The sequence below is a fragment of the Pelmatolapia mariae genome, linkage group LG2, assembly GCF_036321145.2.
Source record: "Pelmatolapia mariae isolate MD_Pm_ZW linkage group LG2, Pm_UMD_F_2, whole genome shotgun sequence".
In the NCBI taxonomy this organism is placed as follows: Eukaryota; Metazoa; Chordata; class Actinopteri; order Cichliformes; family Cichlidae; genus Pelmatolapia; species Pelmatolapia mariae.
Window position 1 is genome coordinate 26444354 of NC_086228.1, and position 237849 is coordinate 26682202.

Sequence of the window (237849 nt, forward strand, 5' to 3'; positions counted from 1 at the left end):
GGCCGGGCGAGCGTTGACGTTCTCGGCTTTGCTGTTTGTCTCTGGTTACACACAGAGCAGCATGTTGACAGGAGGGTAGTGTCCTGAAGGTGTGTTTGTTTGCTTCCAAACATGTCAAAGATACACGGTTGGTTGTCTGTGGATACGAAAGTGTCTAGGTGTTTCAAGTATGCAGCGCATCTGAAATGCATCGTGGGCTGGCTGAGAAGCAGCTGCTGGATCACGAGGGCTATGAGCAGATGTCGGTGTGAAAGTTTGATATTAGTTAAGCTATGATGTGCATGCGTCTGCTTGGAATATAAAATTAACCTTAAATTTAATACACAAGGTGCAGGAAGACAGCCAGTGAGGGCATGTTAGTGGTGTTTTAGCACCGTGAGGGAGTTTATTCTATAGTCTGGAGGTTCACATGCTTATTGTAGTAGCTACTAAACAATTTATTCATTATTGAATCTCTTTACTTTTAGTTGTAACAGTTTGAATCACACCAACATACACATAATATTCCTGCTTTCATCTCTCAATCTTTAGCAGTCATTTTCACTTTTAAAAACCACAGAGTCCTGTTTACAAGGGAAGCTATAGATTAATGATTTATGAGAGATGTGCCAAAAACGCCTACACGTATTTTAAGTTTTGAGAACTAGGCCTGATTTGAGTTTTTAAGCGTGTAAAAGGTATAAAGGCCAACAATAGACTGGCAAGCTGTCCAGAGTGCATCCTGCCTATTAGCCAAGGGCAGCTGAGCTAGACTCCAATGCCCCCTTATCCTGAAATGTATAAGACAGATTGATGTGCAATTTGAGAATTTTGGTTAAAAAAAATAAATAAAGCAAAACCTCTTTCACTTCTACTTATCTTCTTTAACAGGTCTTAACATTAGCTAGAAACAGCCATCACTGCTGAAATTGAACAAAAATGAAGCTAAACTGCAGAGGCAGTGTGTGAAAACCTAAGCATGCTCCATGATTCAGTAGCTTGTAGAACCACCTTTAGCAGCAGTAAGTAGTTTTCTGTATGACTTCATCTGTCTCTCACGTCACTGTAAAAGAATTTTGGCCCGCTCTTCTTTACAGCATTGCTTCAGTTCATTGAGGTTTGCAGGCGTTCATTTATGCACGGCTCTTTTAAGGTCCCACCACAGCATTTCAGTCAGGCTGAGGTTTGGACTTTTACTGGGCTGTTGCAACAACTCTATTCTTTACTTTTCAGCCATTCTGTTGTAGATTTGCTGCTGTGCTTAGTCAACTTTTGCCAAGCTATAGTTGCTGCACAGGCAGACTCACATTTGACTCTAGAATACTTTGGATCGCTTTATCATTTAAAATGCTGAGACCTGTGAAGTTTGAGGTGTAGCTCTTGATGGGCTTTATTGCAGTTTCTCAGAGCACTGCAAGGTCTGATCTTGAGTTAAGTCTCGTGGGACGTCCGCTCCTGGGAGGATTGGCAGCTTTCTTTAATGTTTCTCACTTCACACAGTCATTTCTCTTCAATTATTGTATACATATTGATTTATTCTTTTTATTTACTCGCTCAGCTGCAAAGAAATCTTCTGCTACAAAGGTTTTAGACTTTGTTCACAGCTATAAAGCTACAAGGAAAGAATCACAGTGACAAATGAGTCCTGAAATGTATATGTGGACATGTGAGTGCTGCTTTAAGACATACTGAGGAGGGAGAAAGAAATAGTAAATCTATCCTTTCGACACGGAGCCCTGTGAAGTTCCCTTGCCAAAATTAGTAGGCTCCTCATTCATGATAGGAAAGGCAATATAACCGGACAGTTGCATGTAAATATCTCAAAGAATTTCCAGTTTATGAAGGTAATCTTATAGCAACATTTATAGCTGAACTCCTTGCTTACAGCTTTAATATTAGAGCTGTAATAAACTGCACAGCTGTTGCAAGCAGCTATCTGACTCAGATGTGCGCCTGTCTGGGTTACTCACTGCGTGTGTGTAATGCTTGCAACCTGTGCAGCTGGTGCAGACACACACACGCACACACACCGCTCTTTAAACCTGAGACCACCAAACGCAGCAGATTCTCCCCCTCTCCTTCATGGTGTCCTATCATTCGGTGTCATTTCTATTTAGGGCTCCTCTGCTGTTCCTCGTTTCCTCTCTAACGCTCAGATAGAAGCACCGGCATTTAACTCCTGTACACCATATCGGAGGGAAAAAAAGCCCCGCTGGGAGGACCAAGGGAATACAGTATGTGATCGAGAGAGGAATGTAGAGCTGGATTCATCACAGGGACACCACACCACTGGGATTTTATGTGTGGCTTTACGCTTCCTTCCTTATACTCCCTAGAGGTGATCTGTGGAGGACTATGCGTGACCATACAAACAGATAGAGCAACGGAACGGCTTTGATTTGGCTCATGGATACACTCAGCGTCCCTGGTCCATCCAGTTCGAACTCGGATAACGAGTCCCCTGAACATACTCCAGCCCCAGATTCCTCCCGCCACACCACCCACACTGGTGGGCAGAGCGGGCTCGGTGGCCTGGGATATGGGATCAGGGTAGCGTGGCACCACCTGAGGCCCTTCATCCCCTTCTTTCTCATCAGTTCCATGGTGGTAGCTCTCGTCTACCTGATGCAAGCCATCATCTACGGGGGGCCCTTCAAAGACCCGCTCTTCTTTGTCAAATTTAATGAGCGCTGGCCCCGACCGACTCCACCACGAGTGGAGACAACGTCCTCTACCAAATTTTTTGGTCTGATCACCCCCTCGTCATTTGAGGAAGTCCATGTTGACGTGCACAGAGACAACGGCACAACGTGAACTGGAATGTAGAAAAGAAGGACTCCAGGGGGACCACATGCTGCTCTTGGATTAAAAGAGCACATACTAATATTTGAGTGGGAGACATTTCCCTGCCGGTCCTCTGTCCCTCTTAAAATAAAATATAATGGATGAAATTTTTCTTCCAGCAGCTGAATCAGGTTCCTTTAAAATCAATTTAAATATTCAGTGTGCTCCAGCTTTTGTTTCTCTTATGAAACAAATAAAAGTGAAAAAAATATCCAATTTTTAAACTGCAATGATTTTTACAACTTTTGGAAGATTTTGTTATTTGCACTGAAGGTTCTTGCATGGCGCTCAAAATGTATAAATCACTACCAGTTTTATACATTTTTTTAAAAGCAGAATATTTGTCTGTCTGATCTGTAGAGTGAAGCACTTATGATTTTAAATGTTTGGCCTGGTTTTCTCTCTGCACTGAACAGCAAATGTACTTTTCCTGTACGTTAAATAAAGTGTCAGTCGTCCGAGGTGGAAAAGTCAAACAGTGATGTTCCAGCGTCGCAGTCCTGTAGTCTCCTTTTTCCTGATTTGTGTTACTATCCCAGCTCTACGCAAACACTGTCCAGGAAGCACTTAGAGGGAATTTATTACTCTAAAGAATGTAACGTTTGAACAAAACCAGCTTGAATTGTCTAACTCAGGCTGCTGAAGCCTCATTTTGACCTCATCTTAACGGCAGAGTTTATTTTTTTAGACAAAGTAAAAGGTGTAAATTTTGTCCCCCATCACCTTCAGCATTTCACAGCTGAAAATGCTTTATAGACTTGAAAAAATATCAATCTATCCTTTAACCTTCCAGTGGAGTTAATGTACTTTTCCACCTCTCACCACTAAAATCCAGCTCCTCTGTTCATAAGTAGAAAATATTCGTGATTCCCTCCCTGAGTGTTTCCCCTATAAATGCATCTCTTGTGCTCATTACTCATTGCTATCACTATATATAAATATATGCTTAGAGAGCAAGAGATGTAGGATTACATCCTACTTCAAAACCTACTGGTGGATAAAAATAATTTTATATTGATATGTATACTAGCCAAGGTCCCTCATAAAAATTGTTTATTTCACATTAGATGGTGAAAAAGTTGAGTGGTAACTTTTAACTGTTATTTATTGTGTCTCTGTGCCATTTTAAAATGTCATGTAATGTGATAACAACTGAACAAATCCATGTGTTGAAGAGTGTAATCAGCTGTGGTTGAATTGTATTATTATTATTATTATTACTGCAAAAAAGTGTGCCAAAAAACACAGACAGAATATTACAAAACGCATATTAATATGATAATAATAATAATACTAATAATAAATCAGTTAACTCAACGAATTAAACTATAATACAATCTAATTTAACTGTAAAATGAAAAGAAAATACTACCAAGCTTTCAATTCCTAAAACGACTAAAAAACATTGTGATTTTGATGGATGTAACATTTGCTATTACTTTGCTATTTGAAAAAAAGTACTTTTATCTATCTATCTATCTATCTATCTATCTATCTATCTATCTATCTATCTATCTATCTATCTATCTATCTATCTATCTATCTATCTATCTATCTATCTATCGCTTACTCTTCCACTAGTTTCTGGTGCCATTTGACGAAGACGGAGGTGCCAGCAGTGAATGCTCTCTCTTGTAATGTGTTTGTGTCTCTTTGGCCGGCTGTTTTTTTTTTGGTGGCCGTGGCGTCTGTGCGGTGACGCTGCCGCCCCCTAGCGGCGAAGCGGAAGACTGCACCGTTTCCTCTGATGACAACGTTGACCTGCGGCTGACCCCACTAAAATCGGACAAAAAACAGCCCAATAAAATGCTGTCCGTTAAATATATTTTGTGAAGTATATATATATGTTTTTTTTTTTAAAAAGAAACGCTTTTATTTTCTGACTCGATAGTGGATCTGTAGAGTTTTGAGGCCCGCAGACGGTGAGTAAACCAGGTGTCTGTCACATGCCCGCCTTTAACAGCAGCTTTAATTAGCAAGCCGGGAGAGTGTGGTTAAAACAGACCAGATATGCTGAAAGTTGATGTTAGAACAGACGTTTAGCGGTCTGTAACATGTTAACTAAGCTAGTACAACTCTTTCTCTGTGTAGTCTGTTTGGAGTTCACTGCTAGCTAGTCCTCTGATACTAACCAGCGCGCGGGCTTTGAGCTGGCCCCACATGACTCGAGTTTAAATGTGCTCAAAGACTATTTATTGCTGCAAGAAATATTTAAGATTGCCCATTAATCCACACTATACATAATAATAAACTATAAAGCTGCTGATAAAGGAGAAAGAAAGCTCGACCTCAAAAATCTCTGTTTTAATGTGTAAAAATTTCGAACTCAAAAAGTGTGTTTTTGTCCACAATATCGAAGCATTTATTATGCTAATTTCCAGGCCAGCAGGGATATTTGCTTCACATTCCACACACATGTCACCTTCCGTTTCCACTCCTCTCTGCTCCTCTTCTGAAGTGGATGGGGAAATGTGGTGCTACCAAAAACCGGGGTTTGATACCCTCCTCCTCACTGAGCTGCAGAGACAACAACAGTGCAGCCAGTTCTGTGACACTCTGCTTAAGGCAGAAGGTATGAGACACACATACACAAAAAACCCAAAACAAAATTTTGCATGTGTTAGTTTTGCTTTTAAAGTTTTGTTTTTGTCATTTCTCCCTGTCTTGCAGGGGTGTCTATACCTGCACACAGCTGTATTCTGTCAGCTATCAGCCCCCACATCTCCTCCGCTCTGTCCTCCACACCGACTCCTGCTGTGGGGCAGAGTCGCCTCTTGGAGTTTCGGGCTCTGGGTGCCTGCACCTTGCTCCACTTGGTCAGGCTTCTGTACTCTGGAGAGATGGCTGGGGAGGGCGAGAGGGAGAAGCAACAGGCTATTTCTGCTGCGGCCAAGCTGGGCATCCACGGGCTGGTGGAGGTGACGAAAAGGGAGTGTAAAAGCAGGGATGGCGTCGGGCAGTGCGCCGAGATAGGAGTGCAGACGGAGCCTCTGATGTTTGAGAGTGAGGAGAGACCGGGCAGGTGGAGGAGAGAGGTGAGGGATGGGAGCACTTTTCTGTGGAAAGAGATGATGTCAAATGGCGGGAAGGATGTGTGCACTCAAACAGACGAGCTGCAGATAAACACAGCTCCACCTGCTCACCCAGCAATTTCGTTTGAGACCATCGATATGAGTGCTCTCCAGAGTATACAGCACACAGACTCCCTACTTGTTCCCCCTCAGATTTGCCCTGTGTCTGTCGTCTACCCTCCAAATGAACTAACACCTCAGCTGTCCTCTGCTCCCTTAGGTTCTATACCTGAAGCTGAAAGCACATCTGTTGCTGTTGTGACCCAGCCGTACACATCTGTCCCCCCATCCCTCCCTCATTTTATGAGCCAGACAACCATCTGTAATGCCGACCCCCAGAGTGGATGGGCTGACCAAGATGTCACAGTGGCGGAAGAATGGGAGGAAGAGCAGTTTGAACAGTTTCAAGGCAACATCCCAGGATTCATCAGCTACTTTCTGAACCCTGACAATGAGGAGGAGCCCCGCAGGGGGAGAGCAAGCCGCAGGCGAAGGTCCGGGGTTGGAGGTGCCAGGAGAGGCGAGACGGGCGAAGAGAAGCGTGGGAGACCACGAGCAGGAAGGAGAGGGCGTGGTCGGGGAGGGTTAACTCAAATGGTGCAGGAGGTGGGGGTGAGCAGGTTGCAGAAGTTGTTCTTGCTCAGGTGGGGCATGAGGACGCCCAGGACGGGTCAGGGAGGCGGAGCTGCTGGGAGGAAGCTGTGCCTGCAGACCAGAGAGGTTGTGAAAAAGGGCGCACGCTGTGAGAGGAGAAGAGGGCATGGCATAGCGTGGGCATTAAGCCAAGTTGGAGATGTGCTGCGGTCTGGTGAGGTCGGAGGAAGCACCACTCAGCGTGGAAGGAAAAATACGGGGCAACAGTTTGAACAGGTAAGCGATCAGTGTCCCGTTTGTGGCATCTATAAAGTGTCAAAAGCTGTAATTGAATATTAAATGAAAACAGGGTCTGGGAGCTCAAAACTAAACCTTTGAGGGTTTTTACACCCAAAAATGAGGATTCAGATTTAAAACAGGATGTTACATTTGTTGCTTCTTTCAAACATCATGACTTGTCCTTGTTTGCAGGGCAGTCTTCCTGTGCGGAGGCCACGAAGGTCCAGAGCCAAAACAGCAACATTGGCTTCCTTTTTTCCCACACCTGTGCAGTTTACCAATGCACGTACTCTATCTACCTCCAGCCACTCCTTCCAGGCTTCTCCATCTCCCCACCTGCCATCACTTGCAGCCTCCTATGCGTCTACACCATCCTGTCTTCCTGTCCCAGCCCCACCACCTCACGAGGAGCAGCCTGAGCAGATCGATCGTCTTCTGGAGGAAGTGATGATGGGACTCGATATTTTACCAAACAACAAAGGCAGCGCTTCACGTGCTCAGCATCCCCTTCCAGCAGGTAGCAACACTGGGGCCTCTGCCTCTTCTGAAATCACCTCATCCCAAAACAAACCGCAGAGCCTGACTTCTGAGCTCCGTGAATCCACTGAGGTTGCAGCTGTTACAGGAGCAGCTGGCTGCTCCAGTTCTACAAATGGTGTGGTGCCAGTTCTAGAGCAGCCGTGCGAGGGAGAGCTGGGTGACATGCTGGACCACTTCCTCCAGTCGTTTGAGCAGCATGTTGAAAGCTGTCGTGCAAGAGAGGAGATGGAGACGAGTGGTGTGAGCTCCACAGAGACCTGCCAACCTCACACTCGCATGAACACTTACAAAAAAACCAAAGATCACACTACAACCCCCTACATGCCTCAACTACAAAAGAGCACCCACAGAATTGAGTGCTCTCAAACACCTGAGCTGCACATTGATGAAAATGAGTCTCAAGAGAGCCGCTCACAGTCACGGAAGGCCCACGCTGGCCGCACCGTTTCCCCCAAACACATAGAGGAAACCAGACCAACTTCAAAACGACAGAACAAAAGAAGGCAAAAGTCTTATCTGTTCTCACTAGAGAAGAAGAAGGTGAAGGTGAGGAAGCCAGACGATGTGGTGAACAGAAACCCTCATGCCAGAAAAGAGAAGCAGCTAAAGCAGATTCCTGTGGTGAACCTGGAGAGGAGAGAACTGCTGCCGGTCAAACTGGCAACGCCACGACACATCTGTCAGAATCTGAAAGGCAAGGTGGGAAATATTTCAAATAACTAACTGGCAGATTGTTTAATTTTGCTGTCTGGCACCTGCTTAGTAAGTAAATATTTACAGTAATTTAATATGTAAGTAAACTGTATTTTTATAGCACATTTAAAACCAAAAAGGTTATATTAATATTTCCATTGTCTATCTGAGGGAGATTATCCAAATGATTAAACAATGATTATTATTTGGGAGGTTTTTAACCTGTGTTTTAATAAAAGGAGTTAATGAGCCCAGATTATCCTTCAAACTGTCAGTTTATAGTGGATGGCCAAATAATATTTCCTCTGGTTTGGATTTGTTTAACTCTAAGAAACTGTGGGACATGCAAAATGTACTCACTGAGCCTTCTTATGGGTCAGTGATCTTCCTGATTCAAAGGTAAATATAGTTGTTAATCATCTGCATGGCGATGAAAAGAAATGTGCTGGTGAGTAATATGACCTAGGCAGAGCATAATAAAGAAGACAAATAGGCCCCTAGATAGATCCCTGTGGAACTCCAAATGTCAAAGCTGCTGATGTAGAGGATTTTTTTTGCGTTGTAAACCAAACTTATCTTAAATTTAATATAAGATTCAAACCAGTTAAGACCCAAAGCCTCAACTCCTGCACGATGCTTTGCTTGTTTAAGAATGGCTATACTACTGCATGCTTAAAAAACACAGAACCTTTAGCAGAAGCTATGTTTGCATTTATAATGAACTAGTAAGTTTAAACTTTAATTGTATACTATTTGGACATAGACCTTAAAAAGCTGTAAAAATCCCCACAGATTCTACCAGATACAACCAAATTGCATCTTTCTTTTTTTTTTTCATAACTTTGCATTACGTGTAACATGAATTTTTTTTTGTGTGTGTGTGTGTGTGTGTCACTCTCATGTCTGTAGGTGGGTAGTGATATAATAACAACTAATTCTGAGCCACTTTTTTTGCCTGAAGTGTTACATATGAAAGTTGCCCTCATGTAGTCTGTTCTTTTTAACTAATGATGAGCAATGTTTGAAAATTTTATGTTGATATTTTGAACAAGACGCCAGCACACCGATGACTTCTTTAACATCATATTTATTGACTGAAACTGTAAAAGTTCTGTAAGCATAAATAATTGAGCTCAAAGTTATCACCCAACCGGTTTTCCACAGGTAATCTCTCTCTTAGTTAAAAATCATATATTAATCTTGATAGAGGCTATTAATGGAGTGCTTTACTGCTAGTGAAAGTATCACCAGGACTTATCTTACCCATGAGAATCTTCTTGGAGACCACACCGCCAAGTTTTCTGTTAAATCCACAGGATGCTTCCTCTCAGCAAAACATGATAAAATCTTTATATTAAGATCAGTCAAACCATTTATTCTGTTTGTCCTGTATGTTTGTATATAATTTATGTGCATATGTTTTTTTCAGGGTCCTGAAGAAACAAAAAACATATCATCTACAGGGAAAAATCCCCATGGCGGCTTCTTGAAGATCTACCCGACCAGGAGCCGGGTAAGGGAACCACAAATCCCGGTGAGAATGAGGCTTTTTTCTTTCTTTCTTTCTTTTTTTTTTTACTAGATTAAAGAGCTCATCTGTCTTTAGATTTAAAGGAATGAGCGCAGTAAGTCAGTGAGGCTCTATGGATGAACCATCAACTTATCCAGAGCGTGTGAGACTCCGTGATTACCAGAGGGTGTATCCCAAATACTGCTACTTTGAGCCAGTTTGTGACAACTGCTACCATTTGAATGCTGACAGATATTTAAAGTTACCAGACTGTGATTTTTTTCCCACTCAGCCATAAAAGGCTCAGTGGTGTATCTACTAAAAATCTCGGACGAGTACGGATTTCATGATCTTGTCCTCACAGTCTAGGTCATAGGTCAAGTTTTGTACTTTTATAGTTTATTAAGGTGAATCTGTTTTACAGGATGCTTTACCCTTCCTTGAGGAGCCACTTACAGCCAAACGCCTACCCTCAGCAGTTCAATCAGGGCGCAGACGTAGGGGCAGACCCAGGAAAAATGACCCTCTCAGTTCATCTAACAGAGAGTGTTCAAAACCACCAATTCTGGCACAGCCTGCAGATTTCTGTGTTGCGGATGAACAACTTGAGAAAAACCAGGAGAGACATGAGGAGGAGTTGGCTGTACAGCCACGCGAAGAGGTGGGGGGGGCTACGAGGAGGGGACAGAAGAGGGGAGCAGAGTCAGACGAGGATACGAGTGATAACGCCACCGTGGCCAAGAGGGCTTGCTTTGAGACACCGACACAGCCACCCACCTCTGAACCTGCAGACTTTACCTCTAAACTAGGAGCCACAGATCCTGAGGAGACAATCGATGTAGAGACTGTTTCTCTGACCGGAGCCTGTTTACAAGAAGAAAAAGCAAATCTCCCGTGGAGTGAACTCAGACTAGCTGAGGGAAGTCTGACAGATGAGGAAGTACAGAGCAGCGCTGATGAGATCATCGATGTGGATGGAGACGACGAAAACTTTGAGATAAAAGAAGAGATTCGCTGCCAGAGCAGAACAGCGCCGACTGTGTTTGCTGACCTGCAGCCTTCTGTTTCACCCTCACAGTCTGCAAATGGAAGCTGGGACGTCGTCAAAGATGAGGTCATCGATGTGATTGGAGGCTCCAGTCCCGTCCCTGAACCGGTGACCATCACGTGGACAGAGTCTTCAGAAGGTGAGGAAGAAGAAGGAGGAGAGCCGGACGTTGATGTAGTCGGAGAACACAAAGACAGTGCTTCATCAGTGATCTGCACCACTGTGATTAAAGACCTTGTCAAGGGAAACGTTCAGACTGAGGTGCACTTTCATTAACACCTCTCATGCCCCCTTCTTTTCTGTTCATGTGATTTCTTACATTGTTTCATTTAACTGTGTCTATTTCAGGGCTGGCGACAAATGGTCGACGTAGATGTTCATGAATGTTTGTCTTCTCTCTGTATTGTTCTCACGTCCACGTGCAAACATGCTGACAATCACACCAAGGATGTTTGTTTTGCTATTCCACCGGGGTTTAGGATAAACTGAGCAATATGTGTCATTTGTTTCAAGCAGTGAGGAAAGACCTGCATCCTAATGCGTAACACCGTGAGCTTAATCAGAACAAAAGGACGTGTGTTTGTGTGAAGATGTTTCGTTTTAAGCTCTTCAGCTGAGTATATAGAGACAGCTGGGATTGTTCATATTTGAAGAATTTTATGTGTGTTACAAGTTTAATGTTACTCATTTGTAACTGTTAAGCAAAGTTTTTTTTAAACTGAAGTGTTGGAAATACATTTAAAAAAATCAGGTTTTTGCATGTAAAAGAAATGAAGCGTGTTTTATTAGTTGTACATATGACAGTAAGCGTGCATTACGCCTTAATCATGCTTCAGCTGAAAATCTACATCGCAACTTAATCTTCCACGGCGATCAGAGTCGACCTGACCTGTAGTTGCATTTTTCCAGAGCTGCACGTCAGGTTACGTTGTAAGTTACGACGTAGATTTCCCGCTGAAGCATAACTCAGTTAGTTGTAAATATGATTGGTCATATATATACATGTATGTCAGCTTCTGTTCTGCCAAAAATTTCCAGAAAACTTTCAGCACTCCTTGTTTTTATGTCTGTTTTCGTTTGCTAATGTTCCCCGTGGCACTTTTGGTTCCAGGATCTGTTTCCTGTAATAAAGAAAGAACAAACAACAATAAAAGCCTCGAAAGTCCAATCCTATTTTTTTAGCTTCCGATCAGCCAGACCTTCTTGTAATTTTTTTACGTGCTCTTGAGCAATAGTTCTTCAGTCTCTCTGAAGGTCATTCAAGGTTTTTCTTTGGACACTTCTTTACTCAAATCCATTAAAAAATGCCACAAATTGCTAATCCATAAAAAACACAGTTTGACAGACATAAAGTCAAAGTGTTTCCTAGGTTAAAGCTCTTATAATGAAAGCTGTTCTCTGGTCAGACAACTCAAAACTCTATTTTTTTTTTTTAAATTTTCTTAAAAAACATGCCTCATCCAAAAGAGGAAAAGGAACATACAGCTTGTTATCAGCACTCAGTTTAAGAGCCTGCGTCATCAGTGCCTATGGAATTGGCAGCTTTGCACATCTGGAAAGGCACCATCAGTGGTGGAGGGTATATAAAAATTTTAAAGTAACATATACTCCCATCTAAACATCTTTTCCATAAAAAGAATTGCATATTTGAGCAAATCAATGCTAAATCGCATACTGCATATATTAAAACAGCATGACTTCACATTAGAAGAGTCTGGGAGCTGAACTGTCCTGCCTGCAGTCCAGACCTTTCACCATCTGAACACATTTGGCATACGATGAAGAAGACGAAGGACTGTCGAGCTGCTAGAATCCTCTTTCAGACAAGAGCAACATTTCTCTCCCAAAAGTCCAACAACTGCTCTCCTCAGTTCCCAGATGTTTACAGGATGTTGTTAAAATATATGTTTTCCATATTCTATTGTGAATAAAATATAGGTTTATGTGATTTTCAAATAATAGCATTCTGGTTTTAGTTATATTTTACATAGTTTACCAACTTTTTTTAAAAAAAGATTGGAGAACATAATGTTTTTGTTTTTATTTAGTTTGTTTATTTTCTTAAGATGTACTGTGTTTAACTCTCAGTCACTGAGAGCTTCCACAGATTAAAAAACCCTCAGTATTCATCATTCTCTCCACTTGCCTCTGCTGTGTGTCCCTTTAACCCTCTCAGGGCAGGCGTTGCAGATTTGCAACAGTTAAAAACTAACAACCTGATTACCCCACATACATATTTTATGAGTTTTTTTTACTCAGAAGTACCACTGCAGGACTTGGTTGTGCATTAGCAACAAAAAACTTAATTTGAGCCTGAGAGGGTTAATTAGTCTGGCAGAAAGACTTATAAATGCAGCGCAGCATGACTAGCATAAAAAACTTCTAGGAGAACTCCTGTTGCATGTTTTTGTAACCTATCAAGGTATATGTTATATTTGAACATGATTACTGCTGAGAGAAACTTCAGCCCTGCAGGTGATGTGTTTCATACTAGAAGAGAAGGAAGGGAAGGAAGTGGGCAGCCCACTTTATTCACATATTTTTTTTTCTTTTGGCTCAAATTAAATTACATACAGACTTTGAAATAATGAAATAAAAAGAATACATGAAGTGAAAATGACTTTATTTGTTATCAACCTGTGGACCAACCTCCTACACACAACTGCAACAAAACACATCTGAGCTGCACCATATCACAGTCTGCTGCACTCAGTGAGGGACTGCAGCCTGGGAGATTTTCCTGGACATGGCACCATGTTGGAGCTTCGTCTCCCCTCGGTTTGAACTCCTACGCTCATTGCCGAGCTCAGGCGGGAGTACAGCGCAGGTGTGTGCTTGTGTGCGGGTGTGTAGCGACCTCTAAACCAAAGTAAAAAGACACGGTGTGCGTGTCAGTTATGTCGGCATGTGTGTATGCGTGTGGAGCGTGTGTTTCCCTGTGCTTTTAACAGTGCGATATTGTCTCTTATCACACTCTGGCTGTAAATCAGTAGTAGTGGTGATGTCGGGTTGGGGCAGCTGTCGCGGCTCAAGTCAAGATGAAGGAAAGGATTGAAGAGAAGAAGATAGAGAGGAAGGGGGTATGGGTAAAAGGAGGCGGGAGTTGAGGGGAGCTGCTGTCCGTGGGCCGTGGCCTCAGTCTCAGCCTGTCCTCCTCTCAGTGCTGGATGCGCCTGATGGACTGGATCTGGGGGGTCTGACAGTGGGAGCCCCAGTTCCTCCAGTGCTGGTAGTCTCCACTGTGTCTCTCACACTCCATGATGTACTGCTGGCCTCTGTAGCCAGGGTACTGGTAGCAGACAAAGCTGTGGGACAGATGGAGAGGGCAGCAGAGTCAGTTTTCAGTAGCTGCTGTCAGAATTAGGATTTAGTAATGGGAATAATATGTGCTGATGATGGATTTTAATTATTTAAAGAGTACAGTTTTATAGGCAGATGATGTTTAATGGTCACAAAATAGGGACTGCGAGAAATATTTGGTTAGGTGTACCATCCCCATGTTCATTTTTAGGGTGAAACCTACGCGCCACACTGCACGTGCATGGAGCCAACTTCAGGCATCATCCATCCCATGGCCTGCAGAGAGGGGTAGTCATCACAGATCTCCACGCTGCGGCCCAAGAAGTTCTCCTTCTCAAAAATGAGCATGCGACTGCTCTGGTGGGACTGAACAGGACAGAGAAATCCAAGAGTTAGGTTTGAGATTTCAGGGTTCAAAAGGAGGATGTGGTTGGACCCTGAGAGAGTCGGGGTGTACTCACGGCGCAGTAGATGGGGCGCAGAGACATGAGGCGCTCCACGTGGTAGGAGATGGAGCCGCTGTAAGCATCCCAGTGGGGGTACTCTCCTCTCTCCAGGATGAACTGCTGGCCCTGGAAGTCATGGTGCTCGAAACCCACCCAGCTTCACAGAAGAGACACAGAGAGGCTGGTTTACATGATGCTCCCTTTAAGATTTTTTCTGTAATGTAGGTTTTTGTACCGCTGATAAAATCTCGGCTCTTCTTTTTGTCTCCAAAGTGAGATTTACAGTAAAGAAACAACTTTTTTTTTTCAACTGCAGGTGAGCTACAGTTTAAAAACCCCACATCTTTGTATTCTTTTTAGTGTTTGGGATAGATGTGATCAAAAGAGGATTAAGCCTATATATATATTTCTTTAACTCTGTGCCGGTCCACTGGGTTTTGTTTTCATCTATTTGTATTAGTAACAAAGAGAGTTTTGAGACTTACGCTCCGCTCTCCACCCTGATGGAGCGGATGTTGTCCAGTCCGCACTCCTGGATGTTGCAGCACTCGGAGGTGAACTCCAGGCACTTGCCCTGGAAGTGCTCCTGCTCAAACACGGTCACCTGTGGAGACAGATCAAAGTGGGGAGGAGTTTAGATACTGCTGCTCCAAAGGCTATAATAAAACATTTCATATCCACCTCCTCACGAGCATTTGTTTACCTTGAAGAAAGGAGCCATGCCCATTCCTGAGGTAACCAGCGGCTGGATCATTGGGGACCTTGTAGTTCTGTACATCTTTACTCCTGGATGTGTGGATGTAAAGTAAAGAACAGGAAGGTTTTGGTGTCAGAGATAGTAATAATTAAAAATAATCATTTAGATAAAATAATCAGACAAAAACACGCTGGTGTTCGCGCTCACAGTAACTCCACCTCAAACTCCCCATTCTGCATCGTTTATGCTGCACAGCTACGACATTTGAAGGGTGATCTGGCCATGAACAGCTAATTCACACTTTTAAAGCAAATATATATATTTTTTTACAATCTGACTGACAGCAACAGAAGTGTTTCACAGGTGTCACAAAGTGCTTTTGGATTTCAGTTTCTGTGTGAAAGTACCACCTGTCTGTCGGACCCTGAGCTGAGCTGAAAGCAGAGATGCAGCCTTACCTAGAATGGCACTTTATTGGAAGAGCTCGGGAGTGGTACGCGCCTACCGCCTGCCTCGCGTAGAGCTTTCAGAGAACCTGGCGCTTCAGTTTTATATCGACGGTCGGGGAGCGCGCCTACTTCTGCGCGTTCGCGCGTACGCTTCGGACCATGCAAGCTCTCCGTTTTGACACAGTAACCATGCGCGCGCCCCCGGAGCTGCTGTGTGGCTGGACGCTGTTGTCCCCCTCCAGCGTCTAGCTCAGCAGATCCTAAAGTGCTGCCGAGGCTCGGAAACAAAAGGCTCTCCAGTATGTTCGGACCCCGGTCAGCAGTCCAGCGCGTGCCCCGCGCACAAAGGGTCGGGATCGGGGCGGAAAATGTGGGGATTAACGGCGCGGCAGAGAGCCACGCATAAAGTTTTAACTGGGTCGGTGTGAACGAGTGTAAAGAAATGGAAGTGGAAAAGGTTTACGTTTTCTCTTGTTTAATTAGTGGCATCTAATTGAAGCTGCTTAACCCTAATGATCAGGAAGTTTGACCTAAATTACCAGTCAGTCAGACAAGTAAAACGCAGTGTAACTGGTACCTTCCAGTTAGATCCCAGTTTAAACACCTATTCATTCAAAGTCAGGTTAGATTGTGCAGCCTGTTGTTATGTTGCCAGTTGTTGTCTGTGGGACATGAAAAGGTCGTATACATTAGACAGTAATGAACCTTTAAAAAACATAAACACACATCTGACACTTTATTTAAAGGGCTGCTCTGTTTTATAGTTTTCAGTCAGGGTTATAAAACAGCTTACACATTTTTACTCTTCATACATTCTGTTCCTACAGTCTGGGGAACTTGGTTTTATTTTAATTCATGCATTCAAGGGGAGACAGAAGACTAAACTGTCTGAAATCTAAACCTGACTACTTTTTAATTGGCCAGTCTGTGCTCCAGCTGGTGTCTGTGCTCCTCTGTCTCTGCCCATCCCCATCACCCTTGGTCCTTCCCTCTCTGATGATGTGGGGTTTCTTTTGTCTCTTGTCTCTGACCTCAGCGAGTTTGTTTCTCTTCCCATAATCCCTCTCCTATGTGCGCCAGCGTATAAAAGCGAGGGGCGCACTCCGAGCCACACACACTCTGAGTGAGGCTTGGCACAGGCATCGCACACACAGGTAAGGTACACGCTCACACGCCAGCAGGAGGTCCAGCGGCAAGCGGAAAGGGCATAGATTAGGTTTAAGCTTTCCTTTACCTTTAATTCATCCTTTGAGTTCCTCAACAATCTCGTGGCAATACGAAAGGCTGCACTTATTACACGAATAAACACTCTCTCCCTATTTCCCCCCTTTCTCTTTCCACTCAGTAATCATGTCCAGTGGAGATAAATCCAAGACTTCCTCCCAGACTGACGGAAAGGCTGCCCAGAGCAAGAAGTCTGAGATGGGAATGATGTCCTACAAGGTGGGTGGTTCTCTCCTGTTTCAGATACAGATAATAATGGCTACGCTGAAAAAAATTCACATCACAGACCCTTACTGATGTTGTTCTAATTTATTTCTTTCCTCCAGATGTACGTGTTCGACCAGGAGAACTTCCAGGGTCGCATGATCGAAATCAGCAATGAGTGCATGAATGTGTGTGAGATGGGCATGGACCGCGTGCGCTCCCTGCGTGTTGAATGTGGACCGTAAGTGTCAAATGAAATACACTTGTGTTTGTGCATCTAAGATTGAGATTGGATGCTTCATGACTCTTCCTCATCCACAGCTTCGTGGGCTTTGAGCAGATGAACTTCTGCGGTGAGATGTACATCCTGGAGAAGGGAGAGTATCCCCGCTGGGACTCCTGGAGCAACTGCCAGAAGAACGACTACCTGCTGTCCTTCAGGCCCGTCAGAATGGTAAAAATCTTCTATTTCTTTAAAACGTCACTTTTTTTCCTCTTTAGACTCCCCTCTAAATAAAACCTCTGTCTCCCTCTATTTTCCCGTGTGCCAGGACCCCGAGAAGCACAAGATCTGCCTGTATGAGGTTGGAGAGTTCAAGGGTCGCAAGATGGAGATCATGGACGATGATGTCCCCAGCCTGTTCTCCTATGGCTTCACTGACAGAGTGGGCAGCATCATTGTCAGCTGTGGAACGTGAGTGTCAAGCATCAGTGGAGCTTAAACACCAAATTTAAAAGCCATAAAAAACAAATAAATTGACATGTTTCATCTTTTTTTCCCAGCTTTGTGGGATACCAGTTCCCTGGATACCGTGGCAGCCAGTACCTGCTGGAGAAGGGCGAATACAGGCACTTCAATGAATATGGCGCCCGCCATCCTCAGTTCCAGTCTGTGAGGCGTATCCGTGACATGCAGTGGCACCAACAGGGCTGCTACACCATGGCCAGCAAGTGAGGCTCAGGGAAGGAGAGAAAGAGAAAGAGCGGAGGTGAGGGAGAGGGGCGGAGGAAGCGGGAAAGGGGGAGAGACGTCTGAGGCCTTTACCTTAGTGCCTTAAAAAGGTCTTTGATCTAATGCAGTGAGGGGAAGGGTGAGGATCTATGTCTGCCCCTGACTGGAGAAAACACCTCAGTGGAAGGGCCAGCTGGACCACAAAACCATCAGACCACCCTCCATTCCTCTCTGTTTCTACTTTTCTCTTTCTCCCCTATGGGCTGAGCTTTGCTTTCCCCCCCTTTTCTTCTTTTATTTTTATTTTTAGTCCCTCGCTTCATTCCCCTCCACAGACCTCTGAGACACAGTAGAGGGAACAGAGTGTCTCTTACTGTTTTACACACACGATTCTCAGCTCAGGGTATGATGCACCATGGGAAACTGAGTCCTTAGAGCCCCCTGCTCCCTCGTCTTCCTGCCCCTGTGCATTGCACACCCTCTCTGCTGTACAGAATCCTGGCCAAGTTTTCAATAAAAAGGAAAATCTTGATTTCAAAGATGTCGTTGTTGTTACTTATTACATAGAAATCACTTAAATTAATATAAATCAATAACACATTATTTAAAAAAATGGATAAAAATGTGGACAGCCGGACACAAAAAATATATATTTTTCTTTATTTTAATAATGTGAGCCAGTGTTTTTTCTGTGCGATCACAGTTTTCAGTGTCAACATATGGTTGTTAAAAATTCAGTGAATAAACACTCATGTTGTTTCTGGTTTGGGTTTGTTAAAGTTTTGCATACTCAGCTTTAAAAACCTCCCAGTGGCACAATGCTTTGTGTTGCATAGAAAAAGAGTCAGTTAGGCAGCAGAGAAGTTTCAGACATGTGATTCTGATCATGTGACTCCTGCATTGTGCACAGGCTCTGCATAACAAGAGGTCCCATCGAAATTTCTGTTTTGAATTGAACATAAAACACAAACTCATTTTCTTTAAACTGCTTTTATATATGGTAAACCCCCCCAAACCAAAACATCTTAATAGCGATGAATCTATCACAGTTTTTTATTTTCTACTTAGTTATTAATTTTATTTCATTTTGAGTTTTTGTTTTTAATTCAGTTTCGTTTCACTTAGTTTCCAGAGTGGATTTTCTGGTTTTGGTTTAGTTTTTATTGAAAATGCTTAGTTTTACTTGTTTTTTTACTTGTTTATTTAGTATTTTCAGCATTAATTTTAGTCTTTTTAGTTGGAGGGCATATGTCAGAAGCAGGATTCAGGAAAATGACCAAAGGTATTACAATAAAAATGCAGAACTTTTTGAAAGCAGTTGAGTAGACATCCGGAGTCTCAATAAATGTGTCCATCAGTGATTAAGAAATACTGAAACTAAGGATCGTTTCTCTATTTTAACTCAATTTTAGCTTTTCAAGTTAACAAAAGTGTTTTAGTTAGTTTTAATTTTTTCCCCAATTTTTATATTTATTCATATTTTAATTAAGAAAAAGTTTTTTCTACATCTAGTTTTAGTTTTTAGTTAATTCTAACCTCGCCAAGCATAAAATTGAATTAAAAATTTAAATGTTGAAATTAAAATATAATGTTCAACTGCTTTTAGTTCAAATATCTAACCAGCCAATCACATGGCAGCAACTTAATGTATTTATGCCCGCAGACATGGTCAGGACGATGTGCTGAAGTTTAAACCGAGCATCAGAATGAGGATGAAAGCGGATTTAAGTGACTTTGAATGTGGCACGGTTGTTGGTTGTTGGTGCCAGACGGGCTGATCTGAGTGTTTCAGAAACTGCTGATCTGCTGGGATTTTCCCACACAACCGTCTCTAGGGTATACAGAAAATGCTTCAAAGAACAGGAAAGATCCAAAGAGCAGCAGTTCATTGGGAAAAAATCTCTTGTTGATGCCAGAGGTCAGAGGAGGCTGACCAGAGTTCTTCGGGTTAGAAGGAAAGGCAACAGTAACTCACTTAATCAAGATATGCAGAAGAGCAAATCTGGGCAATCAGCCCACAGCAACAGAAGACCACACCAGGTGCCACTCCTGTCAGCTGTGTGATGAGTCTGCTGAAACATTTGAATGATCAGAATTTGGCATAAACAACATGTAATAGCTGCCATCAGCCACAATCCAAATGCTTTACAGCATGGCAGATTTTAGAGCTCAGTGTATCTTTGTTTAATACCTTAATTTCCTTAAAGATTGGTTATGTAGATGACTCATGAATACAAATATAGAAAAGTTGCTCAGTTTAAAAATATATTATATCCATGTCATCCTCCTTATGTGTAGCAGCTGGTCCTTCTAGTACTTCATTGTCCATCAAACTAGTCTGGGTCTTTAATTATGTATCAGGTCATAATAATTGAACAATTTGTCCATTTTATATATGTTTATTAATTAAAAACATGTCTATGATTTTGCAAACAAGCTTTTACACTCGAAGAACAAACACTCATATAAAAATACTTCTAAAAAACTGAAAATCGTAAATGTGAAGCTGCTGATATGTTTGACATATTTATCTACTGTACATATTACACCTTTAAATTCGTACATGTGCAGTCTTTGTTAGCTATAACAGTTTTTTTGTTTCATTACTTTTTAATACAAAAATATAATTTGAGATGCATGCTCTTAAGAGCAAATGAAGGATGTCCACTACAGAGTAGTGTGATGCTTAGCCAGCAGTTGCATAATGTCTGTCTGACACGTGGAGTGGTCAGCGGGACATCATTCGCACAAACTCTGAAAGAGACAAGAAAAGAAGTGAGAGGGAAACAGAGGACAATAAACATGATCAGTCAACTGATCCCATCAAGGCCTTCCCACACCTTCAAAGTCCACCAGGCCATCTCCGTTCAGGTCAGCGTCTTTGAGGATCTCGTTGATCTCTCTGTTAGTCACTTGCTCTCCCATCAGCTTCTTCATGGCCTCACGCAGCTCCGTTAAACTGATCTGGCCATCACCATTAGAGTCAAACTGGATACAGACAGAAAGAAACAGTCCTCTGAGATTAAGCACAATTATGAATATTCTTTAATTATTTGCGTACTTATTTACTTGATTTCTTTATTGTGTTTTGCTCATGCATTTGTGACTTTAATAACAGAAAATATTAAAGTTTTATAATCTGGGAAATTTTCATTTTTAACAGAAATATTCGTCATGCATTGTTGTAGGTTTGTCAGCCAGTAACATGGTGAGAAAACTGCCCTGAAAGGTCAAATGACAACTAAAAACAGTGAAGGTTTCTTTCCTCTCAGACGTTTGTTTTGCAGTGTGTTTCTTTTTGGATTAATTTGTTGAAACCTAACCTTCATAGCTCTCGTTTCTTTATATGTGAATATATTTTAGTCTTTCGCACCTGTTTGGCCTGCTATAGCAGGAAAAATGGAGGCGTCATTAAACACTGATGTGCTTGTTTTGTTGGTTTGTGTTGTGTATCTGTATGTTTTTGTTTTTTGTTTTATGTTTTATGTGACCTGCCCTGGGACATAAGGTGAAGTTTAATATTTTTGCTATGAATTGACATGCTGACATCTAATGTATCTGGTAAATTAATGCACATTAACATACAGTATACTATTCAAAGGTAAAAAAATGAAGTGGCTCTGTTTGGTATTCCACTGAGTGAGCATGCACAATACCAGGATCCTGAAACGGTCTAACCTGAGTGAATCCAGCCATCACTAAACTATGCATACCTGTGATTTTTCTGCTATGAAATGTCACAATATCTGCTGTGAAAAAAGCCTACCTCCCACTTATGGTTACAAAGATCAGCCTGTTTATTTGAACCCATAATGAAGGTCTGCAAAGGAGAAATGAGCATGACTTGTTCCATAAACAAGCTGCACAGTAATAAATTATTATTTTTATCCAAGTTTCATTCCAGAAACTCGCTGCGCGCTTCTATTTCTTCTTTTATATTTGAAGGGTTATACTTAGTCTTATTTGTTTATCGTTCCCAATGGATTCTGATTTACAGGCCTCCCCCACAACTGATATTTTCATAGCAGCAAAGTCACGTGCTACAATCCAATGCCGCTGTTAATAATGTCACTGCAATTAAATTTATGTATAGGTCTTTATGTTGTAAATGACAGCATGTGTCTCTTGACCTCTTTGAATGCATCTCGCAATTCTTTGACTCCGATCATGTCTGCTGTCTCTGCCAGCATCTTGGGTCCCATCAGCTCTACAAAGTCCTCAAAGTCCACTTTACCTCCACCTGAAACACACACACACACACACACACACACACACACACACACACACACACACACACACACACACACACACACACACACACACACACAGTTGCCATCTATTTCCACTCTGTTCTGCTGTCTTATGTATTTTAGGCTGTTGCTGCACTCACAGATCTGCTGGCTCAGTTCAATGAGCTCCATCTCTGTAGGCATGTATCCCATAGTCCTCATACACTCGCCCAGGTCTTTGTGACTGATGTAGCCATCTTTATTCTTATCAAACTCCACAAATGCCTCACGGAGCTCTGGTAAGACACACACACATGCAAAACACGTGTTATTACTGGTAAGGCGGGTATCATATCAAATGCATGTACAGCTAAAAAAAGCGGATAAATCACCTCACCTTCGATCTCCTCTGGCCGCAGCTCTCTATCCTGCCGTGGGGAAAGTTTTCACATATTAGCTTCTTGTTTCACACAGTTATAGATTTCCCCTCACTTTGCAAACATTCATACTAAAAATATTCACAACGTTTGTTTGGCAATAAGACAATAAAAAAGTAGACGCAGGCATTAAGGAACACCATGTAAGCACACAGACATACAGCTTGTGTCACTTAACACGTGATGCTAGACAGAGCAGAGATGAAAAACAGAAACACCAAGCGAAACAAAACAGAAAAGATGAATAATGAGAGGAAATGTTAAATATTTTTTGTTATGTATAATCAGCGTCTTGATGTCTGGCCAATGTTTTTGGACAATGATTCATTTTTTGAGAACTATGCATCACATTGGTATTTATGTTCTTTTAACTCCAGGGTGTTATACATCACTGAATTGCTGAAAATGATCCCTAAGCTGCATTAGATAGAAAGCTCCAGGGCATCTACATGGATTAAACTGTATATCAGATTATTGTATGCAGGGATTCCTGCACCATAGATTACAGTGAGTATCCAGATTACTTGTTGGAAGATGCCAGGCTGCAAACATCTAGAGACTAGGAGATGTCAGAGGTTTAGTTTTAGGAAGATGTCCACTGTCCAGATGTATGTGTCCGTACACTAAATATATGCATACTCAGGCTAGTGTAACCCGAATTATTATTTGATTGTATTTGTTTTGATCAAATTCTCATTTTCACGCAGTAAAAGAAATCCTGACAATAAAAGTAGAGCAAAGCGACATTGTGGCTAGCATTCCTTCCAGCAAGAATTCCCAAACGTTCCCAGAAGTGTTGCACTTCCACTTTGATGTGAAGTTTTCTATTCCAGTTGTCCCTGTTTGGGCAGTCTATTATTTCTCCTATTCCAATTAAAAAAACATCCACTAAAAAGGTTTAGACCATTATTTTGTCTCTGCCTGATTTTGTGTGTTCACCTATATGAAGTGAAGCAAAGTCTACAGGTCATCAGTGTGATTGTTTCACAGTTCACACAAAGGCCTGCATTCTTTCTTTACCAAGGGCACGAATAAGCTCCACAAGGCCAGTCAATGATTTTCCAATGATCTCTCAGTGATTGACCCCTTTAAGCTTGCCCGTTGCCTGGGGATTTTAATTGTCTGACCCGAGCCACTAATGCAGGGGGGGGATAACACAGCTGGTAAAGAGCAGGAGGGTCAGCCACGATGTGGGGATGAAAATGAATCGACACGAGTGGAAAAAGTTGCACTTTGGCTGTGGTAGGACACAGTGTGCACACTTCTGTGACTTCCTGTTACATACGAGCGTCTGAGCAAAGCCCTGTTTAAGGAAGATGCAGGCCGGGCCGACGATGTTGTGCAGCATGTTGCAGTTCTTCACCAGCGCACCGAGGGACTCCTTGAACGGTTTATCCTCTACATCCAAATCCTCATCTCCCTCCAGCTGCTGGCTCATTGCCCTCACCTTACGATGGAAGGGCCAGTGTATCACCCGCTTTGGAAGCAGATCAGGGTGTTAAACCACCAAACTTACTGTCCATCACACCAAATGTGCGACTGATCAAGCAAGTCAATATCTTTTCAGAGGCAAAGTAAGACCCCTGCTTTTCTACAGTCATGCAAACGTTGGAAAGGCAATAAGCCAGAACTGTAGTATAGATACAGCTGCTCATTATTATTAAAATAAATGCAAGCATTGATAAGCTCATCACACATATATATATATATATATATGTATATATATATATATATATATATATATATATATATATATATATATATGTATATATATATATATATATATATATATATATATATATATATATATATATATACATGGATTTTAATAGATAAAAGTTATGCATTTATTTATCCTTTAAAATGCATAAATAATCTTGAAAAAAGTATAATAAATTAATTGTAATTATTAAATGGGGGATAATTAAAAAATAAGGAATAAATGAACGAAAATGTATTTTTTAAAACAAGTGTGGACAGTAAATAAAAAGGACAAATAAATACAGATCCAAATACAAAGAATATGCATTTTTGTAAAATTAATTTATATGATTTTAAATTTTAATCTAGTCTTACTTTAATCTATTATTTTGATCTCTTTAATTACATATTTTTTGCATGTTTCGATTTTCTGCACACAAACAGTGTGTCCTTAAATAGCACTTTAAGTGATGCAGTCTGTATACTAAGCTTTCCTGTAGTTACCATAAAAGGAAACAGTTTCACTGGTGGAAAAAAAAGGAAAGCGTTAAAGTTTCAACAATATATTTTTTCCTGTTTTCTTTATTTACATGCAATCATTAAAATGATACAGTGAGACAACATCCAAAGAAAGCTGCGGTTGTCACGGAGGCAAAACAGTAAAAGCTTCAGTCAGCGAGTGCAAGCAAGAGGATTGAGCTGCAGTGAGTTCGAATCTAACAAAGAGGAGATAAAGTACACTTACCTTCTTCATTTTATCTTTCAGAGATGGTTTGTTCCCCATTACCAGGCCTCCCCTGTCACTCTTCTATGTTCCTATTTCCCTGCGCTCTTCTTCTGTGGACTTCTAAAGTCAAGTTCAAGCTCACAAGCTAAAAAATCCCTCTGAGATTCCCATTCTGGTTAATAGTCGTCATATTGGATAAAACAGAGATGGAAAAAGAGGAACGGCCCTCATCCATTCATGGTCATCTCCACTGACCCAAACCAAACTGAACACGTTTCCAAATGATCTTCCCAAAACAAAAACAAACTAGATGACCGAGCCAAAGTGGAGCGCACTGAACACAGCTCGCTTATGTGTCACTCCACAGAAACAGCATCACTCTCGCCTCTTCACGCGGTGCTTTTAATCCCCCCCTCATTCCTCTTCTGTCACTCGGCCTTCCCTCCCCCCTTTCTCTCTCTCTGTCTCATGTCAACATGTTGCACGAGCATTCAAATGACTTCATCTACAGTGTGAAGAGTTTTAAAGGGAGAATTAAGAGGACACGAACGGAGCGGGATTAATCCATGCCCTTTCAGATTAAAGAGGACAGGGTGATAGAGAGAAAAAAAGGGGAAGAGAATACATTAAAGACATTCAAAGGAAGAAACGGAAACAGACATACCTTTCTCATGTGGATAAACAAGAATCTAAATATTTTAACTTGGAAATAGAGCATGCACTATTTGAAACCATAGATATTAAAAACAAGATATAAAACAAATTCTGGGCTAAAGATGAATATCAGAGGTGAAGAACACTGGAGGGTTTTATTACTTTAGATGTCTTAGGGCTTGGACTTTTTGTGGATTACATATCACTGCATGTGTGCACTATGTGGCATTAAAGAACACATTATGTATACTGAATGTAAATATGATGATGTTTGTCACATCATTTTGACCTCTTGCTGCCAGTAGGAGCGCTATAGCTGTTACCTAATATCAATGTCAGGCTGGGACAAACTGGACAGTGTACGCTCACTGGCCTCTTTATTAGGCACACCGTTTCAGCTTCTCATTAACACAAATATCTAATCAGCCAATCACATGGCATCAACTCAATAAGTTTAGGCGTGTAGAGATGGTCGAGGCGACCTGCTGAAATTCAAACCGAGCATTGGAATAAGGAAGAAAGGTGATGTTAGTGACTTGGAATGTGGTATGGCTGTTGGTGCTGACGTATTGGGATTTTCCCACACAACCATTTCTAGAGTTTACAGAGAATGATCCAAGAAAGAGAAAATATCTAGTAAGTTCAGTGCTCTGGGGAAAATTGCCTTGTTGATGTAAGAGGTCAGAGGAGAATGGCCAAACTCAAATACCCACTCGTCATTTCTTGAATGTGGCAGAGTTCACTATACTTAAATGACCTCCACAGTCACCCGATGAAATAATGTATGTCAAACATATGGCATTCAACACAAGCAATAAATGCAGAAGGTGCTTCTATTAGTCAGATCGAATATGATGTTCTTCTTTTGGCTTCTCCCTTTAGGCATCACCACAGTGGATCATCTGCCTCCATTTCACTCTTTCCCTAGCATCCTCCTCTATCTCACCAACCCTCTGCATGTCCTCTGCATTTTATTTACAACAATAAAATAATCTTTATTTATTACATTTGTTGTTATTTATTATTATTTTATATTTATGATGTTTTAGAATGTGATCTCCTGCTATCATTGGAAATTTGTACATGTAGCATGAAGGCTAATGCATAACATGTACGTTTTCATTGCTTTGTCATATATGTGTAAAACATGTTCAAGCTATTAAGGGTCCTTGTGACGCTCAGTTCATGGGCCCCAAAGATCACAAAAATGGGTACAAAGTGTACAAAGTGTACCAAATGTAAAAAGTGAAAGTGAAAAAAATGAAACCTGCTAAAGTAACAAAAGAAAAATCGAGTGTTTGCGTTTTCCAACAAGTATTAGATGTGTTTTTCAATTATGTGGTGATTAAATTAGAAACCAATGGAAAAATACAAGTGAGCTGTAATGCTTCACAAAATTACAGCTTATGCAACTCACAGTGAGACCCTGGTGGCGTTCAAGTGTGTCAGCTCACGTCGAACTGAAAAGCACAATGAACTTGAATTTTGAACAGCTCTTACATCCCTGGGCTACTCTGGCTGAGCTGTCAGTTATAATGGCATAAAGTTAAAATCTCAAGTGGAGGTTATGAGAGCAATGCTAAGTGGTCATCTGAGCTTTTACAAAGCATCTGCCGACAAATCTCTCCAAAAGCAGATTTGGCATGCTGCTTACTACAGTGCATCCATACGGACGGCACAGCTCGTGTGTGAGTGCTTCTGTGTGTGTCACTCATCTTTCTGTTTAGTCACATTGTGGGGGACTCTTTTAATTTTAGATTTTAGGGTGAAGACTAAGGATCAGGAAAAAGAGGTTCATAGGGTGTGTGTGTGTGTGTGTGTGTGTGTGTGTGTGTGTGTGTGTGTACGGGTTCGTACTATCCTGGTGGGGACCAAAATCTGACTTTTACTATCCTGGTGGGGACTTTCTGCACCGTGGGGACCAAAATCCAGGTCCCCTCGGGGTTGAAAGCAATTTTCACACTCAAAATGCGGTTTTACTGTCAGGGTTACAATTAGGTTATGGTTAGGTTTAGGGTAAGGGTTAGGGTTAGGCATTCATTTTTAATGGTTAGGGTTAGGGTAAGGGGCTAGGGAAAGCATTATGTCAATGGGATGTCCCCACGAGGATAGCAAACCAGACTGTGTGTGTGTGTGTGTGTGTGTGTGTGTGTGTAAAACACTGCAGGAGGTAGATTGTACTCTTTTGGCTCTTGCTGTTCATTCTCCAAATTTGTCTCTCTTGTACTTTTCCGTACTAAATCATACACCCAGTGAGCAGTTTATTATTAGTTATTAGTTGCCCTTATTGATACATACAGTGTGGGGTGGAGAAAATTATAGAAACAGCAGTGGATACATCTACAAGCGTACAGTTGAATGAACACTACTTTCAGTCAGCTACGAGAAAGCATGAACATTAAGCACTAGAGCACAATCAGTGTGTGCAGAGAGAGTTCTTAAACTCACTAGCTAAAACTAATGACAACTCTGCATGCATGTGTTGTCTATTGCAATAAGCGCCAGTGACCACTAGAGGCCACCTTAGGACCGGTCTAACGTCAGTTTCACCTGCCAGCTGCAGCAGTGGATGTCAGGGAGAGTACCAACTTTTTATTTATTTATTTATTTTTTAGGAGATACTTTAGGCAGATTGAGCAGTCATACATTAGAATGAAAATCTAGATTTCTAGTTTTCCTTTTTTTTTCTGCGATAAGACTCTTATTGTGATTGATAAACACGGATGGCCAACACTGGAATTAACGAGTTTGCAGCTTAAGAATGCTTTTGTGGCATGAAGATAGATCACTTCTCTCAAAGAGCTTTCATGTGATTTGATAAAAACAGATTTTTTTTTTATTTTACAAAGGTACATGAGTGAGTCACTACAGGAGACGTTTGGGATGTAAAGCTTTTCATCAAAGTGGTGGTCACATGAAAACTGTTTAACACAGTTGTGGGTTTTGTACATGTTTTTGTGCAGTGGTTCTTATAATATATAATATATCTTAAAAAACACACCAGATTTTCCTGGTTCTACAGCGAAAAAACAACAAAAAAGGGAGTTTTTCCTTCCCACTTTCGCCAAGTGTTTGCTTAAAGGAGGTCGTCTGATTTTTTTTCTCTATTATAGGGTCTTTTGCTTTATAATATAAGTCACCTTTAGGTGGCTGTTGTTGTGATTTGGCTCCTTAATAAGCCAAAATAATCAAATGTGACAAAAATATTAGACGTCATTTATTTTTTAATTGAAAGATCCAGTTTTACACATCTGTGAGGACATGTGGACAGTCAGTATCAGAAGTCTGATACACACATATCATGTTCTTCATTTACTTCATTCAATTGTGCAAAGACCTACTGAGTTTTAATTAAATAAATATGCAGAAATATTCAAACTTTTAAAGGGTTCACTAACTTTCAAGCACTGCTGTAACTCCTCTAATCGGACCCCAAGCTTCACTTTATAGTGCAGATGTGCTGTGATTTTGCTTGCAAAGCTTTCAGTGGAAGACTTTCTGTATAATACACAATTACTTAAAAATCAAAATTAATTTGCAATGAATGACTCAATTAATAATTAACTGTCATTTCTAAGTTTTAGATTTTTAGCTGTCTGAGATGGAAAACATATTTCAGAAAGTACCAACCTTGTACAAACTATTAGTATTAGTAAAAATTAGTACAAAACTTGAGTAGAGTATATGCAATTCAACTTTCATACTTACATACATACATTTAATAGATAAATATGAGTATCAGCTTTGCAGCACATAATATTAGTGGATTAATCACTTCTTTCTATGAGCTCCAGCATGATTCACTCTGTTGGTTGCGCGTTGAAACAAAACTTAACACCGGTAATTGCAACTGAAGACACCATTAAATCTGATTAACTACCAGGTTGGGTCTCTCTTACTGATGGTTTTAATTAATCACGGGTTCTGAATACTCTTCAGTTGCTCTTCTCAGGACATCAGCGCTCAGCAACAGTCATGCTTGCAATCTGTGGTTAATTTGAATGCACACACACTTTTAACTTAACACACCGTGCATGTGTGCGTGTGTGCTATGTGTGTGATAGAGATGTGCCATACTCAGGTAACGTGACTCTGTCTTTTGTTTTGGACTCAACATACTCTTGATCTGTGATGTGAGTGTGATCTGGGGTCAGGTGTACATCAGCAGGTTTCCAGAAATGAGAGCTGTCGAGACACTGGGAAACACTAGAAGAGACAGAACAGACAGAAAGTGAAGAAAGGAGGGAAGGAGGAATGGATAGAAGGAAGGAAAGGATGAAAAAAGGAAGGACGGAAGGAAGGAAGGAAGTATACTTGTAGAGCTCACTTAAGACTTAAGACTGTCTAAAAACAGAGGCTAATGCAGAAGTCTATTAAGCCTGCCTCATTTCTAATGGCCAGCAGAGGGAGACTGCTTTGGTTCCAAAATGAAGTCAACAGCATTGTAAGCTTAGAGGATTAAACCTGCAGCTCGCTTGGTCTGTGACCTCAGTGAAAACTTTCTCATGAGTTTATCATCTCAGCTGGCAAATTCAAGTGCATGATGTTTCTTGTTAGAGCTAAAACATCAATGTCAATAAAGCGGTGTGTGCTTGTTGTCACAGAATGCCGTGTCCCTTCGTTTGTGATTCACCCTTCCCATGTGGCGGCTAGCTTTAAAAAAAAGCTAACAGGATGATAATGATGAAGTCAAGGTTTCAAAAATGTGACTTCACTAACTATTACTATGGTGTAACCATCTTTTATATACAATTCATGCTTCAGACACATTCATAGTGCAGGAAATGTTTGGTTTAAAGTGAAGATGCTGCACCGTGTGCACATGGTGCCCACTCGCTCACATGAAATCATTGGACTGTCACCTGCTTTGTTCTCACATGGGCTGGATTACATCACATGAACTTCATACTAGAACTCCGGCAGGTTAAACATCAGTTAACATTCAATTTGTGCTGCGGTGCATGCAGAGCAACTTTCTGCAACCATTTGCATATTTTAGGCATGCTTTTATAAGCAGCTGCTTTCATGTATTGTTATCAAATTCATGTTGAGCATCGTCTTGTTGATGGATAGTTGTTATTCGGTTAGTGAGGGGGAAATTACTCTTACTTGGGGTTTGTTCACATAAAACATCTGCTCAGATTCATTTAGAAATTCAGTTTCTGACCAAGGTCACGTTCATATGACCAAGGGCCCGAGGGTGCACCTTCTAGCACTCACTCACCGCTCGTAAAGTTGCTCCTTCAACACTGGTGTTAAAATTTCAGGTTATTTTATGTAAGCAAGTGTGATCTGAGGCTATATTATATATCGTTGTACTTAAGTACTCAAGCTTCTCTTCTCTCCGACTTTGCTGGCTGCTTTCTCCCACTCACTTGCTGCTCTCTCTTAATTTGGATCACTTGCATCACCACTGACATCACATTTTTTTATTTTTACATTGCTTTCCTGTTTCTAACCTCAGCCCCATTCATCGTCACCCTCCTCAGAGTTTGCTGACGCGATCAGGTGGACATGACTCTTTCTTCATGTCAAGAAAAAAAGAAAATACTGAATGACTCACAAGCCATGCTTGAAGTCAGCAGCAGGAAGCGGGTAGGGATTTAACTTTTGTGTAATCCCTTCTGATTTTATTTTCACACACAAACCGCTGTCTCACACCGCGAGCCCACGCGTTTGGCCCTCGGGTTACAGCGCTGTAATGGTGTGGCCTACCGTGCCGTGTCATGTGTCACCTCTTAGCATGTGATTGATGGGATGTGATGCGATATGGAGCTGATAGAATGGCTGCAGCGATAGGGTGTCCATCAGATCTCTGGCTGACTTTACTGGTATCTATTACGGATTACACTTTGGTAATGTTTCCCAAAGTAGAGAAGCTTAAATCCTCTCAAACTCACGCTATCATGCTTCTACTCATTGCGCTTTGCAGCTCTGGCTTTTTCCATGAGGGTTAAACTACAAGGCAAAATGGTAAATGTTCACCTTGCCATTGTGAATTTAGCTTTGTGTCTTTCTGAACTGCCAGATCAAAGAGAGCAGGGCTGCGAGAGAGACCGCTACTTTACAAAAGCTGGACCACAGCCACCCTTTAAATTTGAAGTGAAGGCTTAGGCTTAGGGTTTCTGTGAAGCCAGACATTCAATCAGCCAGAGAACTTGATGCACAGGCACACACATTTATTCACTCACACACACACTCTCAAACACACACACACACACACGGTAACAAAAGTGTCAGACATACCCACAAGAACGCACACATACACGTCCACTGCAGAGTATGAAACAGATGAGCTTCACACACACACACTCCTACCTGTCCAAACACCGAGTCCACTATGGGCAGCAGGTCAACGGGCTCCTCCTCCTTCTCCTTCTCCTTCTCTCTCCTCCGCGGTCCCTCCATCAACTCCTCCAGCTGTTCCTCCAGCGCTTCGCTGTCCTCACCCGCCTCTGCTGCCGTCATCGGGGGTAATTTGGATTTTTGATTGCGAGCAGCAGCTTGAGCGTCTCCGGCACCCCCGCCCTGGTCGTTGGTTCGCTTCTTTTGCTTCTCCACCTTCTTCTTGATGGCAGCCTGCACCTGTGGGAAGGCAGGGGTGGAGGAGAGTAGAACAGTGCACTCAAACTTATATCAATATAAAGCATGACCGATACTACTGAGACTGTAGATGAAATACAGCGCCACAGCTCTCACTGTCTGACACGTGAGATGTTTAGTTTATAACATTTGCTCTAGGAAGACATGACATGAACATACTTTGTAAGGAAGATGCCAAAATAAGAACAATACACAACTTGCAGAAGTCAAAATGTTATGAAATGCATGCATTATAAAGATCTTTTTTAAAAGATTATTTTTAACCTATTACATAGAAATCCTTTAACCCATTTACAGTAATCCAGTTTGTTTTAGAACTTTAATAAGTTGTCACATATGGGTAACATGTGTTTTCCACAAGAAATCAACAGTTCATCTTTTGTATCAATGACTCTTATCATTCTCTCGGCAAAACTAAACAGTTATGAACTTCAGCATGCACAATATAAAATGTGATATAGGCACATAGCATGTAAGGACACACACACACACACAGACACAACCATATATATATTTATCTGCACCCACTCCCACTCACCTGTTTTGCGCTCCTCTCCTGTGGCGCGCTCATCGCTCCAGCGCCTCCCCCGGCTGCCGGCTCTCGAATGATCATGAACATCTCGGTGTCACGGGCTAACACACACACTCTCTCTCTTCGTCGCTCGCCCTCCCCCTCCCTCACCCTCTCGCTTCCCTCTCCCCTGCTCTCCTCTGCTCTAGCTCTTTATGTCTTAAGTGTAATAAAACTCCCCCTCCCACCACAAAAAAAAATCAGCTTGGACCGATTTCTTTTCTTAAACTCTGAAAAATGTGTTAAAAATTCAGTCCCATTCACGCAGTGATTGCAGCTCTCTTTGTCCCGGGAAACACAAAAGGAGTTAAAATGCTACGGCTCAAATGTTCTCCTGCTTCCTCCTTTCCTTCCAAGTATTTCCTCCAGTTGTTTTCCTCAGAGTTTCATCAAGCTTCTGTCCATCTCGCTCAGGTGAGGAGGTTTTTATCATCAGCTGCTGTCTTGGCTCCGGGATTGAGTTCCAGCACCTCTGCCCCCACTTGCTATCTCCAGATAATTTAGGTGACACTCTATACCTCCCGAACTTTAGCTCCCTCGCGTTTTCTACCTGTAGTGCGTTGACCTCTCTCTCTCCTTCTCTTCCTCCCCTTTTTCCACCTTTTCCCCTTCATCACAGGTAAACTTCCCTCCTCTCTGCCGGGTTCTCTATCTCAAACACAGGCTTTATAAAAACCTGCCTTTCCTTCCTCGTAATCTCGTTATTCTCTCGTGTTTTCCTGGTCGTTTACACTCATCTTTTCCCATCTTATCTCAATCTTTTTCCCAGAATCCTTCTTCCCCCCCATCTTTTTCTCTTTCTTATCACCATCATTTCCCCCTGACAATAATCCTCATCACTCCCTGTGCTTCTCCTTCTCCTCGTCTCTTTCTCCCAATCTATCTGCCCTCAATCCCCTTGTCACATTTGAAGCCTTTGTTGTAAAACAAATTGGATGTTTTTCTGCAGCGCCCAGGTCAGCTATTCATTTAGAAACAGTGAGAGATAGAAAGAGATGAAGAGCTGCAAAAAAAAAAAAAACAACCTCAGCAGCCATACGATGATGAAAGGCTTTCGGTGAGCAATAACACATCACCTCAGGGAAACCTGCACGCATAATCTCATCCACCAAGCATGGCTGAGCCCACACACATGCATGCACAGGTGAACATGTAACCACTGACCCCTATTTTTAGACACGAATGTTCTCATAAGCATGTAATGTTGTGCTTTTCAGCTCGCCAGAGACAACTCCATAGCCTTTTGGTGTTCTAAAGCAACTAATTCCACTAAAAGCATCAGCTTTCTATAAATAAAACCCATCAATCAACCCCGTCCATTTCACTAGCAGCTTTGAGCTGATGATGCATCTCACTTTCCCCCCCTTATTTTGCTCCTAACTGCCTCCCCTGAAACCTCCCTCCATCGCCGCTCTGCCCCTCGCATCTCCAGTTAACCTCCGATAGTGCGCGTTCTCCAGACGCGCTGATAATGTATAGCTTCATTTCTCTCCAGTTCCTAATGAGGTTTCCATTAATCATCTTAACTCTGTCTTTCGGCTGTCTTTCTTTAGCCCCTCTCCTCATTGATTATTGATAAGATGGAGAGACAAATTCTTGAGTGGAGGCAGAAAAGAGATCCATTACAGAAAAGCCAAGTTACACGACTGAGGGTTAAAAATAGCGGCTCATATTTTGGGAACAGATCCGTCATCTGATCGAGGAAAGATGAAGAATGAATGGACGAGATGGAAAGAGAAATTAGAGGTTAGGGAAAAAAATATGTGTGTGTGTCTTTTTTCATTTTCTTTCATCTCAGGCTTATCTGACCTTAAAGAAACTCAAAGATGTGATGAGTGGCAGTGGGAGGGTCAGCTGAGCAGTAATGTAGAAGTGAAGGCTTGTGTTACTGCGTGTCGATCAGCCTGTAATAATATCTAATTACAGATCAGAACAGTTAGAGAAGAGAAGGGTTCGACTGAAGGCTGTACGTAGCCCTGACAGGTCAGTCCCGCAGTCTGTGGGTAATGTATGCAGATAACACACAGAGATTAAACAGGCAGAACAGGTACGTTTTATTCAGGTCAGACTAATTCTCATTACTTATTTGGTCGTAATGGTAGTCACAGATTACCGAATTGCTCAACTGGCAGGAGAGGACTCATTAACCTTGCTTAACTGCAGAGTGAAAGAAGAACACAGAGCGTATCTGTGACAGGTAAACACCAAACTCAACCACGGGTAGGATACAGGTAATCAACTGATTAACACAATGTTGTGACTCAAATGTTCAGCTTTTGTTGAGCTTGTGTCAAAAATGACGTTTGTTTCCACTGGTTGAGGGTTGTTGTATTATATTGCGATACATGTTAAATGAAATCTATCTGACGCATCATCAGCAACAAAGAAATAAACACAATAAAGTCCACAAAGGTTTTTATACCAGAAACTATTGACTGTCTTTTTATTTATTCATTTTTATTTCATTTAGCTTTCTTCTCCAGTGAGTTTTCGTCTTTGCTTTAATGTTTTGAAGTTTCAGTGTTCATTTTTTATCATAATGTAACACTGAAGAATGTAACACTGTGTAAAAGCTTGGATCACTCCCTTAATTTCTTTTTATTTTGGTTCCAAGGAGCCACACTATCTTGTTTAAGCAATAGTCTTAGTCTTAGTGATAGTTCTCCAAGCTTTCTGAAGGTCTTTCAAGGATCCGTTTTAGCCCAGTCCTTAAAGGCACTTGGTTACAAGCAGATCGTCACAAAAACACACCATGTTGTTCTTTAATTTGCAAAGAAATGCCAAAGATCACAGTTTGACAGGCATAAAATAGTATGATGGCACCAAACTTGCTGCATGCTGTGCAGTGTGTCCTTAAATACATTGAGAAAATTGGTCCAAAAAACTAACTACAGCAGATAAACTGTAGATGCAGATGACACAGGACCAGAGAGATGCTTCTGGACCTTCAAATGATTGTTATCAATATGTACGGAGGAGATCAGGAGAGCAGGGTAACAGTAAATCTCTATAGCAGAGGTGAACACTTCATTTTACCAAGTGGGTCACATGAGAAACTGTACTTTTGTACTGGTGCAGCCCTCCACAACAGTCCCAGTTTCTCATGGTGCCCCTTGGTCAAATTAACTGCCGACCTGGTTTACAGCCACCCGTAAAGCACATCGTGGTTTTCAGGTTTCAGAGATCTTGTAAAAATTGATGGAACGATAAACAAGGAAAAGTCAAAAGACGTCAGATTTTGTTCCACCATGCAGTCCCATCTGGACCTGCATATAACTGAAGCAGTGTGGGACCATCGCAACAGAGAACAACACAAAAATGCAGTCAACATCCAAAGAAGAGCTCTGAATGTCCTTCACGAAGCCTGGAGAACTATTCCTGAATACTACTTAAAGAAGTTATAACAAGGATGGCCTACTACAGTTCAGGCTGTGTTAGAAAATAAAGATTTTTATGACAAAAGTTGACTTTCAATCTTGTTAGAACTGTATAAACTTGGTTTTTCCTTCCTTCTTCTTCATTAAATTCCCAAATTCCTAGCAAAATATAAACAATCAATGGGTGGCTCAAGACTTTTGCACAGCACTGTATTTCAGTGGCAGTGTTTAAAATTAAACATTATAATACATCACTTCTTAAAAGCAACGGACTCACATTCAGATGACAACCATCTTTCATATACAGTCTGTGGATAGTTCTTGATATTTAAGGTTATGTTTTACCACTTGAAGCATATTTCTGATTTGTCTGACCTGATCACTTATAAAATCCTCATTTTCATGAGGGTGGCATTCATATGTTGCACAAATGCTTTAAAGTTGCTTCATTCGAAGTTAGCTTTGGCTGCCCTCTGCTGGTACTACATGTGCAATCAAAGTTAATTATACCCTAAAACTCTCATGTCGGCTATCTAGACATTGGTGACTATCACTTCACATTACATTCACTTTACAACATTAAACTCTGAGGATACAAACAGACGATTAGTAAACTACATTTCAGATTAGTGTTAGACAAATATGAAGGTGGTGGACGAATCATACTGCAGAACTCATACTGTCATAACATACTACACCCATTATGTTTTCAATGGCACAGAGGTAAACAACTGAATACCTTAAAAAAATGGCATTGCATAGTTAGATGAAACACAAACTTTCTGTAAAGTATTTAAAAAATACAAAAAAACATTAAAAACTTTGTTAGAAAATTCAGTTAAAAAAGCCAAAACAAACCATGTTTTGATATCACAGTTATAAAAACTCATGTTAAAATACAAAATGTCAAAAAAGTTTTCTTTAAATGTCTGTGTTTCAGCAAAAAATACTCAAAAAGAAGACACAGTCATCTGTTTGGAACTAGTTTAGGTGCAGATTAATATGCATTTGGTGCACTGCTGAATATATCCATCAGCAGGAAGATGTGCATTCGACTGACTGAGAATAAAACCAGTGTGTGTGTTCACCATAATAAAAGACTGCGTCAGTTTGTGTTTATAACAGTATTTGTCAAACAGCAATGGAGCTCGGTGGCACACAGAGGAATAATGGATCAAATAGATTAGGTTTTAGCTAAACAGTTCATTGATTATCTTTTCATGTACTTTCTTTGCAGCTAGATTGATTGAAGTGTCGCCTTTCTTGTCCTTCTGATGTTTCATCCACAGTTTGACAGCCTTACAAGACCGTCGTCATAGCCCCAAAAAGTCCTTGTAATAAGACAGATGTGTGAATGCTAATGAGACGAGTCCCTCAAAGTTATTAGCAGCCGAGTCTGCAGTTTGATCCTGAATCCGTTTGATGCGCAGTGTCGGTTCTCTGATGAAAAAAAGGCCATCTATCCCCAGTGTGGCGTTACTATGGTGAGCGGCTCCCGGTTGTGTCCGTTGATGATCGGCCAGGGATTGAAGTAGGGGAAAACAGGCTCTTTGAATTTTGCATCATTGAATGTGAAGAGGTGGCTCATGTCTCCAGCATCATAAAATGACACTAGGCCACGACCGTAGTCCAGGTATATCCCCACTCTCTTCGGAGGTTTGGAGGGATATAATAAGTTCTCCTCTATGTCAGTGCAAGCTTCATACTCGCTGGTGTCGTTTCCGTTGTCCCTCAGCACCAGCGTCCAAAAACCATCATCCGGGCAAAGGCTGATCTCATCTTTCCTGTTGACGGAAGCTGTGGCCACGCCCAGTCCCCACGCCGTCTTAGAGCCTACCTCCACCTCCCAGTAGTGTCTGCCTGAAGAGAAGGCTTCAGAGCCCAGGACAATGTTGTAGCGGGTGAAGCGCTCGGGGTTGTTGGGCAGGTTCGCTTGTAGTTTTCCTACCTGGACGCTGGTGCGACACGGGGAAACCCACAGACAAGGGTAGGCTGTGTCTGGGTCAAGGGTCACAGGTGTCACAGCTGGGAGGACATGAAAAACAGAGACAAACCAATGAAGGTGAAACATGTTTACAAGAAATGACACCACCCGGACTCCTCTGGAGTGACCTTCAGCAAGATACTGAATGCCAGCCTGCGCAATTAGTGTAAGACGAGCTGGATACGAGCATCAGCTACATGGACGCAAATTAAATATAAATAACGTGGCTCCGATGTATCCAGAGATTAAATAAATTTCTGGAGAGCAGCCTGGTTTTACAGCAGTGATGTTTGAGGTCATCACGGACCCAAAGTAAGCATGTGTACGCTCGACTTGTGTCTGTAACAAAGAGGTTAAGTTCAGAGAACAAATGGAGTCACGCTTGAAACTCACTGCCAGTCAGAGCAGGCTGAAACGAGACTGAACAATGAGTCGAACCACAAATATGTCTTTTCTAGACGTAGCCAAATCTTTTTAAAGGAGTATTCCAACAAATATTGATGTCACACCGCTGTTTGTCATAAAAAGCATTAGTGAGTCTGTGAAATCAGTTGTATAAGGTCTTCTGTTGCTCTGCAGGGGCTTTGAAGTTGGATTTGTTGTATTGAGGCCTGTGGTTTTGGTTTTCGAAGGATACTAGAGGCTACAAGCGCTGTGTCAGTATTTTTCCCAGACTAGACAGCTAATGACTAATGAGCACTATTGTTCTCTTTGACCTTGGTTTGTATGATGTGTGTTATCTTTATACCTGGCTGAAGAATTGAGCTCATTTTCCTCCAAGTCCTGTACTGGAGAGGTCCCAGAAAGTCTCCAGATTGAAGGTCCACAGCTATCTCTGAAGGGCGCTCAAACAAGCTCTCTGTCCTGAGAGGGAGAGGGAAAGAGAGTCGTTTTAAAGATTATGAAACATCCAAAACTATATGCTTGTGAACTTTTATAGCATATTTGAAGTATTTAAGTAAGTACAAGTAACCTTCATTTAAGAAGAAACTAACAAAATCTTTACTCTCTGCATTTAAAATGAAATTTGAAACTGAAAAAAAATGTGTTTCGAGCTGGAACAATCACAACCTCTCATTCTGTTCGAAAACAGCTCGAAATCGATTGAAAAACAGGACGTGATTGCCTTGTGACTTTTGGACAACAGTCATGATGAGATAAACAAAAAGATGACCAAGATATCTGATTAGCTCTGATAGAACTTCTTGGATAAGTTTACAGTAGTACTCACCCTCCAATAAAATCTTTGATCCCCTGAAACAGATAAAAACAGGCCTGTGATTACAAACATGTGACTTTCATTCATTCTTTATTCAGTATTCTTTTATATGTGCTCCAATTATTAGCAAAGTATACGGAAAGATTATGAGAAACATGTGGCTCGTCCATAAATCCTTCTCCTCTGCCCCGCCTCTTCTTCTCTCACCTTGAGTTGCTCAGGATTTTCTTCTTCTCTAAGTTTGAGCCGAAGTTTATCGGCCGTAATCTCCAGTTGGCTGATCTGCTCCGTGGACTGAGTGAGCGCCTCCTCCAGCTGCTGAAGCTTCTCCTCCTTCTGCTTCTGCAGTTTTTCCTTTATGCGCTCCTCCTCCTCAACGAGGAACTCCCTCATACGGCTAAACTCTGCAGAGACCAGCTCCTCCAAATCTCCCGCTCGCTCCTGAAATGCAGCGAGGACTTTGGTCACAGAGAGCAAGAGCTCAGATAACTTTGCCAGTCAGTAGGTAAAGCACAGCTGATTTGTACAACTTTTTTTCTTTTTTAACCTCCTCGGACCTGGCGTCCACATATGTGGACATCCAATTTTGGGTTGTCTAGACCACAATACTACATTTTGCTCTACAAGGGCCTGATATCTCTTACGAGGACATTATACTGCCACTGTTCTATCGAAATTTAAAACAAATGTCCTCATATGTGGCTCTCTGGCCCTTGTAGAGCAAAATCAGATAAAAAGATAACTCTTTGTTTCTACATCACGTCCCAGTCAGCCCAAATAGCAAAGAGAAATTAAAAATGCATGCCATGAAAGAGTTCGGGTCTTAGGAGGTTAAAGCAATAGCAAGACTCTAAAAAGCCGCTTAAAGCTGACAGAAACCAAGTCTGTCTTCAAAATGATTAACTGCTTTAGAGTTTGTATGATAACGATCTGAGTCTTTTTAAGCTCTTCCTGGGGTGGAAAAATACTGAGCTATGCTGTGACAAACAGTGGGGTTCAGGTTTATTTTGTCACATTTGAAATTTCTGTTACATACTGTTGTTTTAATAGGGTTTTATTATTAGAGAATTATTATTATTTAACAAGTATATTATTATTTTTTAAACTGTTGCGTGTCAGTGAAAATGAGGACACACTTACTTCTCATTGACTGTAATGGTGTGACACTAAAACCGGAAGTGTCCTATTTTACTGCTATTATTGAATAAAAATATAGTGGTTTTTTTTTCTTCTCTGGAAATATGACTACAATCTTATGTTCAACAGATTAAATCAACAACTTTACACTGTGACTATTCAGACCAGAAGTGGTTCATCAAATAGGAAAAATCAGTATTTGTTATGAGGAGACGATACATTTTATGTCATATGTGGCAAAAATTATTATATCTTACTGAGATATAAAAGTTTTTACTAGATAGATAGATAGATCGATAGATAGAGGTATGTCTGTATTTTTAACACAGAAAAGAAAAATTGACAAACTTCCTCTGCTCAACCACATCCTGTCATACTGACAGAGAAAGGGAGAAGTGAAGAAAAAAAATCTGTGAATCTGCATGTAAACTGGGTCAAACAGACAGACAGGAAAATACACCCGCTGACACATTTAAACACACAGATAGGAAAGGAAACAGTTTGTGATAACCTGGAGCAGAGCTAGACGAAGTTATCTGCCATGGCAGAAATGCTCCAGTGCATTCTCTAACAGTGCCCTCATATCTGTGTTTAACACACACAGTGAGCGTTTCAGTGAACTTCTTCCTGTGCCTGTCGAAGCTCTATCAGCTGAGTTCCCTCGCAAGCTGTGTGACATGAAGCAGTTAGGGCACATGCACAGCCTGTGAAAGAAGAGCGCATGACGAAGATAAACACAAAATGACGTGTATGAATGTTCATGAACCTCCCTTTTTAGTCCAGGATGAGCTCCTGATAATCATCACGTCTAAACAAAGATGAGTAAGAACATGGTGTGTCAACACCAGTCGTTAGTACCACCAGTCATTACTACCGCCAGTCATCCCTCTGTCTTCACAGGTAAAGGTGGAGGAATGCGTCAGAATGTTGCCTGGCTGCTAGAATTTCTGGTTATATTTAGAGGACAAACACACTGGCATGTTTTTCTTTCACAGTGCTTCACAAAGAAACAGCCAGCACACACAGAGACATGATACCTTAATGAGGAGGATCTTTTCATTGGTCTGTTTTTGGAAGAGTGTGGCCTCCTCTGTCTGCACCTGAGCCTTCTCCAGAGCCACAGACAGCTTATCCTGCAGGACAAACAGATAATCACATAAAAACATTTGTTGAGAAGAGGTTATATAAACCAGATTACGCTTCAATCAACAGTTAATTTGATTCGTGCGTCAGTCTGAACAACGTCCCGTCTTTAATGGGAGTCATACATCCGCCAATCCTCAACTGAGCGCCCTGACCCCGAAAATCTAACAAAGTTGGAATTTAGCACTGCTTAAACATGTTAAGACACACAGAGAGGCCTCTCAGAGCGGGTCTCCAAACAAGCTGATGAAGGTCAGCTGCCAGGTTTGAAAGGTAGTGAAGCTCACACAGGCCTGCTGAATTCCTGCAACACACAAAAATACCCAAAGGCTCCTGGGGCAGACAGGGAGTGTGCTCTTTAAAGCACAACTGCTACATCTATGAAAAGCCTGCTTGCTACATTAGAGCAGTTGAGTTTTTTAGTAAAAAAGTAGTTTTGACTTGACTTAAAGGAATACTGGTGAAACTTGGGAGGGAATACAGTACTGCAGTACAATAAGAGGAGTGTCCAATAAGCATTGTAAAGTATGGCACTCCTTGAAACTCTGATTCCTTGTTTTATCTAGAAGCTCCAGCTGTTACACTATAGAGCAGAAAAAAATACAGTAGAAAAATAAATCAAATTTGGTGATTATGTTGGTCAAATCTCAATACAATGTCTGTATATGCCTGATTTAAGGTTTTGGAAGACCAGGAGCCTTAAAAACGAGCCAATAATAAAACAGTACCCTGTAGTTTTCAAAAGCCTCTGTAATGGGGATGACATTGTGGTTCTTGTGGTCTCGAGACATCCCGCACACTAGGCAGATGGGAAGCTGGTCGTCCTCACAGTAGAGCTTCAGCTTCTCCTCGTGCTCCTCGCACATATCCAAACCCATTCCCAGGCGTGGCCAGTGCCCGATGGACGAGGCCACGCTGCTCATGCTGGAACCCCGCTCGCGGTCCTCGGGCATCTCCAGTGTACCTTCGTGGTCCCACACGCACATCCCCGCGGCCGAGTCCATGGCGCGGGCTCTGCGCACACTATCCACGACGTTGCACAGGAGCGAGTTGGGTCGCAGTTTCCGGGCGCACGACTTTCTACACTTCGGGCAACTCGAGAGCTCGTCCGCCTTAGCTTCCCAGCACTGGATGATGCACACCTGGCAGAAGTGGTGCCCGCACTCAAGGATCACGGGATCACGGAAGAGTTCCAAACACACCGGGCATGTGAGCTCCGACTGTAGCTCTTCAAGCGCGCTGGCCTCCGCCATCATCTACTGCGCTCATACTTCTCAGAAGACACGTCTGTGGGAAACACTGTGACGGGGAAACAAGACTAAACTGCTCTTCCGTTCACATTCAGAGAGGGAGTGGTCTGACGCTGACAGCAGTACGACTTTTTTCACGGAAGAGACCAAAGGCGTGTAGAAACAGGCTCGGCTGGGCGTGATGAAGGGCTCCATTAAAGGGCGCAGTGTTTATGATTGCCCTGAGCGAAAGAGGGTTTCTTAGAAGGAAGAGAACAGTAACAAGAAAGGTCACGTTATTGCTGCAAGGAAATATATGCGGAATTTTTAAAAGGGGGTTGTACCAGGAACAAATTGGCTGACTTGTTGGTTTATAAGTTTTTAAATTATTAAACACTTACAGGAAATAAATCAGAAACGTGTGAGCTGAAACTTCTGTGTAGTAGGTAGGTAAAAGACACAAACCAAAAAGTGATTTTCCGGTATTTTCCAAAAAAACGATTGCCCGTATTTGAACAGCTCTGAATAAGTTGTTGGCCTCATACAAACATATGCCAAACCTATCTCTCTTTGAGGATATCAAGTCATTTTGAGACAGAAACAACATTCCTGTCACAAAGTAAAATCTGCAATTACTTTTTTGCCATAGTTGCTTTTATTTATCCAGCGAAAAAGTTTCATTGACATTAAAAATGTAGGGTTTTTTTTAAAGATCTTGCCAAGAAGGCAGCATAAATTGCAACAATTATGACATCACAGCTCTATAAAGATGTTTTAAGTGGCCAAAAGGGGCTGGATTCATTACAATGTAGCTACAATAACGCAGAAATACTTTTACTAATTTCTATATTTTATGTATAATATCTTCTTAAATCCTGTTGAACACAGTCTATTTACCAATATAAGTAAAAACATTAAACATGGAAACATACAGAAACATTAAAAATCAGATGATTGCTTTTTGGAACAACACCCATCTCAGACAGAATTGAAAGCATTTACAGGCTTTTGAAGATTGAAAATAAGTTTTGAAGCCTTGAAATGCATTTGAGTTTCCTTCTTCACAAATACATCACAGGTTTTACCCTACATGTTTTCACAGTGTTGGTGTAATCAAGTCCTATTAATGGCATTTATGGATGCGACTCCATTACACTGTAGCTGTAGCTACTTAATATAGACAATTATTGTGTATATTGTGTTAATACTCATGTAAGAAAGCATTAGCGTACATGTATAAGGGCTCTTTAATTTGGCCTTTAATTGGGCTTTAAATTAAACTTGTCTCCCCAGGTAATCCCCAAGAACACACACACACACACACACACACACACACACACACACACACACACACACACACACAGCTTTCGAGTCAGCAAAGCATGACACAGAGCAAGGAAGAAGGGAAGGGAAAGTAGCTGACACCAAGAAAAAAAAACACTCTTGCCAGCGTTCTTCAATTAAACTTATATCCCTGCCTGTCCATGGATTACACTTTATCATGCTAATGCAAATAAAGCCTTATTAGTCTCAGTCAATTTTATACACTTTGCATGATTAATTTCAGGGTCATGTAGGTCATCCTGCCACCTGCTGTTGTTCCTCTGAGTGCTCAGTAGATGGCCCTGATGATCAGTCTACCAGGTGCATTTTTAAGATAAGGACTGATGCAGTATTTGCTCCTTTTCTCCTGGATTTTTCCTCCAAACGCTAAATTTGAGGCCAGCTTGTTGTAAACTGCATCCATTTCACAAATTAACTATCAGAATATTTTGGGAGGGAGGCAATATATTAAATATTATAACAAGCTTTCCATTCTGGTGGTTTTCTCATGAATATTAAAAACATTTTTTCAACAAATGGTCTCATTCCTAAGATTATTTAGGGGTTTCTCAGAGAGGTGAGATTATGTCTAAACTTTTGTGTGCCCAAAAACTCAAACAGCTTGTGAGTCTTCTTCTTCTTCTTTCCACTTCTCCCTTTAGGGGTCGCTACAGTAGATTGTCTGCCTCCATCTCACCCTGTCACTAGCATCCCCATCTGCTACAACAGTCCTCTGCATGCCCTCCTTTCTAATCCAGAGAAAATCTTAACATCTTTAAATCTGCCACCTGTCTTTTTGTTAGTGCCACAGTCTCCAAAGCATACATCATAGCACGTCTTCCTACCTTCTTGTAAATCCTCCCTTTCATTCTTTCTTCTATCATGTCACAAATCACACCTGAAGCTTGTCTCCGCCCACTCCACCTTGCCTGCACTCCTTTCTTCACCTACTCTTGTGCACTGTCCACGACTTTGAATCACTTATCTTTTTTTTTTATCTATGTTTTTGCTGCTTCCCCATTACACCTGTCTCCCTCTTATTTACACACACACCTATTCTGTCTCACTTTTACTGACTTTCATTCATCTTCTCTCCAGAGCATACCTCCACCTAGGCTCTCTTCCACCTGCCCCCTACACCCGTTTTCCTACCAGACTGCAGACTTCATCTGTCAGCCTGTCCATCACCATCTTAAGTAGGAAGGTCAGTTCCCTGACGTAATGCCATCCCCACATTTCACTCCTACCTCACACCTCACCGCTGTCTCGCTGTCCTCATACATGTCCCACACCAGCCTCACATACTTCTCTGCCACTCTGGACTTCCTCCTGCAGTCCCACAGTTCCGCTCTAAGCTCCCTGTCATGTGCTTTCTTTAGATCCACAAAGACAACTGGTCCTTGTACTTGTATACTTCTCCATAAACACTCTGAAAGTAAATATGGCATTTATAGTTTTTGTTCTGCATTTGTGTGTGTTCTGTGTTAATTTTTCACTACACCGTAACATCCTGCATTTCTGTAGAAACAGATCAATCATGGCTAGATGTAGAGGCAGTGTGTTTCACACATTTAAAATCCTATAAATCATAGAAAACTGAAACCAGTAAACATGACATTTTCCCATTGCCCACAAATGCTGTAGATAGTGAGAGAGTAATTCCATGAGGTTTGATGGCTGAATGATACCAAGTAATATGCGGTCAGACTTACTAAAACCAGAGGTAATATGTATTCAATATGTATAATCTTAAATATGTATACATTTAGTCAGTTTAAGTTATTATGTAAATATATTTTCACCTGTGCAGTCCTGTGAAAAATTAAATACGTCCTTACTACTGGAATTAAGTGGGGAAGAAGTAATTTAATTATTTCAATTTATTTATATAGCACCAAATCACACAAACAGTTGGCGACAGTGAGAAGAATCTAACTATCTATCTGCTATATCAAAAAGAAAAGTTTTAAGACTAATCTTAAACGTAGAGAGGGGTTCTGCTTCCTGAATACAAACTGGGAGCTGGCTCCACAGAAGAGGGCCAGGAAGCTGAAAGTTCTGCCTCCCATTCTACTTTTAAAGTAAAGTCGTCAGGCACTGCTAATCAAATGCAAGTATGACCGCCTCTATAAAAGCAGAGGTTTAGAGCATTCAGATGTTGGTTAACACAATGCCACAATCTTCCCAAGATTGGAAATTCCAGCAAATTCACTCCAAGAATTTGCAACAATGCGAAACTGCTGAAAACCCAAAAGCTCTCAGACTCTACAGGCCTCAGTTAGCATGTTAAATTTTAAAGGTCATGACAGTACCATTAGAAGAAGAATAAACAAGTTTGTCTTGTTTGGAAGGACTATCAGGACAAAGCCTCTTTGCTCTAAAAGAACATGGCATTTAGGTGATGACTGGGTCGTGCAATAAAACAATGATCCCAAGCACAGCAGCAAATCTACAACAGAATGACAGAAAAACAAGAGCATCAAGATATTGCAATGTCCCAGAGAAATTCCAGACCTTAAATTGATGTCCATGATTAAACAAATGGACACAAGCCGTCTTCTTTACAACCAACGCTGTAAAGAAGAGTGAACCACAATTCCTCCACAGTGATGTGAGATACTGATGAAGTCATACAGAAAACCATTACTACAACACAGAACCAGTAGCTTGTAGAAAACAAACTTTCCTTTCACACGTAAGTATCAGGATGTGTTTCATTTAGATGTGTGAAAAATATCTAATCTGTAGTTTTCGGCTGTGACCATGGTTTCTTTCACATTTTTTGCTTTTTCTGCATTCTGACAATCCCTAAATGTAGTGAAAAAGAATTTTTTTAATTTAAAAAAATGACTAAAATGGAGAATTTCCCCACAAATTGAGCACTTAACAAAATAAAGAAGCCACATACTGGTAGCAAACATTTGCTATTTTGGCAATTGAGAAATCTGGGAAGCTCTGTGAGGAGCTTTTTTTGTCTTTCAGAATCCTACTGGTTCTGACATCAGGCGGAGTTTTGATGACAGAAGGAAAAACTGCATTACACCGAAACCAATGAGACAGAAAGAGAAACAGAAAAATTCAACATCATGTGATTACATAAATACATAATTTGTCAAATGACTGTCAATAAACACCTGATGCTGCATTAAACATGTGCTGGAGCTGGTTTAGGACAGTGGTAACAGAAACGAGTGTTTGATTTTCATTATGAAAAGCATCGCATTTCATACCGCTCTGCCTCAAATGAGATACACGTCTCAAAGTTTTCCATGATGTTTCTTTTTTTTAGGTACAAAGTGTAATAAGGGAGATTCTCCTGGCTATTAAAAATTCTGGACTAAGTGTACTCAAGATAAAAAATCAACTTGTACGAGACAACAAACAGGGAAGGCAATGTCACTTCCTGTGACTTTACCACATGTTTTGTGCTCTTTTTAAACCTAATATCATCAGTGCATGTTGTGTGTCATCAGACTGACATAGTGTGACAAATAAAATCCCAGGATTTGTAGAACTCAAGGTGTTCCTACAAGTGTGTAGGTCCAAATTTATCCATTTACCTTGCCGAAATTTCCAGATGATTAAAATTTGAAAAAAATCCAAGATTTTTTAAAAAATCTGTGACGCAAACTTGATTCTCAGAAGGGAGCCTGACTGCTCGTTAGCAGGGGAAGTTCGATTGTAAACGTCGATGTGGGTGGGTAAGAACTGTTACCACGCTGTTGGTATAAATGAGGAAACCTCAGCGTTAGTTTGCAGATGCAGAACTAACAAACAACAACTGTGGATTATTTTACTCCGGGGATTCGTCTGCTTACTAGAATCTGTTTCTGATCTACAGCTGACCTGCTCATCTGTTACAAAAGATGTCTCAAAGGAATTTGCTCCAACCCTCAATCAGAGCTCTGTTTCTCCTTCTTCTTTGTAGCCTGGTTGTTGGCGAGATCGGCAAGGACTTCTCCCACTGCCCTAATTTCTTCTATAATAAAACTCCCCCACAGGGTGTCAGGGCACCAGGATATCAGCCAATATGCCAGCGCTATAGAAACCAGTACCACTTTGCCAGCCTGTATGATCGTCAGCATCGAGTGCCTTTGTTCTCTGCGTACAGACTGAGTCCTGCTGATGGCAAACGACCCAAATCTATTTGGATGTATGAACCGCAGGTAAGAAGGAGCAGACACTTATTTTATAGTGTTGTGTTCATAGTTTTTTTTTTTTTTTGTGAAAAATAGAGATTATACGTAAAAAACGCATGTATGAAAAACACAGTCACATATATGTATTCTTTTGTGAACCCATGAAGAAAGAGACATTTGCATTTTCAAATGAGGTCATGTTTAAAGTTATGTGACTGTTTAACTCAAACAGAAGCAGCAAACTCTTTTACAGTTTCTAAACATGGTCATGTCCTTTTTCCTCCGTCTGTCAGTTGGCATTTTCCGGTGCCAGCCCAGAGATGAAGCATTTCGACACCCCTGTCGACCAGAATGTGATTGAAAGCCAGGCAGTGCTTGATGACTACAGGAACTCCAGCTTTACCAAGGGTCATCTCAATCCCAGCTTGCACCAGAAGACGCTCGACAACCGGAAAGCCACCTTTACTCTGACAAACATTGTCCCCCAAAAAGAGGGCTCAAACTCTGGACCCTGGAACAAACTGGAGAATGACGTGTTGAGAGATTTCAAGATGTTCTGCAATGGGACCATGTACATGATCACCGGGGCCATGCCATACAAGTCTGGGGACCACTGGATTAATAACAGGGTGTCTGTTCCTGAATACATGTGGTCTGCCTACTGCTGCCCATCATTCAAATCTGATCTCCCTAATAATGTGAAGCAGTTTTTCCCCACGTATGCTGCAGTTGGAAGAAACGACCCCAACAGCAGCGAGGAGATTGTGCCAGTTAATAAGAATGCAAAGCCCAGCATGCGGGGCTATGATGTGAGGAGGATGCCATTAGAGGACCTGGAGGGTATCCTGGCAAAAAGACTGGCCATGCCCATCAGTCTGTTTGATAACCGCTGTCAGGCATAAAAGCCTTTAGCTTGACCGGACTCTGATAAACTCGCTGCAGTTTTAATTATTGAGCTGCTGCTTGATTATCGAGGACATGATGGACTGAAATTGTTTTTTTCCCCCTGATTGACTTTGTAAAAATGTCATTTCCCCTCCTGCTAATGTCATTTCGCTCACATTTAATAGCATTATAATTTTCCAATTAATCAAGACTAAAGTGTGTGAATTTAAATGTTTATTCTCCAATAGATTCAAAAGCCAAACACACAGAGTAGCAAGTGCTCAGTTCTTTTAAATAAAACTCCACTGGTTTTAACATGAGTCAGTTATTGATTACATATTACAAATGTACATTTGAGCTGGAACACCATCAATAAATACTAAGTCTATACAAATGTCTGATTTCATTTTTTCCTCTTTACAAAAATGACTTAGTGAATTTCAGCATTAAAACACTTTAGGGGCAGACAAGCTTTCTGGGTCACTTTTTTTCAGAGGTTTGCCACTGACGTTACCCAGTTCAACATTTAATGATGATTGTGTCAAACTAAAGAAAAATAGTTGAAATGAGGAACTTTCTCATGAATTATTTGACCACATAAAGAAAATAAATAAACCGCAGACTTGCTGTGAGCTGACAGTTGCTAAATAAAGGTCGAACTACGGTAAGGGGAGTTTTTATATGTTCAGAAAATTTGGTTCCCACGAGAGAGCAAGTTTCAGTGACACAAAGAACACGGATCTCAGGCAAACCAGTGTTTACTGAGACAAGAAGAAAAACAAAGATCAAAGTGAATGGATATGATTTAAATAGTGGTTACCCATAGATAGCATCACAGCATTTGTGCTTGGTGTGTTATTTCCAATCTTTCACATCTCTCAAGAAGCCCTAATTTTTATAGAAAAGTTGATATAAAGCTGGAGACAGACTCTCTGAAGGAAAATGCTGCAACACCACAAGCGCCCCTTGTTTCTGTCTGTCACTGTCACTTGGTAAAAAGCTACAGGAAGTGAATTTATTATCTAACAACATTTATTTTCTAATAAATGAGGTCGTTCTCTGGTTTTGGTCACATAGCAGATGGGCCGATGGTGAAACTTAAATGTCTGAACCGCAAATAAGATGTGAGACACAACACATCTCACAGCTGTAGGTCTGGGTTCTTTTTTACTTGTTGTCTTTCCTGTTCCTGCAGAAAATGGCTCGCTGGAGCTGATCTGGTAGTTGTTCCACATTCATGCACCACTCACCCTTACTCTGCAAACAAACTGACCTTCTGACAGATGGACAGCTTTTTTATGTCTTCTTTTAAAAAAAAAAGACTTTAGATTTTTAATATTTATAGAGAAAGTGAAAACATAGCTGGAGACAGACTCTTTGTAGGAAAATGCTGCAACACCGCAACTCCCGCATGGCTCTTCCAGCCACTGAAAACATGGTGCTAAATGGGATGCAAACAAAGCAACATCAGCTTCTAGCTATCAGACACCATTCTGTTACTCCCTATAGCATTTTACCAAATGCTAATAAAATTTAATATCTGATAGTTGTGGTGCACAGCTATACTCGATGTGCACAATCACATGGCAAACAGCCAAATGATGAACCACAAGTGAGACGTGAAATGCAACACATTTCACAGCCTCAACCCTGACTTTTGGGGGTTTCTTTCTTTATCTTTTCCTGATGTTGCAAAAAATGTACTAATGGAGCCGTCCTGGTTAGAGCTGCAGCACAACTGAGCCGTTCTGGGTCAGGAGGCCAGAAATGAATCTTTCCAGGGTTCTCTCTCGTCCAACCTGACTGGCCGAGCTAACAAACACGGCTTGTTAGCTTAGTTTGTAGTTGTTCTACATTCACGCACCGCTCACCCAGAACCTGCAAACAAACCAGTGAGTGTCATACTGTTTTATGTCTTTTTTAAGTTACTCTAGACTTTAGCCGCTATTTAAAAACTATGAAGACACAGTATCTTATGTCAAATACACAGCGTGCCAGGTTATGTCAAAGTGCTGTTTTCATTGCATAGTGCAAGAAAGCCCTTCAGTCAATCAGAAATATCAGTAAGTGAGATTTATATCTGTATAACTAGTGCACAGAAGAAACTCTCAACAACAGCCCAACACTTGAATATGTCTAATATGGCAATATTTTTTTATAATTATAATATGATCATGACTCAGACAACATAAAATAAGTTGACTTTTGTATGAAAGCACTTCTAATCATCATAATCTATTTTATTACAGTTTAGCTCAGTAAAGTCTTGCCAGTGCATTGTGAATTAGTTTAACCTTAACAGATCTAGTTTTGACTTTTCCTTAAGGTCTGAAAACAGATAAATTGAATAAGACTTCAAATAAAGAGCAGTTTCTTTCTACTTCCGTAAAACTTTTAACTTTCTATTTACTCATAATAACCACAAAGAAGCGATGTAGATAAAAACAGAACAACTCTGGCCGTGTAACATGCAACACTTTCCTTGCATGACTGCAGCCTGCACACAGGCAGTAATGAACAGCTTTGTCATAAAGATGAAACATGTTTTTTTCAGCCAGACTGAATGTGAAGCCCTTCCCAACACACATTTTCTAAAATGTGACGGAAAGCCAAGCAGCGTTTGAGGATAAAAGCAGGTCTATTTAAACTGAGGGCCCTCTCACTCCCATGCTGCACTAGAAAAGCTGCGAGGCCATCGACACCCTGAGAAACATGATTACACTGTGGGTAGAACTCCAGCACTCGGCCCTTGAGTCATCTGGTACGAGGTGAGTTGAAGATCCCGTCAGCACCAGCCTGAAGTGGGCTGGATAGATGACAAACAGGGCTGTCGTTAGTGAGCACAGATGGTCTACTTTGCTCTTTCTTCAAATATGAACTTCCTGACTTGGAGATCTTTTCCCCTCGACACACATCATGCTGCTGTGGGAAGAACTGAAATAATCCTGAGAGTGGAGAGGACTTTGTGAATTAGGTTCACCACCTTTCTAATATCAGGACTTAGCTGTAGAGTGGGCGATCATGAGGGAAAACATCAATCTACCCTCACCTACCACTTCACCTTGCTAATAGATTGCCTTTTGCCTTCAGAACTGCCTTAACTCTTCCTGTCATAGAGTCAACAATGTGCTGGAAAGTGTTGATGCATGCTCAATCATCTGGGTAAGGAAATCCCAGAAAGTTGATTCTGTTTCTATTCCATGGGAGAAACGCTTCATCACTTATTCAAGTGCCTTTTTCAGTCTCAGTTGACTAAATAGAAATCATCAGAAACAGAAGTCAGCTGAGACCGAAGCTATCACTTGGATGAGTGATGAAATTTTTCTCTCACAGAAAACGCTACGTCCAGATCAACAGAATCAACTTTGTGGGAAGATGCTGGAAACACTCCTCAGAGGGTTTGGTCCATATTGACAAGATAGTTCGAGATGGTTGTGTGTGGGAAAATCCAAGTAGATAAGCAGCTTCTGAAATACTCAAACAAGCCCATGTGACAACAACAACAACCACGCCATGTTCAAAGTCACTTAAATATTTCTTCCCATTTCTGATGCTTGGTTTGAATTTATCTTGACATGCATGAATGCAGTGAACGCATGCATCCAGTCAGCTGACTAGACACATGCATTAACAAGTAGCTGAACAGGTGTACCTAATAAAGTGGCTGGCGAGCATCTCCATTTGATAGCCATCATTAACAAGAAGTTCTGAAAAAGCAGCAGCTCTTTGAACAGCAAATTTTTTAGTCCTTGAATGAATGTTTAATGTTTAATGAAAATGTTGCCTAGTGATGGCTGAAAATTAAAATTTATGATGAAGGTAGTCACACAAAAAAGCTTTATAGCGTATTATTCACTAACCCGAAACTTTTCCTGATGAATTAAGATGTTTATTTTCTAGCAATGTGACGAAAACACAAACATACAAAATACCAAATTGTCAATGATGTCATCCAAAAAAGAAAACAAGGCCATCAGCTTTAACGTACTGATAAAGAGGTATAAATGAATGATGTATTCATCATTATAAATAAGTCCTGGCTGTGCACGTACATACAAATAATAATACTTCCAGTTAAAATGGCTAGATGGCAGAGACTGACTTTATTTCTCTTGCAACACAAAAACACCAATCAGTCCTTCCTGCCAGCTTTTTAAAATGTGCCTTCATTGTTTACTTGACCAAAGTCTGCCATGTATGTGCTTTGTTATCTTAAAGATAATCACAGGGAAAGACATGAGATTGTAACAGTCACATTCATCAGCTAAATTCTACCACAACCATAAAAAAAACCTTAAAAAAACAAAAAAACACTGTTCTTTCCCTAAACTGAGTTTATTGTGAAGCCTCTAAAAACACTGATGGTTCTTCAGTTGCTCCACATCACTAAAGCCCCTTCCACAGTTGGAGCACTGGAGTGTTGCCTTTTCGCTGTTGTGTATGAGTTGGTGTCTCTTTAGGTACTCCACGCGGCTGAAGCGCTTGCCGCATGCTTCACAGCCGTATGGACGTTCACCTGTGTGAATCCGCTGGTGCCGTTCCAAATTACCAAGGCGACTAAAGCTGCGTCCACAGTGCTGGCAACGGTGCGGCCTCTCACCCGTGTGCACCAGATGATGGCGCTCCAGCGACCGTGAGTGTGTAAAACGCTTCCCACAGATCTCGCAGCAATGCGGCCGCTCGGCGGCGCAGGCGCACTCGTGGTTCTTCAGAGCCCAGGCGTGGCTGAACGTGTTGCCACAGTGAGCGCAAGGGAAAAGACTGTCCTCTGCTCCGCTGCTCTGTAAATGGGCGCCACCTAGTGGACACGGGTGCTCCTCCAGCTCGGCCTCCGAAGTGAAGCCTCCTCCACACTGTGGGCAGAAGTGGAGCAGGTCCCCGCCGCCCTCCTCTTCCCCGGCGCTCTCCCAGACGCTCCCCGGAGCAGATAGGTGGGGCGGAGGCTCCGACTCTCCGTGCTCCACCACATCCTCTGCAGGCATGACCGCCGCTGAGTCGCTCTCTCTTAACTTCTTTGACCAGCCTAACCTCAGCTCCACGTCCCCAGCCACTCCCAACCTCTCGCCCTCCTTCACCCTGCCTTGTCCTATCTGGTCCTCTTTGTGCAGAGTGGGTGGCTGAGGCTCCAGCTCTCCATCCTGCTCCATTCCATCGAGACCAATGTACTTAGGGGCCAAGCTGATCTCGGTCCCACGCACCACTTCTGAGTCACGTTGAGAAGCCTGCTCGCGGCCTCTTTCAGCCCTTAACGCAGACTCCAGGCCCCTCAGCTCATCCACGGTCATTCCCCCCTCTGATGGTTCTGCAGAGCCCACCTTCCAGTTCTCCTCTTCACTCTCCCCTGGATGAAGAGTCGGGGGACGGTCCGACAGATCTCCTGAGCAGAAACAGAAGGAGGAGGAGAGAGTGAATGAGCTGGTGTTGGCAATCATTTCCGTTTTCCTTCAACTACTGGTCTCTGAACATTTTCTCTAACTTGCCCTCCCTCACTCAGTGAGTCCTGGGCTCATTACCTTCACTTGGGGTTTTGGAGCCAGCGTGGAGGTTCTGGTTGGGCGGATGCATCTTCAAAGCCTCCTTGATTAGTCGGAGAGAGGCAGGCTGATAACCCTCTGTTTGGGCCAACTGCATAGAGAAGCAGAAAGAGAGCTACTGTACTGGGTAATCAACTGAGTCCAGGTACAGTGAGACATTCACTATTAAATTTACTCTTGTTCTAAAAGAGCTTGTTAAATTTCCACATGATATGTTTACAATGCACCTGAAATAAAGATATACAGCTAGGTGAAGGACTCCTTTCAAGCGGTGAAAGACTTCACAGAGCAGGGAGGCAAATTTATGCACATTATGCATGGTTTGAATATTCAAATCCAGAAGAGAAATGAAGAGTGGATCAGTGTCCTGCCACTTGGTGATGTGGTGGAAAGCATTTCTACCAGTAGTGTTTCTCCCTAAAAGCTTGCTGTGCTTGAGATATGAAGAGCCCCACTCCTGGCTCCTCTGGAAGCTAAATATCAAATCAATAGGCTTCACTTTATCCACTATATCTCTGCAGTGATCTGATAGAAGAAAAATTTGAGCAAAACTCTTTCTGTATTATTATCGTCTGTCTACACGCTCTCTCAGTGTTTATGAAGCTGCAAAGCAGAGCAGAGATGCTGTGCCACTTTCTCCTCCTACTCCTCCTCTGAGAAAGCCTGTCTCCCTCACCTCCTCTTTGATGTTGGCCTTCTCCTCCCCCTCACCGCTGAGGCTGCCCTCCCTTTCCTCTTCCTCCACCATCCCTCCCTCGTCTTCTTCATCCCGGGGGAACTGGATGAGGTACATATCTTTGGCCTCCTTCCCCCCTCTTCCTCCCGCTCCTGCTACCATGCCCACAGTTGCTCCACTTCCTCCTCCTCCTCCTCCTCCACCACCACCAGCGCCGCCACCACCTCCTCCTCCTCCTTCCTCCCACACACCTCCAGGCCACGCTTTGCCATAGGCTGCTGCTGGGCCCTTTTTTGACTTGCCTCCTGTGGAGAAGGGAGGGTGGTGAAGGAGGTGAGAGGAAGGAGAAAGTGAAGGGGAGGGGGAGATGCAGGAAGAACGGCAAATGAAATATGAGGGGGAGAGAGATAGGTGGGAGGATGTGATTGGAAGGCCAGGGGAGGGAGAGATGAAGGAGAGAAGAGGGTGGAGAAGTGGGAGACGAGGAAGAGGAGGAGGATGAGGGGATTGGAGATGCAGACGGGAACAGGAGTGAGAGCAATGGGAGCAGGCGGCGGAGGAGGAGTGAGCATGATGAACGAGTTGAGGAGAGGGGGCGTGGAAGGACAGACAAGAGAGCGGAAAGGAGAGAAAAACATGTGACAGCAAGGAGTGAGAGAGAGGCGGAGAGGAGAGGAAGAAGTGGAGTTGGTGGGGGTCAAAAGAGGGGCAGGAGGAAGAGGAGAAAAGAAGGAGGGCACGGTGAAGGAGAAAAAGATAAAAGTAGGATGGAGAGTTGAAAAAGATGAGATAGGAAGAGAGAGAGAGGAGAAGTGGAGAGGGAGTGTGTAATTATGGAGGGTGGTGGAGGTGGTGAGAAGCAGGAGAGGAGAGGGGGAGTGTGTGTGTGTTCAACGTGATGAAGGAGAGAGAGAGCAGAGCAGAAGGAGGTGGGGGCAGGGAGAATAGGAAAAGGAGGAGAGGGCGTGAGGAGAAGAGGAGCGGGAAGGGGAGGAGGTAGAGTTGGAGGGAGACGGAGAGAAGTGAAGGAGGTGGGGGGGGAGAGGAGCCGGGCAGGAAGAGAGGACAGGAGGGAGTGAGCAAACGCACAGAAAGAGCGAGAGGAGTGGGAGGGACAGAATGCAGCGGAGAGAGGAGAGGGGGAGTTGAAGGACAGAGGGAGAGCGATCATGAAGAGGAGGCGGAGGAGGAAGGGGGGGGGGGGGGTGAGGAACGAGGAGGGAAGGAGAGATCAGCTCTTGCCAGATGGTTTTCCAACAAAACAAGTGCGTCTTCACATAAACTGCACATAGACTGCATAGCATTCACATTGTTATTCACGTTAAAGCCACAATCATAGGGAAATACTGCAGGATGTGCTGATAAGCTGCCATTGAACTGTATACATCATGCAAACTGAAGGTAAACAGGAAGAAAAGCCCCAAGTCACCACAAACAGCAAATACTTACGAGTCATGTCAAGTTTTCTCTTCTGCCGGCCTCCAGCTTCCTCCTCCGGTGCTGCTGCAGCCACCAGCCCGGCGTTGCGGCGGTTGGCAGCCCAGCCCATGCCGTACTTGCGCTCGGTTCTCAGTTTGCTCTCGGTGAGCCTCAGCCGCAGTTTGAGAGCCTCGTTCTCCTTCCTGTTGAGGGACAGCTCCACCAGGTAGTCGTTCACCGTCTCCTGGAAGAGTTTGGTGATCTCGCACACCGAGGCACGGATCAGGCTGTCCATGACGGCGGTCAGATGCGTCTCAAATGTGGTCACCGATTCTTCCATCATCCTGTCCGCGGGGCTGCAGATCTGATGACGGTTTCACACACAGTTCGTGATCAGTTGTAACACAGCTTTCCTGCTATGATCGCAAAAGTTTTCAATCGTGTGATCAACTCTGCCCCATAGCCGCTGTTGGTTAACTTTACTGGCTAACCTGCTGCTAAAAAATAAACCTAAATGATTACGGCAGTGAAATGAGACAGGGCTCCGTGAATAACATCACGGTCATTCCGCCTCTATTACAACTTAATTAAAGACTATACCTGCCCGGTTAATCTGTGCAGTGCCATGCCAGGCGGCGATGCTGGTTAATCGACGCCAAAAGCACAACCCCCTTGTTAGTAAACTTATAATGCGTGCATTAATGTTAAAGTACAGCTGGAGCAGCAGCCTCTCCGTAACGTTGGAAAGTGCTAGCAGACTGGCTAGTTTAGCTTTGTATACGCACCGTTTGTCGGATGACACCGAGGAGCCACCACGGCGTGAAACGGCGGCAGAAGGTGTAATTTCACGGATCACGGAGACGCTCGGCAGCTGTTTGTGTGCCGAAATACGGCGACAAAGGATAGCGCCATCCAACTTCTGCCCTCTCTCTCTCCCTGCCAGTTCCCTTCTCGCCTCCTCCAGCACTGCTTTTAATACTTGAGAACACTGCGCATGCCCAATACCGTAATTACCCTACACTCAAGAGCAGCCGCACCCTGGAAATACCAAGCACTCAGGTTTCACACGCCACTTTTTATATAATAATTTCAGCAGTGGTGATGATTTTTTAAAGACATAAGGATACAGAAAAGCTTCCGCTTGATATTATTGTTTTTAGCACGACCCACCGACTGCCTTCCAGGATGGATGGAGGCGCTGTGACCAATTTGTCACATGATTTCACACGTTTTCTTCTCAATTTCATAGTCAGGGGTGGCGAAAGTACAGACATTATTTACTTAAGCAGAAGTTGAGATATCTAGGTTAAAAAAATACTCCAGTAAAAGTTGAAGTACTGAAGCAACTTTTTGCTTATAAAGTTGGAATTCAGCGAATGAGCCTAAACATCATCAGCTTAAATGCAAATTCATCACTGCAACTTGATGCAACCTAACTCTGACCATGAGCACCACAGGCACTGTGCACCAGTCCAACACAGAGCTTTACTGTGAATTCACCACATTAATGCAAACGAACCTGTTTATCCTGGACAAAATTACCCAGTATTTTCATGCAGCATTTGAATAACACAAAGTTAGTATAGCTTAGCTTGTTTTGCAGGACAAAACAAAATATAAATAATTTATCACAGCCTATTATATACAAATGCAATGCGTGATTGAAAATGATGACATCATATGTAAGATTTAAATCTTCAGTTTATCAGTCCTTACCCTTACACATAACCTCTCTTCTTCCCCTTCTGTCTGTTTTTCTGCATCTTTCTATATCAAAGAGAGCTAACTTTATACAAGTTAGCTCTCTCTTTTCTCTCTCTGTGAAATACATCAGCTGGTACTTTAGCTAGCAACAGACTGCTGCAAAATGCACACAAAAGTTGGATTTGAAATTATTACTTAATAAAAACATCACTCCCTTCATGCTGTCTCCTCTTCTGTAGTGCTAGACAGTTTCTGAAGTATCGCAAACAAAAACACATGCACTCCTTCCACCGACTTTAACTCCCGAGTATAAACGTTATAGATGAACCAAATGTAAGAGTCTGTTAGAAAATGTAAGTAGTAGAAGTAGTAGTAGCAGAAGTGCGGATATTTGTTTAAAAATGTAGTGAATGTACAGTAATGAAGTATTTGTACTTAGTTACTTCCCACCTCTGTTCATAGTTTAGTAGTTTTAAGACAAAAGTGCATATACAATTGCATTACCAGTTGCAGAAAGAAACGACAAAGTTAGCATAGTAGAATACTGAAGTTTTTCATGTTCTGTTACTTTAAAGGGTTTTAATTGTTTCGTTGTTTGAAAATACATTTGCAAATCAGTTTGCCTAAATTTAAAAATAAGACAAACATAATAATAATAATAATAATAATATAAATGCAGAAATAAGGATTTTTGGAAATTAATCTCAAATCATGTACTTTGACAGAGGGATAAGAGTCTGTCATCACTGAAATTGGGGATCAAATTTTTGTGGAAACAAACACAGATAATGTTCTTAACAAGAAAGAAAGCACATCAATTTGATACTAACCTGGAGTGCATGGTGACGTGGAAAGTTGCTATACACATACAGAGTGATGCGTATAAATGTAAAAAAGTTATAAACAGAATGGAGTGCAGATATTGCTGCCCTAATTAGATCTTGAGTATGAGAGTGTGGTTTATGGATCTGCATCAAAAGCACTTCTTACAGGATTGGATATTGTCCAGGCTTGGGATCTCATATCTCTCAGGGCTGTAAGATCATTAGTGTGTGTGTTTGTGTGTGTGTGTGCGTGCTTCAAGCTGAAACAGGAGAGATGCCACTGTGTGGAGGAAACAGCTGTTAGAACATTACTTGTTGAAGTTCAGAGGTCATGGAGACAGAGACTCATCAAAACCAACCTTAAAGATATTCTGGAAATGAGAAGGAAGAAAGAAGTCAAGTGTTAGGAGGGGATCGAGTAGCAAGAAGCATGGGAACGTGTGACAACTGGCTATTTTCATACAGCTTTGTTATGGCCTTCAGTCACAATGTGGACACTTAAGACAATGAAAATAGAAATTGACTGATTGCAGCTCAGGTAAAGAAATAATAAAGCGTTCATTTAGTACTTGAGTTTTATCGATGTGGAAAGAGGAGACATGCAAGATATTTTTAAATCGACACTGACAGATCTGTGGAGAAGGATAATGGTGCCCATTTTTTGAGAATTTCACTGGTGTCTGATGTGGCTAAAATCAGAACATGACAGTAATGAAGTGCCACACAGAAGGACCGAATCTAAGACACATACAGAAGAAAACCCATAGACAAATTTTAGCATGGAGCAAATAAGTGGAATTCTGTGTTTGTAGACATGCAAGTGATACGTTCTTCTAGATTTCATGAAGCAATATTCTTGAAAGTAAATACTTAAGGAGGTCAGTTTGATTAGATTATTTCTTCATGAAAACCTGAGCTATAGACATAAGGTTTCTTAAGCTGCCTACGAGCCTGAAACTGCAGGAAAGAACCCTTAAAATAACTACAATCCCCCCTGCTGGAAAGATGGTGCAAAATTTCAGAGGAGAAGGAGTAAGTTCAATGAAGCATTAGAAAGTGTTCCACAGGATGGAGAGAGCAGACTTCAGCGGAAGCAGAGGTGATGAGGAGGGTTGGGGTAGGTATGGTGTTAAGAAGAGAAATGGAAAAGGGCAGATGCTAGTGGGGTTTTTTCTGAAAAGGATGGAAATGCCTGTGGTGAATACTTCCTTTAAAAAGAGCAAGGAACATTAGCTGATGTATAAGATTGGAGGAAGCTAAGCACATCCAAAAGGTGCAATCTCAATTAAATCAGGAGACTGTAAGGTGGTGGCAGGGGAGAATGTAGCTAAACACCATTCAATAGTAGTCTGTAAACTGGCTTTGGATGTGAGTGAAGGCAGAGCCATGGATTAAATGGTGGAAGCGGAAGAAGGAAGACTGTTGCACAGAGTTCAGGAAAAAGTTGAGCCAGGCTCTGAGGGTTAAGGAAGCGTTAAGACACTTAAGATGACTGTGAAAGTACAGCTGTAGTGTTGAGGGAAATGTCGAAGAAGGCGTTTGATCTATCCTCTGGACAGAGAAAAGAGGATAAAGAGGCTTGGTGGTGGAATGAGGAAATACAGGAAAGTATTCAAAGGAAAAGGTTAGCAAGGAAAAAGTGGGATAGTCACAAAGATTTAGAAGAACTGGGAGGCAAGGCATATAGCCTATTTGGTTCATTTGAAGAGTTTCATTCAGGTTTCAGAGTTCATCCCAGTACAGGAACAATTTTAATGAAGGTTACAAATGATCTGCTTATGGCCTCTGACAATGGACAAATCTGTGCTTATCCTACTAGACCTCAGTGCAACAGTGATCATAATATTTTATTATAGCGATTAGAGCTTGCTGTAGGTATTATAGGAACTGCGCTGCAGTGGTTTCAATCATATATATCTAATAGACTCCAGTTTGTTCATGTAAATGGGGAGTCCTCTTCACACAGTAAGTTTAATTATGGAGTTCCACAGGATTCTAGGGTGCTAGGACCAGTTCCAATTGCATCACACATGCTTCCCTTAGGCAATATCATTAGAAGGCATAGCATACATTTTCACCTTTTTCTTTTAAAGACATCCTGATAATAATGTATTACAGTAGTCCAGTCGAGAAACAATAAATGCATGAACTTGTTTTTCTGGCTCTCTTCCACATCGTGTCTTCGTCTTGTCTTCCTCCTACCACCACAATGAGTCCCCTTCCTGAGCCGGGTTTTGTCAGAGGATTCTTCCTGTTAAAAGGGAGATTTTCCTTCCCACTGTCTCCAAAGTATTTGCTGAAAAGGGGTTCATATGATTGTTGGGGTTGTCTCTGTTTTCTCATACCTTCAGTAGCGGTTTTAGATACGGGCGACACGGGCGGTTGCCCGGGGCGGCATCGTGGTGGGGGGTGGCATCACGGGCATCGGCAAAAAAACCCCAAAACATGCTTGTACTCATGCTGCCCCGACATCATGCCAGCGCATATTGGGAATGGCATAGGCACCGATCGGTTTTCTGCGCCTGCTCGCTGCTGAAGTCAAAGTAAACTTTATTGTCATCTCCGCTACATACAGTCCAGTATATAGAGAGACGAGACGACGAGGCTCCAGTTACAGCAGTGCAAGTAAACGAACAATAAATATTTAAGAGTAAAAAAAAATAAATATACACTTTAGGACTTGGGGTAAAGGGATCAATAACAATTTAAAATGTATATTTTATATTTTGTTGATTTAAAGTCTCACACACAACCCGTTTTTAAAGTTTAAAAAAAAAGAGAAAAGAAGAGGAGTGTAGCGACTTCCACAGTCGCTAGAGGCCGGGGATTGAGCCTGCCTGACGCGCTGTCAACTTTACGCAATAATGCCAGAGGTGGAATTGCTTGCTTGTTTATTAAAGTGCTTGAAAAGTACTTTAATAAACGTGATCGGCTCGCGATACAAACTCTTAAAACATCACAGGCTCTAATGCAACAAGGGGAAACTCGTTGTGCTGCGGTCAACAAAAACTACGGCTACCCAGCCCTCCTCTCTGTCAAAATCAAACCAGTGAAAGACAGACTGACAACGCCCTCTTAATGTCACCGCTAGCACCCACGTGACTCCCGTTACACATCACCATAGCAACCAAACAAATGAAAACCCAGTGATCATTAAAATTCAATACATTTAATTATGGCTCCTACAAGGAGAAACGAGCAAAATATACAGGTAAGCAGATGTGTCATTGGATAATGGCAGGTCATGTATCCTAAAACATTAAGAATCAGAATACTTTATTAATCCCTAAGGAAATTATGTGGGTTACAGTTCCTCCAAGAAGAAATGGTAAAAATAGTAACAGTAGCAGACTAAACTCCAAACAATATATACAATAATATAATGTTAATTAGTCAGTTTCAATTGTTGATTTGTCCTGTTCTCATTGTATGACGAATTATGATGTCTGTTTAGTAGCCGTTTGCATACTATGCATACTCTCTCTCTCTTCATATGTGTGTGTGTGTGTGGGGGGGGGGGGGGGGGGGGTGGCAGAGGGAGTGTTCGCCCAGGGCGCCAAACAGGCTAGGACCGCCACTGCATACCTTACAATATAAAGTGCCTTAAGGCAACTGTTATGATATGGCGCTATGTAAATAAAATTGAATTGAATCTCAAAGAGAGAGGTGGCAAAGGAAAAGGCCCATAGTGAGTTGTAAGAGGCCGAAGCTGTTTAAATATGTGTTGCTAAAATGCAGGGCCATTAGCGACTTTTGTAATTGTGAAACACTTAAGTCTGGTAGGTGGCGGTAATGCGTCTACAAGCTAGTTGCCAACCCTACAACTGGAAGAAGAAGAAGCAGAAGCAGGAAGGTGAAGAAGACCAGCGGCTGCACCTTGAGGGAGAGAAGCGTTGCAATCATGCCGATGTTTGTAGTGAACACCAATGTTGCCAGAGGTGATGTACCGGCAGCTCTCCTGTCCGAGGCTACAGAGGAGCTGGCCAAAGCTATGGGAAAACCTGCACAGGTAGGCCGGCACGCGCTCATTCTTCCACCTACCCTCACGCGATTGTACGTCATAACTATCAATCAAGGGCTGTCCCCCTTAATTCCGCATGTTTAGATTTAACTTCTCTGATGAAAGCAGGTTATATAGAGCTCCACTCGGTAAACTAGGCTGGTTCTGTCGTGTGTAATTATGCAGACAGTGTGTAGACTGCCAGCGCTGGGAGATCATTGATCGGTGCAGTTGGATCACTCACCCGCTTCAAATGCAAGCCTGGCCATAAGAATATCTGGATGGCGCTTCATTACGTCACATTAATACTCCTATAATTAAGTAACCTACTCATAAATAGTCAACATTAAAGGAGCCAGACATTTTATTCTCATCATTTTATTGAATTATAATCAGACGATTGGTTTCTTTATTAGACTGTAATTAATTACGTGCTACATAGGCTACAATGTTAAAATCTATTATAGAGATTCTCTATTTGTGTACAGGAACGGAAAATAAATGAAGATATTGGTAACTTTTCAAAAATCCATAACCTTCACTGGTTAATTGTTTTAAAATTTATTTGCACCGTTTTGTGCTTCTGTCCTGTACACACCAGTATGTATCCGTGCACATCAACCCTGACCAAATGATGATGTTTGGAGGGAAGGGAGACCCCTGCGCACTCTGCTTCCTCTACAGCATTGGCAAGATCAGTGGTGCTGCGAACAGGCAATACTCTAAACTGCTGTGTGGACTGCTCAACAAACACCTGGGCATCTCTCCTGAAAGGTACCAAAGACACACTTTAACCAGCACATTTTTAATAATTTGATAAGTGAAAGTAACATGGTGACAGAAGCAACCCCCACCCCCTTCTGGCTGTCAGTGTCTACTCTCATTGACCTATTTTTTTCTTCTCTCTTGTGTATTTCAGGATGTATATTAACTTTATGGACATGGAAGCAGCCAATGTGGCCTGGAACAGCACAACCTTTGGCTGAAATGGAGGTCAAAAAAAGATCATTCCAGAATTTTCCTACATGTAGGAACTTACAACTGACTAAATGATGAGTTAAAGACAATTGGTGATCCACTTGTAGAAATACTGACTACCTTAAAAGCACTTATCTGGACTCTTTAGCATTGCACTATTCCTTTCCCCTTTAAATGCAATAAAGCAAATCATATAAACCATAAATGCTTTTCTGTTTTCCTTTGTTTTCAATGAAAAAGGATCCTGGCAGGTATGTGTTAGAGCAGTCAGGGAGCTGTGATGGAATCTTACTTTGACTGGAACACTATGTGGACAGCACAGGAGAAATATTACAATTGCATGATAGTGAAAGACAAGCCATCCGTTAATTGCTGTTTATCCCATTTGAAACTATCACTGTAAACTAAGTGCTACTGAGTGTTAATGCTCTGAAAATGTTGTCCATTAATGAGCCAAGCAAGTTGTCCTTGTCATTGTGCCTGGTCAAGTATCAGGTATATTGTCAGGATACAAATTAAGTATTATTGAAATACACGGATTCATACAAAACTCACTTTGTAAGATTTCATCATCAGGCCATAGGAGCCAAGCCATTAACTATATATATCCATGTAGCCAAGCATGACAATTAAGCTGTTTTCAGGCTGTGCATACAAGTGTAGATTGTTCAGTCTGCTGTAGCTCGACAAAAATCTATGCAACGTTTTGGCTGGGCAAGGTTTGCTTTAATTTTCCGTAGCATAGATTCAACACTGTGCCGGAAACATCAGAGATTTTGGCCCATGTTGACGTATCATCACACGGTGCATATTTGTGAGATTTGCATTCGTGATGAGAATCTCCATCATGCAAATTTCAAAGTTGCTTTGTTAGATTGAGATCTAGTGACTGTGAAGACCATTTGAGTACAGTGAACTAACTGTCATAATCAAGAAACTAATTTGAGATGATTGTAACATGGCACGTAATCCTGCTGGAAGCAGACATCAGAAGATGGGTATACTGTGGTCATAAATGGATAGACTTTGTCATCAACAATACTCAGTTGTACAAAGAGGCCCAAAGTTTGCCAAGTAAATATTTCGTCAGTGATGACACTGTAAACCTGCAATTCAGCCTGCTTCCTTCTTTGTATTTCAAACTGAATATTGCAGCAAAAGAAAAGAAATCATTAATTTGGGGATCAGGCATTCATGCAAGGGTTTAATTTTTCCAGGTTTTGGATTGTATTTAACTTTGTCTAGCGGTTATTTTGGGGCTTATCTGTGAATTCTTCAAGCATGGTTCAAATATCTCCACACAGCTTGACGCTTTGCATTCTCATAATAATAATAATTCAGTTTATATATCGCCTCTTAAAAACTGTCAAAAGCGCGGAATGCTAGGTTAAAATTAAAAGCCAAATATTAGTCAAAGAAAACACTTTTTGAAATGGATACGAAACACAAAACTATTAAAAATAAAAAAAAATGTATAAATACCAGTCACGAACTCCTACCGGAAATTCGTGACTGGAGGAAACGTCATATCACTGCGCGGCGGGAAAAGTTCAGTCAGAAAATTCCAGGTTAAGCTGTGGCCTTGTGTTTTTCAGTGTCTTTGCTGTTCCTAATTGGTTCAATTCAGTTCAGGTACAGAAAAACAGCTTCTCTCGCATGCAGGTAAAAAAGGAAGCAAGGTTAATGTTGCATGTAGCAGACGAATAAACCGGCTCGTGCTGTATTAGATGGTTGCCATGGTAGCCGCTACGTTTGATACCAAAGATGGCGAGCAAATGAAAATATCTGTCTATTATTAACTGTTTGTTTATATATTTAATTTTCACTTGCTTCAAAAATATTGAGAGTTTTAATAAATCCATGATCACGTTGGGTTTTTTTTCTGCTATAAACCGACGTAGCAGTGACGTACCTGTTTCCTTCTTCCTCCAGCTCTTGAGCGAAATGGCGGCTGAATATGTTAGGTTTTTGTACATTAGCTAACGCAAAACCAATTTAAGACGCAATTTTGGTATCTAGGCGCCATAATCGGGTTCCTTCTTTAGTTCTAGTCTAGCAAATTTCTGGGTTGAAGGCAAAGTTCGGAAAGTCAAGCCTCGAAGGAGTTTCCCTGTGCCGCACGGTAGGTATTTGGATAGATAAGTAAATCACCCGCCATGTGTTAACAGTAGCCTCTCTGAAGTGGTTATATTTAAGATAAAATGACGCATGCACGTTATGATAGTGATTATTCGTCTGTTCGTCGTTAGTTTTGAACCGGTGTTTTAATCTATCACCGTGGCTTATAGTAAAAATGAAGTGGTTTACAAATAGCTGTTTATGAATGATGATCAAATGTAGTTAACCGTCTGGGTTAGGTTGTTACTGCTGTTTTTGTTCAGTTTTTTTCCTTAACCTGCTAGGACCTGGCGTCCACATATGTGGACATCCCATTTTGGGTTATTTAGACCAAAATACTCAATTTTGCTCTACAAGGGCCTGATATCCACTTACGAGGACATTATAGTGCTACTGTTCTATCGAAATTTTAAACAAATATCCTCATATGTGGCTCTCATTTTTCTTAGAAACAAAAATCAGGTAAAAAGAAAATCTGGTAATTCTTTGTTTTTACATTCATTGGGTTCCAATATGCCCAAATATCAAAGAGAAATTAAAAATGCATGCCGTGGAAGAGTTCGGGTCTGAGGAAGTTAAGGAAATACGGGAGAGTGAACTACTTATGTCTTACCAGGTAACTAAACTTGCATGCTAAAAAATGCAGTTTAAACCTTTCTGTTGCAACATGTGACGGTTTCCATACAGATTGATGGAATAAATGTAAACACGAATAAAATAAACAACCTAAAAATACATCCACCAGTGATATTAAAAAAAAATCATCATGTTTTAGGGAAGTATTTTTTTTAACTAAATTAGGTTATGAATGATAGTTGCTCTACCAGATGGGAATAAGGGAATATAACGTGTATATTTGCTATTTGTAAGTCCTGTTCTAAGTCCTGACCTGCTTATCGTTTCCACCTAAATACTCTTTTATGTATTTAGCGCCATAACTTTAGGTGGAAAGTTATGGGGCAGAGAGGAGACTTTATCAGCAAATATACACTTTAAATTGCTGTCATAATTAATGTAAAGCTTGTAAGAAAACCTAACTTCATCTCTAATCATTCTGTTTAGGAGTGAAGCCACCACCACACACAAATTTCTCAACTAGGATATCTGCAAGTCACTTTCAAAGATGTCTGACATTCTAACAAGAGGGTTCAGGGCCCAGCTGACCACAGCTATGGAATCTATTTCGAGGAGAGCCGTGTTTGAAATAATGAAGATTTTTGAAAACACATTGTATGACAATCAAATGGAGCTGGCACAGAAAGGACAAGAGGTCGCCCAACTTAAAATAAAGTTACAGACAGCAGAGCTAAAGCTGAAAGAACTTGAGGATGCAAGAGGAGGACAGGTAAAGACGAATAAAGTCCAGACGAATCCGTCGCAAACAGAGGTTGAAGTTGTCACAGAAACTCCAGGACAGTCTTCTGAGGTTCCTGAGATTGATTTTGAAGGTATAATTTTAAATGTAGTTACTTCTTTGACTACATTTTGAAAAATGACATTTGTGAACAAATATAATAACCAGGTTTTGAAGAGATGATTTAACAGTTTGTTTGTTTTTTATTATTGATGATGAGCCTCAGGAGTGATGCAGGCACTGTTGGTTGTCTTTTGTTGTGCAATATCAGTTGCTACATGTGGATAAAATCATCATCATTATTATTATTGTTATTATTAATAGCAGCTGGTATAAAGGACCTCTTGTGGCAATCAAACTTGGACTTTCGAGCAGTCAGTCTTTGAGGGTGTTACTGTTTATAACCTCCAGGGCAGTGGTGGAGTGTGTGTGCAGAGTTGATCATAATTGATTATTTGATTTAATCTTGCTAGACTGTCGCAAGATTATTGTTAGTTGCCTGGCTTAACTTTAAGCATGTTTGCAATTTTCGTGCATTGGTTTGTGCAGTACCCGATGACTGGTGTTCTCCTCTGGGCTACGAGACTGTGACCAAACCAGATGAAGTTGTGTGTCCCAGTGTACGACTACGGCCGTTGTCCATACCTCTGTGTCATATTACAATCCCCAAGGATGAGGTATGTAGTTGAAGTAGAACTGTGGATGTAGCATCCTTAACCTCCAGAGAAATCTGCAACTTGACTTTTATGTTTTCAGAAGAGGAAAAAAAACGTCTTAGTTTTCTGACAACTTGAGGCTCACTTACAACATTTCACAGAAAACTGAAATTTAGGAGAGCAATGCTGTGTATACAGCTACATAGTTTGTAAGATAAAAAATTACAAATTTGTTGGGTTACCAAATGTTATTGATTGACTAATTGTATTTATTAATCATATGAGGTGGCATGCAATGCACACTGGTGCATTATTATTACTTTCACTAAGTGGTGAAAACACATTTTTAAAAATGAAACTAATAAAAACAATAGCTAAACCTTTAAATCAAACCGAAATTTCCAAATGCACGCTGAAATTGTGCAAGTTCACCTAAGATGTTGTGGCTCCTAATGACTTAAAAAAAAATTAAAATGTTTACTGCACTCTTCTGTTCTGTTACATCTATTTACTTTACTTATTTACTTATTTACTTTAGCTGAAAACTAAAGGAAACAAATTCTTCATATGATGTTTGTCTCTATATGCAAACACAGCTCTATGAGCATTTCATTTACTTGTAAATTGCCCTGTTAGTCTTTGGAGATCTATCTATATATATATATATATTTTAGGCAGTTCGCTGTGACATTGACTTGAACCAGAGAAGAAAGGGTGCCAGGAGATCCAGTAGAAGTGAGTCTTAATTCTTTCATTTACTATTTCATGCCAGAAGTGACAGCGCACCTCTGTTTTCCATGTAAGAATATTATTGGTGGGTGTTGTGAGCAAAAGAAATATTTATTTTTAAGTGAATCATCAGATCTGTTTATAGTTTTCTACTCAGCAGATATTTAATTTTGCCTAATTTCTTGTGCCAATTAATGGAGCAGTATGATTAGCTGTCTCTTCAGTGAGTCTCTCATCCTGAGGTTGAACTGGAACTCCCCCATGCTTGAAATACTGTTATTTTTCTGATCTGCACCCTCACTGAGCTCAGTGTAGCAGCATGTGAACCGGTTCCCCATCTATTGTTGGATCTGGTTGGAGTGGCCCTACAACTTGGTGCAACTCTCCAGAGCAGAGATGAGCAGAGACGTGTCACAACAGTGAACTGGGGTCTGCAATACAAAGAAAATCCAATGTGCCCAACCTGGGCAATCAAGCTAAGCAGTCACATGAAGGTGCTCATCAACTAAACAAGTTGGCACAATCTAGCTATCAGCCTGTTCACATGAAAGGGTGGGTGTGGCAGCATGTGACCAGTCAGAAATGCGAACCAGTCTACTGACATCAGGGCAACTGATTTTACAGAGAAAAGGTGAAGATGTCAAGTACATAATACAAGCAGAAAGTAACACAGCTCCTAAAGACAAAGCAGCAATTGAGTTTGCGTGGGCTTAAAGATGTTTGGTCATTAAGACTTAAAAAGAGCTGCTGTGTTGTTATAAAGTTCAACCTATTTGAAGTAAGGATGGAAAATGGGCAAAAATGTTGTCTGTAAGTTAGCTGGGTATCACAGCTCTGTTATTAAGACTGATTAGAATCTGATGGATTCAAATTGTTATTCATTAATTTGATATGTAGATGTGCATAAGAGAGTTTTAGATTTTACTGTCTCAGATGCAGCCCTGTGGGGTTGAATGGTCTGAGAGAAAAGAATGTATATAAAACCAGAATTCTAATTTAGGTTTACTTGCATGTGCTTTTGATTAAGGATCAAAAAGTACAAGAAGGTTCCATGTTTTAGGATCCTGTATTAATGCTTGTAAAACAATGCGATTGTTGTTTACAGTAAATAGAACCAATTGTATGCTAAAATAAAAGATACTTTAAGCTGCTTTCTTAAAAAAAATGCTAAAATAAGTCTCCAAATATACTTGAGTGTGTACTAATAAATCGCAAAGCCTTCCCAAGTAAAGTTTCTGTGTATCCTATTAAGTGTAGCTTATAAAATTTAAGCTGCAGCTCTTCATGTGGATGTGTATACCAGTCTGCAATCTGGCTGATCTAGGAATAAGAAAATGTAAGAAATATCACCATTTTCCCCTTCATATTTGCTTATTCAGTGCTCAGCTTTGTGATATCAGTTAAATATTTGCATTAGTTTATTTCAAAATGCAAATGCACAGTTTGGCATATAACATTCATGTTATGTTAAATATTTTTTCCATGTTTGTCTTCACAGTTTCAAATTTAAAAGAGAGCAAAAAAACAGGTAAGGACAAAAAATTACCAGCACATGATCATCGGTTTCAGAACATTAAAAATGATGTGAAACTGTTACTCCATGACATCAAAGAGGAATATCCGGACCTGATTGCTTTGGAACATCATAGACAAAGGAGGAGAAAATTAACAGGACAAAAGCAAGAAAATGAAGTGAAGAGCAAAAGAGAGCAAAGAAAAATTGCATCAACTGAGTCCACATCCAAAGAACATGAAACAATGGAAAGTGGCAGCAAAAATGCTTACTCCTGCAAGATTTGCAAAAAAGTTTTCGATACAGAATTTGGCCGAAATGTGCACGTACGATCACACAAAACGTGTCAAGGCTGCAAGAAAATCTTCCCAATTCCGAGCACACTGAGACATCATAAACGTAATTGTGCAAAACTCAAGAAATTGTTGGCAGCCAGCTCTGAAGGCAAACCAGCTGATAAAAGAGAAACCCGTACGGCAAGCAAAAAACAGGCTATCAGTGAAGAGACAACACATTCCTCAAGCAGCAACAACAATAAGGAGGGAAATAAAAACGCGGGAAGGTACCCCTGTACGCACTGCAGCAAGTCATTTGATTTTCGGTTCAAGTTAATAGAGCACATGCGGATTCATACCGGTGAAAAGCCGTATTCATGCAGCATTTGTCAAAAGACATTCCGCATTGCTCAGTCACTCAGATTGCACATGGTGAAAAGACACAATGACCAAAACACGGAAATAAATGGAGACCTATATTGGACCAAACCTTTAGAAGAGATCGAAGAGAACACAGGGGGTTCAGTTTCTCCCCGCAAACACACGAGTGAGGAAATCGTGCAAAACAAAGAAAGGCGTCGGTCAAAGAAAAGCTCCAGATGGCAAACAATGGGCGTGCGGCACAATCATGGCTTCATGTGCTTATCCTGTCACAAGGTGTTGAGGAGCAAAATAATCTTGATTGAACACTATCGCATCCACACAGGAGAGAAACCCCTAAAATGCGACAGGTGTCCTGCGATGTTTCGTACTAATGCGCAGCTGTACGTGCACAAAAAGAAGTGCCGCTCTCCTCCGGCAGCTATCCAGTGCAAGAATTGTGGGAAACAATTACCCTCACAAGAGGTTTATGACAAGCATGTGTCTAAATGTAAAAATTAGAGCAGGCTCGCCTAAAGGACTAAACCAAAGGACTCCTCTAGTACCATATCACGCGCTAACATCAGTACTAATTACTGTGAGTAAAGGTGTCATTACCTGACTGTGGACATTGAAACACTGGATTTTGTCTCTGGTGGCTTTAAGTTAAACTGTACTGTTTGTTTGTTTGTTTTGTTTTTTGTTTAATACAATTACATGATTGTCTTTCATCTCTGGCGTATTTTAAAACAATACATAAAACATAATAATCAACAATCAGGTGATGTCTGCTATTGACAAATTGGTAAGAAGAAATGTCACTAAACTAAGAGTTACACTTTTTTAATCCACCTAAAACTTTTTTTTCACTAATAACATGAAAATACATTTTGGGGTTTAAGCAGTGGTTCAGGCTAGTGCAGATGTATAATAACCCTCAGAAATTTCAGTCTAAATACTTCTAAAGAAGTTTTTGGTTTTGTTTGGGTTTGTTTTAAATATATTAAATACCTCATAAATTGGGATAGTTCATCATATTCATGCAAAAGTTCTGTAAAACCAACATTGCCTTAAAGTAGACCTGCACTTTGACCATAATAGTGACTGCAGTGGTTGTGGTAATGGATACTGAAAGACTAACTACATCAATATAGGTTGCATAACATAGATCCCTGCTTGCTAAACTCTGTTTTAAAGGCTTACCCTCTTGTTCATGTTTATAACTTGAGCTAAATGCCATTCTCGCTGTCTGTCTGTTTTGTGTTTAGCTTGTCCTGTCGTTGTAAACAGCAGTTTGAGAAATCACATGTCTTGACCTTTCACATCATCCCAAATTGCCTGATGTGCTTGAGTGCTTGAGCTTTTCATGTTGACTGTATTTACTGGAAAAAAATCAGTTATTCTAAAGGTTCAACTGTTGTTTTATATCTGAAAACATTTAATTGTTCTGTGGTTTTGATACCTTTGCAATTTTTATACAGCTTTTAATATATTTTGTACGTTTGTTAAGTGATGTTTTGGTTTTGGTTTTTTTTGTCCAAGTTTACAAATTTCAAAATGTGTTTATGTGTGCATTAAATATTGATTTCTGAAACAGTCAGAACAAATATGAATGCGTTTTACTTTTTTAACTGCTCCAAACCAAATATGTGGTTTTATTTTTGTCGTGTGGGTTTTTCTTTTTAATCTATATGTAATAGGTGATCTTACAAGCCTGTTATACTTTTTCTTTGTAACCGCACTGTAATTGCTAGATTGAATCGTTGTCACGTTTAAATAAAACCCAAATTTTATACCTTTTGTCATGTATGTATTTAATATGAATTTAGAAAAGATTCAAATTACAGCAATTGGGATTTTCGATGAATACAAATCAATGTGCTTCTGAACCAGTTAGCCTTCTTATCGCGAGACTTGCGACGGTGATCACGTCGCAGGTACCAACCTGCTAGCTCAAGAAAAACTACATTGAGTGTTGTTTTAATGCTCAGTGAAGATATTTTCCCACCGACTACTGTCGGCCATTACGGAACTGTGCTTTTGGTCGTTTCTTCTTCAGTTGCGCTGCCAGCTTCAGGGCTGAATAGTAAAGGCTACGCTTGGTTGGCTCCCGTATTTACACGTTAACCGGAGGTAACGTTAGCTAGCTCGGTGTAACGGCACTGAACGCCTTGCCTGGTCACAGCCAGTTTCTCAACGCTAGACTTAAGTTAACTATGTTTATACTCTTCTTCCATACAAACTGGCTTTTTGCATTACAGCATATTGCTTGCCATCATCGTGTGTAACACTAACACGAGCAGTAGCTTAAGTGATAAACCATATAGGAGTTTTTGTGATTATTACAACATTACTATAAAGCAGCACACGTTGTAGATATCGAGTTATAAATGCTAGCTGCTGTTATAAATGTCTGATGGCGTAATGCTGTAAATTGGCTGTTTAGTATGGCAGCATCTCATGGCAGTTCATAGATGCCACGGCAGAGGAGTGTATAGCGGTAGCCACGTCGTCCGTCTACTCCCTCTGGAGGCAAACCACAGAAGAAAACAGCAGTGGCAACCAGCTGTTGTCATTAAAACAGCATCCATAAAACAAAGGACAATGGAGTCTGTGAGGAGCGCTTTCCATGCTCAGCTGGCCACCGTCATGGACTCACTGCTGGCAGCCGCTGTGTGCGAGATAGCCAAGATCTTTGAGAGCAGCCTGTGTGAACAGCAGGCGGAGCTGGCGCAGAAAACCGAGGAGCTCTCCATCCTCCGGTGTAAGCTGGAGAAAGTGGAGAGGAAGCAGAAGGCAAAGGGTGGAGGGAGCGAGGAAGGAGAGATGTCCTCAGGAGACAGAGAGGGCAGCTTGAGGCAACAGACCCTGACAGGATCAGGTATTACAGCTGACTTTGTCTGATTCAAGCTGGTTCATGAACAACTCAATTTGGTCATCATCAGGTCATCGTCATCATATCTATACCTGCTCATCCCGTTATCAGCTCCATTGAACCTGTTGTGTTCATCATTATGTAGACCTATTACTTACTGAATTAGTGCCAGAGATGGTTACAAATTACAGTTCTCTCGCACAGGACTGAATATGGGAAAAGATGTCTCTTCTCATTCAGACCCAGTAGAAGGAGTCAGCCAGAGCCTTGGTAAACTGAAGGAGGAGGTCAAAGGTCAGGATGGAACTTCAGTAAAGCACGAGGTCAGACCCTCCCCTGCCTCTGTGTCATTCAGAAGTTGCCTGTTTTATTAAACTGCAGCAATTAAGTCTTTATGACTACTTAACATTCACTTGCTAAACTTTCCCTGCCTTTTCTAAGTCTTATAGCTACATTTTACTTTTTCATTTCAGCGTGCTGGGTCACGGCCTGGCCTGGGGTCTTTCACAGCCCAAGCGCCAGAGAGAAGCCTCGCAGCTGGGGATGAGATGCAGATTGATGCCCTGACTGCTACACAAGCTAAGACAAAATGTAACTAAGTCACAATCTATTGCTAAAACATGAGAAGCTATGAGAATAAGTAATAATGGCGAGAATAATAGTGAGAAGGCTGAAAGTAGCTAAATTGTGGGTGTCTTTTTTCTTCCATATTTCTCTGCAGTATCTCACTGGGATCAGAGCAGTCGTGGTGCAGACCACAGAGCCCTTCAGGATCAAGCCTCTGCCCCATTTCTCTCCATCTCCCAGAGTGGACGCTGCTCCCCCAGACCTGACCCTAGCCTGACTCAACCAGGTGAGTGGTTACCTGGGTTGGACACCACCCGAGGTGGGGTGTCCAGTCTGGAGAACCTGCAGGCAGACAGCACCAGCTGCACTGGTGCAGCTAGCAGCAGCTCTGGCACAGATGCGCCCTGCTTTAGACCTGGTTTTGGCTCAGATGAGACCAGTAACGAAGACGATGACAACTCTTTCCCATTTCTGGACCAGGAGCCTGAGAACCAGAACTCCAATCAGAACGCAGAGAGGGGGGCCCAGCAGGATCAATCCCAAGCCCCACCTGGTGAGTCACTATGGAGACCAAGAGACGAGAGGGGTGGGAGAGCCTCCATGAATAACACGCGGCGAGTCACAAATTTTGGAAACAGAGATCCTCTCCGACCCCAGTCTAATACACAGCTGCTCACTTTACGACACACAAACGCTCTTAGCCACAATCCAGCTTCAAGTGGAGGGAACGGCCGACCTTACACCTGCCCATACTGCACAAAGTGTTTTACGTACCCCTCCCACCAGCGCAGACACCTTTTACGCCACACAGGAGTCAGACTGCATCCCTGTCAGTTTTGTGAAAAGAGCTTCCTCACTCCCTCTGAGCTCACTGTGCACACTCGCACACATACAGGGGAGCGGCCTTTTGGCTGTGCTCAGTGTGGTAAACGTTTCGCCCGCAGCGGGAACCTGAGAGCGCACCAACGGGACGTTCACATGGGGAAGAGGCCCTTTGCTTGCACAGAGTGCGGAAAGAGATTTGCCCACAGGGGAAACCTTAGGGTGCACAATCACAGAGTCCACCAAGGAGATCCCTACTACATGGATAACCAGCAGGAGCCTGACATAGTCCCAAATCCCATTTAAAAAGATTTTTTAAATTAAAAAAATGGATCTGCACTTTGAATTTCATTTGCACAATAAAACCTAAAAACTTCTTTGAAGGGTGACTGTATTAGTGAGCACTTAAAATAGTTTAAAATACTTCAGGTTTTTGTTTTATTTGCTTTGTGTGAAATTAATTATCCAAAGTTTAAGCTGCATTTATTGACCCATAGAATCAAAGTTAGTTTCTAAAAAAAATTTTCAGTTTTGACTCATAATTTTGGGTCCCGCAAAAAGAAAGAGCTTCTTATTTTGCTGTATTGTAAAGGAGTAGATGTAATTTTCCAAGAATAAAAAACATTGGCTGCTGATGTGAAGAATGTAATAATAATGATTCTCCAGGCTGACTTTATCTTCCAGTGATGTTCTTCCCTGAATGTGGACAGTTGGCAAATGGATCCAAGCACCTTTTCATTATTTAATGTGACAAAACTCCAAAATAATAATAATAATATTTTTTGTAAAGCGAATAAAGAAAGACTAGTTGGTATTAGCTGAGGACATGTGGCACGCAGAGGTAGGATAGCACATCTGTTTCTTCACATTTGTCCTGTACTGCCCATCTCCTCAAACCATTAAGTTGAATGTATTGTGAAAAAAATGGAAATGTGTTCCTGCAACAAGTCCATAATCATGATGTTAAAAAACTGTACTTTCCTTTCATCCTGTTTTTGCAAAGTGAAATTAAACACTATAGTCATGCATTAACTCCTTATATTTCTCCTAAACCTGAAAAAGCGCTTCACTTTAGAGTTTGGTTTTAGTTTCGCTGCACAAGTCTTTGTCAGACACTAGGGGGCAGTGCCAACACACAAAAGAGTTATAGAAACAGCTTTGGACAGCTTTGCACATTTTGGTAGTGTTGCCCTATATTTCAGATCTTTTTCCCTGATGCACGCACTTGTGTCATCGTGCCATCTCTCAAGCTGTGCTTGTTAGGCAAAATCTAAACGAGAGTACATCGGTTACTGGGTTTGGGTGCTCAAGACCCAATTTCTCTTTAGCCGTTTGGCTTTAAAAGTGTGCAAAAAACAGCACTTTAATTATTGTCAGAGGGGTTATTCTATTTTTACTCCAGTCCATATCTTCAAAAGATGTGCTGAAAGATTTTGAGCCTTTCATAAAACTATATTTGCATATGCTTTTATGAACAACACCATAATAAGTCCCCGTGTGTGTTTTCTTCTCTCCATATAGTTCCTGAAAAAGTTACTTCCTAATTGTGGAAGTGAGTGGAAACAAAACCCAGATGTCTCATTCTATGTAAAATGATAAAAAGTATTTTTCACTCTTAATTATTCAAGTTAAATCAGAATCCATTAAAACTGTAAGTTGGTATGAAATATTCTCCGAGTTACTGCCTCTTTCATGTAGCTTAGGGCTGCAAAAAAGATAGAATTTAGTTCTAATAACACAAACTTAAATAACTTTAACCTCAAGCATGTCTTCTTACGCACAAGTCTAAAAATGCCTCAAGTGTGTAGGTTATGTGGAGGTTGATGGATATTTGTTCGTGTCTCATCTCAGCGGCTGAGTGATGCCTGGCTGACCTCTGTGTATGTACGTATTCCCCAGGCAGCTGAGTCCTTGCTTTGCTCATGGAAAGATTACATTCAGTGACCTCCCATCCCCCAAAAGGTCACCTGTGTCCGTGTCTCCCTCTGGGTTTTGTGCTCACAGTTGTGAGACAAAAAAACCCAAAAAAACCCCTGACATTTGTAACAAGTGAACAACCAATTCTGAAGTGGAGCTTATAAAGGACAAAGAGAAAAGCAAGCATGAGGAGTTTTGTGTTTTACTTTATTTGTATTTTTGAATTTGTGAGTCAGATAAGGGCCAGTGCGCCTGTGTGAGTGAACTGCTGTTAATGTGAGCCAATTGAACCCCCCTACTGTGTAAAGCTGCAAGCTCTTACGGTCCTTTTCAGGACATGCAGTGTTTAAGTACTGTATTTATGACTGCAATATCAAATGGTAAGTCAAATCTATACATAGACTCAAACAATAAAGGGTTGTGTATATGTGCTTGCATCAACAGGCAAGCAGTCACACAGGCTTTGCAGTGTTTTCTGTTTGTATATTTAGTTATGTGTAATCCCCTTTCTGGTATAAGCAGCTTTGCCCCAGTGGGTAAAAGCAACAAATGAACAGCTGAGTAGTCTGGAAAGACTATACAGCATTACTGCTTTAAAACTATGCGATAAAAGGTTTGCATAAAGGCAAAATATATATGCAGATATGCTCTAGACTATATTGCTCTCTGGCATTTCAGCCCAAGTCTAATAGCTCCATAGTCCATTTGCCCAGTGATCTGATTGGGTAGAAATTTAATTGCTCTCACAGTTGGCACGGAATAATAACTATATAGTGTCATTATGATTATAGTGTTGCCATTCTATATTTCGGCAGGGATCAGGCCATAATGTGCTCACCATCTTTCAGATTATTTGTCTTTAAACTGCTGTACCTCCAGCCACCTCCCTGCCTTAGGTCCAAAGAGTCATTCCATCATCATCCCATAATCCACCAGGAGTTTAAACGATCCCCCTGACACCCAGTGAATGCGCCCTCCTCCCCAAACATGTCATGCAGATGGAAAAATGAAAAGAATAATTTTCCCCCATTGACATATCAGTCAAATGTAACTGTGGAGGATGTTTATTTTTATAGATGTACTCCTCCCTTTTTCATTTTCAAACATTTTCTTGTTATTTTTATGTTATGGTTGTATTTATGTGTTACCAGTTTCTTTTAATGTCTTTCTGTGTGTGTGTTTGTACGCGTGTTGAAGCCATGAGGGATTTAGCACTGCCCCAAGGCTGTTCGTAATCTACCCAGTCCCACCACTCCCCAGGGGCTGTGGTTTCATGCGGGTTGCCATTACTGTAGTGAAACCCCCCCTTTAGGGGATTACAATGCTGTCTCCAGCTCAAGGCACTGAGTTGATCCATCGTCTGCGGACTGTGTTTAAGCACTCACTTAATGTGCTAATAGTGTTAGACTGGGGAGATGCTGAAGAGCTTTTAACTTTCATCAGCTAAAGCTTTGTCTGTTAGAAATGCTGATTTCATGGCTGCTGAGTCGAAATTGCGAAATATTACGTGAGGTTCTGGTTTTTGATAGCAAGAGCTTTTTATCAAAGAGGCTGATGGGATTGTTTCCGTAGATAAAGATGATGCCTACATGGAATCTGAACCAGGGTGGGGGACTCAGAGGGCCACAGGTAGTGGACGGAATCTCCTTCGGGCGCTGGTTTTCACTGAGCCTCTTCACATGCTGGGGAGGTCACAGAGCGTGATGGAGGGGTGGAGTGGGACTACATTATCTTTCCCTTTTTGGAGTTCCTGTGTGTGTATGTGTGCGTGAGAGTCTGCACGATTGAGTGTGTTCTCCATAGGCTGCTCTTGGGTTGCTAAGCAACTCTGTGTCTGCACAGTGAAGTGGGGGTGGGAAGGAAGAGAAGCACCAGGTCAACAGAGGCAGACATAAGCGTCGCTGCGTCTGATTGGATCCACCAGTGCTCCTGATGAATGATGCTGATTGTTATCATGTTGGCTGGGTGTAGGCCTGAATCATGTTGGGATATCAAGGTCCATCACCTCCCTTCTCCAGTCATTATCTCTATCAGTATCTGATTCAGATACAGTCTGTTCACCTGTGACTTTGTGTGTATAAAAAGTGTGTTTTTACTTGAATTAACACAGGTACAACCACACTACACAGTTTAATCTAATACATAAGTCTTAATTCCTCTAATGTCACATTTCAGATACAAGTGTTTCACGTTTGCAAAAGGAAAAACAGGAGAAGAGAGGAGAGAGAGTTTAGCGATTCAGTTGTTTTTGATCTATACAAGAAATGTTAGGAAAGGATGGGCACAGGGACTATTTTATAGTTTCCTTTTCATACTAACAGATAACTAACCAATTTTGATTTAAACAAAAATCAGATATTCAGGCAATTCCCCTAAATGAAAATACCAAACTAAATAATGAACCTATGTGGGAATATTTTGGGTGTTTTGCTTGAACAGAGACTGACTTTTAAAAGCAATGTGGTCGTTAACATTACTCTGATGTAACCTTTGTAATTAGGGGTTTTGTTGTTTATTGGATGGCTTCTGCAAGTAAGGTGTCCAAGTGTCCCACTTTATATGGGGCTACAAAGCATTTCTGTCATTTGTCCCAGATCAAACATGCCTCACAAGAAACGTGTTGCTCCTAAGGAAACATGCATCCAAACTGAGACCTCAGCGAAAAGTACCTGAGAAAACAGTTACCAGTTTTAACACGTATTGCAACAGAAGAAGGGACTACATGCGTGTTTAAGAAGATTTTCACATAAGATCATAATAACAAATGTGCATTTGTGCATATTTAACCTGCTTATATGAGACATATCACATATATTTCATCCATATTTAGCTTCTTGAGGTCTAGCAGTCCATTAGTGGGTGTCCTGTGCACTGAATATTGCATCATGTGTGATTCAGCAAATCAGATCTAAACTGTTTACTTCATTTCAGCTAATTCTGTTGTCTCCCACTCACAATCTAATCTCCAGGTTGTGATCACTTCAGTCTTTCCCCAGAACAATGTTATATCTTGTCCATGTCTTACTCACTAGAAATGGCACTAATAATTTTTCATGCCTCCTCCACTTGGATGTTTTGAATAATATTAACAGAGTCTGCAGGGGTGTCCCCACCGTTTCTATTGAAGGAGATAGTGAGAGGACACAAAACAGCTCAGATTCTCTGTGTAGGGCAACGAGTCCAATTAAGGGAGGGGATGATGGGTGGTCATGCTCTTCTGTTACCAAGGTTACAGGATGGGTCCAAAGCCAAGCCTTGACAAAAGGCACCGTCTCTACAGACAGAAGAGAGACCCAAGGCCACACAGCCAGGTCCAGGGTCAGGCAGAGCATGGAAACAAGGAAAAGCTGGACTTTAAATTTACTGCAGCTAAACAAAACTGCTGTAAGTAAGGTGATAATGATAATTACTGTCTGCGTGTTTACTCATGTTTCCACCTGTTGTAACGATTTGTTTTTCCAACCATAAAAAGTAAACAAGAGGACACTGTAAAAGGTGTTTTAAGCTCTATTATACCTGTTCTTTTATTTTTCATTAATTTACTAAAAGTTCTGACTTTAATCTCAGAATCCTGAGACAAAAGTCAGAATTCTGAGAAAAAAAGTCAGAACTCTGACACCCAGTGTATGCTTTATTAGAAAAAAAGTCAGAATTCTGAGAAAAAAAAGTCAGAATACTGACTTTTTTTTTTATCAGAATTTGGAGATTAAAGCCTCAGAATTCAGAAATTAAAGTCAGAATTCTGACCTTAATCTCAGAATTAATCTCAGAAGTTAGAAGCATGTCTTTTTTTTTTCTTCTTTTCCGGAATTCTGACTTTAATCTCAGAATTCTGAGAAAAAAGTCAGAATTCTGAGATTAAAGTCAGAATTCTGAGACTTTAATCAGAATTCTGAGAAAAAAGTCAGAATTTTGACTTTTTTCTCAGAATTCTGAAATTAAAGTCAGAATTCCGGAAAAGAAGAAAAAAAGACATGCCCACTTTTTTTTTCCGGTGGCCCGAATCCTCTTTCGTAATTTTGAGCTAGATAAATTCCTAAATTTACTTCATGCTTAAAGGTACTCTTTACCATTATAGGGAAAATTGCACTGTTGAGGCACAAACAGTTACCTTACATTGGTTGAAAACAGAAGGACTTTGTCACATTTACAAGAATAAAGGTGATTAGTATTAGTGTCAAAGCTTAGTTTTGCAGTTCGATGCTTTTCATTTGCAGCTTTATAATTTCTCACGTCAATTCCTCTTTTGGTCTTGTCATAAGTGCTGTGGCAGGGTATTACTGAAGCCTAATATTTACCCTACTTTTGGATGAGGTCTGCATAAGCACAGTAGTCCTGCCAACCTGTTGTAGGGACAGTCAATCAGAAGAAATTTGGAATAAAGGTACGGAGGCTTTAAGGGGAGAGGATCTAACATGTCTCCTTTTAGACAGTGAATAAACCGAAGGGCTGGAAATTCCCAGTTTCAGGTACTCTAGCAGAGTCATGATCTAAAAATGCCATTAGTCCACTATAATATGTACAGGTAGCTATACCTATGCATGGGAAAAAGAGGGGTTTGTGGTATATTTTATGCTGGCAGGGGGCACAGAGAAGGTCAGATATGGCAGCAATGTGTGGCGCATTGCTCATCATTGGTAAGTGGTGGGTGGGGGAGGGCAATGCTGGCAGTCTTGGAGTAAGTCAGATAAACAGCTCTTCTTGTTCACTGGGAAGGGGGGAAGGTTAAATCCTGGTGGCAGACAGCCAGCACCAGTGATGACACCAACTGTCACTGGCAGCCCCTCACTCCCTGCTGCTGTGCTAACTCTACTGTCTGTGTGTGTGTGTGTGTCCACTCGAGCATTGGTGTGTGAACTGAAGTGCTATTTCCTTTAGCGTGTGGTCATTTTTGATCCCCCGGAGTAAGGATAGGCAATATGGTTGATAAGCGCAAGTGGAACAGCTGTTTAATGAATCCCCACAACTCTATAGAACAGCTCATCCGAAGCATTTCATTCATGCTTCATATTTATTTATTTATTTATTTGGTACTTTTCTTACTGGGCATTACTGTGCTTTGCTGTATGGCTACTGTGTAAGTAGTGTGTCACATCATTTGTCCAGCACATTTGCTCAGACAACTTTGTTTACACTGTCTGCAGCTTATAGTAGAATACACATCATATGAGGATATAGTGGTGTGAAGTGATGCCTTCACCTCAAGACTCTGGCATACTGCTGAAAAGGTAATAAACAATAAACAGTGTTGGCTGGCTGTTTATCTGTTGTAGATAATCTTTTAGGCCTTCTTTTGTCCTTTTCTCTCAAATTGTTTTAGGATACACTGCACACTGTGCCAAAATATGCCAGGCTTTCAGCTAATAACTCATTGGGAATCACTTTGTTGGATCAAAACTATTATTTTCATCCTGCCAAACCGTGTTGTCTTTGATATTTATTTATTTTTTGTAGATTCAACTAAAGAAATGGGAACAATGTATGTGCTTTTATGACAGGCTGCTGTCAAAAAATAGTAGCAATTTAAGAAAGATGCAATTTAAAATAGGTTCCTTGTGAATCTGTCTTATGTGTTCGTGTTCATCCCTTGAGTCCAATTTATGCTTGAATGGCTCTTAGGTCCATGTTAAGTGGATTAACATGTAAAAAAAAAAAACCCCAAAACATTCCTTTTAAAAAGGTCAAGTATGCAGACTGGACTGAAAATGAGGTTTAAAGATGAACTTTGATAGACCTCCAGAAAGCCTGGAGAACTACTGTTTGAGAATACTTCAAAAATCACAAGAAAAGCTGGCACCTTGGAAGCAAAATATAATGAGGGGTTCTTTTTAAATGAAAAATCTGGACCTGGTATTAAAAGTTCAAAGGAATAAAAATTGCACCATTATTGTACATTACATTAGACTAAATTTGCTTAAATAATTTTGTTAGTTCCTAATTAAACTTTCTTGAAGAGATCAATTCTATTTTTAAGTCTGAAATCAGAAGATTTACTGGAAGGGCTGAGCTCAAAGAATGGGAACAGTGGTAGCAGCTAGCCTAGTTCCCACAAAAGAGTCAGAATACACCAAACAAAACCTATAACATAATCACAGTGATTAATACACTGTCGTAATTGTTTAGTATATACAAAAAACAGGCATGGATTTTAAGGGGTATAACTGGCAACAGATTTCATTGTGACTTCTTAAATTCTGTTCACTCTATCACAGATAATACACCAGAAATATTTGCTTTTAGTATAGATAAATAAGAAATGTGTCGCATGTTAATTTATGGGCTTAAAAAGTCTTTTAAGGTAAAATGTGGATGGACAGAGCTGGGATAGTACAATGTGGAACACTTTGTAGAATGGTAACTTGATAAAGTTATTTTTAGACACTGCTCAAACTTGTTAAAACAAACTAACTAAATTATTGCCTGTCCCTGCTTTTTAGTGTGTATTAACTGACTGTATTAGTCTGTCTGCTACTTCAGTTTTGTCTCCAGGTAAAGGCTATAGTCGTCACTCTTCTGTTGTTCATACTGAGCACATAGTCAGGCGAAACACTCTCCTGCTCTCTCTGCTTTCTCTCCCATTAATCACAACCTTATTAGACGCTGTAGCACTTCCGTTCTGCCACCCACTCCTCTATCCTCAGCTTCTTTATCATTATTAATCACCTGCATTCAGTGGTCAAGCAGATCTCTAGTCTGTGATGATTGGCTGTGCTAGACAGTGGGCGGGGCCCTCGCTGATGCATCATACACAGTACCAGCACAGCAGAAAAGCTCCTCTCTTGCTCTCCCTCCCCCTTCCTCTACCTCTCACTCTGCCTTTCATACATACGCCAGAGCACAGACTGCAGCAGAACGCAGGACCAGAAGGATTTTCCTCCTCATACTGGAACAGTCGAGAAACCAGTGGGACAGAGGTACAGTTAGCCAGTGAGGAGGAAAAAGACATTATTCATAGAAGATCCACTGAGGAGTACCTGGCTTTTAAGCTGCCAAAGTGAGTGCGTGTCCCTTTGCGTTTATCCCCACTGTATATGTGTGTCCATGCGTGTGAGTTTACTGCAGAAGCAGCAGCAGCACTGCAGATACCACGATCAGGGACTCTGCTCATCCCTCTTTCCCCTCCCCCCATTCTCCTCCTCCTCATCTCCTCTTCTTCTGTTAGAGCATCCATTAACAAGCAGGGACTTTTCCCATTTCTGAGTGCGCATTGATTATGTATGTTGCATGTGTTTGTGAGAGAGCAGAATCGGTCTGGCCACACCTGGACGCAGCAACTGCAGGGGGGACTCGGAGTGCGCTTGATTTTCCTTGCCTCATGACTAATGCGTGCTCTTGTGAGGTACAAATCAAGCTCACCACTGGTAGTTTTTGAACTGTTTCCAAATGATCCCCTTTCTGCAGGTTTGCATCTGGCTCTCAGAAGCACTTCTGTGGACTCCCTGGCGCATCCATCCCTCTTTTGGGGCTGCCCCACTCCCTCCGTACCTCCCCCTCAGCCTTACTTAAGTATAGGATGACAAGCTGTGCGCCCCTGTGCTGAGGAGGCGGGCAGCAGTATGGGCACTGTGCTGAACGGCATCCCCACCACCATCCCCTCCGCCACCAATCTGCCACCATCACGCTGCCCCACCAAGACGGGCACTCCCCCAGGCCCCGCTGATGGGCGAAGACACTGACTCCACCCCAACTCTCAACCACCACGGCTTCCTCCCCGACCACAACTATGTGACTGAAGGTAAGAAGATGACACAGGAAGCTGTATGTGTCTGTTCTTTGTATTTAAGTATTTCCTTCAGGCAAGTGTGTATCTATGTATTGAACTTTTGGAGTGTGAGTGAGACAGAGTGCGTGACAAAACTAGCTCAGGGCAGCTTCCTAAGCTTCTATAAGCTCTGTGTTAATTATTGTTCAGACAGGAGCTGCAAACAACAAGCCCTAGTCACCAAAACATTCTTCGTCGCAAAATTATATAATCTAAGGCAACTTTTCCCCTCCTCTCACACTATTTCCTTTTTCCCACCCGGCACTTTTCATTTGTTATTTTGTTTGTGCTACTTTGTGTTACACAGCTATTTTGTCACACTGCAGGGAGGAATTGATCTGACCCATGCCCGAGTGTCTTCACTTTTGTCTCCAGTTGTGTTTGTGTGTCAGAGAATTTTCCAGAAAAACAAGGCATAAAAATTCCACCACACTCTTTTTGTACTTGCATTGCATGTCGGCTCTCGTATGATAACAGCGTCACGCGCGTGTTCTCCCTGTTTGCTCCCCCACTCTTCTATATAATTGGCTCAGGTGTCAGATTGAATACATGATCTAAGGCAGGGGGCATATTGACAAACCCAGCAGCCTACAAAACTGTACAAACCACTGAATTTCTTTGGTTTCTTTATAAAGCATAAAGGAGATGGATTATGACCGTGGATAACCACGTTCTGCTTATCTTATTACCACCACTAATCTTACCTGCATGCTGGCTTTACCTGTCTGCTTTCCTGCCTCGTCTGTCTGTTTCTTACACTCAGCTCATTGTTCGCTACGCGCCTTAGACCTGAACAGCGGATTATCATTTTGGGGTCATGAACGTGTTGCAAGCTTATATGTGATCCTCCTATCACTGTAGAAAGGGAATTATGCTTCCTCTGTGTGTGCTGTGGCATAATTTCCCCTTGCACAGAAGCACATGCTGTAGTCAGGGGAGACTGTAGTGCTGCCTGTTGATTGTGCAAATACTCTTGTGTGTATTCAACACACCACTGAAGATTACATTTGTGCATGTCTTTGTCTGTTTGTGAAGGTGTGCTTTTCTGTTTCCTCTTACATATACTGTGTTTCCATTAGTAAATTGTATCCATTTCAGGAAAAAGGTTTTTAGTAAGTGACTGGTAAAAGAAAAAGAAAAAGAAAAAAAAAATTAGCCTCAATACCCATCAACACCCATCCATTATTGCTATAGTAACAGCCAGCAATGATAAACATGCTGCTTTTCATGCTTGGCCAGAGTGATTGGCAGATTATCTCCACCCACCAATAATGGCAGTATTAATTATTCCACACACACAGGAATTGTTCAGGACTGAATTGCTGATGAGCTCACACCAAGGTGGACACTGCTCAACACTTTTGGTGTGACGGGCTGTGCAGCGCATTGTGAGCTTTAATGGAGAGGACGTTCAGGAGTTCCCCAGATGACCAACAAATATTTTTTCTATCTCAAAAAACCAAAAAAAAAACAAAAAACCAAAAAATCTGTGAATCCACTCCAACCCCCTCCACCTTTCGTTCATGTTCACCCCATCCCCCTTCTGCCTCCCCATTTCCACCTGCCCCTTTTTTCCCTGTCGGGTCTCTAATGCAACACACAGCATTGTCGGGTGCTGAAGTGGCACAACTGCCTAACAATTATCCAACAGTGCTCTAAAGACTGCTCAAACACAGTACGCATGTCTCAGGGAAAACCGAGCTTGGTATAGACACACAGAAGGAGATGGTACATGTGATTTTTATTCATGGGTTTATTTTGCTGTCTCCTGTGTGTGTGCCTGTATGTGTGTTTCCATTTTTATTTCTTTTCTTTTTCCTGTGTTTACATTTATATTCGTGTGTGTGCATCTTTTTGTTAGTTCAGGTTTGAATTTGTGTGGATGTGTGTCTGCAAGTGTTGTGTCTATGTGTGTAAATGTGTGTCTGTAGATCTTCCAGTGGGGATTCCCCTCCCCTGTGAGGGATGCTTAAACTCCCTCTTCCTTGCAGTCCCTCCTCTCTTGAATTACATACATTGCTTACTCCCCATCGTCCACAAACTTCCTTTGCCTTCAAAAGTATCTAATTTGGTTCAATAGATCGAGTAACAAATTCTAATTTTTGACATTTTTTAAACAAGCCCATTATGATCCTATGCCTCTATATATAAGAGTGCCCATTATTAATTATTATTATTCACTCGAACAGAAACTGAAAATAGAAAAATCACTAAATGGTCATATAACAATTCCACATTTAAAAATGAAAACTGTGTTACACTGAATATCTTTGGATGTTTGCCCTGTTTAGTAACTTGTAATGGGGAGATTTGATTATGTTCCACATTATATGTCATTAAAGACTATTCTAAGGCAAGTTCTGAGTAATTAAAGTAATTGGTCACGAGGGAAAATGTGACCGAGTAGCCTCTCTCTGGGCCATGCACACTAATGATTACCTGGAAAGCTAAATGAAAGTGAATAAACAATACATGCTTAAGACTTTGTCCCACTAGCTTTCTGTGTTCATCCTTCATGTGTTGCTAGCTTTTCCCACCAAACCCAATATGTTATTCTGTGATCATGAATACACCACCAGCTGATTTTCTTTGGTGAGTACTCATGATCAAGTGTGGTAATGTAGTAACTCAGTCCCTACCCTTAACCCCGCCTTCAACCCCCTTTGCTGCCCTGGTTCTTTTTCCTTCCTATTTTCCTTCCTTCCTCACCCTCTGCTTCCCTGTTGCCCTCCTCCCTTCCTTTCCCCCTCCGTCCATCCTTGCTCCTCTTGCAGGGCTGCTCCTGGCTATAGCCTGAAGAGCTCCGCCCCATCCTGTCCACCCCTCTCCACCCTGGAGTCCTCCCCCAGGATGTTGAGCCCCATCCAGGTCCTGTGCTCCGACATCACTACCCTTTCTCTGGAGCCTGAGCCTTTTGCTTCTTACACTGAAGGTGTGTGCGCTATCCTCTTCTATCCCGAAGGTCATATCTATGTCACACAAATGTGCCACATGACCCCAGTGTGAGATGTGAGAGTTGTATGTGTGCACATCTGTGTGCTAATGGCTCCATGTGAGAATGTGTGAGTGTTTGAAAGAAGTGTGTGTGTGCGTGTGTGTGAGGGAGTAGTTTGAGTCAGGTGCATTTCCATGTGAGTCTGACTGTTATAAATATCTTAAACATCACTTTGTCTCTGTCTGTCTGCCTCATCCTTTTTTGTGTGCCACTATTTTTATATCCAGCTCTTTATTTTTATCTCAGTCTGCCTGCTCGGATTGTGTGTATGATTGATTTCTTTAAATAGTTTGACCAGATGACACCCCGCCTCCTTCAAAGCATTGCTATCTTAAAAGCATTGCTATCTTTCTTCTATTTTATACTGAGGGAGAAAACACACGGGCACTTCACATCCATGAAAACGAGCACACACAGAATAAAATAAAATCTGTGTAGATGTTCACACAAAGGCCTGGAAATGCATTTTTTCCCCATTTTCATTTCATTCCATCACCTTTATTAATGTGTCGTCTGTAAAATGTCTGAAAGTTGTGAAAAAAGCTTTGAATTTCCTGGAGAATTGCTTAGTTTACTTGACAAGCAATCCATATAATTGGTTTGCTTTTGTGGAACACTACAGACAACAGTTACATTTAATTTCCAAAAAGATAAAATGAGTGAATTTTCTGCATTTTGTGCAAAAGACATTCAGGATTGACTGATCTATTAATGCAAATAAATAAGACCAGAGGAAAGCATTAAAAAGGCAATGCTGTTTATTTTTTTTTAAATGAAGGATTAATTTTTCAACATTTATGAACAGTCGAAACATATTCTGAGTTTTCAATATCACTGGGGTCAGACTGGGTGTAAACATACTAAGCCTCTCATCGTTTTTTCCTGTTAGTCTCACAAATCTGCCGGAAAAATAGATTTTTTTAAAATCAAAAATGAATCACAAGCAGCTTTGAGAACACGTGCAGTCAGAAGAAGCTCCTGCAGCTTGGTAAAACGGGATTACGGGTGTATAGTCTACAGGCGCAGCAGCTCGCTTGTTTTGTAATTCTAATTGTTTATATCTATAACCATTAGGCTCACACCAGCTCCTCCATTGTGCTGATATTTGTGCAGAGAAATGGCAGATTCCCTGCTGTGCTGGGCTTAAATCACTCCTCTCCACACACGTGCACTTCTAACAAACACATGCGCCAGTTCTTTTTCCCAGATAACTCCAAAACTGCAGGACAGGGATCAATTTGCCATCTCCCTCCGGCAGGCTCTCCCCTCCTCCTCCCTCACTCCCTCCAACCCGTCTATTTCTCTACAGGGTAATTGAGTACACACACTTGTGCACACGTATGCAGGAAATGCGTGGTGCTTGAGCTACAGCTTACACACACACACACAAACAGATGCATCTCCTGCTGAGTGGTGGCTTGTCCCTGCTTTTAAGGAGCGTATGTTTTTGGCTTGGCTCTAATGGTCCGTGTTTACCCAGACCTAAGATATCTATAATTGGACCTGTAGGATGTCTGCTTCCCTTTCTGCCCCCCACCCCCCAAAACAGGAATTCTGCCTCCCTGTGTTTTTACCTCTACCCTGTTCTGCATCATCTGACTAAGAATTAGATTAACTGACTGATCACTTCAGCTCTATCTGTCAGCTATTTTCACTGCTAATGTTGTGAGAAAACTGTGACATCTAAAAAATATTTGCTTTGTTCAACCAGCATCCCCAAAATTCGAGCCATACAATTAATAACAGTTAATTTTGTATTTACTATGCTGTGATTTTTAAGGCACTGCTGTCCGTAAACACTACAGTGTTTGTGTATTTGGTGTTCATACCCTGTGCCTGTTTTATATTTTTCTGTATCATTGGGTTCATTCATGTTTGTGTGTTGTTTTGTGCTGTATGTGTGAGCGCATGCACTTGCAGTCACAGTGTGTTCCTTCAGCTTCTGCAGTGTGGCAATGAGTCAGACAAGCCTGCTGATGCTAATGGACAGTCTGTGGGAGAGACAGACTGAGGAAGCTTGCTGTACTGTAGCACACTTATCCACAAGACAAAAACCTACAGCCTCACAATGGCACACACATTGCCTTTACACACAAGTGAACTGGACAGCAATACTTCTTGGGAGAGAACCACAGTGATCATGATGGTAGTTATCTCTGCAGTTGTTGCTTAGATTCTTATTAGGTTTTTTTCTCCTCTATTAAAGAGAGTGAAAGACACAGATGGGTGTGTGTTTTGTGTGTGTGCACAAAAAGGAAACAGAGGAACAAAAGACCAGAAGAGGATCCAGGTTGAGAACAGACTAAGGCTGAGCCAGGAGAGAGTGTGTGCTCCATATTTTATTCAGCTATACTGTGTGCCGCTCCTGTGGTTTTGCTTAGCTTAGCTCTTTCTGACTGTGACCTGACTGGAGACACAGTTGTCCGTATCCGTCCAGCCTCTCACTCACGCACGGAGCATTAAGCTCACACATTTTCTTTGCATTATTTTATGCACATGTGCATGTAAAGCCCCTCTGGTGCACATATGCGCGTTTGTGAATTGGACTGCATACACAGGGGTCTGCATGTCTGTGTGCATCCCTTAATTATCTGCCTATCCTCAATTAGGATCACAGCGTCTGCTTCATCTCCTGGTATTAATTTAGCAACATTTGTTAGTGGACAGAACTAGAGCAGCATAATTATTTTACCACGCTCCTTCTTCCTGTGAGGATTGGATTGCTGAATCCCACTTCCTCCTTCACCAGATTCCATATACGGCTAACCTTTACGAGCACCGTCTCCACTGGTTGGCTCTGCTTGTTACTATGGCAACCGCTACACACTGGAGGACCCCCACCACCACCACTATCACCACCGCTGCCTCAGCTTCATAGTCCTTTCCCTTCACCATCCTTTCCATTTTACCACCACCACCAGCATCACCACCACTTGTGCACACTAGGCAGCAGAGTGCTGTGGGGGAGGGATGAGAGAGGGAGAGAGGAAGAGAGGTGAATGTGCAGAGACAACCAAGAAGAAACTGAGACAGGGAAATGGGGCAAAGAGAGAGATTGGCGAACGGGAGATTAGAGATGACAAAAGAACATGTGGGTTGAAAGGGAATGAGAGACAGCCTAAAATTGAGGGGGAAATTGTTACCGAATAATAAGAACGGTGCTGCAGCGCCTGAGAGATCAAGAAAGTGTGTAATGAAGAAAGATGGCTGAAGTAAAGAAAGAGGTAACAAGTGATACACAGAATGTATGAGGGTGAATGAGGTTGTGTTGTTGTGGAGATTGAAGAGCAGTCCCCGCCTCTCCTCATCATAAAATCTCTTTCTCAAGGCCACAACAAAATAGGCAAGGCTACAGCTTTGAATCACTCTGACTCAATAAATACACTCTCCAAGCTCTATTTTTATTACAGCAAAGCTTAGTAAGAGCCATGTTCTTTTCTACCAACACCATGTGCTGTATAGAGAAATCCAGTAGACGCTGCAATGCCTTGTTGTTATTTTTGTGGTCAGCAGTCAGTTTTCAGTTGCAGTTTCACGGTTTTTATCACTTTTTTATTTCCATACTCGGTCACTGTGTGTGTTTAGGTCTGCAGCCCAGTGCGATGCACAAGTTAAACAGTGTTATGTGGGACAGAAACAGAGATTATTATTGAGATAACTGGAGAAGTGTTAGTTAATGCATTAAATGTCTGGCTGTTGTCAGCGGTCTAAATCATCATCTTCCTCTTCATCATCTTCTGTGGGGTCATCACAGTGCTTCATCTGCTTCTGTCTTGCCCTATCCCTAGCAGCACCATCTATCACAACAAGCCTCTGCATGTCCTTCTTGACTGCATCCATGACTCTTCTCTTGTTTCCTTCTGCCTGGCCTCTTGCTTTGTTGCCAAGCTGCTAGCCTGAGCTATCCCTCTGATATATTCATTTCTAATATTGTTGGCTACTCCAAATGAAAATGAGAATGTTTTCTACTCTGCCACCGCTTGGCCTCCTGTATTTTTGTCAGTGCCAAATCACACATCGTAGCAGGTCTCACTACCATCTTGTAAACGTCTTGATGCATTCTCAATCATCCAGGAAAGTAAATCTCCAAAAGTTGATTCTGTTCATCTGAATGTAGCGTTTTGTGGGAGAAACGTTTCGTCACTCATCCAAGTGACTTCTTCTTTGGCCAGTGGTTGTTGATCAATGGTCATGAGATTTTGCATAATTAAGATTAAGGAACTGACCTCCCAGCCCATTGTTCCTTCAGTGGGCTGGTTTCAGTCATTATGCAAATGTACTGTTTATAAGATTGGGGAAACCTGCAGTCAGCTGAGACTGAAGAAGTCACTTGGATGAGTGACAAAATGTTTCTCCCACAAAACGCTACGTCCAGATGAACAGAATCAACTTTTGGAGACCATCTTGTAAACCTTCTGTTTCTCTCTCACTGCTATATTTCTGTGACAAATCACCACATCACTTGTCTCCACCCACTCCACCCTACCTGCAAACTGTTCTTTACCTCTATTGTGCTCTATTCATTGCTTCGGATGGTTTTTAAACTTTACTACCTCTGCCTCTTGCAGTTTCACCTTTACACCTGTCTCTCTCTCTAATTCACACCCATGTTTTCTGTCTCGCTTCTACTGACTTCCATCCATCTTTTCTCCAGTACATATCTCCACCTCTTTAGGTTCTCTTCCACCTGCTCCCTACTCTTAGCAAAGGGCTACCGCCTGCAGTAAGATTAATTTAGTAAAAAGAAAAATCATGATGGCAAATGTAAAAACAAATGAAAACAGCTTACACCAGCACATCTAGCACTCCATAGTCATTTGTTACTTTTTTTTTTTTTTACATTAAAAAGAAAACAATTTGTGGGTTCGTGAGAGGTAATATGCTGGAACTGTTTCTCGTTCAGGTGCAGTAAGTTTGTTGATTTGCTATTTGTTAGGTTTATAGTTACTTCCCGAATAAAGGACTATAACAAAACAAATGATAATAGAGGTGTAAAATACTTTTTTTTTTAAATGTGTCTGTTCACAATGGTATTCGTGATCTTGGAGGAATAGTACTATAAGTTAGCCAAGCTTCATGCCGGGTCAGTTACATCCCTTCTCATTACTCATCATTTTTACCGAACCTTACAGTTTAATCTATCTGAAAGAGGTTTAAGCACAGATACTTTCAAGCAGCTTTGTCTCTAAACCTATTGTATGTTTACAACTAAATCTTCAATCTGCTGCACAAAGGCAGAGGTGAAAGGAGGACAAGTAGACGGAGGAGCAGGGAGCAGATTACATGCGAAGCTGAACCACACACAGGCCCCAGTTGTCCCGCTCACACACTCTTCTTTTGACCACACAACTGCGCGCTTTTCCGTTTCATGTTTTGTGTATTGTGTTGTACAGAATGGACCACGTAAAGCACTGAGTCACTGCACTAAATGCTAAGTGGATAATAATGTGCCGATATTTCAGCGCTGTAAATGAGCCATTGTGTTATTGTTTAGGGAGCGATGGGAGCTTTGAGGCAAATATACAAATGAATGTAATATGAAATTAGCGATTAAAACTCACTGTGTCGTGACTTTAAACACGCAGTTGTTTATGCCCTTAATAGAGACCAAAGAGTACGCATTCACCCCAGCATAAAAACATGAACCCGAGTGACTCTGTAGTCTTGTACGTCATTGTGTATGTATCATAGTGGAACACAGAAAGCACCTGTGCCTACTGTGAAACAGCTGTGTGTGTGATTTCCTTTGTTTTATGTACTTGCATGTTCTTTATAAAGCTCATTCTTAAATTTCAAGCACAGTTATGCAATAGTTATCAAATATTGTCTCATTCCAAACATGAATTTGCATATTTTAATCCACTTACATGTTAATCCGCTGACTGTTGATTTGGTTTAATAATTTAGTGTGAGACGAACATTATACAGATGAATGATGTTGTGCGGCTAATGGCTACTCCTTCTCTCTCTTTCACTGTCATTTCCACTCTCATACTACACATCTTCTCTTCTTCTCTCTCTTTCTGCGTTCATCTTTGTCTTTATACTTCCAGCTGATATCATCTCCACTGTTGAGTTTAACCACACTGGAGAGCTCCTGGCCACGGGAGACAAAGGGGGCCGTGTGGTCATCTTTCAGAGGGAACCTGAGGTACTTACACATGCGCACCACACCAGCACTGACACACTTGCACTCATGCAGTATGTTCAGATATAACATTTTTCATTTGAGCTGTAAGGGCAGCAATGAATGCACTTGGTTCCCCTCCAGCTACAGTCTATATTGGTTGATAAATACTTGATGTCCCTGCTGTGTCAGAGAGTGTGTCATTATAGCTGTGCAGAGTCCATGCCAAGCAGTTTCTGATTAACATCGAGGTGATGGAACATGCACATTTTTCACTTTCACCTACCTTTTTTTCCCCTTTCATTTCTTTTTCTTTTCATAGAGCAAGACTGAGCCCTTCTCCCAGGGAGAGTACAATGTCTACAGCACCTTTCAGAGCCATGAGCCCGAATTCGACTATCTTAAGAGTCTGGAGATTGAGGAGAAGATCAATAAGATTCGATGGCTGCCTCAGCAGAACGCTGCACACTTCCTGCTTTCCACCAATGGTGAGAGCCTCCTGCATACACACCCTGGAGAAAACTGGAAGCCGATGTGATTGATTGATATTTTCTACATTTGCTGTGAACCACTTTAAATGATTGCTTTTTCTGAAAGCATTATCTAAGAGCATATTTCTGAGATACTGTTGCTTCTCCCTTACCCTTTTCCACCTGAGCACTGCCAGACCGTATCTTATTAAAATAGTACCTGTCTTCTTAAAAACATTAATGAGTGTGACCCACTTTAAAGCTCCAAACAGCTTTAATGGAAAGGCCTCCTAAAACTACTATATGTTGCGTGTCACTTCTTTTTAATTTGCCATTGGAGGTGTTCCATTTCCCAGGATCTCCTGTATTGTTGTAAAGATACTATACTCTCTCAAATTCAAAATTTTGACCACTTGAAGATAAATTTGAATTTGCCCCAATGTTCCTTACCCAATGAGGTTTTTAGGATTGTGGCGCTGTTACTGATTGAACTGAAAAAAAAAAAGAAGCCTTTGGCTTAAGGAGTTAACATGTTTGTGTGGGTGAGGAACGTCTCGCAATTAAGATCTTAAGTCAGAAGCAGATTTTCCCTTGCCTAATCGCAGATGAGTTTCTGTTTGTGTTGCAACTCTTCTCTGTAGTACATTAGGATGTGAGGTTACACTCTGATTTTATGGCTGGAATACTTATTTTAGTTTATATTTACCCTGAGAACCTGAGTATTGATTTTTTTAAAGTACTTTATTATTTATAATTGAAGGCATGAAATATGTAGGACCTGCCTCAGCAGCTGAGTAGCAAACATGCTGACATGTTTGCTGTTGCTATTTTCTCAGTATAATACAAAGAGTCCACGCTTCCTTACCAACCTGACTGTGTGATAAATTAGTACATAATATAAATGTTTGTAAATTTTTTTTATTACAAAACAAAAACAGTTTACTGTAAGTTTTAATGATTGTAGCTTTGATTGTGATGAAATCCCATACTGGACTCTGGGATTGTTTTTAATCACATCTAGGTAGAGTCTCTTAACATCAAAGCATTTCAACAAGCACCTTTATCTGATTATTTAATGGCCCTGTTATCTGTTTTCCAGATAAGACCATTAAATTGTGGAAGGTGAGTGAAAGAGACAAACGGCCAGAAGGATACAACCTGAAGGATGAAGAGGGTCGAATCAAGGATATCTCCACAGTCACCTCTCTACAGGTATCTATCTATCTATCTATCTATCTATCTATCTATCTATCTATCTATCTATCTATCTATCTATCTATCTATCTATCTATCTATCTATCTATCTATCTATCTATCTATCTATCTATCTATCTATCTATCTATCTAGTACAGGTTAGGAAATAAAACTGGGTCAGTGAGTACAGATGTGTTTGCATGTGTAAAAATGGGTCACTGGCACAAGGAACATGCGAGTATGTGTGAGCCTGTGGGGGTGGTGAAATCCTCTTTTTCTATCCTTCACTACAGCGCAGGGAGAAAACGTCTACACTGGATCTTAATTAGTTAAAAGCTTCAGTGTTTCTATCAGCAGTAAACTCTTAATACGAGTAACTCACCGTGCCTCCATATGTCTGGTTATAATGCACCTCTGTCCTTTTGGAGGAGAACCAATGTTAGTGATTCTAACACTGTGCAGTATGCAGAAAAAGAAGCCATAAGTTTAAAACTACCCATGCAATATTGTGCAGTCCCCCTTTGTGTGGGTGAATTTGTTAAATGTAAGCATGTGTCGACAAACAGTTTTTTAAAATGAAGCCAAATGAGTGAAGGACCGAATGAGCACTTGGACATGCTAAAGTTTCACTCCTGAGAGTTGCTCCTTTATTATTGATGTCAAAGGAAGTAATGCATTAAATATTAACTATGATACAATTAAATTATTTCAGTTTATTCCACTCTGTATATCTTCTACTTCTTTCCTTTCATTCAGAATAAATGTTAAACTGTTCTTTCTTTGGGGCTTTCCAGGTGCCGGTGTTGAAGCCCATGGACCTGATGGTGGAGGTAACTCCTCGGCGAGTCTTTGCCAATGCCCACACCTACCACATCAACTCCATCTCTGTCAACTCTGACTATGAGACCTACATGTCAGCGGATGACCTTAGAATCAACCTTTGGCATCTGGACATCACTGACCGTAGCTTCAGTATCCTTCGTGGTTCGAAGCACTTGTGCACAAAGACTGGAGGAGATGAAGACAAACACTTATGTGTGTACGCACATAAAGCAGGCATATATTTGTCAAAGCCCAGGGACTGCGATAATGAATGCATACATTAATGCATACGTACTCAATAATCAATTCCTGCCCACACAAAGCTCTGCAAATCCCACTTTGTTGTATGAAGATATGCACAAAGACACACACAGTGCTGGGGGAGGGGAGTATTATTCTTGAGGAGTGAAAATGTATCTTAATGAATAATTCAGTGGCTGCATAAATATTTCAGCCCTTTTCTGAGTTCTAATCCAGCTCAATAGGACACAGTACAGTCGCATCCCTGACCCAGACAGGATTTATAATATTACAATTTATGTGAATATGGAATTAGTTTTCTCCCAACAATCCCCTCTAGATATATTTATATTGGTTTGCTTTATTCCTGCTGTGAATTATTGATATAGTGTTGGCTATGTATACATTTATATAAACTTTTGTTTATATTTCGTTTGTAGATTATTGGCCTGTGTGTGTTTCCATATTATTTTAATCAGTTTAATTATTTTCTCATTGAGTCAGTTAGGGAGTTAAATTAATAAAAGGATGAATGAATGCATAAATAATTGAATTAATTATGTGCAATCTATAAAGCGCAGGCCCAAAGAAGCTGACTCTTTGAAAGTTTTCCTCAGCTGTGGCGCTCTCTATCAGACATTGTGGACATCAAGCCAGCCAACATGGAGGATCTGACAGAGGTGATCACAGCGGCTGAGTTTCATCCCCACCACTGTAACTTGTTTGTCTATAGCAGCAGTAAAGGCACCCTGCGCCTCTGTGACATGAGAGAAGCAGCACTGTGTGACAAGCACTCTAAATGTGAGTAAAACGTGCTGAGAGAAATGATGGACACGTGCATGTTGCATGTTTATAGTTTTTACAGCAAAGATTAGAAAAGATCTAAGGTTTTAGATAAGTATGCTAACTCTTCAAGACAGCCCAAAATTCAACAGCATCTGTATTTTTTTCTTAAATTGAATTGACTGGTACTCAGAGTTTGTCTACTCTATTTGAGCAGTCAAAGCGCTTTCTTACAAGCCTCATTTATGGATTCACACACATTCAAGCACAAACACTTCTTTTTCTGTGCCTAGCATTCACATGCTCGCACTGATGGATCAGAGGCAACTTGGGGTTCAGTATATTGCCCAAGGATGCTTCGACAAACAGACTAGAGTAAACCACCATTTCGCTGCTCTAACTCCTGAGCAGCAGGTGCTCCAAACTAGCAGCAAGGAATGGCAGTGCTTTTTTCTGTAAGCTGGGTTTATCTCTATCCTCTGATTTTTCTTCTAAATTTTTAAAATTGAGGTTTGCATTTGTGGTATTGAGTGGAATCCCTTGATAACTCTTGTGTGCCCCCTCAGGGCAATTTTTATTGCTTTGGTATTCCCAGACTTTTAATTTACCACAAATTGTTAAAGTTTTTAGGCATTTTGAGCATGTTAGTTCAAAGTGCTGCTGTGCCCAATTTTAAGCTTTACTCATCTCCAGCTGGCAACATTTAAGGTAAAATAATACTAAACGAATACTAAAAGATAAATTGTAAGAATTATGATTTCCCCACAGTGTAGAAGCATGATTTATCTCTTCTGGACCTTTTCTACTCTGTGTAATAATTTTTAGTTCTACCTCAGAACAGGGCTAGTTGCCCCATAAATCTGCCACCCTTAAGGGGCAACAATTCAAGTCATGGCACTATATTTCTTGTATTTACGTTTTTTCTCAGTCACTTTGGTTCATTTCTCAGAACATTGAGTCATTTGTGCATGATAAAAGCAATGTCATTCTTTTAAATAATTCTTTGACGCATTAATCGTGTAAATGGTTACATACAACTATTTCTTTCTGTCTCACTTTCCAAAACATCCTGGCAGTAGTTCACTGTGCAAGTCACTACATGGTTTGCAGCATTTGTCACAATATGTGATGTGGATGAGAATTTTTACAGGCCACAAATTCTTCACATCGCAGCAGATGTCATGAAAAAGACTGTACACAGCCTCTGCAGGTGTCTGCTCTGACATATTTTTTGGCTCTGTATTTTTTGGCTTTGTGCTACAAAACAATCTCATCTTTTTCTTTTCTGTTGGTAACCTCGACAAAACAATTTTAGTTCATACACCAGAAATGTAAATGTTAATCCCGACTAGTCTCATACATGCAGTATTGTGTCAGCTTGTTGTTTGGAAACTGATGTATGCCTTACGAAAATCCCTGTCACTGAATCTTAGCCATGGTTTCCTCGACTGCTTGCAGTACTTTAGTGGACTCACATATTGACAACATGGCTGCAAAATCTGACTAAAAGAGTGAAATGTTCATTGACATTTTGGTCATAAATAATACTTATGAGACTGTGAGCCGAGCTTTCCTGCCTGTCTTTTCTTTGTTTCCCACTTTTTGTTCCTGTTGTAATGCTTCATCCATTCAGTTTACAGCTTTGATCATGAGTCACTGCTGCAGTGTTCCTGCACAAGCTGTGCTCAGCAAGCAGCTAGATCTTTCATTTTATTTTTCATATTCAGTGTTTAGAGGAACTTTAATAGAGCTCTTTGACATTTGCTAATGTTTATACACTGATGTATTCAGACAGCAACACCTCTACTGAAAGATACAGAAGTCATGTCCATGGTCTCTCTGTCTCATAAATGACACTTAACATAATGAGTCATCTGAGAAATTTATCTCTGTACACGAGATAAAAGCACACATATCCAACTGTGTTTCTGCCTTTCATCTTGCTTAACGGCACTCGCTGACCTCGCCTTCTCTCGCCTTTTTGTCTCCCTCCCACTCGCCAGTGTTTGAGGAGCCCGAGGACCCCAGCGCCCGCTCTTTCTTCTCCGAGATTATCTCCTCTGTGTCGGACGTCAAGTTCAGCCACAGCGGTCGATACCTGCTCACCAGAGACTACCTGACCGCCAAAGTCTGGGATCTCAACATGGAGAGCAAGCCCCTAGAGACATACCAGGTGTGTGACTGGCGATGTGTGGAAAAACATGAGGCAGTGTCACAATAAATGACAAGAAACACCAGGATGAATATTATATACTGTATTCTGTCTTACCCAGCTACCATGATGAGAAATGGATAGATCAAGGTTAAGGAGCTCCCAGGGGTCAGGGATCCTTGCAGGTCACAAATAATACAATTGACAATTGGTTTTCTATAACTTTAAGCTGTTTTATTTTATTTGTAGGAGATTTAAAGAACACACTGAACAAAGGAGAAACATTACATATGCACAGCAGGTTCCTTGATTAGCTTTAAGGCTATGAAAATGATCTGCTATGGACTTTGCACAGTTGCAAGAGAGAGGAGGGGGAAGACATGCAGCAAATGCTCTGGAATGGATTCAGCCTGGTGAGCTTTACTGGCACCCCATTTTTTTTGCACATCTTAACCTTACTCTGGACTGATATGTGCAAAACTCTCTACATCATCAAGGCATCAAATGGGGGAAAATTATTTTCTTTTTTTTAATTACTTAGGTAATATATATATATATATATATATATATATATATATATATATATTCTTTTTTTTTTTTAAAGGGAAAAAAAGGCCTGAACCTGTTACTGTAGTGGGTGGTGTTACTAAGAAACCCAGCACCAAACTATCAACTGTCATCATTACCACTGACCAAAATCCCAGTTGTGTTGTCCAAATGGCGAGGTGACTAACGGTTTACTGAAAGAGGGCATTGTCGTTATGGAAGAAATACAAAATCGGAGAACAAAATGAGTCATGAGCGTAAGATTGTCTCTTACAATCACAGTACTTACAGATGATTCGATTTTTTCCCAAACCTTTTAAGGATAATTGAGTTGATTTTCAAGCCAGAAAATGCACTTCTCCTCACTGATGCAGAATCCTCACCAAGTTTTTTAATGTAAGATTGTAATCTCTTTGTATGTCAAAGAAATGAATAAACCCAAATTAAAACTGTAAATTATCAGTATGTTGTGTATGCGGGAGTTAATTTACAGGGGCTTAAAAATGCTGTGTTGATATACACATGAAATAATAAGCTTTTTAATATTTACGCATCCTATTATTTACACATACATGCTCAATTTTTCTCCTGTGTCACTTCTAAGTGGCCACGCTAGCTTCTGGTTATGCATTTATAGGCACTAAAACTATTTATCAGCTCCTTTTTTTTCCAGTATGTGTTTAGTATTCCTGCCTCAGGCCTGTGGGTGAACATGCGTGTTTGTGTATGTGTTCCTGCCTGACGTGTGAGGGCCTGTGAGGCGGCCAGGAGTGGGAGGCTGAGACGCACTGGAGCTATTTATAGGATCCCGAGCCTCCACTCATAAAGTAAAGCGTGAAGGAGGGATACCTTCCACAGTGGCTGACACCTAGATCTGCAATGCAGCACAGAAAGGGGGAAGGAGGGACAAAAGGGGTGAGGAATTGGGAGGGAGTATGAGGATGGTGTGATGTGAGGAGGAGAGGTGAATAAAAGAGAGTAAATGGTAGGATTAGAGAGAAGGATTGCAGAGGTTGCAGCGTACGGTGGCCTCTGAAAATATCTGCATTCAGGTATAAATATGTATAAAAACATGGTCAGGTCTTCATCTAAGTCACAGTTATGGACTCTATTTTAACTATAATAATAATCCTGCTCTTGTTTTTGTTCAATACTTTATTTAAACACTCAGTGTTGTTTGGAAAAAGTATTCCAACTGCTATGCTAACAGCAGAGTTGATTGGAGTCAGGAGTTAACAGCAGCATCAGCTGATGGAAATCATGCCTTTTAGAAAAGACATGTTAGAATTTATTGAGGTGAATTTAGTTCCATAGTAAGCTGGGCAGACCCAGACAGCTCAAGGCTGAAAGGAATCGGTGAAGCTGGTCTGTTTTATGATGCTATGGAGAACTGAGGCCACATCAGGAAATCAAAGGAAAACCCCCAGAAAGACACCTCTTTCTTTGTATTTGAAATTTAATAAAGGACAACTTGAAACTGTATGGCACTGCTGGGAAAGTGGTTTTTGGATTGATCACACCATTTGGGAAGAACACACAGCACAAAGGGGAATTGTATAACGATCACAAAAACATGAGCCCAAACTGTGTAGAGTAGAAAAAGCATTGTGGTTTGAACCTGCTTCGACATCTTCCAGTCGAAATCTGTCAGGGAAGACTATTGTCAGAGCGTGGTGTCTGTGCTTTGAGCCTATCACTCCACACAAATAATGATACACATGAAAAGTGAGTACATATTCCTCTGGAGCCTAAAGGTGGATGCAGGGATTGTGGAGGGGTTGAAATGGCAAGCCAATAGCGGGATTGACTTGTCAAGGGAGAAATTTATAACTTAAATAGACCATCAAACCAGGAGGGTATCTTTGGTTTGTTATGTGAGGAGAGTGACGCATGTTAGGTGTGTGTGACAAGGCACACCTGGAATTGTCTGCCTGAGCTTGCAGGCTTCACTCCATTTTATCTTTCAGTTTTCCTTTTGTTTGAGGTTCTATTATTTTATTGCTCCAGCACTAGCATTAGCATTAGCAATTTCATGTTTCTGTATATTTTGTTATATAGAAAAAGATCAGATTGTATTTCATGACAAATTAATGCAAGAAATGGAGTAATTCCAAATCCATTGTATGTGGGCAGAAAGTGGGTGCTGTGGTGGGGGTGGGGGGGGGATTTAAAGGCTAAGCTACCTTATTATTTATTTATCTATGGATCTATTTTGTAAATTTACACCTGTACCCCCCTGGATCATGAAAAATGTGCACAAATTCATGAGGAATGAGGCGCCATGCTCTAAATCAGAAATCATGTGGACTGGGTGGGGGGGTGGAAAGAGGACTGTATATTCAGCTCAAGCTGACACGGTATCATTTTCCCCTGTGCAGAAAGACCCAAAGGGAAAAACAAAATTGTCACTGGTTTTGATGTACAACCGTGAGACGACCTCAGTTTGACTGTTTATTGATTGCAAGGTGGCTGTTGGCTGCTGACTTTATGCAAAATGTGGGAAGCGGCAGTGGGGGGGGTGGGGTGGGGGGGCTCAATGGAGAGAACAGGACCTGGAGGAAGAGGAGGTGTAGATTTCATCTCCTTGCATCACTGAGCAGACACAGTGCTGACACAGGCAGGTCGAATAAAAGCACGAGGAAAAGCAGTTATAAGTCAGTGTATGTGTGCGTGTAAGAATATATGTGTGTCTCTATTATCGCACCCTTGGTAGGTGCGATTGTAGAGAGCTGGATGTTAATGGATTTAGTGATATGGAAAGGAGGGTAGATTAAAATGTACTCCTGGCCCTTGTATTGCTGAAGGTTGGTGTTGTGTCTTATTAGCGTTTCCTTCAGGGAGGATTGTGTTACAGCATGCCCATATTTAATGTGTTTTGGTTGTGCTGAGCTTGGTATGTGTGTTCATGTGTCTTCTGCTCACTCTTCTATTTATAGTTTACGCTGAGAGTCGATACCTGGGAGTCATGCAGCTGTGAGATGGGCTCGATTGTAATCATATCTGTTTGTGTGTGTTCTTTCAGGTTCATGATTATCTCCGCAGCAAGTTGTGCTCTCTCTACGAGAACGACTGCATATTTGACAAGTTTGAGTGTGCCTGGAACGGCTCCGACAGGTACCTGATGTTTGACGATGGATGTGTGTTTCCAGCTTACAGCCATCTGTTAGCCATACCTGCTTACCTTAGAAATGATGTGATGAAAGCATGAAAACTGTCTTTAGAGTAACTGGATCTCTCCTATCCTCGTGCTCTGTACAGCGTTATCATGACCGGAGCCTACAACAACTTCTTCCGCATGTTCGACCGCAACACCAAGCGCGACGTCACCCTGGAGGCGTCACGGGAGAGCAGCAAACCCAGGGCCGTGCTGAAGCCGCGGAGGGTCTGCGCCGCGGGAGGAAAACGCCGGAAGGATGATATCAGTGTGGACAGCCTGGACTTCACCAAGAAGATCCTCCATACGGCTTGGCACCCGAACGAGAACATCATTGCCATCGCTGCCACTAACAATCTCTACATCTTCCAGGACAAACTCAACTCCGAGATGCATTAGTGAATGGATGTCAGCGGCAAATACAAATGAGTTTACACCCAAAAACACACAACTATGCCAGAATGTACACACTATCAGACATGCACACACACACACACTTTCACACAGCCAAGAGATGCCTAAAACGCATACCTACACACACAATCAGAACTCATACACAGCGTTTCACGTCCCTCCTTCACCTCCTCCTCAGCCTTCCAGAACTGCAAGGCCCTCGGCAGGGCTAGGTAGGGAACAGGCTGGATTACACAACGGATTATGGATTGCAAAATTGTCCGAACAGTGGATTTCCTGATTGTTAGCCTCTGGATTGATGGTGTGTTGGTTGCTGCAGCTCGGCTTCCTGAAGGGAGGGATCACACCCTCGGCCCCAGAGTGGAGAGACATTTACATGTTCATCTTCTTCTTTTTTTTAATTCTTCATGCTCTTTTACTTTTTTTCCACCTCCTCCTCCACCTCCTCTGCTCTCTGTATTTGTGTGCTCAAGCAAATCCTATTCTTATCCCTTGCCCACTGTTTTGTGTAACAAAAACCCTTTGTGGTTGTCTACCAGCGGCACTGATGAGAAATGGGGCATTTATATAACTGGCTGTTTGTTTTAAGATCAGATCATCATTTCAGATCAGCTTTCCCTCTTCTGTTTTATGTAACTTCTTGTTAAATGATGATGATGGTAATTAAAGAGGATGAGGTAAAGTGATTTGCATGATGTACGAGGATGAACTTGGGACCCCACCCCCCTTCTCCCTAAGCCCACCAGACGCCTCTGAGCTCTCCCTGAATCAGGAGAGACGACCAAAAACTGGGCTGCGTTCAGCGACGTGAAACATTTACAGTCCTGCAGATAGAAGCAGAAGTTAACAGATGATACTATACCACCATGGCCTAACATGAGGACACGCGCTCATATATGGTCCACAGTGCGTTTCAGTAATTCTTGTTTTCCCTGCTCAAACTGACCCGAACGTCTGTGAGTTCTGCTTCTGGTCTGAGGCTGCTTTGTGTGCTACTCTGACATTAAACATGTTAAACTCAGATCAAGCAAAAATATTACTAAAAAGAAAAAAAATCGAAAAAAGAAATAATTTCAGCAATCAAATGATAAATGCTGCATGTCAAACAGATTTAGCCTAGGTGTTTATAAATTGACTCACTGACTGGCTTGGCTGCCTTCGTAACCATTTTAGATCCAGCTTGTACAAAGGCTTCAGGGGCCCCCCAGGGGGCCCCTTGCAGCACGAGTAACCATAGATGACCGAGCTCCCTTACATTTATTTGTGTCTTCGGACGCTGAAGCATGTTTACCGGTGTTCGGTTCATACACTTAACACGTACTTTTCGAATGAAGCCGTCCACAAAATCAGTTTCTGCTCAGTGAAACTGCAAACTGAGAAGAATGGGGAATGTTTGTGATTAACATTAAAAGAAAAAAGACAAAAAAATCTAAGGGCCTAAATGGTGTCTGTATATATCAGCTCGGTTTTTGACATGTATGAGGTTTTGTTGTTTTTAAACAACCATAAACGGACTGCAGACTTGATCATCGGTACTGATGACTGCCTCCAAAGCTACAGCAAAGAGATGGTACTTTAATCTCTTCGGCCTTCCTCACTGATAACTTTGCTGATGTGTTTATTTTTTAGAAAACAGCAAATTCTTTTATCTGTCCTTTTTTGTTCCTTTTGCTTTTTTCTGTCGGTTGTAGCCTACTCCACGTCCCTACCACACTAAGCCACATATTTTTGTGTTAATGTATGTTGATGACAAAATTGTCAAATGAACAGTTATAAATAATGTTAATATGTTTTTTTTCTGAATAAAGATTTCAACGAAATTGCATCCAATGGGCGTATCGTTGTGATTTTTATTACTGTTTAGTTATGAAGCTCTTAACATTGCTTAACTGTTAATATGCACCCTTTACATGGCTTTTCAAGTTATGTAGTGTAAGGCGCCACCTTGTGTTATTATGCACTTATTACATGTGGATTTAAAATGCCTTGCCATATGGAGGCTGTTAAAATTTAACTGTATTGCTAAGGGATTTAATAATGAATGAATTTAATTGAAATAATTACCAAGTTTCATGATTCTGTACAATTTTTCTGTCTGGTTATCTTTGTTCTGCTCTCTGCCTAAACTTGAGTTTAAAAACCCCACAATCATCTATTTTATGCTTTAATGACAGTTAATCTGAGCAAAATACATTTCTTCATAATTTAAAAATAACTCATGTTAACGCTTCATAAATATCAGAAGTTTTTCTTTCAGTCTCTGCTGAAAATCTAATCATTTTGTGTGTTGTTCACTGTCTTCATTGTTCCAGTGTGAATCAAACTCTTCTTAAATTGGACACATTAACTTGTAGCAGGAAAGGCGCAGGCGTTAAATAATAATTTAAAATGGTTCCGCTCCTATCACAACATTGTGTTTTACATAGAAAGCATGGGCTCACCAAAACTGGACACCAGCACTGGAAATCCTTAACTGACCTGTAGAGTCTTGATTTCATTCAGATGGTCGTGTCAGAATTTGGCATAATTGAGATGAAAACATGGATCATGAACACTTTTGCCCGGTCATGGGAGTGTAATATATGGGGGATATTTTCTCGGAATACTTTGGGCCCTTTACTATTAAATTAATAGCATTTTATTTACAGAGTATTGTTGCTGACCACGTCCATCCCTTTATGCTCACCGTGTCTTCTGTTGGCTTCTTCCAGCAGGATATCACACCATGTTCGCTACCATGAACATGACAAAGTTCAAATCATCTCAAACTGGTTTGTTGAGCATGACAGTGCGTTCACCGTACTTAAATAGCCTCCACAGTCACCAGATTTCAATCCATCTTAGCACCTTTGGGATGTGGCGGAACAGGAGAATCACATTATGGAGGTGCAGCCGGCAAATCTGCAGCATCTGTATGATGCTGTCATGTCAACATGAACCAAAATCTCTGAGGAATGTTCCCAGAATCTTGCTGAATTTGTGCCATGAAAAATTAAAGCAGTGCTGAAGGCAAAAGGGAGGTCCAGGGTACTAGCAAGATATGATTAAAGAAGTGGCCAGTGAGTGTTTAATGCACGAAAAATCCAATAAATTACATGAGAAGGGCTAAGATCTTGTTTGAATTTTGTGTCTAAAGATCAGTAAAATATAAATGATTTCTAATAAAACTGCAACACACACACACTTGATTTCTTAAAATATTTATAGGACACAGTACAGAAAAAAGTAGTGACAACCTAACTTAAACCACATCATCACTCTGGGATCACAAATGTTCAATATATTAAATCCCTGCACAGCAGAGATGACGACAAATACAGAGAAGAAAGACATGAGGGTAAAGAAAGCCAAACCTGGTTAACTGTTCTGTAATAAATAAAAGCTCTGATGCAGCAGAGCTCTTAGAGACTTAATTTAGTCTAATCGCTCCCAAATAATATGCTTCAGAAGGCACTTGAAACCTGTATGGACAAACTGTACGTTAAATAATTATAGGCAAAACATATCTATATGACAACCTTGCCTTCAACAGCGGTAGCTACACAACGATGCAAGTGCACTTCAACAAGGCAAGTGCAGAAGATCAACACTGATGGTTTTGGCCACAAAAAGTCACAACATACAGAAAGATTTGCAGATGTAGTGTTTGCATAGCATCCAGTAACAAATCAAAATTATGTCATTACTATACTTAAGATGATTAGCTTAAACCGGATGAAATGTTTATAACAAGCTGAACACAGCGAGGTTTACATGACGTTTTCCTCATGTGGCGTTTGGCAGTAAAGTACTTAAAAACCACATTGTTGTGTGCTTCTTGTTTTTTAGCATTAACTGTTTCTTCGTTATATGTAGTCACGCATTTTGGCTCAAAAGCTATAAGAATGCAAACACACACACACACACACACAAACACTCGCTCAGTTGATAGATCACATATCTGAAGGTCCGTCTACTTTTCTACAGTAAGACACTCAAAAATATTGCTGTCCGATTCTTTTAAGATCAGTGGGTAAAAATCATTAGTGTTCTTCACTGATGACAGTGTTATCCCCAACCATCTCGTCTATCCTCCCTGCTTTGTCACAACCTCTGCTTCGGTCTCCGTCTCTGAGTGTTGTCCGAGCTGTGCAGTCAGGAAGGGGTTGAAGAAGAAGTCAAAACCGAACTGGAGGGCATTCTGAGCCGTACGCCTCCAGTCATGTTCAATCTTGTACTGTCTGCGGCTGGGAAGGCGGGCGTCGCCGCATGACATGCAGTGAATGGCTTTCAGTTCAAACACAGGCCATTTGGAGCCTAAACGCCCCTCCAGTATGGTACTGAACTCCACCAGGCTGCCAGTGTTTAAGTGTAAAAGCACAGACTTGAACTCGTTACTAGCCCGCAGTACTATGTCCTTAGTGGCGTCTTCATCCTCGATGATCGTCCCGTTCCTGGTCTTCCTCTCGAGTGGCATGCCCATTGTAACTTCAAACTTGTATCGGTCAAACCGTTTGATGTGGCATTCGTGCTTTGCCAGTTTTTTAAGTTTACACAGGGGATCTTCAGGAGGAGGAGCTGGGGCGGGCAAAGGCTGGGGCTCAGCGGTCGCATTCTTCAAGTCGTCACACAGAGGATATGGCTCACCGTACAGGCACCGCATCCAGTTCCCTACAAATACAGGCAGCAGGTTGATAACCGACTGCGGCCCGTTCTCAATGTCGGTCACACGGACATATTTGAATCGTCCCGTCCATGTGACACGATGTCCTTCAAGATGAGAGCAGAGAATCTGGGTTTGGGCCATGTTGGACTCCTTCCAGGCCAGAGGGCCGCAGAGGTTGCTGTACTCAGGCCACGTCAGGGTGGAGTTGTACACCTTCATGCCCTCAGACCTGTAGACGTACATCCAGCAGAAGAGCACCACGGCACTGAGCCAAACCAGGATGAGCTTGACAACACTACTCCGCGACAAAGACCGAAACACCTTGATGGGGTTGAGGCTGAAGCGAGTCCAAAGCCTCAGCACCACCGGCACAAAGCAAACAGTCAGTGTGACCACCATCTTGGTGACCTCCAGGGTGAGAAACCACTGCACTAACTGGATGATGAGCATCGCAGCCATACCCAGTGAAAGTATAGGAAGGGCAAACAGGAAGAGGAAGTAGCCCACACATGTGCGGATGAGTCCTATTGCCGAGGCATTATTAAGGAACACCAAGCAAAGCTCGCACCAGGTGAAGCAAACCAAGTAGGGCACCAAGCACAGATAGGTGCCCTTAAAGCCTCTCAGCTGGGCCATACGGAAGAGGAGATAGACAAGGTGTCCATACAGCAGACATGGCATCCCCAGGTTTAATGCCACAATATCTCCAAGAGGCACAGTGATAAAAGTCTTCCCAAACATTCGGAGGAACCACAGGGACTCCGGGAAAAATTGAGTGAGGGAGCATGCTCCAGAGAGGACCTCTGTGACAAGGGCTTTACGAGCGAAGAGCTGAGCTGAGGCATGAAGGCTGAGGAAGGCGGTAATGGTAAAGAAAAGAGCAACAGCAGCCAGTTCTGAGCAGGGGATCCAGGATTTATCAGCTACAGGGAAGGAGAAAACCACAAAGACCACCGAGAGCAGGAAGTACCTGAGAAAACAAAAACAACAAAAAAGTAATTGTTTTGCTGCAGAAACAGTTCAATTCTTCTTTATGGTAATATTAAAGGAAGAAAAGATCAAATTGAAGCTAATCTTTACATTACTAAACAGCAAAATTAGCAACTGAGTGATGTGCACTTACAGATAAGGCTCCAAGTGCGTCCATCCAAAGTTGGTCTCAGCCTGCTCCAGGTCGAGACCAGGTTCAAACTGAGCAAGCAGGTCTGTCAGAGCCCGGAAATTTTCCCATGCTTTGGAATTCTGTAGAAAGAAATGTTTTGTTTTAATAAAACAAAGGTACTATATTATCAGAAATCACTAAATACATCTAGTACATCGTGACAAACCTGAAATACACGCAGTGTGCAGATGATCATGGAGAAGAACGAGAGGTAGAAAACCAGCAGGGGGATGATGAAGATGAAAAACTCGATTGTGAGATTGGAGATGATAAAGAAGAATATAAGTGCGTTAACGTGGTGGGTGGGGATCAGGGCGCTGAGCCACTGCATGCCCGCTCGTGACGCCCAGTCGATAAGATGCTCTTTTATCTCGAGAAGGGCGTACAGAGGAAACTTCAGCAGCTGGGAAAACAACAAGGAAGACAGAATCAGTACGTCGCAGAGATGAAATCAGACAAACAAATTTCTTTTTAAAATTGAATGACTAAAAAACTTTTTCTGGTGATGTTAAAACTGCTGCCTTGATAAGACAAACCTATGAAACCCACTTCTCACAGGGACTTGAAGGTGATTTAATGTGTTTCATTGGGAAAAACTTTTTTTTTTTTTTAGAAAGACGGTGCAGATCTAGTTAATGAGATGATCCTGAGAAAATCAGTTTAGTTTAGACCTGAACACTTAAAACTAGCTATACAACTGATGTTTTTTCCCCCTTTTTGATGAAGCTATTAATTATTATTCATTATCTGGTCCAAAAGAAGCCAAAAATACTCAAAAAAAAAAAAAAAGAAAAGAAAAGAAAAGAAAAGAAAAGAAAAAGAAGTTCACTGGAAGTCTGAAGTCCCAAAAAAAACATTATCATTTGTGACCGGTTAAAATTTTCTGTTCACTGCAACTTTTAATGTTCATTTAGTGAGTGTATTTGAATTATTTCTGGCTGTTAAATTAAGGATCATATCAACTGACGACTACACAGGTGATGCTGTGGCTGCACACCTGGTCGTGCTTCAGGTGAATTTACGTCAGGTGAACATTCATGTCCTGACTGATGAAGCCTTGGTTGAGCTGTTATTACATGTAATAAACCAGCTTCCAACTGAATATTAACACATAAAGGAATGGAAAATGATTTAGAAATATAATTAGATGGTTGATTTTCTTCCACAAAGGCTAATAGTGAAAGAATGAAAACAGAGCAGGACCGAAACTGATTAAGTTGCAGAATTTGTTTCACTTTTTCACAGATTTGCTAAACTCAAGACAAGCAGAGCGTGAAAAGAAGATGACAAAGGCAGGCCACTACCCCCCAAACCACCTTTTGATGCAGGGGCAGTTCATCTGGATTTTTCACTACTATTTCATCATCGTCATCATCATCATCCCCTCCTGCAGCAGCCATAACTGGTGAGGGTGTAATACCCTGGGCGTACTTCTTGGTCATCTCAACAAAGTCATCAAGACCCACATGGGAACTGGCTGCAAAGAAGTACAGAAGAAACATTATTACTTTTATTTTGCTCTGACAGGTCTGTAGGACACTTTGGGCTTGGGGAAATGACAAATTGTGCATGTTTAATCCCATTAGAAGACAAATTTCAGACCACACGTACCCTCACTGGTGACCATAGTCTCCAGGACTCTCCTCTGTTTCTTAGCAGACCTGTTTAGTGGACCAGGGGATACTGGTGTGTCTGCAGATGGAGGGTAGAAAGTATAATTAAAAAAAAATGAATGCCTTCAAAATGTAATAGATTTGAAATAGAGTATTATTCCTCTCGTACCTGGCTCTGTGTTAACATGTTCAACGTTCTCTAGCATCTCAGAAACGGGCACCGACTTCTTCCTCTCTGGGTTTAACTTCCAGTACATGAGCAGAGCTGCCTTCCTCACTCCTCTCTCAAAACGAGTCTCTGTACACAACTTCTTCACCTCCTCAAAGTTTTCCAGTGTGATGCCTGAAGAACAAATGAGGATGAATGCACAGACGAACATTAGCTTAATCATGCTCCAGTTTCACACTGGTTCCATTCTTCTAAAAGCTGTGCACTAAGAGTAGCAGTCATACCTTTCCTGGAGGCCAAACACTGCTGCAGCAGTCTGACCGCATCCTTGCGGCCCTGTTTAGCAGCCTGGACGAGCCAAGTGACCGCTGTGCAGTTGTTCAGTTCTTCATCGCTTTCTTCTGCCAATGCCAGGAAGTAGCGGCCCATCTGTGCAGACACACACAGACATTTAGACTTGCAACACAAGCATTACTGTGACTTAGTGACCTGTCCGTCCTATCAGCATATCACTCTAAAATAAAATGTATAATTACTTTGCTCATATGCTCTGTCATCACCATATGGCGACTAAAGTCCACAGTGTCTGCAGTATGATCATTGCCACTAACCTTAGTCTGTGCCTTGGCATCACCTGACTTTGCTCTCTCCTCCAAATCCTCAAAACTGACCTCCTCCTCTGGCTCCTCTGAAACACAAAATACATTTTCAAAATCCATCCAGTAGATTTTAGGGCTCTTTAACTCTTCCCCCCTTGGATACCTACTAAGGTAACCCTTGTTTTTCTCTTTTTTATAAATCATTGGTTTCTGTGGTATTTCAGGCCCGCTTCCAGAGCACTGGGTGTGCATCAGAGGTCAGTTAGGGTGATATCTGCTTATACAGCTTACTGGGGCTAGCCTTGGAAAAACCAAGAACCTATTCAGTTTTAAATATCTTTATTAGCAAGCATATACAATACAAGTTATAACTGTTAGGCTGAAATTAATGCTTCAGTTTTTAACCAGATCGTTAGTTTTGTAATTCCAAATAGAAAGCTCTGGAAGCTGGCCTGATAATGACAGAAACTAAGGGTTACCCCTAGTAGGTGTCCAAGGGGCAAAGAGTTAATTGAGACCTGCTGGATTTGGAAGGGACCTTTGGTTCCATTGTTTCAGAGTCAATGGGTGATTTGAATAAGGTTTTACTAGAGCTAGATGCTTTAAATAAGATGTGCTTTAAATAAGATGTGTATTTAACACGAGCTTTAGATATTTTCAAATGTGTTGTTTTACCATATAATATACATACAAATATCTCATTTGTGAATTTTGAAGGTTTTACATGTCAGATTGAATGACATTTCAATGGAGCCTATCCCAGCTGTAATAGAGTGCCAGTCTATTTACAGGGCTAACACAGAGAGACAGAAAGATAACCAATCATGCTCACTCCACGCCAACTGAAGCCTAACACTAGCCCTTTACTTCTGCCAGCAGCAGTTATGATTGAACCACCACTGAAGTTCTGTTAGTTGTGTTATTGATGCTGAGCAAAACATGCCAGTGTCTTTAACACGACTTCAGTGGTTTTATTTTCATAATCTTTTTTTTAAACTCTAAATCCTATAGAAAAATGCCATTTGTCCAGGGAACCGAAGTGACACCAACTTCCAGTTTGTCTTACAAAAAACCTCCCTGCTGAACTCTCTGTGATCATTTCAGGGACACAGCTTTGAAAGTGAGCACAGCTGCCCCACACAGGGTGCTGTTTGAACCTTCTGTTAGAGAGCAACAGCCAATCAGAGGATGTTGGCCTTAAAGGTAAGAGAGATAAAATAATTTGGTTCAGGCAGTGGATGAACGACGTTGTATAAGAAAAATATGAATTACTTTGAACTCTAATTCACGCAGAGCTAACCAAGAAAAGTCCAAGAATAAACATATGGAGCTTGATATTATGCCCATTTAAAAAAAAGCAGCTATTTAATATATTAGGTTTTCTTCGGGTTTTTTGAAGGAGTAACTACTCCTTATTACTCTACATTTTTAAATACTCTGCAGATGTTCCCAACAAACAAAAATAGAAACAAGAGACCAGCTCAGTGTGGCAATCTGTGACATCAGTGATCCCAGAGCATGAGCATGAGTCACATCCTTCCAGAAACAGCTTTGGCCTTGACAAGACCTGATAATACCACAGAGCCCTCTTGGTTTAATTATCATCTTCCTTTGGCTAATGATTTCTGCTACACTTAAATCCCAGTTCTCCAAAGGAACAGGATCTCACACCGAAAATGTGTCTGCTTCCCGTAAAATAAGCGGTCATATTTGTTCTGTTTAAAACAAACAGCATGAAAAACAGATGTGGAAACACTTTTCCGAGATTCACAATGCTCATGCGGGCTGTAAGTGATACTGGTGAGTGAAGGTGTGGTCTGCCTGTGCCTGTGGATCTCAAGAAGCAGAAGAAAATGTGAAGCATCCAGTAACTTACACTGGTAAAGCCACGTACACTTTAACCATCTGCCTGAGCCCTAAAATAACTGTTTATTTAGCACAGCAAACAGCTGCTGCTCATTCTCCTGGTGTGCAAACACTTCCACAGTGGTGCAGTCCATCTCCCTGTTTTACTTTCAGTACATTCAGAACTTTAAGACACTTAATTATATTATTTTAGACAGCTAAAGAAACTGGAAAGTGTTTACTTATGAAATGACTGAGCAGGTAAGCTAAATATATAAATCACTGCAAAGGCCTTAAAAAGATAAAAAGTGCTATTCCCCTTCAACCAAAAGACGTCTTACTTACATACTGTATTTGTTTAGTTTAAAAAACACATGTGAAACCATCTTTTCTCTTCAGGTCAGCAAAAAGGGAGAGGCTGCTTTACATGCTGAGGTAAATGTCTGTGGTCATGGAAACACTGCACTCCACACACACAGTAACCTGGGAGTGTTGGCTGCACTGATTCCTGAAGAAGTGCAAAGTGAAGGTCGAAGGTCAGTTTTGATTCTCACCTTGCTCTGGTGTGGGAGGAGTCTGTGGAACTGTTGCAGGACCTCCAGCAGCTGATGATCCAGTCATGGGATTTCCCGTAGACGCGGCGTTTAGCTGAGATCTGCCCCCCTGGGAGAGGCTCCTGATTGGTTGCCGAAGAGGCGAGGTTGTCGGTGTGGAAAGGGAGGAAGAGCGGTAAAGAAGATTTGGAGAAGTCCGAGGGGAGGCAGTAGAGGGAGAAGACGAGGGTGTGGCTGGAGGTGTTGGCATTGTGAGTTTAGGATTTGGCCAGTTTGAATTTGTTGTAGTTGGGTTAACAGATGAGCTGAGAGAGGAAGGTCCGGGTCTCAGGATGGTAGGAGACGAAGGGTCCAGTTTGGAAGCGGATGAACTGGCAGTTAGCGAAGGATCCATGGCTGAAATTAAACCAAAATTTTAAATCAATTAGGAATGTTTGGGGGAACAAACACAATCCCAGTGATTTCTGAAAGATTATGAACAAAACATTACTGTGGTGATACTAGTAATGCTGCAGTGTGTGAAAAACAGCAATGCATATACAGTATGAAGCACATGTTCAAGGACAAGCAGCTAACAGAGTGCACCTGTTGCAAAGTAACAGGTGTTTTGAAAGGTTGTGTTCCCTCATCATCACATGAGTTTTCTCCCAAGTGAGATTGTACTGGGGGGAAAAAACAATCAAACAACCAGTCACAGTGGATGGCTGTCTTCCTTGAGCCTGGTTTTTGACACTGTCACCAAGTGCTTACTCATAGGGGGCCATGTGATTGTTGTGGTTTCTTCCTATTTTCAATATTCTAGTGTCTTTACAATATAATATAAAGTGTCTTGGTGTGACTGTTGTTGTGAATTAGTGCTATATGAATAAAAATGAATTGAATGCAGTATGTACCAAATATTCATGAGGAATTTTTAAATTAGATTTTTAGTGTGTGTTTGGGGTTTTTTTTAAGTGTGGAGGGGTGTGCTTGATCTCCCAAAGTGTTAAGGAAGGTGGTATGTCAACCACATGAATACCACTACCAAAACTTCTCAGAATTTATAACAAGACTTTCAATTGTCTTCAGTAAACCTCTCATAGGTTTTAATATTGTGCATAACTGGTGTAAAATGTGTCATTTGATTACTATAAAAGAAAAGCTGCTTTCATACTACAGATGAAACCAACAGATCTCAGCCACGTAGCTCAGACTCAGGCAGATTTCCAAAACAAATGTAATATTTACCTCTGTTATCTTAGAAAGCTCCTTTCCTTTTACTAATTAAGGCCAAATAACCCCCCACACAATTTTGTTCAGATGTGTGCTACGAGGTGTATAGTCTATTTTAGATATTATTAACCGAGCCCTGGGTAGCTATATTGAGAAGGTGACATCCTTAAAGTGCAATGACTGCAAATCAAGTGTCCTGGTGCCCCTCTTGGATAAGCAGGACAGGGCTCCGATGACAATAACTTTGCCGATAAAGGGGACTTCCAAACTAAATTTAGAACTCTTAATAAAAGTTAGCGGCAAAAAGAACGCTATATACACACGCAATGCCATTTCTATATATAGGGCCACTGCATTTGATATTAAAAAGACAGCAGCAATTGGATGTGGCAGGAGGGGTTAGCTGAAATAACCGGTGCTTTAGGAGCTAATGCTAACGAGCGCTGACATTCAACACTTCTAATGTCGGCTTACCTTTCCCGTGACAACACCAGTTTAATGAAACCCTCCAGATTAAATTGCTTCTGGGAATATCGCAGTTTGTTCACTATTTAGAGCCCCAGCTCATTCTTCCCTCTCCCCTGAAATCCGCACGTCCTCTGGATTTTGTGGTCAAACTCCAAACACACACGAAAGTCTGTCAGCTGCTCCACTCCACGTCCACGCCCACTTTTCATTCTGCGCAATGTGATTGGAACGCGCCGAAAGCTCGTTTTTATTGATTAGGATTTGATTGGCTGCAGTGGCAGGAAGTTCAAATAACCCTAAAGTCAAGAGAAATCAACTGTCGAACGACAGTTGAGAACATTTGTTAGAATTCATTTAGCATGAGGACAGAAAAAAATTAGTTCAGCGGTAACAACGAGTTACTATTTTGGAGCTCGAGTATCCTTTAAATTCTCCTATTTGTTTTTATGAGTCGTTCATCGATGTATATTTTTTATGCTCGCAAAAACGCAATATTGATTTTGTACCAGCAGATGGCAGCACAGAACTAAACTAAAGTTAGCTATGGTCATAGTTAAATGTATAGGTTTTGATAATTGAAGTGGATTTGTTTTGTAGAAAAATTATTAGAAAAGAAATGTGCTTTTCTTTAGTATTTATTTAAATATTTTTACGCTAAGTAGAAGCATAATCCTTCCCCTGCTCTTTCTCCATATTGCAAAGATTAAATCATTTGTTTATTATGTATCACTATTATGATATGATAAAGAATGATACTGTGATGAGGGAAAGATGAAATACAAGGAAAGTCAAATTGATTGTGGAAATTTATAAAAATAGTGCAATTTACTTTAAGTCAAATTTAAGAAATACCAGTGTAAGGTGTTATGCCAAACAATTAAGCAATCAGGTTTACTTTAGAGTCTTTGTCCCATAAGCATGTGTAATCATTTTAGAGTGCAGACAAGTTGAAGCTATTTACAAGGTAACACAATAGATTTTTTTAAAAAGTGTGACAGCATGCCACTAAATATATGAATGGAATGGAATAAACATCTTGCAGGTTTCATTCTGTGAAAATAGCGTGTTGATTGAGATCAGACTATAAGATCTGCAAGAGTCTCAGTAACAGACAAGAAAAGGAAAACATTCAGTTCAGACTATGCTCGGAGGAAGGGCACTTAGTAAAAAAAAAAAAAAAAGGAAGGAAGGAGTGCAGACAATTAAAGGAGTTTAAAGACATTGGGACTCGGGGGCGAAAGAGTGAGATTAAAGTTCAAGTGTAGAAAGTTCAAGAGTAGATAGCACACTGTGGGAAAAGATGGAAATGAGGGCAGTAATTGCTTAACTGCAGTTGCACTAAAGCAGTTATGTAAATGGTTCTCGATTAGTAGATTAACACAATCCAGTTGAGAGGATAAGCAGGACCCTTACAGTGCTTTTGGTCTCTCACATGCACACCTGCAATCTGCATACATCAGGAAATCTGTCTTTTAAATGGGCTTAGACACACATGCACTCAGAGATGTGTCTCTCCTAAACTAAGCAAATCAGCTCTGGATAGTTATTTGTATTATTTAGCTTGTTATGAGTCCAGATCTTTTGATTATGCAAATCCCCTTTGCAGATTTGTCAGGACTGCACTGCCTGTGCCTGAGACGGTCACAGTCAACAGTTGTGGGTTTTTAAAATGTGGTAATTACTGAGGTAATTGAACACTGAAACAGGCTGTTCTTAATAACTCCAGTCTGCTTGCTTTCTCTCTCACTTTCAGTGTATACCCTCCAGGAAGTAATGACTCAAGAGTCAAGCAATGGAGACTCCCCATCAGGTTTTCTGTCTGGTAAACTTTCTCATGCAGCTCCAGTGATTGGAAACGGTTACATGACACAACATGGCACTGAGAGATTTTGTCCAGGATGCACTTGAATCGCCTCATCTGTGTCTAGGTAACAGGTCTCTGTAAGTAAAATAGGGGCTTCGCCTACAGACTCCCCCTGTAAACCCAGTGACTCTCACAGGAAGAGAGATCTGAGGAGAAGGTGGAGGAGGAGGAGGAGATGAGGTATGGTCAGTAACCATAGTAACCAGAAGGGTTATATGAGAACGGACACTGACTGGAGTGAAGGTGAGTATTTCTAACTCAAATGCAGCCCAGTCACTGTTTTGACCTTTGAAGTTGCTCTCTGTAGAGAAACGGGCTGCTGTACCGGGTGCACTGCATCCAGCTGATACTTTGGTCAAATACAAGACCTAAGGAACATTTTTGTAAAGCACATAGTCTTTACGTAGCATTTGTTGATAAGAAATATATAAACGACATCACAGGCAAGCAACATGTTGTCCTGCAATCCGCTTCACATTGAGGATTAAAAGGAAGTAATCCAACTCTCATACAGGGCCACTGTCTAAATATCTTGAAACACGAACCACTTGGATTAATATAACTCCAAAAAAGTCTCAACGTGCTTAAATCACTGGAAATTCCAACAGGCTTTTTAAATGTGGAAAACTCAACTCCTTCCCATGGGTTAATTCTCAGCTTCAGGCAGAACTCACATATTGATCTGGCAGTTTTGAGCCTTGAGAGAAACAAGGGTGGAGGAAAACACAGCACTTACACAATGACAGCAGAAATAATTTCATGGAAACAAGCTTTAGTTGTAACTGTTTAGATCTTGGTTGTTGATCTTGATATTACATGCTTTGTCTCAATAGATGAAAACGCCATCATACTGGTGCAGAATTTAATGTGATTTTAGATGCAGTAATTCACAGTACATAGCATAAATACAAGCTCTAAAGTAAGATTTCTATTTTAATATCAGAGGTTCAATTTACAAACTGAAAAGTTATGCAACACATTGTTTAAACTTTTTTCCACCCCAAAAACAATGCTAATACAACACAATAACTGCTGTGGCTGACTCACACTCCCCATAATGTGGCTATAATGGCACACTGTATTTCTTGAGCTTTTAAATACTAGAGCTTTCTAGTGGAACATCTGAGTGCTTTTGAAAGCAGTTTTTCCATTAAACATATCGTATTTTGGCTAGATGGTCAACGTAGAGAAAAATCTCCTTTACTTTCTTTGAAAGGGCTTTAACAGGCCAAAATGCCTTAAAGACCGATGAAGTCATTCATTCATATTCTGAATGAAGGTTTTGGAAATATACATGGAACATCAGGCTCTGATTTTTAGTGACTAACAGCAGTGAGTCATGCCTGGGAATCCTAATTACCTTCATATGAAAGTGTTACGTCAGCATGAGCACTGGAGACTCGAGTTTACATTGTGTTAAATAGGTCAGTTTAGAGGATGGCTGCAGACATGGACTAAAAGGTGAATGTTTCACCAGTCATGTGACTGCGTGTGTGTTTCCATAAAATCCTGCATAAACAACTAAGTAGTTTGATATATTCCTCATCTGATTCTTTGGGCTCCCCTGAATACTAAGAGCCATCTCTAAAAGTTTAATCTGCACACAGTCATGAATATGTTAAGCTTATTATGGACAGCTCTCAGGGATATGCCGAGAACCTAAGACGATTATGTTAAGTTAATAAAAGCAGTGACTCCCCACTTTACCATGTTTCTCATAACCAGACAAAAGAAATGTAAATAAGCTGATTTAACATTTAGTTAGTTTACAAACTAACTAGAGAAAACCTTTACATCTGTGGCAGTGCAGTTTGTCTTCTAGTCAAGGCACAAGACCAGCTTACAGTGTGTTTTTAACCTTAATCTACCATCACTTTAACACTTTAATTATCACCAATTATATCACCCGAATATAATAACACCTCAAATTGGTCCTTTATCTGAGGATGAGAACTCACAAGACCTAATCACAAGGTTAGAGTGACGTCAAAAGGAAAAGTTTCCTTTATCCTGTTTCTGTGAACTCTACTCCTGTTGTTTTTTCAGAGTGGGCACTGTACAAAAACAGACTAAAAAAATATAATGCTGGCTAAAAAAAAAAAAAAAGTACCTCAGGCAAATCAATTCACAGAAACAATCGTTACAGTTCTCTCACATGCATTTGCACTGTGAGACAATGCTTCACCGAAATAAAACCAAACACACAATTATTTTAATATTTTTTGTTGCTGTTTCTTTTGATTTTAATCACTCCATCTGTGTGTCTGCTGGCCTGAGCAGGAGCATGACAGGAGTGCAGCCTAATACCCCAAACTCACCCTATCTGCTTTGCCTGCATTATCTCACTCTAAAATGTCCTGTACATGCAAATATGATCCGTGACAGCTCTGAATAGGTCACGACACAGGCAAAGACTAATGTACACAATTAAAACTCCTTACGGACTGTGTGTTTTGCCTCTTCCCCTTCCTGTGCCTTGAAATAATGGGCCGCATATGTTGCTGCCACAGAAAACTGTGAGCATGCATGTATGTGGCCCCGCTGGTGAATGGCAGACAGGCAGGCACAGTGTGGAGAGGCAGAGACAGGCAGCTGTGCGTAAGTAATGCAGTCTCTAGAAACTGGGTCACACTCACGCCACTGTCATAATATCAGAGTATTTCACCTACTTTTGTGATCTGACAAGTCATATTGTCCTAGAATAAAAGAAATATGCCCATACACACATGTATTCACTTCATTTAGAGCATCATAGTAACACTATTGAACACACTGAGGTTGTATGATAAGGTTATTTAGTTCATACAATGAAGCACGGTAAGAAGCACAGTAGGTTTTAAATGAAATATACTGAAAATTATCAACACCATCAAATTTATAATTAATAATTAACACATAATACAAAACAAGCACAAAGGATGATTCAGAGGCATCAATAAAACACTTAAACCGATTGCAAAAGGATTTTGGGGGTCATAAGGTGTAATGATGAAAGGATATTAATCAGAAACAGTGTGTTAAAAAGTAAGAAAATAAACTTGGAAACACATAAGAAGATGGTGATACTCAACTTTGACCTTATAAAGATGTAAAGGATAATGAATCTGAAAATATTATTAATTTTTCTATTTTTTAAGTGTATTCCTTATTATCTGGCTTAGACTAATGTCCCAATAAGCAAATATTTGAAATGAATTCATTCTGATAACTAATGAAGGGAAAATATCACACACACTCCTGTTGAAAGCTCTTGATAATCCTGTCGTTCACAATACAAAACACAAACACAGGCTCCAAGTAAAACTTTGATATTTGTCTTGGCAGAATTTCAATTTACAAATTAAAAAGTATAAATTAAATTGAGCCTCTGGCTCAACCATTAATGCAATACTATAACTTTGCTAACATGATGAAACGTCAAAGAAATGCACATTGAGTCTGTGTGTGGTATTAAGCTCAGATGTTTGGGCTGTGCAATGGAAACTTTGAATAGAGTCACGTCAGTAAGTCAAGATGTGATTGAAGAGTGGACTGTTTTCTTTTTATAAATCCACAACTCATGAGGCTGTCATCCACTTTAGTTGGATTTTTGGGTTTTTGTTGAGCGTAACAAAGCATTCTTTCTTTAAAAAAAACATTCAAAAACCTCAAATAGACCTTTTTTCTCCTCCCACTGCATTCACACATGCATCCACACCTCTTTGGTCCATGAAAGTCCCAATTTACCAGCAACCACTTTAGGATTTAACACTTGGAACCAACTCTTGAGCTCTTATCTCCCTAATTTGTCATGAAATACCAAAGAAACAGGCAACGCATTGTTGTAAAAATGTCTCTTGGTCAATGGTTCTCATCAATTGTGCTTTTGAGCCGATGAAATGGAAAGAAATGTCAGTACTGGCAGCTAAAGTATTTTTTTTTTTGGTTAAGGCTCTAATTAAAGGTTAAAAAACATCTTGCTTACTTGATTTCAAACACTAGTGGTATGAAAATTATAAAAAAATATGAACATTGTATCACTGTCCATGTTTGTATTTTCATTAAACACCTGGTCAAATCATAAGACATAATGAAAAAATAATCTTTATCTGAAAAGCTTTAATAACTCAATCAAGTACAAATTTTATTTATATATATCAGTAAAATAATAGGGGACTTTGCAAAGAGGTCAGATAAAGACTAAATTCAAGTTGTAATGACAACACAGGGTAATTATGTAACAGACTAACTGCTCAAACTGACCAAAATCTTACCAAACAGAGAGAAAATGGGAACTTTGGTGCAGGCTGATCAGACCAACTTTGAAACAGAGGAGAAACAAACACCAATAATCTATCGAGCTTATTTTCAATATTTCAATAGTCACCTTAACTGAACAGTAGTAAAATAAAGGAAATCAATTCGCTAACTCAACAATCAAATATAAATAATAATATTTTTTAAGTAATTAATTAAGGTCACCCCCCCCCCCCCCAAGATGCATCACTTAGCACATTCCAATTAAACCTTCCTGTATTTAGAAGTGCTGGTTGCGCATGTGGCTGGATCTCACGTGCTACGTGGACCGGCCCACAAGTAATTTAGCAGAGTGAGATGTTTTAAACGTGGCTAATGTGCTTTCAACAATTGTGAAATGAACATGAGTACATAAAATCAAAGGTTAGGCGTTGCCATTAATGTGTTGAGTGTGGTAATTGCGGTTGTTATAAGATCACAGATCTTATAGCTGAACCACATCCTGTTCAAAAAGTGCAGGAGTCATGTTATTATTATTATTTCTTGGAGTATACAGGCACATAAATTATCGTGATCCCGGGGGGAGTAGCATTTTAAAAAAATCACAGAGTAATATTTGGAAGTGATAGGGAACAGATATCTTTCTTGAGAAGGACCTTTTCAAAACCAGTTATGCAAAGATAGGGGCTTGTTTCAGCACGATACATTGCTATGGTAAATAGAGAATATGTTTGGTAAATACTTGTGTTTGTAAATCAGTTCCCAGGATTAAAGCGCACGAGTCACATCCGCCTTATAAAGACCAAGTAGAGCCAGTTTGTACAGGACACTGCACGTTCCCGCACACCACCCTGCGTCTGGCCCCTGAACACCGGCTGCGCATGGACGTACAAGTCCACGCAATTACCGCGCGCGGTGTCATTCTTGAACACGCAGTCAGGTGTCGCGCTACTATCACGCTACCGGCGACCCCCCCCCCCCCCCCCCACACACACACACACACATTACACATACGTTCACGGCATTGGAATCGTTTCATTTATTTATTTAATAATTTAGTCATGTGGATGAAATGCACAGGAGCGGATGACGTAGCGCACGCGTTCTAACGTGTGTGTATGTGTGTGTGGGCGTGGAGGAAAATGTCAACGTGCAGCGCAAGAGGAGGAGAAGGCTGGAGCTGATGAGGGTCGTGTTATTACGAAGCTTCAGCCTTCGCGTTAGGTGCTCTAAAATATCTGATATCCGGGGAGGAAAGTTGTAAAGGGGTCGGCTGTCGGCAGTTAGCGGAGCCCGGGGTGTTGAGGAGGCGGGAGAGGTGAGTTCATTGAGCCCTCCACAGCGAAGCGAAGCGAAGCCCAGCCTCCCTTCCTGCATGTGAAGCAGATTGGGCAGAGACGTTCACAAGCCTCGGGCCACTTGTGACCGCCGTTGACCTCCTATTTCAGGTGAGTTTGTTCGCTTTGCAAAGCCGGGGAACTTCTAGCGTGTGGTTTGTTGACTGACAGGCGGCTAGCTCCTGTGACACATCCGCTAACGGTGCAGCAGTAACGGATAGAGAGGCACCGTCTGGACCTCATCATTTCTGGCTTTCGATGTGAGTTCAGCCTGCCGACAGTAACTGCCAAGCTTCTTGTGGAGATGTGAATATTGTGTTTGTGGTTGAATGCTGAACCGATATGACACAGCTGTCCCACTCTGCCAGCTAGCCAAAGAGGAAGCGTGAACCTCGATGATAACGGGCGATTAACATTCAACTGTTTTTGCTGCTCCCCCTCCTTCATATCATCAGAGCTGTTACATTATCTTCCCGGAACAAGAGAGGCCTCTGGTGAAATATATAGACCAGATTAGTTTGTGGTCACACCAGCACAAGAGCACCGTGGCCGTGTTTGCTGAAAAAACATCAACACATGACACCGTGCAGCTCTGAGTGCAAGGACAGCCGTCCTGGCCGGAGGATGATGATGCTGCAGCAGCAGCAGCAGCAGCAGCCTCTCGCCGTGGGGTGTGGTTGGCTAGCCGGACAAACAGGTTTTCAGCAGTGTAAAAACCCTCCCACCCGGCGGTAGTCTACCCTTTAATCTCCTATTTGACAGCTCATTAGAGGGCCGGCGACATCGCATTAGACCATCATCCCCGGCATATTCCTCTGCCCAGGCAGCCCACTACCATGCATGTTGTGTTTCTCGGGCTCTGTCTGTCATAACAGTTTTGCTGCTGCTGCTGTAGCAGGCGGCCCCAGAGGCTCGTAAATTTGCCCGAGTGGACACCCACAGCATGTGTTGCACACTCACTTGTGTTTGATCAAAAGCAGGGATCCACATTGTGATGCCTCCCTTATGAGCTGGTTAACTCAGCCCAAAAGAGTGGAATTAAAGTATCATCATATTGCAAAATACAGATCTGTCTACTGATATTTTGGTCTGCTCTGTTAGATTTAGCAATTACATTTCCTGGGACCCCAGTGTACGTCACTGTTTCCCCCTCTCTTTCCTTCCCTTTCCATAACTTAATTTGTACACTAATACTTCATTCATAATCCTATTGCTTTCTCCATATCTCTGCCTTCCTCAGTGTAATGTGCTGAGTGACAGCCTGCTACCAGAATAATCCCAGTGCTCTGTTATTCTCATGTGTATAACGCTCTCTTTCCTTATCTGCTGCACTTTCCTCATTCTTATTGTGTTGCAATGCCGGTCTGGAGCGGGATGAGGGTATCACTGCTAAAGCACAACCATGCATGCAAAAGCATACATACTCATAGAGGTACACAGAGAGGCTGAAAGCTTTCAGCAATGATAATTACGACTATGTTAACACATTAATAGACACCAAAGACCAGAACCTGTGCAATAAACCAGCAGTACAATGTATGTGTATGTGACACAGTGAGAGAGAGACTATTGTTTGTGTGTTTGGGTTGACTGGTCATTGGGGTCAGTAACTTGTAGTCATTCTCCTGGCATAGTAGTTTTTAGGTCATATGCTCCACTAGTGTTGCTCTTGGCTGGGTTACTCGGCCTCTCGATGGGATCTTTACAGTGTATCTTAAGTGAATCTCTAGACAGCAGAGGGTGTGCGTGTGTGTGTGTGTGTGTGCGTGTGCAGACTGTGGAGGGGTGTCTGGATCATGGCCAGCCTTGTTCTGACAGTCTACACTCTGCTGATGACTGCAGTGAGGAGGCTTGTTTCTGTGTGTGTGTCTGTGTATAGGCCTAGGTGTTGTAACCAATATGCAGTGTAAATAAGATACAGTATATTAGCCTGTCCACACCCTCAATGTTGATTTTTTTTTTAAACTTGGAAAGAGGAACAAGGAGTCAGTGTTTGAGCTCCTATTTGCTTATGTATTAATTGGGCCTTTATGTTGCTGTAAAGTGTACTTAATGTTTAACCCTTGGTAAGCATGTGTGATCTGTCTGGCTTTGAGTAGATTCATCTGTTAGTGTGTAATAAGCTTGTGTCCACTCAGAATGTCTGCTCAAGTAAAAAAGTTAACTATTAAAGTGCATTACTGTTACACATTCATGCATACAGCACTTCACTATAAGTGCTTTTTATCTGTCAAATGCACACTGATAGTAGAAAGGATGAATTGGGAGCAAATTGGGTTTTAGTATCTTGGCGAAGGACATTTTGACACCTGGGCTTGAGATTGAACCACTGATATTATGATTGGTTCCCGAGCTGTAATTGCAACAAATTCAAAGATTAATACAAAACTTTGTTAGAGCGACAGTTGTGAAGTCATTAGTATGTTAAAACAATTGTATATGTCTGCAACCTTAGTTTTTCATATGGCAGTTGAGAACAGCTTTATTGCACTAAGTACTTTCCGCTCCTCTCTTATTTCCCCTGGGGTCACCACAGCGGATGGAGCCACATGTTTGATTTGGCACAGATTTTACACCAGACATAACCTGACTGAGTTTATGTCTCACCCAGATCTCAGACCAAAGCAGTCTTACATGTGTAAGGCAAATATGCACCATGGAATCCAAACACTTCTTTTAAACCTGTGGTTCTCAAACTTTTTCTGGCATACCTGACCTCAGAAGTTGAAAAGAGTTAAGGCCATGGATGGTATAAAACACGGGTGTAGCTTTCGGCTGAAAAAAAAATGACGCTATTGCGGAAGTGCTTCAAACCTGCATTCTATCTGAAGGCCACCAGATGGCGTTAGCTGGGATTGCAGAAAGAACTTCTTGTTGTATACAAGTCTATGGGAAAACTAAAGAATCAGTTACTCATTTGGGGTCATGTTTAATTAAAAATTATGTCTGTTTGTAAATCCTGCTCATACTGTTTGAAAAAAGTGCATTATCCATGGTTCATTGGCTGACGACTTGCTGACCAGTCAACGAGTGAGCAGTTTTCAGTCAGAACTGCTCCCTCTCATCCATTTTTAAAAAAAGCCAAGATGGCAACAATGAAAACTCTGCCACTCTGAATTCAACAGTTAATTCCATATTTTTTTCCTGTAATCATCCTCGCCTTACCTGGAGTGGCTCCACATCCCACCAGGGGGGCCCACCCCACAGTTTGAGAACCACTGCTTTAAATGGATGGGTTAATTCAACTGTAACTCTGACAAAGTCACTAGGAGCTATAAAGCAGGTAATTAGAGAGAAGAAGATAATTAGTGACACAACAACACATTTAACAATTAATAAGGGTAATCCCTTCCCCCAAAATATGATGCTGCAAAGTTTTGGCATGTCACACAGTTTTAATTTTATTTACTTTTTATTTTATTATCTTTCAGTCTAAAACATTTCCTCATTTGGAATTTTTTTCTTTTTGCAATTACAGTATAGTGATTTAGCTCAAGATGATGATCTCAGAGCTACATTCACTGCACTTAAAAAGGCCTTGAAGGTAGTTTTTTGTTGATTTATTGTTCAGTTTATATAACTTGTTGCAAAATATGACTTATGATTGAAGTCATGAGTCATAGTGACATTTTTATTCAGAATGAATGTGGGTTTATATTAGCTAAATATAGATGTTGAAGACAAATCTGTTAATTTTGTTTGGTGAATTCTCTTGTTGAAGGGTTTTGCTTCCTTTTCCATCACAGTGTAAGCTACACAAACAGTTTACACTTAGAGTGGACGAGGTAATTTAAGGTCTACGATCTTTGCTGGTTTTTGTTTGCTCCTGCGAACATTAAAGGTGGTTCTTAGCTTCTCGGTGCCCCTATAAAATGTTCCAGTTTCCCATATAACATTCCTGGCTTTCAATGATCTATAAAACTTTGAGATTTAGCGCCTGGCTGCCAGCTTGGGAACATGATGTGGCTCCAGAAGGCTTTGTGGGAACTCTGGGTGGCAGATGTCTTGTAGTTGCTGCACAAATATTTTAGACTCAGGTGAAATCTTGGCTTAGTATTTGTAAGATACATACTCAACTTATTAGGTACACTTTATGGTTTATTATTACATCAACCATGTTCATTAGACCTTTGGAAATTCTGAGCAGAGATGCCTGTTCTTTTTTTCTGCATTTCCTGAGTTGTGTGAGTCACAAAAACAATATAAAATACCATATCTGTGGTCACAAACTTTTAGTTATTCCATGTGTGGGTAATTCTTTACTATTTAAAAATACTCTCAGTGCCACTATAACATATCCCCATATTTTGTTTTCAATGCTCCCCAGTCTACACTCACAGACACTTTTTTTTAAGGAACACCTGTTCAATGCAAACATCAAATAGCATGATTGCTGGTGTCAGACAGGCTGGTCTGAGTATTTCAGAAACTGCTAATCTACTGGGATTTTCCCAGACAGCGTTTACAAAGAATGGCTCAGAAAATATCCAGTGAGCAGCAGTTCTCTGGGCGAAAATGGCTTGTTATTGTCAAACGTCAGAGGAGAATAGTCAGACTGCTTTAAAGCTGATAGCTGATAGAAGTCAAATAACTTCTTGTTACAAGCAAGGTGTGATAAAGAGCATCTCTGATTGCAGAACACATTGAATTTTGAAGCATATGTACTGCAGAAGAAGAAGACCAAACTATGTAGTTTTTACATAATTTCCTCTGGGATTGGCTGGTGCTCCTTAAGATCAAGAGGTTACAGTTTTTACTGGCTCACCAAAGGTGGACATTAGAAGATTAGAAAAACATTGCCTGTTCTCATGAATCTTGATTTCCGCTGCAACATTCAGGTTACCATAAACAACATGAAAGCACGGCTCTATCGTCCCTTGTTTGAAAGATTCAACGATGGTTGTATAATGGTGTGAGGGATATTTTCTTGGCACACTTTGGGCACCTTACTACCAGCTGAGTAGTGTTTTAATCCAACAGGCTATCTGAATATTGTTGCTGACCATGTCAATCCCTTTATGACCACAGTGCACCCATCTTCTGATGGCTTCCTCCAGCATAACAACATGATGGCACACTAAAAACACGCCATGTCACATAGCTCTAATCTAACATTATCATGTTTCTTGAACAGTGAGTTCACTGTATTCATATGGCCTCCGCAGTCACCAGATTTCAATCTAATACGGCACCTTTGGGACGTCGTGGAACGTGAGATTCACATCATGGATGTTTAGCTACCAAATCTACAGCAACTGTGTGATCTATCATGCCAATATAGACCAAATTCTCTGAAGAATGTTTCTGGCAGCTTGTTGAATCTATACCACAAAAACTTAATGCATTTCTGAAGCCAAAAGGGGTACAGTGCAGTACTAGCAAAATGTACCTAATAAAGCGGCAGATAAGTAGATCTGTGTTTTCTGCTGCTATGACGTTATGCAATCTCATCTCATCATTGATCGAGGCAAAGAAATCTCTGATCTCACTTTATGTCGTGTGCTTCTTCCTCTGTAGTAATTTTGACAAGCAACAAACCCTTGGCTTCCTGTTTGCACTAATTCAGTGTACACCAACAGTCAAGTGTGATATATGCTTATGGGTCTATCTGTGCTTCCTTAGAATAAGAAGAAAAAAACAGTGAAACCATATGTCATGCCTCTCAGCCATTTCAGCTGTGGCACACCTGGTTTTTGATAACAACACTGACATGCATAAACATGCTGAAAACAGTAGAAAGTGTGCTGAAGCCATTTATTGTTGTTTGCACATAAACTGCACATAAATTAAATGTGCACGTTTCCACCTCACTTGCCTGTGTGTCAGTTGTCTGTTGCGCTACTGCAAATAAATACACGTTTGTTACTGTTGTGAATGGGGTACATGACTTTTTGTGGCTGTGTGAATATGTGTCAGCTGTATCTGTCCCTAATTGTTCAGTTTAAGACTGTCTGTGAATGACCTCCCTCTATTGCTTTCTCTGTCTGTGTGAATAAGTGTGAGATCAGTAACATCGCCATGCCTTTATGTAAGGCTGGATAGATGAAGAGGGGGTGGGGAGTATAAGGGGACAGAGGGGAGTTGGGTAAGAGCTAGTTTTCTTTTGTAGAAGTATGCAATTTCCTTCCTGTCTTACCGTTTTACTGCTTTACCTCTACTGTAGGTTTAATCTTCCACCTTTTCTCTGTAATTCCGTTTCCCTTCCCTCCCTGCCCCCACTGGTTCCCAGCATTCAACTGTGCACACTGTGTAAAAATTCATGTGGAAGAAAGCTTCCTCGCCCTCCAGCATCAACGCATTTCTCTCTCAGTCAAACTCGTCTCAAAGATGCAACCAGATAACAAAACCATGTATGCACTTACGTATTCTTTTTTTTCTTTTTTTTTTAAAAAAATCTGAAGCTTCTATACAAATAATGAACTGTATGCTTTTCACATCCACCGTGAGGCTCCTTCTTCCCATCATCCTTTGCTATGAGAGGCGTTTTTGAGAGCAAGTGTTGCCTTGGTAACTATTTCTGCCATCTGTGTATGTTGTATGAATGTGTGGCAATGTGTATGTAGAGAAAGATGGAGGCACCTGCGGTCTTAATGCTCCAGCTTCCTCATTGTTGCATTATTTATTTAATAGTTAGCAAAATGACTGGAAGGTTACTGGGTTACAATCGACTCTGAGAAGAGATTAGAGGAGTCCGCTTTCAGCTCAGAGGATGTGTGCCACTGTAACACATCTGTAACAAAATATGCAAATAAAATAGCTGCTATCATAACCTGGCCTTGGTTAGTGAGTAGGAGTATAAAAGATATTTAGTCGTTAATTAAAATTCGTTGGTGTTTATTTCTGTATGCCTCGCTTTTTTGCAGTGTAGCCAAAGGTGATATTTGATTTGAAAAGCTAATTTGATTATTTAATAATCACATTTTCAATCAAGATGTGACATTGTGGCTCCTGTAATCAGAAAATAATGTTAGTGCCTGCCCTGTTCTAATATATCCTGTGTGTTTATGGAGTAGAAGGAGACTTTGAGGCAAATGTTGCTCTTATATTGCACTATGAATATAACGGAGGAATCAAATGACAGTAATACAAGCAGCTTCTGCCTATATTTGGCAAGACAACATGAAGAAGATATCTGCTTAAAACAATAATCTATTCAATAATTGGAAGACAAGAAGAAAGCAATAGAAAGGCAGAGATGGACGAGGTGAAATTAGTGAATTGTAACTCCATTAGAGCACTGTGTGAGTGTTTGGCTAATAGTCATCTTAGTGATAAAAAAGTAGTGATATGTCATTAGTTTAGAACAGGTAGGAGACTCATGAAAGCAAAGAAGAGATTTCTTAATCTACAGAAAGGAAGAAGGCTACTGTGAGATGCTAAAACTTTGATAGCCAGACACTTTTTCATGCACTGTGGAGCTGCTAAGTACAGCCCAGAGACTGCAGCCCAGGATGGTGATAAATGGCCCATGTGTATATGTTGGAGAGAAAAGGGTGGCAGAGGAGAGTGCAAATGTTAGTCCCCAAAATAGTCTGTGTTCCCCAGGCTATATTGCGTCATTATTTGGTTGCTTGGCCCCGGAGTATTGTACTGAGTAGTTCTGTGTAACCCAGATTTTAACCCTGACTCAACCTTTTTTTTTTCACTTTTTCTTTTTTTCCTCTCTGCTTGTCTGTCTTTCTCTCTCAGGTAGAAACTCTCTGCAACCTTTAGCAACAATGTAGACTTTTCAACGTCCTGATGATGATGATGATGCAGGGCCTTGTAGGGAGGAGGAGCAGCGACTGACTTTCTCCTCAATTTTATCACACCCTGCACTCTATGTCCGTCCCGACTGGGCAGCTAGAGTGCTATGTCATCAACCACACCCCCATCGGCTCAACCCTCTAAGAAGGGACGGAAGCCGGAGAAATCGGAGGTGATGGCTGATTCGGTGCCGGCCACCAATGAGGAACTGAGGAGCAAGATCATGGACCTTCAGATAGAGCTACAGCAGGAGCGCGGGAAGGTGAGGGTGAGGAAGAAGAGGAGGTGGAAGAAGCTGAGAACATGTGTTTAAAGTTAAATGTGGTTGAGAAGTCGTCCCCTATTTCATCAACTCAGCAGAAACAGAGGATAGAATGGTTGCCAGTTTTATTTATAAATTATTTGCAACCAATGTTTAAAAGCATGTAAGCACACTTATAAAGAAGCAATATCTCTAATAGGACAGTAGGGTTACCTAGCGTGCAGTTTGGCTATTCTGTTGCTGTGAGGCCTTCCCCTCACACCAACAGAATACATATAGTTTTTTTTTTCTTTTTTTTTAAAAAGGTCTCCGGGCAGTTTATTACTCCAGTCTGCTCACTGACACACAAAACTCCTCTCTGTGCTCATCTCTCCATCCCTCGTGGCTAGTTTGTTTTAGTCTGCTAGGACTTAGAGTAAAAATATGGAAATATGCACAATAGAGTCAGGACAAACTTTATTTAAATACTGATGGCTGCTTGTCAGGGGTACTCTAATCTATATTCTGCATTATGTCCTTCTATCAGGTATGCAAACTCCGCGAGCGGCTCCAGGAGCAGCGGCAGGCTCGCGAACTTGAGCAACACAAGCATGCCGTAGCACTCACTGACCTGCGTGCCAAACTCCATGAAGAAAAGCTACGTGAAATCGCTGCCATACGGGAGACTCTGGCACGGCAGCATGAAGCCGAGCTGGCCAGAACAATCAAGATCCGGGATACTGAGGTTCAGAGACTGCAGGGTCTTGTGAATGCACTGAGAGATGGAGCTGCTGACAAGCTCAAAAATGCCCTTCTTGCAGAGGCTAGGGAGGAAGCCAGGAGAGCCTTTGATGGGGAGAGAATAAAGCTCCAGCAGGAGGTAGGTTTTAGTAGGTACACGGGTGACAAGTATAACTTTTTCACATGTCAGATTGTGGAAAGTAGAACATGTATAGGGTATGTGATGATCTAACAAAGTTGTAAAATGAGTATTGCAGACTTGATTTTCGAGTGCACTTTGTGTTTAAATACCCTTTTTGTGTATGTATGTGGGTGTGTGTGTCTGTGTTTTTGTGGGACTATGCACACTTTTGTAATTTGGTCCTGAAAAACAGGAAGCAGGGTGGAAAAGCCTGTTGCCAACCTATTGTTTTACTGTAGCCTACCTAGATGCCTAGATCTGTCATTAAACTTATTAATAGGATAAAGGCAAGTATTTACAAATGCACAGCTGATGTTCTTTTTGTTGTTTTTGTTTTTGTGTATATAAATATTAAAATGTGTGCATTGGGTCATTTCAGATTCAGGAGCAGAAAATGGCTCGGAAGCAAGCTGAAGAGGCTCTTGCAAACGCTCTTCAGGCTGATAAAGCCAAAGCAGCTGATCTCCGCACAGCCTACCAACAGCACCAGGACGAGGTGCACCGCATTAAACGTGACTGTGAGAAAGACATCCGCCGGCTGGTGAGAACACATAAAGCTGGAAGCCACAACACTGTGTACCCTTATTTTTAGGTGACTGATAATCAGTAAGCCTGGTGAAGGTATATTTGCTGGTGACAAAAAGTGTTTTCTAAAAGTAATTTATCAGAATCCACTTAACTGTCAAGCCAAGATGAATTAAGTTTAACTTTAAATTGAATTTCAATTGGCAATATCATAATCACAAAGCCCAGTATTAATCAAATAACTCCATTATTCCTGATTAAATAAGCAATAAATAATCACCCTTAAGTATTAAATACTAAAAAACCAGAGCAGATCCGTCTCACCAGGCCAATCTCGCAACTTTCCTCACTGTTTTTAAATCCTGTTGGTTTAAAGACACAGAGGCACAAAAATCTACCTTTACTTAAGCTTTAACTTTTTTTCAGGTAAATAGAGGTTTATGTTGTGCTCTGTTGCTAAGAAGCTGATTAAGAAAGTGTTATTGGGGCATTAAAAGTGTAATAGTCCTCCCTGTTATCACTGATTTTATAGTTGGAGATTAAACGTGCCTCTTTATGTGCATCACAAGGAGCTAACTATTAGTGAAGTGCAAAAACAGGGAGGTGTACTGTGTGCAATAAGCAGACACATCTTACACTGCATCATAAACTACGCATGTTATGCCTGTGATAGATTAGCTTCACGAACCCAGCAGCTGTTAACTCTGGAGTCCCTGTCTGTCCAGATCATATTTGAATAACACACACATTCACACACCCACCCACACCCACACAGATACAGATTACACAGATTGGTTTCCTTCTACTGAAGTTCACTTCCAGCTCGGGGCTTATCTCACTGATGTAGCATGAAGGTTAGGAGCTAATTGCCGCAATGTCTGTGTTGACCATGTGGTGCTATCTGCAAGTATAAATGTCTGTGTACCTGCTGCAGTTATTGATTTACTCCATTACATACAGGAGGGCTACAGTAACAGGCATTGTTGTTAGTAAAGGAATGCTTGAGTGAGGAAACTCAAAGAGTAAAGCACGGCTTATTGATGGAGAGCAGGCGGTGCAGGAAATACCGGCGTTAAAGAACAAAATACGGAGGGAAGTAGAGGTGGTAACAGCTGTCAGGAGGGGTTGCATGAATGCAGAGCAAGAACAGAGGCTTATAAATTAATCAAACCTAAAGCAGAGTGTTATAAAAGCTAAAACACTGTTAGTCTCCTGTTCAGCTTTCAGCAAACGCCATCTTACACTGAAGCTGTACACAATGTAGAACATTTTTGTACATACATAAATTATACAGAAGAACATTGTACATACGAACTAATATTCACATATTGGAGGTGAAATGAGTGAAATGATTAGATTTAATTGAATCTGAGTTTTCTGCTGCTTCTCAGAAATCTCTGCACTTTTGTAGACAATAAGAGCAATATTTTCAGTGCTTTATTTTGAAAAATAAGACCAGACAGAATAAGACAAGAGATGGACTCCAGCTGCTTAGATAAAGATGATAAATGAGAGTTGAGAGGTGGTTTACATGTGAGTTTGTCATGTTTGGTGAGTGAGAGGGTTCCCCTTTTGATTCATTCTGGTACAACTGCAGTGGAGGGACAATAAAGTGTAAACAGAAAAAAAAACATTAATAAACTAGTAAAATAAAAATAAATAACATGAGTAATAGAAAAAGAAAAGACTGGAAAAGGTCTTAAAAATAAAATATTAAGGACTTCAGTTAGACGTAAAACCTATTTACTAACTCCTTATAACGACTATAATCTAGTTCTGTTTCACTCCTTTAGATGGATGAGTTGAAGGCAAAGGACCGGGTGGTGTGCGCTCTGGAGAGGGAGCTGGGGTTACAGGCTGGCTATGCCCAGAAGCTTCAGCTCCAAAAGGAAGCCCTGGATGAGCAGCTGGGTCAGGTACGAGAGGCTGAGAGACACAACCATGGCAGCCCGAAGAGAGAAGTGGTGCCTGGACTAGGAGAAAACCCAGACTTGCTCAACAACCAGGTACACAAGTGTCAGTATTTTATGCTTAAGATATTTTTATATGTTCCGAAAGTTTCCCATATTTACAAATATTTTATATTATATTTTATATTACAAATTTTATACAAAGTAAGCACAATGTCAGGTATTTCTGGTGAGGAGCTTTTAAAGAAAAATAAGTGATAAAAAAATCACAGTGGAATTGTGATTTTGTAGTGGAATTGATAATGTTGATATTGATAACAGATGCCATAGAGTTAAAAAGTGAAACTAGCACATCTGTGAATCCGTGAGCCATACATGGAGAATTTAATATACGTTGTTGTTTATGCAGCTTTTTCCTGATTCCAGTCAACGCCACAAAATCAATTTTGAAGGAATACTTAAGTTGCCTTTACAGACAAACATTATATATAAATAGCGCTGTATAAATGTGTGACTGGGTGCATGAGAGATGCAGTAGATAGTGCTTTGAGTGCTCATCTGACTAGAAAGGCATTATTTAAGTACCAGTCAATTTACCAGTTCATAAATCACATGGTTACTGTACTTCACATACACATTCACTCTGTGAACAGCCAAATCATCTTTCTTGCCATCACCTCCTTTTTACTGTCCGTCTCCATTACCTGCATGCCTGCCCGCATGTACTCCCTTTTTCAGTTGTTGTCTTCCTCCTCCTCTTCTCCTCTCCCCACGGCTTCACAGGAGGTGGATGAGCGTGACATCAGGAGGTTCCAGTTGAAGATTGCAGAGCTCCACTCAGTCATCAGGAAACTGGAGGACAGAAATGCACTACTGGCCGATGAGAGGAATGAACTAGTGAGAAACACGCGTCTGCAGTCATTATAAACATACAATTATACATGCAGACATTTTTTAAATAATAATTTGCATAAGTTTAGACACCATGAAGAGTATGGATGTCTAAGAAACCTGAATCCGAATATTTCCTAACTTCCTCACCCTTGGCTGTCCTAGTTAAGCTGGAAATTCTGTGGCGACACTTAAGATTACAATGTCCCCCTCCCTGTTTCCTTCCTCTGTTCAGTTGAAACGGGTGCGAGAGGCAGAGAGCCAAATGAAGCCCATGTTTGAGAAGAATAAGCGGCTGTCCAAGAAAAATGATGACCTCCTGCAAACACTGCAGCGCATGGAGGAGAAACTCAAGAACCTGAGCCGTGAGAATGCTGAGATGGTAAGTGCAACCAACATGTCTTCCTAAACATCTTCTGGTGACTCTTAACTCCCTCTTTTTTTAATACCTGAAGATAAAATCAAAAAGTAGTAATAGGATGTGGTAGATATTATAGTTTTATCTAGTCTATTCAAGACGTTTTATGGTTTTTAGGGCTCTCTGAAGGAAACAGGACCTCTGCTGGTCATTTGATGAATAGCATGAAAAATAATTAGTCTTGTCTCCGTCTGTTTCCCTCCTGCAGAAGGAAAAAGCTTCCTCCTCTCGGCCACCATCACAGCAGCAGTCCGTTCAGGCCCAGATGAAGCGACCAAGCTCCCTGACCGACCTGACCCACGCTCATGAGGAACAGGAAGTAGAATTCCTCAAGCTGCAAGTTGCTGAGCAACGCGGCATCATTGATGAGCTCACGCAGGTCAGGACAGGGTTACATGCCTGTTAACACATAAGGTCATACAACAGTATATACTCAGATAACATTACTCTGCCAGCTTGTCTGTTAGATGTTTTTAGATAGCTCTCACTATCACATCTCTTAATGTACTGGCAATACATTATGGCACAAGATTATTATTGTAGCTATAATATTAGACCCCGACAAATGTAGGAGTATTAAGAGAAGTAACGATATTGATATTCAGTGATTTAAAATCGTATATTCCAATATATCAGCTGAAAATCTTTTTTTTTCTTTTTCTTTCAGACACATGAAACATGAACAGATTTACATAATATTTCTTATGTGTAGTTATTTATTTACTCATTTAAGCTCTGCTTGTTCTGTTTGGATCAGCTGGTTGGTATGTTAAACCTGTTCCAAGCATTTTTATTTCCCACAGTCAACTTGCCCTCTGGTGTACAAACTGTGCAACATCAGCACTCCACATTGCTCTTCTGTCCCGTCTGTACTTTTTAAATTAATCGGCCTATATTGAGTGCCGATGCCAACAAATCAGCAAACAGTTCTGGCTCTGCAAATGATAATATGATTTTTCATGTGTGGACTTCACTGGAAGCGTATAGAGGTTTCTGTCTTGATATTTTATCCATAATATGTCAGTGGATTTTTTAAAAAGTGTGCCAATAACAATATACAGATACATAATAAAATCATCTGCATTGCCATGGCTAGAAGGGGGACGTTTATTGTGACAGTACTAACCCCCAAGTTGTGCTTCTCTCTACGTTTTTGACCCCTCTGGATCAGGGGAGCAACTTATACATGTCAGAAGGATCAGTGGTTATAAGTTTAAAAAAAAAAAAAAAAAAACCTTGAGAAGAATGGCCTAGTCTTTAGTTTTTGCCTATGTTTCCCCTCTTATCTTCTTTACATTCACTGACAGCTTGAGTTATTAGAAGCTGCTAAATTCTCGAATTTACAGTTGACTTTGTTTAATTTGAAATATAGAAAGAAATTTAACTAAATTAGACTCTGCTGAACGAAACATTTTATGCTGATGGCGGGTAATTTTTTGATTGATCAATGCGAATCCCGTGCCCCCATAGATGCCTCCGATTGCTCTCTTAAGGGTCAGAATTTAAAGATGTTCATCTGTTGTGTCTTTAGGAACGTGATCGATTGGTGATGAGCAAAAAGAACAGGAAGAAACCTTTCAAGCTGCCGAAAGTGAGTTTTCATCAGTGTTTTTACACATCTGTTAATCCAGTGGTGTGTAACTAAGCAACTTCCCTATCTGTGGTTGACTGATCATTGAGCATTGTTTTCACTTGTGTGTTTGTGTTTAATTGGGCTCAGGGGACAATTATGACACCATCCCTCACTGCTGGGACCATCACAGTGAGCACACACGCAGCTGTTGAGAATTATTTGTTTTGGGGTTTTTTATTATAGATTTTTTTTTATGTGAGTATATTTTTGGCCTTTATTAGATAGTGTTACTAGAGACTGGACATGCATCACAGAAACTGCAAGCTGTGTGCAGCATTTCATGCTTTTATCTGTGCAAAAGGGCTTAAAGGGATGACGATATCTAATTGGCTGAGGTGACAGAGTTTGAAAGAAATAATTGCTAAGTACTTGTGTGTGCATGTTTGGGCAAATACATCAGGGGACATTTTAGAGTCTGCGATGTTGCTAGGAGGAGGAGTTTGTAGATGCATGACATTTATTTTCTTCCTCCTCTCCTCCTGGAACCACTTTGTTAGCTTGGCAGGTTCAGCACTGAATTGGGGCACAGCAGCTTGGCTTTTGGACTTGCACCTGGAAATTTGGCTTTCCTTTTTAGGACAAACCCAGACGCTGACCATTTTTTTTCGTAGGAGTTTGATTGTAACCAGAGGCTTTGTTGTTGGCTTTTTAGATTTTGTTTAGGAGTGACAAAAAAAGCTGTTGTACTTTATGGGCTGCACTTCAGTTTTAAAATCTGCTGGTGTTTTTGAAGATATGATAGATGTATATTTAAGATATTATTTGTAGTTTACTTTTTGGTCTGGCAGCAACATGACAGAGTACATCCTCTTTATCCTGTATTTCTCTTCTTTCATTTGCCTGTGTGCCCTGGTCTGCCTTTATTTCTCTGGTTGCCAGGAAATGACTTATAAACATGATGGTAAGCACTTTGGAGTCTGGAAAAGTTAAAAGCAAAAAAAAAAAAGAAGTAAACAGTCAGTGCAGTCATTCAGTCTAAGTTGTTTAAAATGAGATTACTGACTGAATGACAGTGTCTAGATTTAACAAGTTTGAACTTTTAGTCATTTTTCTCTTACTTTGCAAAAGTAGTTGGATTTCTTTTGGGTTTGATGACATCAATATTTGGTTTTAAAAGTTTTCTAAGCTGAAATCAAATGCAGTATAGTTCTGGATAATAATTGTTTTTGTTTCCAACTGCTGTTACGCAGAATAACATATGTGTAGAGCTGAGGTTGATTTAACCCCTTTTCCCCCTCCACTGCTCTCTGCAGAGGCATGTTGTGGAGACATATTTTGGATTTGATGAGGAGTCGATAGACTCTGAAACCTCCTCACTGACCTCTTATAACACTGACCTCACTGACCGCACGCCTGCAACTCCAGAGGAGGACTTGGAAGAGGTAGGAAAGTCCTTTTGTATCCACTGAAAGAAATATCTTAACATCTTAAACAGCTGCAAGATGTGGAATATAATTCCTGAGTTAATAAATCAGAAGAAAGTAAGATGGAAAGTTAACAGTAATTTACAGATTAATATATGTGATTATGAAAAAGTAAAGGGTGAAGCTTTATGTGTTAATTTGACACATTCGCTCTTTGATATCACAGAGCGTTTCCCGTGAGGAGTCAGAGCTTCGTTTTCGTCAGCTCACTAGAGAGTACCAGGCTCTTCAGCGGGCCTACGCTCTCCTGCAGGAGCAGACTGGGGGGTCTCTTGATGCAGAGAGGGAGGCCAGGGTTCGTATCTGCTGCCACCTTCCAAGTGTGCTACATACAAATCTAACTTCCAATTCAAGAAAATATTTAGAGCATAGAGCGTCATTATGGTTTTCTCAGTCTGCTCTGTTCATGCCTTTTGTACTTGGATTTAAGTCTCTAATGGCTCATTTTTCCGCCCACAGACCCGTGAGCAGCTGCAGGTGGAGCTCAGCAGCTGCCAGGCAAAGATCGTGGATCTGGAGAAGGCCCTGGCTGAGCGGGGGCAGGTAATAAAGACAGTGGATGGGGACAGAAGCTCACTGGTCCTGCTCTCACTGGGCCTCCTGCATGTCTGTCTGGCTGCTGTGCTCCTTGGCTGGCGCTTTGCTGACCAGGTCTGCCGCAGAATCCTGTGATGTCACTTCCTGCATGTGTGATGTCAGTGCTGTGCCTGCATGCTCTCCTTCACCCTCTGCCTACCCTTACCGATGATGGTGTTTCATTTTAAATACTTGTGTCTGAGTTACCCTTCACAGATTAAACACTTCAACCACCTTGATTCATTTTAGCTTTGTATAGATTAACACATAAGATCTTCATGTGGTAGTATATAACTTTCTGTTAAAACATGAAAATACTCACTTAATAAAACTTGATTTTGGTTATTTGATATGTACGAAAGGCCTCTTGGTCTAAGAAGTAAGCCAAACCACTGGATGTGTAGTGGGAAAGCCTCTGGCTTTTTTTGCTTAAAGAAAATAGTGAGAGGATCACTGAATTTATCATGCTGAGTTCATATCAGGACACTTTGTTTACTTTGTTGTGAAGCATTTCATTGGGTTACTGCATGTTGCCTGTTCCACTGTGGCTTGATCCAGCTGGTATTCTGACTCGCTTTGCTGCTGTTTTTCATCTCAGATTGCCATTTGGTCCTCATGTTGCTGTGAACTCTTGTTGCCTGTGATTGCAGCTCTTTTGCTTTGGTTATCTGATTGGGCTTCATTTGTCTGCATCAATAAACTTGTGCTCCTGCCACCCTGTGCTATCTTTTTTGTGTCTGTGTTGCATTTGCTTGTGTCTTTTAAGCTGCAAGTTTGAGGGATGGGAATTTTGTTCATCACACTATGTCATTGCAGATTCTTTAAATCCTCTCCTGTTCCTGCCAGTGTCATTTCTCGCTCATGTTGTGTTTGGTTGTTATGGCAGGATTCAAAGTGGGTAGAGGAGAAGCAGTACTTGCTCAGGACCAACCAGGAACTGCGTGAGAAGGTACATTAGATTAGCCTTCTATATCAAGGTATTCAGTACTATTTGTAATACCTGATTTTCTTGATCAGAAGTGTCCTTTATTAGCCACCTCTGAAAATGTTATAATTTGTATAAACATAAGCAGAATAAAAACTTTTACTGAGAAAATAGTGACAGAGTTAGTTAATTTACCTGTTTAAAATATTATTATCTATGTAACTCTCTGTTGATTAAAAAATTGATAACATTTATAAGATAACTAAAAGTACATACACAATTTAAAATGTTTGCATGAGAATAACAGCTGCAAAGATGTGCTGTAAAGTCTGCATTCTGTCTAATGGCCAGGAGGGGGCAGATCCTTTGGCTCAAAAAACAAGTCAGGTTTTATAGAAGTCGATTGGAAATAACCCTTAGCTCCCTAGATCAGTGGTCTAAGTTAACAATTTCCAGATGATGTTATGGACTTATTAACTAGTTAATTATTTTAATATAAAATTATGTTCATTTGCAAAACTTTGGCCCACATTAAAATCAAAAAGAAGCCTCAAACATATTATTCGTAAGAGTGGGCCTATTTGATTGAGTGTGCAGTGCCTCTCAGTTTCACAGTCAGATTTACTCACAATTATTATTAATGGTTTCAAAATTGCAAGAAACTGACAAAGCATTGCGGCTAGAGTGGCTTTGTCCATCTTCTTTATACAGTCTATTACATATTGTGCAGGGTGAACAGACCTTTGGCATCCTGGACACTGTTCTCAATATTTACTTACAAGACTTTGATACATTTCATAGTGTTTAGTATGTGTAACGAATCTGTTGTGTTTGCAGATGAGTGCGCTGCAGCAGGCGGAGTCCCGGCTGCAGGCTGAGGTTCAGGATGCTCGGGACCAAAATGAGCTGCTGGAATTCAGAGTCCTTGAACTGGAAGTAAGAGACTGTGCCAACATCATACTGTCACCAGGAGGCGACAACAACAATCTCAGCTCCAGACGCAAGACCTACATACAGTGACTCATCAGACAGCCATACATAGCCTTAAACACACTGCTCAGTTCTTCACTGTATGCATCTGTGTTTCCTTGTTTTGCATGGCAGCTGTGTACCTTACCCTTTACTGAAATTGAATATTTTTGTCAATGAAGAAATGTTTTGTCAAGAATATAATTTTTAAGTGAATAAAAATATATTTAAGTTCATCATCCACTCCCATTTTTCTTCTTTTTGTCTCATTTTTGCATGCATATCCCAATTTTCTGTTGTTGTGTTTTTCACAATTTGAAAGTTGCTGTATATGAACAAAATGAGGACAGATCCAATGGAATTATGCTTTTTCCCCTTTAAAAAAAAAAAAAAAAGAATTTGCATACCATACTATTAAGATTATATTTTTTATTTCTAAAGGCCCATCACCCTGATGGAGTCCACTCTCCATCAGTTTAAATAGCAGTTGTATCCCAGTGTTGGGAAATGACACATCACAGGCTTAGTTTAGAGTTTCAGCATGTTATTCTGTTGGCTTGGTTTCTTTGATCCCTTTTCCATCAGTTTTCACCGCCCTCATTTGGCAGATCCCGATCATGTTGTCATTGTCATGTAAGTAAATCCCTCATTCCCTGCCATTTTCCATAGTGTCATTGACTTACACCACCATTTATTTTTCTTTTTGTTGCTCAGAACTGCCTGTGGTACGATGAATAATTGCATAGCTGACATTATGTGTGAATATTAACACATTGTTTGCATACATAGGAAAGGGAGCGCAGATCACCTGCCCTCAATCTCCACATGTCTGCGTTCCCTGAGAACAGCAGCAGTGCCCTGCAAGTCTACTGCCACCAGGAGGGAGTCAAGGTGAATACACTCGTAAAAAAACAACAACAAAAAAACTAGACCATTTCTTCTAAATGCTTTCTTGAATGCCTGCACAGTCAATATAACATCCTTGATGATTTGGTTTTGGGGTCTGTGCAGGATGTAATCATTCCTGAACTGATGAAGAAGCTGGATATTCTGGGAGATAATGGGGTGAGTTCGAACCCACTGTTAGTTTAACTTTAGCTCCAAAAGCCACTGTAAAAAAATCACCTTAGTCTTATAATTTCTAATAACTCTTTGTCGATGTTGTATTTTCTAAAGAATCTCAGAAATGAAGAGCAGGTGGCTGTGATCCAAGCAGGGACTGTGATCTCACTCTGTGAAAAGGTGAGTGGAAAGTTTCTCTGCTACATTTTGCTTTTACTGACACACAGTGGACAAACATTGTTATAACACCTTTTACCCAGCAAAGCCATTGCATTCAAGCCTGCATATTTGATATAGCAAGGATTTTATGCTGGATGCCCTCACTGATGCAGCCCTCCCCATTTATCCAGGCATGGGGCTGGCACTAAGAGTACACTGGTTTGTGCCGCACCCCGTGGCTGGGTTAAACATCCCGAGCAATGGACAGTGCACAAGGTGAAGGAGAGAGTGCAGATAGGGTGTTGTGGGTGGAGATGAGTGTCAGGGGTGATTTGTGAGAGAAGAATAGCAGCAAGAGTAAAACAGATTGTTGCGAGCTCTGCTCTGATGTACGATTGGAAGACGATGACGCTAACAAAAAGATTGGAGGAGGAGTTGAAGATGCTGACCAGGATGGACAGGATTAGAAATGATTATGTCAGAGAGACACCGTAAGAGTGGCAAACTTGAGATGGTTTGGACATGTGCAGATTGAGATATTGGACAAAAGGATGATAAAGATCGAGCTGCCAGGCAGGAATTAAATGAGAATGACCACATAGAAGAGTCATGGAGGTGGTGAAGGAGGATATGCAGAAGGTCAGTGCAAGAGAAGAAGATGCTAAAGAAGGGGTGAGATAGAGGCAAAAGAAGAAGATAAAGACAGACATTTCATTTAACTCATTTTTGTTTAATTTAGATTAATCTTATAGAAGCAAAATGTGAATCCCACACCTTTCTGTGTCTTCATCTGCAGTGGTTGAAGCAGATAGACAGCACTGAGGCTGCCCTCACGCAGAAGATGATCGACTTGGAAAATGACAAGGTGAGAAAGTTATCTACAAATGCATGAAATTAATTCAGTTTTCTACAACATATTCAAAGCAGCGTGTTAATATTATAGTCTCCTGTTGTTCTTATGTCAAGGAACTTATCACGACTAACACGTAATTATAGCTATACTACTATGTGCAGCATGCTACCTTCTACCAAGCCCTGTATTATAGATTATAACATCTTATTGCAGGAGCTGTTTAGTAAGCAGAAAGGATTCCTTGAGGAGGAGTTGGACTACAGGAAGCAGGCCTTGGACCAAGCCTACATGGTACGAAGCTTGGAGCAATATTACACAGCGTGCTTTTACCTGCATATAAACACAGACATATCTACTACTTACCATTGTGTATATTTTTACTTATAATGGCTGATGATAAAGTAATTCAAGAATGCAGGGGTGCAGCATTATCATTTCAGCATGACATAAACATCTAGGACCCCGTTAAACATCACAAATGCAACATGCTCCATCAAGGTAAAATTTGCCACATTGTGTTGGGATACTGCATCTTTTACCACTGAAGTCTAAATTTATTAAATAATCTTAGCCACTCAGTTGGCCGGGATACGTGGCCGCTTGTTTATGACCTAAACCTCGATCAGATTTACTCTCTCTTGATTTGAGAAAGTATCATATGATTCATTTATGAATATCCTATTTAAAGTTGCTCAGGAGAAAGTTAAAAGAGTGGGTTTAATAATAAGGTTTTAATTGTGTATTTTTTAAGCATGAATCTTAAAGCATTCTCCACTTCCACTGACTTAACTAGACTGTAGCCAGATAACAGAAGTTAACACTTAGATCATTCGCCATATAATTCTAACCATTTTATTTGGTCAGTTTTGGTGTTGGTTTGTGTTTATAGTCCCACTTGATATTGTGTTGGGCTGATCTTGGTTCTTACTTGGAATTTGTTGTTTGAACAATGTTTAAGGAAAAGCACAGTTTGTGTTGTTAACCAAATCAAGTGACCATGTAAAAACCAAGGTTGAATAGCCCTCAATGTAAAGTGGAAAAGTGTTCCCCATATCTGCCATGGTCACAGTGTTGTGTGTATGTGTCTGTGTGTTTGTGTGCATATGTGTATTCCCTTGTTTGTGCTTGTGCATGCCTGTGTGTGTTCCTGCATGTGCATGTGCACGTCCGTGTGTGTGTGTGTGTGTGTGGGTGGGTGGGTGTATACATGTATGTGTGTATATGTGGCTGGCTGTGCAGAGGATCGAGGAGCTGGAGGCCACGCTGTATAGCGCTCTGCAGCAGGAGCAGCCGGCATGCCAGGCGGTGGCTGAGTCGCTGACAGACAGGCAGAGGGAGGAGCTGAGGCTAGCCGTGGACAAGCTGCGGCGTCAGATTCTCCGGCAGAGCCGGCAGTATGACAGTCAAATCTTACAGGAGCGCATGGAGCTCCTACAGCAGGCCCAGCAGGTAAGGCTCAAAACAAACCCAGTCAGGTTGTTGAGTCCTGCCCGCCCTGAATCTGACCCCTGGTACCTGTCTGGAACTTCTAACCCCACCAGATCTCTGGTGCTTTGAAAAAGATGCAGTATCCCTGTACGTGCTACCTGTAACTCTATCTGTAAGTGCATATGTAAAAGTGGAAGAGTGGAAAGATGAGACAGAATGACCTTGGATTTGTGTGAGTGTTTGTGTGTTTCATTGTGATCTGAATACCCTGACTCCTTCAGTATCCCTCCACTCAGCAGCCCTTTCGATACTTTTACACCCATGGCTTTTTGCATTGTGTTATCCATTGACTACATGACACTACATGTACTCTAACTTACTAACAAAATATCCTCTAACCATACTTACTGCACATTTTTAATGTATTTACTAATTAATATGCTCAAACTACTGAACCAATTAGAAATCAACATGTTTGCAGGTCCGAGAAATGTATCTGATTTATTTTAATAATGATATTTTATAATAATAACTCTGAGAATTATGCTCACTGAAAAAGTCCCCACAGTGTGGCTTTTATTAACACTCATTCCAATTTCTCTGTAGTTAAGAAGTGATATTTAACTGGAGCATTCACCTCAACCTCAGATTGATTTGCTGCACAGGATATTAACTTCAAAATGTCATGTTTTTGTTTTAAAATATGCCTGCCTGCCTCAGTTGTATTTATGCACTGTATAGTGAGCACTCACAGTGGAAAGCTAACTAATATGTTAGGAACAAAGAACCGAGTCACTGATGAAACCGCTCAGCTTTTAAGTCTCAAACAGTGTCACTGTTAAATCTGCTCTTCAGTTGCCATGGCAGCTCATTCCAACAGCTGCCATGGAGACAGTATGGCATGATGGGAAAGTCAGAAGACTATTTGGAGTGTCTGCAGGAATAGATTGATAGCAGTCTAACCTAACTGTTGATGTTGTTGCACCTGAGGAAATGATTGTGTCAGAATCAATCAGATGTGTTTCGCGTGGCCACGAGCTAACCACTTCTGTCTTTTTGTTGCAGAGAATAAGAGAGCTGGAGGACAGGATTGACTTGCAAAAGAGACAAATAAAGGAAATAGAGGAAAAGGTACACACTCAAATTTGACTTGTTTTTTTTTCTAAGTTTTTTTATTAGTGCAAGGTATCAATGACATCTTCTGTGCGGTGGTGTTTTCTAAACTTTTTGTCACTTTTTTCTTCTCTCTCTTTCTTCACCTGTTGATTAAACCTCTTGTGTTCCTTTAGTTTTTGTTCCTCTTTTTATTTTTCTCTTTAGCATTTATTCTTTGGCCTTAATGAAAATGCCCATGGACCCACATCAGGTAGAAGTAACTGTATAATACTAGAATTCAGCACAGTTTTGATGCTTGCCAATAATTCTTAGGAAAGAGTTCAAATTTTCTTTTCTTTTTCTTAGGTGTTAAGGTGCTGTGGTGGCAAGCGAAGATGAGACAAAACCTAATTGTTTTTTATGCATTTGTAGACAGTTCAACTAAACCTTATGGCCTTTTTGATAAATGTGCACTTTTGCAGAAGACTGGAATGCAAACATATTTGAAAATTTAATAAATAACCAGATATACATGAGAAGAAAGTGAGATTTATTTATAAGTAACATCTGCTATAGTGATCCTTGGACCTGGAACATAAAACCCCAACTCCTCTGTAAAGCAAACACTTTGATTTAACGAGGGAAAAATCTGAATAAGACGATTTACAAACGCAAGAAGGGCCACAGCCTCAGCTGAAGGAATGCCAAGCAGGACAATGGAAGAGGACAAATGGAGAGAGGAGAAGAAGAATGAAAGCACAAGGCTGACTGACGGGGTGAACAAGCTGAGCGCCAACTGGATATGGAGGATTTTGGCAAAGTCCAACGTCTGTGCCGTTTCTAAGGAAACAGCAGTGCGTCTAAGTTTGCTGAGCAGAAGCTGAACTATTTGGAGGTTTCTTGACGCACTGAAAAGGAACGAACGGTGAAAACGCAAAAACAGGTTTGTTGTTTCACTTCACCTTTCAGAAATACTCCAAATTTGTCACCAAGGATGGCTTCGATTAAGGTTTTGTGACTTTGTCTGTTTTTAGATTACAAGAAGTCTGTAAATGATTGAATTTCTAATAACACTACCACTGATTTATGTAATTGCACTGTTACACATTTGCCACACTTGATTGCCAAAAATCTCAAAAACCTTTTTGTGAATAGTTTCAAGTAGGAACTCTTTTTTTCAGCTAAACTAGTACACTGCCAGGTGGAAGTGGAATGCAAATAGCTACCATAACGGTTCAGCTGAGTGGGACACTGTTAATGTTTACATCCTGTCACGGTGCTATAAGCCAAAACCTCGTGTCATGGGTAGTTGCATGCTTCTTTCTGCACCTCCTTTTTGGTATTAAGGAAACAGTCTTTCAATATGAATCTGTTTTGTAGATGTCTTTTTAGCATTGCAATCATGATTTCTGCAAAAGAGATATTTAGCAAATGTACTTTTTTACCACTAAACCTCTGTTTCCATCATATTTAAGAGGTGCCACGAATCTCCATAGCTGATACTTCCAAGCCAGGGTAACTCAGAGCAAAACAATAGATAAATAAAAAGTACTACAGGCAAAAGAGAAAAATTGGTGCTTGTTTAATTTTTGGAGTGGACCGTCCCTCGAAATGTTTAGGTTCATGTTTTTTCATATATATCTTCAAACAATATTCAATCAACGATATTACTCAACGCACACTATGTCCAGGAGTAATCATCAGTGCAGACACAAACTGTTGAACTGAAGTGATTGCATGACATAAAACTTTTGTATGTTTGTCCAGTGTGGTACAGTAGGAGGTGCAGGATGGGAGTGGATGATTAGAAGGAGGCGTAACCTGATAGATTATTGTGTGTCCAACAACTTGCTTCCAGGCTGTTGACAGTGTGAATAATACATGACTGTATTTTAAGTGCATGTATCTTTATTGTGTGTGTCTGTGTTTGTCTTAGTTATAGTCTGTACAAATGTGACAGAGTTGTTAACTGGAAACATACAAGCTGCCCAAATGAATGTATGAAAACGTGTTTGAGTTTTAGTTTTTTTAAGAATTGAGTTTGATACCGGCAGTTCTTGTGCTGCAGGTGAAATTAACTTAGTGGGAATAAGCTGACCCAATGGAGGATCACATGACTTCGTCAGACTCAGCAGGTACCGGATGCACTTCAGTTGCCATGGTAAAGGACTCTGTAGGAGCTGATGTGGACCTGCATGTGCTGTGTGATCGAGTGGAGGTCCTGGAGCAGAGAGCGGTTTCAGCCATCCAGCCTGAGAGCTACCTGAGGAACAGGTGAGAGACTGGGTGAGAGGGGATCCAGTGACACACACATCTGCTACTGTACGCTCACTTTTGGCCAACATAATATCACGTATCACACACACCTGACTGCACTGCATGCAAGCTTGAGAGTGCTGAAAACTACTCACTGCATCTACTGCCATGTTAGGAGATAAAACTGAATCAATTTTTTTTTTAATCAGAGACAGTTTAACGTTTAAAAACTCATTTATATGATGTTATATGGTGTTAAGATGACGTAATGCGATCTTGTTTTGCTATTCGATAAGGATCAGAGAGTTGGAGACGTCAGAGAGGAGCCTCCTGCTGCAGCTATATCAGCTAGCGTCTGCCTCTCAGTTCCCCAACATGCAACACTCCCAGAGGCTGGACCAGAGACTCCACATGCTCAGGGCGGAGGTCAGAACCATGGTGAGTGCTGTCTGAGAGATTCAGTGGGTCACTGATGTAGAAAATATAAAATACATTTACAGCTTTGAATATGCAAGTTTTAGAAGATGGGAGTAATATGTACTTCAGATATGAATGAGAGGCTTGTGCAGTTTACTGGGGATAGACAAAATAATATCAGATTTAACCTATGAAAATAATGAATTCCCATATAATGCAAAGTTTTAAAAGCTGGGTTGTTAATAGTTTAACACTTTTACTGCTATAAAATATATTTTGCAAGTAGCACACTTTATATACTTTATACATACCTTGAGTAGTCACATAAATTCACTTACAGGCCATTTTTATGCATTTATTTGGTCAAAACAGATACATACTACATGACTCAGCCACTGTTATATACTTTTTATACTTATAGATTTTAATTCTTAGTCTTATTTTTTCCTGGTCAAATAAAGGTTAAATTAAAAAAGCATCAACAACATGCTAGTGTGATAGTGAGCATAGAGTTTTTTTTATCATCTTTGTTGAGATTACATCACTTTGTCATTTGTCTTTTAGGTATCTTTAAGAAGTTTGAGTGATGGAAACTTACTTAAAGTAGTTACTTTGCCAGTGCACAGTAAAACAAATACAGCTGATGATATATGTCTTATAGATATCATATACAGTTAAGACTGTTACTACTACAAGTACTAACACACAAACTAGTTCAGCTCACGCATGTAGAACATGTTATCAAGCAAGATTCTGTTCTCTGTCTCTCTCAGACTCAGGAGAAGGAGCGAGAGGAGCGAGTATGGAGGGAGCGACTGCAGCGCTGTCAGAGGCAACTGAAGGCCAAAGAGGAAGAGATGAGTCGACAGGCCCAGTATTTTGAAAACTTTAAAACCCAACTCCAACACAAGCTCAGCCTGGCCTGGGAGAGAGAGCAGAGCCTGCAGAATCGCATCTACACTTTAGAAAAGCAGCTACTTGACATGACTGTGAGTGCCGCCACTGGTATGACAACTATCAGAGCAGTCCGAATCACTGGTGGTACTGTGCAGTGCTTGGAAGAACAAGACAGGCTATCTTCCATGAGGGGAGAGGGCGAAGGAGAAGAGGAGACCAAGGAAGAGAGGCGAAAGAAATGGCAGCCAAGTGTAGGAACTGAGAGAGAAGAAAGGCAAAAGGGCGATGAGGGAAAAGCAGAGAACAGCATAGGAGGAGGAAGAAACAGTGACACAAAACAGTCCTCAAATGAGGCAAGGTTACAAGGATTCATTGTCAGCCTGCAGGAGGATCTCAGAGTGCTGCTGGAGAGAGAGGAGGAGAGGATGACTGAGAGGAAGAGACTAATGGAGCAGCTCCAGGAGGCCCAGGAGAGCAACCACTTCCTCAGCTGCAGCGTGGATGAGATGAAGTCAGAGATCCATCAGCTGAAACTATCTGAGAACTCGCTATTGGAGGAGCTTGAACAACTGAGAGAGGAGAACCTAAGACTGCAGCAGGTCCTCAGGGATTCGGCTAACCACATACCGAGCCAATCATCCGCATGCCTGAGTCCTGAGACCAGCACACCCAACTCCAGTCTGGCTGTTAATTCTGGGACTGCCAGCATTTTCTCATATTCCACTGCCACGGGACAGCCATCAGTGGCTTGCTCAGGAGAGGTTTGTAGGATCCAATTAATATTAATATTTAATATTATTAATATTATATTAATGTTTTATTTATCTATCTATCTATCTATCTATCTATCTATCTATCTATCTATCTATCTATCTATCTATCTATCTATCTATCTATCTATCTATCTATCTATCTATCTATCTATCTATCTATCTATCTATCTATCTATCTATCTATCTAATATACTGCTATAACAATAACTTAATTAGGTAGTCTGACTGTGCTCTCTGAAAATAAAGCTCGATTACAGCAGGAAAAGTTCCATATTTCAAGTTCCTTTAAAGTCTTAAGTACAAAGTACACAAAGAGAGTCCTCCCGAGTATTTACTTCTGGGACATCAGGAGTTCAGAACACTACTGAAATCTAAATATGAGAACATATACGACTTACTGATGCCGGTTTGGAGACAAACTGCTGTTTTTAATGTATTCACTTATTATCACCTGTTTGTGAACTTAGGCTACCAGTGTTATTTGTTAATTAATTAAAATGTTTTGCAGTGTGAAAATTATCAGTATTTCCCATAGTTGAGTGAAGCATAGGAACCACTAACTTTACAATTCTTTGTTATAAGAATTGCTGTTATTCTATCGACTTTGTCTTGTCAAATATCTTAAAATTGTGATTTTTGTGCAGGTGCAGCCTTATTCATCAGAGGTTCCACTTGTTCACCACCAGGCGACAGCAGAGATCACACAGAGCAGCACAGAGCATTATTCCTCAGCAGTTAAATCAAAAATGCCAACTAAAAGTCATCCTGTAAACCTGTTTCACTATGGGTCTGAATCCAGTGCCAACTTCAAGTCACTTTCCTTGACTACAGAATCAATAGATGAGTTTAAACTTGGAAGCTGGTGCTCTGAAGGAATCTTAAACTTAGAAGAGAGCCCCAGTGAGGAATCTGATGCCCTGAGGGAAGCTTACAGGAGCTTGGGGTTAGATAGAGATCTTAAAGCTCTTCAGGAGCAATGTGACAACCTAAAGGTTGCTCTGCAGCACACACAGAGTCAGCTAAAGGAAATAGCTGAGGAAAATGCTCAGCTGAAGTTACAACTCAGGAAGCAAGCAGAGGAACTAGAGGCAGAGACTGAGCAGAGGTCTTCAGCAGAAAAGGTATGTTACACGTGGTTTAGTATTCTTATCATTTTTATTTTCCACCGAAGGCATCCAGTATATCACTGATCAAACTCTGCATCTCTGTACAGATTAACACACCCTCTACTTATGGTGGGAATGATCAATCCAGGTCATCTCCTAACCAAGATGGCAACATTCTTGCTCTTGCCCAGGATGATCTTATCCAAAGCCTGAATCAGGAAAACAGGGCATTGGCAGAGAGGATCCAGGAGCTTTTGGCTCACATTGAGCGCAAAGAGGATGACATCACAAAGCAGCAAACCCAACTGATAGAGCGCATCTCCCAGCTAGAAGAGGATCAGGTCAGGCTGGAGCAGGAGAACCGGGAACAGGGGTGTTTGATCTCAGAACTCACCAAGAAGACTGAGGATGATCTGAACACCATCATGGATCTGCAGCAGAAGTTAGTCCAAGGAGAAGAAGTTGCACATTTGATGTTCAATCAAGAAACTGACTCTATGAACACAGGATCAGTATCTGGTAGTCAGCATAATAATCACTGTGACTTACTGAAGAGCAGCTCAAAAAAAAATCATCTTCATCTTGATTCACAAAAAGATGAAGCAGCCCAGCTGACCAATTCAGTCCAGAACCTCAAAACAGAACAAGAAGAATTGACTAAATCCATAAATTCACTCAGAGAACAGCAAAGAGAAGTAGCTCTGTCAGTCCAAGTACAGACAGAAGAGAAACAGCAATTAACTCGGACAGTATGGGGACTGAAGGAGGAAAAAGACCACATCTCTAAAGCTCTGGCTGACCTTAAACAAGAGAAAGAGCAGCTGAGCAGGGCAGTCTGTGGGCTGAGAGATGAAAGAGAACACTTTATAAGGTCCATGAACGGCCAAAAAGAGGAGAAAGAGCAGCTAACCAAGTCTTTATCTGCACTTGAAAGAGATAAAGGGGCAATATTAGAATCTCTCTCAAGTGGAAAAGAAGAGCGAGATGAAATAATGAAGTCACTGCAGAGTTTACAGACAGAAAGCGACCAGTTAAGCCAGACAGTGCTGTATCTGAAACGAGAGAGAGACAAACTAACCGATTCTCTTAAGTGTCTGAAGGAAAAGAGAGACCAGGAACAAATGTCTCACAGTTTAAAGGAAGAACACGACAGGTTGATGAAGTCAGTAAGCAGCTTGGAAGAAGAAAAAAGAAGAACTGAACATTCAGTCAATTGTTTGAAACAAGCAGAAGAGCAGATAATGCAGGTAATTCAAGACCTTAGGGAAGAAAGAGACAGCCTACAAGGTCTCAGCATCCAAAAACAAACAGAGGAGAGGAATCAGAAGCAGCAGATGCTGAACTCAAGCAGCGCTGGTTTGACGAAGAAGAGTGAGATTCCTGCTGAGACTGCAGATTATGCTACACAAAGATGCCAGACTAATAACCATGGTGGAAACTTAATACAGGTATCGAGAATGGAGTGCATTTGTGCATGATGTCAGGGCCTGTTGTGTCAGTTTACAGAATATCCTTTCAGCATCATGGCTTTTCAACTTGGTTTTTGAGGCGTCGAATCTTTTGATTTATAGCAGGAAGAAAATGATCTGATGAGAGAGATTGAAACTTTGGGAGCAGAGCTAAAGAGGTCACGGGAGGAAATGGACAAGAGCCGTGCAGAGGTGGGTTTAAGCGAGTTTGTTATTAGTTTAGAAAAATTGTATTATGCAGATTTTTTCATCCTTCTTGTCATCATATTATTTTCTTAGAGAGCCATAATATATGTTTCAAAACCACACTTTCCTCATTTTGTATATATCTTCAGATCAAGAGGCTTCAGGGTGAACTGCGTCATTCAGAAATGAGGAGGGAGGAGGTGGAGAGAAAGGCGAGCCAAGCAGCTGAAAATGCAATGAAGCTTACAGATGTTGAAAATCAGATGGAAGAAATCAAGAAGGAAAATTACAACCTCACAACCCAGGTATTCAACTAGATTTACAGATACAGTCAAAATGATACCAGCCCCTAAATCTGCAACATGTTCTACATGTTAAAAAAGTGCAAAACTTATATAATTAGTATAAGAAGATTTGATTTTCGAACATAATTGGTTGACTCTCCAAGGACATTTCAAGATTGGTTGACTGGATTGTTGGAAAACTCATTGATCACAGGGCTTTCATTTATGCACTTCAATAGGAAAACAAAATGCCAGTAACAGTGAAGTTTACCAGTTCCTGCAGCCACAAAGCACCTCCACAACAGGAGCGACTTACTTTATACTTCTTAAAACAGGCACACTGGACTTAATTTTTAAGAAATAGAGTTTAATCACACCATAAAGAAAACCCCCCAGAGCTTTAAAGTCCTATTCACGTTTTGTCTTGCACATTCGAGTTGACTTTTATGTTCTTTTTGGTTTAGATTAGAGTGTGCTGAAGTTTCCAAAGTTTACACCTTTGCCTTTCAAGTCTACTCATTTATAGTCTTTGATGATACTTTTATTCTTGCCTCCTTCTAGCCCTTCTTCTAAATCCTTCACAGAAATAGTCGTTTTTCTCACCTGCTGTTTTCCAACATCCCTTCAAAGAAAAGCTGTTCTTTCTTTTGCACCTTTTTCCAGCTGTGTTTCTTTGCCTCGAACTCCGTCCCTCCTCTTTGTTACTCATCTTAAACACACACATGCAACAATTATATTTGCTTCACAGTTGAATCAAATATAGTTTTATTAGAGTTCCCAGAAGCTTAATTGGGTTTCACCACCAATTGGTGAAATGATTAAAAAGCAGAGTTCAGGTACTGCAGGTGTTGAATAATTTAGACGTGGCTGTACTACATGAAAATCCATCAAGAAGTTTAATCATTCAGTGTGTTTTTTGTCTCTGAGGCCTTTCAGCTAATTTTATACACAAAGTTTAAGCGTTAGACCTAAAGAGCAGCTGTCTCTGCTGCAGGTGAAGGAGCTGCAGAACAAACTGACAGGCCTGCTCAGGGAGAAGACTGACATGCTGTCACTCAAGGCTCAAACACAGGAGCGATATAACATCCTCACAGCTCAGCTCAAAGCCAAGGTAAGAATGCCAAAATGCCTTTGTTATTTGGATTCTTATACATCATAAAATACTTCCAAGTGGCCGTATGTATTGAACAAATTAGCTTTAAACTTAAATCATTATCATGATGCTGATATGTTGTACTAGACTGTAATACACTGACACATTCTAATTCTTGGCTGGAGACAGTTTTACTCATAAGTCGTCTGTGTGTGTGTTGATGTGATGTGTGTAAAACCCCACAGACTGTTGCTCTAGAGGAGCTGAACTCGGAGTATATAGCTCTGAAAAGAGGACAAGGTAGCAGGGATGACATCAGCACTGTTCTTGTCTCACTCAGGGCACGTTACAATGACATCAGAGCTAAGGTGGGTCAGCTGTGGTTTTGCAGCTAGGTTTAACCTCCTAGGACCTGGCGTCCACATATGTGGACATCACATTTTGGGTTATTTAGACCAAAATACTCAATTTTGCTCTACAAGGGCCTGATATCCACTTACGGGGACATTATAGTGCTACTGTTCTATCGAAATTTTCAACGAATGTCCTCATATGTGGCTCTCATTTTTCTTAGAAACAAAAATTAGGTAAAAAAATAAATAAAATCTGGTAATTGTTTGTTTTTACATTCATCAAGTCCCAATCAGCCCAAATATCAAAGAGAAATTAAAAATGCATCCCGTTGAAGAGTTCGGGTCTTAGGAGGTTAAGTAATAAACTGTTCTCTGAACAATTGTCATGTTTAAAATTTTACTTGTTTGTAGTATGATGCGCTGCTGAAAAGGAAAAGCCAGACAGACTTGGATATACCGCCTTTAAAGGTGAGGAAATAAAGACTAGATTTATGTTCAGGTTCTGCTCAACAAATTTTAGTGGTTCGTTCTGACTGTCAGGTATTTTGTCCAATAACAGGCCAAGCTGTCTTGCCTAGTGGTGAAGTGTCAGGAGAGGAACAGCTTATTAGATCAGATGATGAAGATCTTGCAGAGACAAGGCTGTATGAACCCCTACCTCACACAGCAGGTCGAGCATCTGCTCAGCGATGCCGCTCTGCAGGAGTACACTGCAGCATTCACTTTGGAAAATAACACAAAGACCCGGGATTACGCTAGTGGGTTTACTCCTGAGTTTAGTTCAAAATATAAAAGCTGCACCAGTGAATTCATAACTGATCGGACCTGCCCGGTTGTGTCCACCTCTGTAAAAAAGCATCAGCAAACTGGAGTCACACCTGAAGCTGGAGTAGAGGGCAGAGGGAAAGAAATTTCCATAGTTTCCACTGAATCTTCAGGAAATCATCAAGACTGCGGTAGTGAATTCACACCTGTACTCACAGGATCGCTAAAGAAAGACGCCAACTCATCCTCACCAGTGCAAGAGCAAGCCACCGTCCAGGCGTCAGCGTCACCTGTTCTTCCACCAAATGAGCGAGAAATCACTGACACAGTGCCGGTGAGACAATGCAAATAAATATAATTTCAAACATGTATACAGCTATTTCAAAAGCTTATTTTAAAACCTTAATTTGTAAAAATTTTGATAAAAAAATAACATAACCTCAGTTCCAGATTTCTGTGTTATGTTATTTATTGTATGTTTTCTGCCAGGCCTGCATTTATTCTCACTGTCTTTCACTCCGTTACAGAAAAGTGTGTCTGTCTTATGTTTTCACAATGAAAGATAATTTTTATAGAGCAAAAAGTCTCTGAAAGATTCTTTGTTAGGGAACGCTAACATGACCTCAGTGCGCCAGTGCTTAAATTATCAAACAAAGACTGTACTTTACATTAGAAATTTTAGACTCAATGAAAGTCTAAGACAGTCTATTCTCGATCCAGCCACAGCTGTCTCCTTCTGCCGGTGGACCGCCCCAAGCAGCCAGTCAACCAGAGAAATTAGTGTTTCATCATCCGGAGATAAAGAAAGAGAAGTCCTCCCTCTGTGCCACCAATGTGACTGGATACTTGTTGAGTCCTACCATTCCCTCTGTCTCCTTTGCCAGTCCAAAGAGGAGGTTGAGTAGTCCTGAGAAGATCCTTAACCTCCATGAACAGCTACAGAAGACCCTGAGGAGCAGCTTTGAGGTACAACTAGGAGTTTTCTAACATAGAGTAACAAAAATACAGGTTAGTGCTGAATTATACAGAAAGGTTGATATAGATTTTTGCTTTTTTCTAATATGAAATAAAAGCCACACTAATCTACAATTTGTCCTTTGAAGTTTCACTGACTTAGAAGTTATTTCCACGTAAAGTAAGGTCGGTCAAATCCAATCAGACCTTATATATCTAATGAATTCTAATATCTGTCCCCATCCCAAGGCTCCAAAGAGCAGAGGACGAGGACAGGACCCCAGGAGGAGTCAATCACTGTCAGCTCCTGCAGACCTGAACAAAGCCTCTCAGACTAAGAAGCTGAGCTTGAGTTTCAATAATGCACAGATCAACTCTCTCACAGTCACCACAGCTATGAGCCAAGCTCCACACACTCCAGTAGTAACAACTAAACCAGTTGCCGCTAACAAGTCACCAACACTTTTTGAAGCAGTTGCATCTAGATCAGTTAATGCAACCTTCAGTCCCAGCATCTTTACTAACCGTCACCTTAAAGCAGACACAACTAAAACAGAGTCTGCTCTTTCTAGCTCTTCTAACTTTGCTTTTTCCACTCCGGCTGCAAACAACGTCAAATCCATTTTAAGTAATGGCACTAATGAAACATTATCCTCAAAAATGACAAAGAAAATCACTGCAATCCCTGATGTATCCTATGCCGCACATAAAGCTTCTCTACAGAGGGTTGCTACTTTTGACTCTGCTGTTACTTATCCAAAAGCCACTTCCTCAGATGCAACTGCCCTTCAAATATCAACTGCCCCTGAAGTTACAACTTTCAACATGACTTCTAAAATGGATGGTGCTATCCCTGATGTTTCTCAGTCCAGTCAGCTGTCTCACTGCTCTCCTGAGAGATCGAACAAGTTTGCCACAACATTCACCGCTCGTTTAGGAAAAAGACCTAAGCCAGGTACTGTTCATACCACTTGGTTTAGTAAACTAATAGTAAATTCTGGATAAATTAAGTCCTGCTATCTTTGTTTGTTTTGGTGTGGTTTAGTAATAACTAGTGAATAATAAAAGCAGCAGAGAGCATAACTGTACTTGACTTTTCTGTGTCCAATCCCCTCCAGAAGCTCCAGCTGAGGTTCGTTCTGTTGAGGTCATCAAAACAGTGGGTCAGAGCAACCTTATGATTGGCTGGGAGAGACCACCACTCGATGAGCTGGGATGCAGTAATGGCACGTTTGTGTATGGCTACAGGGTAGGTAAACAATACATAAGATTATCTTCGTTTGTATGCGTTTTTCTTGTACTCATTATGTCTTGTTATCTCTCAGGTGTATGTTGATGGGGACTTTCACAAATCTGTCATGAGCTCAGCGTGCACCAAGGTATCCACAGCTGTACAAAATCCATCCTGTCATGATAAATAAGTAAATCAAAGTATTTATTAAAACAGGGCACACAAAGTAAGTCTTGTTTCTGTCTGTGCAGTGTATTCTTGAAAATATCGACCTGAGTGTCCCTGTCCACATCAGTGTGCAGACACTGGGATCTAATGGACTTAGTTCAGATAGTGTACACACCGTGTTTCGGACCTCAGTTAGAACTGAGCCACAGTGAAGCACCAGAGACGCTCAGATCTGCAGGTTGGTCCAAAGATTATTATACCAGTTTTCACCAGGTTTACATATTAATATGTTTAGTGTTTTTTTACATTTATTTTTTTTGAATCTCTGTAGAAATACTGCAGATTCTCAGTGAAAACTCTGAATTGTGAGTTTGTGCCATTAGTGATTGTGATTGTTTTATGCACTATAGCTGCATTTGTAACATAATTATGTACACTGCTAAAAAAAAATGAAAGCAAATCACTTTGAAAACACACCAGATCCTAATGATCTGGTCCACGTCCAGTGTTCTACTGGATGTTGGTCAGGTGAGCACGGGAAAGTCAGTGGTATCAGTTCCTTTATCCTCTAGGAACTGCTCGTATACTTCCACCACATGAGGCATGATTGTGCACCAGGGGAACCCAGGACCAACTGCACAAGCGTAGGATATGACAAGATTTCATCCTGATATGGAATCGCAGTCAGGATGCTGCTGCTTAGCCTTTAGATGTGTGTGCGTCCCTCCCCAGATATGGCTCCCCAGACCATCACTGACCACAGCTTAATGCAATGCTCAAAAACAGTCAGAAAAGATGAGGAGGGAAAAACGTCAGTGACCTCAACCTATAAAACCATTCCTGTTTTGGATGCTGTCTCATTGTTGTGCCTCTAGTGCACCAGCTGAAACTGATTAACAGCCCCCTCTGCTACTTAACTGACTAGAAGTTTAATTTGACTTGATGATACACTCTAATAAAAACGTGTTCCTTTAATTTTTTTGAGCAGTATATTATTTATATTTTCATTTTATTGTGTTACAGTGTTCACATTTGAAGAACAACAAAATTCAATTAAAAGTATTTTCTCCTGTGTCCTGCGTGTTGCCGCAATATACCACTAAAAAGACTGTACTGTGATAATCTAATTTCTTTCTGTCCTGCGTGTCCTGTGTGTGTGTGTGTGTGTGTGTCCGTCCTTCAGCACAGAAACATCTATATCTGCAGGCCTCTGAGGGAGCGCCCTCACCTCCGCCTCGACTGAGACACAGTCACACTGCTGGATAACCGCTCCACGTCAGGCTCAGGTCAACCAATCAGAAAAAACTCCTCTCACACGGTTATTGCCAGCCTATGATCATGCGGTGACCTGTGGTCGGCCACTAAACCTCGAAATGATGAACTAAAGATGTCATACAAAATACTGTGTAAGATCCTTGCCTCGGCTCTCAGAGTTAATGCGCATGTAAAAGCAGGTCGATCCTCGTTGGAGGACCTTTCTGTTTTACAGTCTCATCTGCTGGTCTTCTTAAACGAGCGAGACGTTGTGCTTGCCGATCCACACGATTGCCAGTTTTCTCATGAAAAACTGCTAAGTGCAAATGTTTATGAAGCCAAGCTGAATCATACTGTAAAACGCTGCCTGTGACACCAACATTTACTAATACTGGTCAAACAAGACATAAAAATGACAGAGGGATGTCTGCTTCTGCTGCACTTTTACACTGTGTTAAACACAGGGAGATAATGTGTCACACTGCTTGTCATATTACTGTCTCTGTGGACTGTGGACCTGAGCAGCTGCCTAAAGGGACATGAAGTATTTGAAAAGCCTTTTTGACAGCAACACACACTGTAAAATGTGCTGACACAACCTTGTACACAAAGTTCACAGTACTTGATTTTTACACACGAAGCCAAATATTTGAAAAGATGTTTCACTCCAAAGACTTCTCTGTTTCCTTCTCCTCATAGGTCTACAGGACTTCTTTAATCACAGACGGCAGATGTTGTTTAAGTTTGAAAAATTTGCACACAATCAGTATTGAAATCTAGAAGAAGAAATTTTAAAGAAGAGATTATCACTGATATTTTTTTGTAGAGATTATAAAAAAATATGCCAATATACCACACACTGTATGTCTTTTTGTATGAGTGACACTTTCATACCTAATAGATGTCACGTTTGCACGCTTGCATTATTTTTTTTTTTAAATTATAACACACATACTATGTTCTTTTTACTATTAACTGTATGTACGGGTGCAGAGTGATCATGGTGCAGCAAAGGTATTTTTCTATCAGTAATTGATAATATTGTTTTCCCATTGATTCCTTACAGCTGTGCAGAGAATAAATGTTTATATACAGTCTATCTTTACTCTCTGTCTGTCTGTGCATGTGCAGTTTTGGTTTTAGAATTCAAAAGGTATGACACATCTCTGAATTAAGCGATTTCCAGTTTCTCTGTGGTAAATTGAAGTCTTTAACGCTCCCTTAGTGGCTGGGAGTTAAATGAAATAAGCCATTAAAAAACCTACTGGATTATTACAAGAGGTATTTTGGAGCTATGTGATTATTCCAGAACGGCAAGCTTCACTGATCGGGTGTGTAGTAATCTTTCCCTGCAGTCAACACTAGATGGCAGGCACTGAAACCATCATTGTGTTGGCTAAGGTGCTCTTACTCTGTGATTGTGTGTATAAATCTGACAGCTTTCACCAGAGATTTAATGGAGTGGATGATGCTGATGTGCACACAGAGAAAGGCTGAAGTTGCCTGACACATCTCACTGCTTTCCTTGTTCATTACAATCCAGGCACAACACCAAAAAGCGAAGAAGCATTTAGGGGCAGCAAGGTGCCAAATATTCACCTGCTGTAGTCGGCAGATTTGGAAGCTCCTCTGAGAATGTCATCGCTCATGCTCAGCAGAAATAGTGCTAGGTGAAGGGAGGTGGGGGGACTGTGTCTTTGTTTGCACTGAGTGAATGGAGCAGTGACTTAAAAAACATTTCTACCTGGGGTAAGTTTAAAACTTGTGTTTTTATATTTATTTCACCTTTTAGGTCATACGTTTTTTTTATCAATTTCACACGCTCATTTTTAATTTCCCTGTTGTCAGGGGTTTGGGAAATGGGTCTATCCTTACTTTGAGGTAAATCACATAATTTGAGGCCCAGTAGAGTTTTTTGGGGCAGACTATGATCAGCTGACTTTCAGTGTTGATTAAGCCAACTGCATTTTACATCATCCTCATCCAGTGTAATACTAGAAAGCAAAGAGCATATTTAACTTACAGTCTTTAAGTTACAGTCTTTAACCTAACATTACAGCAAGCATTACAGCAAGCATGGACAACACAGTCTGCTCCGTGCCAGTCTAAATTAGTGCAACACTGAAATACTTTACCATAATACTGCAAGCTATTCCTGCACTAATAAAGCCTTTGAATAACTCGATATCATTCACTTTGTTGAAGAATGCATTTCTAGACATTGTTGAATGTTCTTCTCCGTGTACTCTAGCTTCCTCCCAAAGATGTGCTTTTTAGATTAACTGGTGCTTTTGAATTGGCTGTATGTGTGAATGGTTTCCTGTTTCTCGCCATTAGCCCTGTAACTGAATGTTGACCTGTCCAGAGAGTTCTTCCACCCACCCTGAATTAAATAAGCAGTTAGGAAGATGAATGGAAAGCACATTTTAGGAATTTCTTGAAATTTGATATCCTTGTTGAGGCAGTTTTCAGTTTTCTTTAAGAAGTAGGAATGTTAGTTACAGACCTAAATGTTTTAGATATTGATATGTTTCATATGAAACCTAACTATTTTTAACTGCTTGTCAAACTTGGGAGGGTGTGGATGGTTTTGGAGGGTGGTTGCTTCCTGCCCAAGCTATCACAGACTGCAGGGCCAGGTACACAGGTGTGGTGTATGAACAATATAACAATAATGAGTAATTATAGCACAATAAAACTTAGATAATTTGAAAGTGGTGAGTGGAAATGCAATTGGGGCTTGTGTACAGTTTAAGTTTGCAGAACGCAAGAAGGTTTTGTTTCCATGCATAAAAACAGAATTCATATCATTCAGCTGATATAATTTTTCTTCAGAGAATACTAGGGGGCATATTTTCTGTATTGCATGTTAGTCCCATTGCAGTTGCCTCCTAGATGGCTGGTTTTGACTCAACTCCTAGACAAACGTGGTCTCCTGAAGTCCTGCAGTGCACCAACTAAAGAAGCTTAAATGGAAACTGCATTGCAGATACTTCTACACAACTTGCCTTTGAATTAAAGAAGCTGGGCTGGATCCACAGGGCTGCCCATATCCTCTCCAGGGAGACTCACCTTCATTATTAATACACTATCCAACATACATGATGCAAAGGCTCAGAGTAGTGGCGTGGGCCTATGGTCGTATTTACGTGAGATCTCTCTGTTGATCCATTCTTAATGAAGCCCACCTCAGCACTGACTCTTCCCATGGAGGCCAACATGGGGTTTACAGAGATGGAATGGTGGAGAGAGATGGATGAAGAAAGAGGAACTACAGATTAAAAAGTGTGAATGCACAACTTGTCTCAGGGGTGTCAATATCAGAGACAGCTGGGCTTAAGAATATTCTGTAGTGATGCTTAAAGACACATCTGGAGCTTTCTCTCTCTCTGTGTATTTGTGTGTGTGTGTGTGTGTGTCAGAGTGAGAGAGAGAGAGAGCTCTGCAGGGGTTATTTCCTTTTTGCAGGACTGTGTGTGTACATAAGTGTGTCCTAAGCTGTGCATGTGTACGTGCAGTGATGCTGACAAGCAGTTGTCATCAGCAGAATGTCTCGAGGGGGGTTTCTTGGAAATGGAGCCAAAGAAAAGAAAGAGGAGAGGAGGGATGGTGTGTTGAGGTTGTAATTTCACCCAGAGGGGACGTTGTCACTCCATAACTGCCACTGACACCCTGAGTGTCCGGGGCAAAGTGTGGGGTGGTGGTTTGGAGTCGACTTCCAGACCTCCAGGGCAGCATTTTCTGCTCACACCCAAAGACGAGCTCTAAAAGCAGGGTTTCTTCTGTTGCTGTGTCAGGGCAGATGGGTCTTGACGCTTAAGGTTGTTCAGTCGAGTTGCCGTGCGGCAGCAAACGTGGATGCGATATCAACCCTGTTAAATGGGTATGCCAATGCAGGCATGTGGGTTGGCAACACTGGAACTTGCATGGATATTGTCATATTATGCAAACACACTTACGTATTCTAAAACTGTCATCACACAAAATCGCATACTGCTAAGAGGTAATTCTTTGCGGACACACGTACGTGGCGTTTTGCATCCCATTTCTCTTCAGTCATGGGTAGAAAAGCCTGCTTTATTTTCTGTTGTGTCTGTTGTTGTGGCCCTATCAGTCCATCTCACAGCCCGGTATATTTAGAGGCAAAGCACTATCAGAGCTTACAGCTGGCCGCCTCTGATTCAATTCTGACAGATCTACAGCGTTCAAAGCAATCTCCTCTCTTTTTGTCTCACTCATTTTTCAGCCCATCTCCACCTCCTCTTGCTGTCTCATCTCCCTCATAGTCCCATGTTTTTCCTCTTTTCTTTTCACTTCACTGCTTCCATCTCTTATATTTCTTCTCTTTCTTTTAGCTTTTTCCATTGTGTCATTTGCATACCTGTGGCCACTCTCAGATCTGTTTACTGACTTTCTTTATGCATCTCTATTTCTTCCCAGCTGCTTGCAAACCATTTTCATTTTCTAGTCACATCTTTACCATTTTCTCAAATAAGCAGTATATTACTACCCTGGTGTCTTTTCTTCTGCATTTGGTCCCTTTCTGAGTTCATTTCGAGGTGCTTTATTGCCGCTGTGGATCATGAAACTCTGTCTTCAAGCCAGATTTTTCTCTTCTCGCCTCCACTCTACTTCCCTTTCAATTTTCTCCATTTCTTTATCATCCACAGTGCCTATCAGGTACGTTTTCTCTCCTAGGCAAAGAAATGAGAGCTCCATCACTTTGAGTGAATCCATGTTGAAACAAACATCAAACAAGGCAACTTCTAATTTGGGAAGAGACAAGCAATTAGCTGCTATTACATCCTTGAATCTGTGCGCAAAGGCAACCCTAATCTCATTAATCATGAACAATGGGGGCGGTAATAGAGAAGCATGTTTATGCAAATTCTCCAACACAGTAATCTCCTTCATGCTTAATAGCCGAAACAGTGGTGGCGCCTGAGAAAACAATCCCCCCACCTCCTCCTCCTTCTCTGCTTAGCCTTTTTACCTGCTTTTATTCCTTCCACCCCTCCTCTTTCTTCCTTTTTCTTTCTCTCTGCTCTCATGTCAGTTTTTCCATCCCACCCTCCACTGCTTTCAGAAAGTGTGAACCAGAACATTTCGAACCTGAAGATAAGTATCGATCCCAGTCCTCTCAGACCCTTTCAGTTTGATAGCAAATAACCCTGAGATTGTACGGGACATTGAGTTTTACATCCCGCCTCCTGCTAACACCTCCCCTCTTCCATCTCTTGGCAAAGTCCCCAGCTCATTCCACGTCGCCTTCATCAATTCTCCCTATTTCTTCTGTTTTTATTCCTTTCATTAGCATTTTTATTGTTTCATTGCTTGCCTTCTCCCCCCATAGGTGTCTGTTTGTATCTATTTCTTCATTTCTCCTCCCTACACCCCCCCATCCCTTTGCTGTTATTGTTGTTTGTTCAGTATTTTACATTCCAGTCATTGATCCAGTAGCCATACATGATTTGGAGCCAAATATAGCCCAGAAAGACATTACAAGATTATCTCCCTGCCTTCTCTGTCTCTCCCATGTGCTCCTCTTTTTTCCATCTTTTCCTCTCTGTTTTAGTCTTGTCATCTCTCTTGAGTTATGTGCCACATTCAGATAATGACGATGACAATGATAGCGCAATGCAAAGTGTAGTAAGGATGAATAAGGGGCCATGGTAATGGTCAAAAGCATTTGATCCGTAACAATTATTGTTAAGTACAAATGGATCGATTGATTAGCATGCTCACTGTCTGGCTGAAAACCTATTGATGAGCTGTGATTGAGGTCAAAGGAATCAATAGAGTAAAAGCTTGTGTAAAGGCTGAGACATAAAACATCAAGATTAAACTTGCTTACATTTTAAATATACACACACACACACACACACACACACACACACACACACACACACACATATATATGTGTGTGTGTATATATACACACATATATATATACATATATATATATATATATATATATATATATATATATATATATATATATATATATATATACATATATATATATATATATATACATATATATATATATATATATATATATATATGTATATATATATATATATATATGTATATATATATATATATATATATACACACACACACACACACACACATATATATTTTGTTTTTAAATTCAGGAATTTTATTTGCAGAGTATTTTTAGATACTGATGTTACTACTTTTTAGGCAGGTCAGAGTAGGACATCATTTTTTTTGACTTTTTGCCAGATACTTCTGTTTCCTCCTCCACTCCGGAGACATTCACAGAAGTTAATTTTGATTCTAAATGGGCTGAAGGTGTAGATGTGAATGGTTTACTGTCTCTCTGCGTCTACTGTGCATCATTTCTCTCAGCCCATTTCAGCTGGGATGGGCTTCAAGAAAAGGCATAGACTGGATTGGATGGATGTTGACTTGTGACAGCTCCATGGCAGCTGACAGGCAGAGATTGACTCTATATTAAGTTGTTTATTTGGTTTTTAAATGTGAAATCCACTTAAGTTTACATGTAATGAGTAAAAGCAAAAATAATAATAGTTATAAAATATAAAAGACAAAAAAAGAGAAAGAAAAATAAATGTTAAACACAGTCAAGTTAAATACCTTTTAAAATCACAGAGTATTTCTATTTGTAATTTTGGTGACAATATTTATAAATGCTGAATCTGGTGTTTGCAGACAAAGCTCATTTCATCAGCGGACGAAGACCAAGTGCCTTCATGTATTCTGAGGGTTGTGGGAGGGGTTGAAGGAGGAGTGTGTGTGCATGTTAGCATGTGTGTGTGCGCGTGTGTTTGCCTACAGAAAGAAGCAGAACAAGCTTAGCGTGTTTGGTCTGCGTGGTGGGGAGCTGTCCATTGTCACTGGTGCTGAAAGTGTATTGCTGCTTCCCCACTTAAAGGGGAACGCATTTGATAAAGAGGAGGAAAGGAAAGAGGAAGAAGAAGGACAGAAAAAGCAACGAAGAGTTCATGAGACTGCTTCATTACTGCAACGCCACAGGCTGTCCGCAGAAGGAAGTTTCATGGAAACTTGGAATGTAAGAGAATCTCTAATAAGCTGTAGTCGTCTTACTCGGACACCAAATTTTACTTCCTCAACACACCTTCTTTCTCTCTCTCTCTCTTCCTCTCTTCCCTCTCTTTCTCACTCTCACTAAATGCACATCTCACTAATTTGGACACGCACAGAGGTGAGCTGGAGAAGGCAAAGAAAGAGCGGGGGAGGGAAAGCAGAGAAAAACAGAGGGAGATCACCATTTCTCCTTTCCCCTCCAGCTTAGGAAGACGAAAGGCGACGTAGTAAGCCTCTATCTTCTGCTCCTTTTGCCGGTGTTGGATACATATACTGCGCCAGAAGAAGTTGTATTGATCTGAGAGTGCTGCTACTGGTGGTGCTGACTTGGACCTGGAAACCCCTGTCCTGCTCTGGCCCTGCTCAGCCTGCTGCATCCCGGGTCACTGTCAGGATGACAGGGTGTGCAAAACGCTGCAAACAAGGTCTTGTCAAGTTTGCTGTGACCCTTCACAAACTGGTCACTGGGACTCTCATCAAAGGTACGTATGTGCTTGAGCCATGGCTATATTCCTAAGTTCTTGAATTTGCACAAGTTGCTTGCTCAGAAAGTGGGTGCTGCAGACAGTGATAGTGTTGCAGGAAAGCCTATTAGCACACAATCAGAAGTGAAAGTTCAGTCCACTTCATTGTTCATCTTCAGCTCGTGCAACTCTTTTCTTCACTCTCCGCGGCATCTACTCTTGTCTGCTATTGACCTCGTTCTGTTCAGTATGTTCTCCACAGGGGGGGACTGAAAAAGACAGAGATGAAGGGAGTAAGCGACTAATAGAGAGGAGAGATAAAGTTGATACAGAACAGAGAGTGTGTGTGAGTGTGCTCCTGTGATAAATGTGAGTAATAAAAAGCGTCGGTGTGGCAGCGGCGGGGAAAGGAGTTGCACACACATGTCGAGAGGAAACGAAGGGCTTTACTATTGTGATTTATTAGTGGTTAATATGTGTGTATGTGCTTGCATGTTTCTTGTGTCTTCATGTTTCTGGCCTGATGTTTTTGTGTGTGCGCGTGTGCAGCATTAAAGCGATCCATTTTAAACCTTACTCTGCTCATTTTACTGCCGAAGCAGGAAAGCAGTGCAGGCAAAAAGCACACAGAGCCGTGCTTCAGAAACTGTTTGCAGCATAGCAGCTGCTTGAAGGCACACGCACAAGCCTCCTCAAATGCACAGATACACACAAACATACACACACTTACTGTATAATACTCTTTGAGCCAGCTGAAATTGTTTCTGGTGGGATGGGAAATTTCTAAGAATTCAGTCACACGCATATAGTAGATGCACAATAGGCTTACTCAAATGCATGCACGCACACACTCACAAACATGTCTGTGGATGGCTCAAGCTTTCAGCCACAGTGAGTAGAATTGCCCTCGAGGTCTCACACACTCATAACGTCATGAACGAGCTTCTGCTGAGATTTGGTTGCATAACAAATCAGTCTTTAGAAGACAAACCAAAAGAGCAACCAGCAGCAAACATAAAGTGCTCCCCTGTCATGCTCACAGAAAATAAAATGCACACTGAGCAGAAAGTAATCACAAACATACACAAATGAGCACATATATGTAAAAAATACACATGGCACAAATACACAGCCAGTACAACACCCACACAGACAAAAAGGAAATGAGCTGCAGGAACCAGAGATCTTGCTCTGCAAAATATCAGACACGTTGAGGTTCAGGCTCATACGCACACATTGTGTTAACTGAATATCAAAAGAAGATGTGATATGAAGTGGCAGATGAACACTAAGGGCTGCAATACTAATTACACCTAGGCTTCGTGCTTGAGCTTTGTTTTTCTGAAATATTTTTCCTTGAGTGCTGGGATCCATTTCAGATCACTTTCACAGTCTGCATCAGAAACTGGATAGTTGTAAACTGGACGGTTATGAAGCCATTTGGAGAAAAAGGAAAGAGAGTCTAATGTAATGCAGTCTCATTTGGCTCACTGTTTTCCTAATGGTGCTTAATTGTATCTGAAATTCTAATATTTGTTTTCTTTTTAAAGATCAGAATTTTAAATAACTGTATGTGCTGGGGATTTTAGGGAAAACTCCAGAAAACTAATGCACTGCCAGTATTGGGGGACTTTTACTGTGTAGTAATGTCTCCTACGCTTTCTCAACTTATAAGCATCCACAGCTTGTTAGCTCCATGTGCTTATTTTCTCTTTCCTTCTTTAAGTGCAACTAATACTACCAAGAATTACAGCTGTTACCTCTGCACAAGAATGCTCCACTGATCAAAACTCATAAATTCAAAGATCAGATCAGTATTTTACTCTCCCTTAAGAATTATTCATGATCTGTGAAGTAAAACATATCATCTACTGAGATATTGATCCAGTCATCCATCCATGCAACCATCTGTCCATCCATAGCAGCAAAGTCCTTTTCTGTTTTTTTTGTTTTTTTCTGAGATGCTGATAGTAAAAGGGGAGGAGGGTTATTACTTTCTGCAGCCAGGAGACCTGACAGCATTTTCAACACTTCACTGTAAGTTACAGGCTCTTTTCAGATGACCTTTAAGAGTCAGCGTTTTAGGACACTTTAAGAAGACAGTAATAAGCTGCGGGGGACAGAATAGTTTGGTCCTCTCACTGGTAACATGATTTTTATACCAGTTTTTTTTTTATTATTGTTATTTTTTACCAGTAGCAGCATGGCTTTGGAAAGAGAAAATACTTCAAGTGTTTAAATGTATTGAAATGAATTGTAAACACAGGTTTACTAAGGATTTAGCTCTGTAAAGGCATTCAGAGCAGCACTGACATCTGCTGGTACCTGTGGGAAAATACAAGTTTACGGTGGGGAGAAAATAACATTACATTAAACCACTAAATTCATGAGTGGTTGTCTTAAGCCATCATCAAATCAGTGGCAGCAAAGCTCACTAAAGGATTTATGCTTCTTATGTTGCTAATCCCATTTCCCTTTTTTGAAATTCATGGCACAAATGTGTTGTGTTATTCTGCAGGAAGACAGGAAAGGGACATTAAGAACTGGGATCAAATAAAATAATATATATATGCAAATCTGTCCTTTACATCTGAGTAGGACTTTTATGACAGGCAGTGGAGCAGAATTACTTAAAAATTCTCTCTTTTACCATAAAGCTCTCTGACTAAATCAGACTCTGAGCTTTTCAGCAGCTGAAGTCAGGTTTCTTACTAACTAAATTATTATACCGAAAGCTTTAAGACCTGTAAACATGCTTCTGAAGAACTAAGTTTATCAAAGTCACTTAAGCTCTTTGACACGGCTGACCTCAAAATGGCAAAACATTATGCATGACGTTAAAGACATGAGATACTGCTTGTTACATTTTAGATAAACGTAAAGAAAAGTCAGTATATGCTAAGAATGAATTTATACTGTTCAAACAATTAGCAGCTCATTGTGTAAATAATTTGTTGAACATGTTTAAAGATTTATAATAATTCACATACAATGTGGAAAATAGACACTTTTTTATTTCCATAAAACTGATACAAAAAATAAAAATGTAAAGATAAAATTGGAACAAAATAAAAACAGAGATCATGAAAAGCAAACAGATCATAAAACAAAATAGACACAAGACAATGATAATAAAGCCTCGCCACATTTCAAGCATTCATAAAACCTTTACAATAAGGTAATGTTTTAAAATTAGATTTATAGGACATTAAAGAGCTGCCAGTGCCATCTCACAAGAAAAGGTTCAGTTTGGACAGTTTGTGGGCTCTAACAGCAAAACTGTAGATCCTCTATAATAGTTAGCAGAGCCCCATTTATGTAATTTGGAATGAAGGTATTTAATGCTTTAGAAAGGCTAACTAGAATACATTAAATAATGGGCAGTAATTGCAGTTTGGCGAGTAGTGGGGAAATATGTTCATGTCCCTTATCAGCTTTTGTAAATAAGTGGTATCTCTTGTGTTTTTCAGCTAAGTTTGTGTCTATGCACCGAATGACAGTTCAATGTGCTCAGTTTTCTTAATGGCCCTACTGGGGACTCCATTGTCCTTAGGTGGACGATGACAGTGTGACCTGGAGGGGTGTGATTGGGAAGAATAGACCACCAGATCTGAACCCGAGTCATGTTTTTTTTGGCAAATCTCTGTGCTAACAACAGTTTGTCCTGCTCAAACACCAACTGTTAAGCAGAAATGTGCACTCGGCACAATGGCCAGCATCCAGTAGGCCTTTTGCAGCCAAGTGTGAAGCAGCAGGGATGAAAATCAACACCTCTAAGTTTGGGAACATCTGCACACTGGGTCAGGGGTGAGCTGTTGCCCCAAGTGAAGGAATTTGAGTATCTTGGGGTCTTGCTCATGACTGAGGGTAGAGTGGACCAGGAGATTGAAAGGGGCATCTGCAGTGATGTGGACACTCTACTGGTCTGTTTTGGTAAAAAGAGAGCTCAGGGTGAAAGCAGAGCTGTCATTTTAATAGTTGATCTATGCTCCTGCCCCCAGCCATGGCCACAATCTCTGGGTAGTGACAGAAAGAATGAAATCAAAGCTGAGGATGCCTCCTAGGTGAGGTGTTTCAGAAATGTCCTGCAGGGACAAAGCCCTAGGGCAATCACATACCATGCTGAACCCAGACAAGTGGCAGAAAATGATGGATGAATGGATGGACAGTGTATACACTGAATATGATGATTGTAGACTGTGGGTTGTGGGTGTGGAGCTACTGCAGGTGGGGAATGGACAGCTAGGTGAAAAATATGAAGTGCGATAAAATTGATTTTAATTTTTTTTTAAGGTAAAGGTATTTTTTAAAAATTCAATACTGTCATCCTTTATTTAAACTTAATTCAACTATTTTGTTAGTAAGTCATAACAGCTGTGTTGTGTCTTGGTAAGTCTCCAGAGAAAGAACAATAAGAAGGAACCAATTCTCTAAAATAACGGACACAAAACGTTATTTTTTCCTCATTTAACTATTTGCAGACCAAATTATTAAAAAAGTTTCTATTTCTCAAATTCTACTAAAAACGTGCTAACTGGGTTGCTCTAGCGAGTTTAGAAACTTTAATATATCTCTGACACTGCCTGTCTCGTTTTAGCCAGAGTCCTTTATCTTCCGTGTTTCTTGTCAGTTAAAAAAAAGTGTCTAAATAACATAAAAAAATTAAAAATTAAAAAAAACATACTAGTTGAATTTTCTGCTTCCCAGAAATCTCAGCCTCTCTCAAGTTCTGCTTTTTTCTTCTAGCTGCAGGCTGTAAAGACTAAATCCCTTTCATCACTTTGGTTTCCCTCTCAGTTCATCTCTGGCTGTCAGTCACTTTCTGCATTGCCTTAGCAGTAAACTTCTCTTCTGCTTCCTGTCATCTCTGAAAACCCTGTAAACATCCTGCCAAGCAGCTCCAGGCTGTAAACAGCCTGCTTGATTTCACTTTTCCTTTTCATGCAGCCTGCCCTCTGGTGCTTCCTCCTGGCATACAAAAGCAACCTGCCTGGATGTAGAAATGTGCGCTCTGCTGTGGTCTGGGCAAATGCGATGGCACCTGATGGGAGTCATCAGCAAACAAAACCCTGTTTGGCTGAAAATCCCCAGCCACGCAGAGAAAATACTACTAAAAAAATCCCTTCTTATCTTCAGGCTGAATAAAGCAAGAAACCCTGAAACTACTTGCTTCTCACAATAAATTGAGCCCAATTCGTGACCTGAATTCAGTCTTTCTTTATGTGCTTTAGAAACAGGAGGGGAAAAAGATGTTGGTGTTCACTAATGAGAGCAACCCAGCATGATTTTTAGCACCCCGATTATAAATGGCTAATAATATCAGGTGACGAAGACCAGAAATGACCTTTTAAAGAGACCTATGTATTCATTTTTATGAGTAATATCCATATGTTGTATTTGTGTTTATCAGACTGGACAGCAGAGGGCATCAGGTTACTCTTTCTCTTTTTCCTTTCCAGATTACTGTAACCACACATTCCCACATTGTCAGAGAAGATTAGAGAAAAATGTAGTGTTTAAAGCTTTAAATATTCACTATCTCAAAGTACTGGCACACGAGGCAGCTTTTCCTTTGATGGCTGATGCATGATGGACAGCAAGGCGGATTTTCAGACTCAGGGTTCACAGTTGTCAGCCACAGTGACCCAGCTGTGCATTCCTCATAAGTACTTAATGAAATATTCACTAACTCCTCTTTTTTCCATCAGATATTTGCTCCAGGTCTCCCTCTTGCTTTGAGTCAGGGGTGGTGGTGGTGGGGGTTGGCGACTTGGCTCGTATTTGTATTCAGAAAAGAGGAGGAGAGAGTAAATAAGAACAAAGAGCAAGGAGGAAAGAAAAATGAGAAGATGGATGAGGGTGTGCACATGATTGCACTTTTTTCCACATGCGAATAAGCCCCTGTGCATGTTCGTGCACATATGCTCTGAGTTGGATATTGATGTGTGTGTGCTCTTATCTCATTGAGTGTGCTCTACAACTGCGTGCGTGTGTGTGCGCGCGTGCTGCTTAGCTCCAAAATGCTGTCATATCACTTTTAATGTGCCATAGGGGACACGGCGAATATTTAATACAAAATATAATGCATAATAATTCTTATGAAAAAGGCTCTCTGAGGTGGGGACGCCACTCTCCCCCTCCAAACGCTGTAATCAATCCCCAAGCTGCATACAATTAACACCTCCATCACTTTCATCTGCTGTGGAGGGAGGGAAAGAGACACAGAAGGGGAGAGTCAATAGAATTGTTTGCATTCAGTTCACATAAACCACTGGGGCACTGATGAAGTAAAGAAATAAGACCTGATTCCCTTCAACAAAAATGTCAATTTTATATTCATTTGCACATTTGAATACACTCATCTGCTAACTATCTGCTTCCAGGAATAGCAGGCCGGCTAGTGAAGGCTGAATGTGTCTGAGAACAGTAACACCCACAGGCAAGGTGACGCTGTCTGCAAAACATTTATGGCAAATGAAGCAGAAAATATTTCAGCCAAGCTTAAGAGTAAATGGATAAACAGCTTTTGTGTTAGTGCATCTCTCAGTGTTAATGTCCTGTGCAACTTCACGTCAAGCTGCACAGAGTTTAAAGAGCCCTCGGAAATGTGTCATCTGTGTATCGACCTGGGGGGAAGAAGGTTAGATGGTGTTTTTCACCTTCTGACAGGCGACATAAAGTTTGTGGGTGGCGAACGGCGGTGAATTGTTTTCAGAGATGCACTGTGGGACAGAAAAACAGCAGCCATGGCCTTGAGGAGAGACTGTTGTCATGGAGAGAGTCTTAAGGCAGCAAAGATTCACCAACACGGGTTCTTGTTGTTTTCAAACAGTGCAACGCTGTTACAGCTGTTTTTAGGCTTGAAAAATATACATTGTTTTTTTATTACACATACATATTTAAGATCATCAAATACATTTTAATATTAGGCAAAGGTAACCAGAGTAAATAGAAAAACTTCAAAATCATTATTTTGTTTTTTTTAGAGCCATTCAAAGGTGATGTTTTGATATTGATTGTGATGAGCTGGGGTGCTAGTAAGCACGATTACTGAGATTAACAGCACGGTTTAGATAACTTATGGTTCAGTCAGATAAAAAAGTATTTGGACAGTGATGGCATTTTTGTAATTTTGCCTCTGCACATCACTACAGAGGATTTTAACTCACATAATCAAGATGGGATTTAATTGCAGACTTTCAGCTTTAACTCAAGGGGATTAACAAAAGTATTTCATTAATTATTTAGAAAGGCAGTCATTTTTATACATAGCTTTCCATTTTCAGAGGTTTAAAAGTAACTGGACATTTGACTTAAAAACACAGTTTCATGTCCAGGTGAGGCCATGACTAATTACACAGATAAAGCTTCTGGAGTTGAGTTTAATTGTTGAACTGGCAGCTATTCACTGGAGCGCTCAATATGAGCTCTAAAGACATGTCGATGCAATGAAGGAGGCCTTCGATGTGTTGAAAAACCAAAACAGTTTGGTAAATTCTTAAACAATAAATGTACTGGCTGGCTCAACAGCACTTGTGGAAAAATCATGGGAAAAAAGATAATAAAAGAAATAAGAAAATTTAGTCAATTCAAGAACACTCTTGAGGAGGTAGGCGTATGATTGCCAAGGTCTGCTACGAAGAGATCTGTTCATGAATGGAAATATGGAGAGTTTACAAGCAGGTGAAAACCATCCATTGCAAAAACAGAAAAGCCAGATTACAGTGCCAGAAAACATCAGAAATATCCTGCATAGTTTAAAAAAAAATCTTTGGACTGATGAAACTGAGATTGAACCTAAATGATGGGAAGTGATGAGTGTTTAGTAGGAACTGCTCATGATCATGTGTGAAACATTGCTGCCAGCAGATATGGGCCATTAGTGTTTATTAATGATGTCACTGCTGATAGTAAATGTCAGTCTCTGTAACTGCTAAATGCTCTAACATTAACACCTTCAGTTGCAACACCTCCCAAAACAGTTTAAAAACAGCTCCTAATAACCAGCTACAACACAATGCGACTTTTACATACGTCAGCAATGCCCATCTAAAAGTACTGTATAGTATATTTATATGTAATAGCGGTAGACAACATTTTTTAGAGTCACTAAGAGTATCCTACCATGCTTTTTGAATTCTCAAGTCAACTGAGAGAAGCTTTTGATGATTCTTGTTGCGTTCACCGCTACAATCGACCCCTTTCTCACACGCATGTGATCGATTTAAAGTCTAAGATTGATTATGGTGACTTAAAGACTTTCAGAGATCCTGCTTTGTGTGGCCAGCAGCCTAAATCAGCAGATACTTATGCTGCATTTTTATTTGAACACAGAGCACACCAGCAAACATTAGCTAGCATGATTTTTTTCAATGAATAATAATAAAATCAAAGTCATTTTCTCCAGTCAACAGGAAAAATGATAAATCCTTCTATTTTTTTTTTATATTTGTGAAGTTATAAACACAATTTCTTTCACTCCTAGTGTGCTGGTTTTGTAGCAGACATTTTAAAAAGGGACATCTTAAAGCCTGAACAAACACAACTGCATGTCTTAATAGGGGTTATTTGTGTTTTTATGATTTTGGTGAAATGATCCTTTACGTGATGATTATGCGGTATGATATAGTCATAGCAACCAAATGACTCCACTGGGCCTTTTATACACTTTGCTTTGTGGTCTGTGTTGGTGCAACTAACACATGCTTGGCTTTGTTAGAGGAAAACCAACATGCGATTGTCTCTTTGCTGCAGAAATAGTCTGCTCTCCGTGGCGCTACACGTCATTCCCGTGTCTGGCAGGATCGTTGAGCTCGTCTCCTTTGCTTCTCACTTCAGTAAATCAATCTGTTTGTCCTGATGACTCAGATGTCACTGAGCCTGTTAGGAGCCAGTCTTCAATCTTGCTTCCTAATACTGCATCTAACTGTTCTGTCTGTAGCTCTCCTTCTTTTCCTCCTCACCTACACCCCTTCGGCCCTCCCTCCTAGAACTACTCCCATCTGGTCTTCAGAATATCTGCTCCTGTTTGTCTTGCTGTCTTCTTGCCACTTCCTATACTCTTTCCTTCCCTCTGCATTTCCCTCTCTCTCTGCCCTGATCTCTTCTCCTCTGTGCAGTTATCACTATGACAGATTCCATTCAGCCTTCATCTAATAAGACCGGACAGCAGCTAACCAGCCAATTTATTATTCACTGCCTGTTCACCACTTTCTGTGCTTGTCAACACCGTCTGTATGCTGTCAAATGCTTTCTACCTTTCAACTCCACAGTCTAACCCCATGTACTTTTCCTTTGCCTCCATTCATTCACCCAGGCTGCCGTCTCAATCCCGTAAAAGGTCTGTTGTGTAATGGTTAATAAATGATGAGAGAAGGGTTGGCTGGCACTCAGAACCATCCAACGAAGGCTGGACAGGACTGAGTAGCAGCACAGACGATGTCAAGCTTAATGTCTTGGAAGGGTTTGGCACTCGGCCTAATGTGATGAACCTGTTGCTGTTAGTGTTACTGGACTGCAACTAAACAGTCTAGAGTGCTATTTTAGTTTCACTGTATTAAAATGACTAGAAAGCTAATGGCTTAGTTAATCCGTGTTTGTTATTGTTTAAAGTATTTAAACAAAGGTGATGATTTACAGTAGCTCTATCCATTTCTTAAAGAACATCAGCAGGTCAGCTGATCATTAAAGGATGATTGCATGAATTATTCATGTCATCTTTCAATAAGCTTATGCATTGTCACAACATTTTTTTTTTTTTTGCCAAGATCTCGTATTGATGGTCAGAGAGTCATCAAAGCCCAGCACATCCCAAAGATTCTCAGTGGGGTTGAGATCTGGACTCTGCGGTGGTGAACCCATGTGTGAAAATGATGTCTCATGCTCTGTGAACCACTCTTTGATTATTTGATCGCTATGAAATCTGGCACTGTCATCTTGGAATATGCCTGCACCATCAGGGATGAAAAAAAATTCCACTCATGGAAAAAACTGACCATTCTGTTTATCCAAAAACTACACCTCCAGTCCAGGGGAACGTTCTTACCCATTTCCCTTAGCTGAATTTTTTCTTGGCCTTGCAGTGTTTTTTACCCGAGTTAATTTACATGAATGACAGCAGCATCATTACCTTAACACAGACAGCTTTGTGTAACCAGTTTAATCATAGTGATAATTGTTCCCTACCTGAACAGACTAATTATTCCTTTTTCACATGACTACAAAGGGTCCCCAAGAATAACACAATGTTAACCCAGTCTGTGTGCCTTCCTAAACAAGAAATGTTTTGTGCTTAACATAACTAGACTTTAATTCTACCAATGTAAAATCAGAGAGCTGTTTTTGTAGTTTCTGGAGGCAGTCATATATAATTGATGGGTCTGAAACTCTTTTCTCATTCTCCAAAACAAACATTGTATTTTTTTGTTTTTGTTTCATTTTCCACGATGCTACTGTCGTATTGAGAAATGGTAGATGTACAAGTGTCATCGCATTGCCTCAGGAATAACTGTCAAGTGGTTACAATAACTGTGACAGCGACCACTCTGACTGTGAAAGTAAATGTCATTGTTTTTCTGCCACCATTTACCGTGCTGACGCCTGGTTGATGACTTTAACCCCTGTCCCATCGATGTCATGACCTCTTTTGGGCAGCTGTTCACAATCGGCTGATGCTGTCTGAGCCCAGTGCTTCTTCACTTTCTTCATTTAAAGTGCTGCATGATGGTGACATGACTGCAAAATGACATAGCTTTTACATAGGAATATCAACAAAACACAGCCAGTTAGTTACTTGAGATGAGTAGTTGAACAATCTTATTGAGTCAAGTCCCTACAAAGTTGCATCACATCAAATCAGGCTTCAGTTATATGCAGACCTTTGCTAATCTGTGTGAGAGTGCTCATAGTCGGTCCAAGCTAGACCATAATTGCTTGGAGACAGGTTGGCTTTCACCGACCTCTACCGTCACCTTGCAATCGCCAGTTGTTACCCACGAATTGAGACTGCTGCATGCTAGGTTTCTGGCTGCCAAGTTTAGTCACCTCAACTACTTCCAATCAATCTCCAAATGCAAAAAAAAATCAATGCAATCACTGGGAAACCACTAATTTTTCCTGGCTGCATGGAGATGTCTGTCCTAGTTTTACTCTAGTGTGACTGAATGAAGACAACACTTAGTGTTGGTGTTCTGAGGTTTAAAAATCAAACCTCCACACTCAAAACAACCTGAAAATAAGCACAAGATTTGCCCAGACCCTCTGATAGATATGTATTTTCATTGGAGCTTTCCAAACTGGTTACAAAGGACAATGTAGAAAAAAATATACTATTTTATAATAGCACTGAAAATATTGCTGGGTACAGATGGCTTATAGTTGCTGCTGGTTGCTACAAAAAGGAAGCCAGCGGCAGGCAAGTCCAGCAGTTCGATGATCCATCTCCCATCTGTGGACTGCTCCGAAACAGTGTAATATTGTCTTTGTTTCCAACAGACAGGAGTCATAACTCTTAAAGTTCTAACAGAGCTGAGTTGAACATGTACATGGAGGGGTTTGCGTCATTGGAGAAGTGATTGATGCTGCAGCTTTTCCCGTGCAGATGTTCTCACTGTTTCTGGGTTTTGGAATTCAAAGATTTTTGAGAAACTTTAGTTCAGGCTTTCTTTTCCAGAGGACAAACCATTCTCACTGCAATAGAATAGAATAGAATAGAATAGAATAGAATAGAATAGAATAGTTCTTTATTTTGATTATACATGTCTTGTGGGTGTTCCACACTAACTGTTCTGGAATAAGATATGAAAAGTAAGACAGCAGGTATAAATAACAAACAGGAGAAATATATACAATCAAAATAAATATATACAAAAACAAGTAAAAGGCAAACAACAGAGAGCACGACAAGATCCACTGAGTAACTGCTTTGGAGGTTTTTACAGACTAAAAAATATCATCTTTTTTAGGCTTGAGGGGCTTTTGCCCAAGGTTTTCCAACTATTTTCAAGGTTAAGAATTAACTTTCTAGTCTATTCAATTCTATTCAATTCTATTCTATTCTATTCTGTAATTGCAGCTTGTTTTCTTCAGCCTGTGTTGTTTGAAAACTTGGTATTTGGAAAATGTCAGCTTCGCAGAGACTGATCAAAACAACACGTTTTTCAGCTTTTCCCCTGTGAGCTTTTTCAGTTTATCCACTGGGTTTTCAAAGTGTTTGATCAACCGAAGGCTTTTCTCTCCACTGATGGATGTGTATGTAACCCCTTCACTGAAGTTAAACATCATCACTACAGCAAATCACGCTCCCTTATCTCGCCTATTCAGCCGGGCTTTCAGAATTTAATCAGCATGTCTTTGTGTCATTGCTGTAGTGTGTACTCAAAGACCTGCTTCTCTGTGTTGATTTATTGCCGCTCTTACTTGCTGTAAGCACTGAGTGTTTGTCAGCGTTTGTGCGTATGCGTGCACGCATGTGCAAAATGTTTTTTTCTCTTTAGTGTTCAATTTTGATAAGAGAATCATGTATGATCTCCTCCTTTCTGCAGAGATAGAAAAGGGATAGGGGAGGTGTGAGCTCTTGCATACCCAAAAAATGTCTCTCACCATTGAACGCACACACTCACGCACACACACACTCCTGCCCTGCAGTGCTCATTTTTCTCACTTTCTTTGTCTATCCACCTTTCACTACCCTGTTCTTAATTTTCTTTTTCTCAGTCTCTCGCACTGCCTTCTTCCCTCTCTTGTTTTACTCTGCATTGATCCTGAGCATGCAGGCTACTGCAGCTAGCCTTTAATGAATGCCATGCCCTAATGACTTTATCATTGGCCTTGATGGCCTCAGCTCAACCACAGCGATGGCTCGGCTGTAAATTGTTTTCTTAACTAAAGCCATGTGAGGAATTTCAATAAGGGCTGCCATCAGTGGCATCAGCGCAGCCTGCCAATCTGAACAACCGGTGTTACACAGAGGGCAGCAAGGGGTTAAGCGTGACTGATGGGAGTGAGGAGTGCATGTATGAGTTGGACTGTGTTGCAGACTGGCATCGCTCTCCTGGGTGTATTGTTGTAGAGGGTGTGTGGCCTCTGTGTGTGCGTGCGTGTGTGTAGTTGATGAGTTCATCAGGAGACTTGAGCACAAAAACATGTCTGATACAGCATGTCGATGCAGTCGCTGACAAATGCGAGGCAGCGTTTCTGAGGATGTAGCTGTGCCACACGTAGAGGGTTTTGTCCATGACCCACCCGCGAGCAGAATAATTACACGCACACAATCGCATACACACACACACCACCTGCCACACTTGTGCATGTAGAGATAAAGCAGCGAATGCACTCTCCACACTCAGACTGTTTGCCTGCTGAATAGCAAAGGGGTGGACGGATCAGTCTATTCCTCCCTTATCTCCCCTCACCTCTTGCACTCCTCATCTCGCTCCATCTCTTTCTTTCACGGTCTTCCCCTCCCACCCTCTCTCCTCCTCACTTTGCCTCCCCTGCTGTTTGTGAATCCTCCTGATTTGTCTCTGTCTCCTCTTTCTCTTCTCCTCACCCTCTCCTCTTTCTTCTCCTAATTTCTTCATCGCTTCTTCCTCCTCTCGCTTGCCCTCTCTTGAGTTTTGTCCTCCTCTCTTGCCCCATCTCTCCCGTCTCTGTCTCTGCCTTTTCCCGTGCAACAGTGTGCAATTCCCCGTTCCCCACCAGACAGACAAAGAGACAGAGCGACTCAGACGAATGGGAGAGAAAACGGGAGCAGGGAGAAGCAGAGACATAGAGGCAGATACATGAAGAGGCACAGAGGAATTGATGGGATGACAGTCTGGTGACTGGGGACTGGTGGACAAAGAGATAGAAGGGATGTAAAATAGACAGCTTCAGTGGCAGGGTAGACAAAGGTAGCCTGAGAGTGGATGTGTGCCGCTTATTTCATTTACACACGCATACATAGAAACACACACACACATACTCTCTCTCTGTCTCTCCCACTCTCTCTCCTCTCACTCACACTCTCTCTCACACACACACCCTCGAGCAGAAGCGGCAGAGCTGTGTGGGTGTGAGGCAGCATGAGAAGTGATATCTGTACTTCCACACATACAGCTGGCTGATGGACTAACTTAATCACAAATTTACGCTCACCTACTGTACGCATACTTACTAGCACACCTTGATCATAGGCAGGCAGACCAGCGCGCGCTCATAAACACACTCACTTACGCCAGCACGCGCAACCTTCCAGCAGCCAGAAGTCAACATGGGTCTTGTGATGGGAACCTTTTCCATGCAATCCAAGCAAGTGTCCTACCACAAAGGTAAGAATTTGTATTTGAAATGCACACACTGAGCATGTTTGAATCCTGAATGTGAGGATTTGCATGTTACTGTGAGCAGCATCCATCATGTTGCGTCTTTGTGCTTTAGTGATGGAGTCATATATGTTTGCTCAGAGTGGTGAATATGGCACAAGAAGTGCATTATAGTATTAAGATGAATGTGCTGTAAGCTGCAATAAGAAGTTGTATAAAAAATAGAAATTGTAATTCACTGTTGCTTTAGAGTGCTCCAGGCCACCTGTCCTCTGTTTGAACTGTGGATTTAACAATATACATGTGTCCGTGTGTGTGCATGTGTGCGCGCAACTGTGCCATTGGGCATGTCTATAATAGGTGATGGTATTTACCCCTGTCTGCTTTCCAAACCAGCCCACTTTCTTTCCTGCCACGCTGCTGTTTGACAGGTGCTGACACTTGACACATGCATGCTGTACCCAGTATGTATGTGTATTCTTTGTCCACAGAAAATATTTATGCACCTAATTGACTGCTGAAAATGTAGGCGTGTGTGAAGAATCGTGCATTTTGTGTGTGTGGTGGCTGTGGTATTGTGCCGTAAATCAAAGCGTTGTAATCCATCAGCTTTTGGCCGTGGTCTGCATCTGTTGACCTTAAACCTTGATGGCTATCGCTGACAGACACAGCGCTGCATCTCAAATACACACAGCAGAGGCTGGAAAATCGGGAGCCAAATCACATCTCGACGAGGAAAACAGAGGGATAAAATTCAGAAATCTCTAATTGGACCATTAACTGGAGTGAGATCATGCAAAACTGTCTGCATGTTGCATATGCTGTGACAAAAAAAACAAAACACCGGAGGTGATGTAAATGATGTGCTGTGAATGTCCCTCAGGAAAATGCCTTCCAGCTCTATATTCTCAGTGTTTTACCTGTCAAACAGTGCAGTCAGACAAAGAAGAGCTGAGAAAACTCTTTAGAGACCCCATAAATGGGCTCCTGAAATACAAACATATATAGCATGCTGCGTGGGTTGTTTATTTCAGTGCGTGACCTGCACCTCATTTTCCTGCGTGGAAACAGCTCTCAGTCGATATGTGCTAAAGAGATACTCAAGGCACATTTTCAGGTTGGTTGTTTTCTGCAGTCTACAATATGAACATGCGTGTCAGATACTTTGTGTTCGTGGTAGCTACTTCCATTTCGAGCGCAGCCCATTTACTCGTTAGGGAAGGCAACAATGCTTACAAAGCAACCAGGATGTAGGGTAACCTCTAAATAGCAGCCACTTTGAAGTTTCCACTGTTAGGGTGTGAGGTGGAAGTGATAGATGAGTAAAAGTGGGAGAGAAAAAATTGAGAAAAGTTGAGAGAGGAGGCGAGGTTGCTTCTCAGGGGGCTGCAGTGTGTGTGTCACTGAACGTGTGTGTTTCGCCATCTGCTGCAGTGATAAAAAAAAAAAAAGAAGTGCCCTAATGAAAGCAGGGCAGGATTCATTTTGCATGGAAAGTTGACCCATCCTTGATCACAACTCAACATGAGGCAATGACCAGCTGAGAAGGACTTAAAGTTAACTAGCTGAGGATTCAAACTTTAGATGAAAATTATAGATGTGGATTTAAGGAAGCTGTTAAATTGACAGGACAAAATCAGAAACAATACTTTTCGGCAACTCACTTCTCTTAGTATTAACCGTTGCCATTGCTGACTGAGGGGATTAATGTTATGAACTAGTAATTTTATCTTTATTTTTTATTATTTTGGAGGACCAGGAAGTCTGTATTAGCCCCTTGAACCATAGACTAAAAGTCTGGCCCACTGACTGGGAACAGAACCTTGATTGTTTTCACCAAATCTTACATCTGTATCTTGAGCACTCAAACACCAACAACAAGCCAAAGATAAAGATGCAGTTATGTTAAAAAGAAAGGACACCCTCTTTCAGTTCTAAGGTTTTTCATATCAGGAATATCTGATCTTCATCTGGTCTTATTATATGTTTAACAAAAACAAAGTCAAAATTCAGCTGTTCAGCAATGCTAACCAAATGTTCTTGATTAACTGATCATTACCAAGTTCGAGCACCTCTATAAAAGCAGTGCACAGGTCTGGTGCATTCAGGTGTGTGTTAACACAATACCAAGAAGGAAAGATATCAGCGATAATCCGAGAGAAGCAATTGCTGCTGCCCATCAGTCTGGGAAAGGTTATAAGGCCATTTCCAAACAAAGTTAAAGTCCATCTTTCTACAGTGAGGAAAGACTACTTACAAGTGGAAACCATTTAAGACAGACGCCAGTAGGGATGGGAATTGAGAACTGGTTCCCAGTAGTCTAGTTCTATTGGAATTGTTAGTCTGCCTTCCTATCAGTCTCACTTATCAGTTCTTGCACTACAAGATTTCAGTTTGTGTGTGGAGGAGGAAAACAGTGGCACAGTCTACAGCGTGGATATGGACATTACTATTATTTTATTTTATTTAGTATTTTTTTTGCCCATAAAAACAAGTGTAATGGTAAAGTGCTCACTGCATCAAGGACAGAAACAGCTTCATTATGCTGCTAACGCAACTTTGCTCTTTGCAAGCATCTGCACAGATAGCATGCTAACGCTAAGCTAGCCAAGAACCCAGAGTGAAAGCTGAGTGAATGCCGACCCCAGCCCAGCAGCCAGACCCTGAACTTCAACAGGTAACAAACTGATGAGCAGTCAGACTCCAGCCGGTTTCTATCTTTCTTTAATAGAGTCACTATGGCGATCACTTAAAAGTCTCCTTGTGCTGGTTTTCATCTTTGTGTAATACTAAGATGAAGATCATATGTGTGTTCTCATTAGGACAGGGATTTGTGTTGGTGTGTAAGACATTAGCCAGAGCTTTATATTGTGAAATTGTAATTGTGAGACAACGCATTTCAGGTCATTTTACAGAGTGACATGAAAGTAATGTAACGAGTAGTATAAGGAGTAATTAAAAAATGTAATGCATTACTTTAAACAAAAGTGTCCTGTATAATAATTCCTTTTTTGAGTAATGACCCTAAGACTGATCACAACAAAGAGGGGAAATACCTCCAACAGGCGCAAACATCTGACCAGATGGTGATGGTCATGGTGGTGACTCTCAAAGTGAAGCTGGTGAGAATCGATAAGGAATCGAATCAATAAGTGATATTGATAATGGAATCGTAATCGCTATATTCTTATCAATTTCCATCCCTAGGTGCTAGTCTTTCCAAACTAGACATCCCAGCAAATTCACCCCAAGGTCAGACTGTGCAATATCCAGAGAAATTGAAAGTGTTAAATGCTAAAATTCATGATGGTACAATTGCAAAAAGTCTGAACAAGTATGCCTTCTTTGGAAGGGTTGTCAGGAGAAAGCCTCTTCGCTCTAATAAAAAAAAAACATACGTAGTAGTATGGCCTACATTTGCAAAGCTACTTCTGAGCAAACCAAAAGATTTCAGGAACAATATCCTTTGGACAGATACAACTGAAGTAGAAGAGTTTGGCCAAAATGCACAGTGCAATGTTTGTGAAAAAACAAACACAGCATATCAGCACAAACATCTCGTACCAGCTGTCAAGCACGGTGTTGGAGGGCTGGTGATTTGGGCTTGTTTTGAAGTCCTTGTCAAGTATAAGGCCATTAGCTAAGGCTTGGCCCAAATTGGGTCATGCAACAGGACAATTAGCAAATCTACAAAAGAATGGCTGAAAAAGCTGAAAATGTTTGGCAGTCTCTCAAATGATGTGAGAGACTGTTAAAGTCGTACAAGAAACAATTGTTTAAAAAAAGTTATTGCTCCTAAAGGTTGTTAAACAAGCTGTGGTTCAGTCAACAGTGTACAGTCATAGGTGTACTTAGTTTTTCCCACACACTGCTTTAACTTAATTTTTCTTAAATAAATAATAGTATAGTAATATGTCACTTAGTTTTCATCTGAATTAAAAGAAATCTTATCCTAGTAGGTGTTTACATATAAGTAAAAATAAATAAATAGATAAAGACGGGTTTTTTTTCAGTGCAAACTCCACAAATGTTATCGCATGGATTTTTGGTTTGTTAGGTCCATTTGAAATCAGGAGCCAAAGTTAACAAACACATCTCAGGAACTGTTTCATGTATTGATGCCTGACTTTGTGCATAGATTGATCACCGAGGTTGTTTAAAAATATTGTGTAATTAAATCACTGCAACAAGAAAAGGCACTTTTATTTTTTTGCTTGATAGATTGACCTTCTAAAAGTGCTTGCTAATGTATAGTGACGTCAAAGGGAGATCAGAAGAATGCTACAGCCTGGCCAACACTATACTATATTTAATCAAAATCTAATGACTGCTAGGTTTTTCCTTTATTCTTTAGCATGTCTATGCATAGCTTTACAATAATTTGCAAATGATCTCTGTGAGCCAAAACTCTGGCTTCAGACTGTTTTAATTCATCTGTTTCAGACTATGTTTTTCTACTCTTGCTTCTGTATGATGTCAGTGAGAGCAGATATCTTTAGTATGGTCATCACAGACGCACAGCTCTAACTAAGAGAAATGCCACTCATTTGATAAATATCATAGTTTTTTACCCTCCTTGCCACATATGGTCATATGGTTTACTGTATACAAGGTCATTGAACTCCAAAGTAATGGGACCATTACGTTTCAGCTCCATATTTTTAATAATGGACTTTACTAGTGTAGCTTTGTATGATTCACAATTTAAAATAATTATTGTTATCTTATTCTGGGGCTCAGTTCACTTCTGTCTGAAATAAGCACCTCCTCTTTTAAGCCAAAGGTCTTCTGATTAGATGTGCCTTCCCAAACAGGATGTTTGAACCGCCATCTACCACTACACAGAAACTGAGGGCATGGCAATATGTCATAATGGCGTCACTTCCTGTTTGGCAGCCTTGATTTGTCGACGCCAAATGTGGCATATAGACGTGGGACTTATTGTTATCGGCACGCCCCATTCCCCTTTTATCATAATTCATTTGCGATGACGACTGCACCCTACTTAACTTCATTGCTCCCTTATCGCTGCTTGTAGTTAAATTTTTCTGCCACTTTTGATGGATCCAGTTCATGCCAGCAAATGACAACGGATGTTAACTCCAGTGATCACATTTAGATAATGCTGTGGACAAAACCCACAAAACTCACATCATTTCCTGCACATACTCACCATTACATTTTTAAAAATTCAGTATGACATTTGTAATATTAAATTAGTTTAGGACTCAAAGCACAAGAGACTCGAAACCCTTTGACTTGGAAAACCGGTCGCATAACTGTGTTTATTTTCAGGAGGACACGGGTTACTAATGTTGGCATTTATCTTAGAGATGCGCAGTGAAAGCCCCATTCGATAATGTAGCCTATAATTAATTCATTGCTCTCCAGCAGTCATGTATCCAGAAGAAGAACTGGTTAGATATTAATTGCAGGGTTGGTGGTTTGATCCCAAGCCCCTCCTGTTTGTTTTGAAGTACCCTTGAGAAAGAAATTAAGCTTGCTTGCTCCCCATGGCCAGGACTGTGTTGTGCATGGGGAATGAAAGTCACTCTGTAAAGCACTTTGGTTTTAAAAAGCTAGATAAATGCAGTCCATTTACAGTCCTATCCAGCACATATTGGGGTGATGAATTGACTGAACTGAATTCAAACGAGTTGCTAAACTACACAACTAAAGTGGGTGTTTTTGCTTTCAGTGTGGGTTTCTAAATGAAGCCAAACTAATGCTGTGGCCTACATAAAGTCATAGCTGTTCCACAAGGGAAGCTTGAAGGCTGAGTTATTAGCCATTGCCCTCACTGGCTCATATGGCCATAGGCTGGGGTTAAGGCATTTATCTGTATGTGTCTTTTTTCACCTGGGGGAAAAAAAAGAAATTTATCCATTGCTTGTACACAAACTACTCTTTTCCTATGAAATATTTCCCAGCGGTTATAAACTACAAAAGCTGCACCTTGCAAACAGATTCATCTCCCGTTCCTGTTTGCTCCATTTGTTTCTGCCTTTGCTTTCAGTTCTCTATGCCCGCTCACTTTGTCAAGTGAATTTTCTTTCTCTTCCTGTCTCTCTCTTTGTCTTGCACACTTTCACCTCATTTCACCTTCTCATTTTGTCTTTCATGTGTTGGTCCCTTCAAGTCTTCCCCTTGTATTCGCAACACAGTTCCCTTCTTGATCTATGGCTTTTCGTCCAGCTTTGCTGTTTATCTCTTGGTTCCTTCCTCTTTCGCTGTCTCGAACCCTCGCATCTCTTTGTGTTCTGAGTTTTGCACAGTACAGCCTTGTCCTACTCTAAGATCACTCCAGCTGTTTGAAGTTTTGCTAATCATGTTGGCTTTTAGTTTCGGGGCGGTAGAATACATGCAAATATAATGCGTTTGTGCATGTGGGTCTTCTGGAGAACAAGTGCGTTTGGCTCAAAGTTTCCATCTGCTGCAGGGCTAAAGGGTTGAGAAGAGAGGATCTCTGTTTCTTTAATGGGCTTTATAGTTTCCACCTCTCTCTCTCATCCCCAGACATCAAAAGAAGTAGACCAAAAGGGCCAATTAGGACAGCAAAAGAGCTTTATTAGGCACATGGCATCATGAAAACAGCTTTCTGCTTAATCTCATGCCCAAAGCACATGTGTGTCTGTGTGTTGTTTATAGGCGCAATGATGCGATTGCGATACTGCCATAGAACCTCAGCTCCCATACTTCTTTACATTCAAGTTTGTGCCGTGCAGATATTCGCAGCAAACATGCTTTCCACTTTTTAAAAAAAATGTGACCGTAATTGAAGATTCTTTGTCGGTGTTCCAAATTAAACCCACATTCAGGCATTATATTATATAAGAAAAAATCAGCACACTGTATATATAACGATAATTTATTTGCATAATATTTGCAGGCAAATGCTTTGCATAGTTCTTCAAAGATAAACAATATTTTCCATGCAATTTATCTCTGTAGACCGTTCAGCCTTGTGCTTGCCTCCAGGCCTTTGTAATACCGGCACCAATGAGAGAAATGGAGATGATGAATATAGATAGCTACTTAGTCCTGACTATATGGTTCAGTCTGTATGCACAGATATGACAGAAGTGATGCACATCACTTGAGCTAAATTAATATGACAGCTGAAATGGCACTCGTATAGTGAGAGTAGCAAATGTTGCCAACGTCGCATTTAATGCCAAAAGAATGTGAATTTATATTCAGATCAAAGTTGCTCTGGTTTCAGTGGATAACAGACATCACTTGGTAGCAATACAGGCACTTAATCTGTCCACTGAGCCTAGTTTGTAAAGAGTAAAGAGCAAAGAGGCAATGCCTTGTGTTCCGTCTTTTTTGCAAATGAATCCAAAATTAGATTTAGCACATATGCTTTCAGACCAAGCGCTACAGAAAGTGTTTTTGTATTGGTGCAGATATTATTAAGTGCACTATGAAACTGTTTCATGGTTAAAATAACATAAATACAAATCTCTTGTACATTTTAAGTGGAACAGCAGAGAATTGAGAAAAAAACAGACTACAAACAGACCACCTGTCACCAAGTGAACCCGTGTCTCACAGTTTGTTTTGTGACCCCTGAGAAATAAAGAGCTGCACTGCAGTGAGAAGCGAAGGCTAAGATAAGATGAACAGAATCAATTACCTATTAGATGAAATAAACTCTGCAAGGAAAACAAGATATGGTGGACATTGTTACAGTCACTGACATTCTCATCCGTGCCTGTATCTACCGTTTCTGTCACGCTGCTCCTGTTTTTGCCTAAACGTAACCAAACTGCAAGTAAAGTAAAATGAAAGAAACGGAGGGTTTTCTTTAAAATCCTTTCTGACAGGATGCCCTGACTGCAAGTACCTCAGAGTGACCTTATACTAATCGGGTTAGTGAGTCACAGCTGTCATGCATTTGATACATATTCTTCATATATACTCAGGATGGCAAGAAATAAACACGAGCTACCATGTTTAAAATTGACTACTTTCCCTATTAACTATCAATCACTTAATGGACCGTCATCTATTTTAATCAATGAAACGCTGTCAGCTTTAGCTGCACATCCAGACTGACTGTTAGCCTCAAATCTTGTTTTTTTTTTCACTGAAGTTTAAAAAATCTCCTCTAATATCTCAATGTCAAATACGAATATCTTCCTATTCCTGCTTCCTTTGCCATGTTTACAAAGACCTCACATCCCACGTCAGTCCAGTTAGCTGTAAGAATAACAACTTAGCTCAACTAAGCTACTTCCTCTGCTCACTTTTCTCTCTCTCTCTCTTCATTGAATCTTCTTTAAACATCTGCCACATTCACACTTTATCTTCTGCTTTGTCTCACTCTTTTGTGCTTTACTTCTCTTTAATGTCTATCCTTCCTCTTTGCTTTCCATTTGTTTGCATACCATCCTCCATCCCTCTTGTTTTTCTTGCTTTTACCCCTCTCCCTTGATAAAAACAGATCAATCGCAGAGCCTCCTTTAATTATTCCCTTTTTTTCATTCTTTGATGGGCGCCTGTAAGAGGCTCAGGATGCATTTGCTAATAAAGATACAGGGAAGCGTCTGTGTGAGAAGTCATTTCAACAGCGATAGATATTAGTATTGATTTTTCTTAATAGACATGTCCCCTGTTCAAAGCCGCGATGCCCCTGATGAGTAATTGCCAAAGCTTTGTTTGCCATGATTGATTCATAATCTATAACTCTTGGGATGAATCCTTCATGTGGAGAAGCAGGAGTTTTTATGGGGGTTTTTTCCCACTGCAAGTTAGCACTGAGGTGGGTCTGAATGTGCAGATTTGACTTTATTCGCTTGATTTTCTAAAGCTTCCAAAAGCATTTGAATCTTAATCAAAATCTTCAGAGTTTTATTTTCCCTCCCCCGGTTTTTTCCCTAATTCCTTTTGTTCCACCGTCCTCATCTCTGGAAATGTGATGTCCCACTTGCTCTCCTCTGCCTTTTCTTTCTTGCAATACCACTCGCCCACTCTCCTGGCTCTTGTTACCCACTTCTTACTCTTTCATTCTCTCTCTGCATCGCACTCTAATCTCCCGCTGGAAGCTCTTCTGGTATGCTTCTTCCTCCTGATTTTTTTTCCTTCTTCATCCTTTATTGCCAAATATGCTTCCATCTGTAATTCTGCTGCTTTTTCCTTCCTCCTTACATGCAGTTTTGAAAGAGTCACACATATATATATATATCTTATACACCTCTTCCTGCTCTTGCTGTTTTCTCCTCGCTTCTGTCTCATATCATCTTTCCTTTAAAGTCTGACAGGGGTCTTGTAAAACAGTCTGCAGCCATTCACTCACATGCCTGCAGGGAAACACCAGGCAGTTCTGTACCAATATTATACACACAAGCATAAAAACAATCACACACACTCCAACCTTTCACTCCTTTCTCTCTGCTCTACAGACAGACTTTGAAATGATTACTAGATGGAGAAACATTTCTGTCAACGTGTGGAAACAGGCCTGTCAGAGACCGCGGGGAGATAGGGAGGGACGGAGATTTGAGATTGGAACAAGCTGGGAACACTGTTTGAAACGACAGAAACACTAGGCTGATACAAGCGCAGAGATTTATGGGGAGAGATGGCAAGATATAGGTGTACTGGCGAGGGCTGTGCGCCGGAAGACAAATTCATAGAAAAGGAGGTGTCGAGAGATGGAGAGACATAGTTTAAGGCTAAAGAAGAAGTAGGCTGCAGTGAAGATAGAAGGGAATAACTCTGATAGCCTGTAAAATCCTATAGGCACAATTCAGGCAGTCAGTTATATAGCAGGGCAAGCAAAGCGGAAGAGCAGTTTGTGTGTGTGTGTGGCAGGAAATGATTATGCTCTACTGTGCCGACTGCATGTCATTTGGATGCCACTAGCATCCACAGAGACCTCATCCTATAATCAGACAGTCTTTCTGCCCATGCTTGATGCATGTGCAAAATGTATGTGTGTGTATATGTGTGCCTCTTTGTGTGAGTAACCATATGTGTGTTTCCATGTGTGTGTAGGCAGGGTGAAAGCATTACACCCCACTGCTGTCCATTCTGTCTTTCTAGCTGTTGTGAAGAAAAAAAAATGCATCAGCGCATTCATGAGCACATTTTTACAAAAGCAGATTGCAGTTTCCTTTGCTCACCAAACTAAATCTTTTCTGCTAAATCTGCCCATATGGCTTCCTAACAATCTCGCTTTGTTCATTATTCACCATCGGCTGGCAAAAAAGTGCCTCATTTTCGAAGCTGCTGCCACATTTGTGGAGGCATTGCTACTACGGACTGCTGGCTTGATATAAAAGGACACTGTGACTATTTTCCAAATCGTTTACTAAAAAAACATTTGTGGAAACAACTGCATCTCTACTAAACAATATTTTTTTCCCCCATGTAGTGAGAGAGGAAAAAAAAGATTTTATCAACAAAGAAAACCATAACCAGCTAAAAGTGCAATTATTACATGTCGTGCCCTAGTGGAAGCTTTCATTTCTGCATTTCTTGCCATCAACAAGCACAGGGACGATTACGCAGGAGCTGTATGAGCTGTATGTAGGATTTTTGTCATTTGACAGGTATGATAACTGGCTATTTTATTGATTGATGTCACCAGTTTAATATCCATTTTAATTATCATTATATAACGCGGTTGCATAACAAAACTTCTGTCTCACTTGCCAGATGGCCTGTAGGGTGAACAGGCTGGGATGGGGTGGGTGTGATGTTTCTAGTGAGGATGCTTTCTCTAGCTGCTCTACAAAAAAGTTCTGCAAAAGACTTCCGAAGTTTCCTTAAGAAGCACATCTGTTTGTGAGGGATCTTTATCACAGCGAAGATGGGTGATAACAGTGACAGATTATTGATTCCTTGGGACATAAAACTGTTCACCTCCTCCTCTGCAGTTCCACAGATGAGTTGCTGATTGAGCTGGGACAAAAACTTACAGTTACTCTTTCTAATGATGCTTAATAACCATCCATTCAAGTATTTTCTGAACTGTTTATCTAATTCAATCTGATTACAGTGGAGTTAGACGCTATCCAACCTTACACTGGGCGAGAGGTGGATTACACTTTGACCAGTCTATCAACTGATATTGTGTAATTTAATATACCACGGTTCAAATTATGTGTTTTAAGAATATTTTTGTGGTGAGATTTTGGTGATTTTGTTGGAAATGTTTAAATTCAAGTTAAATAATGTTTATTGTAGAGCCCATAATAGAAGGTGGTGTTCTGTTAGATTTTATTCTAATGGGAAACATTTCTAATTTTTGTCCCCTGTGACTCTTTTTTAAAAGTTACTTAAGCATCTTAGTTATTTACTTAAAGTGGCAGTAAGTAAATGAAATGAATGATAATAATAAAAGATCCCTTATGTATGGTAAATTGTGTAGGCTGAAACAAAAGATATGCACATTAAGGACACAAGTTTAAGAGAAAAAAAATGTTTTCACATTAATGAATGCAGTGCTGTCCAGTACAGCACCACCTGGCAGAAAGTTGTAGACTTCAGGTTTAAAGTAGCCATGGAGTGACTATGGCATTTTGGATGGGTGGATCCAAATGCAGGACTCGCAAGACAAGAAACTCAAAAAACAGCTTTAATTCTGAAGCCTTTCAAACGAATTACAAAAATGAGGCAGGGCTCGCGCCAGGAAAGCAAATCCTCTGAGTCACAGGGAAGCACAGACCAAGGGAGCACACAGCATGATGGAGGATACAACAAAGAACACAAACAAACTGAGGGTTCAAATACGCAAGAGGAGATGAGGTTAGAGTGGAGACACCTGAGGAGAAACATACAGCTGAACTAAATCTGATGAGGAGACACTGGGAGGTAAGACTTAACACTAGACACAGAAAACACAGGGAATGTAAAATAAACTAAAGCAAGAATAGAATCCAAAAAAACTCTAACCACTCGCCTGAGAAAGTAAAAAAAGAAACACCAACGAACTATACCACAAAATGCCAAAATACCACAAACTAAGAGTCAAACATCAAAGAACAAAAGTGAAACTTCTAAACTCAAAATGCTGGGTCACAGACCGAGGACCATAAAAAAGTGCAAATAAGATTTCACTTTAAAACTGTACGTAATTATATTTACTCTTTGGAATTTTACTTATAACTGAGTATTTTCATAAAGTGGCGTTTCTGCTTACAGTCTTCAGTCTTTCATGTGCAGCACATTTGGTTTGTCATCTGTGACTGTCTTCCTGTTCTTCTCACACTTCCCTCAGAGTGGTCTACTTTGTTTGTATCGATTAGTCTGTAATTAAAATGTGATTTCATCTTTGTGTGTGCAGCTCTTAAAGGGAATAGCACACACTCCTGCAATATTATCTGACACTCGTCTTGATCCCTCTATTACAGCCATATTAAATATCTCACTCTTCTCATCCTTTGCCTCCTCTCGCTTTAATCTCTCTCTTTTCTCACATCCTTGACTTTCAGCTGTTTCTCCTGACCCGTGAAGCCAATCTGCCACCACACACACGCTCCCTCACTTATTCACTCACTCTCCATCCCTTTATCCATCCTGCTCGTGGGTAAGGATGGATTAACAAGAGCGATGGATGAAGTCAGCGGAGGTGCTGATGGACTAAAGTGGCCTTTTCGTGAACAAATCACAATGCTGAGGAAGCATCAGGGCTCTTCGTAATTCCCATCACATTCACGTGTTTCCCCTTCGCTCCGTGATTCATATTTACCTCTCCAGTCAGTGTTTGAGCAAGTGTCTATTTGCATATTTGTTCTCCTTTAGAGGGAAACAGATGCTTTTAGGTGTGCGGATGTAACAGGGCATGTTTGTTGTTTTGTTCAGAGTGATTCATGCGGCGTTATCATCGACAAATCAATGGGTACACTAATATTAATTTATAATTTAGTGAATCAACATCCTGGCGATTTCATACTGAATCACTGATGCTCCTCTCGGGCTCTTGCCTCGCTGTGAGGGTGGGAGGGTGATAGATGGAGAGAGAGGGAGGGAGAGAAATGGAAAGAGGGAGGGCAACTACAGCCCCTAATGAAAAACAAGGAGCAGGGAGGGAAGGAGGGAGTGGAGGGAGGGAGTGAAGGAGTTTGGGGAGAAAGGGGCGAGAGTGAGAGAGAGAAAGAGAGGAGGAGCGCCACGAGATGGAGTGTGAAAGGATGAAAGAGGGGATGATGGAAGGAGGGTTTCTGCCTAGAGCAGCCATTGAGAGAGGAGGTGGAGAGAGAGGAGGAGAGGATGAGAGGAGGAAAGAGGGCGAGGGAGTGCGTGCGTGTGCGTTCTAGCCGCTGAAACACGTGACGAAGAGACACAGACTTCAATACACAGACGCACTTGTTTCCACAACGACGGCGGCAAACATGGGGGCTGTGGTGGGCACGTTGACCATGCAGACCAAGCAGAGGAGGCCATCCAGGGGTGAGGGAATACACACACAAACATGAATGCACACATAGACATACTCACACACACAAAACACACAAACATAATGTGGGTTTTTTTCCCCTCTCTTTCTAATCGGCACACGCGCATGGATGCACGCATACGGGCGATGAAACTTTTAACAGTGTGTTGTCATTGTGGCTTTCACACACACGCTCACTCCGGCACAATGTATACAGCGCAGGTACGAAAGCTGCAGAGCGAAGATTAATAACTGCCGGTATTTCAGTTAAGATGCAGTGAAAGAAGGGGAGCAGATGGTTTGTCGAGAAAGAGAAAGGAAGAAATGTAGAGACCAACAGGTGTTCCCAGAGGAAACAAAAAAGTGAATCTGTTTATGCTACAACAAACTTTCAGCCAGGCAGTGTCTGTGCACCCAGGTGATCGTTGTTGAGCTTATCTTTTTAGACACAGCAAACCGAGGGAGGAATCTGAGAGCTGGCTCTTTTTTTTTTCTTTCTCTTTTTTTTGGTCTGTGCGTGCGCACGCGTGCTGCTCTGTCTGTCTGTCTGGCTGCATGCTCAGACGCGAGCCTCGACGCTGGTAAACACACACATGTCGAAGGTATTTGTCACTCTGCTCACACACTGCTTTTCTGTCTTGCTGTTACCTTGGAAGCACTGTAACCATGGCAACAAAAGATGTGGGGTTTGGGGTGGGTGGGGTGGGGTTTGGGTTTTTTTTTGATGAGATTGGGGTTTTCCTAAGTAAGTCAAGGCCATGTGAAAGAGACTCAGATAGTGAGAGATGCAAATTTGCAGATGAAGCGAGAAGCGGGATGTATGAAAACCTGTTGCCTGTAAGAAATGTTTTACTCCCTCGTTACTCATTCTAAAAAAGAAAAAGAAATCCTGTAAACCTCATTTATGTAAGTCTTACAAATCTAATGTGGCTACTACAATGAATGGGCACAGTGAGCAGGAGATCAGTGCCAGACGGAAAAAAAAAAATCCCCAACCCTACCCCCTATTAATAGTCATTTAAACTTATTTGTCGAGGCAGACTGTTATCAGTTTTCTGTCCAAGCAGGACCTTTTCCAAATCAGTGCATATGGCTGGCTTCATCTTTTGAATAAGCTCTTCCACTCCACCACTAGCTCAAACAAACACTTTTCCCTAAGGGTGTTCAAAACCAAAAAAAAGCTAGGCGTAAATTTGTTGCTATTTTGAAAAATGAGGTGGTTGTGGATGCACTTAAGTTGTGGAAACGCATGAAATCTGACTCTTGCTGCAAATGAAAACAAGTCTTTTTACCTCCACAAATACCCAGCGAAGAGATAAAAAAGAATGGGATGTGGAGCCGTGAAGCTATTTGGGGTTGGAGGGGGGGGAGAATTGTTTGTAATTCAGCTGTTGTTACTTCAGCATCTTTCTCCTGCTCTGACATGTTAGCTTTATGCGGGATTAGTGCGGCGGGGCTTGTATGTATGCAGGCGCCCGTTTCTTTCTGTGGTGTTGCAGATAACTTATCCTCACAACACTGACAGCAACACTGAAAATGGGGGACAGTGCATGGCTATAATGTTGTGAGATTAAATTTCTACATGATTGATCTTCTGGGCATGAGCTCATCACTCCTGTGTCATGACAGAAAATACCCTCGCCGCGTTCGTGTCCTGCACCTGCTTGAATATTTACATGCCTGTCTGGACTGTCTGTTTTCATCAAGGCTGCGTGTTGTTCTCTCAACTTCCTTTATTTTCTGCCAAGTTGTTTTTTCTTCCTTTTTCTGACAGGCTCTTTCTGGTGGGAGTTTTCTCCTACTGTCTTGTCTGCATGGTTTTGTCTGGCAGGCTCGCTCCTGTTTTCCTCCTCATCTGTTGCGGTGGCCTCTGACAACTCATCTCTCCAGAAGAATTTTCACCTGGCATTTTTTTTCCACTCCCTGGTGAATTTTCCATTTTTCACTGCCTCCCTTACTTACTCCCTGCAGCAATGTTGTCTCAGTCTCCCTCTATCCCTTTATTTTCTGTCAATCTCTCTCTCCCTCTTATCTTTCTTTTGTTTTGCTAGTTGCTTCATCCCTACCAGCCCCTGAACCTCTTCCTCTTATTGTTTTTTTCAGTTTCACATCCTCCCACTGCTTTTTCTACTCCCAGTTGTTTCCCCCATTTCTCCCTCCCACATTTGTCCCTCTTCATCTTACTTTCTTCTAATTTTTCCCCACCACACTCTCACATGCCGCCACCACCATCATAATCTGCTCCATACCGCTCCTTTCCTCCCCTCTCACTTTTATGCTGCTGTTCTTTCTCTCATTTGCTCCCTCTCTGCATCACCCACACTCCCATTAGCTGGTGTGAGTGCTTATTAAGTCATCTCATCATCCTCATCCTCTTGGCATCCAGCAGTGTGTCTCTGCCTGTGTGTGTGCGTGTATGTGTTTGTGTGTTCTGCAGATTCGGAGTCTAGACATATGTTTACTCAAAAATCAATACTGGCGTGCTGCTATGTGTGTCTAAATGAGCCGTATTTATAACTCCCTCTTCCCAAACATAATCAACAGTAGCCAAAAAAAAAAAAAAGTGACACACTTTCCTGTGTTTGTTTGAACATACTTTAGCAATACAAACAGTCCTCCTTCAGCAGGCTGAAGGTCAGTATCCAAGCAGTGATGTGTGCGAGTGTTTGTTGTTCTACACACACGGGTGCTTAAATGCTTTGTTCGTCAATAACTCTGGATTTCTGCCTTGTTTTTAGCCCATGTGACTGGATAAATTTATTTTTCTGTGTTTCTGTGTGTGTCCCCAACCATAACAAGTCACTGGACCTTCAGTGAAGCACTGAAAAGCCAGTAAAGTATTGGCCTTATGTCCCATGACTTGAATATTGACTGTGGAAAACAATATGTCTCAGAATGAGGGCTCAAATTCACTGCGTGAAACATGATTATATATTCAGCTTTTCCGGGGTTTATACTGTTGCTTGCAGCTATTTAAGTTGCCTCTTTCTTGGAAAGCACGCTCCACTATGCAGAGGCCAGTAAGAGGAACTCCTCTCTAGCCGGCCAGGATGACAGATTAGGCTAATTCAGATTATGCAAATGAGATACTTTCTGGCAAGGATTACAGGACACGGTACTAGAAAGAAAGAGAGAGCATGGCATAGATAGAGTGGCGGACTGAGAGGAGAGTTTGGCAGAGGGAGGGAGATAAGAAATGGAGGAGAAAGAAGGAATCAGTGGGAAACAGAAGAAAGGAAGAGATGCAGAAGAAATTAGTACAGCATTAAATACCAGAGGCAGGAGTGGTCAGGAGAAAGTTAGGAATTAAATCCTCTTCATGGGCTTTAGGAAGAGGGTGTGTACATACGTAAGAGGGGCTTTTTTGTGTTAGAGTGCTTGTTGGGTAGAGTGACAGGTAGTCTTTCTTTGCTGGCAGCTCAGGCCACCGCTTAACACTCTGAACAAGCTCTGAAAGAAATGGGCTCAGGCTGTTGGTCACTGTCAGAAACCATGGCTTATAATAGGTTATGCAGCAGATGGAAGTGAAGTTCTCGAGGTTGCTTTCTAGGTTGGGTTTATTTAGGCTTTCTTTATCTGCTAAGTTTGCAGATTTTGTTGTGGAACACGGATGATGTAGGTTTCTAGAACTCACCTGTTCAATGAAAACTTTACAGAAGTTATATGACCAGATATATTCCACTACTACGCACTTTCATGTGTTTAAAAAGAGGTTTCCTGAATCAGAAACCTCTTCTACATTTGATAGTAATACCCCAAAGGCTCACAAAGGTTTTGAACTCTATGTAAAGACAATGAGTTGGGATTAGATATGTAGAACTGGGTGATATCTCCAAAATTCAATGTTAGTTACATCCGTTATAATGACTTACATTGTGAAATGTACTTAAAAGTAACCTTGGATATCTTAACTGCTAACCAAGGAAGAAGATCACACAGTTTCGTGTACACAGTCTATTTCTAGTAATTCATTTTCTGTTTTACTGGAGCAGCATAATGCTCAAGCTCAGTGTTTTCCTTTGATCGGGAACCAAACAAGAACACTGTAGCAATTACTTCAAATATTCAGATCCTGTGCTCAACACAGCGTAGCACTATCTATTTTATTGTTTTGTAATGCTTCAAAACTAATCAATAACAGCTTTGTAATTCAGTACATGTTGTGACTGTGTATTGATGTGTCCAAAATGTTTTAGATGGTGAAATTCTCACTGAGCATGTTCATTTTCTCTGTACCTTATAAATCACTGCTTGGAGGAAGAGGATTAGCTACAGTAGAGTAGAATTAGTATTAAATTAGTAAGTCTGTGTGTGTTACTTTGTTTTTGAAGCGTGTTCCTCTTTGCTTCAAAATCTATTAGTCCTCTGCTTCCTTAAATGTATTAAACTGTTTTTCTCTTTGAGAAACATTAAAAAAAATCATATTTACTGATTCAGGCAGATTTTTAAGAAAATGACAGGATTGTTAAAGATCTTTCATTAATTTAGAAAATGAGTGCTGTAATTTTTTGCATTCCCAAACAGAAATGCCTGCCAAATCGAACAGTTGTAGTTAGTAGAATTAGAAAATACCTTTGTACAAGGCTGCTCTGTCTTTGTTTTTTCCACACTGTCTCCATCCTCTCGTACATCAGTAAAAACTCCTAACAGCCTGCACGGAGCTTGCCAACTGTGTGTGGGTGTGTGCACGTGAGCATAAACAAAGATGGTGAGCATATGCCAAATGGAAACTGTTAGCTGTTTGTTAGTAAACTCAGTTATTGTTGAAGTTATAGGCTTCAAAGGATAAATGGTAGGTTGTCCATGCAAAAGTATTATTTCACTTAATATATCATATGAAGCCCTGTGATGGATTGATACCTGTCCTATGACAGCTTCACTCAGTGAAGTGTTAGACGATAGTGTGTTAAAGGTATCTACCAATCTCATTTAGCAATAAATTGATAGAATTAAGCCATCAAACATACGTAGGAGAGGACACTAGTTTGTGAAAGCTCATAAATAACTCATAAATAGCTCTTTCAAACTATCTATGGCCATTTAGTATTTGTAAATGCATATTTTCATCAGCTCTTTCTCACTATGTCATTCTCTTCCTCTTCCACTGCTGTTTCCTCCCTCATTTCCACTTCATCATCTTCCTCCTCTCCTCAAGCCTCATTTCCTCAACTGAATTCAAGGCAGTAACACCTAAAAACATTCATAAACACGCTTATTTATTCCCAGTATTGATGTAATTTCTTATTGTCAGCAGATTAGACATTTCACCCTCCCTGATAACAAGCAGGCTAAATATCAAAAACAGCTGCTTATAAGCTAAAATAATGCCAGCTAATGTTGGGCTCTAGTGTCCTAAAAATCACACTTTCCTTCTGATAAAAAGTTTGATTACATCCTCACATTGTATGATAGTTTATTCACTTAATGTCCAAGTCCAACACTGTTAGAGCCACTTCAAAGAAAGTTTCACTAATGCCAGCAAACAGCAGCTAACAGGGGCTAATATAGGCTAACAGCAGCTAACAGGGGCTAATATAGGCTAACAGCAGCTAACACCAAATACAACAGTGCTTACTGACAGAAAACTTCACAATATCCTCAAAAACTCACCTTAGCATTGTCTTACAGTGCCCACTATATCTATATTATCTATATTATCTATATTAGACAACGAATTGGGAGGGGTAAGAAAACAGATTTCAGTTTGCTGCAATCTACTGACATCTAGTGGTGATATTTTACACACTATACCTTTAAAGTAGACCTTTTATGCATTTCTTTATCCTCTGTCATATTTATGCTGTTATAATCATGGCAAAAATTTTGAATAATGAGGTCAGTGTACTATTAGTAGTCCCTGTGAGTCAAGCTATAGACTGCTCTGTTTGTCCATTTTGTTCTGAGGTTTTTCTTCTATGCTCTTGCATCTGCGCGGTGCCATAGAGAGGAGATATTCTAAATCTGGTCACTGTTCAAAACCTTCTGTATGCAAAGAAACTTGGCTTAAAGGGCAGGGGAAAGGACCTGCAGCAGATTCAAATCTGTTTAGTATTCTGTCTGCTATAAAATAAACGCCTTCTCAACTTTCCACTAATAATCTGGTTCAGCTTGTTATTCTGTCCGAGTGTACCTGTGAATTGGTGTGTAACATCTGTTGCAGGGTGTTTGTTCTTTCGCTGTACCTGTGTATAATATCCCAACAGAAAATCCCAGTGAAGACAGCTAATGAACACAACTTAGACTACACTTAATCATTTATACTAATGAGTAAATGTCTGACAAATTGGATTAAATTCTACTCTTGCCGCTAAATTAAATTTTCCCCAGCACTGCTACTGTAATTTCACAACAGTAAATAAAGCAAACCTGCAATCGACAACTCTGTGGGAAACCTCTTGATACGGCAGAGCCCCCTGCAGTCTGCAAGTCAGCGGCTGTACTTCAGCTCAGTTGGCTAGTGCAGCTCCTCTTTGCATACACATAAAGACTTTAAATGAGCGCCATCTCGTTAAGTGCACAGAATGTACAATTTAGTCTTTATTTCACTGTGTTTTTGATTGTGTGGATGCATTAAAATAAATCGCATTTGAGCAAAAATCTTTGTTCAGCTTATCAAATTGGTCACTGCACTGATATTCTATGAGAAAGCTAAACATTAAAATGTGCATCACATTTTTAGCAATCATGGTACTGTTCTCTGTGTTAGGTTTTGCTACCCCCTGCTGATCCACAAAGGTTATAGCAGTTCTTATAGTTCCCAATACTCTTGTTATTCAGGCTTGCTGCAATTTTTATAAAGCCCACAGGGCAAATTAGAATAGATGTTCTCTCAGTGCGTGTATTCATAGGTACTGATTTATACAAAGTGCTGTTTATATTATAGAGTACGGTATATGAAAGGTATGTTTAGAAAAGTCACTTTGTGGTGAATTAGGCCGTCTGTTGTTTGAAGCTGACTGTGTGTCTTAATGGGAGCCATTAATCAAGTCCTGATCTGTTCATGAACTTGTACACAGTCACAAAACAAACACATATGGCGGTACAGTGTAAGGTGAGTTTATCACTGTTACAGTGTGCTCACTGTAAAGCCCCAAAGAGTGAAGGACACCGACTGTAATACAGGGGGGAGTGGGGCTCTGTGGGGAGAGAGAGGGTGTGTGGGATAGAGCGAAGGTCAGGATAAGAGAGGAAGATGCCCCAGGGAGGAGAGAGAAGGGGGGATAAAAAGACAGAGACAGAGAGAGGCAGGTGAGTGCTGATTTCACTGTGGGAGAAAGCAAGATAGATGGAAAGTTTATAATCACGAGAGAGAGAGCAGGAAAGAGAGTTAAAAGCCAGCTTTGTTTAGAATTGTAGTGAAAAACCACCACCAGTGTTTGAAAGTTTGGAGTTCAATTTTTCTTTATTGTGCAAAGTTAAGCATCTTAAGGAATAAAAACCAGAAGGGGCTAAGGAAGTACGGGAAAAGTTGAAGACAGAAAGCTTCAGGATAAACAGCGAGTCCAAAGAAAAGAAGAAAATAATCAGAATGGATAGAGAGGAGCAGAGTGAGAACAGTTTACATACTATAGCCATCATTCTGCTGTGCTGTGGGGCCGTCAAAATGCTGCACCTGCTGGGAGTCATCACTGTGGAGGGTGAGTCATTATACTACTATCATCCACCTTTAAGTCAACCAACAAAGTCAGAGTGTTTCCACTGCTGTTGGGCTGTCAACCAGCAAAGAAGATCCGTGTTATCAATGTGCGAATGTTATAGTTTTTCTCAAGACGCAAAAAGAAAACAGGGATAAATGAAATAAATAAAAAAATAAGCAGTTAATAAATGCAAACTGCTGCTGGCTGTTCTGTTGTCAGATTTGCACTCTTACCCACATGAATTCTGAACTTCTGTCATTAACTACTCATAGCAGGGAACTGCTGTAGAGGACTTGTGTGTGCATATATATATTTCTCCTGCTCATTTTAATGATGCGAATCTGCAGTTGACTCATGCACATGCATTGCTTTTCCCACTTATAATAATTCTGCTGCAGTACAGAAACATTATCTGTCATGTACTATAAAGAAAACGGAGCCTCATACAGCCACAGCTCAATGAAAACCAAGATTTAAGAAAATCTCTATATGTTAACAGTGCCACTGGTGTTGGGATTAATTCCAGAACTTTGTAGTCTGCGTTGTTAATTGACGTTTGCATATTTCAAAATGGATATTAATGCCATAGTGTTATTACAAAATTTCCCTACATTTGGTTTTACTTTGTTTCATAATGAAATGAAATGAAGAAACTGAGATGATTTTAGTCGATGAAGACCACAAGGGAGCTTTCTCTCTGATGATCAGTGTAACTTTTAGTCTCTGGGGAAATTTTACTGTTTAAAGGTGTATGAATGTTAATTAATGCTTCCCCATCTCACCTGTGAGGTATTTGTTCTTTAAATTTACTTACCTTAGATACATTGATATTAAGGTCCATGAATCACAGATTTTGCCTAAAGGGCTTTTCCAGCTCTGCACAGAATCAGACACCCTCTCTTTTAAGACCTTAGTATAGTTGATCTACATGTTTACACGTGCTATGTATGCTAAAACATAAAATCTCTCTATAATGCAGCCCTTTGTAATTATATATGATACTACTATAATATGGGCGTCGTGTCTGGTTGTTATTTTGCTTGGAGTGTGACGGTGACTGTGCTGGTATGATTAGGCATTAGAGGCCTATCAGATGAATTCACATGATTGTGTGTGTGTGTGGTTGTGTGTCTGTGTGTGTGATCCTGAACCTCAGAACCTACACCTCAGTACCCCAGTGTGACGCTGACAATGTCTGATCTGCTGGGATGAAAATGACCTTCAAGTGATGTTTGACCGTGTGTGCATGTGTGTGTGTGTTTGCAGGTAGCTGTGTTTGTGTGTGTTGAACACATAGAGAGAGGAGGGGTAAGGAGCTATATAAAGAGACTACAACTCAACATTATAAGTTATACAAAGTCATAAAGTCATACTGCTCCCATAAAGTGCAAAATGTGAGACCACAATTCAGCAAGCACTTACTGAATTGCATAATAAATTATTTTTATTTTTTATAGTGACTTTTACACTTTAAATTGACATGTGAGCCGTTAGATAATATCATTGCACATGACACTATTCTCACCGTTTCAAAGCATCTCTACGACCACATTTGACAAACATGTGCGTCAGCAGGCCAAAGAGTCATTATATCATATTCGATTGTAGAATTCAAACCTGCTGATTTAAGCTACGATGGCAAACTTTAGGTTTTTTTGTGTGAAGTTCTGCATACTGAATCTGAAATCTGAAAAAGTTAGACTGATGGCTCAGGCTTAATTTAGCAGTGAGATAAAGCAGTCTTTGCCTTGCTCAGTGAAATGCCATCTCAGTACCCATCATTTACTGGGAGAATAGAACTGAAGAAGGACTGGTGTAATGAAGCTTTACAAACCACTAATGGTTGTGTCACACAGATAAAAATGTCTCATTTCAAAACTGTTAATGTTTCAAAATGTGAACTGCCAAGGACAGAGTGAACCTTGCACCCCGTGACACCAATTAAAGCTAAATGGGAGCCATTCAAAAGATTTAGCTTTGTACCTGTGCTGGACACTGTCACTGTGCCTGATACTGTTCAAAACACATTCAGCTAAATTTTCGTCTGGACAGCAATCGGCACAATAGTGACTTTGATAGTGATAGTGACTAGTGTGATAAAAGGGGAAATGGTCCATAATTTTCTATGAAAAACAAACTGGGTGATTACAACCTCTCATAGATCTTAACTGATGCAAACACACGGAAGTGCATAGCAGCTTCTACTAATAGGACCATTCACCTTTTTTTTCAGCCTAAATTTCACGAGGATAAATTAAAAGAACAAACATTTCTGAGGATTTTATCAGCTTTTAATGGGATCTTTTTCTTATGCTGCTTAGTCAGACATTAAGACATCAGCCTTCATTAAACTCAGCAACTCATTATTTCAACAAAAGCAACATCTTTATTTATTTATTTAGGTTCTGCCATTTGCTAATTTTAATATTGTCTACTGCTGGAATCTTATCACGCCACTCCATGGCCCTTTTCAGCTTTAATTAGAGCCTTGCTGGATTCTTGTGGCCGATGTCGATACAGATTGTTAGGGATACACTTCATTAGGTACACCTTGGTAGTACTTGGTTGGACTCCCTTTTGCTTTTTGCACCGCCTTAATTCTTCTAGCCGCAGATTCAGAAGGGAAACATTCCTCAGAGATTTTTTTTATTAATATTGAGGTGGTGGCATCACACAGTTTCTTTCTGCAGGTTTATCGGCTGCAGATGTGAATCTCCTGTTCCACCACATCCCAAAGGCGCTCTGTTAAATTGAGATCCAGTGAATATGAATGCCATTTGATTACAGTGAACTCATTTTCATATCAGCTAACCAATTTGAGATGATTTGAGCTCTGAGACAGTATGTGTTATCCTGGTCATAAAGGTCAGATAAACAGATGGACATGGTTAGCAGAAATACTCAGGTGGAGTTTAAACAATGCTCTGTTGATAATAAGGAGTCCAATTAGTGCAGAGAAAGTATCCCCTACGATATTACAGCACCAACCGTGGTATAATGCCAGGGTGTTGTGAGTTCAGAGATGCTGTTCTGTATAGTTTGGTTGGAATGTAAATGCACTGAGATCTGTTTAAATGGCTGATACTTGCGTTACCAAGCAGATGAATAAGGGTACCTAACTGTGTCGCCAGTTAGTGTATATTGGCTGATATTCCTCATATATGCATATTTTAAAAAACTGGTATGGAATAATGTGAACACAGCATGACTCACCATCTGGTAAGCTGTAAATTTTAATGCTAGTTGTATTGCAGAAAGTTATGGAAACAGTGAAGTATGGGCCATTTTACAAACTTAACCCAAGCATTTTTTTCTGTATTATCTTTTTGCATTTTAAAAATACTAATAATAATAAATAAAACAAACTCCACACCTGTTATTTTCTGTTCAGCAAGTCGGCACGATCGCCATTAAATGTGGTGATAACTTCCTACTGAGCCTGGAAGTTTGTGGAGGAGGCCGCCTACTGATAACAGTCATTCAGTGGGCTGATAACATAACGGGGGCACCATGACCATTTTATCATATTCAGAATTTTTATTACTACTTCTATTAAATTATGCACAGTTATAACACTATGCATAATTATTACATTGTAGATTGCTTTGGGGGAAATTGTTCACTGGTTTAAATGTGTAAATGAGTGTCTCTAAAAGAGGGCGAGAGAAAATGTCTTAATTTTATATTGTTGTGTTCACCTATAACCACTGTGTGTGTGTGTTAAGTCAGAGTCAGTGGTGTGTCCTCTTTCAACCTCCCCTCCAGCGAGGACAGTAATGAGTTGTTAATGATAGGGCCGGTAAGAGGAGCAGAGTAGAGCTGCGAAACTGACCTTTACCTCTCTGCACCTCCATCTTTCATCCTCTCCTCTCCCTCTCCTTCGCCTTTTTGGTCGCAGTGTGTATCATTCTGCTTTTCAGAAAGACAACAACATTGTTCAAACCCGGTGCATACATATGACTTCACTGAGCCAATGTTGTCCTTTTCTCTTCATATGAACAGTCACTCCCTTCCTGTCTACATCTATCCTTTTACTCTTTAATACTGATTTTTTTCCCTATATATATATATATATATAATTTTTTTTACCCTTTAGACAAAGCTGATGATGACTTGGAGATGACAATGGTTTGCCATCGACCGGAGGGCCTCGACCAGCTAGAAGCTCAAACCAACTTCAGTAAAAGAGAGCTCCAAGTGCTCTACAGGGGCTTCAAGAATGTAAGTGACTGTAAAAGTGCACTGCAACACTTCACCTCCAGTTTTTTCATCACAACTTTCCTCCCGCTTAACTGTCTTTAACTTGCATATGAGAGCATAAACAATAAAAACATCTGTTTGAATTACAGAAAAACACTCAGTATCAAAAGACATTTGAATGATTTCTATTTATGTAGTTTTTAATTTTTTTTTTTTACTTTGCATTGGTTCATATACACGGTTGATAGCACAGGTGGTGCTTTTAACCTATACTGCAAGCAGCAAGTAGAGGGAGATAGGTATATCATAACATCTACCTTTAAATACACTCTATGGGTTTTACTGAGCTGACCTACCTAAATAGCTACAAATTAGTGTGGAGATCACTATGAGCATCCATCATCATATTGGACATGCAGACCTTTTTTTTTCTTTCTCTGATTTACAAAAAATTCCTCTGCGGTGCTACATGCACGCCTGTGCAGTAACCCGGTTTACCTAAATCTCGGAGACTATATAATCTCTTCTTTAATACTGAGCCAATGTTTGCCAAAGCCCAGATTCAAAGTACCAAAACTGTTACATTTCTTCTAGTGAAACAAAGTGGTTTTATTAGCCTCCTGTTTTTCTTTGTGTAAGTCTGTACATTTAATTTCAGTAACAATGACTCTGTTTCATGACAGAGTGAATAATTTTCACAGGTAAATAAATGGGCCAGAGTACAGTCTGCATTTGTGGTCACGCAGTAACATCCAGTAAGTTGTGAGATTAAACATTCCAGGTTCCTTTTTGCGTTTTTGGGAGAGTTTATTCATTTGTCACTTAATTGTAACGCTACCATTTTAATGCAGATATATTCTGTTTTGGGTTTTTTTTGTTCTTTACTACCTTCACAGATTTTTGTCGTAAAGTATATTTTATATGGAGGTTGCATTCTTTAGCTTAAAGCTCTTTATCAAAAATAGTCTCATAAGAGACACCCTGCTGTGATAGTCAGAAACTGTAATTAGATGTACCTTTGGTGATTGTCAGGAATTAGACTGTAATCGTTTTAAGCAACTTTAATATGGCTTTTTGATGACCAAACATCATCAAGTCTGGATTTATCCAATCTCCGTGCCTTATCGGCTTTCATATTTCTTCACTGTTACACTCTTCTGTGTGTACTTCTTTTGTGCTTGTTCAGTTTTCACATTGCCCTTAAACTTTGTCCTTTTGTCCCTCTCTCATTCCAGGAGTGTCCAAGTGGTGTCGTAAATGAAGACACCTTTAAGCAAATATACTCCCAGTTCTTCCCACATGGAGGTGAAGTGTGTGTGTGTGTGTGCTGTGATGTTTGCATTTATGTTCGTCTTTGTCTCTGCACGTTTTCCTGCCAGTGTATTAGCAACTTTTTTCTTCTTCTCCTGCAGATGCCAGCACCTACGCCCACTACCTGTTCAATGCATTTGACACAGGACACACAGGATCCATAAAGTTTGAGGTTTGCTTTATACTCACTCATTTCCACTCATTACATCTCAGCTCTTTGATACTCACCTACCCTACGCCTCACTTATTCAGTTTGTCATTCTATATCTGCTTCGTTCTCCATCAGGACTTTGTAACAGCTCTGTCCATCCTGCTGAGAGGTTCTGTCACCGAGAAGCTCCAGTGGACCTTTAACCTCTATGATATCAACAGAGATGGATACATAAACAAAGAGGTTTGTCTTAACTTCTTCTTTTTTCCATATGTCAGGTTTTATTCATCATAACTGATGGTGTCTGTGTTCTGTTTCACAGGAGATGACAGACATCGTCAGAGCAATCTATGACATGATGGGGAAGTACACTTACCCTGTTTTGAAAAATGACGCACCCAAACAGCATGTGGATGCCTTCTTTCAGGTACCATTATCTGCTTCCTTTATTTATAAAGTAAAAGTAAAGTAAAAAAATTTTATATAGCGCCTTTCAAGATAAAAATCACAAAGTGCTTCACAGAAGCTAAAACATAAAAATCAACTAAAAGCAAGTTTAAAAAGATGAGTTTTCAGCTGTATATTCAATGAAACTGACAACATCAGCTTAGCACTGCCTACTTTACTTATCCAAAAGTCGCTACAGTAGAAAATAAATGACCAGTTACTGTTGGCTGCAATATCCACCCAAAATATACAATGACCGAATCTCAACCCAAACTCATTGAATATGCATCCATCAAGCCATCCATCCAGTTTCTGCAATGTATCCCTGTCTAATCTGCTTAGACTGTGGGGGAAGCACTGTAAGCAGAGATGTTCATACATCCATCTCCACAGTCACCTGTCCTAGCTCTTCTGGTAGAAGGTGTTCCCAAGTCCAATGGTAATTTTATAGTATGTTGGGGCAAAAATTCAAATTTGCTCCGTATATTATTATAGAACTAATCTGACACAAAAAATCCACTATCTACTTGACATGGTCATATCAACAGAGCTGGACACACTGAGCAGCTCAGCTAGCTGAGTTAACTAATTTTAAATGTCAAAGTAAATAAATTAAATAATGTGACGTTTATAAAATTTATGTTTCATCAACTGTCTCCTCCCTGTAGACAAGGCTAAACAAGCAGCATTTATTTTATGAAAACCAGCTGCAGCTGGAGTGAGTGGATACAAGTGGGGGTCCCTTAGGGAGGTCAGGTCTCTCCAACTGTCATTGCAAACTGTAGTATGTCAGTCCTGGGGCCTGTCTTGTCTGGTGGCAACCAGCTTCTGTCTAAGCCTGCTAAATCTTCTGTAACTTGCAGCTCGCTGATTCAACTATTGATTTAAATAGGCCGATTTACTAAATGTGTTTGTAGCTTTAAATATCACGTATTCTTCCATCTGCAGAAAATGGACAAAAACCGAGACGGTGTGGTGACTCTTGATGAATTCATCCTTTCTTGTCAAGAGGTACTCATTTGTTTGCTTTTTTTCTTCAACTCACTCTAAAGGCTTCTTCCACTGAGAATAATTTAACTAATGCAGGATTTGAATATAATGGAAAACATGATGGCTGACCATAATGCTGTTGCTAATGTTATTAGTGCATTTGCTCTCCGAAATGTCAGCATGTCTGCACAAAAGACCACCACAGTCACAACAGTTTTGCTAACTATTTATTATTATTTACCGAAGGCCTCTTAGATTTTGCAAGTCTCACTGTACACGCTATTAATTATGGCTGTTAGTACAGTTTTCCATCAGTATTTATCTGCAGAGATCATTAAAATTTTATGGACCTTTACTGCCCCCTAGTGGCCAGTAAAACGAATTAAATGGTGATTGTTGGCCGACTTTCTTTTCTCACAGTCACCACTTCTTAATTCTCCTTCATCTTTGCACAGGATGAAAACATTATGAGGTCCCTCCAGCTCTTTGAAAATGTCATCTAGACACGAGGGAGATGGTGCAGCAGACGAAGCACAGAGTGTGAGAAGAGAAACGAACAACAGGAAAAAGAAGGAGGAGAAGGAGTGATGAATACGAATCTGCAAGCAAAAGGAACAACCTAACTTGTGAGAGAAGGCAGACAAGAAGCTTGTCAATTTGGGTGTGACTGTTTTCCACAAAACCTTCTGGAAGGCATCCTACTGTAAGAAATCTAAGGCGACAAACCTTCACTGGTTTTGGAAAGCCTTCTTTAGACAAAGTTGACCTTTCTGTGACCACTTCTCTCATCTCCACCTCCCTCCCTCGTTTGTTGCTGTTGTCAGTGTCATCTTGGACGGTGCGCACTTAGTGCCACTATGTAAATACTGCCCCTCTCACATTTGGTTGAAGGCCTTTCTGAATTATGTAAAATTGTTACCATGCAAGGACTTAAATTCCTGAATGCAGCTTAGCAGAGAGAGCATCCAAATGCACACTTTGCTCATTAGAGGCTTAAATAAGAGCATTATAAATTTCTGTGTCAATACAAAGAACATGAGCAATATTGTGAAGCATGCACAAGAGATTCCTACAGTGTAATAAATGAATATGTGTCATAAAACTCGGTGGCAATATACACAACATCTTGCTAAATGGTTACGTTTGGGATGCCCGGTCTGTGTGCAGCATCTCACCGAGCCAGCTCGGCCGTTTTTAGACATAAAATCAAACATAGGTCTCTAAAGGTTTGCAGAGCTGAACGTGTGAATGTGTCCCAGCTTGTGACATTCTTAGGTCTTGTGACAGCTTGCAACAGTCCTCAGAGGCCTCCTTAACTCCTAATGTGTGTTCCAGTGTCGTCGGTCGGTGTTTGAATGTTGTAATGACTCGACTGTAGATATTTAACTGTTGTGTCTGTGGCTTCTTCTCAGTGTCTTGAATCACTGGTGTCTGTCTGTGTGTCTCTGACTACCTGTCTGTCCTTCTGTCAGATTGGATATACCCCTATAATTATTCTACCTGCCACTCGGTGTTAAATAAAGAGCCCATTTAGAGGTTTCCCGGCATGCAGATGGAGAGCAATACGAGGATGTGCACGTGTTTGTGTGTGTGGTGTCCCGGTGTGAAGGTCCCATTTCCCTGAATATTAAAGTCTCATTTATTCTAGCATGTAGCTTCATCTTCAAATGAGCTGACTGTGTTTTTGCACGAGAGGCGAGGTTTGTCTTTAACTCTGTCTGTTGAAAACGTCAACTCAGAGCGACCAAAACTTCACTGTGAGGGAGAGATGTTGAAGGGAAGATTGCAGAGGAGGACAAAGCTCAGAGAATAAGACAGAAGATGAAAGTAAAGACCTTTTCACTGATTATGGAGGAATGGAAGCCATGTTTCAAATAAGAGCCATCGTTTTTGAAGACTGAGTAGTGCAAAAATACATTTATAAATGGTTTACTGTCATGCCTACTCACTGTGCTACCAATATAGTGATTTAAAAAAGCAAAAACAAACAAACCCCAGACATACTTTCACATAGACGGACGGATAGACAGGCATACAGACAGACACACTTAAAACAGTCAGAATGAAATAATGTGTGTATTGAAATACTGTAAAAAATCATTATATTTATCAATAAACTTTTCAAGAAATAAAATCAAGTAACGTCTGCTTTTTCCCCCTTACCATGTTGCTCCATACGGTTTTTCTGTTTTACACCTTATTATATGGTAAAACCTTTAAATAAGCACATGAGCAAAAGGGTCACAACAACATTTTATACTGTACACATATACAACGTAAGTACAAAAAGACTTGTACATTTGTGCCTCCGTTTCAAAGAACACGGCCCACAAATAAAGCATGATAATGTGCGGTAGGAAAAAAAAAGCAAACTTCACCATCACTGAACATGCATCACTCCTTTTATTCCCCAACTTACAGCTTGTTTCATATTTTCCTCACTTCGCACCACCAAATCCAAGCATCTATTTTCTATTTATTACTCCTTAAAATAGCTTTTCTTTTCTCTCCATAATGTAACACTGTTGTCATAATTTTGTTGGGGCGCCTTACAGGTGACTGTGATGGTGCACTGTAGTCTCGTCAGAGTGAGTACATCTATAAATGAAGGTTTAAACACCGGAACAATTAAGAATTAAAGAGGAAGTAGCTTTTATCTTCGTTGTTTTGAGCAGACATTCTTGTTTTGTACTTTGATAAAAACACAAAGAGATTTGGCCTTTCTCATAAACACATTCCAACCCGTGCACTTTGTTGTGTAGCTGCTGGAGATGATTATCCTCCCACTAAAATTTAAAAAAAAAAAAAAGTAATAACAGAGCCAGCTGTAATCAAGTCCACTAAGTAGGGTAGACTAAGGCGATGGTCGCACTGAGAAACCACACCCTTACAAAACACTGATTCTTGCATCTCAATGTGGAGAATTAATTACCTCCATCAGGTCTCCTCTTATAAGTACGAGCGCAAGAGGACAATCACATGGTGGCGAGAATTTTTTATGGTGGTAAGTCTTTTTTCGTATCCTTTGAATTTGTGTAGTCCTGGTGTTTCCAAGTACAGAGCTGCAACATTTTGTCCAATAAAGTTTCTGCTTCAGGACTCACCATGACTTCAGGTCCACTTTCACAACCACTCAATCAGGTTCTTCCGTTTTTGTTTTTTTTCTGGTCACACTTTTTTCCCCCTCCACAGTAAGGATCACAGTAAGTCCTACTGTCCTCATGTAGGTCTAATTTAATTAAAGTATCCTCGCAGGGCTGTTAGAGGATGCTCAGTGATTACCGCTTGGTGTCTGGTCTCTACTCCCTGTCCTCGGCCCAGGGTTGAAGGTTCTGCAGCGCATACAGGGAGGAGTTATGGGCGCATAGTGGATCTGATACCGCTGATTCGCTGAGGGACTTCTGGAGGGCGGACTGCTGCAGCTGCAGGATGAGGCGATTGGCCTGCTGACGCTCCGCCTCCCTCTCCTCGGCTGTCTGCCTCCTTAAAAAAAAGAAAAAAGAGAAATGAAACATTATTTTGGTTCAATAATTTTAAAAAGGCTGTGTACGATTAAAGGAGAGTGACAGAAAGTCTTGAAGTCTGAAGATTGCTATTTGCAAGATGAAAACAGCAGCTGTGCCTTGTTAGGAAAAAGGATGGCGATGCAATAGATCTGTTCGAAGCATAAAAATGAACTCAGTAAAAATATTTTTGGGGATCTGAAAGGTGAATTAAGGGCTGATTAATCAAACAATACAAAACCCATCTTTGTTATTATTTAATTTAATTAGTTTCACTCATTTTCTTTATTTTTTTTAGAAGTTTTTCAATTTAATTTGGTCGGAATTTATAGAATTTAAACTTTAAAATTATTTCCACATACTAAACATACTACACTAAGCTAAAATTTAAATATTTTCTGTAAATGTATAATCACATTTATGTATTCGTTTTCTTTTGCGACTGAGTCCGTTAACAGGAAGATGTCACTTGGAAAGTGGAAAGTTTGTGTTTTCAGCGTCTAATAAAGAAGTCAACTATTTTTCCTGGAATTTTATTTAAAAAAAAAAAAGTTCCTATACGGGCATCACTTTTGACACATGTTATCATGACATTTCATACCAACCTCCACTTGGTCCTGCGGTTCTGAAACCAGGTTTTGACTTGCGCGTCTGTCATCTTGAGACTCTTTGCCAGAGCTGCCCGCTCGGCGCTGGCCAGGTACTTCTGTCGATGGAAACGCTTTTCTAACTCACATATCTGAACTCTTGAAAAGGAGGTGCGGGGCTTTTTCCGTTTAGGAGGCGTCCGGTTCTGGTACGGGTGCCCTATTCTCCGCGTAACGGCGAATGGCACCAGAGCCGCTGCAGGAAGGAGAGACGGGGAGACAGCGATAAATATGAGGTGAGATTTTATACAGCAGCAGACAGACGATTTCTGTGTGGAGATCCAAGGCCACATATCACAGAAATCTGCCCTGTGCGACAACAGTGCCCTGTTTATGCGGTGCATATGTGAAATATGGTGACTTATATTATATTTATTAAGCAAGTTAAATCTGAGCAAGTCTTGAAACAAAGCAATAATAAATAGCGAGTAAATATTTCTTCTTGAAGTTGTGTGAACTTTAGATATTCGTGGCACTGGTAATTAGAACAAGAACAACAACAAGCATTTTGGTCTATCACCGTGGAATTGTGTGTCTGTATATTTACAACTATATATAATATATGTATTATATCAGGCCTGTGGTCATAAAAGCTTCCATTAATCTTCAATAAAATAGGCCACAGGACTATTTGTGTAATAAAAACGTTTCAAATCCTCTTCACACACCCTTATAAATACAGAGAACTGGTTATAGCTTTTATTATTTTACATAATTGTGCTTCAGTTTCTTTGAAATTTATGAGTCCAATGATCAGCTAATTTATAGTTATCCTTAATTCCATAAATAAATGCATTTATTTGAGTTACTTTCATGTTTATTAGAAAACTGCAACAATGCCAGGTTGTTTGGTTTAATTGTGTGAATGCACTGGGCTTGTTTTTCGCAAAAACGTGACGCAGAAATTAAACATTCAACTTCTACAACAGGAGCCAATTGAACAAAGCGGATGATGATGTTTAATGACAGTCTGTAAATGTAGTGTATTCTAATATTTTTTAAAAACAACAACTTGCACAATGTTCTATATATTTACGCCTTTTTAGATAAATAACGGGCAAACAAATTAAATAGGCTTTATAGTTCTACAGATATTTGGCAGAGCTGCTGGTTTTGTAATGGCCGAGCAGCACTTATTACCGTTTTAAACATTATAAAATATTAACGAGGGGAAGTCATTAGTTCTAACAGCTGGCCTACCTGATATTCTGTCCTTGGCAAACCTGTTCCCTATCCAAGGGAAGCACAGACCTCCAAAGCCAGGAACAGCGCTTTGCACGGGGGCCGGGGGTCCCGGGGCTGTCACTGGTCTGTGGGCTGGGACGCGAATGACTCCCCGGCTGCCCAGACTCCTGCTCTCTCCGTATGAACCTGAAGCCTCCACCGGAGGCATTACACCGGAGAGGGAGATCGAGAGCGCGGTATATGAGGGCGCGTTGGCCCCAGTCGGGCTTCCCAAACTGTAATAACCGTCCCCGTTACTTAAATCTGATCCACTTTGTCTTCCAGCCGTGCGCGCGCTTTCCGGCTCAGTACCGGCTCCCAGAATCTGGTCGATGCCGAAGCTTATGGGCTCGTGATGGGCCGGTTTTGGAGGAGGGCTCGGCGCGCTTGGTGCTTGCTCCATTCCTCGATCGGTCGCAAAAAGGGCCAGGAAAACTGAAGCAGATGGGGTGGTTTTAGGCGTTGTTCGCTGTGAGGTCAAACTGTACCAAAAGTCATCATCAGAAGTGTCGCCATAGCTGTCCAGCCGTAAACCCAGAGTCCAGCGCGTCCCGGTTGTCTCTAACAGGCCTCTTTCAGAGGACTGGGTCCTCTCTACAGGCTGTGGTGAAAGTTTGATGGGCGTTTGGAGAGATGTGACGTTCTGTCCTCCTCTCAGCGCATCAAAACGCTCCGTCTAGCAGCTCCGTCCTCCTCCACCCCTCTCCACCTTTCATTGGCTGGCACTGGAATGACTGATTGAATGTCAGTGGGGGTAGGCCAACGATTTGGCACAATAATCAAGATTTCACATAACCACGGGCGTCAGCGTGTTATATATATGGTAAGATATGGCATCTTGATGTTGTCTGAGTGAGTCAGTATTTCATTTGGCGTTTCTTGTAATTCTAATAGAGAGCAGGGAGCAAGCAATAACTCTATGAAAATGTAAATGGAATATCGAAAAAATCGGACCCGGGGGGAAGGACCAATGTTCTCTGCTGTTTGGCGATGGATCTTAGCATTTCAACCAAATAACGTTTTGTCATTTACCTGTCAATGTTCTGCTCGTATCCAGAAATACATCCTGAAAAATCACTTTTTTCAAGTTTTGTAGTAAATAAAGGAAAACTTTTTGCATACCCTGAAGTCTGACGAACTGAAAATTCTGCCCATTTCCACTTTTCAGGCTAGACGCAAAGTGCGAATCATTTGTCCTCATACTGCTGCTGTCATTTCTTGACACATGTGGAATGTGCAAGAATAATAAGTTCACACGAAAACTGGCTGAAAGCTATTAGAAAAAAAAACTTGGTGATATAATCCCCTACAAATATTCTTCACCTTATAAAGAACTCACCAAAAAGGAAGAAGATACATTCCCAGTTTATATTTAAATCCTTCACTTCGTCCGCACCATATAATCAAATACAAAGAGTTAGTTATTACGATTTGCATTTTTTAATATTCCTTTGTACTCTGTCAGGTGGGTAAAATGTCGGACTTTTAAATTTAAACCAGTAAAACGAAATTCGGTGTCCGTGAAGTGTCACACTTAAAATTTTAATCTTACCACATTATTGTCGAGTACAGAGAGAGTGTGATCACATTTTCTGGATGTTTAGGTGTGATGTTACTTACAAATAATTTCCAAACATTTACTTCATGCTCTGGTTGAACGTTTCTATTAAATGTGGGAAGTAATATCAGCTTACGAGAGGCAAATAAACACCCTAAATCCATGTTAATAGCACTCCAGTGCGTAATTACGCACATCCAATTCATGACATGACACCCATCATGTAGCTCTTTAAAACAAAAAAACGACAGCAGCCTTATTGAACGTTGGCAGAATCACCAGCACCTATTGAGCTTGGCAAAGCAATACACGGCCTTATTTGTTCCTGGTAGCCAGTGCCACATTAAATGACCTGACAAGGGAAAGCCACGGGCTACTTCAGATAAAGTGTCCGGACTCTGGAAGCTGCTAACCGCTCAGATTCAATGTAACAGGCGCCCAAAGTGACCGGGTAATCACATTTTCACTAACTTGTCTCACGGACAGACAAATGTGCGTGGGGTTGGGATGCGGCAGGTGGCTTTTTAGGCTATCACATTACAGGACTTTAACAAACTAGTAGCTACCCAACATACTCATTTATTGACAAGGTGGTTTATATTCGTTGGCGTTTGTTCAGGCATTTAATCCGTGATTGGTTTGGAACTGCTGCGCTTTAATTGCCGAATTAAATTATTTAAACACTTTATTTAACATTATATGGATTCTGTGTTTTCGTGCGCAGTTTTTGCTACTATCGTCAGTCTATTGCTGTTTTTAAATCATCAATAATTATTTAAGAAACGACTCAATATTTATTTTGTAGTCCACTTTAAGACCTGCGAAAATCTTCGGATTAAATACATTTAAATAGTGAAATTCCAGTTTGTGATACAAAATCAAATGCAAAAAAGTAGCATATATATATATATATATATATATATATATATATATATATATATATATATATATATATATATATATATATATATATATATATACGTGTGTGTGTGTTTTGTTTTTTTAAAGAACCCATATCTCGCCCTTTACAATAAAGTCTTATGAAGCAATATGAGATGGGACAAGGCCCGGGGTGATTGTTTGGCAATATGGACAGAGTGTTGGCTGGTTCGCCCTGCCATATGTGAGCTCACCGGTGGCTTTTGATGGGGGAGAATTGGTCTGTTATAGCTGTCATCATTTCAGACATTTTTATGTTTCTTCTCTTGATGACATTTGCAAAGATTATTCCCTTATGACGGAGTTGTGAACAGAACACAACACACATTCAGCTTCTTTTAATTGCACGGACACTTTTTTAATAGGATGAGTCACACCTACATGGCAGTAACTGCTGAATAGCTGTTTCAAGAAAATGAATAATTATTGTTTTTATCCTGACTCCAGCACAGAGTGAATGTAGTCCCACCAGTCCGCACAGAGCAGAAGGCGCTCTCACTCGTTGCAGATGCTGGGTGTTAGTAATCTGGTGTAATCCAGTGATTATGATTGATTATGACACGTTATCCCTGACCTTCCGGGATTCCACGATGACACGGGTTGTCCAAAAACACACCAGGAGAAACCCCAGCTCGCATTCTGCCAGGTTTATAAATTCATTGATCGCGTGAATGCTGGATATAAAAAAGTGCCGGACTTTTTCATTGGGTCGTGGATACAGCAAGAAAAAAATATATGTTTAAAAAAAGATGCTGAGAGTCCATTTAAAAAGCAGCCTTAAGGTGATCTCGTTTAGACCAAAATATTTAGGCACTGTTTCGGAAAAACCTACCGCCGGTACAATTAAGATGCACATCAATCCTCGTTTTTTTCCACAGGCAATATAAAGCTGACACCCTGATTCCAAAAGTCCAAAAAGAAACGACAACAAAAGAGTGAAAGAGTGCGATTTGTTTGAGAAATTACCACTTGATCTGCATAATCGGGGGTCTGGGCTGCAGCTCGGTACCCGGGGGCTGCGTTTTTATTGCGCGTCTCTTCGCCGTTATCAATTTCAGCAGCGCGCCTGACTTTTTAAAAGGGGGACGAGGCCGGCTGCTTCTGAATAATGAATGACACGCTTTTATATTGTCGCTAAAGTGCCCGTGATGTTACAATATGAAAAGGCAGCGGTAAGTAATAGTGCATTTAAAGGGGATGTAGTGTATTATTATGATGTAAAAGAGAAGGAGAGAGGCGAGAGGGAGAGAGAGAGGGAGATGAGTGGAGAGCAGAACCCAGAGAAAGAGAGAGATTGTTTTATTACAATAAGAGGAGATGAGTTTGCCTCGCAGCGAAATGGGGACCAGTTAATGAAACTTTACCGCAGCTAACGATTTCCCCTCCCTCGCTCTAAAAACCGCCCTTATGAAATATTTAAACTATTTAATATAGGTGGTATTAAGCTGAAAGACACTGGCATTGGCCATCTGACAACATTTACAAGGCTGTGGATTTTTCTAAAGTTGGGTAAACAAAGCTTTACGGCCCGCTTTTTTTTCTCCTCTGCGCACATACACCAGAAGTCGTGTAGTAAATCACGCTTACATTGAGCGCAATATAGTGAAAATGTGTTTTACTGTTGGGAGACTTGATTTAGTCTAATTTACACTTTTCTCCATACCCACGCCATGCGTCTTTCCCCCCCCCTCACAGATGCAGCATAAGCCCGTCTTGTCTGTAACGGGGGGGATTGCATGGCCCCAGTGTGGGGGGAGATAGTGTTTCATATTGACATGCTCAGTGGGATTGTTGGATGAGAAGAGAGCAATGGGATCCCCCATCAGGGACACAGACAGGACCATCCTCATCCCTGGGCTGTCACAGGAACACTGCTCTGTGTTCCTGTGTGGACACTCTTATATGCAAGACACTTAAAAAGCAGATAAACCATGTAAAATGTCACCGTAAATGTCAGTTATATGGCCTGGTAGATATTAAAGGGTTTTAATGACCAAATATGAAGGTTATAATCCCAAAAGGTTCATTTTATTGGAGGAAATCTATTTTACATTTCCCTAAAAGACAGATGACAGCACACCTTTTGCCTTTTAAATGTTGTAGGGACTGATTATGAAAACGTAGTGGTAGATCTTCCTGTGTGTAGATAAGACACAAGTTTATTATTTATTTATTTATAGGGATGGTATTTGTTTCAGTGAACGTTGCATTTTTTGCTAAACTCAAAAAACAATGTGCTTTGGCTTTGTGTGTGTGTGTGGAGACCATGTTAGCCTGTCTGATGGTTGAATGCATGGCTGCCTCTTCACGCTGGTTAAAAGTCAGGGAGGGAGAGTCGGAGGGAGGGGGAGGAAAAGAGTGAGAAAGGGAAGTAAGTAACCACACAGACATGGATTTTAGGGATGGACAAGAGCAAAAAAAAAACAGGATGGATGGGTGGATGGCTAAGACTTAGATGTGAGAGAAAGAGTTAAGGCATTAGTCCGGGGGGTCATTTAGAGCTGATGATAATTGAACACATGGCTTGAGTTTGAACAAGAGGATTCTCAAAGCATACTCTTGTCTTTGTGTGCGCGTGTGTGCGTGTGTATGTAGCTGTACATTTGGAAGTTGACCTGTTAGATGTGAGCTGAAGGCTAAGTAAAAGTTTCCCTGCTTTTAAGTCTCTCATCACACTCAATAGCTTTCAAAGGGATCTGCCATTGACAAAATGACTGATGCAATTAATAAGTGAGTGTGTGGTGTGTGTTTTTTTTATCTATAATGACTGATTTATGTGTGCATGTCTGAGAGAGAGCGTGCCAGGGTGGGCTTGTGCTTAAGAGCAGCTGAGTGCTCTTGAACGCCCCTGGTCGTGGCACTAATGTGTTAATTCATTACTGCTTGTAGTCAGCTGCATTGTGTCAGTGCAGTGTTTCCCGTCTCCCTCTGTCTGTGTTCTCTCCACTTCATAAAAGCCGATTATGCTGCATGTCGCCGCTGTTCCACCCGTTCTCTCATGCCTCTTGACCTCCTCACCCCTCCTGTTGCCTGCCCGCGGGGCGCTCATGCAGGGGAGCAGAGGAGGGAGGGACAGAGGACCAGCTGCCACCAGCCATAGAGCTCTGGTACCTGGCAGAGGCAGCTACTCCAGCACCCTGCTTTGCTGGGCCTTCTGGCCCCTCAGGGTGGGGGCTGGGGGTGGGGTGGGGGGGACACCAGCCTCATGCCACCAGCCCCACCTGTCTTGCCCCAGGCGTAGTGTGACCGATTAGACACACACACTCAGATATATACAGCGTTTCCCTGCTGAATGAGTCTAAAAATTTGAGCTTTGATCCAACGTGAAATGAGAATATTGCAGAGGCCGCAGAAGTTGTGCGGTCCGGGGAATCTTTCATTTGAATTAAAAACGCAGCACTAGCACGAAATCTTTTATATGCTCTGTGCATGTGTCTGTTTTAGGAAATAGGTCTATATTTAAATACATAAACAGATTTCCTCAACACACATGCACATATAGACACGCACACTACTGCAGTCCTCTGCACACTCTCACACGCACACACATAAGGATACACAGAGGCACTTTGCTGTGAGGCGTGAAAGAGCGAGAGCTAAGTGAGGCCACTCCGGAGCACTATTCTCTATATTGATTTCCCATTATCAGACCCCAGTCCCTGTGGAGTCATTAGTACTGGGATCAAACAGACAGACAGAGAAGGAGACTAATACCAGTCACTTACACCAGCACAGGGAGATCACCTTACCTCCCCGAGGGTAGGAAGGCCAGAGAGGAGCATAGGAGGAGAGGAAACGAATGAGAGGGGGGTAGTGGACGCATGAGTGCAATGGGCTAACAGATGGAGATGGCAATGTGTAGAGTGAGAGGAAGAGGAAAGAGGTGGGGTTTCGAAGTGGAACGTTCATGGGCAAATGGTAGACACCTTTGATCACTTTATTTGCCTACTCTGTTTCGTCTGTTGTGGTGGAAAAAGCTTTCGCTCGACTTTTTAGCTATAGACATCTGCAGCAACCCACAAACATTTGCCTTTTGTTTTTTGCTTCGTAGATCTCATTATGTTTTCACAGGTGACTTTTCTCTTTGTCCAACCTTGTAAAAGCTGGCCAATATAGCTCCTCAGCCTCCTCTCTGTCAATAATTTTATAGTAAAGATGCAATGATGAATGGTTTTCATGTAGCCAGCAGCTGTCCCCACACCGGAGAGAGAGACAAAGAGGGAAAAAGAGAGGGGGACAAACAAAGAGAAAGAGTGAAAGAGGAATATGAAATGTGAGATGCTCATTTTGGTCCCTTGCTTCATAATTTCTGTGGATGTATTTATCCTCCATGGATTCAGAGGGAGCAATGAATTCGTCGTATGAATCAACACCATCAATCTTATTCACTTCTGCCTGCCAGTGAGCCCTGGAAGTGGTGGTCAGGCTTCAGTCCGCACACTCAGATTGGGCCACACTGACACACACACACGCGCGCTCGCACACACACTGCTCAGACGGGGGTGACCCTGGCCTGACCCCCCTGCTGACCCCCAATCTGTTCCCCAACCTCACACCATGAGAGACCGGAGCACACTGGGATAGGGACACGCACGCTCAAAGACACACACGCACTGGCACATTGTGCGGCGTGTGATCTGATGGATATTTCCTCAGACAGTACCATGTGTGTGGGCAGAGTGCGTGCGGACACCATGCATACGTGTGTGTATCTAAGTGTGCGTGGTGCCATAGCCTCTGCCCCCTCCCACTGGTGTTAATTGATTCTTGGTGCGCTGTGCTGATTGGTGTGAGGACCCCTAGAGGCGGGCTCAGTTCACCCCCCAACACACAAACACCATGCCCCCACCCCATTTTATGTAGCACCTGACTCACACACACACATACACAGTACACACCACACAGACATACAGTATCTCTATGTAATGTATGTCCACAAACTGTTAAGAGCGCATGTGTTGACTGTACCGGTGAGAAAATACACATGCACATGCACACGCTCACACTCGTGTCTTTCAGGGGGTTTTCACACCCCGGTAAAGAGGAAGCTGGCTAGCTGACATGAGCAGATTGTGGATCATATGAGACAATCCGCATAGAAAAAATCAGTCTTAGAGGTGATTCATGAACAATATAGGTGGGCGTAGGTGTGTGTGCATGTGTGTGTGTGAGAGAGAGAGAGGCAGAGAGAGCCAAAAGAGACAGTAAGAGAGATGAATCTCCGGTTATTAATTTCCAGCCGCGGCCCCTGGGTGAGATGTTAATATAGGGCTGATTGTGACTAATTTCTTATTAATTGCCATCAGCGATTACACAGTGGCCAGTAATGTGGCTAATTTGTTGAAATGAATTTGGTTTTTGGAGGCATTTTAATTGCTGCAGGTGGGCAGCGTCCTCTGCACACTGTCACTTTTGTTTTTCAGCAGGAAACTTTTGACGTCGCGCCGCTGCTGTGTGTGACTAGTAACAGCAATAATGTGTGAATTATGTCGCATTATCCTAACAGCACAGAATGTGTACATGTCTGTGTATGTGTAATCTTCGCATGCGTTTCTCCCTCTTTGTCTGAGGACATGCACGGAAACAAATCTTTGCAGCATCACTGTAAATGTCCTTGATATCTTATTCATCAGCCTTATGCATCCTCCTCCTTCCATATATCTTCGCACGTTCACGATCATTACAGCGGGGATGGAGGAACATTTAAGTTGTTGCCTTTGTTTGTTGAATGTTTATAGCTTCCGTTTGCACAGTCTCAACGACCACTGAGGAACCAGTAGATACAAAATCCAAATCCTCCTATAAAAGAGGAGATGCCCTCTGGGCAGCCATAGCTCATAGTTGGCCTGATTTAGTGGCAGCCAGGAATCTGGGCTTGAATAAAGACAGAGAGAGCGAGGGCAGAGTGGGAGAGAGAGAGGAAAAGATAGCTCCCTGTGTGATAAATAGCCCAGGCTCCCTCTATTGCATTAGCCGTCCGGGCCGATAGATTGCGAGCCCAATAGACCCAGACGTATGCGATTGGTTTCTCATATAAAAGTTGCATATTAAATTCCTTCACAGGACTGTGCCCCCCAAGCATGAAGGAGGGAAGGAAGAAATGGGAGTTAAAAAGCAGAAAGTGGAGAAAGCAATGGAAGAGCAAGAAAAAGGCTTTTTATGAGAGATGAAACGAAGGCAGAGTTGGGGAAGCCTGAGAAGAAGCGGGAAAGATAATGGCAGGAGAAAAGTAGCTTGATGGTAGAAAAGACAAATGGTGATGTCATGTATTTAATAAGTCCGTGGATATTGGGCGATGAGTGCGACCGTACGTCCATTTAATCAGTATTGCTTCCCAATGAAGATTTCTCTCCTGTTTGTGCACGCCCGCCCTTCTTCTGTTCTCAGCCGTTCTCCACACACTAACGACCTCTCTAATTGTTTCCAAGCTCATTAAGATGCTGATGTTTTAATAGTAATTAATCCGTCATTTGCCTACATGCAAACGCGGGCCACTGAGGTTTGTTCATCGCTCTTTCAATACACTGATAATGCAGTAGCCTAGTCAAAGGAGACAATATCCTGCTAATTTAGCTCATCACTGTTAATTGGTTGTTAAGTGCCTTTAATTACCAAGCAGGCTTTGGGATTTAGGTCTGCAGAATGAGAGGGATCCCCGTGATTGTCCCTGTTCGTCTAATGAATCTTGAGTGAACTTTGAAAAGTGGAATAAATGACCAGAGAGTGAAAAGAGACTCGCACTGACCCCGTTCTCTTTTCCATCTGAGCTCCCTCCTCATTTCCTTTCTTCTTTTCCTTCCTTTTCTCTGTCCTCCTGTCCCTTCCTCCATCTCTCTCTCACTCCCTATCTCTTTCTCCAGATATTATTAACTCATTAAGTTTTTTTCATTATTTTTAATAAAAGATGAGTTATGGCTTTAGCCTCACTGTGGCAGCATCCCCCATACTCTCGTCCTCCCTCCCTCTTCTCTCTCTCTCTCTCCCTCTCTTCCCCTTCAACCATTTACTCCCTCCCTTCCTTTTCCTCATCCTCCCATTTTCTCCTTCCTTCTCAGCCATATTGCGCCTGCTCTGATACATCTGACCCCTGAACTGCAGTCTCTGACCTCGGTGTTGCCGGTTGCAACCTTCTGTCCGTCTTCTTTCCTTTCGCCACACTCACTCACGTCTATCAATCATCTCTCTTTCTCATAGCGCTGAGCAGTCTTTAGATGGCATTCATAAGATTTATGATTCATGATTCTCTCTCTTCTCCTCTGTCTGTTTGTGTGTATGTGTGTGTGCAAGATAGGAGAACAGAGAGAAAGAAAAGGGGAGTGCGAGAAAGACAGACTGAGGGAGAGGGAGAAGGAAAGGGGCTTGTCGATGACAGACTTGAATAATGACAATATCTATGATTGATAGCTTATATAGGGCTAGTTGAGTGTGTGTACTGTATTTTTGTCTGTGTGTGCGTGTGTGTTAGAGTGACAGAAAGAGAGTTTATGTGTTCCGTTTTCACCACATTAATCTAATGTTAAAGGAGCCATGATGAATGGTTTTCATGTGGTTTGAGCTGTCAGTGGTCACAGCAATGGAGAAGAGCAGCAAGTGACCAGAATTACCAAGGGACAAATGATTTTTATGTAGGAATAGAGGGACTCTAGAGGGAGAAGAAAAAAACAGAATCAATTTTCTCTCTGATATTAACCAACTTTAGTGTTTTGAACTGTGGAAGCCCCACGTAATTCTTTTTCTTTCTCACAATGTAAAGTTTCTTTCTCAATTTAAAATTTCTTCTTCTTCTTTATTTAGTTTTGTATTCATTTATTTTGCAGAGCCACGCTGATAATATACATCTGATAGTAATGTGTGTTTAAAGCTGCAAACTGTCAGGTAGAAGATGGCCACAGGTATGGTCACATCTGCTCTGCTTAACAAGCCTCTCTAACCTGCAGCTCTAAAAAAAACACATTATGCAACAAATACAGTTGTGGTGAAATGAAAGCACAACCTCTTTCTATTCTAAGGTATTACGTATTAGAAAATCATAAACAAAATCTGTTCTTTTCCGGGGCCTAAAATTAGATAAAAACAGATTCAGATGAACAACAACACATGACATATTACACTGTCATTAGTTATTTTGCAAAAACTAAGCCAAAATGCAACAGCAATCTCTGAAAAACTAATTACACTGTGATTCAATAGTGTTTGCCATCAGAGAGGTGACCTCACATTTGACTACTTTGATATACAAAGGATTTCATGACTGCAAGGTGTTCAGGTCCTGTGGCTGCCAAAACATGTCCAAATCACCACCCCTTCACCGCTGTGCCTGACAGTTAGTACGAGGTGTTTGTGCTGAAGGGATGTTTGGTTTTGACCAAATGTGGCATTGTAATTATGGCCAAACATCGTCACCTTGGTTTCATGTGTCAGAAGGAAATTGTTCCTGAAGTGTTGTGGTTTGCTCAGATGCAGCTATACCAGCTTATCAGATCCTTCTACTTTTAGAGAAAATGAGCTTTCTCTTGGCAACTCTTCCCCCCCCCAAAAAAAAAAAAATATATATATATATATATATTTTTTTTTTCTAATGATACTGTCATGAAATTTAACATTTAATATGCCAGCTGTGTAGAGTCTGAAATGCAGTTCTTGTGTTTTTTGCATTTTCTCTGAGCATTGCACGGTCTGACACGGGGGTGAATTTGCTGGGACGTCCACGCCTGGGAAGACTGACAGCTGTTTTGAATGATTTTCACTTGTGAATATCCTCTCTCATTCTACAGGTATGGACTTTACATTTTTGGGAGATTTCTATATAATCCTTTCCAGATTGATAACCAGCATTGTGTTAACACACACCTGAATGCTCAAGAACCAGCAAACTGTTAACATATCTGCTTTTATAGAGGGTCTCACTTAATCAAATCCATTTGACTATCAGCACCTGGTTGCTGGTTAACCTCCAAATTCCAGTAGAAGCAGTAAAGGTGAACTTCTGCTTCTGCATTTTGGTGTAGGTTTTCTTAAATACATAATTACACCATGTAATTTGTCATGTGTTGTTCATCTGAAGCTACATTAACTTAAAAAAATGTTTGTCCTGATATGTAAAGGCTTATAATTACCTCCTTTTTTTTTCTTTTTTTTTTAAACATAACTGCAAATATGGAAGTATATGACCGGTTAAACTTGGATCTCAATCAAAAGTTACTCGCAACACCTTTTTTCTGTGGGTTTGTTGTTTACTGCATATGAGAAGATGCACAATGTTAGCCTGACAGCTTGAGGCAAAGCACTTAATTGCTCTCAGGTCAGGTGTTTAGCCTGAGCTAGATATGTCATGTTCTGTACCAGTATCACTTTTTATTGAGACATTGTCTGCACAGCTGCCAGCTGATCAATGATATCCCATCAATTTTATATAAGAACATATCAACACTTAGTAATTTGCACTTTTACTCGACTGACTCCAAATGTCATCTTGCTGTCAGAACTCCCCTCTCAAATGATTTTAAGTTGTTCTTAAAATCTGGTTGCTTGTCAAAAAGCCCCGTCGAAGAGGAGAGAACCTTTCCTGAAAAACATTCGAGTCTAGTATTTCCGAGCTTACATTTGCTATAAATTCCTTAAGTTATGTTTGGCATAAATGTCTGCAGCTGAACAAAGGCTCTTTTTTATCTTCATATTTTACATAGTCACGCGTGAAAGCAATGCCTTGCTAGAAGACATGAAGAATGAAATACGTATGAGATCTGTTCAGCATTGAGTAAGACAGACTTGAAACAATCAAAACTAATCCGTTATTTCTCTAGAGTTAAATTGAAGAAATGACTCTCCTAGCTATAAACCAAATAAGTGTTTCCATGTGGCGAACTGGATTGTAAAATCAGTTGTTTCCAGCTACAACCTAACATGCATGTATATATATTAGTATACACTTCTGAGTCATTCCTCAAAGGAAATAGCTTGAAGAATGGAGAAGGTTAAGTGTTAATGTGGCAACAGTTTGAAGCGATGTTTGCTGACAGCTGTGATGAATTGTTTCCAATGTGCTTGTGTTCCTTACCATACACACACGTTTTCTGCATCATCCCACAAGATAAGATCTGTTCATGCTTAACGGCCTGTATTGTCTCCAAAAACGGTGGTATGTATCATATTTTTTATTTGAGCTGCTCTTTATTGGTATGTTTGCTTTTTGAGGAACAGTGCATGCCATTTATTCAGTCCATAGTTACATTTACAGTATGATTCGACGCTTACACTTACCAGCTCTGTACCACAAAATGATAAACGGTAAAACAATATATGGAGGGGGCTCCATTCTTTAAAATCTACACATAACATTATTTCGCATGCTACACATTGAAAGGTCACATATTTATCAACACATAAATAAGTGTAACGAGAGTCTATTTGTCACCTTCTCCCTTCCGTTATCTCATTTTATTGAACATTTTTAATTTAACACCAATTCTTCCTTTTTTTCCCCATTCTGAAGACGTGGTATTTTGTATTCCCACTGGAGTGCACTCTTGAGTCAGGATATAAAATATCCAGTCCTTCATGAAATTGATGACCAACAAGTTAATTGGCTGGTCTTCACTGGGTCCTGCTGTGCTTCATTACTATCCACAGTTAGTCTGCTTAAGAGCATTTTAGGGCCATATGTTGCCCTGAGTGACAGTTGGCTGCAGTCAACTAATTGTGTTAAACAAGTTCAGTTTTAGTTCCGTCCAAGTAGAAGCAGCATCATTTGTTTGGTCCTGGGTGGATTGAGCTGGCTGTGCGTGTGCAGTTGATTTTTACTGATGAGGTGTAGAGTTGCAGAGATCCTTATCTTTGTATTCATAAAGACACAAATGAAAAGGAGCAAAGGTTTGCTCGTCTATTCACTCACCGTTGGTAATGTATACATACATACAGGGCTACACATAAAAGTTTCAGGAGGTAGGACGGGTCCCGTGGAGGAAATAGCTGTATGCACAAAAAGAATACTGCAGTATTAATGTACAGATCACACAGCTGACCCAAAATCACAACAGTAAATTTATGCAATAAACTAAAAAAGAACTTGTAGTATCTGGTTAAAGTAATTACTGGATGGCAAATCTGGAGACCCCAACAATGCAAACATAAAGATGTTTGAATAATTATGTGCTTTAATGTAGATTTGATGGACTGTGTGTCTGCGCACACTCATGTGTGTGTGTGGGCTTGTTGCTACAGAGCTCTGTGCTCTTGTCGGCAATATGGGCGCAGATTTTGTTCTTTGTTGTTTTAACTGAGTCAGACTTTGAGCACATGCACATAAAATGAACAATTAAGTCAATGATAGTCACAAAATGCATAGAAAGAAATGATAACAGGATGTGAAACTGGATAATGTAACTCCTTTATTCCGAAAGCAAATTTCTCAGCCTAATAAGCATATGGCAATATGGCCCGATGTGCTGTGGATGACGCAGCTAAGATGTGTGTATTACAGTTCGTTTGTTCTCAGCTGGACTGGTTTGTGGGGGCTATAGGGATGTCAGAATGTATTTCTACTTACATGATGTACTATGGATGTTTCTACTGTGATACTGGATGCTTCCAAATAGAGGGGGTTGTACATCTTTGTCTATCTTTTGTCTGTTTGTTGCCCTTTTGTCATCGACCTGATGGATTCCTGTTCTGGGTTGTTTTGTAAGCACACCATCCACCTCACCAGCACAAGCTCAGCACAACCTGGGTTCACTGAAAAGAATGAAGAAAGACATATATGTGCATTTGTGTGAGTGAGAAGATTTTATTTTTCAGAGTATGACAGAAACACATTATATGATTTAGTGCAATGACATACTGAAAGCAGGGTATCATATAGAGCCAGGGTTTCTTTTTTCATAGCATCACATTCATCTGAATGTTGGTGCTGCAGCATTGTCACTCCAGTCTGGATGCAAAGTATGATTTTTTTTTTTTTTTAAGTACTCGATTTATATATGATGAGGTTTGAGTCATGACTGTGCAGGCAATAACACCAGTGCTGACACAAACTCATCTGCAGCATTCTGTATTCATGTTCATGAAGCATAATGTAACAATAGCCTGAATAATAATTTACCTTCCATCACCACTGACATCTGTGGTAGTAGTGCCATTTGCAAATTGGATAGATGTTGTGGCTGTCCTGCTGTTCATTTCTTGAAGCATGACATTTTGATGTGTTAGACCTGCTCTGCAGGTGGCAGGGGTGTGGCCGCACAGCAGCGTTACCTCTGTAAGCTGGTCTCTGGCTGAGGAAATCCAAAATAAGATGGAAAGAGACTGAGAATAAGGATATACTGTAAAATGTATTGACACTATAATGTTTGCTGTCTTATACAAAACAGTCAGAAACCAAAAAATGGACTGGTACGTATGTGTATAGTGCATTTGTAGTCTTACTGACTTTAGGCTACAAGCCACATTTAACCATATATTCATACAAGGTTTTATTCTATCGCTTCAAACATATTATCTACCTCACATCCGTGGCCATTTTTTATTTATTCTTTCTGTCATGGCCAAATTAGAAAAACAAAGTAAGCTAACATGCATGTATTTGGACTGCGGTTAAGTTGAAATACCTGAAGGAAACGCATTCAGGTAAAGGGAAGATGCAAACTCCACACAGAAACCAGACACCAGAAACCTTCTTGCTGTAAGTGCTAACCTTTTCACCACCATGCCAGCTAACTCAGCTTTATTGATTTTGTACTCTCCAAGAAACTGAATTTTTTATTCCTTACTTAAACCTGGCAGTGTGACTCAAATATTTGTCCCTCATCAGAGTTTGCCCGGGTGATTACACCCTCATTAGCCAACAGCGGATGAGGAGGTCTCGCTGCAGAGTCTGGAAATGGTTCTAATGTTGTTCAGCAAACGTTGGATATTTTTTGAACTGCAGCTGATTAAAGTCATGAAGAAGGGTCCTTTTTATTGTGCTGTGGTGTGCCATGCTCCATGAAGTTGTCCAGATTGGTTACAACTGGGGATTTTAACATACACATCAATGACAACTCTGACTTCTTTGCCAGAGCTTTTATCAGCATCATGAGTTACCAGCATGCTTATGGCCCCACACATACCAGAGGACACAGACTGGAGCTTGTTTGTACTTTGAGTTTAAATGTTGTTTGGATTTGTTTTAGGAACATTTTTATTTCTGATCATCACTGTAATCTTTTTAAAAAAATATTTGTGCCTCTCTCCCCACTCAGGTTAGGTCTCAAATTTCAAATTGTTTTTCTGCTGATATTTTTTTTACGCTTTCAATTTATTCTTATCCCCTTATAACAATGTTAATCCTTTAAAATATGTTTTTAATAGTCATTGTCTTATCAGTTTAGATAAAGTATGTCCTGTTAAAAATGAGAGTAGCGCCTTCTTCAAACTCTTCTCCTTGGATAAATTATTTATGGTTTAAGGTGTTCTCGTCAAAAAGTTGAACTTGTTTACCCATTCATTGCTTTCATTTAAATAATCTTTTAGTTTCTTTTAAAACTTCAGTAAGAAATACAGAGACTGCTTGCTTTTCAAACCTATTTTCAAAGACCAAAGGTAGTCCTAGGGTTTTATATGACACTGTGATATTGTTACTCCTGCTCCACCTGCTGTCACAAATATTTCAAAAATCAATTATGAAAATGTTCATACTTTCTCTGCAGGAAAAAAAAACAAAAAACAGAAATGTGAGAAATAATAATAATTCGGCATCTTCACTGTCCGTTCCTACCCCAGCTGAGCCTGTTATTTTAGGAAGATTTTTACCTTTTCTTTATCTGTTGAAATTAATTGAGTTATTGACATCATCCTCCTGTTCTCTTGATATTTTACCTGCAACTCAAAAATGTTTCATTTACTAGCATTGGTTCCTATGTGCCTACTGTAATTGAACTTCAGTGATGGCCGATCAAGTCCCTGCTTATTTAGTCACATATTTTATTTATTTTTTTATTTTTTTAAAAAAAGCTTAATCTTTCTCTTCTTAGCAGTTTTAAGACCAATCTCAAAATTGTTGTTCATCTATACACTGGGATACTGGGTGGGTGTATCAGGTTCTACTTTGTAGTGGTTCTTTTCATATCTGTTCGAATGATCCTTTGGTCTTCTTCCAGTTCTCTTACCCATGGTGTGCCACAAGGTTTGATTTTAGGGGCCTTTACCATTTCTGTTATATCAGCTCCTTCTTCAGAACATGGTGATGCATGCATTTTTAAGGATATTTCTTACCACTGCTGCACAGATGTCATTAAGCTGTATATTCTCTTTAAGCCCCATATGTTTCTACGTTACAGATCTTGTACAGGTGTTGGATGGCTGACGGCCAACTTTTTCTCTAACATAATGAGGAGAAAATAGAAATCTTTGTGTGTGCCCCTGATAAATTTATGCATAGGCTAATAGAAACACTAGATTCACTTTCCACTTTTACAAGTGCTTTTAGTATCTTGTAGTAGTTTGTGATATTAATCTGGAAAACAGCTACAAAAGTACAAATGTTACTTTTACTTACTTTGAACAGCTTTACCTGCTGATACAGAAGGGGATATCTGCTGGCTCCTCCACCTGCTGTACATAGGGCATCGGCATCTCAGTAGATGGGTATAGGCTGACCTGAAGTCCCTGTTGAGGGCTCCGTAGAGGATTGGATTTAGGGCTGAGTTGGCATAGCCTAGCCACAGCACAATGGAATATTCTGGCACTGTGCCAGGGTCTGGATGCTCCTGTAGGCCCAGCACTGTGAATAGGATGAAATAAGGTAACCAGCACACCACAAAAGCCCCAATCACTGCTGCCAGTGTCACTGTGGCTTTGTGCTCCCGCAGTGCCACAACTGTAATGCTGGAAATCACAGTGGTGGTAGTGGAAGAATTGCTCCTGCAGTTGTAGCTGGTGATGCAAGTGGGGCGTGCACTGACAATGCGCTTGGCCTGTGCACGTGCAATGCGAAGTATTCTGAGGTAGGTCCAGCACATAGCCACCAGAGGCAGGTAGAAGGTGAGGAGAGAGTCAGTAAGCGCATACGGTCTGTTCAGTTCAAAACGACATTTCCCCTCCGAAGCCCAAGGCCCGTGGTTCTGCACTGTCCCATTAACGGTGTTCCATCCCATTTGGATGGGCAAGAAAGACACGGCCAGAGACACAGTCCAGACACTCGCCATGGCTACAGCAACTCTCCACGGTAAGACCAGTGATGCATATCTCAGAGGCATGGTCACTGCCAGGTAGCGATCGACACTGATTGCCAGGAGGGTGAGGATGGAGGCAGTGCACAACATAACATCCATGGAGATATAGAAGTTGCAGAAGACTGCGCCAAGTGGCCACTCTTCATTTAGCTGTAGGAGAGCAGAGAAAGGGAGGACTAAGAGGCCGAGCAGCAGGTCTGTCACAGCCAGCGACACAATGAAACAGTTAGTGAGGCAGCGGAGACGTCGAGAGGCACAGACAGCCAGGCACACAAGTACATTACCAGCGACAGTCAGGAGGATGAGAAGGATCAAGATGAAGGCCAGCATTACTTTGGACAACATTATTGCTGTTGCTTCACTGGAGTCAATCAGATGACATCATGACCGCTGCTTTATGTGAACCATTGTCCTGTTTTTGTGTCAGATTTTAATCAGATGAAGGATGGTTGCTTCAAGGGCTCTCATTGATTAAGTGCCACTTAAAATCTTGGCCACCCACATGTAATTCTTTAATCTCCAGCTCTCCCTGTATTTCCAGTGTAGGTTGTAACTGATTGTTTCCTGTTGTTGAAAACCTAAAAAGTATCATATGGACTGAAAAGAACAGATTTTCCATACATACTAATGACAGTTAAAAAAAAATCCGACAGGCTGTTGGTTGGCTGTTGAACGGCTTTATGTCTGCAAGGCTGATTAACAGTGGTTCATGGTTCATCTTTCTGTCTTCAGCACCATTTCATATGGATATAGTGACACCTAGTGGGGAAAGACAAAAAGTACAATTAATAAGCCATTATGCCGTACAGTCACAGATACACACTTCTACACTCACACGTCAAAAAGATGCGTCTTTCTTATAAACTGGTTGTAACTGTAATTTATGTTATGTAACTGCTATTATACTACTACTGTAATAACCCTTTAATGCCTGCAATATTAAAGCAAAGGCAGCTAGTCAAACAAATGGTAGATGTCATTTTAGGACAAACTGGGTTACACTGATAAGATCCTGTCCTGTTTGAACTGAGGAGGTCATGTGAAGGAGCATTTAATTGCTTGTAAATTCAGATTTTGTTTGCCAGAGAGTTTGTTGTTTCTTCTTTGAAAACTTCAGTAGTGTGTCTTTAAAATGATACATATTAACCTGTTGAAATGTTGTTTAATGTTGAAATTAGTAGTACATATGCTACAGCACCAGCAATGGCTTCACTTTTGTGCACCTTTAGACAGTTGCATGCATGTCTGACACCTAATGTTTTACATGTATAATGTATGATGCTAATTATTTCATTGTGAGCTTGCACATAATTAATTCATTACATGCATCATCATATTTTACATGTATGCCACTCTGTATTATTTTATGCTTCCATTTTGCAAACCTGTTTTCAAACAAACTATCAATCTAAAAAAAATCTTTCAGTTATCGGTAAATATTTAAATCAAGGGCATCTCATACACAGCCTAATTGTTGATATGACTGGATATAAAAAGAGAACTAGAGTGTGTAAAAGATTCTGTAAAACAATATGTGAGCAAATTTTCTATCAATAGCAAGATATTATTAACATAATACATAATAATAACAACAAGAGCACTCAGAAAGTACAACTCCCCCACGAAGGGCAAGTGCTATACTAAAGGTTTATGATGTTTTTATTACAATATGATGACATCAGTCTGTTATGGCATCACTGTGTCGTGATAGGGCATCATAGTGAAAAATAAAAAGTGTGTTGTACAACTCTCTCTTTGCCCTTTTATATGATATGTTACTCAATATGTTTTCTCAAATGTTTTTTCAAGGACAACATTGACCTCGGGTGCTAAAAATGATGGTCAAGGCAAAATGCTTAGCCAACCTAGGTACTCATTTCTCCTAGCATATTGCTGTGAAATTTGAAGACAATCCATACTTTTTTTCTTTTCTTTTCTTTTCTTTTTTTTTGCTAATATGAAGTTTTCGCTGGTTTTCACATTTGCTGTGCCCATGACCAACTTGATCCAAATTTTTATCAAAATTAAATCAGCTCGAGATGTCATTTAAATCCACCATCACACAAAATTTGAAAATTATATCTTGAAAACTGTGGTCAATAGACTGCAAACAAACAGACAGACAAACAAACAAACAGAACCAATAATATGCTCCCTTCCTTCGAGGGAGGAATTTTAAGAAAAAAAAAGAGAGAAAATTGAGCAATCTCTGAATGCTAGTGGCAAAGACCATGACTAAATGGCTGTGATGTTCAGGCCTTCAGGTGCCACTTCATCCATAATACACAATATTGAGGTGGAAATCACCGCAAGGGTTTAGGAGCACTTCTGAAAACTGTTATTACTAAATCAAACTAAATTTTAAAGCAGAAAACCATGAAAAAAAACTGCTTTTTTTTAATTAAAACTGGATAGAAGTGAAGTCTTTCACTGTCTTGTGAGCAGAACAAGGAACGAGGTTCATATTCAGAAAGGAAAAGGAAAAGTTTGGAAAATGATTTGCTTTTAGAAATGGCTGTCAGTGAGTTTTAGGATTACCTGAAATGCCAAAGCTTGCCAGCTATGGATATTTTTCCCTGTTAATTTTGGGTCAAATAGCCCTTAGACACCTGTTGGAGGAGTTTGTTAACTTTTGGAGGAAAGATCCTCTCACAGGTTAGAACTCTACTCTGAAAGGCACTGTGTCAACCAGATCTAGGGCTCAAACATTTATTGTGTACAGGATACAACACCACGTAAATGTCTTGGCACTGTGTGAAAATGCACAGGCTTTGCTGAGGTCTAGCTTCCTATACCAATTGTATTTTCACCAGGATGATTAGAAGAATCCAAGTTAAAAGCACTTCTGCATTGGCTTTCCCTCTAAGTTCTATCTTTTACATCTTTTACAGTCTATCTCAACCTGAGTCTGAGTCTATAGATGGTGACAAAAGGTGAAAGGCTGTTGCTAAAGATGTGATTTATTTCTCTACAGGACAGGTTGTTCGCTACTGCAGGAACATCAGGTAGGTTCAGTGTTTCTATCACAGAGGAAGTGGAACTTCTTTTTCGAATGCCTGTGGTTACGCCAGCCTTCTCAAACAAACATGGCAGGGACCTGAATACTTTCTAAAGTGGTTTTGTGTCACAATGGTAATACAAAGCACAGTGCAAAAGTCTTAAACCACCCATCATTTCTCTATATTTTGCTGGGAAAATGGGTGATGAGTGCACTGATTTATTGAATCATGCAAACCTGAATAGAAATATGGTATAAGTACTGTATAAGGTGACAAGTATAAGTCAAAAAGAGAGTGGTTATTCTTCAACACAGCCTGAACTCTCTTGTAATTTCTTCAAGTAGTCTTCAGGAATAGGTCTCCAGGCTTCTTGGTTGACATTCATATTCTCTTCTTTGGATGTTTCCTGCCTTTTGTTCCATTTTCTGTCAAGATGATCCCACACTGCTTTGATTTGAGGTCCAGGTTGGGCAGGTCAGTCCATGACTGGTAGTATTCCATTATGTGTATTTCTATCCAGGTATCCTTTTATTGCACTGGTAGTATGGAGGGGATCATTATCATGCTGAAAAATGAAGCTGCTGCTAATTAGACATTTTTCAGATTATAGTTCAAACAATTTCCGTTTTGACAACATTCCCAACACCGCTGGCTGAAATGCAGTCCAAAACCATTAAAGCTGGCTAGAGACCATGAATTGAGTATTTCCTTTTCAGTCACCTTTCTCACTGAACATGTATTGATAGACCTCTCTACTGAATCACACTTGTTATTAATCTCTCGCTCTCTTCCACAGCATGTCCTTCATCCTGTCTTATTCTCTCACCCCAACCAGTGCCAGATGATGGCAGCCCCTCCCTGAACCTGGTTCTGCCGGAGGTTTCTTCCTGTTAAAAGGGAGTTTTTCATTCCCACTGTCGCCAAAGTGCTTGCTCATAGGGGGTCATATGATTGTTGGTTTTTTCTCTGTATGTATTATTGTAGGGTCTACCTTACAATATAAAGCACCTTGAGGCAACAGCGGTTGTGATTTGTCGCTATATAAATACAATTGAATTGAATTGAATTGAATTGAATTGAATTGAATTGAATTGAATTGAATTGAATTGAATTGAACTGAATTGAATTGAATTGAATTGAATTGAATTGAATTGACCCTCACTGTTGTACCTCTCTCCTGACCTCCTCTGTATATACTGACAACAATTTGTAAGACCTGCAGCAACTGATTTTCAGTACATTTTTTCTGCAGTGTCACAAATTTCTACCTGTTTCCTTTCCTGTTTCCTCATGGCCACTGGCAGCTTATTGGCCTTACTAGCATGTGACCCACATACTGCAAGTCTATTGCAGTGGCCTGATTTAAATGTGCCCAAAGGTTATTCACTGTGTCCTCTCTTCATCTTATTCCCAGCTTTCCTGTCTTTGCTCCACTGTCCTATCGCAATAACAATAAAAATAAATACATTTTAAAAATATATATCAAGAAATAGAATGACATCTTCACAGTCACCTTTCCACTGAGGCCCATTCTGATGAGGATTCAGCACACAGTAGATGAATCAACTGAAGGACAAGATGCATCTCACAGATTCTGTATCAGGTCTTTTGCAGCATTTTCTGCAATTTTTTAAAAAAAGACATGACTTCACATACTGTTCATCTGCTAAGGTAGTTTTTAAGCCATTCTTGTTTTGTTCTCCACATCTCAAGTTTACTCCAGTTTTTAAAGGTCACACTGCACACCATGCAGCGATATACCACCAGCTAACACATCTTCGGGAATGACGTAAAAATACTATTTTGGGGGGGTCAAACTTGCCTTTTGTCATAGATTAATCTAAAGAACACTGAAAAAATGATGTGCTTTTGTACCAGGCTGCTAATAACAAAATACCTAAAGATACAATTTAGTTTAAAATTGGTTCTCCT

General features: G+C 40.9%; 16 protein-coding genes across 35 annotated transcripts; 9 read left to right on the forward strand and 7 right to left on the reverse strand.

The window, feature by feature from the left end:
- Window positions 1–13247: 13247 nt before the first annotated feature.
- On the reverse strand, window positions 13248–15082 carry cryba1l1 (crystallin, beta A1, like 1). Its single transcript, XM_063486742.1, has 5 exons — window positions 15008–15082; window positions 14790–14908; window positions 14320–14461; window positions 14082–14224; window positions 13248–13863 (listed from the first exon to the last, which is right to left on the reverse strand). Exons 1-5 carry the CDS (start codon window positions 15080–15082, stop codon window positions 13716–13718), a joined length of 627 nt encoding a protein of 208 aa, XP_063342812.1. The 3' UTR covers window positions 13248–13715.
- A 1471-nt stretch (window positions 15083–16553) lies between these two features.
- LOC134636661 (beta-crystallin B1-like) lies at window positions 16554–18327 on the forward strand. Its single transcript, XM_063486754.1, has 6 exons — window positions 16554–16604; window positions 16796–16893; window positions 17001–17119; window positions 17200–17332; window positions 17430–17572; window positions 17662–18327. Exons 2-6 carry the CDS (start codon window positions 16801–16803, stop codon window positions 17831–17833), a joined length of 660 nt encoding a protein of 219 aa, XP_063342824.1. The 5' UTR covers window positions 16554–16604; window positions 16796–16800; the 3' UTR covers window positions 17834–18327.
- Window positions 18328–20226: 1899 nt separating this feature from the next.
- cabp2b (calcium binding protein 2b) lies at window positions 20227–32820 on the reverse strand. 3 transcript variants are annotated; one of them, XM_063497062.1, is made up of 7 exons: window positions 32720–32820; window positions 31897–32163; window positions 22457–22487; window positions 22221–22355; window positions 21961–22070; window positions 20671–20818; window positions 20227–20584 (listed from the first exon to the last, which is right to left on the reverse strand). In XM_063497062.1, exons 1-7 carry the CDS (start codon window positions 32798–32800, stop codon window positions 20559–20561), a joined length of 798 nt encoding a protein of 265 aa, XP_063353132.1. In that variant the 5' UTR covers window positions 32801–32820; the 3' UTR covers window positions 20227–20558. The 3 variants fall into 3 exon arrangements, with proteins under 3 accessions (XP_063353132.1, XP_063353141.1, XP_063353150.1); XM_063497071.1 differs by lacking the exons at window positions 31897–32163; window positions 32720–32820 and adding exons at window positions 23782–23973; window positions 24943–25610 and having other exon boundaries at window positions 20230–20584; XM_063497080.1 differs by lacking the exons at window positions 31897–32163; window positions 32720–32820 and adding an exon at window positions 24943–25587 and having other exon boundaries at window positions 20232–20584.
- Window positions 32821–34795: 1975 nt separating this feature from the next.
- Window positions 34796–42941, reverse strand: LOC134636671 (zinc-binding protein A33-like). Its single transcript, XM_063486767.1, has 6 exons — window positions 42341–42941; window positions 41507–41602; window positions 39540–39773; window positions 39345–39367; window positions 38862–38977; window positions 34796–38154 (listed from the first exon to the last, which is right to left on the reverse strand). The coding sequence occupies exons 1-6, from the start codon at window positions 42866–42868 to the stop codon at window positions 37589–37591; spliced, it is 1563 nt and encodes a 520-aa protein (XP_063342837.1). The 5' UTR covers window positions 42869–42941; the 3' UTR covers window positions 34796–37588.
- A 5089-nt stretch (window positions 42942–48030) lies between these two features.
- LOC134634199 (endonuclease domain-containing 1 protein-like) lies at window positions 48031–49205 on the forward strand. Its single transcript, XM_063483259.1, has 2 exons — window positions 48031–48330; window positions 48597–49205. The coding sequence occupies exons 1-2, from the start codon at window positions 48031–48033 to the stop codon at window positions 49203–49205; spliced, it is 909 nt and encodes a 302-aa protein (XP_063339329.1).
- A 3887-nt stretch (window positions 49206–53092) lies between these two features.
- si:dkeyp-121d2.7 (zinc finger protein 133) lies at window positions 53093–57769 on the reverse strand. The gene is made up of 5 exons (XM_065472129.1): window positions 57603–57769; window positions 56848–57181; window positions 55399–55703; window positions 54702–54813; window positions 53093–54565 (listed from the first exon to the last, which is right to left on the reverse strand). Exons 2-5 carry the CDS (start codon window positions 57158–57160, stop codon window positions 53538–53540), a joined length of 1758 nt encoding a protein of 585 aa, XP_065328201.1. The 5' UTR covers window positions 57161–57181; window positions 57603–57769; the 3' UTR covers window positions 53093–53537.
- A 5392-nt stretch (window positions 57770–63161) lies between these two features.
- On the forward strand, window positions 63162–64528 carry mif (macrophage migration inhibitory factor). Its single transcript, XM_063486779.1, has 3 exons — window positions 63162–63354; window positions 63947–64119; window positions 64265–64528. Exons 1-3 carry the CDS (start codon window positions 63247–63249, stop codon window positions 64329–64331), a joined length of 348 nt encoding a protein of 115 aa, XP_063342849.1. The 5' UTR covers window positions 63162–63246; the 3' UTR covers window positions 64332–64528.
- Window positions 64529–65886: 1358 nt separating this feature from the next.
- On the forward strand, window positions 65887–73121 carry LOC134644244 (zinc finger protein 558-like). Of its 5 annotated transcripts, XM_063497118.1 has the most exons (6): window positions 65994–66445; window positions 67504–67889; window positions 68345–68472; window positions 69126–69186; window positions 70679–70708; window positions 70793–73121. In XM_063497118.1, the coding sequence occupies exons 2-6, from the start codon at window positions 67565–67567 to the stop codon at window positions 71848–71850; spliced, it is 1602 nt and encodes a 533-aa protein (XP_063353188.1). In that variant the 5' UTR covers window positions 65994–66445; window positions 67504–67564; the 3' UTR covers window positions 71851–73121. The 5 variants fall into 5 exon arrangements, 4 of the variants coding, with proteins under 4 accessions (XP_063353170.1, XP_063353188.1, XP_063353162.1 ...); XM_063497100.1 differs by lacking the exon at window positions 65994–66445 and adding an exon at window positions 65887–65985 and having other exon boundaries at window positions 70679–73121; XM_063497092.1 differs by having other exon boundaries at window positions 70679–73121.
- A 126-nt stretch (window positions 73122–73247) lies between these two features.
- Window positions 73248–77199, forward strand: LOC134636688 (zinc finger and SCAN domain-containing protein 20-like). Of its 2 annotated transcripts, none has more exons than XM_063486792.1 (4): window positions 73248–74209; window positions 74408–74526; window positions 74677–74794; window positions 74925–77199. In XM_063486792.1, the coding sequence occupies exons 1-4, from the start codon at window positions 73789–73791 to the stop codon at window positions 75896–75898; spliced, it is 1632 nt and encodes a 543-aa protein (XP_063342862.1). In that variant the 5' UTR covers window positions 73248–73788; the 3' UTR covers window positions 75899–77199. The 2 variants fall into 2 exon arrangements, with proteins under 2 accessions (XP_063342862.1, XP_063342870.1); XM_063486800.1 differs by having other exon boundaries at window positions 74444–74526.
- A 7075-nt stretch (window positions 77200–84274) lies between these two features.
- LOC134644265 (serine/threonine-protein phosphatase 2A 55 kDa regulatory subunit B gamma isoform) lies at window positions 84275–105994 on the forward strand. Of its 2 annotated transcripts, XM_063497132.1 has the most exons (11): window positions 84275–84503; window positions 84911–85244; window positions 88046–88203; window positions 94320–94417; window positions 94716–94881; window positions 95963–96075; window positions 96853–97030; window positions 97757–97921; window positions 99907–100076; window positions 103624–103715; window positions 103860–105994. In XM_063497132.1, exons 3-11 carry the CDS (start codon window positions 88122–88124, stop codon window positions 104152–104154), a joined length of 1359 nt encoding a protein of 452 aa, XP_063353202.1. In that variant the 5' UTR covers window positions 84275–84503; window positions 84911–85244; window positions 88046–88121; the 3' UTR covers window positions 104155–105994. The 2 variants fall into 2 exon arrangements, with proteins under 2 accessions (XP_063353202.1, XP_063353210.1); XM_063497140.1 differs by lacking the exon at window positions 88046–88203 and having other exon boundaries at window positions 84277–84503.
- Window positions 105995–107381: 1387 nt separating this feature from the next.
- Window positions 107382–116576, reverse strand: wfs1b (Wolfram syndrome 1b (wolframin)). The gene is made up of 10 exons (XM_063497154.1): window positions 116443–116576; window positions 114757–115152; window positions 112370–112446; window positions 112043–112187; window positions 111759–111932; window positions 111588–111668; window positions 111293–111453; window positions 110143–110379; window positions 109938–110056; window positions 107382–109784 (listed from the first exon to the last, which is right to left on the reverse strand). The coding sequence occupies exons 2-10, from the start codon at window positions 115148–115150 to the stop codon at window positions 108236–108238; spliced, it is 2937 nt and encodes a 978-aa protein (XP_063353224.1). The 5' UTR covers window positions 115151–115152; window positions 116443–116576; the 3' UTR covers window positions 107382–108235.
- A 7090-nt stretch (window positions 116577–123666) lies between these two features.
- Window positions 123667–147122, forward strand: jakmip1 (janus kinase and microtubule interacting protein 1). 7 transcript variants are annotated; one of them, XM_063497207.1, is made up of 23 exons: window positions 123667–123984; window positions 131563–131881; window positions 132408–132740; window positions 133162–133323; window positions 135101–135313; window positions 135956–136114; window positions 136344–136490; window positions 136735–136905; window positions 138058–138117; window positions 139413–139541; window positions 139750–139878; window positions 140043–140234; window positions 141046–141108; window positions 141922–142020; window positions 142843–142944; window positions 143065–143118; window positions 143230–143295; window positions 144071–144139; window positions 144341–144418; window positions 145367–145576; window positions 146621–146686; window positions 146845–146921; window positions 147017–147122. In XM_063497207.1, the coding sequence occupies exons 2-22, from the start codon at window positions 131726–131728 to the stop codon at window positions 146893–146895; spliced, it is 2709 nt and encodes a 902-aa protein (XP_063353277.1). In that variant the 5' UTR covers window positions 123667–123984; window positions 131563–131725; the 3' UTR covers window positions 146896–146921; window positions 147017–147122. The 7 variants fall into 7 exon arrangements, with proteins under 7 accessions (XP_063353277.1, XP_063353302.1, XP_063353294.1 ...); XM_063497232.1 differs by having other exon boundaries at window positions 140043–140126; XM_063497224.1 differs by having other exon boundaries at window positions 136001–136114.
- A 71-nt stretch (window positions 147123–147193) lies between these two features.
- LOC134644282 (girdin-like) lies at window positions 147194–160951 on the forward strand. Of its 4 annotated transcripts, none has more exons than XM_063497173.1 (18): window positions 147197–147593; window positions 148719–148924; window positions 149203–149344; window positions 150097–150981; window positions 151638–152114; window positions 152207–153547; window positions 153671–153760; window positions 153904–154059; window positions 155033–155149; window positions 155377–155499; window positions 155896–155952; window positions 156044–156583; window positions 156970–157215; window positions 157453–158158; window positions 158325–158452; window positions 158529–158582; window positions 158686–158840; window positions 159786–160951. In XM_063497173.1, the coding sequence occupies exons 2-17, from the start codon at window positions 148752–148754 to the stop codon at window positions 158812–158814; spliced, it is 5364 nt and encodes a 1787-aa protein (XP_063353243.1). In that variant the 5' UTR covers window positions 147197–147593; window positions 148719–148751; the 3' UTR covers window positions 158815–158840; window positions 159786–160951. The 4 variants fall into 4 exon arrangements, with proteins under 4 accessions (XP_063353263.1, XP_063353243.1, XP_063353253.1 ...); XM_063497167.1 differs by having other exon boundaries at window positions 147199–147593; window positions 158322–158452; XM_063497183.1 differs by lacking the exon at window positions 158686–158840 and having other exon boundaries at window positions 147198–147593; window positions 158322–158452.
- A 5741-nt stretch (window positions 160952–166692) lies between these two features.
- On the forward strand, window positions 166693–211949 carry LOC134644323 (Kv channel-interacting protein 1). Of its 3 annotated transcripts, XM_063497278.1 has the most exons (9): window positions 166693–166916; window positions 167155–167433; window positions 206839–206963; window positions 208178–208247; window positions 208355–208425; window positions 208540–208647; window positions 208727–208831; window positions 209800–209862; window positions 210297–211949. In XM_063497278.1, exons 2-9 carry the CDS (start codon window positions 167346–167348, stop codon window positions 210342–210344), a joined length of 678 nt encoding a protein of 225 aa, XP_063353348.1. In that variant the 5' UTR covers window positions 166693–166916; window positions 167155–167345; the 3' UTR covers window positions 210345–211949. The 3 variants fall into 3 exon arrangements, with proteins under 3 accessions (XP_063353348.1, XP_063353366.1, XP_063353358.1); XM_063497296.1 differs by lacking the exons at window positions 166693–166916; window positions 167155–167433 and adding an exon at window positions 180883–181724; XM_063497288.1 differs by lacking the exons at window positions 166693–166916; window positions 167155–167433 and adding an exon at window positions 194987–195119.
- A 1191-nt stretch (window positions 211950–213140) lies between these two features.
- Window positions 213141–215618, reverse strand: LOC134636697 (T-cell leukemia homeobox protein 3-like). Its single transcript, XM_063486814.1, has 3 exons — window positions 215192–215618; window positions 213950–214187; window positions 213141–213324 (listed from the first exon to the last, which is right to left on the reverse strand). The coding sequence occupies exons 1-3, from the start codon at window positions 215616–215618 to the stop codon at window positions 213141–213143; spliced, it is 849 nt and encodes a 282-aa protein (XP_063342884.1).
- Window positions 215619–229805: 14187 nt separating this feature from the next.
- hrh2a (histamine receptor H2a) lies at window positions 229806–233263 on the reverse strand. The gene is made up of 2 exons (XM_063483279.1): window positions 232258–233263; window positions 229806–229981 (listed from the first exon to the last, which is right to left on the reverse strand). The coding sequence occupies exons 1-2, from the start codon at window positions 233261–233263 to the stop codon at window positions 229806–229808; spliced, it is 1182 nt and encodes a 393-aa protein (XP_063339349.1).
- Window positions 233264–237849: the final 4586 nt, after the last annotated feature.

What these genes read in the sequence shown, in the direction of transcription:
- cryba1l1 (XM_063486742.1), bottom strand. Translation starts at nt 15,082, where the DNA reads ATGTACAGAACTACAAGGTCCCCAATGATCCAGCCGCTGGTTACCTCA. An exon ending in GCATGGCTCCTTTCTTCAAG is followed by an intron (nt 14,909 to 15,007) that starts GTAAACAAATGC and finishes CTGTCTCCACAG; the next exon opens with GTGACCGTGTTTGAGCAGGA. An exon ending in TGCGCCCCATCTACTGCGCC is followed by an intron (nt 14,225 to 14,319) that starts GTGAGTACACCC and finishes TGTCCTGTTCAG; the next exon opens with TCCCACCAGAGCAGTCGCAT.
- LOC134636661 (XM_063486754.1), top strand. Translation starts at nt 16,801, where the DNA reads ATGTCCAGTGGAGATAAATCCAAGACTTCCTCCCAGACTGACGGAAAG. An exon ending in CCTTCAGGCCCGTCAGAATG is followed by an intron (nt 17,333 to 17,429) that starts GTAAAAATCTTC and finishes CCCGTGTGCCAG; the next exon opens with GACCCCGAGAAGCACAAGAT. An exon ending in ATCATTGTCAGCTGTGGAAC is followed by an intron (nt 17,573 to 17,661) that starts GTGAGTGTCAAG and finishes TTTTTTTCCCAG; the next exon opens with CTTTGTGGGATACCAGTTCC.
- cabp2b (XM_063497062.1), bottom strand. Translation starts at nt 32,800, where the DNA reads ATGTTCATGATCATTCGAGAGCCGGCAGCCGGGGGAGGCGCTGGAGCG. An exon ending in AGGAGAGGAGCGCAAAACAG is followed by an intron (nt 32,164 to 32,719) that starts GTGAGTGGGAGT and finishes GCCTTCCCACAG; the next exon opens with GTGCAGGCTGCCATCAAGAA. An exon ending in TGCGAGATGCATTCAAAGAG is followed by an intron (nt 20,819 to 21,960) that starts GTCAAGAGACAC and finishes GTCTGTATCCAG; the next exon opens with TTTGACTCTAATGGTGATGG.
- LOC134636671 (XM_063486767.1), bottom strand. Translation starts at nt 42,868, where the DNA reads ATGATGGCGGAGGCCAGCGCGCTTGAAGAGCTACAGTCGGAGCTCACA. An exon ending in AGGCTTTTGAAAACTACAGG is followed by an intron (nt 41,603 to 42,340) that starts GTACTGTTTTAT and finishes TTTGTCCTGCAG; the next exon opens with GATAAGCTGTCTGTGGCTCT. An exon ending in ATCAAAGATTTTATTGGAGG is followed by an intron (nt 38,978 to 39,344) that starts GTGAGTACTACT and finishes TCTCCCTCTCAG; the next exon opens with GACAGAGAGCTTGTTTGAGC.
- LOC134634199 (XM_063483259.1), top strand. Translation starts at nt 48,031, where the DNA reads ATGTCTCAAAGGAATTTGCTCCAACCCTCAATCAGAGCTCTGTTTCTC. An exon ending in TTTGGATGTATGAACCGCAG is followed by an intron (nt 48,331 to 48,596) that starts GTAAGAAGGAGC and finishes TCCGTCTGTCAG; the next exon opens with TTGGCATTTTCCGGTGCCAG.
- si:dkeyp-121d2.7 (XM_065472129.1), bottom strand. Translation starts at nt 57,160, where the DNA reads ATGATGGAAGAATCGGTGACCACATTTGAGACGCATCTGACCGCCGTC. An exon ending in GAGAAAACTTGACATGACTC is followed by an intron (nt 55,704 to 56,847) that starts GTAAGTATTTGC and finishes CCTTCTCCACAG; the next exon opens with GAGGCAAGTCAAAAAAGGGC. An exon ending in CTCCAAAACCCCAAGTGAAG is followed by an intron (nt 54,566 to 54,701) that starts GTAATGAGCCCA and finishes GTTTCTGCTCAG; the next exon opens with GAGATCTGTCGGACCGTCCC.
- mif (XM_063486779.1), top strand. Translation starts at nt 63,247, where the DNA reads ATGCCGATGTTTGTAGTGAACACCAATGTTGCCAGAGGTGATGTACCG. An exon ending in CTATGGGAAAACCTGCACAG is followed by an intron (nt 63,355 to 63,946) that starts GTAGGCCGGCAC and finishes TGTACACACCAG; the next exon opens with TATGTATCCGTGCACATCAA. An exon ending in CTGGGCATCTCTCCTGAAAG is followed by an intron (nt 64,120 to 64,264) that starts GTACCAAAGACA and finishes TGTGTATTTCAG; the next exon opens with GATGTATATTAACTTTATGG.
- LOC134644244 (XM_063497100.1), top strand. Translation starts at nt 67,565, where the DNA reads ATGTCTGACATTCTAACAAGAGGGTTCAGGGCCCAGCTGACCACAGCT. An exon ending in TTACAATCCCCAAGGATGAG is followed by an intron (nt 68,473 to 69,125) that starts GTATGTAGTTGA and finishes TATATATTTTAG; the next exon opens with GCAGTTCGCTGTGACATTGA. An exon ending in TGCCAGGAGATCCAGTAGAA is followed by an intron (nt 69,187 to 70,678) that starts GTGAGTCTTAAT and finishes TTGTCTTCACAG; the next exon opens with TTTCAAATTTAAAAGAGAGC.
- LOC134636688 (XM_063486792.1), top strand. Translation starts at nt 73,789, where the DNA reads ATGGCAGTTCATAGATGCCACGGCAGAGGAGTGTATAGCGGTAGCCAC. An exon ending in ACAGACCCTGACAGGATCAG is followed by an intron (nt 74,210 to 74,407) that starts GTATTACAGCTG and finishes TCTCTCGCACAG; the next exon opens with GACTGAATATGGGAAAAGAT. An exon ending in TACACAAGCTAAGACAAAAT is followed by an intron (nt 74,795 to 74,924) that starts GTAACTAAGTCA and finishes ATTTCTCTGCAG; the next exon opens with TATCTCACTGGGATCAGAGC.
- LOC134644265 (XM_063497132.1), top strand. Translation starts at nt 88,122, where the DNA reads ATGTTGAGCCCCATCCAGGTCCTGTGCTCCGACATCACTACCCTTTCT. An exon ending in AGCCCCTAGAGACATACCAG is followed by an intron (nt 100,077 to 103,623) that starts GTGTGTGACTGG and finishes GTGTTCTTTCAG; the next exon opens with GTTCATGATTATCTCCGCAG. An exon ending in GCCTGGAACGGCTCCGACAG is followed by an intron (nt 103,716 to 103,859) that starts GTACCTGATGTT and finishes TGCTCTGTACAG; the next exon opens with CGTTATCATGACCGGAGCCT.
- wfs1b (XM_063497154.1), bottom strand. Translation starts at nt 115,150, where the DNA reads ATGGATCCTTCGCTAACTGCCAGTTCATCCGCTTCCAAACTGGACCCT. An exon ending in ATGCCAAGGCACAGACTAAG is followed by an intron (nt 112,188 to 112,369) that starts GTTAGTGGCAAT and finishes GTGTCTGCACAG; the next exon opens with ATGGGCCGCTACTTCCTGGC. An exon ending in ACGCACTTGGAGCCTTATCT is followed by an intron (nt 109,785 to 109,937) that starts GTAAGTGCACAT and finishes TTGTTTTCTCAG; the next exon opens with GTACTTCCTGCTCTCGGTGG.
- jakmip1 (XM_063497207.1), top strand. Translation starts at nt 131,726, where the DNA reads ATGTCATCAACCACACCCCCATCGGCTCAACCCTCTAAGAAGGGACGG. An exon ending in GAATAAAGCTCCAGCAGGAG is followed by an intron (nt 132,741 to 133,161) that starts GTAGGTTTTAGT and finishes GGGTCATTTCAG; the next exon opens with ATTCAGGAGCAGAAAATGGC. An exon ending in TAAAGGAAATAGAGGAAAAG is followed by an intron (nt 146,687 to 146,844) that starts GTACACACTCAA and finishes GTGTTCCTTTAG; the next exon opens with TTTTTGTTCCTCTTTTTATT.
- LOC134644282 (XM_063497167.1), top strand. Translation starts at nt 148,752, where the DNA reads ATGGAGGATCACATGACTTCGTCAGACTCAGCAGGTACCGGATGCACT. An exon ending in AAATCACTGACACAGTGCCG is followed by an intron (nt 156,584 to 156,969) that starts GTGAGACAATGC and finishes TTCTCGATCCAG; the next exon opens with CCACAGCTGTCTCCTTCTGC. An exon ending in AGGAAAAAGACCTAAGCCAG is followed by an intron (nt 158,159 to 158,321) that starts GTACTGTTCATA and finishes AATCCCCTCCAG; the next exon opens with AAGCTCCAGCTGAGGTTCGT.
- LOC134644323 (XM_063497278.1), top strand. Translation starts at nt 167,346, where the DNA reads ATGACAGGGTGTGCAAAACGCTGCAAACAAGGTCTTGTCAAGTTTGCT. An exon ending in TCTACAGGGGCTTCAAGAAT is followed by an intron (nt 206,964 to 208,177) that starts GTAAGTGACTGT and finishes CTCTCATTCCAG; the next exon opens with GAGTGTCCAAGTGGTGTCGT. An exon ending in TCATCCTTTCTTGTCAAGAG is followed by an intron (nt 209,863 to 210,296) that starts GTACTCATTTGT and finishes ATCTTTGCACAG; the next exon opens with GATGAAAACATTATGAGGTC.
- LOC134636697 (XM_063486814.1), bottom strand. Translation starts at nt 215,618, where the DNA reads ATGGAGCAAGCACCAAGCGCGCCGAGCCCTCCTCCAAAACCGGCCCAT. An exon ending in TGCCAAGGACAGAATATCAG is followed by an intron (nt 214,188 to 215,191) that starts GTAGGCCAGCTG and finishes TCCTTCCTGCAG; the next exon opens with CGGCTCTGGTGCCATTCGCC. An exon ending in AACCGCAGGACCAAGTGGAG is followed by an intron (nt 213,325 to 213,949) that starts GTTGGTATGAAA and finishes CTTTTTTTTAAG; the next exon opens with GAGGCAGACAGCCGAGGAGA.
- hrh2a (XM_063483279.1), bottom strand. Translation starts at nt 233,263, where the DNA reads ATGTTGTCCAAAGTAATGCTGGCCTTCATCTTGATCCTTCTCATCCTC. An exon ending in ATCCCCTTCTGTATCAGCAG is followed by an intron (nt 229,982 to 232,257) that starts GTAAAGCTGTTC and finishes GGATTTCCTCAG; the next exon opens with CCAGAGACCAGCTTACAGAG.